Source organism: Bombyx mori, chromosome 11, assembly GCF_030269925.1.
Source record: "Bombyx mori chromosome 11, ASM3026992v2".
NCBI lineage: Eukaryota > Metazoa > Arthropoda > Insecta > Lepidoptera > Bombycidae > Bombyx > Bombyx mori.
Window position 1 is genome coordinate 19,824,807 of NC_085117.1, and position 223,613 is coordinate 20,048,419.

Genomic DNA, 223,613 nt, shown 5'->3' on the forward strand with positions numbered 1-223,613 from the left:
GAAGCCGGGGCGGGCCGCTAGTAAATTATAACTTAAGTGACAGACAGCTTCAAGTTAAATTAAAATTTTTCGAGACAGAAGATTTCGTAAATTTTAAAACTTTTAAAACGTGTCGTGTTTGAGGTCCTAATCGCTTGAAAGGCTATCCTATAATTCAAACGAAAAACATGAACATTTCTGGCATAAATAAACAGTTTGCAATACGGCATATCATCAAAACGAGAACATCAATATAACCTTGTAACAAGTTCGGAACAACGATAGTAAGAGATGGTTTATCGCACAAAAACCACGAACCAATCGTTCGGTGGAAGATTTTCTCTTCGTCGTTTCTTGCAGTGATCTCTATGACCTCCGATGACACATATCATATATACTAATATTGTAAAGCGGAAGAGTTTGTTTGTTTGAACGCGCTAATTTCAGGAACTAATGGTCCGATTTGAAAAAAAATCGGTTGTCTGTAAAGTCGGTTTACTGACGATAGTTGAACGTGACAACGTCATAAGAAAATACTGATGGAATGGTTTCATTTTTCAATTATCGCAATTATCGTTGCTATAAACAAATGACACCACATTCACTTTTCACTGAACTTCATACTTGACGAAAACATGTACGCCTCAGAGCGAGGTTACGCCGCATGCGTCATGTTTTTTCGTGCATGCAGCTGGCTCCATCGAATTATAAGACGTTGTCACGTCAAAATTCTTTCAGTATCAGATAGCTCATTTATTGAGGTAGGCTACAGGCTATACAAAATCACGCTAAGACCAATGCAAGCGGATCCACCAATAAATAATGTATCAAAATCGGGTTTTTTTCCCTTTTAAGAGCTTCCACAGCATGCGTTATATAATAGTACTAGCTGTACCCGTTCGCTTTGCTGGGCATTTAAAATTAACATTATTATTTCTCACCTCCACAAAGATTCTCATCATTAACACCCACACAACTGGTGTAGGGAGTCCAACGCTCATATAAATATTAGCCTATCCATTAAGTGCATGTATTTTCTACATGGATACCAAGTTTCAAGTCAATCGGATACATGATTCAATAGTTATAACGGAACATCCGTAAAAATTACTGTAGATTTATATATTAGTATAGATGGTAACTATTCCACGCGGACGATGTCGCGGGCAAAAGCTAGTAAAAAATACCAAAGTATATACCAGGCAGCCCTGGTTCAATATCTAGGATGCTGAGCGATGGCTCGGCTGGACCATCGCCAGAGTAAGTCCAACGTGGCCGGAATGAGAGGATCGATGGAAAAAAAGGACATACTTATCGAAACGTACTGAGAAATTCCTATTAACAGCCTCCTTCCGTTCCTTGCTTGTTGTATTCGCCGGGCTTCTTCCAATATCGATTCATTGTTTTATTACGTTGCTCAATTCGTGAATACAATGTTTTATTTATGTTCGTTCTGTTTTGTAAATAGAATGAAGATGTTTACTCGTTGTCGATAATAATTATTATTGGATAGACTGTCTACGCCAAACAAGGTCAGAAAACAAGATAATTTTCATACTGAGCGTAAAAATAGAACCTTAAATATTGTAAAGAAACATATATGTATGTGAGTATGTATGCTTTTTTATTTTTTAGATGGGTGGACGAGCTCACGGCCCACCAGATGTTAAGTGGTTACCGGAGCCCATAGACATCTACAACGTAACTGCGCCACCCACCTTGAGATGTGAGTTCTAAGGTCTCAGTATAGTTACAACGGCTGCCCCACCCTTCAAACCGAAACGCATTACTGCGTCACGGCAGAAATAGGCAGGGTGATGACACCTACCCGTGCGTACTCACAAGAGGTCCTACCGCCGGTATATATGTATGTATGTATGTATGTAAATATATATGTATATACAATGCACTGATACCGCTATGAAACTCAAACTAATGTAAACCGAATAATAGCCTCCAAATAACATAACCACGGTATAATGGGTTCATAATAATTTAATGCCGAAGTAAATTATAGGGACACATTTTCTTAATTACACGGTATTGATGTCCCGGACTTGAAACCGATCGACAATATAAAGCAACGAACAAAAATAAACCTCAATGCTTCGGAATTAAGGTTCAATGGACTAATCAAAGGGTAGGGCACTTTCGATAGAGGAAATATTTAGTAATATCAACCTTATCTGTTGATTTTAAAGTTCAATTTGGAAATCATAGGATAAAATTGGCTGGGGTCTGTTCTTTGGGGTAAGCGTCAAAGCCTTCATTAGACAAGTTTACGGCGATATAGTTTTGGGAGTACATAGATATTTAGTGTATCTTTCTATTCCTGAGTAGTCGACATGAAGATAGTTGAATATTAAATATTCGTCATGTATAACATTTTACAGGTTTGTTTTAGTTTTTTGTTAATTTTATTTTACGGCTACGAATGAAGAATACATCTTAGACCAGTTACGTGGGAAGTAGGGCCCATAGACAAACAACATGCGCTCTCTAGCCATGGTGGCCAACAGAAAACATTTCAGCAATATCATGGCGTGCAACCTCTTTGACAAGACATACTATGACTATAAGACATAGACTAAGACTAAGACTAGACATTGTGACTTTTCTAGACTTAACAAGACGATAGGAAAAGGGAAAATGGAAAAGACAAGTATAATACAACTTTCATACCCTAATCGACGACAAATGAATTAACTGCCCGATCAAGTAAATACCACGCTTATTTTGCAAGTAAAATATGCTTAAAATGGCTGAACTAAAGCGCCCCGAACTAGCCAAGATCAACGACTAAGAAAGTTATTCCAAATGAGTCTTCAACTGCATTTCTATACGTAGGCGCCGACGATCTTCGTCAATTTTCTAATTTTTTATAGGATTGTCATTATTATTTTTATTTTTATTATGAAGGAAACATTACTGGTGGCCCGGATGCCTTTCCAGTTTCACCAGGACAGGTGGGCGAGCACGGGCTCAGCCAGGAGGGGTGGGATTTGCTAACAGTTACCCGAGCGCTTCTAAAGGAGACCTAACAACTCAAGAGGAGCACCTCCAAAGGAGACCTAATAACTCAAGAGTAGCTGCTTCGCGCATGAATCTACTACCGGATCGAAATCGCGACCCGCGGAGAAGATCCGACGAGAAGCTCAGGGGACTGGTGTTTAGTTTATTTTACGAGTACGATTACCGGGGTCCCTAAGTCTGCTCCTAGTATTAGAGCTGAAGGCGTTTAATGCAAGAGTTATACGATCTGAAGAATCCGTAGGGACGTGGGTCATTATTAAACAAAAAATATAGATTTACAAAGTTAGCCCTGTGTCTTTGCTAATTAAAAAAAAACAATTTAAATTGCCAGCGATATGTTCTTTTATCGATATATACTCTGCTAAGGCTTGGAGGCACCGAGGACGCAATCAATCAGGGTGCAGTCACCACTTTGCGGGGACACCGTACGAATATCTAATTTTGTTTGTTAGAGCACCCTCGGCCGCGTCCACTGCGCACGCGCGCTACACCCTAAATCCACGACGTTTTGATGGATCACCCTTAATGACAGGCGAAGGGGATAGAGATGGAAATAGGACGATTGTTTTTGTCGATGAACGGGAATCGCGATCTAGAAGTGTAGTTTGCAAACTTCGAACATCGTAACAGCTTTAAATCAACTAAGATTCGTACAACGGTTTTTAGAGCAAAGGCAAAGTGATGAATATCAATATGTATAATCACTATTCGTCGCTTTATTCATTATCAAGTCGTAAACCAAATGCAAACAGTAATTTTCGCGAGTAATACTTACGACTGATTATAATTATGTATTATTGCGTTCTAAGCTATATTTTAGTGGATTAAAAAAGTCGATACTAATTAAAAGCATAACCTTTTTTTAAGAATCCTTAATTTCAAAGTTAAGAAGATTGTCGCTTGAAGTGCGAGAGCCTCTCTCGCAGTAGCCTCCTACATCGAACAAAATGTTTTATTCATCCATGTATTAATCTGATGACTCGTAAGCAATCGCAAAAATTGTCAGTCAAAAAAATTATTGATTGTCTGTAAAGTCAGTTTACGGACAATAGTTTTACGTGTTAACGCCACTAGCAGAACTATTCGAACACTAGCTCTGACGTCACGCGAGAAGAGAGATAAATGTATCACAAGCCAACGCTTGGGCCGATCGTGCCTCTCTACCCTTGTTCTGCGCCCTCCCTTGCATGCTCAAGCCCAGGCGGAACGTGACACTTTTTCGTGCATGCAGTCGGTGTTCATCGATTTACGTCAAAAATGTATTGAGCCACTTTAAATAATTTATCGATATCGACACAAGTAGCGTCCCATCTCTAGAGCGTTCCCGGCAACACGCGCGCCGCTACATGAACAGCACTCCATACAATTGTATTAGACATTAGCGCGGACGAACAATTCATGCTTTTATTAGACGTACTTTGTATTCCCTCACATTAATGAGTTCGAACATTCTGTGCTAAATGATGAAATATATCGATGTCATGGTACCATATCTATTTTACTTCCCTTTTAATTTTATTACTGAAAAAAGGATCATTTTAGGTATGTCCCGAGCTTTCTATACATATATGAGCAACGGTAGCTTTAGTCGTGGTATTAGGTAAGCTTTTTGTTTTTGTAATAATGAGTTCGACGTACGTCTTAAAATCTCTCGTATATTCTACGATATTATATCTATTAGATATTATATTCTATCTCTACGTATATTCATTAATTAATTTACCATCAATTTCTCTATTGTACGTATAGTATTTAAAAGCACAACAAAAACAACACTATAATGACAGGAATACGATCAATAATTTAATAAAAAATTCTGAATTAGTGAGGGCCATACGTATTATCGATAACTTGTACTTACCTAATGATGGCGATCACGAAATATCACAATCAAATAACTACAAAGTTATTATTGTTGGTTGGTTTTATGGAGAATTTATATTGATTTGAATTATCGGACTTATTAAGATTAGTTCATGTGTTTGTCTATCAAGTTTCCTAACCGATGTATAAATTTGCGTCTGACAGTATTCATTGCACGACATGGCTTTGTCTGTAAACGTGTGTTATTGTTCTGAATAGCCAGCCATTGTCTAGCCGTTATCTGGTCTGGAAAAGATCAACGGGAACGATAAGAGTATATATTATATACTAGCTGACCCGGCAGACTTCGTAGTGCCTCAATCGATAAATAAAATACCTAAACTTATTTATAAAATAAACTTAAAACGAACAAAAGGAATCCGTCACGACGATCGACGGGGGACACATCAAAGGAAAAACAAAATTGTTATTTTAATTTAATTCAGAGCATTTTCATATTTATCTACCTTTTAAACCTTCTCTGAACTTCCACAAATTACCCAACTCGGTCCAGCCGTTCTCGAGTTTTGGCGAGATTAACGGACAGCAACTCATTTTTATTTATATAGAAGATTAGTTATTATTGTGTCATGATACGTGAATGATGAATATGCGTTAATGAAGAGTGAGAGAAGCAATTAAAAGAACAGACGTTAATTTTATTTATTTTATTTTGTTAAAATGTTGCCGTGACATATTGTAGACAGAGGTTTGGCTGTGTCTCTGGCGCTCCTGATGTTGATGAACGACGGTGACCATTCATCATCAAATCATCAGGCGAGCCATATGCTCGTCTGTCTACAAAAGGATAAAAAGAAACATTTTTAAAATCATAATTCTTTCGAAGTTTTTTTTTAATATTCGAACTTTTTATTATTCGTATTTCAAGCCGTTTTATGTACTATATAACAATTACAAACGTAAACACATATAAATAAAATCTTATACTAAAAATGAACTATAAAATAAGAATTCGATCGATACACTTTCACGTACTAGCGTCGCATCAGGGACAGCTAATTTAAATTTCGAAAACGTAACATCAAATCTGTGTCTCGTCAAATCTTGAGTTCATGGGTCCGGCAAACTTAGGGACCGTATGTCAGAGTCTAAGCGGCACGCCAATTTAACGCTGGCTGCTTCGAACTAGCGACCGAGCTAATACCGTAATGACATCGTAACTAGCTTAAGTTGTCCGTTGAAAGTGTGATATCTGAACGTTTATTTCCTGTGCTATCTTATAGTTAGTTATTAAGATATGCTGTCAAAGGGTATTGGGTCGTCAGCTTGGGAATATCGACGGACTGGTCGCAGCGGGGAATGTAGATGATTGCACAGCTCACAGCTGATCGTATGCTTGTCGGTGCGACCAAGTAACGACACCCACTGGCCACTCCATGACCTCAGATCTTGGGGCTGCCAAACCGTGCCGTGAAGCAGGGATGCGTTTCGGTTTGAAGGGTGAGGTAGCCGTTGTAACTATACTGAGACCTTAGAACTTATATCTCAAGGTGGGTGGTGGGTGCATTTACGTTGTAGATGTCTATGGGCTCCAGTAACCAGTTAACACCAGATAGGCTGTGAGCTCGTCCATCCATCTAAGCAATAAAAAAAAACAAATCAAAGGGAATAATCCAAAATAATTCATGAAGAATATAAATATAAATAATATGATAAAAGAATTCATGTTGGCACGATCTTTAGTAACAAAAAACACGCCCATGAAAATAATTTGAAGATCTCCAATTTGTCGTGTATAGGCTTCAAGATGTTCCCACTCAAAGTTCATAACTTGTGTGATATAAAAAGGCTAGAGGATCAATCGATTGTTTGTTTTCCATTCCGTGATCAGAAGATCACTCTAGCTAGGCCGAGCGACGGTAATTATTTACCCATCATTCAACTATTGAATCTTCACCTATTTCCTACCTTATTTCCATATGGTAGGCAGCGGCTTGGCTCTGCCCCTGGCATTGCTGAATTGTCCATGGGCGACGGTAACCACTCACCATCAGGTAGGCCGTATGTTCGTCTGCCTACAAGGGCAATAAAAAAAATATGCATATCCCTAAGTACGTAGGCAGTAGAGCATAAACCACCAGCGGAAAATAGCGATACTTACAAAGCATCAGATACGGCGATAACTCTACACTGACAGTTAAATTTAATTTTTGTTTTGTTGCAGGTTTAGCAGACGATAAAATCTTCATAAAATTAAGCAAAGTCGGTGAGTGAGTACCTTCTTAAAACAATTTCTTGTTTTTATTGAAACCCCGTGGGAGAGGGACATAAGATTAATATAATACAACTCGGGTCGTATGGGAATATCACGCTCATATGGGACTCTATAATTTGCGTAAGTACATGAAGCAGGCACATAAAAACATACGGACCACGTCCTGATGGTGAATGGTTATTGCTCATGGACGCCAATAATGCGAAAGGCACAACCAAACAGCTACTCATCGCTAAACAAACCTACCACCAGTAATTACGCAAATTATAATTTATGTGGGCTTAATTTGATGTTGTTCCTTCGTCGCGGAAGTCATTCCACTACCACTCCGTCATTGCTACGGAATTCGGACATCGCCATAGTCAGACGGCAAAACATGATTGCGGAAACCACACTATTCGGAATAGTTAGTACAATCCAGGTCACTTCAAAGAGCCTCTAAAAATTCGTTTTCTTTTCTTAACCTAACACTCACGATCCAGTGGAAGGGTTACTTACTGTTTTACAAAAAAAAAAAACTTAAGTACAGAATATTTAAATTCGTATAGTTCATTTTGAAATTCGAACCGAGAAGCAATACACATAATCATTATAATTAACCGAATAACGCAATTAAAGCTGTGCATCAATGCAGCAGCGTAAACAAAACGCAACTAACTACACTGAACAGGAAACGGAAGCAGGGCTGCGTTTCGCTTCGGCGCTGTAAATCGGTCGTCGCGCGCATTCTCCTGTCATCGACGTCTGCGCGCGCGCACCTTATATTACGCACTCGAGTAGTGTGACCAGTAAAATTTGGAACAAACGATTTTTATTTTTATTTTTTTATTGCTTAGATGGGTGGACGAGCTCGCAGCCCACCTGGTGTTAAGTGGTTACTGAAGCCCATAGACATCTACAACGTAAATGCGCCACCCACCTTGAGATATAAGTTCTAAGATCTCAAATATACTTACAATGGCGGCCCCACCCTTCAAACCGAAACACATTACTGCTACCTACCCGCGCAGACTCAAGAGGTCCTGCCACCAGTAATAAATTAAGCATTCCACCTTACATTTCAGCATGGGTGACGGCATCCTGCCGTGGTATTCGTTCAATCTGGAGATTGCTTAACAGTGAAATTGGGCGGTGACCTTACCAGACCGGAATTAATTCAGATTCCATTTACTTCTATTAATTTGCTGTATATATCAACTTGGCTGTGCCCCTGTGTCTATAAGCGGCGTTTACTATCAGATGGACCGTACGGTCGTATGCCTATAAAAGCAATAAAATTAAAACAACTTCTAGACGTATATTATTAAAAATTTTAAATCTTTAATTTTAAATTAAAAATACAATTTTATTGGAATGTGCTGAATTCACAAGTCAAAAACAACAATTAGCCTAAAATAATAATTTAAAGTAATACGTATAATAATTGTTAAGCGACAGAATAAGCGTCAGTCATCGGTCGAGGCTCGAATATCTGTATCGTCACGCCACTTGTTGCACTGTGAACATGTTCATCTATAATATTATATATCCTATTTAACTCAAGCGTGGGACGACCGTTGGAGCACACGAGGCACACTTAGCTGACACCCACGCGGCAGGACTCATCTACTCGTCAAGAACACACTCGTACTAACAAGATCTCTGACATCAGCATTGAATTTCAAAAATTAAAAAAAAACTTTGAGTCACCCTACTCTCGGTACAGTACAGCCAATCCCAATGTCCACGAACTCGCAAGCAAATTTACGATCAGCTCTTACATTATCTCAGCGCATTAACGCCGTGTGTGGCCCACTGTTGGTTTTTCGCTACAATGTTGCTTGCTTAGCAGTTTATACATTCAATTCGAGCTGACTTTCAAAGCTACTTAGACATGGCCATGATAATTGGCAACATTCCACTCTTACTTACTGTTACTAGTTTTGTTTGTTCAATTTAAAGATATAGACAATTGAGAATTATCGTGTACCTAATATAATAAGATATCCAGTTATTGTATACTTTTGCTCACCACAGTCATGTAGAAGAAAGGTTCGAGCCAACAGACGTATACTTGACGAATAGAACGTGAATTTTGTCACCCTCAAACCATCGGTATAAAGCTAAAGCATCACATCTGTACCTAAAGAAAATCTGAAAATCCCACGTAACTGTTTAACGGACTTGAAGAAGAGAAGAAAGAGAGGAAAGATAACTGATATCTTAATAGTGATAGTCGACTGTTAACAGTGAGATTTCATGAATCAAAATTCTATATTTTTAAATAAATCTTATCAAACTATACATAATTAGTAATTCGACACCGATTTCCCAAGCGTTTTACTGGTGGTAGGACCTCTTGTGAGTCCGCACGGCTAGGTACCACCGCCCCACCTATTTCTGCCGTGAAGCAGTAATGCGTTTCGGTTTTAAGGGTGGGGCAGCCGTTGTGACTATACTGAGACCTTAGAACTATATCTCGAGGTGTTTGGCGCATTTACGTTGTAGATGTCTATGGGCTCCAGTAACCACTTAACATCAGGTGGGCTGTGAGCTCGCCCACACATGTAAGCAATAAAAAAAAAAGCGTTTTCATTATGATTTGTAAGTGTTTTGTGCGCATATAGGAATAAACACAGTTGTTTACCGTACCACCGTCAGCTGATAAAATGTAATCTACAAAATCATCTTAGTGCATGTGTGTGTGGTCTTAATAAATTCTACAGAGTATTTACTATGTACAGAGATACGTTCAAGTACACAACTACAGTTGTATAGTGTTTAATCATCGTAATATGTACTTACTTCCTCATGTAATTAGATGTGAATGAAAACACGTGCGCATGTCGTATTCATAGTCTAAATTTTGGATCTAAATATTTTTAGAGAAAAACGAAAGTGTAAATCATTCAACGACATTGACTCACACTAAGTCACTGGTCGAGTAGGAAACCTGACGCAGACGGTACCGAAACGATCATAATTAAGTCACAATACAAGATTATACTGCGCTATCGCTTCATTTGATCCTGCTTTATCTCAACCTTTGTCATTTTGTTACGAAGTATTTGCTTTCATATTCAATATCGTGAAATCAATAATAATTTAATATAAAATAAGTTGTAAAGATTTGTGGTTTAGAATTAAAGATTATACAAAGCGATGTTGCTATGGAAAGTGAAATTGTTTTGGGCCTACGACACACAATCTGGATCCCGTTGCCTCCATTGAGACACAAAATTGAAGTCTTAATGGCATCGGAAATACTTCACGGCAGAAACGGAGAAAATTTTGGCCCGTTAAGATTCGCAACATTCAGAACTTAGAATAGGAGCTGAGGGATTACATATTCTGAAATTAAGTACTAATATAATATAATAATTCAGTAAAAAATTTAATGTGAGCGGGGGTACCGCCTTGAATATTCATGTTCGAATTAAAATTTGTCGTTTTCTGATGATGAAATTTCACGATCTAAAACAAACGTACAACCACCCTGCATATTTCTGCCGTGAAGCAGTAATACGTTTCGGTTTAAAGGACGGAGCGGCCGTTGTAACTATACTTGAGACCTTAGAACTTATATCTCAAGGTGGGTGGCGCATTTACGTTATAGATGTCTATGAGCTCCAGTAACCACTTAACACCAGTTGGGCTGTGAGTTCGTCCACCCATGTAAGCAATAAATAAAAAAATTGTAATACATTGTTTTTATTTTAATCTATTAGAACGTGATACATTTGCTGACAACATACCAGGAATTAACTACATCGGACATGTCTTATGTAACAGTATACAAGAACGACCATCTTGTAAGAACACTTACAAGTATTTTACGTATTTTTTACAATTTTTGAAGTTATACTTTTTAGGCGCTTTATGAAAAATTTATGAGAGAGAAATTTTACGATGCGCGCGCACCGTGACACAAAATTAACAGAATGAAGTTGCCCACTAAATCGCTCATTACAATACGACCGACGTAACTTGGCGAGTCTGAATATAGCCGCAGGTGAACTTTCGCGCATGTACACTCGTAAAAAAAGTGTTATTAGCATTCATTTTTTAGTAATATAAATGACAAAATTATTATTTAATATAAATCATATTAAATATTATTAAATTAATAACGTTAAATATTTTTTATTAATTATTTAATATTAAAAATAATAATAATAATAAAAATAAAGTATAACTTCTTACGCGTGTACATAAGTACACGCACCCTTTTTTATTAACACGTGTCAATAAATTTCAATTATATTATATTCCCGTTTGTGTTTCTCTATGTTATTATCATTATATTTTTAACTTCAAAAGTAATGCACTAGTCGACTTAACCAAATAGGTTATGGCTTTAATAAAGAATAAAAAAAAAAGTAATGCACTTACCACAGGACTCTCTACCCCACTCTAGGCTGTCTGGTAGTGGTGCCACTGTACTTTTGTGCATAAAAGTAAATAAATAAATTGTATATATTTTACAACCATACTAAGCACAGTGCATTACTATAGTTATGCCCAGTAGTGGGTGATAATGAAGGGCTAAAAATGACGACCACGATGCCCGGCATACGTACCGTGAGTGTTGGAACACGTAAGACATGTCGAGTGAGGCATTATTGGAAAACCATCGAAATAAATCCACTCAACAATAAAGTCCAAACTATGAATACGCCAGGTATTCAAGTATTGTAATACGACCCTCAATCGCCACACAGAACACATTCAAGCGATGAGCTGTTTCCAATCACTACATATTTAATACTGAGAAACTTTAGATGGATACAGTTATACTAGACCACCCACAATATATTCGACGACCTACACTCACAACGTGCCTGTTTATCTTTACCACATTTTATCATGAGGTGTTTTTACTGATTGTGAGGAAAAGGTCTTGAAAACGAAGACAAGGGATATTAGTGAATTTCTAACGTTTCCTAATAGCCTGTCTAATTGATGCATCACATTGGATACTCTGCTGGGTGATATCTAGCGTGAATCAGGAAGTGCTGGTTCTTCATGATCAATTTGCTTTTTTCACACGTCATCTTTTTAAATCACCCTGGCTGGTGCCAGTATACAAACATTTTGCCTATGTGCCGAGTGAGATTTCGGGAGCCAGTATACGAGTGGACTGTGCTCTATCTATCTCTGTCCTCCGCCTGCTTCTGCCGGTATAGTTATAACAATACAAACTAGATTGTATCGTGGGCCGCCAGTTTTTTTCCTACATATGCTGATAGCCTTGAGAGGCTATAATAGCTTCTCCTTGACGCGTAGGTGAGCTCACGGGGCTCAAACCGGGTGTGTTGCTAGCACTGGCCCTAACTAGAGCAGTGCTTCGCAGAATCTACCACCGGATCGGAAACGCGACCCACTGAGAAGATCTGGCGAGCAACTCAGTGGGCTGTGTCTATGGGTTAATTCACTCGTCGACCCCTTCGTCGCAAGCGACGGGTTCGACAAGAACAGTGACCGGTGCGTGTGGTACCTAAAAGCACCGTTAACGGATCGGAAAGGCCCGTAATTACGTGTTTAGGGTGACGCCGACTGTTTACCATTCAGTCTACAGGATCGAGTATGGGCAGCCAGTAAATAATACGATAGACACGACGATGCTAGCAATTAAGAAAAACTAGGCCGTATGTTTTCGTAATCTAAAACATCTTTGGAAAAAAACTCATCTGCCTCTGCCATCTGTAGGATATTGGCCGCAATAAAACAGACACGTCAACCTTCAAACGTTCAAGTGCTTACAAATGAGTGCGTCTCGTTTCGATAAGGATCTCCAATGTTTGATTTAGGATGACCTTTTTTATAATGATGTCAAATATTCAGGTTTTATCGATATCGACATTTTTAATAAACTTTTCGGCATACGCAGTTTTTAGCACTACTATGGATTATTATAATACATTCTCATTGTTGGGGTCCAAGGGGAAGTTTTGTAGAGTTCCAAAGAGTAAACTAAGTATGTTGTTTGAGCACTTTTATTATGTCGGTTAAGCACAGATGGTAACGTCTTAACGAGTGCGTGTTGCTAAGTGCACTGCTCTAAGAATATAATAAAATAACCTGACACCACAATGACGACTGACGACGCACGGCGTGTCCACGTATTATTTAGGTATGTGCAAACCGTACACTCATCTTTTGACAAGACGGGCAGATGAGCTCATGACAAATTAATCATCCGATATGCCTTACCCTTCACCTCAAGGTAAATGGTGTAGGATTGATTTATAAAACATTTTTGGCACATATTTCGATTAAATTAAATTTTAGAAATTATCTTTTCACTGCGTTTTTAGCAGTTCTTGATGACGGTGCGTTGTAACACATCAGTGAAGAAACGTAATAGAAACCTACTAATAGAAAACATAAAATATACATAATTATATACAGGATTTAATTATGAGAATCTCGAATTTTGATTTAAAGCATGTTTCGAGACATCTAAACTATGAGCTTTATTGTTACAACATTTAAGTAACAGTGCTCATCACAGTACATCGTTTTAATTATAATCAATTTAATTCACCGATCTTGTTATTATCAATCTGCTATACGATGTGGCATTTCTAGAAGATTTATACATAATGACGAAATGAAAGAATCAAAAAACTGTCTTTTATTCCCTTAATTTTTTTTAACTAAAACAAATGTATGCGAACAGAGGCAAGCGTCAATAAATTTTCGAATGTTTCTAAATCATAAAAGGCAAATTCCAAACTATCGATATTTGTACTGTATCGATATAGCATTGTCCGTCACTACAAGATGAGTGAACTCGGAACTACCTGCGCCTAAAGCCACTTGACGTCGCCAACACCAGCCACTGCCTCGCGCACATGTCGCCTCCCGAGACCTTTTACAATTTTATCATTAATTTCAGTGCCTTTAAACAGCTTGTCTTAAAACATTATTATTTAAAAAGTCTCATTGATTATTTTGTTGAGCACACAGTGTCGGCCACCTTCGCGTAAAGATTTTATCTTTATTTGCAAGCCTTCCATTAATTCGTTAAATTATTTGTTAATTTAATTTATATAAGCGAGTAGCTGTATCGGATTAGCCATGAAGTACGATAATGATGTCACCAATAGAACTACTCAAATGACGTCGCTCAGAAAAACTATAATTAGACTATGTAGTTCTACTAGCTGGCCGGTATGGAAGATACGAATGATCCCATTAAGTCGTAACTATAGTTACATATGTTACATACTTCATATATTCATGTAAGATAACTATGAGACTATCTATCAAAACATAGACTGAACTGAGACCTTAGAACTCGTATCTCAAGGTGGGTGGCGGCATTTACGTTGTAGATATCTATGGGCTCCGGTAACCATTTAACTCCAGGTGGGCCGCCAACTCGTCCACCAATATAAGCAGTAAAAAAGAAGGATTTGACAAAACGTGAGCCATATTAATAATATAAAAAAAAAGTGTGTCACTCGGGAACTGACGCGGTAAAGCATATCATTTTTTATCAACTTATGCAATTATAATCAGACAATAATAATTTAATATTAAAACAATAATAAAATAAGACCACTTAATTCATAAACATTAACAAAAGCAAAACATTAAAACATTAACTGTCTCCTTCACAGTCACAAGCTAGACGGCGTGAGAGAGAGATGGGCAGATTTTTCATGATGCGCATGCAGTGCGACGTCACGCCACGCGCTTATTCACAAACACTACACAAGCACAACGTGTGAATGTGTTGAACGCGAGCTGTTAGGTTTTATTTTCGTTACGGAATTTCTTGATTCGGTCGCCGCGCTCAAAGTCGCGATAAAAGCTATGCAATAGCTTAAAAAATATATAGGCCCTTATTCTATTTATACAAGATATATTTTACAATATAATACATACGATGTCAACGTAAAACCACTGAATGGTTGGTTCGAACATCGGAATACATTCGTCTTACATTACATTAATAATTTAGTACTTTATAATACGTTTTTTATTTGTCTGTTTTATGTGCGTGTGCCAAGAAAATACATTCCGAATAACAATATTTAGACTTTCGATCTACCAAGCAAAAACACCCGCTCTTTGGAAGATCTTTCCTGTACTTATTTATCTGTTATCGAGAAATCTCGAAAACCAGGGTGATAATTCTGTTGATTCCTGACACGATAGTGTGTTTGATCAAAAAATTAAACTTCAATAACGTTCTATGCGCTGCCTGTAACCTAAATACAAAATCAACTTACGCGCAGTCAGCAAAGTCGGGTGAAGTGCGTGCTATATATCCCTTCAGCTTGGATTAGTTGCAAAAGATATGGGCTCACTAGAGCTTAGATTAGTTAGTTTTGTTTTCCGTGTCTACTCTGTTCGATTCTTAACTCATCTGATCATTTAGAAAAAGTAATAAGAATTATTCATATTGCTGCTGGTTCGATTAACGATTGCCTGATTACATGTGAAATATTTTTAATTTTGCATTTTAGTGAAATTTTGATTATAATTTAGCTAGTTAACTTGTTCTTGTATGACGTTGTTTTTTTTTTGGAATCCCAGCTATATTATTAGATCAATTATTAATTCTTCCAAGCGAAAACGCATTACTACTCTCCGGTAGTAATAGGACGAAAGGTGGTCCCTACCAATCCCATGTAATTTGAAAAGTTTAGTCGTGATTTTTATATGAAGCTCTTCTTATTAGATTTTCATTAGTTTATCCATTAATACGTATCACAACAATACGCAACCTCCTAGCAATGGATAGTAACCAATTGCGTCCATAATTTTCGCTTTCGTTTTTAATTAACACTAATTACCTTTGTGTATATTTTTAAACGTGTTCTTTATATTTTTGAAGTGGGCCCGAGGCGCGCCAATACCGACGGTATACTGGAGGCAATTCAACTTTTAATATTTATTTAACACCAGCGCGGGTGACGGTCAATTTGCGAAGTAACAATCACAATGTGAAGTCTAAGACGCAAGCGGACGACTTTATCTTATTTTTGTTTTTCATTCCGTCTTGATTTTTTTGTTTAATCTACCCACATCTATCATACTGCATTGCATATTTTGCAACTACATATTTACGAAATAAAAGGCCATCAAATACTACATTAAATAAAATTTTCATTAATTTGTCAAAATGTTTGGATTAAATATTAACGAAATTAGATGTAGATTAAATTTTAAAAGAAATTATTTGTATTTCCCTCTGTAATTGTGGACCCGTCAATCTCTAGGGGAAACTCTGCATCGCGGCTCGCACAACTCTGTATGCTTAGTGCGAGTTTTAACGTTCTCGATACGTAAAACTTCACTCTAACTTGTATGGAGTTGTAACAGCGCCCCTAGCGGCAAACGTAGGCAAACGTTTCAGCTCCATACAAATTTAAGTTAGCTTTTACGCTATCAGAACGTTAAAAAATTCAACTGGTGTTTTATACCAACCAATGTTTTAGTTAGAAAATCTAAAGTGACATTCAATTTTTAACCCAACTGGTTTGAAGCCTGAAAGAGATGCATTTGTCGTGCTCGATGAAGGGAATTCCATGAGCGATCAGTCATTTTTGGTGCCAAAAAAGCATGAATATTTTTGAAATTATTTAGTATGGATTTTAAAATATTATTTAATAAAGTGTTTTCTAAAGACGACATGTTAATTCACAACTCAAGCTCAGTCTCTCAAACATTAGACCACACAACAAAAATATTAAAAACATTTTTTCTTTTTTCTGTAAGCTATCGGCTCGTAAACTTCAGCACAAAAATGCTAAGCTTCTTTTTATTACAATATTCACTTGTACTGAAAATATCGATCTTACATCTAGTGTGAAGAGCTCAAAATTGCTTGAGATCTATAGTTTTGTTTTAAAGACCTAGTGAGCAGCGGGATATGAAATTATAATGGGACGTTGTTTAATTTATCGTGTGTAAGACGATATGACGATTAAACACGGTTGACGTTTGTAGCTATTTTGTTATGCATGTTTTTGGGAATCTGATATTGCTTCTTGAGAAGCAGTTGTCGAATATTCAGTGCTTAAACATGATTATACATGAACATTTTTGTTTGTGGTTATTGACTAGTCCGTGTTTAATCCTGTACATATGTCGTCTACTCATTACTGTCACTAAGCATGTACCTTCAGTAATGAGTCATGGTCATGGTAAGAATCCCATTGAAACTGTAACGTTGTGTCTTTTACCTTAAATTCAAATAGATTTTATTACACTTTTTTGATAACTTTGATCCGATAAAAAGTAGCCCTTAAAATCATCGATCAGTGTTCCGCAGAATTTTGTCTCGAAGATGAAATAAATAAGATCAAAGATAATTTATGAGAGGTTACTCTTCTCCGAGCTTTCGACCTCTGCTACCGCGCAATAAATGTGAAAGCCAAATGAAAAATTGGGCAAACATCCTTTCTGCACGCTATGTATTAGCGACCCCGCGATTTGTGATATCCCTAATATGGTTTCGTAATTCCAATTGAAGATAAAAATAGATAATATTAAGAATGTACTAATTCCATTGGGCTTATAGTTCAGAAGATGTACATGACATACACGTCCCTCATGTGAAAGATCGCAGATTCGATTCAGGACATTTATTTGTTTGCACTTTTCTAAAAGTCGTAGATGTGAAATTTTTTTGTGACGATTGCGCTTTCTTTGGATCCTCTTATTTCATGATCCTTCTCATTATGTGATGAGTTTGATTGAAAGGATGCCATAGCAACAGGTAGACCGTGAGCTCGTTCACCCGTCTATCCAAGAAATATATGAAAACTTTTTTTTTTGCTTAGACAGGTGAACGAGCTCACAGCCCACCTGGTGCTGAGTGGTTACTGGAGCCCATAGACATCTACAACGTAAACGCGCCACCTGAGACACAAATTCCAAGGTCTCCCTTCATTTTATAGAGTGGTAGTTATGACCGGACTTCAATTAAAAATGGCAATCCATAGATTAATTTCATCGCCCACCTTTAGACAGAAGAAATGTACTTTCGATTAGGAATTACTAAATAGGTATTTCTGTAAAAACTTAAAGGAAAAATTGACCAAAAAAAGTGTTGTTTTACTCTGAGAGGCACGTCGTATTCATTGGGTAGGGTCGTGTAATACATGAGCCTGCGGCGCTGAGATACGGTCTCATTAATACAGGTGCCGGACCGAGGGTCACAGGCTGACCCTCGCACATAGAATAACCAAGAAACAGATACTACAAAGGTCATTTACGAATATGATATCACCTTACCAAACATTTGCGCTTACACTAAATTATACAAATCCATGTCAATTTGGAATTGGATTTTCTGATTTAAGTTCAGTCTATGAACTCCTTGAAAAATGACTTTCTTATTTATTTATTTGTAGAATTAAAAAAAGAACCTTTACAGTACTTAGCGACAAATATTGCACATCGGAAAGAGATAATCGGCTAATTTTGGCTTTGTAGAGCGTCATCTCTGTCGCACAAAACACTAACAGCCCGACCATACGGTATGCCAATCAACGTCACATAGGTAATGTGCGACAGAGATAACACTCTACAAAGCCGAAATTAGTTGATTGTCTCTTTCTAAAAGTCGATATGCAATATTTATCGCCCCATACTGTATATCTGATAAAATATTAGAATCTTAAACGCTAAATACGTCGAATGCCATATGACAAATCGACTATTTTTATTCAGGCCACGGTGCTCATCGGTGAGCCTTATCTCACTGAACCGTTCGGGTCATGAAGGTCACCCGTGAGCCGCGTGAGGGTTCCAAAGTAAACGCTTCCTACAAGCCACAGATTGCAGCTATCGAACAAAACGCGTCTGGAAGTGAACCGCGTGGCCCTTTAGCCGAACCGAACGGTGTGGTTTTCAAATCCAATAGAAACTCGCAGTTTTTATCAAGGTCTTTTAAAAAAAATTAAAAACTAGACTGTAAAAGTCGCTAATTTTCTAATTTTTATTTCCGTGCAAATTATCTTATTTTAGGAATTTTAGAATGAAAATCTCGAGTTGATAAAAATTACGAATTCACTGATTTTGGCTTGGCCCGAATGGTATAGTACGCTAGGCTTAGCAGTGCGCCGCAAAGCATTTGACGTTTTATTGCATATAATGTAGACAATTAGGTTGTTCCTTCTGCCCAAAACACATCATTACGGATCCTCCCGATCCATTAACGGTGCTTTTAGGTACCACAAGCACCGGTCACCGTCCTCGTCGAACCCATCGCTTGCGGCGAAGGGCTCGACGAGCGAATTAACCCACAGATACAGCCCACTGGGTTTCTCGCTGGATCTTCTCAGTGGGTCGCGTTTCCGATCTCTTGCTAGGGTCAGTGCTAGCATCACTCCGGTTTGAGCCCCGTGAGCTCACCTACTCAAGGCTATCAGCTTAGGTAGGGAAAAAAAAGTTCCTTCTGTGGCGCAGTATTCTCGAGCCGCAGAAGGCCCGTATAAATCAAGATTGGCTCGGGGTCACGTCCGACGTAGGTAAAGTCCGCTTCGCTAAGCCTCACTCCCGAAACGTAAAACTGCTAGGAGCGCTAGGATATATTAACGGCACTTTTTCTTCGAGGACCGCATATTTTTAAAGGTCGACTCGCGATTTGTGCCGTCGAATTCGGGTTTTTTATTCAATTTATTACACCGAAATGAGATTCTGGGTTTTAGAGAATGTTAGGGAGAAGTTTTGTTTTATTTTTACTAATATTTCTACTATTTCTGTTGTATTCAATACGTAGTTATGGAATAGTTTGTGTCAGCTTTAATTGCCTACCTACCACCGAAGATGGCACGTACAGCACTATCATAAGTTTGATGGATATTTTTATCATAATAATATTTACACATCCCACTTTCTTGTAATACACACCGAATAATCAAAAAAATAGTATAATCAACAGTCTTTCTTCTTCAGTGTGATGAATAAAAACATTTCCTCGCTAAGTTTTATTGGCGCTGACCCTCAGGAGTGTGGCGGATATAACAATTTCCTTAATGCGAGCCATTTCCGACCTTTGCATTTTTGAATAGAGCTGAATTTTCTATGGTTACACTGTCATATAAATATCTGTATAGTTCGGACAGCTCTTGCTTAAATTGATATGAGGAACAAGAAGGTTTAATATAACGTCTAAAACATAATAAATAGTTCCGGTGGTCTTTTGATCACAATGGAGATGTTCATTAACAATAAGTAATTCAGATTCTAGTTTTGATTTCATTCTTGCGCTATGCCATTTCTTCATCGTAAAAGTCGTTTTCGGATAGATGCCAGATAAATTATGAAATATCATTCAAATATTTTTTTTTTGTGAATACAGGTCGTATCAACAAATAAACAAGTCTTGGCAATAAGCAATATTTCAAAAATAAACTCGACTGCGACATACCTGCATCGCATAGTAATGTCTATTTTATCCGGTTTGAGCCACAGAATTTACCGGCCACCTGTAACGGTTTGTATCCGACGGTGCCCGGTTAAATTTTCATAACCCTCGAGCGGAGAGGACTCGACGTGGAGTGTTTGTGCATTTTGTAAAGTTTACTGAACTTTTAAAATTTTCGAGAATGAAATTTATATTGTTTTGAATTATTTAACATTTAGAACTGAGTGGGTCCAAGGAGAAGCTCATAGATAACATTTTGAGGTTATTTTTGTTTTAATTATTCAAAATTTCATGACTATGTTACTACTTGAGTATATAATGTCACTTATCATGTATTTATTGATACAATATCAATTATATTTCTAAAGTAATTAGATGTAAATAATAAACGCGATATTTATTAAAACTTAATAGTACTTTTGATTATGTCTACAACTCCAGAATATCGAAGAAATTACAATATTAAAATGAGACGATTTATCATACTAACCATTACCCTTTTGGCTTTAAGCAAAAAATAAAAGATAATGTAAGAAAGATCAAGCTAAAGGCGACTTAGTGAAAATGTTCGTGTTTATACAAACGAGTCTACCTACTACAATACAGAACAGATGGATTAATTTTAATATCTTAGGATATTCCACATTTATTGATACTTACGGAGCCCTTGCGGTCGTATGAGCAATTTAATTTTTTTCCGCAATATTTATTATGTTATTACTATATGATGTTATAATATTCTGTGAATAAAAATGTATCTAGCTTACATTAAATACAGTAAAAAAGGATTTTCTGGAAGGAAAGTGCTTTTCAAATAATATTTAAAAAAAAAAACTAAAAAAGAACTTTTGTAGCAACCTAACCTGGAAGGTATTATTTTAAAATTATGAAGATCTCCTTCTATAACGATTTAAGGTTAACTGGTTTAAGTAATCGTCAAAATAAATAAATTTATTGTACCAGTTGGAGTGTTTAAGAAAAACTGGATTCAAATTTTCGAAAAAAAAAAACTTCTCAAACGGTTGTTATCGGTTCTAGATAAGTACGTATATTACTAAGTTTTAAGTTAGTAAGTGCAGGTTAAAAAGTTACTTGAATTCCTATTGCAATAATAAAACTGGCGACTGGGTGGCGCATGTACGTTATAGATGTCTATGGGCTCCAGTAACCACTTAATATCAGGTAGGCTGTGAGCTCGTCTACCCATCTAAGTAATAAAGAAAAAAAAAAACTATACTCAAAAAATGCTTTCATTCGAACATGAATCAAAACGTCTCATTATGTGTGCAGAATCATGTTTATCTTTCGGCTCAATTTGATTCCCAATTCAATGATTTCATGAATTTAATTCACAACCATCGAAGCCTTAATATAAACCTCTAAACCATAGACACACCATTTCCGATATTGTGAACTTCAATTCGGTATACCCACAGGTGGCCCTTAAACATTACGGCCGGATAATATCCGAGCGCTCCGGATAATAAAACCATTCGCACGTTCCTATCCGGTTTGATCCGGATCTCAGGTGAGAGCGCTTTTCAAAGAATGGCTCTTTTTCATTACGGTGTTCTTAGATGCTGTTTACCTAGAAAATCTACAGTTGGATATTGAAACTCGGCATATATTTCAATATTACAGTATACATTCAATGCATGAGAAATTTTGAAAGTGATCTTTTTTTTTATGGCTTAGATGAGTGGACGAGCTCACAGCCCACCTGATGTTAAGTGGTTACTGGAGCCCATAGACATCTACAACGTAGACGCGCCACCCACCTTGAGATACAAGTTCTAAAGTCTCAGTATAGTTACAGCGGCTGCCCCACCCTTCAAACCGAAACGCATTACTGCTTCACGGCAGAAATAAGCAGGGCGGTGGTACCTATCCGCGCGGACTCACAAGAGGTCCTACCACCAGTAATTACGCAAATTATAATTTTGCGGGTTTGATTTTTGGAGTTTACTCCTTTAGAATCGATTTACATATATAGGCCCGGGGTATGAAAATTATGGGGACCAAAATCGTACTAGCATGTCACACGAAATGCGTTATGCGCCTGCGCCGGCAGTCCGCCACAAAGCCTCGTACTGATCGCGCGTTTCTCTCATTTTGTATTTTCATATATTTGTTAGTCGTTTGTTTTGTGTCTCGTTAATTTGTTAATAATCTGTAGTGTATCGTGTTGTCGTAATATAGAACTATTTCTCGTATTGTTTCGTTTAATTTTTTATATCCAGTAAACTCCAGTCGTGCGTCGGAGCGGACACACACACTTTTTTTTTATTACACGATGTTACTCCTTCACCGTGGAAGTGAATCTATACAATAATAAATATTATAAATTCAAAAATGCTTCTCAAACTGTAACTAGAAAATGAAAAAGTTTACACTATTTTCGTTAACTACATAAATCACACCTAAGCTCATTCCTTCGATGACAATTTTATTAATTTAAATTGCTAAATAATACTAACTAGTGATCCCGCAGTAGTCGAAATTCGACCATAATTAATTGAAATTATACGTTTGAACATTATTAGGGTTCTATTGTTAAAATACTATTATACTTCTATAATATAATCACAGATTTCACCAAAACTGCACTATAGATAAATAATATTAAAGACAAACAATATTAATCTATTCTCAATTTTACCATAGACTATAAACAATAACAAAAGTTTGACAATTGACAGTAAACAAAGATATTTATATTATATTTTTATGTATGTGTTATGTCAAATACATGGTAGTGTAATCCTTTTTTGTTAATTTAGTGTATTTTTAATGCATAATTAGAAAAAATAATTAGCATTCTGAACTTCTTCCCTATTTTATACTCCTCCGTTCGCGCAATTTTCGTAAAAAGGGGTACAAAGTTTTTGCTTCACGTATTAATATATAGATAATCAAAACAAACTGAAAAACTCACGGACATTAATATAAAACTTCAAAACTTGGTACAACTCGCTCTCAACTCATCACTCTGACTGTACACTAAGCCACACTGACAACGTATTTTGCGCGCGTCTGTACAATAATGACGTCATTGTACACACACGTAATTCGCTCGAATATCGCTGCGTGACGACGACCTCTGTTATTTTATTGAATGTAAACATGAGAGTATGACATTTTTGTGTTATTTTAATTTAATGACCATTGACGATTGAGTTTAATGACCAATTACCGTTAGAAACTTTATTAGATTTAAATATTTACAATATTAAATACTTTGCTTGAAATCGCGAAATTATGATATTTTAAAATATGTACTGTCAAAAGAAGAATAAAACTCTTAATCCTTTAACAACTACCTAAAAAATGTAAATTAAATGAACTAAATAGGTTAGGTTTTTCACTGGCGGTAGTACCTCTCGTGAGTCCGCACGGGTAAGTACCACCATTCTGCCTATTTCTGCCGTGAAGCAGTAATGCGTTTCGGTTTGAAGGGTGGGGCAGCCCTTGTCACTATACTGAGACCTTAGAACTTATCTCAAGGTGGGTGGCGCATTTACGATGTAGATGTCTATGGGCTCCAGTAACCACTTAACACCAGGTGGGCTGTGAGCTCGTCCAGCCATCTAAGCTATAAAAATAAAATAAAAAATGTGTGCAAACCTCGAAATCATCCAGAGTGGACAAAGAGGTAAGACATTGTGTAGAAGGAATATTAATAAGTTAGTTTTTACCGAAAAGTAATTAAACCCGTTTATTACATATATCCTTTTTACATTTAAATTACATCTAAAGCCTCAAACTGGTTCAAAGCTTAGTATATTATTCGTTTCTTTCTGCCATACTTCCTAATTTCGAAGCTTAAGATGTATGGCAGCACGGAACTATATACGTACTTCTGAAATCATTCAACATCACCTCACCCGTGAGATTATACCCGTTTTCGGCAAAATTACAAGAATCACTCACTATAGTTCTTCATTGCTACATCAATCTATTTCTTTATAAGCTATATATTTTTCTATGCTATCTTCATTAAAACAGTCGCCTCCTCATCATCATCAAGAATTTAAAATGGGCCATTAAATTCGCACCCACCCATCAGAAAAGCTTAGCCATAGACAATAAGGATGGTCTTATCAAAACGAATAAATTGTACATTTAGGAAAAAGGTTATCTGACCTGCAGATAGATGACCTTCATAAGGCCCGGCTGGAAATCACGGAATGATCCGGATCCCGGTAAACGAGGGTAAACGGACGCCCGGATGATCTCACTGCCTCTCCTTACTGTAAATGGGGCGATTTACCGACTGTAAGACTCTTTAAGGACCGAAATGGATGCGTTCATAAATGTTCTTTGTCATTGCGAATAGAAGGATATTAGACAATATTAAAATTTGATTAAAAATTATAGATAGTTTTAGGAAGCTATTTAGTTTGTTCTATTGTAATAAAGCGTGAGCTACGTACTGAAGTATCATTATCTTTTGCTTTATCGCTAATTCTACTTTCTTACATTTTAGAGGGTAAGGCAAATATTTTTGACATGTCCCTTCTTCAAACGAGGCTTGCGGAGAGTACTCAATGGTAGGCAGCGGCTTGGCTCTGCCCCTGGTATTGCTGACGTCCATGAGCGACGTTAACCGCTTACAATCAGGTTGGCCGACTGTCTGGAAAGGGAATAAAAAAAAAACTTCAACGCTTCGTATCGTATTTTTTGTTTGTATCAATTACGAATCAGCCATAGTTACTCACGAGCCAGTTGTCTAATGTCGTCTTTAGTACAATAAATTACTTAGTTATATAACTTAGTATAAATGACTAAGACTAGTTGTAGTCCTTATGATTCACATAATTGTGGATCACAATTCTCGGCAATAAGGTGAATATAATTTTAGTAAAAATCTTTTTTAGACTAGTTCCAATTGGAAATATAAAAGCTGTGTCAGTAACGCCCATAAAAATTGTAGATATACAAATTAGGACACACAGGATACTGAACACGATCCCAATTAAAAACTACAAATCAGATTATTAATAGAAGCAAAAAACACCATTTAAACTTGAAAAAAAAAAAACAATCTGATTTACTGTCGTCATCCTAAACTCTTCCCTAAATATAAACTAAAAATAAACAAAACGGAACGCATTTAAAAACCGTTTTCCTAATGCAATGTCAGTTAGACGCAATATGTCGCGGTGTCGGATTCCTCGTTGATGATCTGTCCCGCTTTCGACGCCCGGTGTAATCTCTTTCGACTATCACTATAATTAACACATTCGAGTTGCTGACTAACAAGAATAGCTTATTTAATCGCACCCCAAAGGGATTACCAGTGTGCTTAGTGCAAGTTGTTTAACGTTCTCGATAGCGTAAAAGTTAACTCAAATTTGTATGCAGTTGGAAAAGCGCCCCTAGCGGCAAACGTAGGCAAACGCTAGTTAACGTGGGTTAACTTTTACACTATCGAGAGTGTGGCGCCGTGTGTCTTGTTGTAGTGCTGACCGCGGGAACCTCCCTACTCTGACCGAGTTTTGACCCCGGACGGAGATCGGACGTCGGTTGTAAGAGTGCAGGAGGGTCGTTTAGTGGGTAGGGCCCTAAAATTCCTTGGGCCCGCGGTCTGCTCCCAACACCTTGCAGATCGTCGAATCCCACATACCCCGAACGCCCCCTAGGCGCGGGGACCTCGTAGGAGGAACGGCACCAGCACGTAAAAAAAAAAAAAAAATAGTTTTTTTGGCGCGTAAACGTGAAAAAATTAAGGCGCACTGAATTTTAAAATTTGTTTTAAATATTTTTAACATAGTAATTTAGTGTATTGTTTTGTAAAATAATTTCATAGTATATGGTGGATAAGTTTGTATAAATAATTCGCTATGAGGAGAAGCGGGAAAAGGAAAAAAAAGAGGAAGGAAGATGAGAGCGAAACGGACGAAGGAGAAGAAAATTGTTTCTTTTCCAATACTTCGGACTCAGAAAGTTTTACACCAGAAATTGATCCGTATAAACCTTTTCAGGTTGAAAATTATCACAGGAAGTATCCGGATAATTCCAACAAAAATGAATTTATCGTATTTCTTTCTCATATAGTTGATGATCGCACATTCACTGACAAAGACCGCATGTATCTTTCTCAATGTATTCGCAAACACGGCGTCTCAGGTGTTTTACATTTGAGAACAATCAATAAATTTAAAGTTGGTATTACTTTTGACCTGGCCAATAACGCAAATGTTTTCTTGCAAAATAAGAAGCTATTAGACGAGCTTCGGTTAAAAGCAAGCATACCGGCCTCTGATACTGAAATTACTGGAGTGTTAACTTCAGTACCAGTAGGATTATCAAATAAAAAAATTTCAGCTTTAATAGGTAGCTCTCGAAATATTATTCAGGTTCGTAGGTTTATGCGTAGGGTCAAGAATGACAACGGGTTAGTTACATTTCAACCAACACAGACAGTGGCAGTGACATTTGCTTCTACACAACTCCCACAGTACGTATACTTGGATTCTTGGCGACATGAGGTATCTCAGTATATTCCCCAAGTAAAACAATGTCTAAGATGTTTGAAGTATGGTCACATAGCTAAATATTGTAAAAATGCAGAAGTATGCTCAATATGCACGGAAAACCATAGCTTTAAATCATGCACAGTGGCAACAATCAATGCCAAATGCGTAAACTGTGGTGGGAACCACGTCGCCATCTCATCTCAATGTCCTATTAAAAAGAAGAAAGTAGAAGAAAATAAAATAAAGTCTAAAACTGTTACCTATGCAAATATATTTGACGAAAAATCTTTTCCACAACTTACGAACAGACATATAGAAACTCAATTACAAAACTTAACTAAGTCCGAAATTTTTATGAATCTTTTAACCAAATCAATTCTTAAAGTAATTAATGACCAAAAAAATGATATACCAATTAACACTGGTTCCATACGTAACATCCTGCTTGAAACTTTCAGTCAAAAAACCTTATTTCCTTCTTAATGGATCATTTGAATATATTACAATGGAACTCACAAAGTATTCTTTGCAATAGATTATATTTAACACATTTCTTATACGAGCAAGATATTCATTTAGCAATTATATGTGAAACTTGGCTTCGTCCAGAAACCATTTTCAAAATTAAAGGTTTTAACGTTGTTAGACATGATTCAGGCAATAAGCACAATGGAGTGGCCATTTTAATCAAAGATACTATTCAGTACAAGCATTTGCCAACTTTTTCAGACAATGGTCTCCAAAACATATGTGTGACAATTTTTCTTAATAATAAAGAATTAAGTTTAATTAGTTGTTACTGTCCTACTTATAGTTATCCCAGATTCGATAAAACTAAATTAGATAATCTCATAAAATCTATTCCACATCCTTTTATTTTGGCCGGTGATTTCAATGCTCACAATACATCTTGGGGTTGTAATTCAACATCACGTCGTGGTAGAGAGATTTTAGACGTCATCAATGATAATTGTCTAGTTCTGTTGAATGATGGGCAGGTTACTACTGTTGGATCTTCATCATGGCGTCCAAATGCATTAGACCTTACAATAGTTTCTCCAGAACTTGCCATGTCTTGTGAATGGTCTGTACATAACGATCCTCTCGGCAGCTATCATCTTCCAGTATTAATTAAATTCCATTTAACAACTGCAACTGATATCCACAAAACACTTCATACAACTCTTCCTGTTTATCCAAATTACAAATGTGTCGATTGGAATTCTTATAAAAATCGTGTAGATGTTGGTCTCCAAAAAATAAATTTCAGCCAATATTCATCTTTAGAAAGTTACGATATATTCTGTAAATTATTGGTCGATTCAGCTCAGGCTTGTAGTGGCGTTTCTCGTAGTAAACAAAATATATCATCTCGTAAAGGTCGTATTCCACGACCTAGACTACCTTGGTGGAATTTGAAATGCTTTGATGCTGTTGTAAAATCTAAAGAGGCATATGTGAAGTTTAAAAATTGTCCATCACAAGAAAATTATATAAACTTTAAAAAACAACAAGCTTTTAAAAAACTTACATTAAAAATAGAAAAACATAACAGTTGGGTCCGTCTTTGTGAATCATTCAATCGCTCAACACCATTGTCTTTGATCTGGAAACATATGAGGAAATTTGGTAAAATTTATAATTCAAAAGGAGAGCAAGATGGTTGGGTTTTGGAGTTTCTTGAAAAATACAGTTCTGTTTATCAAAATCAGCTACAAATTGAAAATGTTTTGTCAATTAATAACAACAGTTTTTTATGTGATTCTTTTACTATCCAAGAGTTGAAATCTGCAATCGCTTCTCGCAAAGATACAGCATTCGGTTTTGATGGTATTCCATACATTTTGTTTAAGAATCTCAGTGATTCTGCTCTGAGAAAAATATTGTTGATTTTGAATGAATTGTGGTTAAATATTGAAATCCCAACAGACTGGAAAATTGATATTTTAGTACCTGTATTAAAACCTCAAAAACCTAAATACAATGCTAATTCTTATCGCCCAATAACTCTCACTTCATGCGTGGGTAAACTTTTTGAACAGTTGTTAAAACAAAGATTGGAATTTTTTGTTGAAAAATATAATTTAATATCTGACAATCAGTATGGTTTTCGTAAAGGTAAATCTGCACATGAAAGCTTCTGTCAATTGCATTTAGATATTTGTAATAGTGTTGTAAATAGAGATTGTCTTGTTGCTGTATTTTTTGATATTTCTGGAGCATTTAACAGTGTTGATATTGATGTCCTCTTCAAAGAACTGTGTGGTTTAGGTGTACCTGTAAAAATTGTAAATTGGGTTCATAATTTCTTACTAAATAGAAAGGTTTATGCTAAATATAATGGTAAAATTTATGGTCCTATGTCTTCTTCAACAGGTGTTTGTCAAGGAGGAATATTGTCACCCCTGTTATTTCTTTTGTATATACACAGATTAAATGAAATATTAGGCACTAATATAAAAAACTTACAGTTTGCAGATGATTTAGTAATATACGCTAGTGGGAAAAATATCCAGCAAATGATTGCTGATATAAATTTAGCTCTAACAAAGTTACATGAATATTTTAGTTACTTAAAACTTGAAGTTAATGCGGCCAAATCAAAAGTTTTGGTTTTTGGTAAACATTCTTCTATTCCTCCTGTAGTATACAACAACTTACCATTGGTTCTGTCATTAGAGGCTAAGTTTCTTGGTGTTTTATTCACCACTTCATTATCCTGGAATCAATATGTAGAATTAATTATTGCAAGAGCCAATAGAGCTTTGAATATATTAAAGAGTTTGTCAAAAATCAGTTGGGGAGCAGACCCTAAAATACTGCTGATGTTGTACAAATCATTGGTCAGAAGTCATTTTGAATATGGTTTTTTGTGTTTTGGTTCAGTCCATAAACTTGTTGATAAACTTGATAAAATACAAAACAATGCCTTACGCTTAATTACTGGTGCATTTAAAACCACACCTATTAATGCAATGCAATTAGAGTGTAATTTACCACCAATCAAAATCAGATTAGAACATCTAAAAGAAAGATTCATTTTAAAAATATATACAAATAAAAACAATACATTACTTAATTATTTGTCATCTGCTTCTTCCACTTTCTTCAATAAATGTCCATTTGTTCTTGAAAATATATCTGAGTTTCTTCAATTTCTTCATGATGCACATATTCAGCGAAATGAATCCCATTTTCCTTGTTATCAAGGTGAATTTGAAAGTAAATACCCTGATATAAATATAGTAATAGATTCTGAATTACATAGAAAAGAACAAGTATATGAAAAATTTTTTTCTTGGCGAGATCATAGATTCATTTATACAGATGGGGCTAAAAATGATATATGCACATCTTTTGCTGTTTATGATAGTGTCCTGAAAGATGGACTTGGATATAAACTTGATAACAACTTGAGCATATATTCTGCTGAAGCTGTTGCAGTTCTGTCTGCATTGCAACATATAGATAAGCATAAAAATACTTGTTCAAAGTGGGTTATTGCCACTGATTGTATGAGCCTATTAAAAAGTCTTGAAAATAATGTAAATAAAACAAATGTAAATTATTTAGTGTATAGTATAAAACAACTTTTGTATTATTTGAATGTAGTTTGTCATGTAAATATTGTACTAGTTTGGGTTCCATCCCACATTGGCATATTGGGCAATGAAAAAGCTGACCATTTAGCAACCATGATAACAAATTATAGTGCGGGTTCTGTCCCATATTTTGAAGTTGGAATTCCTTTCACAGATATTCATAGTTGTCTTAAAAAAAGAATGTGTGATAACTGGAAGAAACATTGGGATCATTCTACTCAAGTCTTATCTAAGGGTACTTGGTACAGTCTTTTGAATTCCGAAGTAAATAAAAGACCTTGGTTTTGTAAAGGAGAATATGTAAATAGAAAGTTTTATTCTATTTTATGTCGTTTGAGGTTTGGTCATTGTCGTCTGAATTACCATCTATATCGTATGAGAATGACTCTCAGTGACTTGTGTGATTGTTGTGGAAATGCTGAACAACAATCTATAAACCATATTCTATTTTCTTGCCCATCTTTTAACATTCAGCGCCTTGTGTTAATGGATGAGCTACAGGACGTTTATGGATCTTCAAATTTGGTACCGCGCTGCATACAAGATCTATTGAAGAATGAGTCTACATACCAATATATTTGTAAATTTTTTGTAAATACTGGACTAGAGTTATAATCTAAATTGGTGATCTGAATTTAAAAAAAAAAATTCAATTTGACATATGTCAGTATATTTTCAAGGAAAAGATTACAAGACTTGACGTACCAACTAAGAATAATAAGGACTGAAAACACTCCCGGATTATGAAGAATGAAAATGTAGAAAATGAAATAACGGAAGACAATACATTGTTACTTAAAAACTTAAGACGAATTTTACGAAAGACGAGGCTGTAAGGACTCAGTCCATTGCCTGCTTGCAAGAGCAAAACATTAAAAAAAAAAAAAAAAAAAAAAAAATACGCTATCGAGAAAGTTAATAAAACTCGCACTAAACACAGTGATTACCTCAACGACAACAAAAATATTATTTAATTTGCCGAACGTAACGCTGTCTGTGGTATTGAGAGTTTATGGAGCTGAAGCCTCGAGGGTCAAAGAACAATGCTCTTTATTGTCCCGACTCAGGTCAGCTTTTTGTCTATAATCTTACCCGCAGTATTTAAAATTCTTGCGTGTTTCTCTGGCCAAGTGTGTTCTTGTTGCGACAGTCGCTATACAGTACAATTGAGACATCGACCTCATGTCTCAAGGTGGCATTCACGTTGTTATGTCAGTGATCAGTGGTAGGTGATTAGCACCAGATAGACCGTTAACTATTTTATCTATCTAGGCAAAAAGTTATTGAAATAAATTTCGATATCTTTACGCATTTAATATCGCTAATAAAATGTACCTAAATACTACCTAAAAGTTTTAAGATGTAATGAGTCTGGAGATGGAAGAATTCGATTTTGTGTGAGCGATATGGTGTGCAATATGGACTTCTGTAACATCATATGAACTCTGAAATCATTTATCCATCTTAGCTAATCAAATCGTACGCCAAAACGACTTCAGGTCGTAACTGTCCCGAAATATTTTGAAAGTGATGAGTTCAATATTATTTGTATTAATATCGTTGATGGCTTGACACACGGAATAGATAAAATTCCGTGGCTTGACAATACTAATGAAGATTAAATACTAACATAAATCTATATTCACAACAAAAAAGTGTTTCCAAAATCTTCCTAAACTGTACGAGACTACGACCGACTAAGTGACCTTTTAAAGGACTGACATCAACTCCGATTTGATCATTGTTTATGAATTGGGAACCCCTGACCCTTGCCGACAAGTAGTATACGAAACATACTCTTAGCTTCTATGATACAGAGTCGAATTTCCTAATGTAACATTTGTCTTTAATATTTGGGTCACGTTCCTTGAAAATTTGCTGTGCCGTCGAAAGGTAATGCATGAAGTATATAGTTTATTACGTACGTGTTTTACGAAATTAAGTGAGTGTACTTAGTAAAACACGAGTCTTGTTTCGTGAGGAGGACTCATCTTATCTCTGGACCAGGGCTCTCAAGTACCAGCCACTTTCACTTGTCTAAAACCAGTCATCACGTACCTTCAGTAAAAACTGCGCAGTGATCACGAAAAATTTACTACAAAAGTTATATATGTATCTAGCTGACCCGGCAGACTTCATAGTGCTTTAATCGATAAATAAAAGACCTAAACTTTAGTATAAAATAAACTTAAAGCAAACAAAAGGAATGCGTCCGACGGGGGACACATCAAAGGAAAAACAAAATTGTTATTTTTATTTAATTCCAAGTATTTTCATATTTATCTACATTTTAAACCTTCTCTGGACTTCTACAAATAATTCAAGACCAAAATTAGCCAAATCGGTCCAGCCGTTCTCGAGTTTTAGCGAGACTAACAAACAGCAATTCATTTATATACCTAGTCAGGTCATAAGTATTGTCACACAGTAAAAACTTTTCTTTTAGAATGCTGGCCACAAAAAAGTTTATTGAATTCGAATTTCGAATTGTTCATGAAAATAAAAATGTATACTTTTAGAATTTAACTCATTTTTAAATATGGAGTAGATAGCCCGAGAGCCCGTGGGATCTACCTGTATGTATTTGACCAGACCTGAATTTTCGTACATTGAGACCTACCATGCATGAGGTGGGGACTCACTAAGCTCAAACTGGTCGACGCGCCGAGCGCTCAGGTAGGACAGGTACCGATTTTGACGGATTTTAAATCCATTTGACCACGTCTGCCGTTTTGAAATTTTGAAAATATATGATTATTATTATCGGAAAATAAGAATGGCAGACCATTATCGCGCATTTTACTTTGTGGCAGACCACTTTGAAAATGCTAAATTGCATTGAAAATGCAAAATTTTGAAAGTAATTGACTAGATCTGCCATTGATTTAATAATATGTTGTTTATTATAGTCTTAAAAACTTATATTGATCACGGCAGACCTCTACATTGCGTACATACATCAACATATAATAAAATCTTAGCTACTACCCGGCCAGATGTATATTATGTTTTCCGTTCACTGTTTTAGAGGAATATAATTTACTTGCGATTTACTTTAGCAATGTATTTACCGAAATTAATATTTTTTTATATTATATATACTAAACTTCATTAGTTAGACAATTAAGAAGTGAATTTTTTATGGAATAATTATAAATAATACGGTACAATGCTGATCAAAAAATAATTCAATTCCTCATTTTTATTTCGTCAAGACAAAATTTAAAAGTGTTAAATCAGTTAAAAAAATATATCATGCATGCATTACATATTATATATATATATCAATCTTCATTCATCATCATCATCATCGGAGTCATCTTTATCGTTAGGCGACTCGTCTTCATCAACCATTGAATCGAATACTGCAAAAATAAAACATAAATTGTAAAATGAACGTAAATTCATCTGAACATGTTCGAGAAAGAATTGTTATCAACTTACCAGGAACATTGGTGATTAAGTCACTCACATAATATGGAAGTTGGTCACCTTCGAACTCTTTGAAGGCATATATGTTGTCCTGCTCAATCCAACCATACTCCAATGGGTCTAAAGTTGTTAGTTGCTTTTTGTAAGCATTTCTCCAAATAGAAGAAATATAGTGGGCCCTCAAAAGTTGTTGATAAAGCTCACTCTTATGCGGTGGTATTGAGCTTGCCTCAAATTTTTGATTTTTTTTTCTATAATTTTCATTGATGTCTGAATATTTATAGTTGCTAACGAATAGCTGGAACCTTCCATCATCTACATCACTAGATTTTTTGGCATTGTATAGCTGGCAAGTTAAATGTTGAATGATAAAAATGAGGAATTGAATTATTTTTTGATCAGCATTATACCGTATTATTTATAATTATTCCATAAAAAATTCACTTCTTAATTGTCTAACTAATGAAGTTTAGTATATAGAATATAAAAAAATATTAATTTCGGTAAATACATTGCTAAAGTAAATCGCAAGTAAATTATATTCCTCTAAAACAGTGAACGGAAAACATAATATACATCTGGCCGGGTAGTAGCTAAGATTTTATTATATGTTGATGTATGTACGCAATGTAGAGGTCTGCCGTGATCAATATAAGTTTTTAAGACTATAATAAACAACATATTATTAAATCAATGGCAGATCTAGTCAATTACTTTCAAAATTTTGCATTTTCAATGCAATTTAGCATTTTCAAAGTGGTCTGCCACAAAGTAAAATGCGCGATAATGGTCTGCCATTCTTATTTTCCGATAATAATAATCATATATTTTCAAAATTTCAAAACGGCAGACGTGGTCAAATGGATTTAAAATCCGTCAAAATCGGTACCTGTCCTACCTGAGCGCTCGGCGCGTCGACCAGTTTGAGCTTAGTGAGTCCCCACCTCATGCATGGTAGGTATAGGGGTCTCAATGTACGAAAATTCAGGTCTGGTCAAATACATACAGGTAGATCCCACGGGCTCTCGGGCTTAGACGCTTAAAGAAGACCGTGTTGCAGTTATTGCGTTGCATCGTTGCGGTTACGCGCCAATTCAAATTTTTAACATACTGAAAAATTTTAATATAACCAAAAGATTCGTTTATCGTACCATCAAACGATACAATGAAGACTTCAGTGTAGATGACAGGTCAAGAAGTGATCGCCCTCGGTCTGTTTGGACTCCAGCAGTGATAAAAGCTGTGAAGGCGCGAATTCCAAGAAATCCCAAACGTAAGCAGAAACTGTTGGCCCTTCAGATGGGGTTAAGCAGAACCACGGTGAAAAGGGTGTTAAATGAAGACTTAGGGCTTCGGGCATATCGAAGAAAAACAGGACACCGTTTGAATGCTTGTCTAATGGACCTGAGACTGAAAAGATGCCGCGCTTTGTTGAAGCGGTACGCGGGAAAAAAATATCGGGAAATTCTTTTTTCGGATGAAAAAAATTTTACCGTAGAAGAGAGCTACAACAAACAAAATGATAAAGTGTACGCACACAGTAGTGAAGAAGCGAGCAACCGTATTCCGCGTGTCCAACGAGGTCATTTTCCATCCTCGCTCATGGTATGGTTGGGAGTTTCTTATTGGGGCTTAACAGAGGTACATTTTTGTGAGAAAGGTGTAAAAACGAATGCAGCTGTGTACCAAAATACAGTCCTGACGAACCTTGTGGAACCTGTTTCTCATACCATGTTCAATAACAGGCACTGGGTATTCCAACAAGATTCGGCGCCAGCTCATAGAACGAAGAGCACACAAGACTGGCTGGCGGCGCGTGAAATCGACTTCATCCGGCACGAAGACTGGACTCTAGTCCAGATTTGAATCCGTTAGATTACAAGATATGGCAACACTTGGAGGAAAAGGCGTGCTCAAAGCCTCATCCCAATTTGGAGTCACTCAAGACATCCTTGATTAAGGCAGCCGCCGATATTGACATGGACCTCGTTCGTGCTGCGATAGACGACTGGCCGCGCAGATTGAAGGCCTGTATTCAAAATCACGGAGGTCATTTTGAATAAACTTTAGTGTCATAAGAATCTATGTTTTGTTAAGTTCATTTTGGTATATGAATGGTTACATAATGAATAAACTTGTTTCAATTATTTTACATTAAACATGTGACAGAATTTATGACATGACTAGGTATGTATATACATATATAGATATAGATGTGTTGTTAATGAAACAAAAAAACCAAGTTGTTGCTCTGCAAAGAGTAATTTATTATTATTTTCGAACCTGCGAAGAGAAACAACATTGAAAGCTATTGCCTCAATATTTAGACCTTTTTTTTAAATCTGCAAGTTTTTTAATTTTTTATGAAAGCACGTTATCTTTTTGAATGTCAAAGCCAGAGAGCAATTCCAATTATAGAATGAACATAGCTTCCACCATAGATAATACTATTATGATAGTCTAAGCTAATGCGCGGGAAATTTAAATTGAATGAAGGGTCAAGAGACCTTCATTTACGTATAAAATTTATTTATTTTATTTTTGACATTAAATATTTTTGTAATGCCGAAAAAAACAGAAGTAATTTTTGCACCATCAGAACATCAAAATTGATCTGTAACATAATATCGTGCGACCTGTGTCATGTCGCGGGGATGTGTCAAAATTGAATTCTGCCGAAACGTCAGGATCTATTACAGGTCGTCGACGCGACGACGCCATCTCATCAATTTATCGAGCAAATGTAATATTAACTAGAAATATGTTTTTTTTTTTAAAAAAACAAAATGGAATTGGGAAATCACCGAATTTTTATTTCACTTCTTTCTATTTACAAGCAATTCAAAGCAAAATATTTTTTTTTTATATTTATTGATTGAAAAATCTTGGTACAATTACTTACTCCTAGAAGTTGTTTCAAACGATTTTTCTATACGTGCTATAATTTGATTTACCTTCACGACTAACTGACATCGCACGTCCCTGGCAACAGATCACCTAGGATCGCCAATGCAAGACAGGAAATGAGTCCAATCTTCGCGCGTTAAGTTTTTTAAATTACTTGCTAGGAAAAAGAACCTGGTACCAAACTCTCATCAAGCCGTTAATACTACCACCTTCTTTAGACATCAGATTCACACTCAATTTGAAAAGTTCTAAGTTAGAGAATAAAACGTGGAAACTCCTACGGAAGGGACATGGGTACATCGTGACAGCGGAAAGCCGAGATTTCATATCTGTGTATACATCATCTTCATGAATAGCTTAATATATTATAATCATAATGTTCACGATTGACTTCCACAGTGAAGGAATAACATCGTGTAATAAAAATCGAACCCGCAAAATTATAATTTGCATAGTTACTAGTGGTAGGACCTCTTGTGAGTCCGCACGGATAGCTACCACCACCCGGCCTATTTCTGCCGTGAAGCGGTAATGCGTTTCGGTTTGATGGGTGGGACAGCCATTGTAACTTTACTGAGACCTTAGAACTTATATCTCAAAGTGGGTGATGCATTTACGTCATAGATGTCTATGGACTCCAATAACCATTTAACACCAGGTGGGCTGTGAGCCCTACTAAGCAATAAAAAAAATTGCTGGTCGAACTATGGTTTAATTTTCATAATATCAGGTATATGTACATAGTGCTATGGCATTTCATGACTATAAAATACATAACCTATGTTATGGTTTCCTTGACTACAAAAAATAATCTCATTTAAAAAAGTCAAGTATGCAACCGCTGTGGTCTTCGGGAGTTCTCCAATGACAAGTGACAATTGCACGTCAACTCGCAACAGTTCGGTAAACATTCGTGTTGAATAGCTACACTCGACACACGGCCCGTCGCGTCGTCCGCGTTGATCAAGTGTTCGGCTGACACAGTGGATTTTAATTTAAGCAATACCATTCTATTTGTATCAAGATCTTAACGCATTTACCATATACTTATATTTTATTACTGGTGGTAGGACCTCTTGTGAGTCCGCGCGGGTAGGTACCACCGTCCTGCCCATTTCTGCCGTGAAGCAGTAATGCGTTTCGGTTTGAAGGGTGGGGCAGCCGTTGTAACTATACTTGAGGCCTTAGAACTTATAACTCAAGGTGGGTGGCGCATTTACGTTGTGGATGTCTATGGGCTCCAGTAACCACTTAACACCAGGTGAGATGTGAGCTCGTCCACCCATGTAAGCAATAAAAAAAAAAATATACACTATCATTAATCACTTATCATTTTTGTCGTTAAGATACAGTTGCTTAACAGAAACTGTTGCTTAGAAACAGTAATTGTAATTGCTTCAGTACCGAAGTTGGTAGAATGATAGTATCTAATCGTCCTAGCATGCAAAATAAAAATTCTCAGCTTTTTACACTTGTCACTTACACAGGCCTTAAATTTACTCATATGTTTGAATTCGAATGAGTCCATAATAAATAAACTTTAGTAATTTAATTTCAGAAAATTTCATTGATACATTTTCTCGCCTCAAAATAATTATAATCTTTAGAAATTGTCTTTTTAATAAAATCAATCAAATCATAATTTGTATTATTAATGTTGCCCAAAACTGGGATACTCACAAGCTTACGGCCCTTCGTATTAAGAAGTTCATAGAGAGCATTCACGTTAAGAACCATTATGAAGTTAAAGGCTCAATTCTATTATGATCGGTCCACCCTTCCACCAGTCCTTAATGCACCAAGCATTACTGCTTGGCGTCAAATATAGACAGGACGGTGGTACCTACAGGTCCGAATTCATAATGCTCCCTATCACCAGTTAAACGTCAATGTCGTTAAAATTCTGACTCACTGTCTTTTCCCGCACTATCTGACCATACAAGTCACCTTCTCAAACATTGGTCATCACGTAGCGATGTTTGTTCGGCCGAGTTAACATCGTACCCCGGCCCTGCCCGTTTATTTAGGCTTCTTGATTTGTCATGCCGTGATATAAGCCAAACAAATGCAGCTTTTACAACCGACGATTTACAAAGTGGTTAGTGAGATCGCGTTTGTATGTGTTCTTCGGTTATTTTTGTGTTTGAGTTGCCGTTTAATTTCGGAGAAGCTCGTAATTTTAGGTCTGGAGGTGACGTTTCAATTTTCAAGTCATCACGAAGTCTTTGTGAAGTCATTGGTTTAAGTTATAGTTTTTGGTCGATCTAATTACTGCACATAGCGTTATAAATAGCCAAGGCACAAATTTAACAATGGATTAGGTACCTTGGCTGTGTTTGAATGAATAATGTGGTATCTGCTGGGAGAATCCTGCATCCATACAACTGTCCTAGCTTTAGCTGGGTAAAATAAATAAATTTTGTTTTCAAAATAGTAGTTTTTCAACCAAAAACAATCAAATGGCTGCTTATTTTAATTGATTACAAATGCAAATTTAAAAACAAATTACATGGTGTACTATTCTGGCGTCCTACATTGTACATAATTCTTATTATTCTTTTAGCAAAATTCTTATTAAAACGTTGGTAATTCTTCGTCAACATTCCCACGATTACTCAATAAGAGCGCTGTCACCCACGCGCCAATCAGCTCTGATGGATGAGCCTGCGAGGTGCCAATTGGGATAATGTCGGGATGTTGATCATACTCCGTGATAATGGTGCGGTCATGTAAATTATCGTGATGTGGATGTGGCGTCAAATAGTTTCCTTATTGATGAAGTTAAAGGGCTGACTTTGGGCTTTCTTGGCCCAACTGGTCTAAAGCATATACTCCTTAACATGCCTCTTCTGCCTACTAATATGATGTAGAAACATCAAATGTATCATAATAATCTTTGAAAGACACATGATTAATGCCTTTGCGAACTCATGAAGTGTAAAGCCACTAGTGACATAAAGATTTTGGGTGTTTCATATTTACTCTACAAAGCTATTCTTTCATTATGAAAGTCGTCGGTGTGCTTGTGGGCGTAAGATAGAAACAGACAAGAAATATAAACACCAAGCCTGTCTGGACGGTTGGTAGTTTTATTCAGGTATACCACCAACCCAAGTGACCTGTAAGCCGATCTACCCATGAGCCTCCGTAAACTACTTGTTCAGAAAACTAAAAAGTCTTGCTCTATAAATATATGCTTCAAAATATTCCTTGATGGAAATCGTTGATACCAAGTCGTTTTCAAAGCAAATGATAGAAATAGGTGGAGAGAAACAGTGAGAAGACCACAGAAGAGTCATGATCCTCGATAATGATAGAACGACTGAGAAGAAGAAGAATGAATTAGTAGGCAGCGGCTTGGCTCTGCCCCTGGCTTTTCTGAAGTCCATGGGCGACGGTAACCACTCACCATCGGGTGGGCCGTACGCCCGTCTGCCTACAAAGGAAAAAAAAAAAATATTAAGAGTAGCCATTAAGACCAAGTTCGATGAGTAACCAGTGGTCGTTCAAGTGTCCCTTAGAACATTCTCTAGGCTTAGCTTGAGACCAGTTCAATGATGATAATTTATCAACCATTCTTTTATATATTTACCCAAAACAAGCAAAGCAGTTTGGTTTTCCGGTTAGAAAGTCCTCATGTCACAAGATGGTCGTGGCAATAACTTTGTTAAGTTTTTGTTAACCACTTAACACGGAGCGGACTGGAAGGTCCTGGCATTTATCAATGCAATAAAAAAACTCAAAGTCAAGTTAACAGAGAGTGCTTTAGAGATGGAAATTACCTATCCCTTTTTTGGTATATCTTCGCCAAAATTCATATTAAGCAAAATATTTCCCCTACATCACATGAATCAGTACATTCGTACGTGTATAATTGTATCCCACACGTGAACAACAGACACGGCGCGTCCATCCCGCGCGCCACAAATAGATTGCATGTATATTGGACATCTATTTCTCGACGTAGAATTAACAAGCACTGAGATATGGCATTATTTAAAATTTTCATATCACTAATATACGTCATTTCTCTCTGTTCTCACAGCAAAACTCACAACAACTATTGCCTGTAATAGTATAATATTTGTAGACTTATCTGTACCAATTTTTCTAATGAAACACGTACTTAACAAATTTTTACGAATGACTTGCATGACAAAGGAATAAATAACGTCGTATAATAAAAATCAAACTCGAAAATTTTATAATTTGTGTAACTACAGGTAGGTAGGACCAACCATTCTATTTCTGCCGTAAAGCAATAACGCATTTGGGTTTGAAGAGTAAGGCAGCCGTTGTAATATAAAACTGAAACTTAGAACTCATGGCTCAAAGTGGGTGGCTATGTTGTGGTCGTCTATGATCTCGGGTGATCACTTAACTTCAGGTAGGCAGTGAACTCATCGTCTCATCTAAGCAATTAAAAGAAACTACCATAATAATAGGGGAATCCCCCTATTCTACCTGGATGCTAACCCCGGGCAGAGATGGCTGAGTCTGACTGGCTGGCAAGAATGTTCTGGCTGTGGCTTCTTAGACCCATTACTTCATCGCCATACAAGAGTATTAACAGCGTTCTCAATGTATTTTCCTTCCTAAACACAACACAAATCCTTAATAATGAATAGTGTTGGTAGCATATTATTATATGCTTCTAAACGATCGTTGATGGCAAATCGTTTTTTAATTAAAGTATCTACTTAAAGTTTATTTCAACTCAAACTAAGCAGTTTGTGGCGATAGCCATCACAAAATACAAGAAATTTGACAGATGCCTGACCACTTGGATAAAGCGGCACGACACGAGGATCCTCTCATCGTGGCCGCCGGTAACTACATTCCCGATCCTGCGGACAGAATGGAAAGCGGTCGACGTCGCCCCAAACACGTCATTTCGGATCCTCCAGATCCACTAACGGTGCTTTTACACTAACGGGGCTCGACGAGTAAATTAACCCTCAGACGCAGCCCACTGAGTTTCTCGCCGGATCTTCTCAGTGGGTCGCGTTTCCGATCCGGTGGTAAAAAAAAAGATGCCTGAATCTCGCTTACGACATTATCAAGATAAGCTTGCATATATACAAGTCCTGAACAACAACATTTGTACCGTCTACCAAGCAATCTCACCCGTTCGGTGGAAGATCTTCAGTCGTAATTCCCAGACACTTGATAAAAATATTCTTTACTAAAAGAGCATAGCAGTATCCAGAATGAATTCTCCTAATCGATTTTACAAAAGCCAATTCGACAATATGAGTAGATCTGTGGCCACCACCCTGTACGTCCGTTCAGAAGCCAACGTTTTGATTGAGTGCACAGTTTATATTCAACGTTAGCTCGTCTGTTATTTCCACACCTTCAACTCTTAATCTCACATTCGAAACATCGTAAAGGCCCGCAATAGAATAAGGCGTTATCGCCTTCATATCTATGAGCATACAGCAGGCATTGGCTCGCTGATGAGGCAGTTGTTTAATCAGAGAGTACGGTTATATTTGACAGGTTTATCGACTACTGAACGATGTTGCTTTAAGATGCTTTTTCACTGCGTTTTCGATTTAATGTTCCTTGTTTTCTTGCGGTTGTATTAGGTAATTTAAGATCGATTTAGCGTAAGGTACACTTTTCATTGGTGTGTCCTAGGATCTGAATCCCGGCGGGGGTCGACTTGTGCTTTAATCCACCTCCAAGCCCGAAACAGGCCTAGACTGTAGTTAATTCACCTTTTCCCCTCGTAAATTATTACTGGTGGTAGGACCTCTTGTGAGTCCGTACGGTAGCAGGTACAAGTACCACCACCCTGCCTATTTCTGCCGTGAAGCAGTAATGCGTTTCGGTTTGAAGGGCGGGGCAGCCGTTGTAACTATACTTGAGACCTTAGAACTTATATCTCGAGGTGGGTGGCGCATTTACGTTGTAGATGTCTATAGACTCCAGTAACCACTTAACACCAGGCGGGCTGTGAGCTCGTCTACCGATCTAAGCAATAAAAAAAAAAGATTTAGTATTCGTGATTTACATTAGCCATGTATGAAACATGGATACAAAAGCGAGGGCGCGGCTTAAGTCGTTCTGCTCCTGGCCTATAGGAGCGATCCAGGCAAGACAGCACTGCCCAAATAGCATTCTGCGGTCCACTGACTACAAAGTCTGGTTATATGTACGCCGATGACCAATCTAGAGTCCAATGCGAAACCAAATCCTTAGACCTTAGAAACCAAGGCCTTAGACTTTACCAATACATATAAAAATCCTGGATTAATATTCTTCTGTCACAAATCTATCTATCTATATGTATAAAAATGAACTGCTGTTCGTTAGCCTCGCTAAAACTCGAGAACGGCTGGATCAATTTGGCTAATTTTGGTCTTAAATTATTTGTGGAAGTCCAGAGATGGTTTAAAAGGTAGATAAATATGAAAATGATCGGAATTAAATAAAAATAACAATTTTGTTTTTCCTTTGATGTGTCCCCCGTCCGCCGGATTCCTTTTTTTTGTTTTAAGTTTATTTTATACAAAAGTTTAGGTATTTTATTTATCGATTGAAGCACTCCGAAGTCTGCCGGGCAGCTAGTATGAAATATAAACCTTTTTATTATAATTGTCTACCACTTTCAGAATAATATTTCGTTGCAAATTTGAATGGTATTCGTTAATGTATTCGATTTTTTACAAACCCTTAAATGCGAATTTCACATCGAAACATCGTGTGCAAAAAAGTCAGTGAAAGAGTTCCTTTTACGAACGAACCGAGCGCGTTGCACGGTCGCAGTTTGTACATAACTTGTACAGCCTTGCTGATTGGAACAAACATGCTACGGAATAAAACTGTATATTAATATAACTATGAATTTTATTTTTTGACGTGATAACGTCTTATAATTCGATAGAGCCGGCTGCACGCACGAAAAAACATGACTTATTGAGGCGTTCCATTTAAGGCTTGAAGTGCAAGCGAGAGCGCGCAACGAGTGACAAAGAGGCACAATCGGTCTCCGCGTTCGGCAGCGTTCGACATCTGTCTCTCTCCTACTTGAGTGAGCAATGCATCCGCGTGGACAGCTGCTATACAATAATACATTTATGTGTTTTCGTCAAGTATGAAGTTCAGTGAAAAGTGAATATGATGTCAATTGTCCATACAAAATATATATATCTATCAAACAAACAAAATTAAAATTTTCTTTTGAAAAATGAAACCATTCCATCAGTATTTTCTTATGACGTTGTCGTTGACGTGAAGACGTCACGTTCAACTATCGTCAGTAAAGCGACTTTACAGACAACCGATTTTTTCCTACCTAAGCTGATAGCCTTGAGAGGCTATTTCAGCGTAACCTTAACTAGTATGTGAGAACACGAGTCTCAAACCGGGTGATGCTAACACTGACCCTAGCAAGAGCAGTGCTTCGCAGAATATACCATCGGATCGGAAATGCGACCCACTGAGAAGATCCGGCGAGAAACTCAGTGGGCCTCTGAATATCTTATATCAGATCTACTCTGATATCCGTGATATGTGCTTTCTGCATACATTATCGATCTCACGAATCATCTGGTGGTTAGTACTTATTGCAGCCAATAGATATGAATGTCTATCTATCACACTCTTCGGACCGGAAAACTGGACTACCTGGCAGCAGATATTACCAGTTTGCGATCGGGGTACACTGCTATGTCACTCAGAGAACATTGTTGTCTATTCCGCGATAAATTCCTGAGACGCCATTACGAAACAGATAGATTAGTGATATCACCACCTTACAAACTACTGAAGCATACGTAACGGACATTTCAATAATATACGTAAATCAATTTTGCATAATGGTAACTTAATCATAAGAATTTTCGTGAAATATAATATTCATCACCAACTGGCAATTCTTTAAAGGATTTTCTTAAATCTGTGTCATTGTTAAATTCTTTCCTCCAACCTATCTGAGCTCTTAGTGACGGTTTTAACTAAAATATAAAACAATAACCAACCAATTAACATAGCTAGCCACTGTCAATTTGGCTAGTTGATAAAAAACGAAATTTCGATTTAAAAAGTCAAAAATAAACTATTTCTTTTAAAATAACATTTAATTTATTAATAAAAACACTCTCCTATATCATTCCAATACGGAATGTTGCCAGCAAACAAAATAAAAGTAGATACGTTTGCAATATTACACCTCATACACGCATCCGCTCCGTTCGTTCTATTTCTAAATTTAATTCCACCCTCGCCGCAGTTTCCGTCGATGTACCGCGAGACTTAAGAAAACAAACCAACATTAATAAACAAATACCCTATCTTCACTTAGTTAAGATTCAAATTCCCTTGACATATAGGAAAGAGAATAAAAAACGACGATCGAAAAGAAAAACACCAATAAAATTTAAAATCAATTCGACTGATTTTTTACGTTTGTAAAGTTTTTCATAGTTTGTTTCGAAAAGAACATGGCACACTTTGTTTGGTCGTTGTTATTACATGAATTGGTTGTGAAATCAAGTAACAATCGGTCTTAATAGACAAGATGAGAGATTCAGGAAATCACGAAACTGCACACAAAAATCGACTTAGAAAATCGATAATGTAAAAAAACTCGAAAATACACGTCCATAGTACGAACAAAATTAACTTGTCAAATGTTTTGTTAAGTTCTGAACAAAAACGCCATTAATACATAATATTTTTGCATCGCAAATTACATTTACCGTTCTTCGTTTACAAATTTTTGTTTTCTTTTTTATTGGCTATATATGTGGACGAGCTCACAGCCCACCTGGTGTTAAGTGGTTACTGGAGCCCATAGACATCTACATCGTAAATGCGCCACACACCTTGAAACATAAGTTCTAAGGTCTCAGTATAGTTACAACGGCTGCCCCACCCTTCAAACCGAAACGCATTACTGCTTCACGGCAGAAAAATTAGGTATATATCTTAACAGTGCAAACACAGGATTTTCTGGTGCGCTCTATCTAGACCCCAAAAACCGTATAACTATCACAAACGTTCTAGACCTCTACAGGCGTCGAAATCGGTATCGTAGCGATCGCCATGTCAAAAACAATGCTTCCTCTACAACCAATAAATTATACCATCAATCATTTTAAGCCCTTCACTAACTAGTCAGTTCATCCATCATTCAGGGTTTCGTCACGATGAGCTCGCAGTTCGTTAACACATCCTTATTATGAACGTAGTTTCTGGACGATTACTTGAATTGTGGAAACGGATGGAGTGATGCACGAAATCAAAAGATCGTGTGTCTGGCTTACTGAGGACAGAAAGTCGCACGGAGGTAATACAGAATGTAACGAAATTGTTAACAGAGATTAATTAGTCTAACTTATGAAATTTAGATGCATTAGATTTTTCTTCCTTTGTCGTATCACTCTTATCAAAGCGGTCGTGGTCTTCATTCAGTAACATTGGTATGGGTAGATGTTATACGCCTCACAAGCAATCGTCACTTCTCCCGGCTTAAATAAAAAAATTAATTTAATCTATATATATATAAAAATGAATTGCTGTTCGTTAGTCTCGCTAAAACTGGAGAACGGCTGAACTGATTTGGCTAATTTTGGTCTTAAATTATTTGTGGAAGTCCAGAGAAGGTTTAAAAGGTAAATAAATATGAAAATGCTCGGAATTAAATAAATAACAATTTTGTATTCCGGATTCCTTTTGTTTGTTTTAAGTTTATTTTATACAAAAGTTTAGGTCTTTTATTTATCGATTGAGGCACTACGAAGTCTGCCGGGTCAGCTAGTTATTAATAAAGAAATTTCTGGTAATGAGTTCGGGTAAATATCACTCGAATCTCACTCTTCAACTATAAGACAACATAATTGGCAGCACCAGGAGTTTTTTATACTGGTATATTATACTGGTGGTAGGTCCTCTTGGGAGTCCCCACGGGTAGGTACCACCGCCCTGCCCATTTCTGCCGTGAAGCAGTAATGCGTTTCGGTTTGAAGGGCGGGGCAGCTCACAGGACGGAAGGACGAGATCACAACCCACCTGGTGTTAAGTGGTTACCGGAACCCATAGACATCTACAATGTAAATGCACCACCCACCTTGAGATATGAGTTCTAAGGTCTCAGTATAGTTACAAGGCTGCCCCATCCTTGAAACCGAAATAACTTTATTAAACATAACATTATTAAATTAAAAGGATAATCAGTCAACACACTATGAGCCAACGCACCATGTACAAACGGTAAAATTTTATTTGCTTATTTAGTTTTCCAGTTGGAAGGGTGGGACAGAAGTTACCTCAATACAATCAAGATTCTTACATAACCTTTCGGTAAACGCTTAACACCAAATGGATCGTGGGTTCGTTCACTTATAGATGTAGTAATGAAAACGTATAATTCAAGAATAACAAACATTCTTGCTACTGCGGTCACAATAATATGACCACTTCATCACCGAAATCCATTCAAATTTCCTCTTCCTGATTTTACGTGGACGACATAATATCCATCTCGTTACCGCCTGACGTATGGCCGCGTCATTAGTACATGACTGATGGTCTTCCAGTCCAAATGACGGATAACTTCCTCCAACACTCAATAGCCGTAATTGAAAAAACTCAGAAGACAATTATTAGATTCATGGGAAAATAGGAAGATTTTGAGTAGATATTGCTGGCTCAGAGCACACGGTTCCTTCGTCGCAAATCGTTTGTGAGCATGTTATAAATCTATAATTATGAACTTGTAGTCCTAACTGAATTATATGTACGAGGATAATCTTTGTTTCCACTTATTCGTAACTGAATTTTTATAACCACATCCAAGTTCTGTTATAATCCTGGTAAAAGCAATCCCGTGAAATTTGCGATATAATAACATTTTTTAGTATAGTTTTAGTATCAAAGGATAAAAAAGTTTTTTTTCCTTTTTTTTTGTAATATATAGAATGTAGAAAGTAGCATCTGCTATGGTATTTGCAGATTTTTCTTTAGGCTATCAGACCGATTTATATTTTTAATGAAAGTTGTTAAGCACTTATTTTTGGACGATCAGAATAATGTAATACATAGTAAAGCTGACAATTGTGTACAAGATTAGTGATATTTAAAAGATATTCGTTTAAATTATCATCGTAAAACAAATTACTTAGTTAGCATATAACTAGAAGTAACTTCATCGAGCGGCATTCCGTTCGATGAAGTTATAAGTCTGTCCGAAGTACGCCGCGCCTCCGGCTGTAAAATCCGCCATTTTATTGACGTCGTAAACGATTGTGTGACAAAATGGCGACTGTGATGCGACTGAACTATTCTGAACTTCCATGGTTTTCTAAATATTTACTTTGCGTTTATTATTATCATAAGTATTAAATACGTATTAAAAGCGATAGGATCGGTGATTATTGTAACAAAATCTGCTTAATTTCTGCTTGAAATTAGTTCTAGCACAGTTGAAACTTTAACCACACATCTTAAAAATTATATTTATGTTGTTTGTCTATAAGCTTCAATAGCCAATGATGTTAAGCAGGCCGTGAGGTTGAATGACCATACAAAATGGTAGATAAAATATCGTACGGATCGTGTGCAGTTTTGTCGCATCGTCCGTAATAAAGGTAAAGAATCACGCATTCCAAACGTTTTAGTTTTAATTTCTCGTCGAGATTCAACGCGAGGGGCGAACAATCATAAATCTTAACTCGTTATTTATAATGCACAATATTTAATACGTGTCGTGTCAGTTTTAATTCGTTCGCCAATTATCCTGCTTTTAGTATTGTTACATTGAATTTGTGTGATTTTTTTAAGGGAGACCCTGAGTTTATTTTTGTACATATTTATTTATTTAAACAGTAATTCAACTTTTGAAACGCCAAATAAAATCATGTAAAATATTATTTTCACTTTTTATGAATTCATAATTTGGAACAACGCCTTTATTTTTGAAAACGTTCGTGGTAATATCTATTCAAAGTGACAGTTGAGCCTTCGAACAAAACAGAATCAACGTTCCACCATTTCTCTGGTTTCTATTTAATAAAAGCACAATAAGCGCCCCGCCCCCGTGCTCTTTATATTCCTTAAGAATATTAAATTGAACGTCCCCAAATAAGAGAGGTCGAGTCTCAAAAGAAGTATAAAGTGACAACTCATAAGTCCTTTTGTGCGGGTGTGAATGCGACTTAATGTGACGCGAAAAATGTCGCTTTTGCCCGGCCTGTGTACGGGTCCATTGTTGTATTGTTATTTTGATTTTATTTACTATAATAAAGGAAGCCAAAAATATTGTGAATATTTGAATATTTTTCCTTTCCTCAAACTTATTAATGCATATTACAACAAAAAGGATTTTCCAAAGAAGCCAATGTCTAGAGTGTGAAAATATAATGTTCTTGGGTAATTCGGCGGGAGATTTGAAGTTTAAGCTTCAAAATCGATTTTGTTTCGAGCATTAAAGTCAAGTAAGGAAGATCTACACTCTTTTACTGACCAATTATTATTTTAACAGTAACACGAGGTTTTCGTAGCCATTGTGTTGATTTAAACTCTTGCAATTATTAACGGCTTTCTTATTAAATTCAAATTTCTGTTTTAAATCTTTAGTGTTGATTTAAAAAACGTATTCTTGACTTAGGTATTCACAATAAAGCATTATTATTTGGTTTACCTCTGGAAATGTAATAAAATAAATTTTCTGTAGTCCGATTCTTCACAAAACATGTAATCATGATCCCGAATTATAACGAAGCTAATCGATCGTCACGTCAAAAATATCGTTCCTTACAAAATTAGCACAATGGAAACGTTCATAACTTACAAAGAATATACAGTAGCGTTTAAGAGTCTGAGAAGATTGTCGAGGATACAAACGACATTCGCTGCAGTTGATCACAATATTGTGATGGAGCCATTGTGATACAATCCGATATTGTATTGTAACCACCATTATGAATTAGGGCTGTCCTTAGAGATATTATGTTTAATAAATTTTATGTTGTTTATAGTACATACTAACAAGCATTAATCACCTTCACGCCGAACTAAAATCAACAACGCAAAGGGTATACTATAATCAACTTTTTACAATGATTATTGGGAAGCAAAGTGAAAGCATCTTGCTTAAATTTTGATTAGGCCTTGATTTGGTTTAAATCGTTATTTGGTTAATAAAAAAACCCTATATAGCGAACACTGCTATAAATATTACACTGAAGCCCCAACTAACAACAGCTCAAGATAAATGTAGATGTATAGAAGTCGCGAACACTAAAATTCGGACCATCGGTTTACGGGGCAAATTCACCCGCTCGTTGACAAATCTTTCCATTGTCGATTTCTCCAAATTGTACGAGATTGCTTTTCAAATATTATAATAACAAGTAATTCTTGAATTTATTTGAAACTATCAGCTGACACCCCTTAGCTTAAATCACAAAAGAATTTGTGTATTCAATCGACCGTACAACGAATGAATGGGACAAATTTTTCGACACATTAGTGACGCGAAATCACGTGTCGAACGACTTCTGAAAGCTTTTCATTTGCGTCAATTGATCGACACTTCCTGTGGTTCACGGCGCGGTGCGCACACTCCCCTTAAATCTATGGGAGGATTCGAGTGATTAGAAACGGTGCTTCGAAACATATGTTCTCTTTATTCTTTATTGTACACACAGTTAATACAATACAATAATTGCGAAAACTTATAAAATGGCGAGCTTAACTCAACAATTGAGTTATCTACCAGCTAACCGTTCTTAAAGAGGGAGAGCTTTACATAAGTTGGTAGAAGAGTGCAATCGTCGTACAATCGTATGTTAGGCTTAAGGCATGAGATCGAAGTGACAAAGGACTGTATTACTTCAGAAATAGGCAATTATGTGGCATCTACTTGTATGCGCTCACCACTTGGCTACACAGGAACAACTATGGCTAGACTGAGCGCCGAACCAATTAACATTGGCCCATTAGTTACTGAAAAAATGCAATAATGTTTTACTGGTGGTAGGACCTCTTGTGAGTCCGCACGGGTTGGTACCACCGTCCCGTCAATTTCTGCCGTGAAGCAGTAATGCGTTTCGGTTTGAAGGGTGGGACAGCCGTTGTAACTATACTGAGACCTTAGAACTTATGTCTCAAGGTGTGTGGCGTATTTACGATGTAGATGTCTATGGGCTCCAGTAACCACTTAACACCAGGTGGGCTATGAGCTCGTTCACACATCTTAGCAATAAAAATTAATATTAAAAAGTTTAAAAAGTTTTTACGCGATTTTTTTTCTATTACGTAAAAAACTAAACGTACCAGCCCTATTTACTACAATCCTTCGATCCGTATGCGACAAGGCCGTAACCAGATACCGTCAAGCGCTAACCACATCCTGCATTGACAGCCAACGTGTAAACAACACTTCCGGAGACGATAACTGACTTGTCGCTTTGTTTACAGAACACGGCACGGCGCCCGGGCACAGCCACCGCTAATTCTAGGGTCGGCAGACTAAAGCACATAAGTCAAAATTTTCAATTTATTTTTTATTAAATCATCGGTTTACATTTTGCTCAACACACAATCTGACTAAAGCACATAAGTCAAACTCAAGTATTTCATGGCGTATTCAAGCGGCGTTCTGTATCAACCTTATCAAATCCTAATTTAATCAAACGAACTAAAAAACATAACTGGACTTATGTTCTAAGGAACACCATAAGTACAAAGTTATTAACGTAAGAAGTCTGACTTATGTTATAAAGAACATCAAAATGTAACATTTCTTTAGAGAAAGTGGTTACTTAAAAATATTTATAACGTAAACAATACTTCGGTGAGTGGTTTTAATTTACTAATGTTGTCGATTGTGCACAGTTTGTTGGTTAGTTGTGTGTGAGTGCTTAAGTATTTTAATTATTTAAGATGAATATTCAAAGAGGCAAGAAATTCGTTGAAATGGTGTTATCCACTCATCTGGAAAGCAATGAAGGTATATTTTCACATATCTTCAAAATTATGATTTGCAAATTACGTAATTATATCAATATTATATCATTATAAATAGGTCTTGTCCTTTTTTTGAAAATGTAAATCAGCAGTCGGTTTTGAATACAGAGAACCTAGTAGTAGACGATCCTATACCGTCAACATCATCAGGTCAAGTCAGTAGTTTAACATACTATTCTGTACTTGACTTCTCTAGTTATGATTCTGTACGAGATCCATGTTATGAATTACCGAGACTTCCAATCACATCGAGTTCAAGTACTTGTGATGAAATTTCAATGAATCCTAATGTGTCTCCAAAAAAGAGTATACATACTATAAAAAGAGAGAAAAAAAATACGTAACTTAGGACAGGCATACAAAACTTTAAAGGGAAATGTATATCAGATCGCACTATAAACAAAAAGGCCGCTGAGTTTGTTTCGCCAGTTCTTCTCAGGACTGTGGTTTTTTTTGGAACCGGTGGTAGAGTTAACATTGTTATTTATATTTTGACATTCAACAAGTGTGTTATACTGACATCTAAGTTGAAATAAATGATTTTGAATTTGAAAGAGTTTGCAGAATGAAATGTAAAGAACGTATACCTTAACTGATAGGCGTGCCATATTTACAGAATATTGGCAAATGGGGTCATATGCAAAAAGATCTGTATACTTGGCGTCTTTAATGGAAATTCAAGATAAATCTAAGCAAAGAATACGAGCTATTGAACCTGAAACCAAAAGCTTAGAATGAAGACATAAAAATACTTTTTTACTGTGCATGGTAAACGTGAACCTGTCTGCCGAGGATGTTTAATGAAACCGTTAGATGAAAGTGACAATTTTATAAAGACAGTTGCTATGAAAAGGAGATCATCCATAGGGGGTTCTCAAACTGATGATATAATATCTATACAGCCATTAACCATATCCATCGAGAAAAAAAAAGATTTAATTTCGCTGCTCCCTTTAATACTAGATATTTTCCATGAATTTTAAATAAGTCTTCCCACGTTGGAAACTTTACGAAATACTGATCCAGATATTTTAGAACTCGATGAAGAAGAAGAATTTTAATTAAACATTAAGTTGTTATTTATATTTATGACTTATATTATTATAATATATATCTTAATTGTTGATCTTTTTCACTTAACTCATACTATTATTGCGTTCCTTATAACTTAAGTCATCTAATTATTAAATAATCACATTTACTTTAAAATATTTAATTTTAATAATATGTTAGTGTTATAGACTTACAAATAAACATTATTAAGTTTGTTAATGTATAAGGTTCTAAATAGTTTTTTTTAATTCCTGTAAAGTAGCGTTTTTTGACTTATGTGCTTTAGTCTGCTGACCCTAGAATTAAGGTTGTGACTTTTTATTTCAGTAGTAGCTGTAATAATCACATTTTCATTAAATAAATTTAAATTCACAATTTCGCCTATTTTTATAATACATAGATCTTTAACTATGAAGTTGCCATTTTACTATAATGGCCATTTAAAACGTAGTTCATGTAGGGCTGGCAAGAAGTTCTAAAATGAAATGACCATTTTTTTTTGTATATTTTGATGGACGACCTCACAGCCCACTTGTATGTTAAGTGGTTCCAGAGCCCATAACATCTACAATATAAATGCCGCCACCCATCTTGATATATGAAGTTCTAAGGTCTCAAGTATAGTTACAAAGGCTGCCCGATCCTTCAAACCGAAACGCATTACTGCTTTACAGCAGAAATAGGTAGGGTAGTGGTACCTACCCGTGCGAACTCACAAGAGGTCCTACCACCAGTAATTACGCAAATTATAATTTTGCGGGTTTGATTTATATTACACAATATTATTCATTCACCGTGGAGGTCAATCGTGAACATTTGTGAAGTACGTATTTCATTAGAAAAATTGGTTCCGCCTGCGGGATTCGAACACCGTTGCATCGCTCGACACGAATGCACCGGACATCTTAGTCTTTAGGCGACGACGACTTCGACGAAAATATAGAATTGTATTTTAAAATTCAGTCATTAGTTTATTGATTAATGTTTTGTTTTCACTACATTTCTATCCTTTTCAGCAATATGAACACGATAAAAATACGTACGTGAAGCAAAAATGTTGTATCCCTTTTTACGAAAATTTCGCTGACGGAGGAGTATGACATTTTTCACACTTATAGAGAATGTAGAGAAGGAGTGCAGAATTTTAATTTTTTTTTAAAATTATGCATAAAAATAACATTGAGTCAATAAATAAAAACATTATACACACTACTAAGTACTTGGCACACAACGCATATAGGTACATATATTTTTTTGCTTTTTGTTAAAGTCTGTGGTCTAATTGAGAATAGATTAAAATTGTTTGTCTATTATATTATTTGTCTATTTTGTATACGAATAATTATGGGAGTTCGGACGTGGTAGCAATACACGCACAAACTGCTTGCAACATTAATGACGTGTACGGAGTGAATACAGACGTACATGACTCATTTATTGGTTCAAAGGCTTTCTACATGAAATTTTTTAACTAAAAAAATAACCCAATTGTCGCCCGAAAACGAAAGCTAACAACGACGAATCAACGGCGAAGATAGTGGAACTTAACGATACTCAATCTACTGCTGAGTAAGCGACTTAGCATTGAAATTCAAGAAGAGCATTGCCATACGTCAGTACAGACGCATCGATACCAAAGGTGGATGTTATGATTTTCTTGAACTCTTTTCAACTTCTTTGAACTTTCTGTGCAATAAACGATAATCTTCTTGGTAAAGATCTAATATGTACATATCGTAGTGGATTCAAAGGCCTTAAATAGGATTCTCTCCTGTGTCATTGCTATCGCAAACATTAGACGACACAAAACATTTATTACTGGTTTTATTACTGGTGGTAGGACCTCATGTGAGTCCGCACGGGTAGGTACCACCGCCCTGCCTATTTCTGCCGTGAAGCAGTAATGCGTTTCGGTTTGAAGGGTGGGGCAGCCGTTGTAACTATACTGAGATCTAAGAACTTATATCTCAAGGTGAGTGGCGCATTTACGTTGTAGATGTATATGGGCTCCAGTAACCACTTAACACCAGGTGGGCTGTGAGCTCACTGTAAGCAATAAAAAAAAACATCCTAAAACTAAACAAATTATAACGTACAAATATATTGTTTCCTAAATATATTTTTGTCCTAAAATAAAATGATATAGGACAGCACTTTGTCGGAGTCAATGAACCTTACTAAGCATTCGTAAGGTTCCGCGTTCACTTCACTTATAACTCCAATAATCATTTATGTAATATACAAAGGATTTTATCTGACTTATACCGTAAATAGAGCAATATAATAAATCAATGTTCACGTATCGATGGTTCCTTCGCTACGTCCGGTCCAACCACGCTCCTCCCGTTATTCAAAGATTTATAAAACACCAACATACTAAATCGTAAAGTTTTTCGGTTGACTTCAACAAATTTTTGCAATTTTTATGTCGCTGACGCTAAATTACAATTGGCTGCGTTTCGCGATCATTTTATTAACAATGTGTGTATTAATATTGTAGATTAATTTGTCAAACCATTATAGGATAAGTAATTTATTGTAAAACTAAAAAAATCGTTTTCTATTTAAATTTTTATTGCCCGTTCAGGCAGATTAGCATACGGTTACCGTCGCCCATGGACTTCAGCAATGCCAGGGGCAGAACCAAGCCGCTGCCTACCGTTAAGTACTCTCCACAAGCCTCGTTTGAAGAAGGACATGTCATAGCGCTCGGGAAACACCGTATAGTGGAGCTCATTCCAAACGCAGTGACTTCAGGTAGTATGGATGAACTCTACTCCGGTGGCGGGCGGTGCGATGGTAAAAACGAGATAATCGGATCATCTCAAACAATTCCTCAGAGCACTCTCCATGGCACATACGGTACAAAATACAGAGAGAACCGAAGTTCCTCCGTAGACCCAGAAGTTCCAAACGATCCGTGAGAATTCTCGACAATCCGAACGGCTCTCTTCTGTATGGAGTCAATTGGAAGTAGCTGGTGTTTGGAAATCCCGGACCAGAGATGAGAGCAGTACTCCACGCGAGGCCAATGGCCAAAAACGTGCCGATTTATTGTTAAAATATAATTTCCTTTAAGTCATCCTATGCTGGTAAGTCAATCCATACAAACACAGTTTCTGTTTCCAAATAAAACTTGTCATCTCTGAATACTTAGAAATTACGTACAAGGACATTTATCTTCACAGATTCGAAGTCATCCGGAAATATAGTTTGTGTTACTCCACACAAGATTCCTTGCCACATAATAAATATTATATTTCACCGCTCGCGGTTCGGAGAAATTTGGTGATACCATACGACATGAATCAGCTTACTAATTTGAAATTCAAATAGTGTATCGGAGTTTAACGACTTTGTATTTAAAATTATTGCGACGATAATCTATAAAACACATTTTTACTGTCTGCTAAGGTCGTCGAGCCTGTGGAATCCACTTTGAGTCACAAGGTCGCAGTGCCGATGGAGGACATCAGGCGATTCACTGAAGTGCTTCATGTGCAATAAGTTTCAAAATAAATACTTTTAATCAAACCGTATACAGATCGTAAGCAATGTAGTCAACAACGGTAGGCAGCGGCTTGGCTTTCGTTAGCTAACGGCTTGGCTCTGCCCCCGGAATTGCCAAAGTCCATGGATGGTAACCACTCACCATCAGGTGCGCCGTATGCTCGTCTGCCTAAAACAGCAAAAAATATTTTTCATAATTGAGACTCATTTAAGAAATATAATCCAGTCATCTCTCGTTTTTTTTTTTTGCTTAGATCGGTGGAGGAGCTCACAGCCCACCTGGTGTTAAGTTACCAGATATCTTAGACATCTACAACATAAATTCGCCACCCACCTTGAGATATAAATTCTCAGTATAGTTACAACGGCTGCCCCACCCTTCAAACCGAAACGCATTACTGCTTCACGGCAGAAATAGGCGGGGTGGTGGTACCTACCCGTGCGGGCTCACAAGAGGTCCTACCACCAGTATATAAGTAGTATAGCAGCAAATTGATGCAATCTTTTGATCATAGAATCGATTTACATTCATTCAGACAGTACAGAATACAGGGAGGGACCAGCGCGGTATTCCGAGCACGGCTCTGAATCTTTCGAACGACAGTCTGTTTTATCTCGGACAATAGAAGGAAATTCGCTCATAAACCGCAAAACAATAAAATCATTTCCATGAAACGTTTTATTTTATGTTCGTTCGGTTTTTTGTCGTGAATTTGTTGGCTTATTGTTTATTATGTTTAAATCGAATCCAGGTTTTGTTTGTGCGTTGTTTGTTGGCTTTCATTTGTTTTAATTCGAACGAAGAATTACGTAGAATAAAGGTGGAAATGGTAATCCAAACAACAGCAACAACAGTATCGAACAGTGAACAGAACCTTGGTTAGTGCTCAGAAAAGCAAACCTGATTATTTAAATCATCATACATATTTTATTTTAATTGATATATCATTACGTATCATGCATTTGGATAAGAGTAATTCTGAATTTATTTATTGATGAAACTGTAGTATAATCGTCACTAGTTGAAAACTTGTGAAGGACTACTCACATAAAAACTTTTAGTTAACTTAACACATATTAATTGACCAGCAGTAAAGCGCCTTGGGCGGCCGGACTGGTAATTACTACCACCCTGACTTTTTTTGCAACGAAGAAGAAATGTGTCTCCTCTGGGTACTCTTGGAAGCTACTAGTAGTAACAAAGACAAAGAGTTCGACGTGCAACATTAGCTAAAGATCAGTCCGCTGAGTTTCTCACCGGATCTTCTCAGCGGGTCGCGATTTTAATCCAGTAGTAGATTCATTCGCGAAGCAGCTGCTCTTGATTTATTAGGTCTCCCTTGGAGGCGCTCGGATAGCTGTTAGCAAATTCCACCCCTCCTGACTGAGCCCGTGCTCGCCCACCTGTCCTGGTGAAACTGGAAAGGCCTCCAGGCCAACAGTAATCCCTCGAAACATAAAAAAAAGATTACTTATCTCATTCATGAGCCCGCTGAGTTTTTAGCAGGTCGCGACTCCAATCCGGTGGTAGATAATTTACGAAGCATCGCCCTCCGTGTGAGGTGCCTGGGAAGTAATGATTACAATTACATTATAGTAAATAATTGTCTGATATTAAAACGAGCGAATCTACGGGACTCATCTAGTTGGTGAATATATAAGCTCCTTAGAAACCGAATTTTGTTTTGACCCAATTGTAATAAATTTTAATAGATATTTTTAATTCTAGATTGTAATTTCCTTGCAAGTATTGTAGGCAGCGGCTTGGCTCTGCCCCTGGCATCGCTGAAGTCCATGGGCGACGGTAACCACTTACCATCACATGGGCCGTATGCTCATCTGCTTACAAGGGCAATAAAAAAAATAAAAAATATAAAGAAAAGAAATACTTTTTTTGCAATTTAAAATATAGTGCTGTGTCTAATGTTAGTAGTGAAACTGATATGATCGATCGTTAGCAAAAGATAAGGTGGTTCAGCTGATCAAGCAATCGTCACACCCACATCGAGTTACCACTGTACCTACTTCGGGGTGTAATGTTACTTTTAGGGCTGGTAGAAACCTAGTTTTTTTTTCGTATTTAGTAAAATAGACAAGCTAAGTGTGGATAGTGAGGAGAGACAACAGTAATGTATCTAAAAAGCTGCAATGTATCTAAAAAGTTAAAACATTGAGAACGGCTAAATTTTAAACGACACTCCAAAGTAAATTTTGATAAATTAGAACAGAGAACAAACTTATGTGCTTATAATAAAAACTGTATATAAAGATTGCTATATCTTTATATAATATCGATCGATATTATATAAACTCGCGTTGGAGACTAGAACATTAGGATAGGACGAATGATTCAGAAATATTTGCGAAGTTTACATGTTCAAAGGTTCAAGAAAATAAATAGCATATATAAAGTTTTATTTATATTTAAATAGCACTCGTCTACCTAACGAACGAACATTGTTGAAACAGACTGCAATTAAGTACTCTATAAGTTTATGGCGAAATTCGATAAAAGTGGCTGTTTTAGAGACTATAGATATCATAATATATATATATCGAGCGCTATGACATGTCCTTTCAAACGAGGTTTATGGAGAGTACTTAACGGTAGGCAGCGGCTTGGCTCTGCTCCTGGCATTACTGAAGTCCATGGGCGACGGTAGCCATTCATCATCAGGTGGACCGTATGCTCGTCTGCCTACAAGAGCAACAAAAATAAAAAATTGCCACAAAACAACTTTTTATTTTATTGATCAGATCGTTGGACAAGCTCACAGCCCACCTGGTTTTAAGTGGTTACTGGAGCCCATAGACATCTACAAAGTAAATGCGCCACCCACCTTGTGATATAAGTTCTAAGGTCTCAGTACACTTATTGAAACGATTCATCAATATCGTCCAACCCTACAGGGTAGGGGTGCAGAAATATGATAGGTCAGAATCGGCAGCACTTTGCTCTGTCTCCCCCTCCCTTACCGAGCACTTAACATTGCTCGTTGTATTTACTTTATTGAGTTTCGCCATCCACAAAGAAATTACATTCTAATGTAACAAAATTAATTTTTTTTTTTTAACCAGCGATATTCTTTTTTTTTATTGCTTAGATGGTTGGACGAGCTCACAGCCCACCTGGTGTTAAGTTAAAAAATTATTTCATTGTTAGAAAGCTAATCCCCGGGTGACATAGGCTATATTTATAATATTTAAAAAAAAATTAGGGATCCTTACTGATACTCCAATAATGTAACCCAATGTGTAAAAAAATTACCTGAAATTCTTTACATCGCGTGCGCTACTACCCAAGCGAAGCCAGGGCGGGCCGCTAGTAGAGAATATAGAGAAGGCGTTCAGAATGTTTTTTTTTTTTTTAATTATGCGTAAAAATACATGAAATAAATATAAAAAACATGACACAACAGATATATGTATGTATATTCTCAAACTTTTGTTAATCTGTGGTTAAAGTGAGAGCAGTTTAATATTGTTTGTCTTTAATATTATTTGTCTAAAGTGTAGTCTTGGTGAAATCTGTGATTATAGAAATAGTCAGTCTTTGAACCATAATAGTGTTCAAACTTATAATACAGGGTGGCCCATAAGTCCTTTGAAAAGTAAAATTTGAATAAAACGAACAGGGCGCGCGTGAGCGGTGCAGGGGAAGCGGGGGGAGTAACTTCGGTTTCTGGGAATTTAGTCGCGATGGAGCGTTTTACCGGAGCGGACCGTGCGTTTTGTGTGCGCGAGTTTTATAAAAACGACAATTCGGCAACCGTTGCGCGGCGTAAATTTCGAGAACACAAAGGTTTACACAACTTTGACGACACTCCAACTCTTCAAACGATTAAGAACTGGGTTGCTAAGTTCGAGGAGACCGGTTCGACGTTAGATAAACCGCGGTTGGGTCGCCCAAGGACGTCACGTACGGAACAAAACATAGACACAGTGACACAGTCTATTCGCGAAAATCCGACACAGTCAACTCGTAAGCGCGCCAGAGCATTAAACGTATCCAGGACATCGTTACAACGGATTTTGAAGAAAGATTTACATATGCACCCTTACAAAATTCAGTTGGTTCAAGAATTAAAGGAAACTGACGGTATTCAAAGACAAAATTATGCGAATGAAATGTTGAATCGGTTTACTTCCTTCAATAACATAATGTTCTCTGACGAGGCTCATTTCCATCTTAACGGGCATGTTAGTAAACAAAATTGCCGCTATTGGAGCCCCATCAATCCAAAACTTAAGCATCAGAAGCCCTTACATAGTCCGAAAGTGACTGTTTGGGCCGCTATGTCAGCCCATGGTATCCTAGGGCCTTACTTCTTTGAGGATGGCAGAGGGCGCGCAGTTACTGTTACGTCGGAGCGATATGTGGCTATGATCGAAGAGTTTTTCATACCAGAATTGCAAAACTTTTCAGGCTTTAATGCCAGGACGTGGTTTCAACAGGATGGGGCCACTTCTCACACCTCTAACACTGCTATGTCCGTTATCCGTCAACTTTTTCCTGGCAAAGTTATCTCTAAGAGAGGAGACATTTCCTGGCCTCCACGTAGTCCAGATCTGACCCCGATGGATTTTTTTTTGTGGGGCTACCTTAAGGCTAAAGTATACGACACAAACCCGCGGTCAATTGAGGCCCTAAAAGAAAACATCCGCAGAGAAATGACAAGCATTTCAGCAGTGACGTGCCGCGCAGTCATCGACAATTTTAGACGTCGTTTGCAAGAGTGCCGTGATCGCAACGGATTACATTTAGGAGATGTTATTTTCAAAAAATAATTCCCGTTTTTTAAGCTTTTTATGTAAATAAAAATTTAATTCATAATGTAATTAGTTTTATTTTAATAAATTTTTTTCATATCAAAGGACTTATGGGCCACCCTGTATCAATTAATTATAGTCGAACTTTGACTACTGAGGGACCACTGGTAGTATAAATAAAAACGCATCTAAGTACATGTGATAGTTACACAGCGGTTGTCATTTTAAATCAAGTTACGTGTCTAATTTGACATAAAATAAAATTGGTTTTGGGTCTATATGACCCGACAACGTACTGAGTGAAGGTTACGACAAAGGACTCGCACCGAGCCTGTTAATACACGCGATCCTAGTCTCCGCTGATTTAGAATAATGAGCCCTTGATTGATTTACGTCAGAAATAGGCTACATTGTGGCTGCTACCCTATCAGAAAGGATATTGTGAGCCACCCATCAGTTAAGCGACGAATACTAAAGACTAAATAGAGTCGTTATCCCAAAAAAATGGATGCTTAGACCTCATGCCTCATCGGCGTTGTGGTCTATGGACCCCGGTCAATAGTCAGCATCATGCGGGTCGTGAGGTCAATCAACTGTTTAGGCAATAAAAAATACTGGAGCATACTTTTAGAAGTAGTGGAACGATAAGAAATAAATACCATCGATCATGCTCTGTCTGTTGGCCAGAGACGACCTCACCATAAATAATTAAGTGCACAACTTAGTAGTTCTGAATCATATCTAAAAATTTCCAGGAATTTTCTTTGTAAAACGATACTCCCAAAAACCGTTTTGAAGTCATTAACAACATTTTCGCTCTAACCTCTAAGATAAGTGAACAATGTCACATGTCAGTGGATGTAATTAAAATTATAATTTATGAGTTTGACAGTTCACAAGACATTCGCAACACTAACATTAAGAAAATCATAAAGGAAAATTATCCTTATGACGTCGCCGCGAAGATTGTTTATGGCTCGGCTATCCTGCGCTATAAAATAAAATTGTTCTGATATGAATCAGAAGAGCCATATTGAATTTAAGAGTAATCGCGAATAAACGTCCGACTGTCTAAACATTTAATGTTTTTACGAGATGGACACAGAACTAATAATTTATGGAAGCGGGACTTTTTATCCGTAAAGTTTTCTGCTGTACGCTCGTTTTTTCTGACTTAATGCTATTTCATTGTAACGATTTTATTATACATATAATATTAGAAGGAAGTACGCAAAGAATCTTCGAATTTTCTAAGAAAAGATTCATCAGATTTATTACATCCTTATCGTTAGCATGGGTAAAAATTTTGTCCTTTAAAAAGGCAGAATGGTACATAAAATTCAAATGTTCTTTAGAGAGTAGCTATAACGGGACCATTCTTGACTTATGCCTAAATGATATTATAATCTGTTTACGCAGAGATTATCATATTAAATAAAAAATAACAATAATATTGAAAATAAAATAAAACTTTGCTGTGTTTAAGAAAAACTGCAGAAAATAACTAAACGGGAACATATTTTTATATTTACCTATAAATAAACTACTTTTTACAATTACGGTAATAATTTATATGCAAAAAATAGAATTAGCTTTTACTATAAACTAAGCTGAAGACCAGAGGCGAGTGCATCACTCCTACGCATCGCAACCTGTTAAAAAATTTTTGCCAAATAATACGCATTATTACACAAGACAAAGTTTAGTTTAATAAAAGTCTAAACTAATATTACGTAAGTCCGCAATGGAAAACAAGCTGGTTTTCGATCGAGGCCCTTGATCCGGCGCGTCAATGGGTTGATAATTGTGTTTGCTACATTGCGCGTAATCCGATAATATTTAAATTCACTATTCCTTTCATATAATTTGTCGACGTTGTCGTCTTTGTAATTCTGTTTAATTTTTAGTGTTCGTTTATTCAATAGCTTTTGAATTGTGTACAGCTCCTATTTATTCAATTTACAGTAGGTGACGTACGATAAGTACATTTAATTTCGACAAAAGAGCGTACGGCTCACGTTTAGAGAGTAAGTAAGACGGTAAGAGTTTCCTGCCGTCATTAAAAACACTATTGCCCAGGCACACGGCTAACTATCGTATAAATTGAAATATGCCAAGTCTAAAACTTCCATAGTCTGTAATATTTTAATATTTATTAAATTTCTTAGAACAACGATCGCTTGACGTGCCCCGTGTGAGGTCGCAAAAACCTTAACATCTCGTTAACATTGTTTTATTATTCTATACGTTTTAATAACATAATATTTGTTTACCATCCCGTATTATATTACAATCGATCATTGAAATCGACAATGTAAAATATATTTTTTTAACCTTCCTTTTTAACCTTCGATTTTTTAAAGCACACTTGCATATTACTATAACAAACATACAGAACCACAAACAGATTAGTTTATTATTAATAACTAGAAAGCAAAAAAATACTGATTACTTTTTTGCGTCTGTTTAAAGAAATCTAGCAGAGGTCAAACCGATATCAGTGTTTTTGTATCCAGTGTATCTGTTATGACTACATATTTCTGAACAATGGGCCTCTTTTGAGATTTTCGTACTTACCCTAAAGGGTAAGAAGACATTGGGTTATCGTCATTATGCGAACTCGCATTGGCTCCCTACTTCTAGAAACCGTTTTTTTATTTAATTTGTTTAATCACTCCTACGCTGAGGGAAGACCATCGTATGATATCAAATTCTGAAATAAGCGTTTAGTGGGTGAACGTGTCGTGGCACAGTGGCAAATGCTTGTATCTAGTACAAAATTGCAGATTCCGCCTGAGCACGCATTACTAATATTATCAAAGTGTCATGCATGTGACCTAAACACGCTCGTTACTTTTATCATTAAAATAATAAAGGAGAGAAAAAAAAACAAGTAAATGTTGAACATTCGAGGACTTCAATTTCATGCTACTTCCTCGTCTTCGTTGCGTCGTATTCCTCTATTCTAAGGATCGTGACCACTTTGCGGTATCACTTTCTCGGGCATGATTTTTCTTAATCTGTATCTGTCTCTGACGATGTACAACAATGAACATATTTATACTTTATATTCTTTTTTTTATTGCTTAGATGGCTGGACGAGCTCGCAGCCCACCTGGTGTTAAGTGGTTACCAGAGACCATAGACGTCTACAATGTAAATGGGCCACCCACCTTGAGATAAGTTCTAAGGTCTCAGTATAGTTACAACGGCTGCCCCACCTTTCAAACCGAAACGCATTACTGCTTCACGGCAGAAATAGGCAGGGTAGTGGTACCTGTGCGTGCGAACACAAAAATCATCAAATCAAATTCATCATCATCATCCGTCATGTATCTCTCCACTGCTGGATGTAGCCCTCTCTCTCTCCGCCACAATAAACGGTCCTCCGCCGTCCGAATTCCAATCTTCTCCAGCATGTCGCCGCAAGTCATCGGTCCACCGGGCAGGGGGACGCCCAACGCTGCGCTTACCGGTGCGTGGTCTCCTACTTTATATTACTCAAATAAAACATACAATACGTCTAAAATAACAAAGCACTATGGTCTGCAGGCCTGGATGTAGCATCAGACGATAATGTACCCTCTTCTATCAATATACCTAGCGTTTTCGTTATTTTATCTTTTGCGAGAGGCTTGCTGTCATCAAGAGCATTATACCGAAGACGCAGGCGCAGCGTTGACACGTTTAAAACCATGTCCATAGTTCGCTTACATTATAAATTGTGAACCGACTTGGAATTTTTAAGGTTTTGATTCGTTTTAGGCGTAACATTTTGATAATTCTTTCTTGGCGGGCTATTGTTGAAACGGCATATTGACTTATGAGTTTTTTCTTTAACCTTTAAAGTAATCTAATCGGCTTTACGGTCGAACGACGATTACAAAATACGAAGTAATGAAGAACTTAAGATAATAGTGAAACTTTTGAACGAATAACGTTTTGTTTCGTTAAAAGTTCACGATTGACTTCAACGGTGAAGGAATAGCATTAAACCCGCAGAATTATAATTTGCGTAAGGTGATAGAAAGTCTGGTGGTAGGACTGGCTGGATTCCGCACGAATAGGTACCACCACCCTGCCTATTTCTGCCGGTTTCTCTCCGGTTTGTAGGGTGGAACAGCTGTTGTACCATTGAACTGAGACTTAAAGTTCTCAAGGTGGGTGAGCTCCGGTTACCACTTCAAACCAAGTGGGCCGTGAGCTACATCCGTCTAAATAATAAATAGAAATACTACTGCCCACTGAGATGACTGAACTCAAATATGTTGTTTGAAGATCTTCCACTGAACGGCTGAAATTGCTCAGTGGACCGACAGTCCAATTTTTTTTTTTTTTTTTTTTTTTTTCCTACCTAAGCTGATAGCCCTAGCGGCTATATCAGCGTAGCCCTAACTTTAGTAGGTGAGCTCACGGGGCTCAAACCTGACGATGTTGCTAACACGAACCCTAGCAAGAGTCGTGCTTCGCAGAATCTACCACCGGATCGGAAACGCGACCCACTGAGAAGATCCGGCGAGAAACTCAGTGGGCTGTGTCTGAGAGTTAATTTACTCGTCGAGCCCTTCGTCGCAAGCGACGGGTTCGACGAGAACGGTGACCGGTGCTTGAATTACCTAAAAGCACCGTTAGTGGATCGGGCGGGTCCGAGATGACGTGTTTTGGGCGACGTCGACTGCTTTCCATTCTGTCCGCAGGATCGGGAATGTAGTTACCGGCGGCCACGATGAGAGGGTTCTCGTGTCGTGCCGCTTTATCGAAGTGGCGCATGGACGCCGACTGAAGATACTTACTGATGGACTCTAAGTCCAGGTCGTCATGGAGGTCGACGTTCCTGACGAACCACGGGGCTCCGACGGCTATCCTGCAAAAACGGGATTGAATAATTTGAAAGGATTTTAAGTGTATGCGGGCCGCGTGAGCGAACACTACACTTGCATAGGTCATGACGGGGCGTATGCAAGTTTTGTAGAGTGTCACCTTATTTCTAAGGGACATTTTACTTCGCCTACATATCATCGGGTAGAGACGTCCTAGGATGAAGGCGGCACGATCGCGTACCGTCTTGATGTGGGGGCGGAATGTCATCCTACTGTCGAGGGTGACGCCTAAATATTTGACCTTCGGGGCCCACGGTATGGGCTGGTCGTACATCGTGATTGGGCGAACGGCGGGGGCGGGGGTGTTGACGCGCCTAGTCGGGAGAGGGATGCTCAGCGTGGTGTTCGGAGGGCGACCCCTTTTGAAGAGCACCGCTGTGCTTTTCGTGGGGTTAATGTCGATGCGCCACTTCCGGAACCACTGTCCCATGGTGGTAGCTGCGGTCTGAAGTCGTCGATGAAGCAACGCCTTCTTCCTACACGAGTAGTAGATGGCGGTGTCATCGGCGAAGAGCGCCAGATGGGTCTCCGGAGACCGGGGTATATCGTTAATATACAAACTGAATAGTAACGGGGAGAGGGCGGAGCCTTGCGGGACTCCGGCTGTGACGTGACGGGGCCGGGAACGCGTTCCCTCAACTCGATATCGGAACGAACGGTTCGACAAGTAGTCTCGTATGATGAGCACGAGCCTGTCTGGCACTCCCATGTTATACAGTTTGTATATCAAACCGTTGTGCCAGACTTTGTCGAACGCCTTCGCTATATCGAAGAAGAGGGCTCCTGTCGGAATGGGTTTCCGCCTGTTCAGCCCTAGTAAGATGTGCTCCGTGAGGCGGTGCACTTGATGGACGCACGAGTGTCTGGCGCGGAATCCAAACTGCTCGTCTATAAGAATTTTATTCGCGGATACGAAGTCCCAGAGGCGTTTACGAAGGAGCCGTTCGTAAAGTTTGCATATCGCCGGGAGGAGACTGATGGGGCGGTAACTCGCGGTTTCGTTCTTCGGTTTGCCCGGCTTGTGTATGCCGATAACGTCCGCTTCTTTCCACGCCGCGGGAAAGATGCAGTTCGTCATAGCAGCATTTAATATGGTGGCCAACATCGTTATCAGTTGGGCTGGTAACAGTTTAAGCGCGCGGTTGCGGATGCCGTCGGAGCCGGGAGCTTTCCGTGGTTGTAGGCTATCGATCGCCTCCTTGACCTCGGAAGTGGTAATGGGGGGTAACGCGTCCGAGGGCGGCAGGGAAGCTCTGCGCTCGACCTCCCTGTCGACGAACTCGGTGTGTTCGGGGTCCGCGTGTTGAGTGCTGGTGGTGCACTGCTCTTGCAGTGCATCGGCCAGCAACTCTGCCTTGTCATCGTCATCGTAAGCCGGTGATTGGCCTGAGGGGCGTACGAGAGGCGGCATAGTGGCTATAGTTTCGGACTTGAGGGTCCTAGCTAGTTGCCAGTATGCTTGGTGAGTGGGCGCGAGTTCTTTTAAATAACTATCCCAGTTTTCGTTTCGGGCGTCGCTCAAGCGGGATTTGACCTCCCGCTGTAAGCGACGCATCCGAGTCCGGTTTGAATCCGTGGGATATCGATCGTAGGCCCGGATTGCCGCGTTCCTAACTCTAACGAGGTCCCTAAGATCGGGGGAAAGTCTGATGCGGTGGAAGCAGTCCTCCACATCAACTTGCTTTGAAGATCTTGTGATCGCCGTCGAGACGTGATCAGTGAAGATATTTATGGATTCGACGGTGTCCTCGGGGGATGGAGTTGAATCCGGGCCGCAAGGGAGGATTGGTGGAGCGGTGTCAGCTAAGCACGTGCCCAGCTTCTTCCAATCCACCATGGTCCTCGTATCTGGTTCGCGGTTGAGTGGGCGACCGAGCTGCATGACGACAGGTCGGTGGTCTGAGTCGAGTTCTGACATTGCCTCGATGGAGCGCAAGCGCAGAGTTACGTTCCTCAGCAGTGCCAGATCTATTGTGCTCGGACGACGCGCGGCGTTGTACGGATAGCACGTGGGGGTCGGGGGGTTGAATATCTCGAATGTGAGGTCGTCTATGAACGCGTCGAGACGCCTACCGTTCACATTCGTGCGATGGCAGTTCCACCTAGTGTGGTGGCAATTTAAGTCGCCTGCCAGAATGACCGCGTCCCCCATACCGAGCAGTGTCTCGAGGTCACTGCTCAGGAGGGGTTTGTCAGGAGGGAGATATACGGATGCGATGACGATCGGCTGGTGTCCCGTCAGCGCGATGCGGCACACTGACGCCTCGATATGTAAGAGCGAGGGAGTATCGAGAGGGACGCAGTGCAGGGCCCTCCTATAGTAAATGACAGTACCGCCCTTGCGGGTGGAGAGTCTGTCATTCCTAACCATGACGTAATTCGCGACTTTGGGGTCGCGACGCGAGGGCTTTAGGAAGGTCTCCTGCACCAGAAGGATGTCGATGAGATTGTCACGTAGAAACTCATAAACCTGGTCGCGCTGACGCGCGAGTCCGTTAGCATTGTAGAATGCTAACTTCAAAGAATGGGGTTTTAATCTCGCGTTGCACGCCATTGATTACCGGTAATCAAACCAGCGTGCGCTGGACGGACTCGATGACGTCGATGTACTCGAACGTCGCGTTTAGGCGGTCTTCGGCCGTGACCGCTCTGCGCATGGCGTCGGCGAACGCACGCATGCGGTCGATGTTTATCGCGGCGATGTAGTCGCGAATAATTGTAAAATCGTTTGAGTGCGCGGGGCCGGGGCGAGGCGCGGGACCGGGCGCGGGCGCGGGGGCGGGGCGCGGCGCGAGTAGAGGTTGCGGCGCGTACCGCGGTTGGGGTGCCGGTGTCGTTCCTGCCTTCGTGAACGGCAACGGTTTCGCCCACGCGGAGACGGTGGGCACCGGAGCCGGTACGAAAGCCGGTTTCGGCGCGCGGGGCGCCGAAGTCTTTGGGCCAGCGGTTTTAGGGGGCGCGTTTGCCGGGCGCTTCCGTGGAGCCTTGGGGCATCCACGGTAGTTGGCCGTGTGTCCCTGCTTGCGGCAGAGTACACAGCTCGGCGGCTCCGTCGCTGTCTCTTTCACGCGCGAGCAATCGGTGGTCGCGTGATCTTCTAAACATTTCACGCAACGCGGTCGCGCGTTGCAGTTACGCGCGGAGTGGCCATATAACTGGCAACGGTGGCACTGCCCGGGAGTGCCGCGTTTATAGGGGGCCTCTACGGTGACCCCCGATAGGCCGCACACGGTGCGGAGACATGAGGCAATTTTCTTGCCCTCCGGTGTGGCTTCTAGTGCTACGAGCACCATATCATACGCGAATTTATCGCGCCCGCTGTGCATCCGGTGCACGCTTATGACGGGGTAGGACTGACCTACCAGGTCATTTTTGATTTGCTCGACGTCGAGCTCTTTCGGGACTCCGCGTACTACGACGCGGAGTTCGCGCTCCTCCTGGAGCGCATAGGTATGATACCCTATGCGTTCCTTGCGGAGGTATGCTGTCAAGGACCTATGGTCGTCGGATGACTCTACTTTGATTTGTATTCCATGCGGAATATTCCTCGCATGGAGTACATTTATCTTGTTGGCCTTAAGGGCCAGGGAAACGCGATCCCAAGAAGATTTTTCCCGCAGGATGACCGGCGGCGGCGCGGGAACTTTTCGGACGGGCGCGGGCCCGGGGCGCGGCGACGGGGTTGCGCGGCGAGGGGAGTCGGGTGAGACCACGACTTTAGGCCGCGACGCGTTCGCGGCCTTCGGTTGTTTTGGCGCCGCGGACGGTTCCACGGCGCGGGCGCGTTTTTTCCCGCGCGCGACGGTGGTGAACCCTTCCGAGGTTCCCGGTTGGGGACTCGCGGCGGACTCGTACTCCATTTCCGACTCGGAGTCGGAGCCGGAGCTTGATGACGCGCAAGACGCGATCGACGCAGGCGCGGGGGTGGGGGGCGACATCGGCGAGTCGCGAGGTACCGGCGCGGGGGGCGACAAAGGAGAGTCGCGGAGTGCCGGCGCGTCAAGGCCGGCCTTGTAAGCTTCGAACTTCGCGATTATGTCCGGACAGACGTCGCGGACGAACTTAAAGAAGAGCGCGCCATTGGCGTCACTCATGGTGAGTGTGTGCCCGGGGGGGGCGTCCCCGGGACTTAAGCAAACTCGCCGAAAGGCGAGTCCCCTGAGTGGGATTTATACCCCCTGCGCTGTACCTGCCAGCAGTGATTTGCAGGGGGGGGATGCCTATGCCGTGAAAACGGCAGTCAGCTGGGATTGGGGTGGAGAGTTTGGGAAGGTGGGACCCCACTGGGTTGTGAGTGCCACAACAAGCGGTGATCGCAGTGGGGGTTCAGTCTTTAAAAAGACTGTTTTGCACGACGGATAGATAAATAAATTTAATAAATGGTAATGAATGAATGAATGTGAATTGGCGTTTTCGAATGCAGAACAAACGAATTCGAAATGTTTTTTCGACCCAAGGTCGCTACGCCAGCGCCCGTGCGTCAGGAATTCACAACAAAGTCGCGATCGACGCGACAGCGACAATGTCGTGTAAACCAAGACACAAGTTCGCGACGGCAGCGACAATAATTCGAGAAAACACGTCCGGACTCGACAGCGTTGCAAACGGAATTGAATGACAGTCCAAATGTTGTTGTTCGGAACTTGTATATGTGCAAGCTCCTATTGAAAATGTCGTAAGCGCGATTCAGGCATCCGTCAAATAATTTATGTTGTACGATAGCTACCGCCACAATGTCCTAACTTAACTTACCAATTGGAACGCACAAATGCTTGATACAGACAGACTATAGCAAAACCTAAGCTCGCGATCTTCAATTTAGAATAACATGCGTCGTTATATCTTGTAAGTGAAGTATGCCCGAACACGCCATGTGATCTAGAGTACAGACACAATAATTTGTAATGCGCATGTGTTATTGCGTGCCCGGCGACAGATTTAGCGTGGGACGTTATTGTTTCTGCGTATGGTAACCCCGTTTGATTTTATTTTAATAAAATTTAATCTATATTTGGATGTATGCGCGAGCACTTAAAGTATGTCGTTTAGCTAGTTGGTTATTGAAGACATTAAACAAATTCACGCAATCAAAGTACATAAATATATTGAAGAGCTAAAATTATATCACTACTTAACCAATCTTTAATATTTTTAAACAAAATTCCTTTAATATTATTATCTTATTTGACCTTTTGATCTCTGACCGATTTCTGCGAATGTTCATCTCGACTCCATTTTAATGTATTATTATCACTAATTAGCATTTCATTAACGATCATTCATAGTAAAACGCTTGTTTGTCGATCGCGTTCTAAGAATTTGTTATCTGAGGACAATTAAATGTCAAAGTCATTTCTCGATCAATTTTATAATTAAAATTTACGTTTTCAATTTTCATTCATTGTGTCAGTGAATTAGCAAAATTAAATAGTACGTTAAGAAGTAAGTTAAAATACTTTTATTGTTACATACACGTAAATATGAAAAACTTGTATAAAAATACTGAATATTAACATTAACTTTTGGTACCAAATTCATCTCACATTATCATTACCACTATGGTGTGCGTACGAATGATTTGTACATCTATATTCCATGGAAAGACTATTCGTATGATAATGACGCCTCGACGGAACTTATGACGTCACATTTACGTCAGACTCGATATTCTACGAGTATCTTGCCGGGTATTAACGATGTTTGTCAACCTTTCTTTTTTATACTCGACTATTTTATTATACAATCTTTTAATTTATTATTATTATTAATTAAAACAACTTTTTTCGAAATTATAATACTTGTAGTTGAAGAATAATATTATATATGTATATCTACAGTTTTCATACATAAAATTAACTGTATATAAGTTAGTCAAATCCGGCTCGTTTTCCTGGTCGATATTTGATTTGAGTTTGATCGGTACCAGACTTCAGAGGATCACTTGCTTGAGCCAATCTGATGATCCCTGAAATTTTGAAAATTGGTTCAATTCAACCCGTTGAAGACACAAGTTTGCGCGTTCACTGCGAAGAAGGACCCCTTTGTCATGGCGCCGCAATTCCAAGGAGTATCCCTGCAACCTTCCGAGAGTATCGGGATACTTGGGGTCGACATTTCGAGCGATGTCCAGCTTCGGAGTCATTTGGAGGGCAAAACCTAGTTGGCATCCAAAATGCTGGGAGTCCTCAACAGAGCGAAGCGGTACTTCACGCCTGGACAAGACTTTTGCTTTATAAAGCACAGGTCCGGCCTCGCGTGGAGTACTGCTCCCATCTCTGGGCCGGGGCTCCCAAATACCAGCTTCTTCCATTTGACTCCATACAGAAGAGGGCCGTTCGGATTGTCGATAATCCCATTCTCACGGATCGTTTGGAACCTCTGGGTCGGCGAAGGGACTTCGGCTCCCTCTGTATTTTGTACCGTATGTTCCATGGGGAATGCTCTGAGGAATTGTTCGAGATCTCGTTTTTACTATCGCACCGCCCGCCACCGGAGTAGAGTTCATCCATACTACCTGGATCCACTGCGGTCATCCACAGTGCGTTTCCAGAGGTCTTTTTTGCCACGTACCATCCGGCTATGGAATGAGCTCCCCTCCACGGTGTTTCTCGAGCGCTATGACACGTTCTTCTTCAAACCAGGCTTGTGAAGAGTATTAAGCGGTAGGCAACGGCTTGGCTCTGCTCCTAGCATTGCTGAAGTCCATGGGCGACGGTAACCACTCACCGTCAGGTGGGCCGTATGCTCGTCTGCCTACAAGGGCAATAAAAAAAAAGAACCATACACATACACCTTTGTCACGTGTATGTCACGCTCTGGTCTAGATTTACAAATGGTTCGAATCACGGAATAGACAAATGGTTCGAATAGATAGCGCTGCGAAACGTCACCCATAGTTATCAATGGCTTTTCAGCATTAACTAGTGAACGAATATTACCGCACGGTTCCCGGCTTAGAATTGGACCGATCCATATCCTCCCGGGGGAGTCGTAAAAGGCGACTCAGGGACTTCTGGCTACCATCTTATGCCAACAATAGCATTTTCAAGGAGGCCAGACATTAGGCAAGCGACCGGTCGTAAAACTCATTCCAAATCTGTATGCAACATATACATGACAAAGGGGATATGCTGCACGGAACTCGCGTAGTGTGGGATGAGGACAAGAAGAAGAAGAAGAATAAGAATCAGAAGACGAATGTATATACGGTTCATTCATTTAAGTCATACTGAAGACCAAATGCACCAGGCATAAAGTCGAAATTTGAATTGTGTATGGCTATGCAATTTCCTTTCACATCTGTGCACATAACAGTAATGATGGACTAATTTGTCAATGAATCTAGAACAAGACTTACCTCAAAGAGCTTCGCGTAATTTACTATGAACTAAATATAAGAAATGAAGAATGGTTCTTTAAATAGAAACCAAAAATCTCTTAACGAAATTCGTGTGTTTTCTTAAAGATAGAGTAGGATTTTTTTGTCACTTACAAAATCGATAGCAAGGTCCACGCATCCGGATGTGAAGATAAAAAGGGCAAACTTTAAACATAAATACCAAAATGGATAGTGTTATGCAAAAGTTAATGAATATGATTTCGGTAAATTACGGAATAATTTTCAAAAAACGCATTTTTATATCCAACTATATCAAGCATGTAAATTATAATTGAATTGTGACTTCATTGTAAATGCCAAAAGTAGAAATGAAGCAATGGATCGCCAAGGCTTTTACAAAAGTTTTACAAGTGTAAAGCGTGACACATGCATTAAACCTTAAACAAATGTTTTAAGTCCTTATTGAAGACTAACCAACCAGCTCTTTATTAGCTCAACCAATTAACGAAAAATAACTGGTATTTTATACTGCGATTGTTAAACAAATTACCTGCTCTACTCTTGCATGACACTGTCCGTTGCAAAGTCACAATGTCAACAATATAGGTTTGAATTTTGAAAAGGGGCTTCACAAAAAAAAACTTGCAAAAAACATATCGCCCAAGAAAGATCGTGTTGATAGACATTTCAAACGAATCGTGAATGAAAATGAACATTTCGATGTCATAATTCAAAATACTTTTGTATTTAAAAATTATGGATGTTCAAAAAAGGGATATAACATTTGAAAATACCATCTAGTATCTTCTATAATATAAGGAATCTTCCTCAAACGCCAAATGATGAAAGTTTGATTTCCACTGAAGTGCTAAATACTATTAAACAATACTACGCATAAACAAAAACATGGACAAAGACATCAGGCGTCAGATATCACCGTAATCGTTCAAGTGAAAAAAAAAAACAAGCACAGAAACGTCAGCTGTCATTGAAAAATAAATTTCGTGAAATGTCAAAATGTTTTCGACAATGTCTTTTGTTAAACTGACAGTTCATTGTAAAAATGTATTCAATTCAAATTTTGTTAGGAAAATTACTGTCTAAATAAATGTTTTATGTTTGTCAAACACCGTTATACTTTCTTTGTTGGAACACGCCAGGACACCGATTAGGGAAATTTACGTCTAATTGAGATTTCAAATTACTTTTGCTGGGACTCGCCGCCCTTTATTTAAATCGCATATAAAATTTTATGTAGGCCTATTTTAAGTTGTGCTATTTTTGACCAATGACGTCACACGTCAGTAAAGCACTTTCAGCTGAATACTGTATGTAGTTCTGGGGTATTTGTTCTTGAAATTATATCTATCAGTCTCTTCGATATAATGCTACCGTTTCACTTAAACACAATTCAACAATTTGCTATGTAATATATTTTACTCATACAGAACGAAGGAGAAGAAGTGAAGTTATTTGTTAAAAATAGTAACGGATTAACCGTTAAGTAGTGGAGCTAATAGTTTTACAGTCACAAAGGTACAGTACAGTGCCTAAAAGAATGTATATGATATAAGAAAAAACTTAGCAATACGCGTGTCGAATACTACAAAATTACAAATTTACAAGCTTCTTTTTTTTGAATGTTGGATTACTGCTGGACCAAAGGCCTTTCCAATTTCACCAGGACAGGTGGGCGAACAAAGGCTCAGCCAGGAGGGGTGGGATTTAGTAGCTGCCCGAGCGCCTCCAAAGGAAACCTAACAACTCAAGAGCAACTGCTTCGCGAATGAACAAGTTTCACGAATGTTCTGTTATCTATTATACCTTCATGTGTTATCCTCCTTATTACATCAATGATTCAAATGACATTGAAGTTCATTTAAATTAATTGTAAGATTTCTTTAATTAAACTGACTGAACGATAATTAGTTTCAAATACGCTCCAAAGATATAAACACATTTGGCAGTCAGACAAACATAGGGGAAAAGTCGTCAAATGTATGTAATGCATTGTGCATGAAAAAATTTTATTGCTTAGATGTGTGGACGAGCTCACAGCCGACCTGGTGTTAAGTGGTTACTGGAGCCCATAGACATTTACAACGTAAATGCGCCACCCACCTTGAGATATAAGCTGTAAGGTCTCAGTATAGTTACAACGGCTGCCCCACCCTTCAAACCGAAACGCATTACCGCTTCACTACAGAAATAGATATGGTGGTGGTGGTACCTACCCTTACGGACTCACAAGAGGTCCAACCACCAGTGTAACCAGTGTAAATGAAAAATGCCATATACAGCAGCAGTAGTAGAGGGAAGGGTGGAAGATGTTGTACCGAGGCTGCGAAGTGGGAAGTAGAATGATCAATGCTCTACGATACGCTATAAGTTAGTATTAAATTATGCTTTTCCTTTTACAGATTGAACAGCAAATGGAGTGAAGATTTCAAAAAAACAAGTAAATACACTGAACACTTCATGTTATGTGAGTACTTTAATCATTTTACGTGGATATATGTATTGGTTTTAATCGAAATATTTTTCACATTAAAAGAAGAAATTACCACATAAGAAGAAGAGAAAACGTTCAAACATTCTAATTTTAGCTAACACGTGATTATTTAGCATAATGATATTCATAAAATTTAATCGGGTCACAGAATCTTAACGAAATTCAGCAGAACTCTTAATCCGCATTCAAGGTTGTCTCCCAAACAGTATTTGAATGAAGAAAGCGCCAAAGTTAGCTGAGGAGTAGATAAGTCGGGTGCGCCGATGATAGCGGGCGCTGATACCGCTACGGGTGGGACCAGTCTTTATCGGACATAGAACATTACAATAGATGGCAAAGTCACGTCTTCGGTATTATAAAATACTAGCTGTACCCGTCCACTTCGCTGGGCATTTAAAATTAACATTATTATTTCTCACCCCCACAAAGATTCTCATCATTATCGCCCCCGCAACTGGTGTAGGGAGTTCAACACTCATATAAATATTAGCCTATCTATTATGTACATGTATTTTCTACATGGATACCAAATTTCAAGTCAGTCGGATGCATGGCTCAGTAGTTATAACGGAACATCTGTAAAAACCACTCTAGATTTATATATATAATGATATTGGGTACTCCAGAATAAATAAACAATAAAAGACTTAATTGCGTTTTCTGTTATGTGTATAATGAGAAAACAACATTTAAAGCCCTTAATTTAATAAAATTATTATATTAACAAACTGAACTTTCTTTTTACTTAATGTCAAACTTCACTGAATGACATTTAAGAAAAATCCTTTTTATAAAACTAAAGAGTTTTAGACTATGAAGGTTTTTCTTTACATCTCCCCCCTTAGGGAAACAATTACGTGTAATTGTTCATGTAGGAACTGATACTGGAGATAATTTTGTAATGTGATAGAGGTTCGATTCCATTTTTTTGTGTCCGATATCAACTAAATATATTGAATTTGAAATCTTTTTTAGAATTTTGAAGGGTCCAATTCTCAATTCATCCATTTTTTTCCTATTTAATCGATTTCCATTTTCTACATAAACTTGGTCTCCAACTTTCAGTTCACATTCTTTTCTATTAATATCAAATGCTTTTTTGTTATAATTGTGAGATTTAACTGTATTCTCAAAAGCTAATTTTCTGTCTCTCTCAAGATCTTCAATTGTACCATTTGCTTTTAGTTCCAGTGGTAAAACATCCACATTTTTACCTTCCAAAAGGTATTTAGGGGCAAACCGCGTGACCGTGTGTTCAGTTTCATTGTATTTTTCCACACATTTCTGTGCAATCGATGTCCATGCTATTTTTTTATTATTTTCATTAATTTTACATCGAATCTTATTAACTAAAGTTTGATTCAATCTTTCATTAAGCCCATTTGAAAATGGTGCATCTACAGCAGTGAAAACCATTGTAATATTTTCCTTTTTCAGAAAATCTTTAAATTCTTTCGAATTTATGCCAGGATATTGGTCTGTTAATACTATGTCAATATTATAGTTTTGTGTCACATTTTGTATAAGTTTTATAAAATCTCCAGAGCTTTGGTTCTTAGATGTTAAAATAAATGCATATCTTGTAAAATGATCTACTAAAAGATGCATATATTTTTTTGTAGATCGTGACCCTCCAAAACCTCCAACTGTGTCAATAGATACTATCTCGAATGGACGTGTTGCTGGACCCAAATGTGACATTAATCCAAATCTTGACTTTCTTCTTGACTTATTCCTTATACAAATTTCACAATTTTCACAAATATTTTTAATATTTGCGATCATATTTTTGGCCTCGTAAAAAGGCGTAATTTTTTTTATTAATTGCGATCTCCCTATATGGCAGTAGCTGTTGTGAACAGCTTTTATGAAATTCTTACTAAATTCTTCTGTAAGTACGATTTTTTTTCTTCTTCTGTTTAACTTGTAATATATTCCATTTTCGAAGATATGTTTTCCATTTCGTAGATCTGTATTTGTGTTCTGATCATTTTTTATGTCATTTAGGCTTATTAAATTTACCACTCTTAAAAAATCATCAGTGTTTTCATAAGACTCTAGAACAGGATTTCTGCTCAAACAATCAGCTTCCTGATTCGATTTTCCTGGATAATATTTTATTTCAAAATTATATTGAGATAAATAGTACATCAAATCCCCTAGTTCTTCATCAGTTCTGGCTCTAACATTCATATTCTCTAATGGTTTATGATCTGAATATACTATAAATTCTCTTCCCATAAGCAAGTGCTGCCAATATTTCACAGCTTCTTTTATTGCCAGACATTCTAGATATATTGCCTTCTTTTTCTTCTGGGCCTCTGTTAGTTTTTTTGAAAAATAAGAAACAGGTTTACTTATACCATTTTTTTCTTCTTGTTTTAGCACCGCTCCCACTCCTTTGATACTTGCATCCGTGTAAATATTTATCGGTAATTCAGGATCGAAAATCTTTAAAACTGGTTCTGAACATAGCAGTTCTTTTATTTTATCAAATGATTTCTGACATTCTGTAGACCAGATAAACTTCACATCCTTTCGCAACAGATTGTGTAACGGGTCTAGTATAATTGCACTATGAGGTACAAATTTGTGGTAAAAGTTTACTTTTCCTAAGAATTGACGTATATTTTTTTCTTGTTTCTGGAACTGGGAACTTTTTTACAGCGGTTAAGTAATCTTTTAGAGGTTTAACTGAATTATTTTCTATTATATGACCTAAATATTTGGCGGAATTATTTGCAAAACTGCATTTCGAAAATTTCAGTCTAAATCCTTCTGTTAGTATTGCTTCCAGTAGTCTTGATAGGTGCATTAAATGCTCTTTAAAAGTTTTCGAAAAAATTAAAATGTCATCTATAAAATTCACTACAAAACTCGAAAGTTTATGTTTCCTAATTACGTTACTCAATATTCTTTGGAAAATGGCAGGCGCTGTCTTTATTCCAAATGGAAGACACGTCCATTGAAAATGGCCTTCTTGTGTAACAAATGCAGTTTTGTATCTGTCTTGAATTTTCATTGGAATTGACCAAAAAGCTGAATTTATGTCAAGGGTTGAAAAATATTTACAATTTACAGTTTTTACCATCAAATCCTCTATCAATGGAAATGGTTGTAATTGGGGTACAATTATTTTGTTCAATTCTCTGAAATCTATACATAGCCTTGATTTTCTCCCATCTTCTTTTTTATATGCCAGAGTTACTGGAGCAGCAAATGGGCTGTAAGACTCCTCGATCAAATTCCTTTTTAATAGTGTTGATATTTGGGTTTCTATTTCTTTTCTATCTTCAACCGTGCATCTGTAGGGACGTTTGAAACAATACTTATCCACCATTAAGTCAATATGAGCTTCATAATCTTTTACTGTCCCCACGTCATACTTATCTTTGGCGAAGACTGCTTTGTATTTTTCTACTAATTTATTAATTTCCGACTGCTGGTAGGCATCAAGATGGCTTACAACTATTTCAAATCCTTCCGAGTTTATGTGTTCATTAAAGTTAATCTCACCATTGTGTGTAGAATTAATTTCTTTTTTTAATACTTCAGGTTCTGAAAAACCTCCTTCATTTCTGTTACCTAATACATTAGGAATTTCGACAGTTGTAGGAGAATAATTATAGCTTTTTTTATCTTTCAGATTTTCTTCTGAATTGTAGCATTGTTTAATTTTTAGTTCTTCCGTTTGTATTAGTTTGAATTTTTTTATACAATCCAAACCAATTAAAAAATCATAATTAAAGTTGACGTTATCTATTATAAATACATCCATAAAACCTTCAATATTATAGATTTTTATTTTTAATGTTACAATACCTTTTGTTTTCTTCTCACCATTAATAGTTTTCAAATTAACTTTTTCTATATCACCTGAATTTTCTTTGGGTTGTATTTTCAATAATTTTGCATTGATCAAAGACACATTTGACCCAGAATCATAAATTCCAGATACTTTTAAAGTATCATTTAATGTTAACTTGACTTTTATTAATGGTGGCACCTCTAGTTTTTTGGATTCTTCTCATTTAATTCGATTTCCAATTCAGAATTATTTATGTTTCGTACGACTGTTTTTTTATTATTTTCCTTAAACCAACAGCTTTCTTCGGGATGGTAACGTTTACCTTTTTTTTCCTTTAAACATATTAAGCAAGGTTTTGTTTCTTTATTTTTTCTATAATAATATGTAGTATCGGAATATTTAATATCAAATTTATTATCAAATTTATTTTTCCCAACAAGATATTCTAGTCTTCCGATTTCGTTATAAAGATCTTCTGTTCCCTGTATGTTTTCCCTATCTATTTTGTCAGCAACATAATTAGGTAATCCGAATGCTATCAGGTCTATGAGTGTCCCAGTATCAATCGACTTCCTGACTTCTAGCAACAATTTTTCTTTTTTTAAAGCATAGTCAAGTAAAGATCCAACTTGATATTTGAAAGCTAGAGCATATTTAACGGGAGACCAGCCTTTGCTTGCAAATGTCCTGCAAAAATTTTCTTCCCATTTTTTCCATTCTGAGTCTATATTCAATTTCATTAACATACAATTATACCAATCTACACTACTGTACTCCAAAAAAAATTTTAAAATTTCTATTTTGTTTTTGTCTTCTTTTATTTTAAAACGCTCACATTCCTTATTGAAATCTTCAATCCATTGTGAAGCGTTTGGATTTCTCCCAGAAAATTTTTCAATGATGAATTCCTTAGAAATTTTGTTTAAATTTTGAGTTTCCGTTTTATTTATTTTTTCTTCAAGCATTTTTTCTAATAATTTTTCAACGTTCTGATTCGAATCGTCAATTATAGACTTAGCATTGCTCTCCGAAATTTCTTCCAAATAAAAATCATCAAATTGTAAATTTTGATCCTCGTCTAAATAAATTCTTGACATATCATTTGTCAAAGTAATCCATACTTTTCTGGTTTGGTGTCTTTTGTTTAAAGATTTTTTTACCTTTGCATAATTTGAAGTTTTTGTAATTTCTTCATGAAAGTTGGCATTTTGATATTCGATTGGTATCCCAAAAATCTGTCCATCAGGTGTAGCAATTGAAGTTATGCATATAACATTTGATTTTCCATCTTCCGTTGATTTCACAGCAAAATCAAACCTTAATTTTTCCATTTTATTCATGGTGTTGCAAAAAATGTTGTTTTATAACATTTAAAGCCCTTAATTTAATAAAATTATTATATTAACAAACTGAACTTTCTTTTTACTTAATGTCAAACTTCACTGAATGACATTTAAGAAAAATCCTTTTTATAAAACTAAAGAGTTTTAGACTATGAAGGTTTTTCTTTACATATATTAGTATAGAAGATATTGCGCTATGAGAGAACAAGATCTGTGACAGTTGACGTGACGCGCTAGTAGTAGTTTTCATGTGAAAGCTACAAATTACCATTTTACCAAATTACATAATTATTAAGAAATAGTAATTCTCGTACACGAAACATCAATAATTATAAAAGTTTTGAAATTGACAATAGTTCTAATTCTACGGAATTCGATATTAAGCATACGTGTTTTACATTATCATTTTAAAACTTAAATTATTTAATTTATCTCCCATTTCTGAATTAAGACGTGCCTTAAATTACCATACAAAATCTACAATCATTCTGTTTGAAGCTTGTTATAGCCTTCCAATGTTCACAAATAGTACGGGTAAAGCTAAAAGAAAAGTACCCCAAAAAAACACAGGCGTATTTGTCTCTTAGAATAAAAACAATCTTAGGCAGTAGTAGTCAAATCCCCAATTAGAACACTCTATGGTCCGGTTGACAGCTATCTACTCGGTGGCATCGGGTCACAATTCCTGGAGGCCCGACACATTAAGATTTAAGATAACTTCCTTTCCACACTGACCGAGTGAACGAACGATCTGCTATCACGGCTTACCCATTAAATGTCTTGAAGAATTTGGGGGATATAACTTTTAAAACTTTTACCAAATCGCTTATATACTTTGTTTGCATAGCTTCTTAGTGTGGAGATGAACTCACGCTCCAACTTTTTTATTTATTTATTGCATGGCTGGACGAGCTCACAGCCCACCTGGTGTTAAGTGGAACCCTTAGACATCTACAGTGTAAATGCGCTACCCACCTTGAGATATAAGTTGTAAGGTTTCAAGTATAGTTACAACGGCTGCCCCACCCTTCAAACCGAAACGCATTACTGCTTCACGGCAGAAATAGACAGGGCGGTGGTACCTACCCGCGCGGACTAACAAGAGGTCCTTCCACCGCAACCTCAATGCTGTTACCCGTCTTAAGACTCGTGGTCAGAAATTCAATAAGTTCACAATAGCGGTCCTATCCTTCAAGACAACGTATGGCTGCATCACGATCGGAATGGCGCATTAGGTTTGCCGTTAGCTTAAGCCCCGGGTCCCAAACCGCTAGTCGTGAGCGGCTCATTTTGAATTGCCAGCTCTAACCTTCGACTTACGAATAGTTTTTTTTTCTGCTCTAAGCAGCTTACGTAACACTGTACGAAAATTTACATTCAATAATATTTAAAACCGTTTTAGCATTAAAGTCATTTTGTTTGTCAATAGAAAACTATTAAACGAAATAGAATCGTGTAAGTTAGTACAAAGCTATCGCTCTATCGAATATTCAATGAACTTTTCGAAATGAGGACCAAATAAAGCAAGCCATTTACAAGCGAACAAATTTAGAAAGATAGCTTTTTTTAACTTCTTACTTTAGATATTTTGACAGATTTGCATTGGCAGTCTGGAGCAGACTGAAATAATAACTTTAGCTTCGGCAACACAGGCTTAGGAATTATATGACACACTCTTTGTAAAACTCAATGCACGTTGACTATGTTTTTGTACTTTAAAATATTCAAGTGCAGTGTATTTTTTGTTTGGTTTTTGTTTTCTTAAAATCGTAGGTTTAACTACCGAAGTCAATTTTTCTTACATTTTAAAAATACATAACTAGATCGCAGCCGCCAAAATACCACAAATAACTCTCACGCTCATAACACTCACTGCAGCGTTAAAATATTCATTTTTTTCCATTTAACGGCATGAATTGTAAAATTACCATTACTTCTAAATTGAGTTTATGTGAATATGAGTTTTGAGAATATCATTAATGTGCATGTTTTATTAAAGACATTCTTATTTAAAAATAAATCAGAAATACTAACAAGCAAGCCAGTGAATAGGATTCGTTAATCCGATTACGAGTTCTTTGAAAAAAAATTCATATAATTGTCGCTTTGACGTGTTGTCGAGTTTCGTTATAACATATTTTTTCATATGAAAAGGATTTCAGTGCTCCGTCGCTTCATTTCATCTGAATACCTTTTTGAGATGTTAAGCTCGCTTTTGTGACCGTAGTCTGGGGCTTTTCCCAGTTTCGTTGACAGAAAATAAATGTATTTTTTTTCCTTGTTTCAATGCAGTAGAAATTTTGTTAAAAGCAAACTATTTTGATTAAGTTAATAAACTGAAGAAGTACATGTGTGTATAACAATATTTTTGCTTTTAATTGCGTGTTTTTCTTATCCAGTCACGCGGTGCTTTAAATAGATGTGCTCCACAAACTTCTGTTTTATCGGTATTATTCTATACGCATTATAATTATACGATTACTGGTCATGGCAAAGAACACATACAAAACTCGTCTGAAAGTGAAAGTTTCAAATTCACTACTCCGCTGTGTCAACAATATCGAACAAATCAAACGATTGTACTTTATTCGGGGATATTCAGTGAATTGAGTAGTTTGAAAGACAATTCGCCCCGGGACGTTTACAACTGTGTTGAGGTCAGAACGCTTGGAAACGGTTGGAAATTTCTCGATTTATACCTACTTTAAAAAAAAAGCAAGATTTTCAAACTGTTTTTTCTTAACCTAAAAGACTTTCAGTTTTGATCCCTGCTATGAAGAAAGGGCACGTCTGGACCGAGGGTGCGATTTCGTATTATACAATACAAGAATACGTGATCTCAAAAGTAACGATTGATCCGATCAATCGTGCAGCTTTATTAGCCAAACTCACATTCTCGCAGCGCGGAATCAGCGCTGAATTATATTTTACAAATAACATCATGTCATTTTTGCAAGCACAATGTATGCGCACGCATATGTCGCCGTGTCGGATGCGTGAACGGATTTAGCAGAATCGCACGACAGCCAGGTTATGAAATTGTGCACGTTATTAGATCGGAATCCTGAATACTTACAAGGTATGATTGAATATTGCGTCTTGGAAACGTGATTTTTAATACTGATGAAGAGGTTTCATTTTATTATCCGACTAAAAAAAAGCCGATTGAAAAAAAGGAAGGTTGTGATTTTAGTTGTACCTACTAGTAGTCCCGCATCGTAATTAAAATTATAAGTTTGTACACTATTATGATTCTATTGTCAAAGATTATACTTCTATAAATTACAGATTTCGCCAAGACTACACTTTAGACAAATATTAATGAAGACAAACAGCATTTAATCTATTCTGAATTTGACCACTATAAGCCATAAGAAAAGTTTGACAATAAACAAATAGTATTCATGTGTGTGTGTGTGTGTGTCAAATACATGGTAGTGTCTGTAATGTTTTTATTTATTGATTTAAGGTATTTTTACGCATAATATTTAAAAAAAATTACGTTCTGCACTCCTCTGTATTCTTTATAAGTGTGAGAAATTTCATACTCCACCGTCCGCGCAATTTTCGTAAAAAGTGGTACAAAGTTTTTGCTTCACGTATTAATATATAGATGTATATGACTTTGGCAGAGTCGAGCGAGCAATTTAATCTTTATTAATTTACTCACGTGCTTTTCTCACTAACGGCCGTTTTCAATAACCTATCTATCCCTAGTTTCGGTTACTAAAGATAGACAAATCTATATTTTTGTCCTTACTTACGTTCCAATAACCTATCGACGGGCAGCAGTTCCTATCGGATTTATCTATCCATCGTCGGGAGGACGGATAGCCTGCTAAAGATAGAACGCTCATACAAATCGTGCTTACTTCCGTTTCAATATGAGTTTTAAGTAACTCTGCGGTAGGCGGCGCTATCTCTAGTATGGGCATTCGCTTATCTGTCAAAATCGGCCGGTTACATGTTTATCTTTCGAAAGTAAATCGCTATAATTTAATAATTGTTTCTCTTCATATTGGCATATTGTAGCAGTGATGATAGTGATATGGAATTATTTCAAATGATAATGGATTGTGATGCAGATAGTGATAGTGAGGCCGATATCATATGGTTAGGAAAATAAAGATCGCCTGAATTACATGGCGAAGATCAATAATTACGAATTTGACTATAGATTTCTGAGCAAAGGTGTTGTGAATCAATTGATTAATTTAATGAGACCATATTTGAGTGTAACGTCAAAAAGGTAAGATAAATTTTAACCATAAAAGTACTCGTTATTACAACTTATATTTGTTTATAGCAATAGCAAAATTATACCTAATTTTTGTTGTGTTACAAAATCACACTCAACAGGAATTCTATAATACTGCTGGATTCCCATGGTGCCCTAAATGACATTCATATACATATACTAATACAATAACCTGGTAGGCTATTTACCTTCATTCTTATTACACACTGATACCTCTACATTTTATATTTGTGTTACAGATTCAAATATAGGAGAGGAATTTAGAAATAGAAAAAGAGCATTTTGAATGTGTAATTTGTGTGCAATGCATCATTGATGTTTCAAAATGTTGTTGCTTGATGGCCTGACTCCATGATACAACTATAATTAACCATTCCGATTGAAAAGGTATTTCTTATTTATATTATTATTATTATATATTATTATTATATTTTTATTTATTTATATTATATATTTAGGTGTTTATATGAATTTAATATGACACTATTATAATAAATTATCTACATATCAAGAGAACATTGATAACAAGGTAGACTTGGAAATTGCTATTTGCTTGCCGATAGAGGCTATCCCCACAACCCTATCTTTTAACATGATTAATTAACCCACATACTCAATCGGAACGATTTAAAATGAATCACATATTAAAACAAGAGATACTATAGAGAGGTAATCTTTTTTTAAGTTAAGAGTTTGTTATTCTGTATTGTAAAATAAAGTAAGCGAATAATGTATATTTTTCAGATGCATTGGTGTTTGTAAAAGAAGACTCCCTGTATTATCATTGAAAAGTAGATTAAAACTAGAAAATATGCAAGCTGTTATTATAGCTGCCATGCTGCATAATATCGTCAGGAGTATGAATTTAGAAGAATTAGAATCAGAAATTTCAGTCGCAGATACATTACAGGAAAATAATATAATTGTTCGTAACAATTTTCCAGAACGTACATCTGAAATACAACTACTTATAAATAATTGCTTCCAAAGATAATTTATAAAATAAACTCCAATGATAATTTGACTATTTTTTATTTTCCAAAATGATAATTACATAGTGGTTAGTACATGCAAGATATTTAATTTAGAATTTCTACATATACTTAAAAAACTATCTAACATAAAATTATTATTGCCTACTTAATTTATGAAATCCTTTTAAGTAATTTTTAATTTTTTAATCTAGCATTATCTAAATCTAACTTAAGTTTTGCTACAACAATCTCCTTTTCTTCATTTTCCAAATCAAGCCTCTTTTTTGCTATTAGATATTCTGCTAATACATTGCATTTCTTTTCTTCCATCTTGTTTCCGCTTGGCTGTAAAAGTGTTAAAAATATATGTGACCTACAACAATGTGCATGCTTTATCCAAAATTTCATCTGCAATCCTTACCACCTCCAGCCTGTAACAAAGAGCATAATTATTTCAAATACTATGTACGGCAACTTAAAGAAAAAATCATGTTTGTCAATGTGTTATTAGAGACAAACTATCAAATAATTATTCTAACCTTACTAAGGTTGTTTCTTATGTTGCCGTAGCGTTTTTTAAGTTTTCCCATTTTAGTCGAAGCTGCGATGGAGTTCATGGGAAACGACGAATCGACGAATTAAAATCATTTACAAGGGTTGGCCAAGCCTGCTGCTTCAATTTATTGTTTGTGGCATTTGTTGCCTTATTATTGATGTGTTTTTTCACCGCCACAAGTTCTGCTAGAATCATCGTCTCATCTTTTGTCATGGGTGCTGCCTTTCTTGACTGAAAAAGATATATTTTCTAAACTTGAACTCAAAGTTTTCAAAGTAAAATTATTATTATCAATGTAGTTCATAGATACTTACAGAATTCATTTTATTTCACTGTAGCTCTTTAATTATAAACACACTTAGAATTATAAACGAAAGTTTTAAAGCGTTTTGGAGGTAAGTCATCACCTAATATAGTAGGTAAACAATAGAAAAACAAACAAAAGAAACTGATCACTGCATTGGCAAACGGACTGTCAAAACGTTTCGTTTCATAATTTCGACTAGGATAAAAATAGCAATACGTCCAATTTAAAAAAATCTACATATGTTTTTATTACTTTTTGTTATAAACAAATGTGTTTATGGTAGTCTACAATATGCTGGTTAAATTATAGTTATAATTTAGAATAAAATAAAATAAGTCTTGATCCTGATGTTGTTTCGTATTTGTAGTAGAACGAAACGTATCAAGAGGCTCGGATAAATCGGAGGGAAGAAGCTATCTACTGTTGGTTAAAGAGAGATAGCACTTATCCGTGATTGTGAAACGCAAACTAAGGATAGATACGCTCTTGCTGATATTCGGAGATAGCTATCTATCCGAAAACTCAGATACGTTATTGAAAACGGCCGTAAGTCCTATTTAGCTTTGATAATCCAACTTCTTGTTTTTCTACGTCAAATATAACACCGATACTTATTAAACTGACCTCGTTATATTGGATTGAAAACAAAAGAACAAATGGTTGCATTTATTCAATCAGATTTCCTAAAATCACTGAATTTAGATTTTAAGTTCAAGCAAAGTGAAGGTATTGACCCACGACTCCAAGACTACAAGAATTTTCACATTGAACTTTAGCTGTTAAAACTTTAACTTTGCATAGTGTGTAGCTACTGACAAATTAACTCTCGAACAATTAACTTGTATAAGCGTTCAGTTAAAACTGTTAGTTTCCTATATGCTTCAAACTCCGGTACTTAAAGAAAGTTCCAGCAAGCTTTTAAGTCTAATGAGCTATTAGGATATCGATGCAAAAGTTATTAGCTCATTGCGTTGCTAAAAACAAATCGCAGAGCATTAAAAAAAATCGTTTCTGAGAAAGGTAACGTAAAATGGAAAATTAAAATGTATATTTAAGATTTATTGTTAATTATGCATACGCTTCAAATAATGCAAATAAGTCCACGGTCATTCCCCACAAATCGGTCGCACGTTAACTATGCGTGATATTGATCCAATCATAATCTAACCTAAGACACGCTGTTTGCCAAATTACAATAACTAAGACGTAGTTAGATTTATCCCCTCATGCGGGCAATGATCGGAGGCGCTGGAGAGACATTATAAGGAGTAAAATCCTGTAGAAATATGATGACCACGACCCTCAGCAGTGAGGAAACGACGCGAGCAGGAGGAAGGTTTAATTTCTATTGCATATTGGCTATGGCTGTCTTTAAATGAATTGCAGAACTGTTTCGAGATGTGTGTATTACCTTAGGTTTTTTTCATATTTACATAAGCATATATTTCTTTATTCTCACGTTACTTATCCACTTAAATTTACGGAATCATATGTTCTAAATCGCGCACGAATCGTCTCTCTTGTAGTTAGCTCTTAAAAGCATATAAGATATGATTTGCGAAATTCGAATATGCCATTTGTAACAAAAGCGCAATATTTTGTTGCGTTCAATACTTAAACACGATCTAAAAGAACATTTCTGTTTCATGCGAACAACAAACTCGTCCGCAAAATCACAATCTTAAAATAATAACTTTTAAATGTGACACAGTTCATTCACTCGCAAAATAAATGCAAAACAAAATGGTGCCGGACATTGTCGCAAAATGGCGGCGGACGATGTTGGCTTTTCTCCAACAGGACGTTAGGACTACGAATTAGGCCAATGGAGGCTTTACCCAAACATTCTTGTATTACTGAGATGGATTTTAAGTGTGTGCTTCAGAGAGATAGAGATGCTTCGATGGTCCAATGGGATGATGATAAATACCATAAATATCATATGCGTTTTCGTCATTGGTTCTTTGGAGTACATCGATTCAACCGAGGAACTGGAATCCCAAATCATTCCAACACCTCGTCTCTGTGTTGTGTAGTAGACGAAGCAAGGAAACATATACGCTATTAGTATTTAAGCAATAATTTCTAAAAAAATCTCACAACAAACAATACCAAAAAAAATTACTTTATCTCCGAGCATTAAGTCAAAAGTTCCCAGTTAGAATATACCACTTATCTAAACGCAGTGATTGAGTTATTGCATCTGTTCGTCCGTCCTCGTGTTATTATTATTAATTACATATTTATTGAAGGCTACGCCCACGGTGTTTGGGAACGGGTTTTTTGAAATCAGTACAATGTACAAGCGAAAGCGTTTCATTATTTCTTAAATAATATTTTAATTTCTTTCGTTTCATTAACTTAATCAAGAGAGTCTAATGGAATGGATATTACGGCCGATAATAAAAAACATCAATGTACCTACTTCTCCTACCATCAATTGCCAATGTCAAAAAGTTTAATTAGAAATGACACAAAATAATTGTATCAAAAAATCCTTACCAAATGAATAAATATTACGGCATCCACTGCAGTCTGCGGCGAACAAATTTTGTAAATCTATATTTATCTTCTCCTCGCACTTTGAGAGAATAACTCCTATCAACACATTATATTATATAATACCGCTTCAGCCTCTCACAAAGACAGCTGCCATCCAAAGAATTGATATAAATAACATTTTGACAAGGTACGCGAGTGTCACGCAGCAATAAATTACGGCGACGGGCTGTAAATCGCAGAGAGCGGACGCAGACGCGAGTGCGGGAGCGTTTTGCAACAATACCAGACTTACAGCATGCATAATCGAAAAAAAGACCACCAGTTTTTAATTTTCAATTTTATTAGTAAGTATATTTTAAGGCCCATTTTATTAGTAAGTATATTTATTTCGACTTATAGCCCATTTGGTGAATATCACTTTCGCAGCCCAGAGACACGAAAGTTATGAAAGTCACTGCCCACCTAAATCCACGAGAAAGTAGTCATTTTTATAGATCGATATAAATCTTGTAGTATCAGATATTACAAAAACTAGCTGTATTTAGGTCTACTATATATTAACGGGTCATATTGGATGTCCGTTTGTCGTGTTTGGCCAAAATCCCTGTTGTAATTGTATGAAGTGAAGGTTGAAGGAACAGCGTCATCTAATTAAAATTAAATCCACTGGTGCTTGAAGGTATTATGGTATGTCTTCGAGCTTAGTTTATTTTCCAGAAAACTTATTCTAAAAGACACAAATTGTCGGCTTGAATTGTGGGTACTTTTTAAATTCTCTCACTTCTTAGTTCAATTCACTCAACTCACTTATTAAATTTTAGCCATACTGATATTTTGGCAAGATAATCTTGCGTAATCAATAGGCAGTGTAGTAATTGTGATTGTATTGAGATTGGTCTGAAACAATACCTTCACAAGAGCTCTCGTAACTTCCGAAATAATAGAAAAACTCCAAGTTTAAGCTCCTTAAGAAAAAGAAATCCCGCAACTTACTCGAGAGGGGCGGGCAGAGAATATAAATCAGGCCTCAGGGGAACTACCTATCGAATCGAATGAATCGGAAGAAGCGAATGGTAAAAGTTACGAATTTTGCCTGCATTCTTAAAGAATAAATAGAGCTGTCATAGTCTGTCTCACCTCGCTGGTTAGCGTCCTTGGACCTGACCTTAAGATACAGTTTCGATTCCCGGTCACAGCCTGTCCCTGTATTAAATATAATTTGCTATTGGGTCTACCTTTTAGAGTCGTCGTAACGATGGCGTCATGGAGCAATGCGACTACGCTGATGTTCGAATTCCGCAGCAGAAACCATTTTTTCTAATAAAATGCGTTCTTAATAGATGTTTTTTATTGCTAAGATGGGTGGACGAGCTCACCTGGCCCACCTGGTGTTAAGTCACCGAAGACATGAATTCTAAATCTAAATTTGTTTCCCTACTCGCTGGTAGCCTAAGCTGCTATTCCACATGCGGACAGGTAGATGAGTTCACGGGCTCAACCTGAGAGAATTTTCTAACACTAGGCCTAGCCCCTAGCAAGAGCAGTGCAGAATATACCACTGGATCGGAATCGCGACCCATTGTGAAAATCTGGTAAGAAACTCAGTGGGTTGTGTCTATGGGTTAGTTTGCTCGTCGAGCTCTTCGTCGTAATCAATGAGTTCGACGGCTGCCCCACCCTTCAAACCGCTTCACGGCAGAAATTGGCAGGCCGGTGCTATTTTACCCGTTCGGGCTCACAAAACAGTGCACATCAGTATTGGATTATGCTAATAAAAACTTTTTGTGGGTGTGATTTTTATTGCTCAATATCATTCCCTCGCCGTAGAAATCATTCGAAAAAAAAACAGAAGACAATTTGAGACTTCAGTATTTACATTGCGATTATAAAAGGCTCCGGTAGGCGGTCAACGCCAAATTGACATAGAATCCATTTCATTACCAATAGCAATGAAATCTTTGAGATAAGACTTTCCAACTTTTTAATACTCTGGCAGATTCATTTTATCGTAGCAGCCCATAAATTCTTCGGCATGGTCGGGGCAAACGACAGCGTAGCACGCCATGTTAATGATTTATAGCCGTATTATGTAAAACTCTGGTACTTATAATGAAGATACTATTTGCTTGCACGCAACTCGTCTGTCCAGCTTTGCTATAATAGCTCTTATCTGATATTGGTGTGGTCTGTGTTAAGTGGTTATCACGTCATACCCCAAGTGATAAGCGCTGCCAACCTGACAGATGAGATGGAGATTGCAATACAGAGGAGAACCTCCACTCTTCAGGCCACACTAATGATGCACAGCAGAAACTTGTAGACTAGTGTTATGCAATATTGCAGGGTTACAAGCTCTGGTTCTCAAGTGTCAAGAGCACTTTTACAAAGTTTACTTCATTAATGAAATATTACAGCAAGGTACATAGGTGCTACACAGTATAGAGTAAAGCTGATGCTAAAGCTGACCAGATATCATCGCTCCTCATGGGCATCAGCAACTAAACACTGATTGAGTAGTGAGCTTTTCGTTCCAAACGACATCCGTTTATTGTAAGTAAATTTAACAAAAATAATCTGTTTTTGAAGTACAGAGCGAGATATAAACTCAGTGCTGTAGAAACGTAGAGATCTCCGGCTAATTAGCGAAAACTGGCCCTTTTCATTAGTCCTTATGAAATATGAATCTTTCCAATTTCACGAGAGAACTTTGTTGAATAGCTTTAAAGGTTTTGAATTACGAAATGTTCATGAAAATTCTTGTTAAGTTCTCATGAGAGGACTTATATCTTTTAACTACATTTTAATTTCTATTCATGCCCATGTCGTATTGTCTGACATTTGGCTCCAGAACTGAGAACTTTTCTCCTTTTAATCATGATCTGTAATTAACTCATTGGTATTTTCCCAATGCCCGGGTGTCCGGTGGCAGGACGAGATTGTATCCAAAGTAGGAAGAGACTGGATGATCACTAAAGATAAGCAATAATGGAATTCTTTGGAGGGAGGCTTTTACCCTAAGGGGGTCCACATTAGAAGGAGATTAAATTACATGAGTAGTAGACTTATTATGGTTACTTAGTAATATAATTATCAAATACTAAATTAAGAGCTTACTCTATCTAATTTTTGTGGAATCAAATAAAGCTATTTTATTATTATTATTATTATTTTCCGAATGCTAAATCCTTTTGAGTATTTCATAGTTGACAACAGTATGATTGATTGAGTTCGAATATCTACTGATCTACTCACGGCTACGTGATGACTACGTGATCTACTCACTTCTAATTAAACTCCTGACAACTCATACTTAGTCAATTGTACCGCCATGTCGCTATATGTTATTGACTTAGAATAATTACAATAATAATTAGTGTAATTATTCTAGGGTTTTTGGCATCGATCGTAGGTTTTTGGTACAAAAATTGTGGTACCTATTGAACGTAAGCGCAGCGAATTTTTCGAACAATAAGTACCACCAACAAGTAGGTACCACCACCCTGCCTATTTCTGCCGTGAAGCAGTAGTGCGTTTCGGTTTGAAGGGTGAGGCAGCCATTGTAACTATACATGAGACCTTAGAACTATATCTCAAGGTGGGTGGCGCATTTACGTTGTAGATGTCTATGGGCTCCAGTAACCACTTAACACCAGGTGGGCTGTGAACTCGTCCACACATCTAAGCAATCGACTTCCAACGACATCCACGACATCTTTCCTACAGTTAGCTTTTCGTAGGCTTATCTCATCAATTCGCGCAAGACACGTTTAAACAGCTTGTGCTTTTTCAAATAATTAGCAACTCTCGTCGTCGTGACTTAGAGAAACCTGTAAAGTTCTCCCAGACGTGAGAAATCGTAAATAAAAACAACAAATGCGAGGCTAAAACAAAGAAAAATATACTTAAACAAAAGAAAAACAAATAAAACTTACCTATGTAGTTTGAAGACTCAAGTAACCTTGCGTTCACTAATTGTAAAATATTTAGTAAAAGAACAAATTTAAATTTCCCAGAATCCACAGAATATGAAACGTTCATAAAACCTTTCATCCTCGGTCTGGTGCCAAGAATAGTTTGTCAATATTCACCAATACAAACATTAATTATAAAATTCCATGAAGATTTGAGTACTCAATTAGGGATGCATTAAAATGAGTAATGAGACCCTTGAAGCCGCACTGCGATAATAATTCCCTCAAAATAAAACTAACTGATTAAGATCATTAAAAAACTGCTTAATCAATTAATTACGATGGATTCTATTCAGAATGTTAACAAGTTACCTTTTTTTTTTTATTGCTTAGATGGTTGGACGAGCTCACAGCCCACCTGGTGTTAAGTGGTTACTGGAGCCCATGGACATCTACAACGTAAATGCGCCACCCACCTTGAGATATAAGTTCTAAGATCTCAGTATAGTTACAACGGCTGCCCCACCCTTCAAACCGAAACGCATTACTGCTTCACGGCAGAAATAGGCAGGACGGTGGTACCTACCCGCGCGGACTCACAAGAGGTCCTACCACCAGTAATCATCAGAGGTCATACCTCAGTATTATATCTATATAAACTTAAATAACGTTATTTTTATGTCTGAGTTTCATCAACAGTAGTTCATCAACAGTCAGTTTATCTGTAACTGTACTGTACTTGAATGGAAACTTATATGATACAATTGAGACGTCGATCTGATCTTAAGGTCAACACTAGCATCTGACGGGTGATTAGCTCAATTTTAAATATCATATTCATTCAATTTCATATCTATATATATATATATATATATATATGTCGTGGATAACGACTTTTAGTTGTCGTGGAGAACGACTTTTAGTAATATTAAGACGGTGATTTTGATTATTATTTTAAATGATGAAATGTTGTTTTGATAAATATCACAAAATGAAGGGTAGACTCCGTAACGCCACAGTATAAAATGGCGGTACGTGGACAGAGTCGTGGCATTCCGTGTCAGACAGTAATTCCGTTCGTCTCAGTCAGTGAGTCTCTGTCAGTCAGTCAGTCGGTCAGTCGGTCTGTCGGTATGTGCAACGAAACTGTCGGTTTATCCTGTCATTGTGAAAGTTGTGTGTTGAGTTTCAATAATTATTATTGAAAAGTTTTATTAACTAAACTGAGTTCAATCGAATACGAGTGATGACGGAAACTACCGCTCAGCCATCCCTGACGTGTGCTGACATCAGAAGTGAGATCAGGACTCTACTCTCACTGGCGTGACGTGTTTGAACATGTTCGAAGTACAGCAAAAAAAACATGATGCAGATCAGAATACTAGTAGTGGTACGCCACAAGAGCGTGAATGCAGCATACGTAAGTCGTGTAATAACGTCTCTGTTACCTCGATGGAAGATCTGAGCCACGAAGAAATCGTCACATCTTAGTTCTGGCTCATGTTGCCCAGTTTGACCGTCGACTTCATCACATGGCATTTACTAGCGGAAATACAACACGTAACAAGCTATTGCAAGAAATTAAGAATCTACTAGATTCAATACCAATAACACTACACGTTCGATGACTTCGGGCTCCAGCAAAAAAGCAAGCAAGTTTCCGTGGGGAAGAAAAATTGACACATCTGAAGTCGTCGTGACCTGTAAGATAAGACGTCCGGTGCGTTCGTGTCTGGCGATGCGGCGGTGTTCGGGTTCCGCTGGCGGATGCAGGTTTTTCCGGTGAAGTACGTGCTTGTGCGTGATTGACAAGTGTTCGCGGTTGACTTCCGCAGTATGGGAGTAACATCGTGGAGTAGAGGTGGAACCCGTAAAATTGTAGTTTGCGTGGTGGCTGGTAAGATTTGTTGCGGTAAGAAGTTTGCATGGTGGTAAAATGTCTTGTGAGTCTGCACAGGTAGCCGGAGGTGAGACTTCCGCGGTCGCGGCCCACCCAGTCCGCGAGAACCGTGCGGATCGCCTCGACGGTACGGAGGCCGGCCGACGGGTCCGCCAAACGAAGAGACTACGCCTCCAGCACGGACTGCCGAGATTGGAGCCCCCGCGCTCCGGCTGCACTTGCGCTAGGCCGCGCCGCCTCGTAGGAGACTGTGAGGTATCCTTGAATAACTCTGACTGCGATCGCGCGCTGCCGGCGTCGCAGCGCGGCGACGTTCTCGTGGGTAAGGACGTGGCACCAGACGGGTGCTCCATATAGTGCCATCGACCGCACGGGTACCATCACCCTGCCTATTTCTGCCGTGAAGCAGTGGTGTATTTCGGTTTGAAGGGTGGGGCAGCGGTTGTAACTATACTGAGACCTTAGAACTTCTATCTCAAGGTGTGTGGTGTGTTTACGTTGTGGATGTCTATGGGTTCCAGTAACCACTTAACACCAGGTGGGCGTCTACGCATTAAAACGAAGAGCGTAATCAAACGAAATTAGATCCGAAGTTTAAAGGGCCGTTTAAAGTAGTTGAAGTATTGGATGGTGACCGTTACACATTGAAAGCTTTAAATTTAAAACGTATTTACAAAAATACCCACACGATAGGCTAAGAAAAATGCCAGCAGGTCACATACCAGTCGAGGTTGATGTAAATGATGATGATGAAGAGCAAGCTTAAATTGTGGTGAAAACTCGAGTAAGGATAGTCTATCGGCCGTATTGTGTTCGACCGTACCAGTAGCTATTACGTAGTCGTAGCCCGGTAGAAATCGGTGTCTCTTGAGGAAACTCAAGTAGTCCGTGGGTGCGCGGTGCGCCTTTGGCTCTGGCGGAGGTCGGGGTCTGTAAAGACCATCGTGTGTAGTCAGCGGGTGATGCACACGGGCGATCCACGCTGTGGATGCGCATCATGAGGGCAATTGCGATTGCTGGTCGGCTGGAGAGCCGTGGCGTTAGATATTTTTACTCGGAAGTTTTCTTTGATCTGAGTTCCTGTAAGCTATGCCTGATTTGTACAGAGTAAATTTGAAGTTTGATGAACGACTGTGGTACGTGCTCTGGCTGCTGTATAGTGAACTTTGTATACCCTTTAGTTTGATTTGGTTAAAACGGTATTAAAACAGTTTAAAGCTTTGATGACTTTAAATTTTCCGATAAGTCGTAAAGTGTAGTCAGGAGTGATCGAGCGGAACAAGTGTTCTCGTGGATGTTTTTGATTGTAGGTTAACCATCACACGAGGACTTGTACAGTCAGGAAGGCCGTGTCGCAATCGACACGTGATTGCTGCAGCCAATACGAGATATGGGACGCAAACGCCGTCTGTCGGCGCTCGATGGGTCAACTATTCACCGGCCGAGCGGAGCGACATGCCGGTAGCTGCGTAATATCGGGCAATTTAGGTAAATAAGAACAATCTGGTGAGTCGTATTATTTTTATTTGGATTCGGGTGCCGAATGTTCTCTTGTCGAGAAATCTATTAGCAGTAGCTTCATAATTCAGGAATTTTATGCGAAAGTTCTCATAAAGAGTCTGTTGTTTTGACCAAAACTGTACGGAACAACTCCTATGCGATGGTTTATTACTTACTCATTTTTATGTCATGTACATACTGCCCGATAGTTGTTTTAATCGGTTCAGTGAGATTGAGCATTCAACGAAATAAGCACTTAAATCTAAACGAAATAAGCACTTAAATCTAGTGTGTCCTTATTCGAAGCCCACACTTGCGTTATTGATGACCAAACTCGCGATGAGCTCGTGGAATTGTTCTTGACAAGATGTGCTAGAAGCCGTACATCTTTTTTAAATTGTTCTACCCAAAGAATAACAGAGGCGAGCCCCTTCGAATTCTTAATAGTTCGCGTGCCATATCCCTAAAGGTTTTTACTTAAAATGATACTGAAAGTAAGAGATTAACTTTGACGAAACCAGACCATTGGAAAGTTAGTAGAATTTGATGTTGAATTTTGTTGAAATGAAGATAGATGGCTTTAACTGGTAATAGAACCTATGATTACAAAAGTTTGCCTCTAAGTAGTGCTACTGACGAGACTGATCAGTGAGGTGAGAGTATCTCCATCGATTGGTACAGCGGAGACCTGGGTCTCAATGGAGACTATTGTTGTGTTGGTCTAGTAATGACCTTGACTCTATATTGTGAAGTGATGTGTATTGGTTTTATCATTTGTTTTAATGATAATGTGGGTGGCAATGTCACTAGCTGCGCCGGCAACCAGGCCAGGAGCGTTCTATACGATTTTGTTGACACTAGTGATGTAGAAGATATAGGATCAAATGACCACGATACAACTGACTGATTAAAGTAAGGATTTTGTTTTCCTATTTTGTGTGATTAGTAAAGAACAGTATTCAGTGTTATTTATGACTGGTAATTGAACACCTCGCTCGATTTAGGTGATGTGTTCGTTTTATTGCCGGATGGAGGCATTGCGATGTGTTTTATAGTTGAAGTGGGTACTGGATGGAAGTTCCACTTGCGTGCCGGATGGAGGCATTAGTGTTTTGTGTTGAAGTTGGGTACCGGATGGAGGTCCCACTTATTTGCCGGATGGAGGCAATAAGTAGTCAAGAGCTACTCGATGGAGGTGGCACTTGAATTGGGTTATCGTCACTCGATATAGGTGGCATGAGTTACTCTCACTAGATGGAAGTAATTGTAACGATAGTTTGTGGTTGATACATAATACTGATGAAATACTGCTCAGATTGAGTTGTTTTGTAATAACTCGGGTTTCTAATGCTTATTGAGCATTAATGAAATTTTTCAGTTGTATAGTGTATCACTAATAGTTGGGTAATTAAGTTATCTACTCACACAGGTTAATATAGTCTGTTAAAGATCTTGTTGAAAGCTAACGCTATGGTTTGTAATGAAACGAATCTCAATCCTCAATCGTGAATGAATCAGGAGTGGCCGAGACGAAACCTGTTAGATATTGCAGAAGGTTGTTTTCCTTGCAGGAGCGTCACACAGGGACGTGTGACGTGTCAGAATGGCTGTGTCGTGGATAACGACTTTTAGTTGTCGTGGAGAACGACTTTTAGTAATATTAAGACGGTGATTTTGATTATTATTTTAAATGATGAAATGTTGTTTTGATAAATATCACAAAATGAAGGGAAGACTCCGTAACGCCACAGTATAAAATGGCGGTACGTGGACAGAGTCGTGGCAGATGCCAGATGGTCTGATTTCTTAGAAAGACTCGCGCCCTCCCAAAGGTCTTACTACCGCTTAGCTCGTACACTCAAATCGGATACGGTAGTAACTATGCCCCCCCTAGTAGGCCCCTCAGGCCAACTCGCGGCGTTCGATGATGATGAAAAAGCAGAGCTGCTGGCCGATACATTGCAAACCCAGTGCACGCCCAGCACTCAATCCGTGGACCCTGTTCATGTAGAATTAGTAGACAGTGAGGTAGAACGCAGAGCCTCCTTGCCACCATCGGATGCGTTACCACCCGTCACCCCGATGGAAGTTAAAGACTTGATCAAAGACCTACGTCCTCGCAAGGCTCCCGGTTCCGACGGTATATCTAACCGCGTTATTAAACTTCTACCCGTCCAACTCATCGTGATGTTGGCATCTATTTTCAATGCCGCTATGGCGAACTGTATCTTTCCCGCGGTGTGGAAAGAAGCGGACGTTATCGGCATACATAAACCCGGTAAACCAAAAAATCATCCGACGAGCTACCGCCCGATTAGCCTCCTCATGTCTCTAGGCAAACTGTATGAGCGTCTGCTCTACAAACGCCTCAGAGACTTCGTCTCATCCAAGGGCATTCTCATCGATGAACAATTCGGATTCCGTACAAATCACTCATGCGTTCAACAGGTGCACCGCCTCACGGAGCACATTCTTGTGGGGCTTAATCGACCAAAACCGTTATACACGGGAGCTCTCTTCTTCGACGTCGCAAAAGCGTTCGACAAAGTCTGGCACAATGGTTTGATTTTCAAACTATTCAACATGGGCGTGCCGGATAGTCTCGTGCTCATCATACGGGACTTCTTGTCGAACCGCTCTTTTCGATATCGAGTCGAGGGAACCCGCTCCTCCCCACGACCTCTCACAGCTGGAGTCCCGCAAGGCTCTGTCCTCTCACCCCTCCTATTTAGCTTATTCGTCAACGATATTCCCCGGTCGCCGCCGACCCATTTAGCTTTATTCGCCGACGACACGACTGTTTACTATTCTAGTAGAAATAAGTCCCTAATCGCGAAGAAGCTTCAGAGCGCAGCCCTAGCCCTAGGACAGTGGTTCCGAAAATGGCGCATAGACATCAACCCAGCGAAAAGTACTGCGGTGCTATTTCAGAGGGGAAGCTCCACACGGATTTCCTCCCGGATTAGGAGGAGGAATCTCACACCCCCGATTACTCTCTTTACACAACCCATACCCTGGACTAGGAAGGTCAAGTACCTGGGCGTTACCCTGGATGCATCGATGACATTCCGCCCGCATATAAAATCAGTCCGTGACCGTGCCGCGTTTATTCTCGGTAGACTCTACCCCATGATCTGTAAGCGGAGTAAAATGTCCCTTCGGAACAAGGTGACACTTTACAAAACTTGCATAAGGCCCGTCATGACTTACGCGAGTGTGGTGTTCGCTCACGCGGCCCGCACACACATAGACACCCTTCAATCTCTACAATCCCGCTTTTGCAGGTTAGCCGTCGGAGCTCCGTGGTTCGTGAGGAACGTTGACCTACACGACGACCTGGGCCTCGAATCAATTCGGAAATACATGAAGTCAGCGTCGGAACGATACTTCGATAAGGCTATGCGTCATGATAATCGCCTTATCGTTGCCGCCGCTGACTACTCCCCGAATCCTGATCATGCAGGAGCCAGTCACCGTCGACGCCCTAGACACGTCCTTACGGATCCATCAGATCCAATAACCTTTGCATTAGATGCCTTCAGCTCTAATACTAGGGGCAGGCTTAGGGACCCTGGTAACCGTACTCGTCGAACTCGACAAAGAGGTCGACGTGCAACCTAACCCATGCATCAGCCCGCTGAGCTCGCCGGATCTTCTCAGCGGGTCGCGATTCCGATCCGGTAGTAGATTCATTCGCGAAACAATTGCTCTTGAGTTGTTAGGTCTCCTTCGGAGGCGCTCGGGCAGTTGTTAGCAAATCCCACCCCTCTTGGCTGAGCCTTTGCTCGCCCACCTGTCCTGGTGAAACTGGAAAGGCCTTCGGGCCACCAGTAAACTTTCAAGTGGCATTCCGTGTCAGACAGTAATTCCGTTCGTCTCAGTCAGTGAGTCTCTGTCAGTCAGTCAGTCGGTCAGTCGGTCTGTCGGTATGTGCAACGAAACTGTCGGTTTATCCTGTCATTGTGAAAGTTGTGTGTTGAGTTTCAATAATTATTATTGAAAAGTTTTATTAACTAAACTGAGTTCAATCGAATACGAGTGATGACGGAAACTACCGCTCAGCCATCCCTGACGTGTGCTGACATATATATATACATATTTATATATATTAATACTATATATTTATTAATACGTGAAGCAAAACCTTTGTATCCATTTTTACGAAAATTGCATGGACGGAGGAATATGAAATTTTCCACACTTATACAGAATATGGAGAAGAAGTGCAAAATGCTAATTTTTTTAAAAGAATGCATAAAAGATACTTTATATCAATAAAGAAAACATTACACACACTACATACCATGTATTTGACGCACACACGCATGCATACTATTTATTGTCAAACTTTTGTTCTTGACGTCTGTTGTCAAATTGAGAATAGATTAAATATTGTTTGTCTTTATTAATATTTTTTTATAGTGTAGCCTTGGCGAAATTTGTGATTATAGAAGTATAAAATACAATCATAATAGTGTACAAACTTACAATTCCAATTAATTATAGTCGAATTTCGACTACTGCGGGACCACTAGTTTCAATTAAACTTTCACTAGCATTCTATTTTTGACGGTTTTGTTAATATGTCCATTTCGAATGACAATTTTGCAAACGTAACACGTCATCTCGGATCCTCCCGATCCACTAACGGTGCTTTTAGGTACTTCAAGCACCGGTCATCGTTCTCATCGAACCCGTCGCTTGCGACGAAAGGCTCGACGAGTAAATTAACCCTCAGACACAGCCCACTGAGTTTCTCGTCGGATCTTCTCAGTGGGTTGCGTTTCCGATCCGGTGGTAGATTCTGCGAAGCACGGCTCTTGCTAGGGTTCGTGTTAGCAACGTCGTCAGGTTTGAGCCCCGTGAGCTCACCTACTAGTTAAGGTTACGCTGGAATAGCCTCTCAAGGCTACCAGCTTAGGTAGGAAAAAAAAAAGCTAACGTAACACGTCGGTGTATCTTTTTATTAAACTGGAAATTGTATTACTAAACACTGCCATTAATATTTGTAAGCCCATCGTATTCGCGCTCAGTAGATTTGTCTAAATGAGTAATGCTTACAAAGTCAGAGCTTCACAGTTTTATACACAGAAATAATATCAATATCTTGATTTATTTCTGTAGTTTTATATTTCGTCTTCAAGTCTAACATACAGCTTAGCCCGAGCGAACAACACGACCATTAATAGATACCTAATTCTTAAATTATAATTTATTTATGAAGATAATTATCTGACGGTCTACAGGGTCTAGTAGGTACAAAATGTTTGCGCTGAAGAAGTGTCAAATATTTTGTGTAGTTTTTCTGATATATCCACATGTGTATGCTGCATTTATTTTAATCTAATAATATTGTTATACTAAAGATTTTGTCGCAATCTTCCAACAAATGCACAATCCAAAAGTCCACGAGCTTTCATGGTTAGCGATATCCATACCTTATTTTGCTCAGATTCGACGTCAACCACCGTTGCGAAGTTCTCCAAAAAGTGTTATAATATACGCGTAATTTTTATTTATTTAATAACAATTATGCATTCAATCAACGACAATCCATGACCTTAGTACATCAGGCAATCTGTTACGTACATAACAATATAAATCACTGCAATTAGTTTATCTCGATTACTCTCGATGCATCGACCGAGCGGCGCCGTCGATACAAAGATAACCAAGTCAAAGCAGGTTATGTCGTCTGCCTGGAAAAATACCTAGAAATTGACCTAGATTTGATATTAGAAAATTGGCCCGCTCATCGCTTTCGCCGCTTGCGACCAAGGGCTCGGCGAGTAAATTAACCCACATACACAGCCCACTGAGTTTCTCGCCGGATCTTCTCAGTGGGTCGCGTTTCAGATCCGGCAGTAGATTCTGCGAAGCACTACCCTTGCTAGGGTTCGTGTCAGCAACATCGTCAGGTTTGAGCCCCGTGAGCTCACCTACTAGTCAAGGTTACGCTGATATGAGCTCTCTAGACCATCAGCTTAGGTAGGAAAAGAAATTTGGAACAAACGATTAACTATATTATCTCATTAGTGCACTAAATTTTGTGTAATAACTATAATAGTTGATAAAGGCGAACATAAAGTGAACTCCACAAGATAAAGTTTAATTGCCGGATAGCCTGCTAAGTGCTAAAACGACTCGGCTCTTAATTTATTGCTTAAAGTGATTACTTACTCGACTATCGTTGAACAAGCGACCACTTGATAATTCTAACAATTAAATCAATACCGACTGATTCTAATACTTATCGCTTCGCCTTTTTTTCTCATGCACTTCAATGCTTACTGGTGGTAGGACCTCTTGTGAGTCCGCACGGGTAGATACCACCACCCTCCCTATTTCTGCCGTGAAGCAGTAATGCGTTTCGGTTTGAAGGTTGGGGCAGCCGTTATAACTATATTGAGACCTTAGAACTGATATCTCAAGGTGGGTGGCCCATTTACGTCGTAGATGTCTATGGGCTCCAGTAACCACCCATCTAAGCAATAAAAAAAATACAAACGCAAAAAATACGATTTTCTTACGATCACCCATGCAAAATATAAAACACATTAAATCACTAAAAAACTATATCAGAAGCGATAATGAAGCTCACAATATCGTATTTCACGTTTTATAAAAATCAACTTAGCTTTATTCTTTCGTTATGAAACTTAATTTTCCCTTAAAATTTGTAACAAAAAACTGCCCTCAAGGCTCTTGGCAGAACTTAACATAAATTCACCAATACTTCAAGCATCAGGGGACGTATTAGCAAAGAATGGAAAGGAAGTAGCCCCGGTAATACCACAAGTTGAAACTCCTAAATAAATATATATGTTTTTTGTTTCATTGTTAGAAATTGATATTTATGGCGTAAAAAAGACGTCCCGCTGCGAGCCATCTGCTGTTGAGAGAGATGGGGAATTTAAAAAAATGTAGTCACATTGCCGGAGTCAAAATATACGTTCTGGTTTAGAATGTCTTATGAATTATTTTTGTTGATTTTTATATTTTAATTGCGGCTTGTTTTCGGATTATTATCGGTTCTCTGGTAGAATTTACATAGTTTAAATTAATTCAATAGGACAACTATTAATTATTAAAAAAAATAATTACTGTACCTATGCATTTAACTTCCCTCACTTTATTTATATTTTGAATGTTCTCATGTTTTGAAATGTTTATAATTTTTACAATTCAAATCAAAGAACTTTCAATCAACTAGTCCTATCCCGGCGTATTTATAAAAACGTGACTTTACCACCGATTTTTCGGATTCGAATAGGTAGGTAAAAAAACTAACCAAAGATCTATTGAGATCAGATTTTTTTTTTATTGCTTAGATGTGTAGACGAGTTCACAGCCCACCTGTTGTTAAGTGGTTACTGGAACCCATAGACATCTACAACGTAAACGCGCCACACACCTTGAGATATAAGTTCTAAGGTCTCAGTATAGTTACAACGGCTGCTCGACCCTTCAAACCGAAACGCATTACTACTTCACGGCAGAAATAGGCGGGGCGGTGGTACCTACCCATGCGGACTCACAAGAGGTCCTACCACCAGTAAGATTTATCAAACAAACGCTGCCTATACGGACTCACAGCGCATCACACTTCCAGTAAGGGTTTTCGCGAAAACTTCAGACGATGATTAATATTCAAATACCAATAACATGATAAATGCAATATTCGAGGCGTTAATTAATCTAGCGACGTTGTCGCCCCGCGACTGCCGAGGCTGCTACCTGCCATACTTCAATTTGCATACAAATTAATTCCAGCAAAACTAATAGTAGAGAGTCTCCTACTAATGTTGTTTCACTGTTTGTTTCTGGATCGAGTTTAACTTTAGAACTACTGAGATTACTATAGTTACGAGTTGTTTTAATTACGCGGCATTTATAAGTTACAAGTACTTGGTTTTGACGGGACACAAATTTTGCGTGTGTTATTGGAGCCAGGAATCGAGTTCCAATCGTAACACCAAACACACGTCCTTTCAGATCCTTCCTATCCACTATCGGTGCTTTTAGGTACCACAAACATCAGTCACCGTCTTCGCCGAACCCATCGCTTGCGACGAAGGGCTCAACGAGTAAATTAAGCCATAGATACAGCCCACTGAGTTTCTCGTCGGATCTTCTCAGTGGGTCGCTTTTCCGATCTGGTGGTAGATTCTGCGAAGCACTGCTCTTGCTAAGATTAGTGTTAGCAACGTCGTCAGGCTTGAGCCACGTGAGCTCACCTACTCGCTCGGTGAATCCAGCATGACCCCTCAAGGTCACTATAACAGGTAGGGAAAAAATCACCAAAGTATGAACAAACGACGGGTTAGGTACAAGTATGCCTGTTATAGGCTGGCAGTCTTCAGTTAACCGTGTCCACGTCACTTTCTGACCTATTGGGAACCGAATAAAAATCAAATTTGTGGTACGAAACCATCAAAGTTAATAATTTGAAATTCCTCTACTGATTTTGGCGTACGTTAACATAAAATGATTAGGTATTGTATTCAAAATTTGGTAAAAAAATCATATTGGTAGCATTCGAATCAGTTCTGTAGTAGAGACAAAGAAATGAATGCTTCTTGACACGATTTTATACGGGTTTATTTGATTGGCAAATTAAAATTATTGATGTTATCTTAAAAGACGTGTTGCAGCCCTATTTTGTATAAGCGAGTCAATACGATTATTCCAACAATTTATATTGCCAAATACATATATTCCGGCTTTTAGTGGTTTATGGCGACATTTTCTTTTTTTTACTTCAAAATTTAGAACTCTCTCTCTCCTGTAGTATTATTTCCTGAGCGTTCCTGTGCACATAATATGATAATTATGATAAGCGCGACTATGTCAGTAACATTGCCAGTTTCTAGAGGCGGCTGTGACTACCTATTTTTTTTTCATCAGGCGGGAAGGAAGCTCGGTTGACTATTGAAGTTATATAAAATGAAAAAATACTGAGCGCATAGGATTGATTGTAGGTTAAATAATATTTTGTAATTATTCGGTAATCTATACTAATATATAAATCTACAGTGGTTTTTACGGATGTTCCGTTATAACTACTGAACCATGCATCCGATTGACTTGAAACTTGGTATCCACGTAGAAAATACATGTACTTAATGGATAGGCTAATATTTATATGAGTGTTGGACTCTCTACACTAGTTAAGGGGCATTAATGATGAGAATCTTTGTGGGGGTGAGAAATAATAATGTTAATTTTAAATGCCCTGCGAAGCAGACGGGTACAGCTAGTACCTATATTTTATAATACATACATACATATATATATAAGATTGGTTTTGCAAAAACAACCATTCATTTTACGAAGAATCTCGAGTCATTTAAATATTTGAATAGCACACATTTAAAATCATCAGGGTTTAATTAATGAATATTTATTACGACATTCGTGCGATCGTCTTTATAATGGAATCTAATTTATTTTGGTAATCTCAACATTATAAGCTGTTTAATGTTAATTCACTGGTTCTCAATGTTTAAATTGTATGATGATACATTCGATTTTAAAAGGATGCTATTAAGTCCCGCAGTTTTGCTTATGTTTTACAAATAATTTAATTCCAAATTTTTACAAGCGAGCGCTAAGCAAAGAAATAAAATGTATGTATTTATTTCTAATTTATACGTTCCGTCTGCACTACGAATGTACAAGCTATATCTTTATTTATAATACTAGCGAACCGGACAGACGTTGTCCTACCCTGAATCCGAAAATTTCAAACTTTTTTTACAAAAAAAATTAATTTTTTTTTAGGAAAGTGTACCTAATTGCAATCTAAACCACTTTCGAATTCATCGGAATTCACCTAAAAAATCCTCAAAATCGGCTCAGCCCCTAAGTACAAATTCACTAACATAAGCACGGACAGAATTACATACATTGAGATATAATCGGGCTTGTAAATTAGAAACGAAGTATTTTTTTATGATTGAAGGTTTAATGAGGCCTTTCCAATTTCACCAGGACAGGTGGCCGAGCAAAAGCTCAGCCAGGAGCAACGGCTCAGTCAGGTGACACGGAGTATTGTAACTGTTCCCTATAGTGACTAATGGAGATGAAGAGAGTACAATAAATCTGCGAACTCCTTAGATAATGACGCTTAAAAGATGGCATTAGAATTTTATATTTGACGAATTTCAGACGTGTTCAAGCCCCGCCAGCAAATGCGTACAAACCTAACATATGGTCACGAACTTCCTTCGACGGTTTCACGAGACTTCCGCGATCAAGGAATAATGTCGTATATTAAAAATGAAACCAGACAAATTTACAAATTAAAAAATTACTGATGAGGCGTAATTTAAAGATATGTCAATTACAATAACTACAACGTATCGGATTGCCAGAACAGAAAACAAGCAGCTGATAATCAATGAAATTTCCTAAGTAAAAATGGCTACAAAACTCATAACAAAATTTTAAAAAACTTATATTGATACATCAAAGTACAAAAAAAATCCATTTTAATATTTCTTCAAAACAATATTTAAATTTACAAAATTGAAAAACAAAATCTCTGAACGTAGGCACTACATTAAGATTTCCTAAACAATCATTTAAGATGTTTCTTCGTCTTCCAATACCGTGACAATGAATTCTCCTCGCTCAATTATACAAAATCCAAGCGTAAACAATAAACAAACATGTCATTCATACGGATTTTGAATAGGGCTGTCACAAGAACTTTGTTAATTTTACACAAATTCTGTTCAAATTCAAAAGGCTTTCAGACCGCTTTCGTATTCACGATAATGATATTATACTCTTAGATACTTGGGTATAATGAAACAAATGCTGTTGTATTTTTCTGTAACAGCAAGTAGTAAGATTTGTAGCATTCATTTCGGATCTTCTAACACGCTTGTATTAGCTCGGTGGTCATGTTCGGAGTTAACGACAAAGGGGTTATTATCAGTTAAGAAGTAATTTAGGCAAGAGTTAAATATTTTGTGTTTTATGACAACTACCCGCGACAAACTTGGGAGTCCGCACGGGTAGGTACCACCACCCCGCCTATTTCCGCCGTGAAGCAGTAATGCGTTTCGATTCGAAGGGTGGGGTAGCCGTTGTAACTATACTGAGACTTTAGAACTTATATCTCGAGGTGGGTGGCGCATTTACGTTGTAGATGTCTATGGGCTCCAGTAACCACTTAACACCAGGTGGGCTGTGAGCTCGTCCATCCATCTAAGCAATAAAAATAAATAAATAAAAAACGTATCGGAATCTTTACATGTAATTTTCACCGACTTCAATACGCCGGTTAAATGGCTGATGTGGCAGTGATTCTATTCGAACGAATACTACTTTAAATTTAATGAAAATATACAGACTGAATATGTCATTGAATATTAACTATATCTTTAGACTTGAGAAAAAGGTTTGCGTAATAAACTAAACAATACAATTAACATTGGACGTGTGAACCCTTACACGGTCCCAAAGATAGCCAGTGTCATGACGAATGCGTTTTTAAACCAACAAAAACAAACATCTGTGGTTAGGCGACATTTCGTTTCCACGGGCCGCAGGATGCGGGTCCCGAGGTGCGTGTATAAAATTTAAGCGATACAAAATGTATGAGCATTTTTAGAATAAGTCTCTAAGTTCTCACGGTTCGATTGTTTTGTTTAATAAACTGTGTGACAATTATTACGGGGTTGGGGTTGCAATAAATTCATGTTTTAGTACCTATATATTATATAATTAATTAAATGAAAAAAGTATTTTTAAATAAAAAATATTCAGGGCCTTTAACTATTATCTTATGTATACAAATAAATAAAATTAGATTGTCTGTTTGTAATAATAAGATAACCACTTTTCACGAAATGCGTAAGTATGTACGAGTATACACAGTACATATATATACCAAATATACCAGTATATACCAAAATAACGTTTATTTATTTATATTTTCTGTCTATCTGTTTTTTCCAACTAATGTCTGGAACGGCTGGACCGATTTTGACGGAACTTTCACTGATAGGTAGCTAGCTATGCAGCTCCATATATCATCAGCTAGCAGATATAGCTGATGATATATGGAGTAACTTTTTTAGGCTAGCTTTGCCCCGCGGCGTCACCCGCTGTACGACAATAACTGCGGTTAACATCGAGGAACTCAGCTATCTCAAATATAATAAAACTGTATAGGCGTGACATTCAGCAACTATGTCCATAAACAGCACGGTTACTAGTAAATAATAAATGAATGGTTTTACTTTGATCTGTGACTATACATACCTATATAGGCACAATCTTATGAATCAAAACAAAGCTGGCAGCAATCAGCACTCCGCTTAACAAACAGCTACACCAGAGACAAATAACTTACGACCACTTTACCAACACATAAATTTTAATCGCCATTAAAAATCTGCATGCGTAATATATGCACATCATAAAACACTGATCCGAAGCCCACGCCCGCGGCGGAGCACCCGCGTACCAACGCCACTCCATTGTTCGACACCCACGTCACGGCCGCAACGAACAAAATAAAAATACCACTCCTAAAGTACATTCTGAACTTAGATTGTACGAGCAAATTCAATTTTGAACGGCAAACTTAAGTTGTACAGGATTAAAATCCCAACATTCACTTAATTTTAAAATAAGCCATTTTGAGCCTTACGTCATTGAGTTAAAGAGTTAGTAATCGCTTTTGTATGTTTGCTGTTAGGTTAAAATGAGCATTGAAATCTTGCCTGTTCGTAACACAAACATTGTGTTAAATAAATCATCTTGAATCTTGTCCTCAGACGTTTTTATTTTTCGATTTTATAACTCAGTCTGAGCCATGTTTACTTTTTAACGTATAAAATGAGTTTGATCAGAAATATACATAGTATACACATAAGTAAAAACACACAGACATCCCTCCTGGCTGAGCCTTTGCTCGCCCACCTGTCCTGGTGAAACTGGAAAGGCCTCAGGGCCAGCAGTAATCCTTCAATCATAAAAAAAAACACAGACATATTAAAATACTTTAAAATTAGACTAGCTCAAGTATATGCAGAAAATATTAATGTAATCTTATTTAAGTGTGAGCGGCTTTTGGTTAAATTAGTATTAAATTGGTATCGATTAGTTGTAAAACGCCATAACAATTAATTTTAATATGGATCTCAGAAGGATTGGGTGCCTATCAAAAGAAGAATTTCGCGTTAAATTCTCTCTAGCACAACGGCGTTATACTTATTAGCAGAACGTTGTGCAAAACTCCGAGTTTATTGCACCAATAATTTTCATTGAACATGTGGCCCAAAAAGTTTAGAATGAGTGAAAATTGATAATCTTCTTTTTAAATTAATAAATAATTTTGAGCTATAAAGTAAACAGAGATACAGAATCGAAAATTAGTTTAAAATAGATTTAAAAGACATATTACAACTGTTGTTGAAAAAAAGAAAACAAACCAACCACAGCCGCGGTCGCTAGTCGCCACACGGCACACACGAGTTTTTTATTCCAAACCTCCCTCTATTTATTTTTTACTGCTTTTTCGTCTCGCAACACTATTTTTGCGTGTCACAAAATGGCGGCGAGATGGAGACATCCGATAGTCGATGCAAAACCGGATTGATAGTGCCGGGTAGTGCGTCCTACGGGACGTTTATTGCCGTCCAAGTGAAGAGTTATGGGATCTGGTGGAAAGCTCGCCTTAAAACTATTTTATTGGCAGCACTCCAGGGCTGTAAAGGAAACGGGGTAGACATTTCTCGACAATATTCATTCATTGCTCAGCTAAAAAACATCATATTTTAATCAGATACCATCGCGTTTCGCTGCCAGTATCTGAACGTAAAACTTCCTCTGAAATTTAATTCTTTAAGAAACAATTTTTGTAATGTTTTTTAGTATTTTTAAATGTCTTCAGTATATATTTCAGATGGCTTTGTTGTTTCCATTCGAGAATCAAATTGTAAAGGTACATTGAATATAAATATGTACAATCTTGGATTATTTTCTGCGTTATATGTGTCTGAATGGAATCATTTCAAGACTATATCGAGTCAGAGCCGTGATCTTTTATTGCTTATGGTGGGTAGACTATTAAGTACTGTAGTTACGAGATTGTTACTCATCAGAAATGCTCAGAATGCTGACACGGATACGTCTAAAGTTGCAACATGTGATTATTCATTATCATCAGCCTTTATCTGCCCACTGCTGGACATAGGCTTTGCCTTGCCTTCCACATAATGCGGTCCTGTGTGATTATTGGTCCCAATGAATTCGGAAGTAGATATTTAAGTATAAAAATAATTACACAATAAAATTGTTATTAGTACAAATACTCTTTAGAGGCGGATAACGGGGAACTTGTAGTTTTTCTTGTCTTTATACAATAAAACGTAAATATATTTTTTTCCTACCTATTCTAGTAACTTCGAGGGGTTATTCTAAATTCGCCAAGCTAATAGGTGAGTAAGTATCAGTTGTCAGTCCGGCTTACCATTAAGATCCTCTGTCTAGAAATATAAAAGAAAAGAAAGAAACATTTAAAACAAAGGAATATTTGGAATAAGGATTCGCTTGTAAAAACGTCACATGAACGTATGTATTGGTTATTGTGTAAACACTGGGCTCGCGTTCGAGGGACGCCGTGGTTTTTGCCTTCCGAACAAGATTTATGGGCAGTGACAAAGTCAATTTTTCGGAGCGACAAAGCGATAAGGCACGACGGGCGACATTCTGACGGAATCCGGTGCGGAGGGGCTCGAACACAAATTGTCCCTACCAAACGACTTTACCTGCTTGCCGTGATGTATTGTTTCCGATCTTATTCACAAATGGCGAGTCCGTTTTGATATTTCAATTACTGTTTACGTCTAATGATTTTTTTTGCGACATTTTGTTTAATAACACTCGTCCCTGTGATTTATGCACGAGTTCAGCAATACTTGTTCGTAGAAAATGAAGGTTGCTATTTAAGAATGAAATTTTGTAAGTCAAATTATTTTGTTTTTAGTTTAGCAATTCGTTTTTTTTTATTTTATGTTTGAGCGTTCATAATATTAAAATCTGGTATTTTACAAGGTTTAAGATGATTTTGTTACGATATTACGCTCAAACTATTATGTTTAATAAAATTCAGGTCAATGATAAAATGGCATTAATTCTCAATACATCACGCAGAGGAATTTTCCCACACTCCAAAAACTACAATCGTTCAATCGAAATAACGTGAAAAGAATACAAATTCACTGATTGATTGATTGATGTAAATTATATTGGCTAGTATACATCAAGATTATATTAGTGTAGTATTTAGTGCGTAATATCTCTGTGTTAATATTTAGTATTTTATGGTATAGATGGGTGAACTAGCTACCGACTTCCCCCTGACGTCAGCTCGGGGCCCGTCACCGTCCTCTAGTCCTGACTCTCTCTGCCAAAGCAAGCATTCGTTCGAGTTTGAGGTGGTAGCCGTTTTCTATATCTATACTAATATTATAAAGAGGAAAGATTTGTTTGTTTGTTTGTTTCGAATAGGCTCCGAAACTACTGGACCGATTTGAAAAATTATTTTTCCATTAGAAGCCGACATTGTCCCTGATGAACATAGGCTACTTTTTTTAATTTTTTTTTTTATTTTTATTTTTTGGTTTCATGTGTGTTTTAATGTTTCCGAAGCGAGGGCGGGTCGCTAGTAGAGAATATATATGGCTGAGAAGTCGATCTCATTTCTCTAGGTGGTTGCTATTCGCGTATTAACTTCTAAGTAAAAAAAAAAAAAAAAAAAAAAAAAACTATCTATTTATATCAGTTCTAAATAGTATTTTTTTATCAGGTTGACCAAAAGCTCGCTATTGATGACGGTAGTTGCATACAGTTGACCACCACCAGTTCTTCGGGAGATCATCATTCCATCCTGTGGTTATAGTAGATTATGTTCTTTGTTAACCGCCCAACACCAGGTGAACTCATTAGCTCCTTTAATAGTTACTTTAAAAAAAAAAAAAACGGCGCTTTATATACATAAAATCTATTAATAAAATATCATAGAATAAAACGCGACAACAAATTATTTGTCAATCGGCTACGTGAATTGGAGACTAATCGTGTAATCTATATTCAAGTCGACAAAGACAATACAAATTATCGGAATGTTTGACTACACAAAGCTGTTACGAAATAAGCCTATCAAAACCAATCGAGGTTCACAAACAAATAGTTTACAGTAATAAATATGAAGCCCAGATTTCAGTTAAATGTTATTTTAATTGCTATGGGGCATTTCGTAAAAAAAACCCTGGTACTACTATTCTGCTTGTTTCTATCGCGACTTTCAAATCAAATTATACTAAGTAGAGGTCCCGCAGTAGTCGAAATTCGACTATAATTAATTGGAATTGTAAGTTTGTACACTATTATGATTGTATTTTATACTTCTATAATCACAAATTTCGCCAAGACTACACTATAAAAAATATTAACAAAGACAAAAAATATTTAATCTATTCTCAATTTGACAACAGACGTCAAGAACAAAAGTTTGACAATAAATAGTATGCATGCGTGTGTGCGTCAAATACATGGTATGTAGTGTGTTTAATGTTTTCTTTATTGATTTAATGTATCTTATATGCATTATTTTAATAAAATATTAGCATTTTGCACTTCTTCTCTATATTCTCTATAATTGTGGAAAATTTCATACTCCTCCGTCCGCGCAATTTTCGTAAAAAGGGATACAAAGTTTTTGCTTCACGTATGAATATATACTAATTTAAACGTCAATGTTGCCAGTATTTAAAGTTTCCCCGAAGCACACTGGAATTGATGTTTGTTTCCATGGAAACGGTAGCGGAGACGTGAGATATTTGAAATGATAATATTAGTCGTTGTTTCTTAGAATCAAGTTTTGTTGGTGTATCCAATAATACACTAACACTTCGTTACGTACAGAAGAATCATAAAAGATGATTACTAAAAAAGAAAATTCTTTCTATTTTCCCACGCACCGAGTGTAGGTATACCCGGTATATTGAAAACATTTCCAAAAAACAAACTCAGCCAACTTAAAAAAATACAATTTAACCAAAATTTCAAAGCCTAAATATAAAATGGTGACGTCAAATCTGGCGCCGAAAGCAGTGTTGCCATTTCAGTAACACATCCATCTCCCGCGTAATGAGGAGACGTATCGATATCGTCTGGAACGCCATTCGCGCCAACACGAGCCCTCTTAACGAGCTAAGTGTGTAAAAACAAATAATAAATACTACATACTAAGGTTACCCTGTGACATTGTCGCCATTTTAAATTTTTTATTGGAAGCTTTGTAAATAATATACAACTATTAAGGTAAATTAGATATACAATTAAATACATTTAATTGTAAATTGGCTACTATATATTAATTTTCAGTCCGCAATCGCCCACTACTGAGCATAACCCCTTATCGAACTCAATTATTTATCATCTGATATTCTATTATTCTACTTCAAGTTGATTTGATCATCATCACTTAAACAACATTATGACCTTTGTTAAGCACAGCCCTACTGCTTAAACTACCTGATTAATGGAATGCAAACCAACAAACAGCTACCGTTTCGCTGATCGAGATATTTGTCTCGATGGTTTAATTCTTTCGTTCCAATTACGACGGGCTGCGCTCACGACTCGAACTCTGGAATCGATACGCATCTGTCACGACTGAGCGCGAGTGAACGATCATATCGTTTGTCCAATTTGAATTGTCATTTCGAATGCTGAATGTTTTTAATTTTGAATGAATAATACCACGGCTCTATTCGACAATTTTCAGACTAATTTGATGATAGAAATGACAAACAAAAAAGTAACTGGATCAGTGATTTGAATTAGTTTGAATATTAGAATAGCGTTAGATATTTTAATAAGTACATGTTATATAATTTCGCAATAACTGCCCAAGTCCCCAATAGCTCTACTATGAGGTGTATCAGGATTATCCATTATGTATGGGACACCCATGGTATATCCTAATTTTATCTATATTTTTTAAATCAATTATTAATTATGTTATGGCAATTTGAAAGCACCAATTGTCGTATAAAATTTCAAACGGTCAAATTGTTTATAGGTCTCTAATTTTATACTTTGATTTGAAACGCAAGCAATATCCCTCTTAGAAGAATGCATGTACATAAGCGAGCTTGCAGTTCATTGTTTACTAATAAGTAGGTGGTCCGCCAGGTGTCGCCAGGCAACGCAAGATTTCTCTGTATTCAGAGTTGTTATTAATGTATGATTGAATTACAAATATAGTAATGTAAAAACTATGATACAGCACGCTCCCCTTAAAGCATGAAGTCAGTAAGTATTCTTTGTTGATTTGCGGTCGGATTAAGCCTTAAGTTGACATTTTAGATCAGAATTGTCATTGATTTTTTTAAACTTAACAATATTGTTGATTTAAAGTTGGAAGACGGGAAAGTATAACTGATACAAAAGAAACACGCAAGTTTGTTTTTAGTAATGGCCCTTTTTTGTAAAAATCACCACAGGTAAACACTGGACTTTCTACAGGTATCTCCCAAGTGATAGATAAAGGCTTAAAAGACTTATAGATAAACACTTAAAAATAATTATGATATGCACAGTACTTTTTTCTCCTGCTATTTGCTGGTAGAATAAGAGGCTATTCCAGCTACGCTAGGACGGGTAGATGAGCTCACGGGCTTAACCTAAGAGACTTTGCTCTCTAGCCCTAGCAAGAGTAGTGCTTCGCAGAACCTACCACCGGATCGGAATCGCGACCCACTGACAAGATGCGACGAGAAATTCAGTAAGCTAGTACTGTATGCGCGCTAAGATCATCACTTTGTCCATTTCTATCGCGAAGCAGTCCAGCTCCATTTGGACGGTGACAGCCACTTGATAATACAGTAAAGATTTTGAACTCATGACTACTGGTGGATAGCGTTGTTTATAATTTATCATTTATGGTCTCCGGTAACCAATCCCTTAGGCTCTGAACTCATCTATCCATTTTCAAAACCATCTGCATTGAACAAAACCATTCGCACGTTTTGTAGATACAAAAAATCGAAATTCAAAGTTGAACTGGAAAGAGCAAACACGCGAATCGCTTTATTTAAATACTACCCGAAGCTCCATGACCGCTTCCAGTATTGGTAACGTGGACTGCACATCTCAAGCTGGATGCGTACGTATTGCGTACTCAATAGATAACATCTACGATTCTCGATCCAGTGGACCACCAACGTATGTATTTCCCGAAACCCAGCGGGCAGCCGAAGCCTCAATAGAGTGCCTTTGTCAAATGAGCAACCTAACACTGCGTTAAATATTATGTTATTTTGACTTTACCTTATTGTTACCCGTAACATTTAGATTGTCAGTCCAAAATCGCGTATCGCTATAATAATTCTCGGAACTTCTTTATTACATATTGTAGCATCTTTAACAAATATTTGCGAACGTTTGTTTGTGTGTGGCACATTGAGATGTCTGTGCTCCCATGACATTTGTTAGACTTCAAAAAACGGCTACGGTACTCCACTGTGTTTCTCGCCGGATCTTACCAGTGGGTGGCGATTCCGATCCGGTAGTAGATTCAGCGAAGTACTGCTCTTGCTAGGGCTGGTATTAGTAAATTCTCTCAGGTTGAGCCCTTGAGCTCACCTGCCCGTCAGGGCTTCGCTAAAATAGCGTCCTAGGTTACCAGCAAACAGGTAAAAAAAGGCTACGGTTTATTGTGTATAGACATAGACCAAGTATAGTAAATTTCAGATTTTTCAAAAGACCTACAAAAAAATTTATAAGCTTATAAAAATTAAACACAAGTTTTTTTTTTAGATTCTCGCACCAATCTTCGGATGACATTGGTCCAGATCACTTAAACTGTAAAGTATTGAAAACTTCGAAAAACCGATGAAGTTATTACGCCAAAACCATTAGCTCGTCTGCCAGTGATTACAATAAAAAAAAATATAAATTCAGTATCCACAGTAAAACTCACAAACGACACATTACATTATTTGTAAAGATGTTTTATTGGCATGATTCCGCCCACGCTTAGCTTGAGTATTTTCACAATAGAAACTTAAGGTCTGATTATACAGAACCTAACCGAGCTTTATATAACGTATTTCAGCCATCTAAAGCTCTGTTAAGTTCTGTATAATCAGACCTAAATAAGCTATATAAAGCTCTGTTAGGTTCTGTATAAGCGCGATTTTTTTGTTACTTTGATACGCTCCAGTCTTAGCCGGTTTGGGTCAATAGACTCTATGATCCATCATCATTAAAGAATCCTAAGTGACACGCAGCGCCTTGCAATTGCGCTTCTATCTGTAAAGAAGCCACTAATTGTTAATGTAACACATACGTCTTATTAACCAGAGCACCATTGAGCACCCGAAGCAATGTATGAAGCAATGTATCCAACAGAACACTGGTAAATCGTTATAAGTAAGGTCACGCTCTATAGAATCTTCCTCGCTGTGAACAGAGCCGCATAGCAATTTGTTTACGTTATTAAAACAATTTCGCGCCGTATTAGAATTTATAGGTTTCATTTTATTTCTCGTGTTGAAAACGTGCTACCCACGCATCGTTGCTTGTGTGTTTTTATCATACAATTTATTGTGCTATAAAGATTCCACTCGTAAGCTATGATTCTTACTGGAGCTGCTTCGATATCTTTATTATTGGTGTCATTGTGTGGTTCGAAATCTAAATTGCTTTTGTGCTAGGCCTGTCCTACCCTCACTATGTAAGCTTTGCAAAAAGTAAAATATCATTGCTTTAGTTTGCATATTGTCTAAATTATGTTCTTATTTTTGAATTTTGTACTGTTTAACCTATTTGACGATTTTCGTAAGCCCTTTATAAAAAATCGTGAATACCACTATTTATCATGAGAAATCCTTTAAATTTTACTGGAAAGCGTCATTGTTTTGCTGCTCGACATATCCGCGCGTATCCTTGGCTCTCGTGCGAATGCTTTTCTAAAATTCTTGTTGACGGTACATTATTGTGTACACGTATTTAGGCCGCGTATATTTTACTGTTCGAATCGTAAAATTCTTGTTTGATACGAAACTATAGTTGTTTTAGTGTTATACGTATCTGAATGTAAAATGATGTTTTGTTACATTTCGATTTTGTTTTGGATCGTCGACTGCAGCTTAAATAAACTATGATTGTAGAGTGAAGTTCAAGGCTTTTTTTTACTTTTATCAAAAGCTTGGACGTTCGAGATCTGACAAGTATAATTAAATTTTCGATTTTACTGAACGATTCAAGCCGTCGATATTTAGTCACTTCATGTACTTTAAGAATCGTGCGTAATGCGGTTAGACGCCTGTCCGTGTCTTTGGAGTATAACAACCGTATAACAAGGTCGATCGAACTGTTTTTGTCAATCGGTAATATTTGTAATTGATTCATTATTTTATAGAGTACACTGACATTTCTTTTAAAATCATACCGTTTAAAAAACCTTGGTGGTCAACCTCACATTGAATATATTCATTTAAAATTTTCTATTATTGAGATTTTTATTTTATTTATTGAATACTTCGAACAACAATGCTAACGTACATTCGTGCTGAGATTATTGTCGTAAAAAGAAAGTAAAGATATTCAAAATGAAGAGCATTACTCATCAACAATCATTTTTCCTGCTTGCAACATGAATATCCAAATGTGGAAACATCTAGAATTTATTCAATCGAATTAAAATAAAAGCAATAAAAAAAGAGTCGATGAACCAATATATAAAATTCACCAAAATTGAATTATTTTAATGTTTATCAGCCGTCGCCAAACGTGTGTGTTAATATGCATTATTCATTAATACATTCGGATTTAAGTTTTGTTTGTTGACACTGTGGACTTTTTATGGTGATCGAATCATTTTAAAACGGTCATAAAGGCCATGTCATACATCGTGCGGAAATATATTGTCTTTATATTGATAAAATTCATAAATCGAACGTCCGGGTTAGTATTTATACTGCTTCTCATTGAAAAGTGGGTTTATGTTCATCGACGCTTATTCATGACGCGGCGAGTGCACTCGTCCAATTCCGCTCCAATTTCAGTTTCAAGAATAGCGCGTTATAAGCGATTTTTTATGGTATTACATAATGTTTTGACCATTTATTTCTTTACTTCGCACTGTAATTACCGAAAGTAAAAGTATGTGCTTACACTCTTAACTAATTACTATGTTTCAGCATGGTAAACTTAGATGTTTTGATGTACAGTGGCAATTTGTAAAAAGGTGTGAAGATTTTGATGTGAAACATCTATAGCCGCACGTAAAACCGATTTCTGGCGTGGCGACACATGCCGTGGCGACGCGTTGCCATGCGCAATCGACTGTGCGATTCTCTCCCACTCGATCCGGCGTTAAGCCATCTCTCTCGCTACACTGAGCTCGGATACCTATAGTGTATACTCCGTAGTGTATACAGTGTTGTTTACTACAGTACACATAACCTGTGTTTTACTTGAAAACAAATTATTTTTTCGTAATATTTTATTTTATCATTATGACATATTTAGTTCCTATCACAATCTGTTCTTTTCTGCATATTACTTTTACAAAATAATGTCGATGTTTCACATCTGCCAGGCATCCCGTGACGGCTCACATTTTTTTACCTGCGGGAAGGTACAGGAAGCCTGTCTACCTGTGCCACTAAGCAGTTTTGAGCTCTAGTTTTCAAACTTGAGATAGTCGGTATACCAAACAACTTGTACCTTATTTGTCAAATTGGGCACCGACATTCAAGGTGTATTATTATGTTTGTAAGTTACAATTTACCGTATGCAATAAAGTATATTGGACTAATAACTGATTGATCCAATGTTTTGAGTTTTCTTGCACTAAGCCTTGGTACAAAGAGTCTTCTAATGACAGTAGATAGAAAATCTCTCAACCAAACTGATGTTAATATCATAATATACATTGTGCACTCTGATACATAAAGCCAAAATATTGAATATCTTGCCATAGTCACAGCTCCAATTGCAACGCATTATTGCTTCACAGCAAACATAGCCTGGATAGTGTCTCTAGCTGTCAAACTCTTTACCACCGCTATACGCTTTAATATTAATCGTTAACGACTAAAAGTCGCTCGTTGTCTACACACGCCTTTAAAGCTTTCGGAGATATCAAAACACATGTGAGACAAGTTAACGATGTAAATTTATTGAATTTGCCTCATGTGTGGTGTGAAACGTTGCATGTTTTTTTTTAATATGTTAATACAATTACACAAATTTTGAACGATAAACAAAATGTTGGGTCAATAAATATTTCAAAATAAGATAAGTTCATGAAATTATTATTATATATATTTTAGGAGAATAACCAACCTACACGGTTTCGTAAGTTTTACAACTGTAAGTAGGCGGCCGAGCTCACGCCCCAGTCAAGTCGTTATCGGGGACTATAGATGTGGCTAAAAGCACCCACAACTTGACTGAGAGCCCGCTGAGCTTCTCGGCGGATCTTCTCAGCGGGTCGCGATTCGGATCCCAGGCAGTAGATCATTCGCGAAGTAGCTGCTCTTAAGTTGTTAGGTTTCCTTCGAAGGCGCTCGGGCGGCTGTTAGCAAATCCCACCCCTCCTGACTCAGCCTTTGCTCGTCCATCTGTCCCGGTGAAACTCTGGAAAGGCCTCTGGGCCACCAATTAAAAAAAACAAAATTTCTGAGAGCTTCGAGCCACTACGTCAAAGTATCAGTTTTATTGTCTGCAACTGCTAATCCAGCCGTAACATTGTAGGTAGGTCGTTGCCACCATACCAGCTTTCATTATACACTATCATTGTTATTAAGTTAGTTCGGAAGGAAGATCAGAGTAAAGCTACCACAGACGAATGACGAAAAGGATCTTGTGAGAATCAGGAACAATAATTACATCAGGTTATTAAGCGCTTTACCACAAAACCGCGCAGCTATTATCAAAGGCATAACCAAATGCCACTATTACATTACAGAAACAACACGGTCCCGTCCGAGCAGACGCGTACAAAGTTATATTTATTTAATCAGTTGCAGGCACACCGCGACTGGACAAACACGAAGAAACACGAACAAATACCGCCACTGGCCGTAGTTTGTATAGCGCATAGCTTCCTTCACAATTCGGATGTGATAGGTTTGTTTTGCGGGAGTATTAGAGATCGTTACTGTGGCAGGCGCCGGGCCCACCCAAACCTGTGATTCGTTTGAATCTGATCTGAAATATGGATGTTTTTTTTTGGCACAGACGGATGCACGAATCGGTGAGATCTGCCAGGAAAAAAATCACTAGCTCTGTGGTAAATCTTCCCTTGTTGTTTTCCTATTGAATATTGTGGCGGTTCTTAAATGTTCATGGAAATGATGTAGAAACCGATGTAGGTGTAGTAGTTAAAGGCAACGATGAGAGTAGGCTGAGCAGAAACACAAATAGTAGTCCGGAACGCAGTGGAAGTGCCCTAAGTATCTTGCCCGACTTTTTCGAAACTGCATTCCGAATCGCTAGCAAGTGCATATATCTAAACGCCTGTGAAGGTTTAATTGTATAGAAATATATTTGATTATGTTTCAACTTTGTTGGTGGGATACGGGAGGCCTGGATCTTCTGATCCAAAGCGGCACAGGATTTTAGCATCCCTAAGTCACAAAAGTTGAAATGTTTATAAAAAAAACTTGCACTACATTGCGAAGCTGTTTTAAGCGTACCGACTTCTGCCTAGACTTTCAACAAAGCAATGTATTCTAGCTGATTGTTCCGTTATATCGAAACAAATGGGACTTCAACATCACGTCTATAGGGCTGCCACATTCCCAACTGCACCAATAATAAAGTTACATACAACTAATAATAATAGGAAATCCAAAGCTTATACCCCTGCCCCGTTAATGTGGCGAGTGATAATTTATACCGCAATTAAACTGAGTAACAGCCTCGGGGAGCTTGTTACGCGAACTGTTTCCAACGTGATCAGCTCATATTTTGCATAAACACATCCATTTGTTTTATGTAGGTTTGCGTACTTTAATTGGCATTGTTAGGATTCGCGTTCGAGGTCTCGTACGAGACACGGTCAATGTTTTTAGTGTGTATGTAGCAAATAGAAAAAAACGCATATACATAATATGTTAATTATGTATTTTACATTAAATAGTAATAATAATAATAATGGTTGGTTTGAAGTAAGTATCAGTTGAATGGAATATTTTAAATGTATTCAACTGATAATTATTTTTAATAAATGTGTCTTTTTTATTTGATTGGTTTTGGTAATTTTGAGTATATTTCAGTGATACTATGTACACATTCATATTATGGACTTGTTGTTGTTGTCTGAAATAAAATAAATCATTCATCATTCATTCATTCATCATTAAATGCTTAAATTGTGTTTATACCGATAATGACAGAGGCGATAGTTTTTGTGACTGTGTTAGGGGTAATAAAAGAGTCGGCAAACCTATTTAGTAACTGTATTCATTACCATCTGCATAAATTTTTCACTGTTTCAAAAACTATCGTCATTGTTGACCCGCATTTGTCAACCGCTTATCATACGCTTTTAACCTTGTAAATTTAAATTAACTCTTTTCGTGTAAATTTAAATGTTCGACCTCAAACCAGGATTTCCTGTGGTCGTTCGTGTACGGCATCGCCAATTGAGGTCCGCTAATAACGCACGAAATGAGGTAATCACTAAAATTGGGCATTACTCATTCAGAGAACGTTACAGTGTCAATTTATAAATAAGATACTACAAGATACGGGCCTGGATGAATACATAGTCACTTAACAGGGTTGTAGTCTACCTGTTGATTGTAAAGGTTTTTTATTGCCCTTGTAGGCAGCATACGGCCCAACTGGATGGTGAATGGTTACCGCCACCCATTGACTTCAGCAATGGTAGGCAGCGGCTTGGCTCTGCCCCTGGCATTGCTGACGCCCATGAGCGACGGTGACCACTTACCATCAGGTGGGCCGTATGCTCGTCTGCCTACAAAGGCAATAAAAAAATGCCAGAGGCAGAGCCAAGCCGCTGCCTAATACTAAATATTCTCCATAAGCCTCGTTTGAAGAAGGACATGTCATAGCGCTCGGAAAACACATGGATGGGAGCTCAGTCCAAAGCCGGATGGTACGTGGCAAAAAAGATCTCTGGAAACGCACTGTGGATGAACGCAGTGGCTTTAGGTACGTTTTCAAGCCACCGAGACCAAATTTAGTAAATAAGTTACCAACTTCACTGTTCGTTTGTCACAATTTATGAATGAAAGTTCGGAGGTCATCTATGATACCGAAATTTAACTTTGAGCCTTGTTGAATTGCGGCAGCTACAAAAATTTCTTTACCTTAAATACGTCTCTGTCAGATATTTCGTAATGTAGCATGCGTTATTCATGTAAAGTGCTGGTCAGATACGAGAGCTCAGCTAACTCGATTATATAATATAGGTTTGGGACGTGTCCTGTGAATACATCAAACATCATACATGCTAATTCTGACATTTTGGCCCCGATTGTTTTTTCCACCTCTTGTTTTTCATTTATTGCTCTGAACGAATCGATAAGCTATTGGTTTATCTGGCACTTAGTGCTCACCGGAGCACATTAAAAAAACAATGTAAATATTGCTTTTTTTTTTTCTACCTAAGCTGAGAGCCTTGAGAGGCTATTTCAGCGTAACCCTAACGTTTGTAGGTGAGCTCACGGAGCTTAAACCTGATGACGTTGCTAACACGAACCCTAGCAAGAGCCGTGCTTCGCAGAATCTACCACCGGATCGGAAACGCGACCCACTGAGAAGATCCGGCGAGAAACTCAGTGGGCTGTGTCTGAGAGTTAATTTACTCGTCGAGCCTTTCGTCGCAAGCGACGGGTTCGACGAAAACGGTGACCGGTGCTTGAAGTACCTAAAAGCACCGTTAGTGGATCGGGAGGATCCGAGATGACGTGTTTTGGGCTGCGTCGACTGCTTTCCATTCTGTCCGCAGGATCGGGGATGTAAATATTGCCACTCCTGATATAAAGTGCAGCGACGTAATCCAACAAAAAAATAATAAAGCGCTTGTTATTCATTAGCAAAATGCGTAAACGAATAAATTAAAAGGACTAAATTGCGTTAATTATACATGTGACAAGACCAGTTGGTGATAATAAGACAGAAAACACTTTTGAATGAATTCTTTCGATAAATTCATGTTAATGTGATCGGTGACGCGACGCGATCTGACGCGACGAGGCTCCCAGTGCCAAGTCCTGTTAGACTGTGTAGGGCTAGTAGTGGCTCCATATATTTTTGAGTACTTCCTAATTCTTGGCCTTTCAATCTTTAACAGAATTTCAATAAAAATGGAAGAGGAATTCCATGCGTCTGTTTTTTAACATTCAAAATCACCCGGCCAAGAAGAAGTCTCTAATCTAATCATAATCTTCGAAAATTGTAAAAATGAACTTGCAAAACACAACATTAAACGGTAAATGAACTTTTTTTTACATTTAACAACCCTAGAGAGAAACCTGTCTAGTTTACAACCTGCGTGTCTATTAAGGAGAATTCCTGCTAATTGGCCCCGCACGTATAAATGCATAATTTGTATTCACGTGCATCTCCTCCCGTATTATTTATTGCAAGGATACGAAGCGAAATGACGTAAAACACACCTGCAGTTAAGTTGTAAATGTTTATCATTCATTTGTCGCTGAAGATACGAAGCTACTGTTTAAGACCTGAAGCGCCAACGTACTGATGTCGCGCACACTCTAATACCGCACTCATATTCATGTCATAGTGATATTCATACGCGCCATGCTTGAGGTGTTTGAGAGACGCAAGAGCACGGCCCTCATGATGAGCTGCTTGCTACTGCAGCAGGTAAACAACAACTACAATACGAAAAGGCTTGTAACCAATTTATCAACGTTCCTATAAACTACGAACAATAAATTGTAACACGGTAACAACAAAAAATTCTAGGACTCCCAATTACCTTGTAAATGATAAAATCTAGCATTATTAAGTCCAGTGCTTCAACATGCCGGTAATATTCCAACTGCATTCAACATTCTCATAAATCTGTAGCATGACGAGAGAAAAACAGTGAACATAAATTTATTTCCCGTCATACTGCATATTCCTCACAGCTCATTATGCGCAAGTCCACAATTTCTATTCCGCACAGAACTATCTAATTTGCAAGCATATGTATTGCTGACGCCCCGTCGCGTGTTCTAAGTAAGCATTGGCGTACACCTAACACAAAGGAACATTGACGATGGAACGGAAGCTCCGGATCTACGAACGCTGGTTCACACTTCCTCTTCCCCCGTACGTTTCACGGTAAATCCCGAGGGGGTCATCAGGGTAATTTTTTTTTTAACACTACTTCTTCGTGTTACCTGAAACGGTCATCAACGGTTCGAACCGATCTGGAAATAACTCCATTCTACGTTATTTCTTAAACACTATGATTGGCCCTTCAAACAAGGTTAAAAAAGTGGTAAGCAGTCGCGCTCTGGCAATGAAAATATCCAGGAACAACAGTAGGTTCGAAGCGCCGTGTTGTTTTTCTTAAGATTCAGCTTTTAACATTATCGAAAGTAGACCCATAATTTCAGCCACAAATGCTGAAATGCAAATGAAGCTGAAAAGGCTTTTGGTTCACCAAAACAAAAGTCATCAGCGGACCATCTTATCTGGTGTTTCGCATTTATGTTTTAATTGCAATGATTTACAGTAATCAATTCCAGTATTCCTTGTGTATACAAAACCTTGACTAATTAGTAAGATATTAGCTATCATTGTCCTCACTCAACGATACCGTAAAACTGCGAATGAAACAGATACTTGTCTCGTTGGTGACCATCAACCCTAACAGACACCACGAATGAATGTAAATGTTTCGCAATCGTATTCTATAATAGGTTTATTATCGAATCGTCGGTTTGCCATTCGACTAATTACTTCCTCCAGACAGTACGCGATTTTATTGTTAATGCCTTTTCACACTGAGAGGAAATGTTGTACGTTGCTGCAAGCGCACAATGTATAATATCGCCACAGAAACTTGGTAAACTTTAGGTAAGAAATTTTCTTGACTTTACTTAAAACGGCAATCAGTCCACAAAAAATCAAAACCCTATCCATAGCAGTAGTACTGTTACCAGAAAAAACCGTTTTGGTTTTTATTAAAAGATTTTGAGTCACACACGAAATATAAAAATTTAGTACGACATTAGAATGAATTATAATTAATGAGCAGCTGTGCTGAGGTTAAGGAGATCAGACTGACCATGGGCGGAAGGGATTATTGGGCAATAAAATATTAGAATTGCTGAGGGAGGAAATATAAGATGGACGAGGACAACAAGAGAGCAGTAACCAGGAATACTAGTAAAAAGTTAAATCTCCTTTTGTCTTTTGAACTTACCAACGAAGCCATCTCCCCTTATTACCTAGTACCGCTCAGCGCGTCGTCATCCTCAGTGCATCAACAATAATCAGCGCCTTGACTGTACTCCTTGCTGATGCCCTTGAGCGACCGTGATCTTATCAGAAGGTACCTTTATGTGTCTTTTAGGCAATGAAAAATGTTAGACCCCATCACTATTTTTGGTAAAGTTTGGGTTTACATATTGTATTTGTTCCGTTCTAATTAGTTGCCAAAAAAATATCCTTGTTAATTTTTAAGGGTGAGTGAAATCGATTTTTATCGTAAATCAGTTTTAAACTATTCATGAAGAAATCGATACTTGCTCGACAAAAACAGACTTGTTAACACAATATCGATATCATTTGAACATCAGTGTAGGCGGGCAGCAAACAACTCGTGTGGGTGAAGATCTAACCGGCATGTTGAAGTAATATCTGTATTGGGGTGGGGCGTTTAAGAGCACTCACAGTAGGCATCATGGTCCCACGCATTTCCGCCAAAAATCATTCGAGTTATTGGAATGCAATTAAGGCAATTTTGAAAGGATGTGTTGTGAGGCGACACTGATGGATACCGCCGCCGCGCCGTGACTATTTCTTTCATAAAAACAAAAAACAACCCACGTTGTGAAAGTAAGGAGTTCTCTTTTTTTTATTGCCGTATAGGAGACGAGCATACGGCCCACCTGATGGTGAGTGGTTACCGTCGCTCATGGACGTCAGCAATGCCAGGGGCAGAGCCAAGCCGCTGCCTACTTCCGCTGTCTCTTTAAGACAAATCGAATTTAAACAAACGCGTCTAATCCGTTTTAGTTTTAACAGGACGTGTACGTTGTTGATTTCTATAGACTCTGGTAACCATTTAAGTCAGGGCGCGCAGCGGCTGCTAGGTCTTCCACTCAAACAAGCAATGAAAAAAAAACTTGATGATATAGTTAAATTCCATTTTCAAGATCAGATCACATCCATAATACCTGTTATCGTGTTGACATCAACACATTTACCGCGTTTAATAATACAAAAACTAGAAGTGGATCGAAATTTTAAATGAAAGATTCCATTACATTCCGCTATTGTTATAAGACAAGTTAATAGAATGCGTGTAAAATGACATAACGCTATTTGTATGGATATGTAAGTACGTGTATTATTAAATACCGTACACGTGTTTAGTTCTACAATATTACATACAAAAGGCTATGTGTGGTCGTCAAATTCGTCGTGGCCTAAAAGGATAAGACTTCCGGTCCATTCGTAACTTGCGGTGCATCCACAGATCATTTCTATGATCTGTGGGTGCATCGGTGTTCGAATCCAGCTGGCGGGTACCAATTTTTGTAATGAAATATTATAGATACTTAACAAATGTTCACGATTGAATTCCACGGTGAAGGAATAACATCGTGTAATAAAAATCAAACCCGCAAAATTATATATAGTGTTTGCAAGTTCCGATCTGGGCACACGCTGTTATTTATGTTTTCCTGAAAGATATACCCTGCACCACTGTTGAAAGCCTGCTACTTACATATGAATGCCGGATGTTAGGTTACCGGTCAGTGAACATGACTGCCGTAATGTCATAAAAATTATGACTTAAATAAAAAGAACATAAAAAGTTGTCAAAATCGAGTAATCAAAAAAATTAAACAATATAGCTAATTTAAAATAAAAAATAATGACCGCCATTGTCACTTTTTATTTATTTAGGAAAAGAACATAACCACCATGTAACTGACTGCTGAACAAAAACTTTCCCAATTTACGGCACAAAGCGCTGCTTTCGGTCCTTCTCGATATTTGACAAAATATAAAATGCTTTCTTCGTTGAATCTTGCGTTTTACGATGCCATTAAACATTATACTATCTACTTACCTCCCCAACAAATTTTATCAATCGAGATTCCATCTGAATCGATAATGAAAATCGACATTATTTTACGATTTCTAGTTTACTTTATAGCGTGGGCGTCGGACAGCCACCGACTTCAGTACTGCGCGTAGGAAGCGAAAATAAAAGATTAACATATCGATTCCATATCGATAGTATGTCGGATCGTAAATTTTCATTCTAGTATTCGTTACGACGGTTATCGATTACAATCTTGTTGGTTGTTACGCCTCGTTTTACCGCCCGTGGTGCTTTGTGTACTGCTGCATTTTTAGTGTACGATTTTGATACGATTTTTGTAGAATTCGATTGATTTGTTTGAAAACATTTGAATGACATTTTATATTTCTTATACTAACTACATCCATTGGCAACCGGATAATAAATAACAAAACAATGGAAACAACTTCATTATAAGTTGTTTTAAAAAAAATTATACGATAATTCGATCAATATTTTCATAAAACAGTTAGTTATGACTCATATTTTGTATCACTTAATAAAGTCTAATCGTTCCTACCAGACTAATTAGAGTATCGTCACGACATAATTAATATCGTATCGTAAGCTATAAGGTTAAAAACCATTTATGTTTAAATTATTGAAATATATAAATTGAATAAGCTAGCACCTTGTCTACCACGCGGTCGTTTAATAATTCAATTTAAATTTCGAATTTTTGGTATTAATACACTTAAAGTAAACATTGAATTAAACAGTTTACGCTTTCTACAGTACTACGATTGGTATATACATACTCGTATATATATTTTTAAATTGAAGTCTGTATTTTATGATATTTTCGCTTCGCTTCGTTGTTCATATAGTGAATAGGACAACTGCCTCATGCGGTTCAGGTTTTATTCTAGACTAGACGGTCACTATCTTGTCTTGATTATATGTTTCCGACATATCACCGTAGAAATAGAATGTTCATATTGAAATGCATAAATAATTATATCCAACAACAATTAATTATGTTAGTGTTTCTTGTTGTTATTAAATTGATTATTTGAAGATTCGTTTTTAATAACGTATAATAACCGATCCTGCGGACCGAATGGTAAACAACCGTCGTCGCCCTGAACACGTCATTTCGGATCCTCCCGATCCATTAACTGCGCTTTTAGGCAACCAAAGCTCCAGTTACCGTCACACATTTGTTATGTATAATTGGTAGTATATAACGTGCTTTTATGGAAGAGCGGAGTCTCCTAGTACAGGCTTGCACGCTTAAAAGGAGACTCCAATCATTTTATTGTTTTGACTGTTTTTTTTTTAAATAAAGTTTTTGTATTTTGTATTTTTGTACGTTGAACCCGTCGCTTGTGACAAAGGGTATGGCGAATAACTAACCCACTGGCACAGCCTACTGAGTTTCTTGTCCAATCTTCTCAGTGGGTCGCGTTTCCGATCCGGTGGTAGTAGATAGTGACCAGAGCATCATTGAGCACCCGAAGCAATGTATCTAAGCCCGGAGCTCACCTGAGCTAGTCGCCAGGTTACACTGGCACAACCCCCAAGGTTAGGTAAGAAAAAAAAAAAACGTATTTCCTTAATTTCTTGACAAAGAAGATTTAATAAGTAAATCGAAATCAACTCATATCCTTATTCACATAGTTCGTGTGTTACGGCTCTTCATCTTCAATCACTTAAACTGGAACCAATTATTCGTTATCAAATAATTAGTGACGTACAACAAAATTATCTTAAAGTAAGCCAATCGATGACTTAAATTATTAAACAGGCGATAAATTTGACGTAAGTACAATTATATAATAAAACAGCATCAATATACGAAATTTTATAGTTTAGTCGCGCATAAGATAAGTAATGGTGTACAATTCTAAATATAGTTCGGTCGAGTTAACATACAAGGCGTTGTTTTGCAATGCTAACTGCCGTCTAGTCGATCAACTATTACTAAATATTACTACTCTTGGCTGCAGTATAAAAGTAAGAGTATTGAAATTTTAAGATATCTTATTTGTAACATAACATTGTCCATCATCGCGGTATAAAGGTCGCACAATAGTGAATGTATATTTTTAAGCTATTGCATAGCTTCTATCGCGGGCCTTGAGCGCGGCGACTGAATCAAGAAATTCCGTAACGAAAATAACCTGACACCCCCACTACGCCTACTATGTAGCTCGCGTTCAAAACATTCACACGTTGCACTGGTGTAGTGTTTGTGAATAAACGCGCGGCGTGACGTCGCACTGCATGAGCATCATGAAAAGTCTGCCCATCTCTCTCTCATGCGGTCTAGCTTATGAGTGTGAAGGGGACAGTTAATGTTTTGCTTTTGTTAATGTTTATAAATATAGCGTGATCTTATTTTTATTATTGTTTTAATATTAAATTATTGAAGTGAAACTTCTTTATCGGCGTTGGAAAAAAATTTACCGTCACATTTTTCGGTTACGCGTCACATTTTTCCGTTACGCGCCATCTTTTTTGTATTCATGTCTATGATAATAAAATCCTTTTGTTTAAACTTTATCTAATTTAACTTTATTTAACCAATTTCTAGAAAGTTGCATGTAGATCATTTTTCGAAAAATAAGGCCATAAAGAAGTTTCACTTCTTACGTGTGTACACTAGTACACGCACACATTTTTTTTATTGTCTAATTGTGATTGCATAAGTTGATAAAAAATGCTTTGCAATAGCTTTACCGCGGCAGTCCCCGAGTGCCACACGTCTTTTTTTTATTGAATTATTATTTATTGACGATTATTTATTGATCTCAACGCCTAGGTGACATTGAAAGGCTCCCAGAAACTATACACAGAGAGCCCGATACGCGAACCTCGTAAAAATTTATATCAAATTAAAAACCTAATCACGTTGCATTACATAGCTATAGTTGAAGCTTAGAAACGTAACTTATTTCCTGTTACTATAACACAGGATGCTTGAAACTAACACGCACTCCAAACAGGACCTCTTGTGAGTCCGCGCGGGTAGGTACCACCGCTCTGCCTATTTCTGCCGTAAAGCAGTAATGCGTTTCGGTTTGAAAGGTGAGGCAACCGTTGTAACTATACTTGAGACCTTAGAACTTATATCTCAAAGTGGGTGGCACATCTGCGTCGTAGATGTCTATGGGCTCCAGTAACCACTTAACACCAAGTGGGCTGTGAGCTCGTCCACCCATCTAAGAAATAAATAAATAAATAAAACACGAACTTGAAGGGCTGATATTATTATGGACTGTGTCCCAATATCGTGTAATGGTAAGATTAATGCACACAGTCGTTTTACGTTGGAAGCAATGGTAATATGTAACTGTATCTCTGGAATTTAATGCGCTGTAATTTGTAGGCCTGTTATTGTTCTCGTAATTACAAGAGTATAAACTTGAAGAAATTTGATACGGGCTTAATAATGGACTCAACCAAATGCAACGGGTTTGCTTAAGATATTGGCTTGTGAGTAGGTAGCCAAGTTACATACGATTAGCGTTAACTCTTCTAGAAAGTACACAGCTATATCAAGGGATGAAAGTCTATTTAAATTAAGCTACACTTCGCTTAATACGCTACATTTATCTTTGTAATTAGAGATCCGTTTTATTTGGTACTAGCTGACCCGGCAGACTTCGTAGTGCCTCAATCGATAAATAAAAGACCTAAACTTTTGTGTAAAATAAACTTAAAACAAACAAAAAGAATCCGTCCGACGGGGGACACATCAATGGAAAAACAAAATTGTGATTTTTATTTAATTCCGAGCATTTTCATATTTATCTACCTTTTAAACCTTCTCTGGACTTCCACAAATCATTCAAGACCAAAATTAGCCAAATCGGTCTAGCCGTTCTCGAGTTTTAGCGAGACTAACGAACAGCAATTCATTTATATATATATAGATAGATTAGAGGTCCGTTTTATTTGGTATTAGCATCAACAATTCGATGTCTTTAATTGAACTTAAATTATGTTTATCCCATTCAAATAGCTGAACAATTTTTTTTGACATGATATTTTTCCAAATTTTAAACTTTAAATGACTCTCCTGTAAAGTTGCAAAAATATCGCTTTAACCTGGTGAAGCTGATTATAAAGACAGGAGAGGAGGCAACGTGGAGAAAAATATCTCAATTCGGCAGCCAACATCCAATTTAGTTATCCCAGCTAGGAGAGTAAGAAAGCAATTAGTGTAGAATACTAAGAAATAATAAATTTTAATTCGAAACAAATAATTAAACTATATTACAATTTTTTTTTTACTTGTGGTAGGACCTCTTGTGAGTCCGCACGGGTAGGTACCACCGCCCCGCCTATTTCTGCCGTGAAGCAGTAATGCGTTTCGGTTTGAAGGGTGGGGCAGCCGTTGTAACTATACCGAGACCTTAGAACTTATATCTCAAGGTGGGTGGCGCATTTACGTTGTAGATGTCTATGGGCTCCAGTAACCGCTTATCACCAGATGGGTTGTGAGAACCCAACTAAGCAATAAAAAAAACCAAGACATAACTAAACTTCACTATTTTTGTATATTTGTATATTTGTATCAGTATATAAGTTGTATGGCCCACACGAGCTATGACATCATTAGTAGATATAGAACGCGCTTTATCTCTTACACGTAATTAAAACCTCTCTAATTCTGAATATATTTTGGTTGGAAGCGACACGGGAACAATGTTTCACCATGAAGCTGCTATTCGATTCTATTTACAATAAAACTTGATAAACTTGGAAAATCGATTTAAAAGACTTACCGAAATTCGTTCGTTATTCAATCTCAGTGGGCCATCTCTATCTTACTTAACAATATTTCAAAGCTAGATCATTAGGAAACTAGAGTAGGAACGGTTACGAAAAGGCAGCAGTCAATATATGGAATTCACGTGCCATAGCCCACCTACTTATATCGATCAACGAATAAACACCTAGAGGTTGTCACGCGCAAGTATTTCATTTATTTGTTAAGCTATGATGTTTGAAGAGAGGTTAGGAGGTCCTGAACACCACAAAGTTCACGTCGTTGCTACCCACAGAAAATTGTACTCTTAATTGCATAGGGTTTCCGTGTAGACTTACTGGTGGTAGGACCTCTTGTGAGTCCACACGGATAGGTACCACCACCCTCCCTATATCTGCCGTGACGCAGTAATGCGTTTCGGTTTGAAGGGTGGGGCAGCCGTTGTTACTATACTGAGACCTTAGAACTAATATCTCAAGGTGGGTGGCGGTATTTACGTTAACACCAGGTAGGCTGTGAGTTCGTCCACCCATTTATGCAATAAAAAAAAGACTTTCTGCTACTGATATGAAGATACGGGGACAGCCCTGATCATCTCGTACTTACTATAACGGCCTCCTCATCCGTCCGCAGCGATATCCTTGGATATTTTCTAGTTATCCTCTCCCTGATATTTCTATCACCGCTTATTAATAATCCTTTGATTCCTAAGAAGATATGTAGGATTGAATTTTCATTATTACCTATTGATTCTTACTATTTTATCTTGGCATGGAATAAATATGTATATTAAATATAAAGTTTTTTTAATTGCATCGATTTCTTGATATCTTTTACCTAATAATCTGGAAGCTGAGCCTTTGCGTGACGTCAAATCTCAATGTCAAAGAATTAGTTAAAATTTGATAATACCGCAAAGTCCTGATCGCACCAACCCTAATAATAATTGGCATGCGCGTGTGCACACAATTGGTTCAAGGTTGTGAATGTGGACGGCGGTATGCAACCGATCACGGCTTGCACACATTTTGCATAAACCTTTATCTAAACACATGAAATACAACGCAGGACTAGGTTAGGAATTTAAATCTGTTACTAGGCTTAGTCATAGATCAAGTGGGTACAACGCTCCTTAGTATAACTCCCTCGCGAAACAGCGATGCATTCCAGTTTTAAGAGTGGGACATTCGTTATATAACGTAATTGAGATTGCGACCTCATGCCTCAAAGTGTCACCCAACAAAACAATAAATAAAGTTTACCATAATAACGGCTATTATGATTAAAGTGGTGAAGGCAAAGTTCTCACAAAAAACCCATGATTCATTTAGGCGTTAGGTAATTCAAAACTTTCTAATTACAATGATTGCTTTCACGTTCTGCGGTGACACCTGTCATGTGCGTGTAACCGATAGTCTTGGGTTCGAGTCTGCGCGTTACTGTAATATGATACGACGGTAGTTTTTTTTTTTTTGTTATTCTAAGACATCGCTGTGGGAGTAAATTAATGCTGTTTTGCGGCACTGGTCGGTTTAACGCCTGGTGTTAAGTGGTAACCAGAAACTATAGATTTCACAACGTGAATGCCACCATGAAGGATGAGGTCTAAGTTTATTGCCCAGCTCGATGAATCAGTTCCCTAATATAAAGTATTCTATAGCCTATAGACTTCACCATGTAAATGCCATCGCCCACTCTAGAGACATGAGGTCTATGTCTCCATTGTATTATATAAAGGTGGCGCTGTTCTTCACACTGGAGTATACGACTGCTCCGTGGCAGAAAGAGGTAGGATAGTGGTACCTACTCGTGCTGGCTTACAATAGCAACCTAGTCTTTACAGGTGCTTTTAGGCTCTTTACCGGTTACCGTACTCGTTGATTAGGAAGAAGTGTGGTGTGCGAAATAGCACACAGACACAACCCACTAGGTCGCAATTCCGATCCGGCGGTAGATTCTGCGAAGTAATGCTCTTGCTAGAACTAGTATTAGCAAACTCTCTCAAATGGAGCCCGTGAGCTCACCTACCTTAAGTAGCTGGAATAGCTTCTAATGCTACCAGCTATTAGGTAGAGAAAAAAGTGTTTACAATAAAGCACAGTAGAGTTTATATTCTTTAATTTTACTTTAACATTTCACATAACAAGTTTCAAGTTTGTCTTATATTGTTTGCTTACCAATAACTATCAAATCTTCGTTACGACTTGAAAGGTAACAGAGTTAATTTAGAAGATACGAAAACAGTTGACGCTTCTATACCATTTTTGTGTCAAGGTGAACATCGTCATTCACGGAGTGTTTATAGGATTCAAGTAAAATCTCCAATTTAAGATGTTATATAATATAAAAAACCAAAGATTTACATACAAACAAAGGTTTAGATGTAACACGAAAACACTCCCTCGCACTAATTCGGAAAAGACTTATAAACTTTCAGAAAAGACATGATAAAATTACTACTACCCTGTCCTTAATACCGAAGCGCGTGTAGTTACGTGAATAAGGAGAACCGTATAAACAATCCGTGATTGATGACTTCAATTAAAATCCTACTAATATTAAATATACATAATGAAATGTTAAAAATCCTCCAAAAATAATTTTCAATCTGGCTGTTAACCAGCTCTGTTATTTTACAAATAACTATCAAATATCTAAACAATAATTTATTCTACAGAACAATAAGAATCACTAATAATCCGTCAATGCCCGTAATTCCTAGAAGGATGGCTCCCAGAGGCTTTACCCGACCCGTCACCGACGTCACAATAGCGTTATCGCTAATCTGTCACTATTGTGACAGTTGACACTTTGGATTATGTCAGGTAGAGAATCCTTGAACAAGTTGAGTGCAGATGGTTCCAACACATTGTATTCTATCACAAGCAATCAGCTTATAGCCTGGCTTTAGATGAAACCTTTTCTGCATCGATTCAGTATATTCCAACACACGTTTCATTTACCGGAGTCCACACATGACAGTTTGAATGCCGCCACCCACATATGACGTATAGTCAAAGCCTCAGTCGCGTTGTATAAGGATGTCAACCCCCGAACTTTAAAGTAATACCTAAAATCCGTGCATGATAGATTCAAAAGCAGAAATCACGTCAAAGAATTTACTCCATATCTAATTAATATATACGAATGAAAAGTTTTAAACGCATTTAAGTCCTGTTTTATTTGTTAAAGATGTTAAACGATAGCTGGCCTAACGGGAACCGGCAGCCCACTGTCCTCTGAGAAGATTTATTGTAATCCTTGCTTCACCCGCCGCCCGCATAGACCTGTCTTACTTATTATTTTTTTACTTTTTTCTAACCCTTTGTTCGGTCACAGGTTCTAAAAATTTCAAACTAAGTAGATGTGAGTTTTGTAATTATATAGGTACTATAACCTCATTTTAAATTCTGGGGTTGTATTTTCAAAATAGGATTTTTAAAATTTTAGAGAAGAGCATTACCGTCTTTAAATAGATTAAATATTAAATTTCTATGTGTCTCAAGCCCAATGCACAGTGCCTTAGGCGACCACTTTAAGTAGCACCTTACCACTCGCCATCAGATGGGCCTTAGATACGTCTACGATAAAAGTCAATAAAAAATTAAAAAAAAAAACAAAATGTACAACTTTGAGCATACATACTAGCAAATCTTAACAAAACCACGAGACTACTAAAAGGAGTTAAGTCAAAGCTTAAAGCGAGCTTAAAGCCCCCATAAATTTATGAACTCATAAAAAAGTCGGTTACTGTTGTCGAAAGGCTAAAGCAGATTTAAGTATTACAGTTATCTTAGTTTTAACGCTATTTATAAATATCCTTCACGGCGATGAGCGGCTGAAGATGAAAATATAAATATTACCTGGTTTCGCTTCACAGTGAGATTGGAAGCAGAAGTTGAAATAATTACCAAACTCCGAGATACCTATTTTTACCTATATCATATTATTAAACCTATGTTTTTTGTGTGAATAAATAATTTGGGAGATAATTTGATTAATGTTTTCTATAATTCTCAACAAGTAGTTTGACTGTTGTCCAACATTAGTCACAAGAAGTAATGGGACTATACCCACACTGCTGTGATTAATAAATATATTTTTATGTCTCCAGAGTGCTAAATATCTTTATCCAGGCCCAAAATAGAGCATAAACGGAACTACTTTCCTATAAATTCACTAACAAGTTCAGTATTCACTTTATAATATTAATAAATTGAAACTTTCTGCAATTCTACACACAAATCATCCATCTCAAAAGATCGATTTCACAACATAATGGTATATGGATACACCCTGTGCACTACAAAATTTGAAGAATTTAGAACTACTTTATAACGCTAACGTCGAATTTGTTACATAACATTTCAATTTATTAGTTTGTTTTAGAATAAAATAACATAATGGCGTCACATAAATAGAGATGTGATTCGGTCATTTAAATTTAGAATGTTCGTAACCGATCCGTTCCGTTGAACCGAGTGTGATTCAAACTTGGAACATGTCAAATATCATTGTAACGGTGTTCATTGCGAGGATGCACATTATACAGACTACATTATTTCTTGTGAATTGAGCACTACCGCAGAAACCTTCAACATTACGTACATACCTATGTAATTCAATTTTCTTCCTACGTTTGCTTTCTCGGTCCTACCCCGTTTCCGCATGTGAAGTTCGGCAAAGTTTCGGACCTTGAGAAGGAAATCGAAACCAAATCCTGCTTTTCAATTTAATCGTTTAAGTACATGTAATGTTTCCAGTTTGTCAGCATAGCTTAATAAACATTATTACCGAATATAGGTATTGTAATAATCTACAGGTAATTGATAGTAGTTTATTAGATACTATTTCCCTTTCTTTTCCTTACTACCTTCCTCATAAACCTTAAAATTCGTATTGTTAGCAAACAAGCAAATTAAGAGAGTTCCAATCGTTTGAAACTCTAAATTCAACACAAAAACATGTATCGTGTCTAATCTGATTGATTTTTTGAAAGACCTAAGACCTAGGACCTATCCATATATTTCTTTTAGTTACATATGTAAAGGTAAGAACTGTTTTTATTTTTATTTTTCATCTCTCTCAAACACGAACGTTAGAAAAGGACGGTCGATATGTCCACCTTTCGGTACCTTACAGGATACTAGCTAGTCTGAAATGTATGCTAAGCATGCCCTAAATTTTTTTGCCTACCTTGTACTGTTTACCTCCAGGGGCTATGCTAACTTCACCGAACGTGTAAACGACGAGGCTCAGCCTGGGTGGGCTTGTTAACATCTGCCCTAGCAAGAGCAGTGCTTGGCTGAATCTACCACCGGATCGGAATCTGTGATGATCCAGCAAGAAACTCAGTGAGCTATGTCTCTGTGGCTTAATTTACACGACGAACATTTCGTCGCATTCGACGGGTTCGACGAGAACGGTGGTGGATCGAGAGGATCCGAAATGACAAGTACTCCGCACTGCAGCCGCACTTTGGAAACATGCCGGTTCTGATAGACGTGTACTATGCACCGGGGCTCAAACCTCAAATCGCTGGTTGCATGAGACCTATTCTTTGTAAGTCTTCAATTTTAATAATCCAAAAATGTACAGCTACATTTATGGATACAAATGCCACTTCAAAATTTTCGAGCAATCAATTTAACCCGCTCCTAATTATAGTTGCCACTAATAATACACCACACTTATCATAATTAACTACACATTGCACCCGGCCGCAATAGTTCACGAAAACCAACGTAATGGGTTATTGGAAGCAGATTGTCCGTGAGTAATTACTTAGAACTGGTTATTATAGCCGCTTAAAATTTACTTTAGTTATGGAGTTCAACACTCTGCATTGTTAATCTCTAGGATTTGTTATCCTACGTCGTTATCGCGTGTAAATCTTAAGAGTAGATTAAAGAACTTTAACTCGGTAAGTTATGAGTGAATTAGATTTAACAATGAGATTAAGCAGATGTTTCCCGACTTGTCTATCGGCTTTTCGAATGTTTGCCGAGGTACCCATTTCAAGGAGGCGGCGAGAAACTGAAATTTTGTCACAAATACATAGCAATTGACATTTGAAAACAAGGTATCGGATTGTAAAAAACTGCACCTAAACGTAATATAATATAAATAGCATGTTTTTACCATTAATAAATTTGTTCTAGCTCTTTATATAACTTAAAATAACATTTAATATATTTATCATGCGCACTCCAGTGAGTTTTTTGTTTAAAATACCTACATTCAAATAAAGTGTATAAATAAACTGGAGCCTATCAAAAAAATGTCACAGTCCACCCAGAATCACGCGAAATTAGTACTATTCTTCAAATTGAAACGAACGATAATAATCTCACCATAATACAATTCAAATAAAAAAAGGCAAATATAATGTTTCAAAATCATAAATAACCCGTATGTATACATGTTGTGTTTGTATCGTTTTATATCTTGCAGGCCACCAGTGTGCCGGTAATGGAGTCGCCCACCATCGCCCACCTCTTCCATTGTCTCCCGTGACACACGCACGCGAGTCTACACAATAATACTGTTTGTCAGTCTACTATGTGCGCGATACGACCTACTCATACTTTATGAACTCCTGGTACTTTTGTTGGTATTTTATTCTATTTTATTAACCCAGAATACTTTTTTTTTATTAGCACACAAATGCCCAATTAAAAGCAATGAGACTGTCCAATTAAATGGTTTATTTTTAAATGGAAAGTAAATTTTGCTATTGTATATTTAACGTCCGACACCATCAGAGAGCGCTTTATGCAGAGGTGTCACAACGATAATACATAGAATCACTTTAATTAATAAATAATATATTTTTATCTATAATTAATACGTTGTAGATGTCTATAGGCTCCGGTAACAGCTTAACACCAGGTGAGCTGTGAGCTTTGTAGGTCTTATTACGAAATTTGCGCGTACGGAGAAATATGAAATTTCCCACACTTATAGAGAATATAGAGAAGGAGTGCAAAATGCTAATATTTATTAAAATTACCCACAAGAAATACATTAAATCAATAAATAAAAACATTACACACACTACTATGTATTTGACACACACGAACATAATAATATATACTCTTTTGTTTATTGTTAAAGTCTGTGGTCAAATTCAGAATACATTATTATTGTTTGTCTTCAATATTATTTATATACAGTGTAGCCTTGACGAAATTTGTTATTAAAGAGGTCTATGATAGTCTTTGACAATAGACCGTTAATAATGTTCAAACTTATAATTTAAATTAATTAATAGTCGAATTTCGAGTACCGGGCGACCACTATATAGTTCACTTAATTTCAAATGATTGGTTATATGAATCAAAATCTGAAATTAAAGAATGCATTATTTGCTTTTCATCTATACTAATATTATAAAGAGGAAAGATTTGTTTGTTTGTTTGTATTGAATAGGCTCCGAAACTACTGAACCGATTTGAAAAATTCTTTCAAGGTTTGGAAGCTACACTATTCCCGAGTAACATAGGCTATAAACTTTTTTGAAAAAAAATTAGGGATCCTTACTAAAACTCCAATAAAGTAAGGTGTAAAAAAATTACCTAAAATATTCCTTACATCGCGTGTTCTGCGAAAACTATTGATGATAGAATAATAGAATGTACGACGACTTTGTAGAACACAATATTATTTACAAAAAGTGTCGCAACAGTATATGTCTAACTATTATAGTTATGCCACAATAAGTGTTCTTTTATTTAAAAAAAAATTAAACAACGTCAAATATCGTTGAAATTTTTGTTAAAGACCCGAGCGGAGTTGGAGCGGGCCGCTAGTAAGCTATAAAAGAAGAGATTAGATGTTTCTTAAACACGCACATTCTCAGTCAGCACTGTATGGTAATTGAATTGGGCCGCATGTCATTATTTCTTGCCTGTTAGCAAATTTCTCCAATGCTCTCTCTTCCTCTCTAGCGCTGGGATTAGAAGAGGATAAAAGATCCGTCAAGAATCCGACAGCTTACTGGGTCCGGTGGTCTACTTAATGGTAACCAGCAGTATTAAAACCGACAGACAGCCAAGAAAAAGCATATTAAATAAAGCGATAAGTTACAATAACACAATCTTTTCACAAGTCATTAATGAGTCTATTAACAGTAATTATATAAAAAAAAACAAGACATATCTCGCGGTTTTGTCTGCTTTTTCTGCATAGACGGGTATCCGAGTTTACGAGCAACCCAGGGGGATACTGGAACCCATCAACAACATTAACGCTGCCGACCACCTTGAGAAATGAGTCTAAGTTTCAGTTCTATAGTACTAGGATCCTCCCACCCTTTAAACCGTAATGTATTACTGCCTCACGGCAAAAACGGACAGGCTGGTGGACCCTACCAGTGCGGACTCACGAGATGCCGTAATCCTTTTTTTTAAGTGATTTTATGACCTGGTAACTAGACCTTTAAGTCATGTCTTATTTTAATTTATATTCTTATTTTTATGAAAAATGATATGAAGTGAAATGCAATGAAAATGATTAATTTGGGGCATTAATCAACTGGGATGAAATTAAATGAAATGAGACGATATGGGATGAAATATAATCTTAGTAAAATGGTGGTCATTTACTAAGATTTTTTCAGTGGACTTTTTGGAGGATCCCGAGAAGTTGCGTCCAGCGGCTTTGTTTCATTTTCCCACATTTGTGCACTTTCACAGATATTAAACAGTTAATAAACCACCGTTATTACACATTTAAACCCGAAGAAACACTAAATAGACCAAATAAAACAAATCACACAACTTCACTCCTCGCGTTCCCGCCAAAAAAAAACCCCGTACTGCCAGTGACATTAGTGCACAGACTATGTTTTAAAGCTAAACAACGATGCATTCCATTCCGAAACAATGCCCAGATCCTTGTTCCAGTAGTCCGTTTAAAAAAAATCAGGTCGGACGCGTATCTCGGTTTTCACTTTGAAACTAAAATATGTATAAATAAAACATAAAGTGTCTTCCGAGTCACGCAATTTTAATAACAAGTAGCGATCATAAAACTAAATTAATAACAAAATAATCGGTAATTAAAATTAGCTGTTCACAATCATACATATTTTATTGCTTTAAATGTCACTTTACGTTTTATAGGATTTATTACAGATAAATTAATGACAGAATTACTTTATTGTCGTAATTTATTGTGTTAATTGGTTCATTGAACTCTGTTTGATAGCTACCATTTTTTTTTTGAGGTTTTCATTGCGGATTTACATGATTATAATAGCTCCCTTACCGCGACAACGGAAAAATACGTATGGTATTAACTAGTGATTTTAGTCGTGTGTTATTATTTATTTATTAAGATCTGAAAACGGTTATTGAATTGAATAAATATTGATAGAAAATGAAATATCATTAATTGATTATTAAGCGAGCTGAAGTTTTTTTAAGAAATTTTAGATGAATAAATTATTTATTATGTCACATCTTGTGGTACTAACACACAAGCTTAACACCCCCGCTTTATTACAACCCTTTGTATGACATGATCCATACGGCCACAAGAATAATAATAAAAAAAAGACAAATTATCAGTTAGTTTGAATCAAAAATAAAATTGTCACCATAATTGATTTAGGCGCTCCGCACGCAATAAATCAACCCTTATCTATCCGTATCGCGACCACTCCATTGTTTATGGTCGCAACTATCATCTGTCATATTCCATAGACAAGACTTGTTTATGCCCCAACTGTTAATTTACAGTGCTGCTAACGTAAAATAGGCTCAAACTCAGAAGGCGCTTACGCTGTTGTTAGAATTAAACTACAAAGATATTAATGCAATGTTTTAAGAAAAGGACGTAAGTGGTATAGCTGTAAAGTCGTTTAGACTAGTTAAGAGTTTTCGGTTTAATTAAAACGGGAATGTAAATCGTAATGAACGATAAACTTGTCAAATGTGAATTAGCCGCTCCGATTTCGCGTTGTTGAACTAAAGACTGATTTAATTAGTGACCCGCTTGTTGTTCTTTGTATTGTACTGGATCTGTAGTCTGTTATGAGTTAATGAGTTTACTAGCATTTTATTAATGTTACGATTGTTTTTTTATATTACTGGATAAATTGACGGAACAAATCGAAATCAGACAATCGTCCCATTATATATTTCTGTATGTTATATAGTACTTGAATACTAGAAGGATTTGCCCTGATTATTCTACTGTGCCTAAATATTTTTTATGCGCAATGAAAATAATGTAAGTATGTATATATCGAGAGTTGAAATACTATTTGGTTTAAGCGACATTTTTGCAACTTCCAACTCACTATCGTAACAAAAAAGCTTCTTCAGCTATTTCAGTAAAGTAAACTTAATTGTTAACTGCTGCCACCGATTCGGCTCCTATGTCGATCAAAGGGAGGCACATCGAGCAGGTGGGAAGCTTCTGTTACCTGGGCAGCATTGTGGACGATAGGGGGGGCACCGAGGCAGACATTGCGGCTCGTATAAATAAAGCCAGAGCCGCGTTTAGTCAACTTAGGCCAGTGTGGAGTTCCTCAACCTTAACAAGACGAACAAAGGTGAGGATCTTCAACTCAAATGTAAAGTCTGTATTGCTGTACGGGAGCGAAACTTGGTTTGTTCGCAGGGACTTGATCAAAAAACTTCAAGTGTTTGTGAATAAGTGCCTGCGTCAGATTTTGAAAATCTTTTGGCCTGAGACGATCACTAACAAAGAGCTGTGGAGGATCACTAAGCAGACACCAATGGAGAAGGAGATCCTTACGCGGAAGTGGCATTGGATTGGTCACACTCTGAGAAAGCCCGATACACACTTATCAAAGAGAGCACTGACCTGGAAAGTGTCTGGTAAAAGGAAGAGAGGCCGCCCCAGAACAACTTCGCGTCGCTCGGTGGAGCAGGAGCTAGGGGTCTTGGGCATGACGTGGGAGGAGCTAGAACAGACTGCCCAAGACCGATACAAATGGAAAAATTTGATTCGAGCCCTACACCCCAGCAGAGGGTAATAGGAAAGCATGATGATGATGATGAAACTTAATTGAAGTTCAATTAAAAACGTCGAACTGTTGGTGTCAATACCAAATAAAACGCACCTTTAATTACAAAGACAAATGTCGCGTATTAAGCGAAATGTCGCTTAAATAAAATAAACGTTCATCCCTCGATATACTTTAATGATGATAAACATCAGCTCGGTGAGTAGGTACCTATACCTTTTTCGTGAAGTAATGTGTTTTCAGTTTTGCATCGAAAATGATGTATTTACTTCAGCTCGTAAAAGGATTTACTCTCCACGTAGGCAAGACGGCAGTGCACACATTAATTTCCGTCACGTTCGACTGCAAACAGTAATGGTGGAAATTCAAAACGCCCAAAGTGGATTCGCGCAAATTGATTCCGGACATCGAAAGCGCCTCGCAATACGATTCGTTGAGTAAATGTTTGACGGAGGAATAATTTGAAAAACGTTTTCTTAATTTATAAAGAGGCTGGAAGCACGAGGCGGGCTTGCAGCCGACGTAATTATTCACAAAAATCGCAGTCCTCGACCGGCGGCCTCAGGAACGGGTGTGTAGCGCCATCTATCGACTTTCCTCTGCGAGCGTCTCGCCCCTGTCCCCGCGTCTTCGCCCGCCCCGCCGAATACTCGCCGTTCATTTCATTCACTCAACCAGACGGCAGTCCCGTTCCGCGCGTCGTCGTGAGTACACAAGTTTTAATTGATTCCGAACACGAAACACGGATGTTATTGTTTTAAAACGCGCACAGCTGATCAATGACAAATAGATAACTTTTAAAAGATCTTCATTGAAATAATAATACACAAAATATCGAATATCGCACGTAATCGAGACGTGACGGCCGTATCGAAAATATCTCATCGGTTAAATGTAAAAATATACGGCGTCGCCCTAAAGCCGTGGTGCCGCGTGTGACTGATCGATATTTTAAATGATAACATGGATTCAATTAGGTGCATTCTGAGAAGATAGTGGAATTTGTGTGATTTTTAGTGTATACGGTGCGGTGGCGGTATCTCGAGTCGCGGTGTAAGACGGTAGGTACAAACCTATTATTGATTCAATGTCGATGTATTCACGTATGTGTTTGTAGATAACGAGCTTAGATTTGTTTTGAGGCGATAAAGCGTACGTTTTTTGTGATAATATCGCGATCGGCCAGGGCATGTATAGGATATAATATTGCATTTTGATTATATTGCATGTTATTCGTTATCTCTGCCACTCTTGACCATGACATTCGCTAAAATTAGTTATTACAATACAACATATTGTAATCTCACTACAGTTTTAAACGAAAAATGAAATACTCGTTTTTTATTTGTAGCTCAAAGTAAAATATACAAATTGTAACTAGTGGTTACGTACCCCCACGTTCGAAAGTAATTTTTATGTTTACCCTCCTTACAGTATAAACTCGAACTCCATAAACCTTTCAATGTTTTCTTGAAAGCTCCGAGCAAACGCATCTCGTAAATCATAATGTTAAAACTAAACGGTAAACTAAACAACCATTTTCTTTAATGCTTTACGAAGGTACAGGACAATGACTTCCATGAGCAGTTTAATTTTTTTTTTTTTTATAATAATATCAGCTGGAACGTTTATAAATTATTGTAATACATGTCGTCAGTACCGAAACGAATGAAATAAATTAGTAATATAAAATTATACACGCCAGGTTAACAAAAAGTTGTATTTCCACCTTTTTGTTCACAACGGTAGCCAAGAGAACGAGATAAATATGTATTTATTATGTAATGCAAATTAATGAGGCATTTGTATTTCGAAAAGAAACGAAAACAAAATTCATTAACATAATTTTTATCAGTTAACAAGAGAGCTGAACAATAAATTACTATTTTATTAGGATCAGGATTTGCCTATGTGTGTTTTCCGATACTAATTACATATCGACATAAAAATCTCTTTAAAATTGTAAAGTTCGGTTGATCAGGCTTGAAACAAAATTAATCAAAATCGCATGCCAAGCTACCTATCTAAATGCATGTTTGAAAAATAAAAACACTGAAATTTGATTCACCCATTACGGGGGCTAGCAGGCCTCAAGACAAAAAAGTATGTACATTGAAAACCTCTTAAAAAGTAAAAACAAATATTTGATTTTGAAACAACTAAAAAAATGATAATTATTTTGTAATCATGTTTATTCGTTATTGTATCGCGATTATCTATTAAATCCCTTCTGTTTATCATTTAAAATATTTTACTGTCACAGTTTGATTTCACCTAAGTGCTATCTATCCTTTTGCACATTTCACATCACGAAAACCTAAAGAAAAAATTATTTGTATTTCTCCAGTATACAATTATTGTAAAAGTGATTCGATTTCAAATATGTAAATAATACTTACTGTGCATATTTTAAAATGTACTTATACGCCATTTGAATTTCCAAGATGACCTGCAATACAACGGCAACGTACAGTACAAAAAGGGTAGAAAACTAGAAGTTACCGCACGATGCTTTCTCACTGTCAATTCGAAAATAGCTCGAAACCTCTGAGTCACGGCTTTATTTACGATCACAAACTAACTGAGCTCTTTCCTGTCCATCGAGTCTAAGCACTCGATCGAGAACACGTGTTAAGGTTTTACTAAATTTTATTAGTTACAAGCGACCCGCTCCGGCTCCACTCGGGTCTTCAACAAAAATTTCAACGATATTTGACATCGTTTTATTTTTTAAAATAAAATAACACTTATTGCGGCATAACTATAATAGTTAGATTAGATATATGATGTCGCGACACTTTTTGCAAATAATAATGTGTTCTACAAAGTCGTAGTACATTATTTTATTCTATCATCAATAGTTTTCGCAGGGCACGCGATGTAAAGAATATTTTAGGTAATTTTTTTACACCTTCGGTTACATTATTGGATTTTTAGTAAGGATCCCTAATTTTTTTCAAAAAAGATTATAGCCTATTTCACTCGGGAATAGTGTAGCTTCCAAACAGTGAAAGTATTTTTAAAATCGGTTCAGTAGTTTCGGAGCCTATTCAATACAAACAAACAAACAAATCTTTCCTCTTTATAATATCTATATATTAATACGTGAAGCAAAAACTTTGTATCCCTTTTTACGAAAATTGCGCGGACGGAGGAGTATGAAATTTTGCACACTTATAGAGAATATAGAGAAGAAGTGCACAATGCTAATATTTTTTTTAAATAATGCATAAAAGATACATTAAATCAATAAAGAAAACATTACACACACTACATAGCATGTATTTGACGCACACACGCATGCATACTATTTATTGTCAAACTTTTGTTCTTGGCGTCTGTTGTCAAATTGAGAATAATGGCGAAATTTGTAATTATAGAAGTATAAAATACAATCATAATAGTGTACAAACTTACAATTCCAATTAATTATAGTCGAATTTCGACTACTGCGGGACCTCTAGTTAGTATAGATAGTCTACGAAATAGCGTTAAAATGTTTGCGTTAAATTCTTTCATACCTACATAATAGCGTGTCGCGATACGCTTGATTATCGAGGTACGTTTGAGAAACTCGTTTAAATGCCGTATAATTTAATACACATCGTATAAGAGTCTGATCATAGACTGAATGGAAGATTTTGGCAATCTCCTGCACGTTTAGACAAAACGCAATGTATATTAGGTACGTATCTAAAAATACAAGCTATGCATATGTACATACTAGAATTCTATAAGCGAATCAATATTTTCTACGACGCATGTTTTCATTAATCAAGTAACTTAATGCCTCCTGATATAGAATAACTGTATACTTCCACTGACTGAGACTATGAATTTCCTAATTGAAAACATGAGTGGATGAAGGGGTTAAGTACAATTTTTAAGATTTTTGAGTTTTGACATTCAATAAAGGTGTTGTGCGCCTATAAATCATATTAGACCATAAAACTCCCGAGTTTAAAAGCTATTTTTACGAATTGCATGTGATTAAGGAGTTATGTAAGAAGAAAAAGTACAAGTAATAAAAGTATGTTGCCCGTTTTCTCAAAATTAACAAATTGTATCATATCCTCTTCATCCACTCATGTCTTCAATTATGAAGTTCCAATTCGCCTATACAGCTCACGACTTACTTCCTCGGCGTTCTAAAACTTGAAAACAAAAAAAAGTCCTTAAATAGCGGTAGGCAGGTCTGTTATATGCTATTTGCATTGCTGATATGCCGAAACAATGGTGGCTCTCTATTACATTCCCTGTCAGGTCGTCGAGCGTAGGTCTGGCAAATAAAAGACGATGTTTTCAGCGAGAGGGAACGATAAATGCATGGTGCTCTGTACAAGGTGTGGGTGGGGAGCCTGAGCGAGGCAAAGCGGAATAATCTCTACAAACCTTAACACCTTGGCTGTGGCAAGTAAGATCATAAACCTTCATCTGGTGCGGCGGCAGGTCGAAATGCTCCAACGATATTCCCACTAGTGCATGGCTGGTCTTCCTCGACACACCAGCACTAGGGTGGAAAGGCTAGAACTTTCCGAAAACATAAAATTTATAGTAGGTATCTAGTCGTCGGTGTCGAACTCTTACAAACATCTTAACCCATAGACACATCGCACTGAGTTTCTCGCCGGATCTTCTCAGTGGGTCGCGTTTCCGATCCGGTGGTAGATTCTGATTAGGACTACTCTTGCTACGGCCAGTTAGCAACGCCTCCGGTTTGAGCCCCGAGAGCTCCCCTACACGCTAGGTTAACGCTGATATAGCCTCTCAAGGCTATCAGCAGAAGTAGGAGAGAAAAAAAACAAACACTAGAAATAGTCGGTCCGCACCAACTCAAAAAAGTACCGCGGCGGGCCAATTTAGGCCTATGCCGCAGTTTTTTTATTACTTAGTTGGGTGGGCAAGCTCAAAGCCCACCTGGTGTTGACGGCCGTCCGTTCCTAGTTACAAACCTGCGACGTTGTCACTGAGAGCACGCACCCCGCCGCTGGGCCACGAGCTCTACGAACTATGTATTTGAGTGTCGCGTAAATTTTACTTTCGCCGCGCCCAGGATGTTCAGCTAACAAAGGTATTATTCTCTTTAGAAAGCTGCTCAATTTGCATTGTGGTTTCAAGTGAAAGACACAAAGGGCCAAAAGCTCTTAAAGCTTAGGCTGTTTTGAGGAATATGTGGCTTTCGAGAGTCGTAAATTACATAAGTTACACAATTTACTTAGTTTAATCATGAACACTCTGTACCAGGGAAATAAAATTTTCAAACTTTCACAATATAATCCGTTAAAAACATCAAGAATACATTACCGATTTACAAATGAGAAAATTGATTGCGGTCATTGACCGCATCATCCATCATTAGTATTTCAGCTAAAAAAAAAATTCCTACCTAAGCTGATAGCCTTGAGAGGCTATTTCAGCGTTTTAACTATCGCATTACTGTATTTGTATCACAATGGAGCGTAATGTAAAAATAATTAAAACTTAAACGAATAAAAAAACAAACAAAAATTGGCTTTCTCGATTCACTGTATGACTCGAAATGACCTCAGAGCAATTACTAAAACAAATGTGACCTGAACTGCCGCTCAAAACCCATTGAACTGAAACTTTTATCTGAAGTTTGTAAAAAAAGGTCATTTGAACCCTAAACAACGGGTTTATAGTGTACCTTCCGTTTTGTTTACACATGTTATTAGATAAGCGAGGGCTATGTTTGCATTTTCCATGAACGATGGGTGCTATGAGAGAAACACCTCGTAATGAAATCTTAAACGCTTAATACGCGTGATACAGGGTTGCCAACTTTATGAAAAGATTTTCCCGACGCATTTACAGAGCACAATGGAACGATGAGGCATAATATTTTAAACTTATTTATTTAGTATTTGATTTTAAACTTATATTTTTTTTACTAGTGGTGGACCTCTTGTGAGTCTGCACGGGTGAACGACGAGCTCACGGCCCACCTGGTGTAAAGTGGTTACAGGAGCCCATAGACATATACAACGTAAATGCTGCCACCCACCTTGAGATATGAGTTTCAAGTTCTCAGTATAGTTATCACGGCTGCCCCACGCTTCAAACCGAAACGCATTACTTCTTCACGGCAGAATTAGGAAGGGTAGTGGTACCTACTTGTGCGAACTCATAAGACGTCCTATCACCAGTAATTTCTATGGCAGTAGCCCTAAAACATTCTAATCGTCCTAAATTGTTTAAAATCAAATTTCACAATTACCTAACGCTTCCTAATTACAGGTAAAACGCGTTTAATGTAATTAGTGCTCACTCGTGGATATGTGGGTACGATGACCTAAACGCAAACAACGGCCGTCTAGTGATATGAACGTGCAATGACCAGGCAGGCGACGCGACGTAGGCAGACTTTAATCGACAAACATAATTATCTAGATATTTTAAAATGTCTAGAATCTTCATCGACATTGCGTTTCCAGAGGTCTTGTTTGCCACGTACCATCCGGCTATGGAATGAGCTCCACTCCACGGTGTGGCGAGCGCTATGACATGTCCTTCTTTAAAAGCGGCTTGTGGAGAGTATTAAGCGGTAAGCAGCGGCTCGGCTCTGCCTCTGGCATTGCTGAAGTCTATGGGCGACGGTAACCACTCACCATCAGGTGGGCCGTATGGTCGTCTGCCTACAGGGGCAATAGAAAAAAATCTGACGCGATAAGTGTATACGGTTTTGGGCGAAGAAAAACATCGGAAGTACATCTACTCGATACTAGTACAGCTCAATCTTAATAATTCACGTTAAGAAATCAATGTTTTGATTGTGATGAAGAAATTGGATGATGGGGTGGTGAAGAAAGGTTTTGAAGAGTATGTAGTTGAATATGACACACAATGAATGTAAATAGATGGAGATTAAAACGTCGAAATGAGGCGGCTGATACGCGTTAATCTGTATTAAATAAACGTATGTATTTATCTAACACATTGTCCGTTACCTGATTTCTATAAGCAAACAGTCTGTGTCTTCATTGATTGATTAATATTTAAACGATTTCATTAACATTAATTTTGTATTTTCCTTGAACGTTCGTTGTTGGAAATCAAATGAATAAGTGTATGACTGTGTCTGTTATTGTCGGTGCTAAACTAATTCTTATTTCCATAAGCTAAGGCGCTCGTTCTCGGTAACTGGTGTGAGGAGTGTCAATCAAGAGGTATAGGTTCGCGACGAAGCACATGCCGTATGGTCCGCAACAAGAAAAAGGATCTGTTCGGTAAAGAATGTAAATATATGGCAACACTGCCAGACTGTGCATCCGCCATTAAAACATGTCACACTGAGCTCATGTCGTTTTACTATAAAATATATTTACACGCTACAACTCGGCCATTCTATGACTTCATAGGATCTTCAAGAGAATCTTCTTGAAGAAGGATGTCTCGAAGGTATTATGAATCAACGCAGTTTCCAAGTAGTGGGTATGAGCTTTATTTCAATGGAGATGCTTTTTTAGACCTCGCCGACTGCCGGTAACTTGACGGATAGTTCATCTCTGTAACGATCGTATAAAACAAAAAAAAAATTCGGACCGACAATCCGAGCTTTTATGGCCAACAATGACAGACGAGCTTAAGGTCGACTGATAGGCACTGGCAATGCCAGGCGTCAGTGCCTCTATGCCTACATAAAGAAATCTAAACAGCATTCTGATTTTTTTGGAATGTTCACTGAATTTTTCATAATGTAATGACAATAAATGTGATAGTATCATATACATATGTGTGTGTATAATGCGAGCCTGACACACGTCACCTATTAACATTTCAAGGGATGGTTGGTCGAGTCCCCGCTGTGCTCCTAGCAGGGCTACCAACCATTAAGACATTATTATTTTTAAATGGGTAGGACTGTAAATCTATGAAATTAATTGAATAATATATTAATAAAAATAATAGGATTATAATGACTAGTAAAATCCGTGTTTTCATTTAGGGTTATACCCTCTTCTTTTTTCCCTACCTAAGCTGATAGCCTTGAGAGGCTATATCAGCGTTACCAAACGAGTAGGTGAGCTCTCGGAGCTCAAACCTGGCGAAGAGCTAACACTGACCCTAACAAGAGCAGCACTTCGTAAAATCTACCACCGGATCGGAAACGCGGCCCACTGAGAAGATCCGACGAGAAACTCAGTGTGTCTGTGGGTTAATATACAAGCCGAACCCTTCGTCGCAAGGGACGGGTTCGATGGGAACGATGACCGGTGCTTGGGGTAACTAAAAGCACCGTTAGTGGATCGGGAGGATCCGAAATGACGTGTAAATATACCCTCATTTCCTCTGTAAAACACTGCACATTAGAGTCGTATATTTATAACGCGTTTGATGCCTTTTAAACGGAAGACTGGACTTATCCACGTGGAATGTAGTAGATATTTCGTTTTCCAGTTTGTTGTTTTTTATTAAATTATATTTACCGCACTATATAGAACTGAAGAAGGTGTCATCATTCTATGTTGAACTGGAAATAAGCCTCAAATAACACGTTGCCAACCCTAAAGCTACGATCCTCGATATTATTTATACATGCCTACAGCCGCCCACCTTATAGGTCAAAAAGTGAAATGGAATATTAAAACATTTTTGTATTCATCCCGTCCGTATTAGGTTTGGTTCAATTTTAATAATTCTCAGGTTAGACGCAAGTTGTAGTCATGTGATACCACGGTACAGAACATGTATTCACGAGACCACAATAAAACATCTACATATTTAATAAATAAAAATAAATACTTTTGTTTATATCATTGAATTGGTACAGACTTAAAAGGAAGGTTTTTTTAATTGCTTATATCCGTGGATGAGCTCACAGCCCACCTGGTGTTAAGTGGTTGCTGGAGCCCATAGACATCTACAACGTAAATTCCGCCACTCATCTTGAGATATGAGTTCTAAGGTATAGTTACAAGTTTCTCACATACTTTTTTTTTCTTTATTGCCGTATAGGCAGACGAGCATACGGCCCACCTGATGGTGAGTGGTTACCATCGCTCACGGACGTCAGCAATGCCAGAGCCAAAGCCAAGCCGCTGCCTACCGATTATACAGTTATACTTCAGGTGGCGCGCCAGACTGATGCTACCGGCTCTGTTTTCATACTACAGCGAATGAAGGTTGACTCAATCCATAATCGTTCTTACATCATCGCTCATAATAATATTATGTTTTGTTTATGTTAGAATTCATAACTAACCAGTTTGACTAACTTCCGCTGAAGTTTTCTAAACAATTGCATTGATACTTGGCAATGTTTCAACAATTGACTTTTATTTCATTACACTACGTCATGCGTCAACTGGTATCGCAGGATCTGAGAGGTACAAATGTAGATAAGAAAGACTACAAAAATATAGAAATGAAAACACGTTTCAATCCACCCCGCTGTGTTGTTGTTTCGGTAAAGTAATTATTATTATTTTTCCTACCTAAACTGATAGCCTTGAGAGGCTATGCCAGCGTAACCTAACGTGTAGGTGAGCTCTCGGGGCTCAAACCCGGGGGCATTGGTAACACTAGCCCTAGCAAGAGCAGCGCTTCGCAGAATCTACCACCGGATCAGAATCGCGACCCATTGGACGTACATTTTTGTCCAAATGTCTTTCTTCGATCGCAATTCAAACTCCGTGACCGCCGGCCCTGTTTATTAGCTGAAAACTCGACAATTCCTAGTAATTTCCGCGATAACGGACTTTAAACCACAAGCAATCTAATTAGGGTAATTATGAATAAAAATAAAAAATAAAACATTATCAACAAGATATCAATGCATGTTGCGTAAATGGATTATTAGCAATTAATCTTCACGACTTATACAAGGATCTGATAGCGAAGGATTCTTTACGGCTTGGTAACTAACAGTTAATCTTCTGTTGGCAGAATTTTACTTTGGAACATCACACTAGTTGAAATAGGTAAAATCAATGTTTGTTAAGTTTTTTAATTTATAATTAAGTACTAGTTGTCCCCCCCTAGTCGAAATTCCGACTATAATTAATTGAAATTATAAGTTTATACACTATTATGATTCAATGATCAAAGACTTCTTTATACTTCTATAATTACAGATTTCGCCGAGACTACACTTTAGACAAACAATATTAATCTATTCTCAATTGGACCACAGACTATAGGCAATAAAAAAAGTTTGACAATAAACAAATAGTATGCATGCGTGTGTGTATGTCATACCATGGTAGTGTGTGTAATTTTTTTTTAATTGATTTAATGTATTTTTTATCCATAATAATAAATAATTGACACTGCACTCGTTCTCTACATTCTCTATAAGTGTGGGAAATTTCTTAATCCTCCGTCCGCGCAACTTTTGTAAAAATGGGTACAAAGTTTCTGCTTCACGTATTAATATACAGATGCTAGCGTTTTGCTATCGTTGAACACAAGATATTTGACAGGCACCTAACGATATTTTCGAAATAATTGCGGATACATGTATACAAGTTGCGAACAACAACATCGTGTTTCGTCCTGCTATCGAGCATTTTCATTTCGTTCGTTAGGCGGAAGAGGAATTGTTCGAGATGATACCAGCATCTCGTTTTTACCATCGCACCGCCCGCCACCGGAGTAGAGTTCATCCATACTACCTGGAGCCACTGCGGTCATCCACAGTGCGTTTCCAGAGATCTTTTTTGCCACGTACCATCCGGCTATGGAATGAGCTCCCCTCCACGGTGTTTCCCGAGCGCTATGACATGTCCTTCTTCAAACGAGGCTTATGGAGAGTATTAAGCGGTAGGCAGCGGCTTGGCTCTGCCCCTGGCATTGCTGAAGTCCATGGGCGACGGTAACCACTCACCATCAGGTGGGCCGTATGCCCGTCTGCCTACAAAGGCAATAAAAAAAAAAAAAAAAATAAAAAAAAAAGATATTCCCTTTGTCATTTACGCCCAAAAATATAATTGCTTTCGGAGACAGAATTATATGCCGAGGCATACGTTGCGATCGAAAAAATCGACCATCGAACAATATTAAAAAAAAAAAAAAAAATTCAACTCTTCTACTATCCCAACGAGCTATATAAATATAGCTAAACAACGTTTAAATTATTAACGATTCACTCGTCAGATAAATATGCACATACGTATGCGTTTTGCAACATCCCTAATTTATAAATGAGCCCGCGCTTAAACTTTTAGCCGAACAAATCCTGTTGCTTGCAAAAAAAAATTGAAATAACTTAAACACACACACACGGTATGGCGTCGTAGCTAAATGAACACTTTACAACAAAAACATCGTCTGTACGAAATAAATCTCGTCCGCAATCGGTCATGTGATATTTAGAAAACGTTATCTTAACGTGATTTTTCTTATCGATATCATTAAAGAAACAGAGCACTGACTTACACGTCAAATTTACAAGTCGACCTTCGCGACCATCAGAACGGTACTGCGGGTGCAGGTTTTACTGGTAGGACCTCTTGTGAGTCCGCGCGGGTAGATACCACCACCCTGCCTATTTCTGCCGTGAAGCAGTAATGCGTTTCGGTTTGAAGGGTGGCGCCGTTGTAATACTTGAGACCTTAGAACTTATATCTCAAGGTGTGTGGTGCATTTACGTTGTAGATGTCTATGGGCTCCAGTAACCACTTAACACCAGGTGGGCTATCAGCTCATCCACCTATCTACGCAATAAAAAAGTTGTTGCTTTTAAACTACTGAAAATATTCTTATGAACATTTATGACATACACATAATAGCGGAACACATAATTTGAAGTCCTCTTGGTCTAAAAGTTAAGACGGTATACTCGTATCAAACGATGCGACTGTCCAGTGTTCGAATACAGGCAGGTAACAAAAAACCCTCCACGGTATTTCCCGAGCGCCATGTCCTTCTTCAAACGAGGCTTGTGGCGAGTACTTAACGGTAGACTACGGCTTGGCTCTGCCCCTATCATTGCTGAAGTCCATGGGAAACGGTAACCACTCACCATCAGGTGGGCCGTATGCTCGTCCGCCTACATGGGCAATAAAAAATATCGTGTAAGAAAAATCACAATTCACATAAGTGAGAGTTTGCGTGATTACTCGCAGAACATTTTATTAGCCCGCTCGGGTGGGTAGCATCTGCCTACGTGTCTCTGTTGCGAAGCGGTCAACCAATCCTATTCGAATCCTATTGAAGACTTAAACCTCGTGTCTCAAGGTAAATGATGGCATTCGCTTTCACATGTCCATTGGCTTATGTGACCACTCAATACCAATAAACAGCAGAACATACGCCCAAATTGTAATTGGATTTGACTTCTATTCTTTCTATTTGCAGTAAGTCTGACGCCAGCTCTCCACACTACACTTAATAGATATGCGAGAAAATAAGTATGTTATAAAATAAACCAAGAGGTATTCGGGGAGGTTGAGATCACATCTTCTGAACGATAACTCCTCAAAATGCCATATTCATGTACGATATACTACTACAAGCTCACGGCCCATCCAATATTGAGATACTACCATAGATATAGTACCATGTACATCATCAATATGAATGGTATTCACTGATTTTAAAATCTGAAAGTATCTGAATTTCGACTGATATAAAGAGCTTAGACTCGCAACAAATGGCAGGGTGGTGGTGGTACCCAAACCAGCTAACTAATAAAACTAATACACAGCATTGAGGTTAGCAATACAGACGTTGCGACTTGCACAGGCCAGAAGTGTAAAAAAAAATTGTAAATTCATTTTGTGTGTCAAAATCCTTTTTATCAGTATGAAATATCAATAAATCATCTATATCGATATCAGACTTAATTAAACCGTACGTACCTGTGATCGATCACTGATATCGTAACGTATCGAATACGGTCTTCGATCGTGTTGCATATTTTACCTACAAATTTTGATTAACTGTGGGCTAAATAAAGGTATGTAGACTTTTTGGATTTTTCTGCTGGAGGTTTAAATTTCTGAATCATACAAATCGATTATCGATAATCGAAATAGTTTATGATATAGTTCAGTAATAATGATCCATTATTATTTTTCGCCGTTATCGATATTGTAACTTATGATAAGTATTGATTTCGTTTTTTCAATTAAGTCTGATATAATACCATAATGGAGTTTTGTCGATACAAAATGATGAATGTGACTGAATAATGACAGAAATGTTAAAAAATTGGTATACTTACCGTAACCATAAACCTGTGCATTCTATGTTATAAGCTATTTATTATAAAGTAAATTACTTATATTTGCTAACATCGATATTTTCAGGTAGCCTAACCGGAGATAACTATAGACATAAAATGCTTGTTAACTAAACGTAACCACAACGTAATAATATTTATTCAACGAAATATGTCAAGATACCTTTCATGCATGGATTCCTTTTTTTACCCGTGGCATTGTAACGTGGAAACCTTATTGCAGGACTAAAACGATTATGTTTATTTATTTATTTATTTATTTATTTATTTATGTACACTCAGAAAACAAGATACAGTACAGAGTAATAGGAAAATTATGTACAAAGGCACTAGTTATGTTCTAGTAATTCAATTTTAAATTAAACGGTTTTCAGGAATACATAAAATGAAACTTTTGCCAAGAATTTAAGCTTCAGTTTCATAGTCATGAAAATGATAAAGAACTCAATACATCCGAAATAAACACAAAATGATTATAATAAACACGTAAAGCTTTGTTCACGTCAACGAATCTTGAAAAGTTACTTAATTCTAAGAGCTTCGTCCTTAATTCTAATTTCAAAGACGACACCTTAATCTGTAATGTCTGTCAAATAATGACATCGTATTACTTGTTAAAACAGCTAATGCGGGAAGATCTTTCAGGAAATCAACTAGATTGAGATAGTTCATTGTGTCAACTGTCAGTTTTATTACGCCTAGGTTTGAGCTCACAGCCCTGATGTGAAGTGGTTACTGGAGCCCATAGACATCCACAACGTAAATGCGCCACCCACCTTGAGATGTAAGTTCTAAGGTCTTAAGTATAGTTACAACGGCTACCCCACCCTTCAAACCGAAACGCATTACTACTTCACGGCAGAAGTAGGCAGGGGTGTGGTACCCACCCGCGCGAACTCACAAGTGGTCCTACCACCAGTAAGTCATCCGATTCGATTTTTAGAGAGGCGTAGCCATCGAGACTGACCTTATGTCTTAAAGTGGAATTAACGTTTGTGATCTATCCGAACTCTGATAACGCTTAGTATTAAAGTGATTACTCGAAAAAAAATATTTTGTAAGAATAATAAATATGCAGTCGTTTCTTATTCTACGACTGATGGAAGATAATCCTTCGGCCGTAAACCGCCAATTTTGGTCACAAAAGACGGTATCTATTATAGCAAAACGCAATTACTGTATACCAACAAAATATCTAGTAAAAATATCGATACTGATGCCGATATCAAATCTCCCATCATTTCGAACCACAGTACAAACAAGCTGAGACACTCGACTTGGCGATAAACCAAATAATTCCACATACGTGTGATTTCATTTAATACGACTTATCAGCGCCCGATATCTGACAATCTGTGTACACAGTATGTAACGATTTTGTTACAATTCGACTACACGATGTATTCGACGAAAACTAATGTCGTTCTATCATTATCGCTAATTTCGTCCGTATCTTGTTTTTTCTTTGATAATTTTATATTCGTTTCTTGAGTTTGGCTTCTGTTTATGAACTAGATTATAGATTATAAAAGAAAACTAGAGAACTTAAATCTCCTTGGTGGTATTTGGTAAAAAAAATATTTAAAAAAGTAAACTATGTTTTCAATCTGATCAATCTAAAATTACATTCAATTTTGGGGTTTAATGGTAATAAATAATCGTTTGAGAGATTTGAAAGAGGACATTATTTCGATAAATAATATGCGTAAGTATGTGTATTTTATATTCACTCACACTAAACATTTGGTTCAATTAATGTCTCAATTTTTCTTATTATTCAATTCTTCAATTATTATTAGTACTTACTAATTTTACGCATGCATACAAAAAATCCGCTTCTAACGTTCAAATTTTTTTATATCTTAAACTTCCTTTTAGCGATTACCTTGACACAAATGTCCCACATTCATCGACTAAAAACTAAGATTTATTTCTCATATAATGTGTACTGGAAACACAAGTACGCCCAGACTTCGAATTGAACTCAAAGCCAAAATAAGGGCTTGAAAAATTCCACGAAAATCAGCCAAGAAATAACGAATAACCCCAATTAATACATTTTACTGTCACGTCACATAATTCAAACAACCTGATGTTGTACGTTATCACCGGATCACCGTCAACTGGGTCAACCAAATTCTTCACGTAAGTAGGAAAAAATACTCGGGCTTATTTACAAAATCCAAATAATAGGCATAAAATTAACCTATCATCTATTTTAGTAATGCACTGAAAGCTCTCTCTCTCTCTCTCTCTTTCTCTCTCTCCCCAGCTATTTATCCCACATGGTGGTGGGGTCAGCTTTCCAGCTACCTCTAGGCCTCCGCCCGGGGAGATCGAACAGTAGTGCCAATCCGACGTAGTTAGGTGCCTTAGGGAATTGTATTAATATAAAATAAAAAAACAATCTTAAAAAAAACAAAAACTACCTAATAAACAATCTTAAAAAAAACAAAAACTACCTAATAAACCACTTAAAATCCGGCTTGACGGGTCTACCACGCATGTACCTCGTCAAATGATCAGTAACACTTGGGTGTTCAACGCTTTCCTTGACCAAAAACGGCGGTTTTGGTCAAGCAAAGCGTAACTATTTGTACGTCCCTATAAGCAAATTCAGTCATCTAGGATTTTGCAGAGCTCCTCCAAAATCTAAAGGCACATAAGGGCCTGCAAAAAAGTCCCACTTTACAAACATTATTACATATAATGTAAAGTAAATCTTAGTGCAATAAGAATAAGATGCATTATCGCGTAAATAAAGTGCTAGGTCGTAAAATCGATTATTCGTACAAACAAGCCGGCAATAAATCATTCGTTGCCAGCTACCTGCGTGCGATCGATATGAAAAGACCCCTTGGAACAAGGGAGCCACGGAATGACATTCAAAAGTGAGTTCAACTTTATGTACCTACCTATATTACATCTCGTTGGAAGTGGACAAATATAATTTAAAAAAGTAAATTGAGAATCTAATTAAACATGTAGATTATAGATACTACAGTTAAATGTGTTCCGGAGAATAAAGTAACTAATTTATTCACGTGACGAGAGATTTATTTGCGGCAAAAACAGAATTATTGTATAGTTGTGCATATATTTAGTATAATTACGAATATTGTGTACTGTAATTAAATTTTAAACTTGAACACTCCATACGAATATCTAAAACATAAGACAAAACCTTCTGAATAACATAAAAAAAAATATTTTTTTTTTGTTGACCTTGTAGGCAGACGAGCATACGGCCCACCTGATGGTGAGTGGTTACCGTCGCCCATGGACTTCAGCAATGCCAGGGGCAGAGCCAAGCCGCTGCCTACCGCTTAATACTCTCCACAAGCCTCGTTTGAAGAAGGATATGTCATAGCGCTCGGGAAACTCCGTGGAGGGGAGCTCATTCCATAGCCAGATGGTACGTGGCAAAAAAGGCCTCTGGAAACGCACTGTGGATGATCGTAGTGGCTCCAGGTAGTATGGATGAACTCAACTCCGATGGCGGGCGGGTGCGATGGTAAAAACGAGATGCCGGTATCATCTCGAACAATTCCTCAGAGCACTCCCCATGGAACAGACTCGTCATTTATACATATCTTATCTATTGGATTACTATTTCCTCAGCTTCCTGTGTTGAATACGAAAGGAATTGGTCAACTTAAATTGAACTCCAAACGGAGAACTCAAAAGTTGTTTAACATTGCATTTTTTACTGTTATTATATTGTTTCCAATGTTTTAAATACTACGCAGTTTTCGTGGTAACGGACGATAAATATGTTATATATCGAAATGTTAATGTTGAGCTAACTACCGTCAATTTTTAAATTAACGTCCCACAAAGCTGAATTCGCTGTAATAGAAAAATTGGGTAGCCTCTATAATGCACAATGAGAGATGTGCGCCATGTGATTTTACCACATGCTAAATTTGTAATTCTAAACGACAGTCCCGATATTGTCTCTCTTCCATGTGTCAGAAAAGTAGATCTCTTCATTGCTCTGTAATTAAATTACAAACAAACACATTTACAGTATTATTGTATTGTATTTCATCGCGAGGGCGTATAATTAAATGAGTTCGCGAACATTGTTTCCCGCTTAAAATTCGAATATTAGCTTTAGCGGAAGTAGCCAGAAAATAAAGAAGGTTGGTAACTCGAAAACTTCTATGACAATTTCAAATTATGTACAACTCTTAGGACAAACCGTCACAATCGACTTTTCTAGATTCACTTAGCACACCATTATGTAGAGTACCTCTTCTTGGGCTCGTAAAATCGCTGAATTATCATAAATAGATAAGCAATTGCTTTCGCTTTTAATACGCTAGTCTGTTTATTGAAAATCTGTAATCATGTTGAAGTTTTACTTACCTCAGAAACAGCAATTTAATTCAAAATTTCGATGGATGACTTGTTTTTAAAAATCGCAGTAAAATCCATTCCTTCAGTAATAAGATTTGTCGTCGCTAACGTGTACACTAACTTTTATTATTTTATTGACAACTGTTCTTACCGTCAAACTTCGCAGAAGAAATATATAGAACAGTGGTACCATTAGAATTTCAAACTCTCGTCCTTAAACGATTTTATTAACCTTTACAAACGCAAACAGGTAAATGGAATTCGCTAAACAATAAAAATCAACGTTTAAGCTAATAAAATCTAGTTTAAACTGTCTTAACACGACAATAAACATTTTTTGTTTATAGCAAAACGTAATATTCAAATTTTTGACAAATAAATATTCGTCCTGACGTCATTGTTACTTATTGTCATTCTTAAAAGTAAATCTCAAAAAAAACAATAACGTATTGTCGCTAGAACCGTTACAATATTGTCGCAGCCTTATCTTTGTCGAGACAAAAAAATGTAATAAGAACAAAAAGTCGGGTCCTATTTACGTACAGGGTCACATCGGTGCGAGATGTTTTTGGTTATTTTTGTGCTCCTGCGAGATAATGAGGTGTGAATAAAACTAATGATTTTGGCTTTTCAAAATTCATATTAAATACTTACTATTTATATTGGTGAACGAGTTCACAGCCCACCTGGTGTTAAGTGGTTACTGGAGCCCATAGACATCTACGACGTAAATGCGCTACCCATCTTGAGATATAAGTTCTAAGGTATCAAGTATAGTTACAAAGGCGACCCCACCCTTCAAACCGAAACGCATTACTGCTTCACGCCAGAAATAGGCAAGGGTGGTGGTACCTACCCACCTGATGGTATCTACTTATCTAGTTGATAGAATAAGTAAACGAAAGATGTTAGTTGAAAACCAAAACAGAAATAAGATAACAAGCTAATCAAAGAAAATATACACTTTTTTCAAGACAGAAAAATCCGGATAAAATAATTTGATCCGTATAATTTTAATGAAATGAAAACAATTTCGATATAAAATTCCAACGCTAGTAACCCTGTCGCAGAATAGGTAATGGTTTTTGCATTTGCTGTCAGTTTTATTGTCGCGAATTAGCTCTGTTTAAAAACGTCGCCTGTAAAGCGAACACGATTCGACTGAAATACACTTTCAACTGTTTGTTGATGCTTTTATTTTCTACCTATTGCGACTAACCCCGAAGGGGTTTTGCTGGCTTCACCTTACGAGTAGAAGAGCTCCCAGGGTGGATTCACCTTGGGAGAGTTTTTTATTTATTATTATTGTTTAGATGGGTGGACGAGCTCACAGCTCATCTGGTGTTAAGTGGTTACTGGAGCCCATGGACGTCTACAACGTTAATGCGCCACCCACCTTGAGATATAAGTTCTAAAGTCTCAAGAATAGTTACAACGGCTGAATTCAAACCGAAACGCATTACTGCTTCACGGCAGAAATAGGTAGGGTGGTGGTACCTACTCGCGCGGACTCACTAGAGGTCCTATCACCAGTAAAAAGTTTTGAGTTTCAGTAAAGAGTTTGTTAACATCTGCCCCTTAGCAAGAGCAGTGCTTCGCTGAATCTACCACCGGATCGGAATCGTGATTTACTGAAACTCAGTGGGTTGTGCGTGTGGTTTAGTTTACACGACGAACTCTTCGTCGCATTAGACGGCTTCGACAAGAACGTTGACCGGTGCTTCACGTGCCTAAAAGCACGGAGAGTCGATAGACAGGATCCGAAATGACATTTTGGGCGACAGCAACTGTTTTTCGTTTGGTCGTCGGATCAGGGTATAAATGCGATATATATAATATTAAATTTGACGCTACGTGCGGTGGACGTCAGAAAAATATTAAGAGTGTTGAAGATATTCAAAATATATACTTAATATGTTGCCAAAATCGGTCAACATAATTTAGCTTTTCTAATCGTAGGTACTTATGTACTTACATTGTATATATGTAAGTCGTTGCCTATCACTCAATAATTATTGAATTTGAATGCTTAAGCTATAGTTTAGACCCGATTATCATAAAAGACTCACTGTAAAATTTGAGAAATTTCTATGATCAGAGACAATAGCTTAGCTTTGCTTCTGGCATTGCTGAAGTCCACGAGCGGCGGTGACCACTCATCATCATGCAGGTCTACATCTACAGACAAAAAAAATGAAAGCTATTTCCTGTAATTTCATATTTTAAGTTTATTAATATGATCATCATCATCAGCCTGCGGCAATCCACTGCTGGACATTGGCCTCCGCCCAAAGCTGGCCACTGAACCCGATCTTTGGTTCAATATTAATATCACTTTCAATTAATTAGTTGATATTTTAGTTTTTTTTTTTATTAACTCCAGGTAAAGTGCATTGTTTTATCTAACTGCTAACGCCATCTGTTATCTAATCTGTGTACTACAATATTTACTTACAACATTAATGTGTTCGTGTTTACTGACGATTCGTGAAAACCTAATAAAAGTTTCTTATGACAAGAAATATATTAAAACCAATTAATGTCTCTCCTGTTTTGATTATCATTCTTTTGGAAAAATATTGCTTTATTCAAGCACCAAAATTACCTTTATCTTCTCTCTTATATTGTTGTAGGAAAGTTTAAATCATCAATTCTAAAGCAGCAATGGATAATGCAAAAAAGTTTCCAATGCTAACTTCAAAGCGATTACTGTAAAGTTATTAAAAGTTAAATCGGTATAATTGAGCGGTCCGGTAGTTGAGAGGCGACCCGGGTCTCAAGTTAACCCGGCCACCCGACCGGTCACCGGGACTCACCCGGACTGTTAATTCGCCAATTTTCGTTTATTTATAACGGCCCAAAATGTAACATTGAAGCGATTACGTGGATATGTACAACTGATTCCTTACATTGTATAACCGTAGTTAAAATGTAACTCTGTTAAATCATTAGTATACATTTTTACACAAATTTCTGTTCAGAACGCCAATTGATCTAGGACGAACCCGATTATTTATTATAATTATTCAAAATAAATGTTTAAATCTTAGCGTAATGAAGGCGGTTTTAAACTTATATTGAATTGAGTGTGTTTCCTTTAAATCGGTTGACAAACACGCGTATTATTTAAACTAAAAATACGAGTATATTGAAACACACTGATAATGATTCAATTATTTGGCACCTCTGCCTACCCTGGTTGTCGCCTGATAGACATAAGTATTCTTGTTAAACGAAAACATGTTATAATTGACAACTAAATAAATAAAATTGGATATATTACGATATAATACAAAACTCGCTTCGCTGATGACTCAGCCCCGAACCTAATATAAGTTTGATTTGTCGAGCGTAAAATTGGCAGGAACGAGAAAACGTTGACCCCGTCCGTTCTCGCTTCTCCCGTCACTACACACTTCACCGAATAAGCTTTCCTTACTCGCTTACTTTGTAAATAAATATTGAGAGGCAAATAACAGATTTTAGGGCGTCTCATCTGCCCGCGTCGAAGTATGTGGTAATCAGGCACCGATTTACTCATTTGTGACGCGAATTCATAGCTTCGATTCCAATAGCAGTTATACTAATCTCAAGTCGGAACTGCGCTTAGTACTACGCAGCAAAGCAAGCTCGTCAATGAGAACTTTATCGTATATTTTTAAATCGTGAATGTCGCCTTGAGCCGAAAATAAATAATTGTAAATAGACATGCTTTAACAAAAATCGAATTCAAATAGAAAAAAAAAAAGATATTCCAAAACAAATTAATATACACTAAAAACAACAATCATCAAAATCGATTGGCGTGATATTGAGTTATTGAGTTATTCATCTATTTCTCGCGTACGTACTTAATGCAAATTTAAGACTTATATGGTTTTCTCATGGATACCATTATCAGGACTGGACTAAATTGAAATGGGACAAAATTAAATTGAAATGAGGGATAAAATGAGAAGCGTCAGCTTTCTAATAAAAAAAAGAATCATCAAAATCGATTCAACCCGTCAAAAGTTATGAGGTAACAAACATTAAAAAAACGTACAGTCGAATTGAGAACCTCCTCCTTTTGAGGTCGGTTAATTAAAAGTAAATTTGCGTAATTAGATGGTGGTGGTAGGACGTATCGTAGACTCGCACGACTCCATCCACTAACCAAATTTATACTGCCACGAAGCGTTTTTGCGTACCGATTTGAAGGGCGGGCCAACTGTTATACAATTCAATTGAAACTTCGACATCATATCCCAAGGTTCCGGTAACGACTTTTTTGTTTTTTATTGCTTAGATTGAAGGACGAGCTCTCAAAGCCCACCTGGTGTTAAATGGTTACCACCCACCTTCAGGAATGAGCTCTAAGGTCTCAGTATAGTTACAACGGCTGTCCCGCCCTTCAAACCGAAACGCGTTACTGCCTCACGGTGGAAATAGGTGGGGTGATGGTATCTACCCGTGCGGACTCACAAGAGGTCCTACCACGAGTAATTACGCAAATTTATTTTGCGTGTTTGATTTTTATTACACGAATTCATTTACCGTGGTAGTCAATCGTGAACATTTGTTAAGTACGTACGCATCGCTAGATACGAATGCACAGGACGTCTTATCCTCTAGGCCACGACGACTTAACATCAGATAGACCGTAAGCTCATTCACCGTTTTAACCAAAAAAAATATTATAATACTACACGTATCTAACTACCAAGCTTACAACAAACATTCTGATACTGTTGCGTACATGATAAAGACCACGTATACCATAATTGTATTAAAGAATGTAATTAGCATGGCCGAGGGGGTATGACTCAGTGATAACTTTACCGTAACAATGGGCACTCTGTGTCTTGCTCGCGTCGAGACCGTAAACAAACCTCGTATCAAGAAGACGTTTGCACAATTGTGTGATGCATTTGAAACCCGCACATCCAATATCTTGACTTATCCTGCTGCAAATCAATAATCCTGTTCGAAGGGCAGCTACGTACAATTAAGACCTAAACCTCAATGATGATATCCAGTGGCTTCCCTAATCTTATAGGTTACAAATACATCTGCTTGTCTATAATAAGGAAACAGTCGAATCTATATTAGTGTTAAAAGTTGTCGTCTCGAACTTACGTGCCAATATCAAAACCGTGGCTTCATATAACGATTGATTTGCTGACTGCACAATGTCTACATATCATAATCACATACGCATTCCAAACATACGACGTTACAAATAAAAAATACATTAAGACAATTGACGTGCTATATAAATGTTGGTCATATTAAGAATTAATAAAATATCGCTTTGTATTCATTTAATTGTACTTAAAGCACTTCCAGCGGCACAACGACTTCAAATGATGCTTTTTTTTAATTTACAACGATAGCGGACGAGCTTTCAGCTCTCTCTTTATGAAGAATAATCGCTGCCGTCCATGGACATAACCTTGTTGCTTCCTAAGTTTTCATTACTCTTCCTAAATCTTATTTGAAGAGAGATATGAAATGTGCCTGAGAAATACTGATGCAAGGAACTTTTTCAAGAGTTTAAAGTTTCAAGGATGAGTTTCATGGTAAAATTATTGAAGATAAGTGGTTTTTTGTTGCTCAGGTCGGTGAACGAGCTCGCGTCCCACCTGTTGTTAAGTGTTTATAGGAGCTAAACGTGAATGCCGCCAACCATCTTGACACATGAGAGATCGAAGTCTCAACTGTTTTGTATGACGGCTATTTCTGCTTTCAAAGCCGAACGGAATTATTCAGAGCAGAAATAGGCAGGACAGTGGTACATACCCGGGTGGACCCATAACGCGCCCTACGACCACTAATTACGCTTTACAACTTAGTAATTCACGGCACATTTCCATCTAGCATTGTAAGTCGCAAATAGTGATTACTTTCGATAAGTGAATTACATCTGTAGTACTGGTGGTAGGACCTCTTGTGAGTCCGCGAGGGTGCCTATTTCTGTCGTGAAGCAGTAATGCGTTTCGGTTTGAAGGGTGGAGCAGCCGTTATAACTATACTTGAAGCCTTAGAACTTATATCTCAATTTGGGTGGCGCATTTACGTTTTAAGTGTCTTGGGCACCAGTAAACACTTAACACCAAGTGGGCTGTGAGCTCGTCCACCCATCTAAGCAATAAAAAAAATCCTTGTCACCATATAGTGGCTTAAGCTGTTAGTATTTTTAGCGACCTCCCGACGCGCGTTTGGGTAGTCTGGAGTAATTAGTACTCGAACTAAATACCTGTCGCTTATGATATAGACGAAGAGAGCACGAAGGTGGACATCAGTCTGTAGGTAACTCACCTAGTCTGATACTGGAATCAATAATCTATTAGCTACATTACGAATAGCATCGGTCGCGTAGTTTAAAATCATCACCTGCCGGCGCAATATAAATAAATCCCCCATAATAAATGAACAATAAATTGTAATTTAAACGGAACATATTATTTAGCCAATAAAAATCCCTTAATCGTTCTAATCTATGTTTTACAGCCAACAAGGGATCGTAAAATATTATCGAATTGCAAACCCCTCACTACAAAACCCGGTCGTTAAGTTCACACAAGTTTTTATTGCAACTTGACCCTAATCTAGTTAACTTATAAACGGTTAAGTTTTATCGATTTTTACGGGCGTGCGTGTTAAGCTAGCTTGACTTAGTAGCTTTACCTTTGTACCAAGTATACTTATTTCCGGGACTGGACTATATTAACGTTATTTATTCCTAATGGTAAGAATATCGCATTACATAAGCAACAAGATCATACAAATGGACTTATATATTCTCACAGCGAAAGAGGAAATAGTCGCTTATGCTGTAAGAGAATAACAATAAAATAAAATAATAATAAAATACCAATACTTATTGCCACACGTCAATAAATTGGCGTCGGACCTAGGAGGCACAATAGCTGTGCAGTTTACTAGACTAAGGAGGCCCCGAATAGAAATTAAATCTTACAATAAAAGATGAAAATGTCACTGGACATCTGACGATATAAAATTAAGATTAAAATCAGCCAAAGGAATAGCTTATTGTTAACTGAAACAGATCGCTACGTAACAATAAAACAAAATAGAAAAAAAAACAAAGATCATGTATATGAGTTTGGGACAGATTGTAACTCGTTGAAGTTAGTCCTATTTATAAAAAAAAACATAATGCCCTTAATCGATTCAAATAAAAAAGGTGCCATACACTAAATCGATATGTAAAAAAGAATTGCTTCGTGCATGCGTTAATCACCCGAATACTTAAATCGAAAACTAATGACTTCGTGCGAGCCGTCCTCGACAATTAGACATTGTTAATTCCCGGGTAATTGACGTATCATTTAAAAGCCCTTATTAGGCTACTGTGGCAAGTCACTAAGGAGTCTATACCGGTGATCGGGCTACCGTATGCCAGTTTTTTCACTAGTCACGCCCCCGACTCGACGTGCCCATTACGCCCCGAAGCTGCTCAACTTAATAATACACTTCTTTTCCGTTTATCGCGTGTTATGAAGATTTATAGTTCAAAAATTACACGTATTCTTATAGACTCCTGTTCTGTGTCACTGTTTAATATGTTATCATAAAATAAAACAGCGTTGTAGAGTATTTTAAATAATTTCAAGTGATTGTCCTTTTTTTATCGTCGTTAAACTGTTATATTATTTTTTATTGGCTACCTTCTTTTACTGAATATTAACCATCATACACTGGAGTGTACATTGCGACCGTGTCTCTAATTATGTCGTTTTTATTTTGACAAATAAATATACGGAAAATACGAATTAAGAAATAAAATCTCATCAACGAATACAAATTACATGTGCAACTTTACCGGTCGTTTTGTGAGTCCGCACGGGTAGATACCACCGCCCCGCTTGTTTCTGCCGTGAAGCGATAATTCGTTTCGATTTCAAAAGTGAGAGAGTTGCAATAATGTAAAAACTGAGACTTTAGAACTTGCGTCTCAAGGTGGGCGACGGCATTTACATTGTTGATGCCTATTAGCTCCGCTAACCAATGAACACCAAGTGGGCCGTGACCTCGTCCATCCAACTAAGCAATTAAAAAATGTTTTAAAACTAATCCGACTCACATCTAACCTAATGCTAGTCAAACGTGAAATATTTATTATTTTGAGGCAAAAATAAGCAGGGAATATGTTATCGGAGGTACCGATCTCTGGCTTATAAGGCACCAAATCATCAATGTTCAAGGTTTTAGGGGAAAAGTTGAGATGAAAATAAAGACATGATACCTATAGTCTGGATATAGGTGGAAGACCAGCAGTATTGGCTCGATGAGGCCAGAAAGAATTTTTACGTTCCAGTTTGAAAGCGCCCAATGTCTCTTGGAGAGTTTTCGTATTATGCCTAAAATTTAACTTAATTTCACTCATTTGTATCTAGTTTTCTGATCAGCGACTGAACAATGAGATCGAACAAATCCAAAAACGTGGTCACCATCGGGGTTATATGAGATGGTTATAAAATAGTAATGTAATATAAAATTATGCTTACAGCTCAAACAGCCCATTAATAATATTGAGAAATAGGTTCATTTACCTTACTCACCTCGGTTTTACTAAACGCTGGATTACGGGAAGCTGTGCGTCGTAAAACAGCATGTGGCCGACGACATCACCCTGACGCGGGATTACGAGATGTGGCCGCAGGGCTGACAGAATCACCGGGCTTCGGAGGATTGGAAAATTATATTATAGTTAGGTGTAATAATTGATTCAAGTTTATGGTTTGTTAGTTTAATTCTTTAAGCAGTCGCTCGGATGGTAAATGTTGTCACATTTCTATATAGTACAGAAGACATAGTTTGAAAATTTCTCAAATGATGTGATAAATCAGAAAGTTTGTTAGGAGTTCAGGGAATCATCATCATCATCAACCCACAGTCGTCCACTCAAAAATCCAAAGAATCTACACCACTGAGCACGGTCAATAGCTGCCCATAATTAAACAATGTTTTATAACATAAGAATTGGCGGATTGTCACATCCACTATGCATATTGCATCTATAGCATCATCATTTGAAAACATGTTTATAAATAAATAAATCTAAATAATTGAAAATTCAGAAGTGCAACCCTGTATTCGTGTATTGTGTGCCTTTCGTAACCGGTAATAAGTAATGAACCGAAAGCAATAATAGTTTTATTGTACGGTTCTGTATTATGCAAAGGAAAGGCGCGTGGCAAACAAATTCGTCGCGCAAAGATTTATGATTTCGGATTCATAATATATTGACATTTCCTGTATACTATTCTGCAAAATCCGTTTTTATTTTTAATTAGGTGGAGAGAAGTGACCAGGACTCAAAGGACTAGTTACGCCAAATAACAAAAAATAAGTGTGAACCAAACTGTGAATTGAATATGAGTTCACTGTCCTTACATCCGCAATTATAAAACTGTAAAAAACGCTTAGAAACTAATTTTCGATTGTCTTTTCGTAGCTCTTAGAATGGAGCCAAAAGTATTCAGCTGTAAGTATGCAGGTATCTATCCACACGCTCTAGCTTCAGTTTGGCTTGTCGCCAACATTGGCCATCAACCTCGCAACGGAATCGAACATTGTCAGACGTTGTCGTTAGGAAAGAGACTAATGAGCTCCTTCATTGTGATACTAATTAAGTATAATGTACAACTACTAAACGTAATATTACGTGACAAAGGTCTGTTAACAAGATACAGATTTATGCTTTACATTCATCAAACGATGTTTTTCTTGTTCGTGAACTCAGGCAGATACTTTTTTTTCCTAGCCTTTAATAGCCTAAGAGGCTATTCTAGTCACGCCAGCATGGGTAGGTAAGCTCACAGGTTCAACCTGAGAGAATTTGCTAACACTAGCTCTAGCAAGAGTAGTACTTCACAGAATCTACCACCGAATTGGGATCACGAGCCACTGTGAAAATTAGAAACTCAGTGGCCTATACTTTTTTCATGGTGACCGATGGAAGACGAACTTCCGGCCCCTCTGGCGAAAGGCTGCTATCTCGACCTACCAGGCTTATTAAGTAATACTACATTTGTAAGACATCACTGATGTCTAGGCCTATAATGCATTGATTTGTTGGACGCATAGCCTACAGGCTACGTTTGGTAAGTACCGGAGAAGACTGATAGATAAATTGGCGGCTTTTACCAACTATTGGTAAATTTAATAAAGTAAAAAACGTAAAAGCAGGATTTCATGGCGTGTGGCAATTATAATGTGGTAATAAAGTTGTTATTAACGAACCTGCACCGGGACAGGACCACCGGGCTCCCGTAAACATTAAACAGTGTGCAATAATATAATAACACAAAAAAAATTACTATAAAATCCTATTAAAATGCGAAACCATACGTTCATAATTTAAAGTGCATTTTTATTTTTATTATAAGAAACTGCTAACGTTTGTAGTGGCCGATTGATCGAAGCAAGACCATAATTCATCATAAGACATATCTATATATATAAAAATGAAACCCGTTTTCCGTTGTCACGACATAACATGAAAACGGCTTGATCGATTTGGCTAATTTTGGTCTTGAATATTTTGTGGAAGTCCAGAGAAGGTTTAAAAGGTATAAAAATATGAAAATTCTCGGAATTAAATAAAAATAACAATTTTGTTTTCCCTTTGACGTGTCCCCCGTCGGACGGATTCCTTTTGTTTGTTTTAAGTTTATTCTATATAAAAGTTTAGGTCTTTTATTTATCGATTGAGGCACTACGAAGTCTGCCGGGTCAGCTAGTACTATATATAATACATAAATTAACGTTATACATAAACTTTGTTTGATTGTTGAACTGCTTTTCTATATAAACTGTACGAAATCTCTCACTTGGCCGTGTATAATGAGCCTGATAAAGAGTATATAGATTTTTCTTCGCACAGATAAATATTGACATTATTGTTTGATTACTCGGCGTTACGATTTCTGACGTTAGTCGCTAGATTCTCTCATATTTGAAGTTCAAAGTGAGTGTCACATTAACCTAAACATTTTCCATATCAAGCGGCTGCTCCAATCTTGAAATCAGAACATACGAGCACTCCGCGGCAGAAGTAGGCAGGATGATGCTTCTAATTATTTTGATTTCTAAGCTTAAGATTTTTTTAAGTTATTCGTTGGATACAAATACAAACTTCTTACGATGACTTCCATCATTACTCAGTACTTTTTGCACTACAAATATCTAAATACTTGATCCATTATTAAAGCCGGATGTAAACACGACGCTGAGCAACTAGTGCGAGTATAATGAGTTCATTATATCCGATTCCTAACGCGCGTTACGATCACGTACGAGCAGTAAAGGTGTCGCTGCGAACCGTACGCCCAACTATTACTATTTTCAGTGAACTGGAATAGACGTGGGACTGTAATGAACGCTCGAGGCGGGGCCTTACTAATGGCGATTACGTTTTATACAAGTAAAATGAACAAAAACATTTTTATTGAAATTTAAATAGTACGTTTAGTAAAAATAGTCCCGAACTTTCCATAAATGTGTATGTAATAAAATACGCTCAAATCACGATTACCAAACAGATCGCGGATCCATTGTACGATGATCAAAACCGCTCATCTGTAAACTAACTAAACGATAAAAACTCAGATACAATGTCTAAAGTAATACATCCTAATATGGAGAGTTCGTAATTTGCATTAATGGTGGTGTTTGTTGAGAAGAGTAAATCTATTATAATTTATATTAGAATCGTTAATTTACCACTCATAAATTATAGAAACGAATGAATTTATCCACCAATTACAATTGACAATTCTCACCATAAAATACATACAACAAGCATAATGTATACCCGCTAACATAAGCACCGTACCATTTGAAGCTAACAGCTCACGGCGGGCGGACCAGGAATTCTGGCTTTTACCATTAAAACGCGTTTGTTTATAATGCGCCCGTAGCAATGATACACGACACCAACTCGTCATTAACGATAACACGTTCAATACACATTTAATAGGCCATTTATTGATTAGATCATATACATTGTTTGTTTTTGACCCTTAACCATGAATCACAGTAACATAAGATACCGTTGTGTGTGTTGATTAGGATTTGAATAATGATGAAAATAATAGGTATACGCAGCAGTTATTCGTAAATACGATGGTAAGTCAGTAAATTATAAACAGTTTAGTACATTGTGCACCAAGTGAGAAAAGTTGGACATTTCCTCCCACGTCTAATATTCCGTCCCGCAAACACGCGGGATGAGATGTCCTACTTTTTTCCCCGCGGTGCACATGCTATTTTTTCTCCTACCAGGCCGAAAGTACGAAAAACTTAGCACCCGTGGAGTACCGAGCCGGGGTCCCGAGGCGAAGCCCTGGCGGGAGTTAGCGGAGCGGCGGAGCCCCCCACTCATATAATATAAAAAAACAATTTAACTGTTTTTTAATTTTTAAATAAACTACTACTAATTGAATAACAACTGCCTAATGTACTCATCTTTGTTTAATACTTCACTATTCAATGTTATTGCCTTTTGTTTATTTCACTTTTACACTAAATACAATATTGCAAATTACCCGAGCACAACAATGGTGAGAGCAGATGTAGACACTTACGCGCATGCGCACTTGTCAGTTACCCAGGGAGAACAAGTTACACTTTCTTCCCTATACGGCGAGACGAAAACCGAACTTTCGGCGTCGGTAGGAGAAAAAAAAAATCGATATTATATTCAATTTTCGTAGAGAAACAAAAAAAAGCATTAAGTTCGCTAACAGCGGAACCACGTCTTTTGTGTAACAATATTTACGTTATCCTGTTTACTTGCACGTTCGCCGAATGCACCGCCGGTTCGTGCCCAAGCAACGCCATGCATTTTAATTCTATAAATTGCTTTATTAAGCTCTGTTTCGTTTTAACGGCACGTATTATTTATATTATGATTCTGCGATTTGTAAGCGAAATTGTATTTTAACGGAACAAGATGAATTTGGATTTATTTTTGAAGTATTTGAAGAATGGTTTTATTCTTGAATATATATTTAAGTACACGGCAGAGGTAGCGTGGGTGGGTCTCCCACAAGATGAACCGACGACCTATTGAGGCTCGCGGGGATCCGCTGGATGCAGGCAGCCCAGGACCGATCTTTGTGGCGAGGCTTGGGGGAGGCCTATGAGCAACAGTGGGCGTCTGTGGGCTGATAGAATAGAATACTAGAACTCCTTTCCACGTATTTCTCCAACTCTGACGGCATCCTTCTGATTTCTAGTTTTTTTTTTTACTAATGGTAGGACCTCTTGTGAGTCCCCACGGATAAGGACCGCCATCGCTATTTCGGCCATGAGGCAGCAATGCGTTTCAGTTTGAAGGATGGGACAACCATTTTAACTATACTGAAACCTTAGAACTTATATTTCAAGGTGGGTAGCGCATTTAAGTTGTAGATGTCTATGACCTCCAGTAACCACTTAACACCAGGTGGGCTGTGAGCTCGTCCACCCTTCAAAGCAATAAAAAAAAATTATGCGCCTCACGAGCAATCGCCACTCCTCCCAAAAATTGCTATAACTACATGAAATATTTAAGGTTCAAATTTTCACTTTACGAGTATACAGTAGATTTAACACGGTCTTCCTTCTCTTTCTTTCTTTCTCCTATTATATCATACAATTCCCCTACGTTAGAGAGGTGTGGGGCTAATTAAACGTCAGTTGAGACCGACAAACTGTAACCGCATACGGTCTGAGCTTGCGCCTAATTTAATTTTAACCCCTACCAAATACCGGCGTGCTCTATGTGGAACAGTAACGCACTGTATATGCGGAAATCTAATGTTTTTTATTATTTCTTGGATGAGTTAACGAGCTCACGGTCCCACGATGTTAAGTGGTTGCCGGAGCCCATAGACATAACATGGTGAATGTTACTACCAACCTTGAGACACTGTCTTTACCCCTCCTAGCTGAGCCACTGTTCACCCACCAGTAATCCTTCAAACATAAAAACTGTCTGACCATGAGTTCAATTTTAATCACACTGAATGCTATTTGGAATATGCATATGTAACTACTATCTACTTTATTGTTTTAGGAATTTTCATGAAATACTTGAATTGAATTTTCTGTTTATAAAAACCAGGAATCCTTTCGTTTCAATTCAAGTTTTCAATTATTCGCAGGATCACTTCTTTTTGTCAAAAGAAATTATGATTAACATTGCATGTTTCATTTCACTACCCATCCTAATCAATTATGATTTGGACAAAAATAGGTTTTCTATTGCACTGCAACTCATGTTTAAAATAGCCACTGTTTCTATGCAACTGTGGCATCAATCTCACTTTTCTGGGTCTTGTTGTCTATAACTTTAGGCCAACTGGAGTGTGTGTATTCGCCGATGTGTACCGATAGAAAAGGACCCGCAATGACAATCGACCACCCGACTTGAGCGCACGAAGAGATAGGAGGGAGGTGCGTGCGTCCTGACAGCGCCGAACCCCCCACAAGTTGCGGCCCTGCCATGTTTATACGTGATCAAACACCACGTGTCGATGTCTGAGCTCGTTAAAAGCGCATTAACTTGTGCTCGACGCCGCCGAGACAGGACGCCTCTGATAAACTAATGAGAGACACGATCCCAGTACTCTGGTTTAGAATCGCCAGATTAATATTAGACTACAACCTAGTAACATTAAGTGTATTACCGTGGCATATCGTGATTTGTGGGCTTGAGGCAGTTGTACTGCTTTCTCGTGTTTTTTTTTATTATTTCGTAATTTGAAAAACAGTAGTACGCCAGACATAGAACGTAGATATTTTTGCTAAAAAAAAGTAGTTAAAATAAATAGTTTTTTATACAAGGTAAAGGCAGAAAGCGTAAGAAACTATAAAAACGTAACAATTTGTACTGTACTTATAAATAACACCCAACAATGACGAATTTACAATTTTTAACGTTCGTAGTTATCGATCGGGACGGTGAACTTTTGAAGCGGTCTTCAAATAATTCGCCTCAAAACCTTCTCACTAAACATTTAGAATAGAGACAGACACCTTTTGGTGCATGTATTCTAAACGAATTTCTCGGTGATTAATTATGCAGAAGCATGATTAAATACAACGGTTTAGCTGTTTACGTCCGACAAACATAGTCCGTATTCGTAATTAGGAAGCCGATAATAATGATGTAATTTACCGGGTAAATTACACGGCTCGCTGGTTTTATTAAAAGATAAAATTGTCGAAAGTCGAGAAAATGCGAAATAAATATTATAATAATTCCCAAATCTGATAAATTTTGATGTCATGTTCTCTAAACTTTAAGGTTAAATAAATTGAACAACTAGAAGTTTCGATATCTTGTAAAATAACAACCAGGCTAAGTCTAATAGGACAATAGTATTTCAGTATGTTTCTTGTAAAAGGTAGTAGTAAAATGTGATTGTTTATTTTCAGATGCGGTAAACGTAGCGCAGTCCAGGATGTGGGCAGCGGGCGTGGCGGCGTGCGCGCTGCTGGCCGCCGCCGGAGCCCTGCAGCAGCCGCGCTGTCAGGACATCACCATCCCCATGTGCCGCGGCATCGGCTACAACCTCACTTCCTTCCCCAACGCGCTGGACCACGACACGCAGGAAGAAGCCGGACTAGAGGTGAGCCAAATCCGCGCTTAACTTTTTACATGTAGATCAATAGACGTGTGCCAGTGATGTAAACAATAAATAATACTTATGTGTGCAAGGTGTTAAGGCTAGTTGTAATGTAATTTCATAAACAAAAGCTTTTGTGAAATTATTCGTAAATTTCTGAGTGAAGATCTAACAAACAAACATAGAAAAAAAGCTGATAAAGTCGGACTATACCACACACCGTATCACTTGTTTTATACGTATCTTTAAAATATAAAGTACCTTTACACCTTTACGACATAATAATGCCATAAAGGTGTAAATGTCTCAAAGAGTTTCAGGTAACAAAGCGCTAAATAAATTATTGATTTGAATTCCAGGTTCACCAATATTGGCCCCTCGTCGAGATCAAGTGCTCGTCGGACCTAAAGTTCTTCCTGTGCTCCGTGTACACGCCGATCTGCATCGAGGACTACGCGAAGCCGCTGCCGGCGTGTCGCAGCGTGTGCGAGCGCGCGCGGGCCGGCTGCGCGCCGCTCATGCAGCAGTACGGGTTCCCGTGGCCCGAGCGCATGGCGTGCGAGCAGCTGCCGCGCGCCGGCGACCCCGACCAGCTGTGCATGGAGGAGACGGAGCGCGCGCACGAGCCCGAGCCGCCCCGCCCGCCGCCCCGCAAGCCCGCCAAGAACAACTGCAAGGATCCAAAAAACTGCGGCGGCGCGGCGGCTGCGGGCGCCGGCGACGCGGCCGAGTGCGAGTGCGCGTGCCGCCCGCCGCTGCTCGCCGCGCCCAACACCAGCGCCGCGCCCGGCCTGCGCCCCCCCGCCTGTCTGCAGCCCTGCCGCGGCGCCTTCTTCACCGCCGACGAAAAACACTTCGCGGCCGTCTGGGTGGCGCTGTGGAGCGGCCTCTGCGCCGCCTCCACGCTCATGACGCTCACCACCTTCCTGATCGACTCGCAGCGGTTTAAGTACCCGGAGCGCCCCATCGTGTACTTGTCGGCCTGCTACTTCATGGTGTCGCTGGGCTACCTGGCGCGCCTGGCGCTGGGGCACGACGAGATCGCGTGCGACGGGCCGGCGCTCAAGGTGTCCGCCAGCGGACCCAGCGCGTGCACGCTCGTCTTCATCTTGGTCTATTTCTTCGGAATGGCGTCGTCGATCTGGTGGGTGGTGCTGTCCTTCGCGTGGTTCCTCGCCGCCGGACTCAAGTGGGGCAATGAAGCCATCGCCGGTTACGCACAGTACTACCACCTGGCCGCGTGGCTCGTACCGGCTGCGAAGACGGTCGCCGTGCTGCTGGCCGGCGCCGTTGACGGCGACCCGGTGGCCGGGATCTGTTCAGTCGGCAACTCTTCTCCGGAAAATCTCAAGAAATTCGTGCTGGCGCCGCTGGTCGTGTACTTCGGTCTGGGCGCGACGTTCCTGCTCGCCGGGTTCGTGTCGCTGTTCCGCATCCGGTCGGTGATCAAGCGGCAGGGCGGCGTGGGCGCGGGCTCCAAGGCGGACAAGCTGGAGAAGCTGATGATCCGCATCGGCGTGTTCAGCGTGCTGTACGCGGTGCCGGCGGGCGCGGTGCTGGCGTGCCTGGCGTACGAGGCGGCGGGGCACGCGGGCTGGCTGCGGCGCGCCGCGTGCGGCTCCCGCTGCGGGCCGGCGCCGCTGTACGCCGCGCTCATGCTCAAGTACTTCATGGCGCTGGCGGTGGGCATCACGTCGGGCGTGTGGATCTGGTCGGGCAAGACGCTGGACTCGTGGCGCCGCGTGTGGGCGGGCGGGCGGCGCGTGCCCCCGCCCTCGCAGCGCGCGCTCGTCAAGGGCGCCGTGTGACGTGCGGCCGCGGCCCCTCCCGCCGCCCCGCTCGCTGCCCCCCTCGCCGCCCCCCTCGCCCCGCCACTGTCAGACTACGGTCCGGTGTAGCGTGACGTCACACAGCCATTCTCTCTATTTGATGAACGTGTCCCTCACCGAGGCCGGCGGGGCCGCGCGACGTCCGCCGCGTCCGATTCGTCCCGGACGTAGTTCGATTCGAACTGTCGAACAATTGTTTACTTGCCAAAAAAAAAAAAGAAGCACGTACGCTCGTGCGCCGTGCGGATCATAAACTGTATAAATAAACATTAACAAGATATGTAACTCATTGTATACTGTAGTCCCTAGTGATCTCTTGTAAATACTTCGTCCTTAGTGTCGAAGTTCGCGACTGTTTCGGTCGTCCGGCTGAACCCTCGTCCGCGGCCGCGCTCCCGGAACAGTCGCGAACTCGTTTCTTTTTATAAATCATGTATTTGTAGTAGAATGAGCTGCTTGTGATTTTCCCTTCGTTGTAAATAGTCCGGTGAAGTTTCCGGAGGCGATCCAGAGATGGCGCCAGTAGTCACTGCCATCTAGCGGTGCTCCGCGGAGTGACGCGTCCTCCCGAGTGACGTAAACAAGACTAAATTGTAACCCTCGAGCCGAATGAATGCTTTTATACAGAAATTTAACAATGAATGCTCAAAAAATTGAAAAAAATAATATTAGGAAAGTAGAACGTAATTCGTGCAATTGACCTCGTATGTAATCTATTTGTACTTTCGACATTTAAGAATATTAGAGAAAGGTTCTAAATATGTAAAGAAGCCGCAGAATCGCATGAAACAATGTACGTAATTTATTTTATATTATCTAAGTGTAGATAACGAATAAAGCGATTTTTTATGTACAGATGATCGTTTTATCTTTCTCCCATAGAGATTTCATAACATATAAAGGATATCATAAATTATACACATTAACCATTGATCAACCTTTTAATAAAATAAGTGTCTCCTCGTCATTTGCCACCCGCATATTGTCAAATTGAACAATACAACCATGTTTTGGCTATTCATTGAAAATCGGTGCTCCCCTTAGAATAGGAAACTGCAGGACAAGGCTGTTTACGACAGATTAATTTAATTTTTTTACATTATTTGGTGGATCGACGTAAAAGAAATTTTATCTTTTTTCAGTGAAACAACTTACTTATTACTTACTAACTTAGTAGAACTTAGTGAACGGTTAATAACGGTGAAGGAATAACATCGTGTAATAAAACACAAACCCGTAAAATTACAATTTGCATAATTACTGGTGGTAGGACCTCTTGAGAGTCCGCATGGGTAGGTATCACAACCCTGCTTATTTCTGCCGTGAAGCAGTAATGCGTTTCGGTCTGAAGAGTGGGGCAACCGTTGTAGCTGTACTGAGACCTTAGAATTCATATACTTTAATAATGTATTAAATAATCTTTTTTTATAATTATCGTTGTTTAATTAAAGCTGACCATAAATTAAGAAGCTATTCATATGCTCAAACCGAGCTTATTCCAATAGCCGAGAGGGATTAATGAAAGTGTGCTCTGTTTAATTATTATTCATGAAACTTAGGATTTATTACAAACTTCTTAATAAGTTTAGTAAGTAATAGTTTCTATGCTAGGTAAACTTTATTTGTTTAGGTTCGTTATAATCTGAATGTATCAAATGAGAATGCGACAAATACATATACATATAAGCTACGGGAGAATGAGATAGGAATACCTTTGGGTTCCAGCTCTACTTCTACCGAACGGCACACATGTTTTCATCAGTTTTTTTATTTCCCCCTATTTAAAAAAGCAAACACTTCCACTTAAATACTTGATTTGTGAAAATTAAAGCAAAATACACAACAGAGCCATCTATAAATTAAGATACGAAACTTCAATTAACAAATAATATATAGTGGCATTAATCAAGCGTCTATGCATATTATATTCCTGTCACCGAGGTAAAATAAAACCAGTAGTCGACGTTAATTAAAAGATATTTATTGGCACTACATAGTAAGAGACTAGCATCATCAAGTACTAAAACTATTCAGTTTACTTACATTAAGTACCAATAATAAAACGGACGAAAACACTTCCTTATACATTGTTAGTATCACATAGTTTACGTATTACATGCGGCGTGGGACGTGCTCAAAGTCAGCTTATCAGAGATCTAAGACGCCGTCCACCCGCCCCTGACCCACGACTGGACTTCCTCCTCCGAAGATTGACGGGCCGACTTAACCGATGGTAAGTAGACGCTGTCGTTCGTGGACACAAATACCTTTCAAACCTTGTTAGGAGGCTGTGTCTCAGAGCTTGGGGTAAGTCGTGGAGGAGAGTTCATTTAGGAACCTGATGCGTGGTAAAAATGGGGCCTTAAAATGTACCATTGACCCGCGTAGCTCGCCCAAAGACCAAGGAGCTCTCCCACTGGAGCCCGCCAACTGGGAGGGAAGCGGGGTCGTGCACGCCTGTTCTGTGCCCGCTGATAGCACGGACGTCTACGGAGCACTTACCTTTAACTTCTATTTAGTAATATCTTGACCAATCGAACTGTGTACAGCGCGTAACAAGGGCATACACCCTCACCAGACGCGAGTCGACCAACACTGCACTGCGCAGCCTACAGATCCCTCGGCTGCTGAGCGGGAGACGTGTCCCGGCCGCAGAGCACAGTAGTCGGTTTAGTCGTTCTACACGGAACGCTAGCGGCAGGCGGGGCTCGCTACATAGAACACCCCGGCTTGTACAGTGTACACCGCGGCTAGCTGCGGGGGGCGCCTGGCTGGCCCGCCGTGGGAGGGGCTGGAGCCGCGTTCGGGATGACCACTCATTTGAGAAGACAAGAATAGATCAGTATTTACGGAGGCACGGCTTACAGCTGGTCGCGTTTAGTCTCAACAGGTGTATTCCCTTGCCCCTAAACTCCTACAGTTAGTCGGCTCCACGTGCGACTGCAACTTAGTAAGGAATCGGAGGCGCTCCGCCCTGCGCCCCACCAGCCTACACAAGGGCCAAGTTTGCAGCTTATAATTATATGACCGAATAATTAAAAAAATCATATAACATTTCACCAGTAGGCTATGCCGCGTGCCCGAACCTCGCCCGCGCTCACACATTAACTGCTTTCTAAACCCTCTATCTTGGTTACAAAAACAAAAATGTAAATTTTTTTTTAACTTATGAATATCGCCCTTTTTATCGCCGTTCCCAGACCAGCAGCCAACGGGCAGAGCCGGGTCATCTGACTTTTAGTTGTTAAACAGATATTTTCAGTCCAAGCTTTCATTAAGAGCTTTGAGACAGATACCAGTTTTTACCATAGCTCAGAAAAAATTTACGTCGGCAAACTCAATCGTATCTCTTTCTACCTTATTAATTACTAAATTAATACGTCTACGTTCACGAAAAAAATGTATATAAAAATATGAACAGACAAGTTTTACTACAACTACCGGGACACATCCACTTTACGTATATTTTTGTCATTATTTAAATTCTATCTCTTTTCTAAGGGCGCCCTAAGAGCGCACGCGTTCGATTCCAATTACAACTACGTCGCGTTCTAGATTCGAATTTCGACATTCTACTTTTAAATCCACCAATGAGCGGAACGGAACAGTCACTTACACTCGACTCCGCTAGATGTCGCTGTTCCAGGCTTTTATTCGTCAATACAATTAAATTCAAAGTCCTAATAAGGTTTTCTATCAACATTTCTTTGGCAATATGTGTATCTGACTCACTGAGGAACGCCATTCTGTTTTCAGTATCACTATAATGTACCTGATATTCATAGATGACGGAATTTGACTCGATATATTTTGAGTTGCTTAAAAACGATTTTTCTTCAATAAAAACGAAAGCACTACAGTTTTTGTCAGTGTCACCACCGTGAGAAACCACAGATTTTTCATCGTTTTTCGCAATGAATGAAAATTTTTGGAATAATTCATTCAGTGTAGAATCTCTCGTTCAACTAATGACAGTATTGTAGTGATGGTGGTAGCACAGCGTCTGCGCGTAGTCCTGCTCGTGCGCGTGCGGGTAGTGCGGGTAGGCGGGGGGGTGGGGGGCCGGCCGGGGGGGCCCCGGGTCGTGCGGGGGGCCGTCCGGGGCAATCGGCGGCTGCTGGTACTGTTGCACGCTCTGGCAATAAAATATACTAATTAGTGCTTTTAAATTTTAATGATAAATTGATGATATTTTATGTGACATTTAGAGTTGCCATACGTCCCGTATTTCCCGGAACATCCACTAGCTGGCTTCCATTCGAATATTTTCTCATTGCTCCTGTAGATGGTAGTAATATATTACCTATCGTATATTTTAATTAAATGACTTAACTTTAACAACATATATGTTTAGGGACATCCGCTACAAGATGTCGCTAGTTTCCCATACAAAAAAATATTTGTCTTAAAGTATTCCAGTTTCAGGGGCCTGCCTGCGACTGCGGGTCACTACAAGGATCTTACCTGGTATTTGCATCTTTTGAACCGTCCATACAGAGACGAGTACGGCAAGTTGTAATGTATAGCCGCCTGGTTTATCGACATCTGGCCAACCCTGGAACGTAGGCGGAAACAATCTATATAAGAATGAAGATATGTAAGTTCTTGAAGAATAGAAAAGCTTTTATTCAATGTGACTAAGACATCAACTATGAGGCCACGCGTTGCTCGCGTCTCGAATATATACGGAAAATTATAGAACACGGCTCGCTCATGTGATTGCTGGTCTGAGCCAAAAAAATCAGGCATAAGGAAGATCTTTCGGAAAGTTTTTTTATCAGAAGGCATACGCGGGGGGGATGGCAGGCGTGGGGAGTCGGGCTAAAACCCCCTGTTGCTGAAAAACCCGCATCCGAGCCTTAGATGAGACAGAACTTAGTGGAGGCAGGCTGGCAGCGAGACACCCCCGCCATCCCGTCCTCCGCGAGACGTGAGCACAACGAGCGTCGGCTCTCTCCCACAATTGAAGACAACGCAGTCGACGCCATTATCGTATGTCCAAGGTACTCCGTTTGTTCAGAACCGGGTCAGGGAGTGTGCTCAGCCGCCACCCAGTTCACCTTTCACGAGACGACCCAAGGATCAGCCGGGCACTGAGATTAATTTGCCGCTAATAATCAGCAAAAATGGGCTGCTGCCCTGGTGTTGGAGGTGACCCTTGAAAAAACCGCGGCATCAGCGCGCATGTCGTCTCAAGGAGCACGGCGGTAACTTCGAATGGTCTATCATTCGCCGAGCTTGGTAAAACATCCCCGTCCAAATACTGTTTCTATTTACCATTTAAAGGCTCGACCAATAATTGCCTGACCCTTTGACCCTTGAGATCCCCCGTCAACTGACTGCCGGAGTCCCGCAAGGCTCCGCGCTCTCCCCGTTATTATTTAGTTTGTATATCAATGATATACCCCGGTCTCCGGAGACCCATCTAGCGCTCTTCGCCGATGACACGGCTATCTACTACTCGTGTAGGAAGATGTCGTTGCTGCATCGGCGACTCCAGATCGCAGTAGCCACCATGGGACAGTGGTTCCGGAAGTGGCGCATCGACATCAACCCCACGAAAAGCACAGCGGTGCTCTTCAAAAGGGGTCGCCCTCCGAATACTACTTCGAGCATCCCACTCCCTAATAGGCGCGCAAACACCTCCGCCGTTAGCCCCGTCACTCTCTTTGGCCAGCCCATACCGTGGGCCTCGCAGGTCAAATACCTAGGCGTCACCCTCGACAGAGGGATGACATTCCGTCCCCATATTAAAACGGTACGCGACCGTGCCGCCTTCATATTAGGACGTCTCTACCCTATGCTTTGCAAGCGAAGCAAACTGTCCCTCCGTAATAAGGTAACTCTCTACAAAACTTGCATACGCCCCGTTATGACGTATGCAAGCGTAGTGTTCGCTCACGCAGCCCGCACCAACTTGAAGCCCCTTCAGGTTATTCAATCCCGATTCTGCAGGATAGCCGTCGGAGCACCATGGTTCCTGAGGAACGTGGATCTCCACGATGACCTGGAGCTCGACTCTGTCAGTAAGTATCTTCAGTCGGCATCATTGCGCCATTTCGAGAAGGCGGCACGACATGAGAACCCTCTTGTCGTGGCGGCTGGAAACTACATACCCGATCCTGTAGACCGAATGGTAAACAGTCGACGTCGCCCAAAGCACGTCATTACGGATCCTCCCGATCCATTAACGGTGCTTTTAGGCACCACAAGCACCGGTCACCGTCCTCGTCGAACCCGTCGCTTGCGACGAAGGGCTCGACGAGCGAATTAACCCCTAGACACAGCCCACTGAGTTTCTCGCCGGATCTTCTCAGTGGGTCGCGTTTCCGATCCGGTGGTAGATTCTGCGAAGCACTGCTCTTGCTAGGGTCAGTGTTAGCAACTCTCCGGTTTGAGCCCCGTGAGCTCACCTACACACGTTAGGGTGAAGCTGAAATAGCCTCTCAAGGCTATCAGCATAGGTAGGAAAAAAAAAAAAAAAAAAAAAAAAAAAAAAAAAAAAAAAAAAAAAAACCTTGAGATCCTTCGTGTCAAGAAGCGCATGATTTCGCTCGATGCTACACGCCCCATTACCGCGGCTACACAGCTAATAACAACGAGTATAATGAGCATAGTTTCGTACCTCACTGCCTCAAGTGCTTCCGCCATTGCATCTTCGGACCACGGGGTCGGGTTAGAGCGAGACAGCTCGATGCCTTCTCGCTTACACCGGCCGTATAATGTACCTGGATAATGTACAAAATTATGTAGTTCATATTTATTGAAAATCATTGAATCGGTAAAATACTACGATAAGTGAGCAGTAGCAACAGTTGCAACCTTATGAAGGTGTTCATATACTCGAGTACCTACAGCAACCTGAGCGGCCATAGAGGCTCAGCTCGAAGCAGCATGTGTATAACACAGTGTGCGAGGTGTACAGTACGGAGTGCGAGGTGTACAGTACGGAGTGCGAGGTGTACAGTACGGAGTGCGAGTGTACAGTACGGTGTGCGAGGAGTACAGTACCGGTGGGTATGCCGTACAGTGCGGCGGCGCGCTGCACGGAGAGCGCGCGGGCTCGCAGCGCGCCGAGCGCGTGGCGCAGGTCGGTGCGGCGCCACGCCGTGGGGGCCGCGTTGAAGGGCGCCGCGAGACGGATGCCCTCCCGACGAGCTATCTTGTACAGAGTGCTACTCGGAATTCCTGCACCCAGAACTATTTGTTCTTATATCTACTAAAATATTGATGGAATGGTTTCATTTTTCAAAAGAAAATTTTAATTTTATTTGTTTGATAGATATTTTGTATGGACAATTGACACCACATTCACTTTTCACTGAACTTCATACTTGACGAAAACATGTAAATGTATTATTGTATAGCAGCTGTCCGCGCGGATGCATCGCTCACTCAAGTAGGAGAGAGACAGATGTCGAACGCTGCCAAGGGCGGAGGCCGATTGTGCCTCTTTGTCGCTCGTTGCGCGCTCTCGCTTGCACTTCAAGCCTTAAATGGAACGCCTCAATGAGTCATGTTATTTCGTGCGCGCAGCCGGCTCCATCGAATTATAAGACATTGTCACGTCAAAAAATAAAATTCAAATTAAGACTTTTAGAGAATTCATCGATTCCCGTCTCCAGGACTTTTTTGGCAAATAAATAAGCGATATATAGGTTTGTTTTGTTGGAACCCGAACGAAAATAATGACATAGATAACAGGAGCAGTCCCGAGGGGCGCCCGCCGACTCACCGTAAGCCTTGCTGGCCTTGTTAGCGGATATAGAGCCGGCCCTGAGAGCTTCCAGCGCGTTCTTGAGGTCCGTCTCGCTCCAAGACTTCGAGGAGCCCTCCTTCTTGGGCGTGTCGATGCCGAGGCGGTGCGCGCGCTGCCACAGCGTGGTGGACGGGATGCCGAACAGCGCCGAGGCCTGCGACCGGACAACAAGTGCCACCCCCCGCTCTAAGCTCACACTGTACATAATATCATGATGTGTGCATGTACAAATCACTAAACTCGTGAACGACTGCACCACTGTGATGACATTTTTGTGTTTGAGTGTGAATGAAAAACATACACAAAAATTGTTATAGTTACAATAGGCTCTCAGGTTTTTTTAAATTTATATTTCGCATGTCACACACGCCCTCCCCACAATATTTACGATCACGACCATCGATATATTACCAATGACGACTATCAATTTAGGTAGATTTACGTGGAGTAGTCTCACAATCACAAACATTCAATCGTTATAGGTACTTTGTTTATAAACGGCCATTAAAATGAAATGAAGATAACTCAGCAATGTTGTCGGACCGTGGTTGTGATACAGCGTCTTGTGGCGGCGCGCGATCAGACCACGGACCACAGCACCTCGCGCGCTGCGGAGCACCCCTCGTGTCCATGTTCACCGATTCTTGCCTCATAATATATTTGGTACAATTATGATACGTTTGTAGATATTGAAAACAGAAAATCACACCATATCTTATTTGACCTTACATTTGAAGGGAAAATTATAGTTCGTGGAATAAATGACCTGTCCAAGAAGGAATACTAGCTATAATCACAATACCTTAGTCAAACTCATGTGGTGGCTCCTGAGCGCCTCCAAGGCATTGTCCATGTCAGTCGGGGTCCAACTTTTTGGACTGCCCCGGGTCGCCGGCTCGGCCTGAGAGTCGCTGGTGTCCTCGCCGCTCTGCTGGTGTTGCTCTTTGGAATTTTTTTTATTACTTAGGTGTGTGGACGATCTCACAGCCCACCTGGTGTTAAGTGGTTACTGGAGCCCATAGACATCTACAACGTAAATGCGCCACCCACCTTGAGATATAAGTTCTAAGGTCTCAGTATAGTTACACAAATGTCAAAGGAATGCTTGCACGTTAACAGTAGTAAAAAATTATTGCTGATTTTTCTCAATGGTCACCCCTTACGTTCGATAGTTTGTAGAATACAAATTAGAAAAATTGAAATCTGCTTGCGGGATTCGAACACCGGCACAGTCGCATCACTCGATACGAATATAACCAGGCGTCTTGAGGCCAAGACGATTTCAACGACTTCCACAATAAAAGTATTACAGAGTATAATTTTTTTTTTATTGCTTAGATTGGTGGACGAGCTCACATCCCACCTGGTGTTAAGTGGTTACTGGAGCCCATAGACATCTACGACGTGAATACGCCACCCACCTTGAGATATAAGTTCTAAGGTCTCAAGTATAGTTACAACGGCTGCCCCATCCTTCGAACCGAAACGCATTACTGCTTCATGGCAGAAATAGGCAGAGTGGTGGTAGGTACCCGCGCGGACTCACAAGAGGTCCTACCACCAGTAAAAAATGGAATACACCTAACGCATTAATAGCCGCCTCCCGAGCGCCGGAAGGTGCCCCTAAGTGTTCGTCCATCGCCTGGCTCTTGGCTGCTCGAGCTGGTGAAGCTGGAAACACCTCCGACAAGCAGCAATCACGACAGTAAAAAATGATTTTTGTCTGATACAGACATTCTTTATACTGTGGTCGATTTGCCTGCGTATAACAGCTGATCAGCTGATCAAAACTTTATGGATACACTTAAGGCTGTATTTTTATTAATTAATCGGGGTGATTCATGAGAGCGTTTTGTGGTTTTTTTTTTATTGCCCTTGTAGGCAGACGAGCATACGGCCCACCTGATGGTGAGTGGTTACCGTCGCCCATGGACTTCAGCAATGCCAGGGGCAGAGCCAAGCCGCTGCCTACCTGCCTTACGATGGACGAACTAAATAGGTTAAGGGTTTAGTTCCGTGTACCTACCGCCTTCCGACAACGGCTCGTCCTTGACGGCGAGCAGCGGCGTGAAGTCGCTGGCCTCGGGTCGCTCGCGCGCTTCCCCGTGGAGCGAGGACAGATGCCGCTCTATCAGCGTACAACTCTGTGTTTACAAAGATGGAATGGAGAATGGGCAACATTCCCCAGGTCGCTAATCACAAAGGGGCACCAAATAGTCCATAAAACAAAAAACTGCTCGATATTTTTTACTTTTATTATAATTGATTTCTGGAAAATATTACTAGCACTAAAAAGGTATTGCGAGTTAAAATCGGCACTGCGTAACTTAGAAAAAATTAGTTCTTGTTTTTTTTCTAAATAAAAATAACTTTTTTTATTGTCCTTGTAGCTAGAGGAGCATACGGCCCACCTGATGATAAATGGTTACCGACGCCCATGGACTTCAGCAATGCCAGGGGCAGTACCAAGCCGCTGCCTACCGTTAAGTACTCTCCACAAGCCTCGTTTGAAAAAGGGTATGTCATAGTGCTCAGGAAACACCGTGGAGGGAAGCAAAGCCGCATGGTACGTGGCAAAAAAAAACTCGGGAAATGCACTGTGGATAAACGCAGTGGCTTCAGGTAGTATGGATAAACTCTACTCCGGTGGCGGGCGGTGCGATGGTAAGTTGTTGAATGTAAATGCGCTGGGGATCCGAAGTACATATATCAAGTCACGGAAAAAGCATCTAAATTATTTTCTAGTAAAAGATTATCGATTTAAATAGGTATGTACATACTTTACTAAACATTGTGTTAAATTATATTATTGTATTCCTATTAGTTACTAGTTTGAGTTCTGTCGATTTTCGAGATCCCATCATTTCCGCGTTTAGTTACCGTGCTTTTTTTGCTACCTATTGGCTGGCACCTTAAGGGGCTTTACCAGCTTCTCGCAGACGGGTAGGTGACCTCACGGATTCAACCTACCAATTTGCTAATACTAACCCTAGTAGCAAGAGTAATGCTGCGCTGAATCTACCACCGTATCGGAATCGCGACCCACTGAGAAGATCCGCCGAGAAACTCAATGAACTGTGTCTATGGGTTAGTTTGCTCGTCGAAATCTTCGTCATAATCGACGAGGACGATGACTGGTGCTTGAGAGGCCTAAAAGGACCAGAGTGGATTCCGGGGAATCCGACAAGACATGTTTTGGTCGACGGCCACTTTGCGTCGCCCCGTCACCTGTGTCGGATATGTAGTTAGCGGAGGCCTCGATAAGAGGATGGGTTATCGTGTGGTGTTACCGTGCGCTGCGGGACCGACTCCAAGGTTTCGAGCTGCAGCGCGGGCGGCGAGTCCACGCGCTCCTGCTTCACGCAGACCGGGGTCGCGGCCGGACCCGCCGGCGCCAGTGGGACCAGCTCCTCCAAACTGTTCGCCTGCTTTTTATTACATCAACAACATTTTCTCTTTTTACTAACACTCAAATTGAACATTTTATTATAAATTAAAACAGGAATATTTTTAGTGTACATAGCGTCAACCCTAAATGACGTAAGAGACACTTTATTATAGTCTAACGGTAAATAACATTTTAATGTAATGTAATGTAAAAAACGTAATCTTCACACATATTTACCCGTTCGAAAAAGTTTTGTAGGTTTTTTTCCTACTTAAGCTGATGATCTTGAGAGACCATTTCAGCGTAAGCTTAACTAGTACGTGAGCTCACGGGGCTCAAACCTGACGACGTGGCTAACACTAACCCTAACAGTGCTTCGCAGAATCTACCACCGGATCGGAAACGTGACCCACCGAGAAGATCCGGCGATAAACTCAGTGATCTGTCTATGGGCTAGTCTACTCGCCGAGCCGGTTCGTCGGCGGTTCGTCGCAAGCGACGGGTTCGACGAGAACGTTAACCGGTGCTTGAGATGCCTAAAAGCAACGTTAGTGGTGGATCCGAAATGATGTATTTACCAATCGTATCGTATTTACGTCGACTATTTACCAATTGGTCCGCAGGATCGGGAATGGACCCTACTTGTATCATCCTTCATGCCATCAAAAATAGATTATGAAAGGGAACGAATAAATTAAATATGAATAATCTAAATGTCGTATTCGTTTTACTCATAAAATGTGTTTATTGAATTTTTGAAAATGTCGTATACAACAATAAATATACCTCATGATTATAAAAGATTGCTGATTATTACAACAAGAAATTTATCAAAAACCACGGCGCTGAAACACGGCACTAGCGGTGGTAAATATTATTATGATCGCGTGATTTGTGGCGTGATTCCAGTTTTACTTGTCCTGGTAAAACTGGAAAGGCCTCCGGGCCACCAGTAATCTCTCAACAAAAAAAACATTTGTTAAGTAAGTATTTCATTAGAAAAATTGGAACCTGCTTGCAGGATTCGAACACCGGCATAGTCGCATCATTCGATACGAATATAACCAGGCGTCTTGTCCTTTAGGTCAAGACGATTTCAACGACTTCCACAATGAAAGTATTACAGAGTATAATAAAAGTCAAATCTGCGGAAATTATAATTTGCCTAATTACTGGTGAAAGGGCGTATTGTGACCCTGCACCATCTATCTATATATTTCTGTCGCGAAGCTTTCATGCGATCAGATTTGCAGTGATGAAACAACTGTTATACTTTACAATGGAAGCTTAAACCTCATGTAACGGCATTCACTTTTTGATGTCTATGTATTCCGTAAAGGTCACGATCCTCAGCACTGAGGAACACGACACACGGAGGAGGAGAGGGCTTAGTCAACCACTTAACACCAGGTGGGCCGTGAGCTCGTTTACCATTCTAACGAAACATTTTATAATAAATCTTATGATTAAAGTTAAAATTGGTAAGTATTAAAATGGTATTTTCATTAACAAAACATTTACTCTAATATTGTTTAGTGCATAGATGGGTCAATAATCTCACGGCCTATCTAATGGTATGTGGTGGCTGGAGCCCATGGACCGCTGATCCTGTCACCAACAATGGAAATTCTAATTCAAATACTTTGAATATTTGATAACAGATCACTTACTTGACTGGGTACGTAACATTGGGAATAAAATGAGTCACCGTCTTCTTGCGCCAATTGTAATTCATTTTTCACTAAAGCTAGATTGTGGCTCGGCATTTCCTAGTAAACGAGTATAGTTGATTAAAAAAACATTTTAAGCAAACAATGACAAACTTTTATACATTACAATCATTCTGACTTAAAATAACTAGGAATTTCATAACCGCAGCTTAGATTAAACTTTTTTCTTTTTTATTGCGTCGACACAATATAAAGAACTAACTATATAAAGAAGAATGAAGAAAACACAATTTTAAGCCGTGAAATTTTAAAGTTTTAACTGTGTAACCGTAAAGAAACTTTTTGGTATCTTAAACTATCTTATAAATATTAACCAAGGGAATGAGTATTTGTTTATTGTAACAAACGAATAACTCTTGTTTCGGTAAAGAATGAGTGATTTAAACCATTGTTTTTCACGTAATTTAACCGGTGTATGAATTGGCGCGCGTTCTCAAAACATCGCGGGATACACCGTCTTGACGACAAGACGAAGGATAGTGTAAAACGGGGTGCCGATAAACGTGAGGGAAAACGAAATCCGCGTAGACGAGGGCGCGAAATTCATTCAACTCACCTAGTCGGTCAGCGGTGGCCGCCGAAAGCACTCGCTCGCGTCACACATGCACGCCGAGCTTTCAACTTTGCCCGCAACTGCAAGATGACCTTCGAGAAACGATGAAATGTCGCAAATGAAAGTGAATTCGGCACACACCCGGTCGAGTCTGCGTCGCTGCGTGGCGCATGTTTAGGAGGTGCAGGGCGGGCGCGTGCTGATTTTTTCCGCGCCAAAGAAATAAAAACAAACGCCTTTTTGCTGGGAGCCGGCCGCGCGGTCGCTCGGAAGCGTCCCTCTCGAACACGACCGGTACGACTGTGCCGCAGACGTTTCAATAGCATATCTGTCCTTGTTTATTTACAATTCGATTGAAAAAACCTAATACCAATCCGTTTATTGTTAACAAATAATGAAATAATTGAATTAAAAGCACAAAATAATATGACACAAAGAAGGGAAACTTCGTCAAAGTTCCAATGAACGGATGCAATATAGCAAGTGTAGTTATGCAAAAGGAGGTAGAGGGAGGTCCTCCCGGACGCAGGCGACCAGTCGGCGCCCCGCACCCGGCGCCTTCTCTCTCTCCGCTCCGATTGATTTTTATTACAAGAATTTCGCTCGTGGTTTTTTTTTGTTTTCCGCACACCGAAAGCTTCGTGACGCACACAAAGAGATTCGTATAATTCGTTTGTACTAACTTACTAATGCTATTGATTTTTGTAACGAAGCGACGACGCTTAGCTCGGGAGTTCACGATTCCTCGAAACAATACTTGAAAGTTAAAACATTGTTTCATTTCGCTTTGCTTTAAAATTTCAATTGCTATTTATGGTTTGTTATGGAACGACGGCTTTACTACCGATTCTATACACGATTACATGGTAGATAGAAGTAGAATATGAATGGCGATCGGCCGGTGATAGTGGTATTAATTAATTTAGACAATATATGAAATGTTTATTCAAAGTCCTTTATTTCACTACTTTTTTTTTCTATTTAATTACTCTGAAACTAACTCTGAGAACGCAAAATAAGCTCATTGAAAAGTTACATTCTTTAAGAGTCAAATCTGGTGTTGTCTATATTCAGATTTTGAGGTATTTGTCGGAAACTGCCGTGCATTCAGATTCCTTAGAGATTACCGGGATCATAAATAGCAAGGCAGCTCATAGCTCGTACATAATCTAAAATTATCAATAGTCTATTTGTTCTCAATTTTAAGCTAAGCGTCACCTTAGCTCCCATCGTCATCTCGGAAGCTTGTGAACGAAGTCGGAAACTAAATTCATACGTCTCCTGTTAACTTCTGATATAGTTCATTGCGGAATTAAAGATAAATTAACTTTCTTCAAACTAAAACCTCTTCGTTCAGAGCCTTTTCACGCGGTCGTCGCAGATCTATCGGAATCTAGCTAGGTATAAAAGATTCATAGCGCAACGGTGGGAATAAGTGGCGGGCATATACCAGTATCCTTTACGTAGAAGCTAGATTTTTTAACAACTTCCTTAAGTACTTATATATATCAACTTTATACCTCTAGTCGCTCCTGAATCGATATTACTTATTGGGTAGACAGACATGCCACAATCTAATCATGTTATATAGGTATAGAGGTTGCGTATTTTCTATTTGAGAAGCGGAACCGAAACATACTATGTATGTATAAATTGTTAATATTATCCAATAGATACACATATCGTTGTACATTACATCTGCTGTAATGCTGGCTCCAACGTCAGTCCTGGATATTAAATTTCCGACAACTAAGAAAATGAAATATTTCAAAATCAACGAACCTACTCAACGTAAAGCAATAGGAAATATTTGGTTATTTAACTATGAAATTAACGTTTAACGCTTTCCCGGTCACCGTCCTCGCCGAACCCACCGCTTGCGACGAAGGGCTCGACGACTGGAGGACTCGATACATTTACATTACGAATTCGATAGATTTTCATGCTTGACGTACAGATCTCGTGAAGCTGTATGGAATAAAACCAGCACGGCTACGACAAAAGGCTCCTAGTAGCTTCGTTTGAGTCTAATTCGCTTAGGATAAAATATACTAGTGGATAAATGTTTCGCGATATTTTCCAGATATCATTGCTTTAATGCTCTTGACAAGTTTCCGTGAAGAACGATGGCGGATCGAATGAAACGTAAACATATTGGTGAGCACCCCCGCACGTAAGAAAAGCATTAATCAAATTAAGACCAACACCGTTTTTTTTTTAAATGTAATTTACAAGTGTTCGCCCAATGATCGAAATTCGGCCACAATCACCTCAAGATATCGATTTTTAATGAAAACTGCATTTAAACTAACCTTTTCGCGCTATGACATGTCCTTCTTTAAAAGAGGCTTGTGGAGAGTATTAAGCGGTAGGAAGCGGCTTGGCTCTGCCCCTGGCATTGCTGAAGTCCATGGGCGACGGTAACCACTCACTATCAGGTGAGCCGTAAGCTCGTCTGCCTACAAAGGCAATAAAAAAAAAAAAGAGTCGTAGACATAATTAAAACTACTTTTATGGTTTGATCTAAATCTTACAAAAACAATATTGTCCGTTTCGTAGTACTCGGCACAGTAAAAATTTTAGCATCAATGAATTATTATTATAAGACAGAACACAAATAATGAAATTTTAATCTTTTTGTAATTTATTTACACAGTAAATTAACATACTATTATCTGTAAATTTAGTACAAGCTCCAGTCCGAGCGTAGCTGGAATATTCCTACTAGCGATTAGATAGAAAAAAAAATACAAGTAATTTCATCCACTTTTTTTTCAAGTTAAATTATACAAATGACACTATCACAAAGTATGTAAATGCAAGCAATCAAAAAGTATTATCATGTTTTTTTTAATGCTTCTATGGGTGGACGAGCTCACAGTCCACCTGGTGGTTACTGGAGTGGTTATTGGAGCCCATAGACATCTACAACGTAAATGCGCCACTCATCTTGAGATATAAGTTCTAAGGTATCAAATATAGTTACAACGGCTGCCCTACCCTTCAAACCAAAACGCATTACTGCTTCACAACAGAAATAGGCAGGGTGGTGGTACCTACCCGCGCGGACTCACAAGAGGTCCTACCACCAGTAATTACGCAAATTATAATTTTGCGGGTTTGATTTTTATTACACGATGTTATTCCTTCACCGTGTAAGTCAATCATAAACATTTGTTGAGTACGTATTTCAGAAGAAGAAGAAGCGACTAAATTAAATTTTTAAACTAATTATATTTTAAAGTACCTAATTAATTTTTTTTAACTACACGAATCTTATAGCTGCTGAATTCATAAATATATTTTTAAAATCCCTTTTTTCTGTTGATGGCTAAATATCACAGGATACGAGATTTAACGGGAACCACAAAACATTCAAGCGACAGTAAAATTAGTCTTAGAATAATAAGACCGGGAGCAATCGAAGCAGAAAATTCGGGTGATTCCAAATATAACTAGTTTTACGTATTTCTGTCAATTATTCAAGATTGCTTTTCAACCGTCGTTAAAGAAGATACGTAGGTAAAGGTAGGAGTTTCTACTGTTTCGGGTATCGGATACACTTACGAAACAAGAACGAATATGTACATTCAGATCCCGAATACCAAATATCTTTCATAAAGACACTACTCGGAAGGAGAATTTAACCGAGACCCCGTGTTTTGGTAATTATGGTCATTTAACCATTATCATATCGATCGTATGACAACATTACAACAACAGTTGGACAACGAGTATTGACAACGATCCTAAGGAAGGACAGGTGCACTTTTCCAATTGTAAGTCAAATGGTGTTGGTTGTACACACCAATATAATAATATTAACAATCATAACAATTAAGGTGATTCCAGTTTACTTAGACTACAGCGCCGCCGTTTGGAACTATGCCAATAATGTCGTCAAATGAACGATGCGTTCAGTTCTTGAAACAGTTCCACGAAATGCCAGTAGATGGCTGCGGTTTTCGAAACTTGTTTTTATTTCTTATTACTTATACAGCTTACTATTATGAATATATTAGATAATTTTGAAACAATTTTTGAATAAAGCGATAATTTTAATTTCCTGTATCATTTGCGTGTACTATCAGTCACGAGATGTTTATTATCTGTCTTAAATGTGGGTCAAGGACAAGTTAAAAACTTACTTTGTCATTTTCTCGGACTATTATTGTGTTATAACTAATGGTAATTTTATTAAGAACAAAATAATGTTAAATGTATGTTTCAATAGTAACTCTTAGTTCACATTATGTATCCATTTCAATGTTGTAGTCACAATAAAATTTCAATTAAAGTAGGTAGGTAAGCTTCTAAACTATTATTTATTTTCATTGCTGGTAACATTCTAGAGCTTATTTTGGGTCATTCGCGTCGCTTCCAACTTGTACTTCGTTTGGATTTTTGTAGAGGTGCCTTTCTCCTAAACTTGCAACATAGCATAAAATATATGTTTTCATTTTCATTCACTCAAGAAAGCTGGCGGGTGTGCAAATGCTCAATTCAAGTGAAAATTAACACGATTTAAACGCAACCCTGATAAAATATTCGTATTCATTTAATGCAATAGTCAAGGTAAGCATATAATAACATTAGTTGACTGGTGTAACGTTACTGATGTGCTAAATTATGAACAAGACTTTTCATCTTGAAAATTTCCACTCTGTGAACTTTCAAGGAAGTTTCTAAAAGTTTCTTCGTTGACTTAAACTTTTTCGAAGTTGCGCATTAAGTTCCGCCACGAGATTGTGTCATAATTGTGTCGAGAAAAGTTCGTTCAGAAAATAGTAAAACTTAGAATTTTCGTCGCCATTTTAATTTTTTGTCGCGCTGGAAAAGCGGCCATTTTCTTTGTGCCGCGTCGTTTACGACTAGTACGCGGTCTCAAAAGTTAATTTAGTTTAAGTCAAAGAGTGATCTCATCCCATGTAGTGATTTGGTGAGACATTATACTTGTGTCGCAAATAGTGAGAACTGTATTGTGCTTGTGTTGTGAAATCAAAATTTTCCAAATTGCCCTAATTCCTGTGTGGTGTTTAGATAATTTCTAGAAGTGGAGTTAATTTAGTGACTTTGTAGGGCCGGTGGGCGCGGTGAGCGGCAAGAGGGCATAATGGATGACGATCAACAGTTCTGCCTGCGGTGGAACAACCATCAGTCGACGCTGGTTTCAGTGTTCGACACGCTTTTGGAGAAGGGCATGCATGTGGACTGCACCCTAGCAGCCGAAGGACAGACTCTCAAAGCGCACAAAGTAGTGCTCTCGGCATGCAGTCCCTATTTCGAGGTCGGTACTGAATCTAGGTCAAATTAATCGTAAGTTGCGCGAAGAACGGCGCAGTTTTGCTCTAATAAACATTCGACTTGTTTCGTTCTAGCTTTCATGTTTAAACGATTAGGTTGCTCACATCGACCACATAGATGAGTTGGCAACAGAAAGTTGTCTCAACCACTTTTTTGTACTTGTTTTAAATTGCACCTAGCCAAATATCAACTATTATTAATCACTATATGATTTCTGTCGCAATATCATCAAATTGGTTTAACTAAGTGTGTGTTACTCAATCACAGAGGAAAAGCGAAAACAGAGATACAAAACAAATGAAAAAATATTGGTTTTACACACTAAAATATGATAAATAAACACAAAGAGTGTTGAAATTGTTATGTTTTGACCATTTGTTATGCCTCAATAAGAAATCAACCCTCATTTTAAGTATGTTTCTACAAATTATAAGACTCACTATTACAACACTTGCATGACTACAAAATGAAAACATTCCAAAGGTTTCATACAAAATAAACAGCATGATCAGTGTGTTACTTGAAAATTTATACATAATTTGAATTGCGCAAAACCAGACAATGAAGTTTCTGAAATATTTTGTCATGTTAAAAATACTGACCAATGTGCTCTTGCACAGATAAATAATTTAGATGATGAGTTTGACCTCATTTGTTCTAAGTTCATAATAATAGGCATCTACTTTTACTGATTTCCTGGATCTTAAAAAGCCATAGTGAATTATATTCTCAAGTGAGCACCTAATAACTATACAAATTGTTATATTCAATGGATAAACTTTGTTTAAAAGCATTATCCTAGGGTTTGTTCTGAGAATCCTTTTTTTCATAACATATTACAATGACTTAAATCCCTTGGGAAGTATCCTATACCTACTTATCAATGTGCATACGGATACATTAATTCATAAGGCACTTATTTATTTAGTATTTATTTGATCATTTTGGTGCAAATGAGTGATTATGGGCTATTGATTGATTGATAAATCTTAATGCTAATTCATTGATTACTACCATTACTTATTTTTAATTCATCATTATTTATCTTAATATCTACCTGCTTGTTTTTTGCACTTGAACTATGTCAGAACTCAAATTAGATTTCTTTTAATGTTCAAAGTCATGTCATAGTAAAATATTAAAAAAACAAACTGAAATTAAACAGTTTTTGTGCAAAAATGTATAAATTTTAATGATTTATAGGTGCAATGATTTTTACTACTACTACTTTTACGACAACCATGTTAGATAATGACAATTTTATAGTTCAAACTCCAGTAATTATTTGCAATAGTTTGTACTTTCCGTTGATATGGAACTAGTGTGCAGATGTAGCATGATTACGGTAGCGGTAAGATAAAAACTAGGATGCTCTGGCTTATTCTTCATACATCTCAGACTGCTACATTCAACTATTACTTGTACAAATGTGTATGCAAAATAAAATCCCATCACCATGAGTTTTTTAAACAAGCTCCAAGTTTTTTTACTGGTGGTAGGACCTCTTGTGAGTCCGCACGGGTAGGTACCACCACCCTGCCTATTTCTGCCGTGAAGCAGTAATGCGTTTCGGTTTGAAGGGTGGGGCAGCCGTTGTAACTATACTGAGACCTTAGAACTATATCTCAAGGTGTGTGGCGCATTTACGTTGTAGATGTCTATGGACTCCAGTAACCACTTAACACCAGGTGGGCTGTGAGCTCGTCCATACATCTAAGCAACAAAAAAAAAAAAATTTTTTTGGAGACTATAGTGAGCTGTGAAATGTAATATTACAATAGAGCAAAATAGTTAATAGATCTACAACACAACTTAAGAAGCTTAAAAAAATCTGTGCATTTTGCAAAAAAAATCAAGATGAAACCTTAAGGACATCCTGTTATTACCAAATGTATGAACATAAATTTACTATTACAATTTGCTAAACATTAAATTATATTTATATATTTTTTCCTAATTTATAATTAGGAAAAAATGAGAATAGAAACCTATGTGATTTTTTAGATAATTTAATAAAGCTACTTATAATTGATGACTAGCGAAATAAGTGGGAAAATGGAAATACTTCTGGTTTATTTTTGTGGTTCATTTATATTTTTGTGGCTCTTTTACCACACTAATTACACAAATTAAAGATCGATACTTTTCAAACTGAAGTAATTAAATACCTTAATACTTATATAAAAGTAACAAAATGTATTTGCAGAGTTTATACAATTGTTTGTTTGTTCTTCAGTTTTTGTAACATTGTTGATGCATAATTTAATTGGTTGATTACATCTAATAAAATCACCCATGTTTTGTTTTTCTGTTTATTATTAGCATAATAACTTTATCAGAAGTCTTATATCTTGTTCCAGAGTGTGCTATCTCAACAATACGACAAGCATCCAATCATAATATTAAAAGACGTAAAATATGCGGAGCTACGAGCCATGATGGACTACATGTACCGTGGCGAGGTGAACATTTCACAAGACCAGCTCGCGGCTCTTCTGAAAGCAGCCGAGTCTCTGCAGATCAAAGGTCTCTCCGACAACAAGCCGTCGAGGCCGCCCTCGCGCCCGCAGCCGACCGCGCCCGCCCCCGCCGTGCCCGCGACCGCGCCGCCCGCGCCCCCCGCCCCCCTGGTGCCGCCGCTCGCCGCACGGACCGCGTCGCCCGCGCCGCTGGTACGTCACGACCGTATTGCACTACTATTTATCAGCTATTACTATTGTAATTGATATTGAAAACAAGAATGGTAAGACCCATAATTAATTAATACAATTAATATTAATAGCTACTTAATTAGGTACTTAGGGTAATTAATACCCACAATAATTGTCTGTCTGGTCAGTACCACATATGAATATCAATTCTAGATCACTGTCATTTTAAATATACTTAGTTTTTTTATGTATATATGTTTTTGTCTCAGGGTCGCGACGCGAGCCCCGACAGCCGCGAGGGCTCGCTGAGTCCGTCCCGGCGCCGCAAGAAGGCACGGCGCGGGTCGGGCGCGGCGCACAACGGCGCGTCTCCCCCTCCGCCCCCCGCGCCGCTCAAGGACGAGCTGTCCCGCGCCGACACCCTGGAGGACCTCACGCTGGACGACGAGCACCACGACGACGCGCCGCCGCCCTCCCACAACGACGTCGTGCGCAGTCAGTACACTTTCTGCTATTTGTCCTCTTTTTTTTTTCCCAACCTAAGCTGATGGTCTAGAGACCATATGAGCGTCACCGGGCTAGTAGGTGAGCTCACGGGGTCAGGCCCTCAACTTGTTTACTTTTTAATAACGGCATTTTGCTCCTCTCCATTTTTGCACTCTTTGATGACAACAAAACTGTCTATAAGACAAAAGTAATTGTCAAGTTTTTTTCGTTTTTTTTATTTTATTTCTCATTTCCGGTATGTAACTTTTAATTAAAGTGTTAATGATTAAATATTAATTATGGAATTAATAAGTTGTGTTAAATTGAATTCAAACATGAAGATAATAAACAATAAATAAAAAACAATGTCCAAAAATTATCATTGAATACTAAATCATTTCAATACAGCAGGCAACTAGTGCTCTCCTATTCACATGTTGACCTTACAAGTTAAATTGACTATATCCGGTCAATATAACGATCGTCGCCGCGTGATGCTACAATCGGTAGGGACACTGAACCGAGTGTCGTCAACATGTGGTTAAATGACAATTTATACCATTGAAAACCCATTAGGGCTCTTATCAAAAAATAAAAACCTTGTCATTAAAAAAAGTACAATAAATTATACTCTTCCTATCTGCACACTTACATCTTCGCGTATTTGAAGACACGCACTCGAAATACATGAAGATGAGAAGATTTTACTGGCGGTAGGACCTCTTGTGAGTCCGGGTAGGTACCACCACCCTGCCTATTTCTGCCGTGAAGCAGTAATGCGTTTCGGTTTGAAGGGTGGGGCAGCCGTTGTAACTATACTTGAAACCTTAGAACTTATATATCTCAAGGTGGGTGGCGTATTTACGTCGTAGATGTCTATGGGCTCCAGTAACCACTTAACACCAGGTGGGCTTGTGAGCTCATCCATCCATCTAAGCAATAAATAAAATAAAAACACCTAATCAAACCCAACGGGCTATTTAGAGCTTAGAGCACAACTCTATTATTATCTCTATTACTCTCTATTAATCACGAATGTGTATTGTCCACAGATTTCCAATGGCACATGGAGAGATCTCAAGACGAAATAATGAACTCGAGTGACAACGCCCGGGAACAGCAAGGTAAGCCCCGCGGCGCTGCGTCGTACCGCACGATTCGAAACTGACATTCTGGGACAATTAATTTAACGTTTCCATGTCCTTGCATTCCGACCAACGTAAACGTGAACACAGATAAATTGATGGTCCCAGAATTACAAGGAACGGATGAAATGCGCAATGTCTTCCCATAATTTGAAATTAGAACAGTCATTGCTTAAAATAATCTATTTATAATGATATCTATATAAATATTATATTCAATGACAGGCGGATACGAGAGTGCAAGTGTTTTCACATGTGAAACTACAACATATTATTAATTACTATCTAATTCTAATATTATTATAAAATACTAATCTTTACAATTTATACCCTCCTGTACCGATAATTTTATAAGTTATTCCAGTGTGACAGGTAAAAAAAGGTTTGGTAAAAAAGGTTTTTTTTTCGTTATGTAGCCTTTCGAAGGTGAGGTAATTGACAAGGTAAGTATTCAAATTTTGATTATTTTAAAACGTATCAGCTTATGAGTGTGAAAGATGGGTCGTATTTATAATGTAGAATAATCGCATGCGTTAGTGGTATGTCGGCCGCACAGAATAACTCGGTTACCGCCATTTTATTTCGGTTTTAACGCTAACATTGTGGATTGGATGGCAAATTATAATAATATATTATTGGTAAGTAAACATTTACGTATTTATTTGAAACGTTGCATAACTTTATGTAGTGATGAATAGAGATATATTATTTGTTGGTAACACGCACATTATTACACACCATTTCACCCACATTTTTGGGTTATACACGGTAACGATACGAGCCGAAACGTAGTTTGAACCGTCGGGCCACGAACTCGCGATCGCTCGAGGCCAGTGCGGCCGCCGGCGTGGCGCCAGCGCGGCGCCAGCGGAGCGGACCGACCACAGCGCAGGTAAACCCGTTGAGCATTATACTGGCGACGTAGTTGGTTATGTGGCTTATTTATCTATTATTTATTATTTCTTTTTTATTATTTGCATTCACATGTGATTTCACTGCAAATGTCTTTTCTTAGCAATTCATGTTTTAAAATCTCGACTGTGTACGTCAGTCGACCCGCGCATGTTCACGACGGCAGGACTTGACGTTGGCCATTTGGAAGCATGTTATTATATTTTTTCGTTTTTATCATCGTTCCTAGTGAATGCGCATTTCATTTTAAAAAAAACAATATGACGTAATTTTACAGCGTGTAACGGAAAGGCGATGAAACAGTACCAAACAGTGATCGAGGCGATTTGTTTTAAATGTGAACGAAACATCAAAACTAAATTTCCTCTTGAAACCATCCCTGCTTGTGTCTCCGCTTAATCTGCTTCATAATTCTTAATCCGATCATTTCAGCTATACGTCATGTTCCAATAATGATAAAAAATAAATTCATTATATTTTTCCGTGTACTAACTAACACCTTCACTCAAAAGCGTTACTAACACAATGCTGCTGCCATAATTATTGTGCTTTTATTATTTCATATTCCAGCTATCGTTTTTGAACTAACTAGCACTACTGCTGCATACGCAAAAACTCCTTTTCCATTAACTCGTGGCTATCTTAAAAACTTCGAGGTACCAATAGAAAACCAAAGCGACGTAAATGCTATTCATAAAAAAATGAGAAAGAAACCGCATATGAAAAAGATGCAAAAAGGAAAAAGAAAAATTCAGAAAGATGGGGTCGCTTGCGGAGACAAACTACCCAATGATAAGGACAGGAGATACGTGTGCTCCATTTGCAAGCAGAAACAGTACAAGTACAGGAGGAACAAGCTCCGGCACGAGAAGTACGAGTGCGTGACGGGCCCGCAGTTCGGCTGCGAGAAGTGCGGGAAAAAATACTCACAGAAAAAAACACTGATGATGCACGTCCTACAGAAACATCCCGCTTGATTACGGACGCCGTTTATTGTTTGCTTTTTATTTTTGTTTCATAAAACATGAATTGTTAAGAACAAGTCATTTTTATGCTGATCGTTTTTAGAAGTTGAATATTTTTGTTACTTACTTTAGTTTATGCATAGAAGGGTGCTGTTTTTTTTTCTTTTAAAGATTTTTATTTTTAAGTTTTCGAAATCTATATCGCTCATAAATCAAGGAAATAATATAAATATCACTTGTGAGCAGCTAGCTACATAGCCAGTTACTGTTTTGTTTTGTAAACATTTTTTTTTATATTTCAATATATTTTGTTACGTTGCCATTTTGGTTTTTATTTGCGGAACCGAACAGGCTCGTTAACCCGGGCAGAGCGGAAGACGGACTGTATTCGGGCTTTCTCTATTGCAGGTCGGAAACCGACGACACCGAGACAGAGTATCGTCACGCGAAGTAAAAAAGTAATGGAAGAAAGCGGCGCCACCACCCTCGCCATACTCAAGAACGTGAAGTCTCCTCCCGCGCCGTCTCCTCCCCCCGCGGGCGCGCCCCCCGGTGCCGTGTGCCCCCCGTCCGCCGCCGCCTGCCCCTCGCCCGCCGACCTCGGCAAAGAGAACGCCGCCCGGCCCGCCGCGCCCAACCCGCCCCCCGCGCCGCCCGCCGCGCCCGCCGACTCGCGCTACAACATCTTCCCGCGCGCCGACCGGGTGTCGCTGCCGTGCGCGCAGTACAAGACCGACAAGGGCTACAAGTGTCCCAACTGTCAGCGCTGCTACAACGCGCGCAAGAACCTCGTGAGGCACGTGACGCTGGAGTGCGGGCGCGACCCGCAGTACAAGTGTCCGCACTGCGCTTACAGCAAGCACCGCCGGAACGAACTCAAGAAGCACATTGAGAAGAAGCACCCCGGCCACGCGCTCGCCGTCAACTGAGCCGCGCCGTCCGCGGCCGAACCACTAGTGCCTTACGACGATACGACGTAACTTTGGATCTTCCTTTTAGATTGTATTCGAATTTTATATTATTATGATCTTTATACGCTTATGAAGTATGAATCGATGATATTGGACATTTTAAACTATTAAACGCGATCAAGATCTCTGCAGCGTTTCATTTCCGCCGCCCTCCGCGTTCCCTCGATTTATGGGAAGATGGCCGCTCGGCGAGCGGTCGCCGGTCTGTGCATGTCTGCATGAACTTAGACGCTTCGCCTCTTAAGAGATCTAACTGAGTTTATTTTAATATTTTAGTACCGTAACGCATTTCTTTGGTTCCTTAATACGATTGAGCCTCCTCGGTAGCATTAACAAAGTAGGCAGTTGTGGCGCTTGGTCGTTGTCCGTTTGCATCAGGGCCGATGTGTTCGCAGAGGCCGGCAAGGCGCTGCCGCCGGCGCTGCTGTCGCTGCTGAGCGTGCAGCGCGCGCTGCAGCTGGAGTACGACGACACGGACGACATCGTGCTCAGCGACGAGCCGCCGCCCGCCGAGCCGGCGCGCCAGTTCGAGTGTCGGCACTGCGGCAAGCGCTACCGCTGGAAGTCCACGCTGCGGCGCCACGAGAACGTGGAGTGCGGCGGCAAGGCGCCCGCGCACCAGTGCCCGCACTGCGCCTACCGCGCCAAGCAGCGCGGCAACCTGGGCGTGCACATCCGCAAGCACCACACGGCCGAGTGGTGTCTGTACGCCGGCAACAAGATGCGCCGCAACAAGAAGGCGCTCGCCTGAATGCACCAAAGTAGACCCCGCACCAAATCGATCCTGCGATCCTTATTTAAATTTACGATTACGTTTTGTTTTTTGTTTAGTTTGATAACGACTTTAATTAATTCTAGTTCATAGTCGCAACGTGCACATTCCCTGGAGACGGAGACTGCCGGTCTGTTGTTTGTTCGGAGTTTGTGACGGTAGTTAAGACTGAGTCGCAGCGGTCGACGCCCCGAGATGTCGAACGCGTCCACGGTTCCACGATTTCAATATCAATTTCGAAACTCAACGTACCGCCGATAATTCTGTTTTTGATTCCAAAGAAATTTTAAATCAGAGAGGCCAAGTCTGTCTCCCCGTCAATATTTTTTTTAATCGGCAAGAAACTGAACAGCTCGGGGCCGCAAATCATATTCCATTCAGTTATCTCGAATTTGCTTAGCGTTAATTACCTACCATTCCTAAATGGGAATAATTCCAAAATTATTTAGTGCAATGATATTAAGATGTAATTAGTCGATATTTACTTGTTACACCTGTTAAAACAGGCTTTTCTATTTTACCATTATTAGTTGTATAATTCCCACCACGGGTAGAATAATTTGTTCTCTGCTTCCAAAGTTTCTTAAAGATTTAGTTATCCTGACACGATTTTTTTATTGTTCTCGTTTATAATTTATTATTAAATATTGTTTATTTTCTAATTTATGATACGGGGACCACTACCTTGTCTTCCTAATTGTTTTCTGTAGCAAACCCAAAGTTTTATTATTTTAATGTTGTTTATTTATTAGATTAAATAATGAAGGACCAAGACGTCCGCGTTAAGAAGTAAGGTCGTCTGTACCGACTTAGATAAGTGAAGCTCATCATTAATGTGCCTACAATGTTACCTGTAGTTATAAAAGTTAAAAGATTTATGATATATTATTATATACATATTCATGTTGATTTTGGTATTACATTAAGGGAGAGCTGGGAACGGATGTGTTCAAAAATATATATAAAAGACATATTTTTATTATAAAAGCTGATATTTGACATGCAATAACATATTCATATCGACTGTTGATATTTTTGTTAAACTAGAATAAACAAAGCTATTTGACCAAAGTCAGTATTAGTTTTATAAAGTGATGATAAGAAAATATATTTAAAAAAGTTATATATTTGTTGTTAATATATTCGAGTCATTGCTATATTTATATAGAGAATTTATTGAATTGCAATAATTCCGTCATATCATGTTATGATAGCGGTTAAGGTACTGATATATGAATATTTGGATGTTAAACTTTACATTGTTTGTTAATGTTATTGAAAAACTAGTTAATTGATTAGTGTGATTTTTATATGCATATATTGGGGTTTATTCGGTAGAGAAGTTAATATCAAATATAGTTTTAGTAAATAAATTTGGCATGTGTTTTAATTACCTTTTGTTCCGGGCTCGCGTTTCTGTTGGCAATAATGTGCGTGTTGGCGGCCGGTAAGTGGGTTCGGTCGAAGCGGACCCGACACTCGTTAACTAAAGCATGTCGTGGCATGGTCCGGCGAATGAATTCCTCCGCTTGCATTTTCTACTTTAGCATGTTCGTTCACTGATTTTCTTTTCCGTTTCGTTCATACTAATATAATGAATAATTTCAGGTAGAAGAAAGCCCGTGGGTCGGGAGATACATTTCATTAATAATCGTGTGACTAAAACCGAGCCGGTGGCGCCCGGCGGCGCGGCGCCCGACGACGATCTATCGAGATTTGTTGCAAAATTTCGATCGACGTTCGTATTTTCATTTCAGTTCAAATAAATGTTATGATTTCTTTTTTTGTTCTTTTTTTTACTTTTCCTTTGCAAAGCTTCTATTCATCACAGCACTCGGTGGAACACTGACACGTAGATTTTTATATATTCGTGTAGCATATATTAATGTATGTATTGACATTTAATATGTATATGTTTCGTGTTATATAATATGTATGTGTATGTACGTAGAGTAGGCAGACGGGAGTGTGTTGTCCCAGCGAGTGAGCGCGTGGCGGTTTCAGGGTCGACGGGCGGCGGAGAGGACGTGTCGTTCAGCCGCATCGGGGGCCTGTCGTGGGAGCAGTGGTCGGCGCGCCTGGCGTTGCCGCTGGTGGCCGGGGTGGCGGGGGTGGCGGGGCTGCGGACCCCGGACCCCGGGTTCGCGTGTCCGGACTGCGGCCGCCTGTACAAGCTCAAGTCTTCGTTGCGCAACCACCAGAAGTGGGAGTGTGGCAAGGAGCCTCAGTTCCAGTGCCCCTACTGCGTCTACCGCGCCAAGCAGAAGATGCACATCGCTCGTCACATGGAGAGAATGCACCGCGACCTGCATCTCAAACCGGATCAGTACATTAAGCAGGACAACGTGGACGCTTGTACCTAGCCCCCCATCTCGCTCGGTTTGTGTCCCGATGTGATCTGTAGACGTAGCGTACCTAGAGATGATATATCTTGTGATAGTGTCGCGCCTCGCTCGCGCCCGGCCGTGTCGGGTCCGTCTCTGCGACTATTGCATTTATCCATTAAGCTAAGTTCGTGATTTTGTAGTTACGATTTTACACTTTTAAAAATATTATATTTTTGTAAAGCATTTAATGTGCAAAACGATCATTCCTGAATTTACGATTAATTATAGTTTGATGATGGAATTGTATTTTTGGTCGTTGCGGTCGATCCCGCCCGTGCGCGGCCAGCGGCGGGAGAGCCCGCCGTGCACACAAACGACGTAGCGCCTTGTGAGCAACTCGTGTGTCTACATACATTAGCTGTAATAAAACGAAGCTATTTTCGCTTAGTTAGCAAACTCTAGTTCTTTGCCATAAATGCATGTTCCAGTATATTCGTAATACTCATAAGTTAATGTTTTTATATCGATTTTTTTAATTTTTAGATCTCTTTACATCTTATGCATTTATTTTAATTTAAGAGTACTCTCTGCCGTGTATGTTGCGTTGCGTGGATCAAAATATATAAATAAGTTCCTTTATGTTGATTATGTTTTTGTACTATTGATGTTATAATATTTGGGGCCAATTTAGAAGTAAACTTAGGGGTTAAACAGTGCCTTAGAAATTTGTTGAGACGGAAAGATTTTTATTCACTGCCAGTTAAAGGTGGATCGTTACTTTAACACGTGAGACTCAAATCAATCTTCCACGTAATCTTAAGTATTTTATACACATTACCATTTAGATATTACTTTAAGTTAGGCGCGAAGGTTGTTCTGTGAAATTGCTTTTCCGCAGTAAGTTCTCCACTCGACACTCGACCCTCGCTGCGAGAGAGCGGCTTCACAGCGACCGTTCGCTTAGGTTACTGTCCGTCGGAGTTACCATCATACAATCAAAATGTATATGCAGAGTACAACCATAACAAGTCTTGTCAGTATAAAACTAAGTGCCTTTGAAACGTTAGTCATTAGAATTTAAATATTTCAGATTATAACTATTTGAAAATTACACATGGAACCATAAATGCAAAAATATACTAGGTTGTGATTTAAAAAAAACAAATCTCAATGTTCCCGCTCTAGACATGTCGAATATTATAGAGTAGATTATGCAGCAGCTGTGATAAGTAATATTTAATTGTAATACTAATATTGCCTGGTTTTATATAACACGTCATATCATTAAGTATAGAATCTGGAGACTCATTAGACGAAACATGTTAGTTTTATATTTAAATTGAATTTTACGAAGTACAATGTTATTTGTCACAATATTAAATTTGAATTTTAGCATTTAGTATGAGCGTGTGATATATTTGAAAAAGTTATTGTTCCCGCCTGTTTTTGTGGCGATCTTGTTAGTTGCACAAATATGACAAGTATTCTTTTACAAATCAGTTAAGAAATGTTGGTTACCAACCTTTTTACAAGTTAGTAATAAAAACCGTTATTAAAATCGGTTAAAGTCAACCTCGCGAAGGTTTAAGAAACATACAGTATCAAATCCGAGTGATGTTACAAACAAACCTAGTTACTATAGGATAAGAAATTACTAAATAGAAATATTAGTAGTTGTTGTAGTTGAAATGTATCAAGATCAATAACGAGTTACAGTGATTTATTGCATTTGATTGTATTTTATAACCTTTTTTGTATTTTAATAAAGTTGCTATTCTCGGTATAAATGTTATTTGTTTCAATTAATTTCAACCGGTGTAATTATAATAAAAATGTGTATTTGGATAATGAAATGTGAAGACTTGAAGTTTTCATAGATTCATTGCCGACCTGCATGCGTGACGAACTCTAGTTGATTATAAATACGGGACACAATGTAATTAATAGCGGCGGTTGCATGTTGCGTACAGAGGCTAGTATAGATAGTAAGAAGTAGTGACGCAATACAATGGGAGACATGGTGCATTTTCCTGGCTTTGGCACTAGACACGGTGGCGTGGCTTGGCTTGGTGGTAGGCGTAGTTGCACGTATTCATTATTATTTTGCGTTGTATTTCAGTTGCACAGTTGTACACGCCTTATATGTTGGGTTATGGGACGGCCGGGCTCAGCAGCGGCAAGGCCGGGTGGACGCTGTACGAGTGCGTGGACTGCGGCAATAAGTACAAGCACAAGGGCTCCTTGCAGAGACACATAAAGTACGAGTGTAGGAAACAGCCGAGTTTCAAGTGCCCTTATTGCGTCTACCGAGCCTATCAGAAGCACAACCTGTTGCTCCACGAGCGACATCTCCACAAAGATATGCCCGAGAAGGTGGATTTCGTGTCGGAATGACCAGCCGCTCGTGTCCAATGTCAGTAAACTTGTATATTATACGCTGTCCACTAACCGACTCTACGAAATTAATAACGACTTGCTTTACCAGTGATGAACTATGAAAACTAATATATATTAATTACAGATCTAAACACGACTAACGAACATTAACCCAACATAGAAGATGCTTTTTATTATTATTTTGCATGGCTGTTTAAACTAATATTGAATAATAGAAAGGTTATTGAGAACTTGTGGCTTTCAAACTCGAGGTTTGATCATGTTTTACAATAAAGTTAACCCTGTACATAAAAAACGAAAAATCATTCGTTTTCAATAACCGGTGATCAAGAAAAAATAACAAATAAATATTTTTATTTTTCCTTTTTCAGCCCTAACAATTCCAAGGAAGAATTTTTGGACTCTATACTTAAGACATGAAGAATCATCAATATATATGAAGCTGCTAAGAAAAGTACCAAATATGAAACCAGATAAGTCATATCTCAAACCAAAGATCTATTATCTTGCCTTTATGTTTAATTAAATGTTTGATAGACAATCCGAAAAAAAACACTAAATAATTGTAATGAGACCTTGACGATTATTTTGAAATGATAGTAAAGTTAATAATAATTAGAATTTATACACTTTCTCATGTTTCGGTATTCGGTGTTTCCGGGGCATTTAAAAAACAATTAACCAGTTATATAAATAAAACATTATTAATAGATTAAATGACACACTTAAAAATTGAATTACAAACTCAAATATTTTCATTGCATTATATGCCTAACATGCTTCGATCAATAATAGTAACTAGATAAAGGGATACGTACAAAATTAAAGCAAAAACTGTCCGCGTGAATATATACTTATATAGCTACATTCGTTTACTAACAAACGGAGAAAAAAGTTTTGAAACACTTTTACGTTCAAACTAATAACAACTATGGCACCTAGTAATAAAGTCACAAATCTCCAAAACATTATCTAATACTTACGATCATTCGTCACATAAAACGAGCAAAGCAATAAATTACTCCTGTCACTTACCAATAAAAAGACATATTTTAAACAACTTTTAATGTTAAATCAATCTTAACAGGCAACAAATAAAGTAACTTTTCCCTTAATTGCTCTGAGAACTAACATCGTTTTGCTTTATTTATTTTTGCTTCTTGAAATGCCGATTTCTATTTACTACAGGAGGTAAGGGAGTCGCGCTTAACACTAAAATAATTTATTAATGAATTAAAGTAAAAGTTTAGTTGTTTACTTTTTATGTTTTGGAAATGTATGTTTGTTAGTATCTATACATTACTTATTATTTTATTAGCGTTACGTTTTTGTGTAATATATATTTTTAAGTTTTCGCGACCAGTGCACATAATAAAACAACGTTTAAACGGTTTCAAGCGTGGTATTTTTATTACAATGTTTCGGCCACGTTTCAGTAGCCGTGAGCACGGAAGGCAAAGATGTCCAGTGTCAATAAACGGAGATATTAGCTGGCTTATAAAAGTCATCTCTTGTTTCTCTGGCGACAATCGAGATCCATTCTGCACACGTGATTGCTAGGAAAGCTAAAATAAAAATGCAAAGCTAAGTATCTAATGAGAGTCCAACAAACAGACACAAAAGCAGCAATTTTAACCAACTAATTTTGAAGTGCTGCTAACAAATTTTAAAAAATTATTACAACACAAATCTACTCCATGCATTTACTGTTCGGTTAAGCAAAAGTTTGTCCATGTGTTGGCCGAGCATTGGCCAACATTTGTAGCGGTGGTTAAAAATCGGTAATTTTGTTCAAAGTTTAATATTATTTATAAGTTTAAAGCTTACAATATAGTTTATACTTCATGTACTTACCGAAAGTAAGATATTCCGGCCGTTAAATTGCTTTTTCGGGCCTTATTTTTGCAACTTTTGAATACACACTGCGGTATTGTGAGACGGGTTGACATTGGCTGTGTTTGAAGTGAACTAAACAAAATAAGAGCTCACATTTCAAGTGCGCTGTTATTTGACGAGACGGATTTTATGCACCGACCCGAAATCTAGTTACTATTGTTGATCGAAGCTAACATGAAAAAATATTTGTAAATAATAATGAATTCTATTTTAATGTCTTAATTGATTTATTACTATCGACGTGTAAAACTATGTAGATCTACCTACGTAGATAGGAACGGCGACGTGAAACTAAAGTTACTACAATGTTGGGGTCATCATCATTACCGTATCTTCGGATAATAGTCGGGTAGACTATTATCATTTAAGTTCCTAACCCCTTGTAAAAGTTCGGGTACAAAATTAAATTTATGAAATTTACTGAAACAATAGCGATCTGAAGCATAAAATTTACCTTGCATTTTTCATCTTCGATGATTATTGAACATAGTAGTGCCGGTTTCACGATCCTAAAAATACAGTTGATCTTTTAAAAGTGTAAATAAATTTCATTCATTTCGTACAAATAAATTTCATTCATTTCGAACAACCATATGGAACAAACGGCAGCTAAGTCAATCGGTTCAAAATCTAAAATAGTTCAATTTTCCACATAAACAGAAGAAAAAAAGCAATTACATCTTTAGCTGTTTTATGTATTCAATGGAATTTTAGATTCAAATATGTTTAAATGTATCCAAAGAGCTAAGTAGTATTTGTGGGACAAGTATGTGGAATATGTTTTGCTATATGAAAATCTTTGTTGATATTTAGCATAAGTTCGAATGCTTTAATTATAGGCAATATGTAGATCTCGATGGCTTTTTCAACCAAACACCTATTTATTATAAGCAATAATTTGTGAACTTCAATAACCCTCAACTAAACAACTGGTCTAGTCTGTCAACTTTGACAAACAGAATGACTCACTGGTGAGCTTGTAATTCCTTTGATTAAAATGTTCCTACTACTAATTCTATTAAACTTTACGTATTCAACTCTATTCTCCAACACATAAAGCCAGGCTGTACTGGCCTGTCAGCAATCAGTTGATTCACGCACATTCACAATATTAATAGCCTCCCTTATAATGCCATAACAATAAATGATAAATTATATTTTTTCACGATTTTGTATCAAAATGGCCAAATAAGATGATTAAGACCGAAACATACTAATAATTATTAGCAGTATAAATTGGCCATGTCTGTCAGTAAATAGGTGATCTTTGGTCCATTTCAAATTTATATACCGCAGTTCAATTATATACCACAGTTTTGTAAAGTTTCCAAGTCGAAGGACGAGATCTGTGTGCTTAGTGCGAGTTTTTTAACGTTCTCGATAGCGTAAAAGCTAGCTCATATTTGTATGGAATGGGATCGTTTGCATACGTTTGCCGCTAGGGGCGCTGTTCCAACTGCATACAAAATTGGGTTAACTTTTACGCTATCGAGAACGTTATGAAACTCGCACTAAGCACACTGTTGTCGAATAGTATGGCTCACTTGTATCATTTGTCAAGTTTTAGTGACTCTGTGCTGTGTCTATATACATTATTACAACAACATGCTTGTCCCACATTGACTACAACTAAAAAGTTACCATTTTAAAACGTTTATTAGAATTAATAAAAAAAGAAAGCTTAGATACGTAAGACTTAACTTTTTTGTTTTTATATCAGTATAAGAGTAGCGCATAATATAAATTGTTATATTTTCTTGTTATTAATGTTTGTTTAGTGTGTGTTCCTTGTTACCAAATTATAAAAATGTAACAAAATATACAAAGTAAATAAATATTAGGTATCTCTGTTGAAAGAACAATTTATCTGTTATATTGCATTTGTTACTCTTTATTTTATAAGCTACCTTTAAAGTTCAAAATAAATGAAATGCGCAATATTTTTTACCAAAGAATCTATAATTGGATTCGTAGCCTTAAATGTAGTGCCTTTTAAAATTAAAAGTAACGTGTTAAGTAAATTATTATGGTTATTATTAAGTTTTTATTCTTGTATTAGTTAATTGTTAGAGAATAACGAGTGGATTTTTATCAATTCTTAAATGCACCTCACGGTGTAGAGTTCGATTTTACGATATGAAATTAGTTTAGAATAGACTTTTATTATGATTGTTTAACCTAGGAACCCACCAACAACGTAGTTTAGAAATTAACCCGTCATGTGTTAAGGTGAAACTACATTAAACTCTACACTGCTAAAAATTATCCCGACATCTACTTTTTATCTCATCATTCACTTCATATTATCTGAACGGAAGCTCTGAACAAAATCTACATCTTCGGTATTTTATATACCTAGTGTCACACGTGCTTGTGTATGTGACACGCCCTTCCTCGCCGAGATTAAAAGTGTTCTCAGCAGCTTCTCTGTGCTGCCATTGCCATTGTTGCCAGTGTTGCCAGTGGCCATCGACAACATAATAATAGCAGTTGGCCACATCGTAGTTCATAATATTTTTTATAGCAAGGAATTTTACAATTTTATTGTATCATGTCTTTGTCGCACATTGGAACGAAATTTACTAAGTATGAATATCAAAGAGAAATATTTCAAACGTGCGTTTAATATAGTTTTAACTTAACTGTTTTACATGCAAATACTTATATTTTTGTTTCTAGACGCCAAAGAATGTAATATATCCAAAGATTAATAGAATCATTTTTTGTTTACATATTTAATTTGGAATAAGTATATAAGCCCTGTGTAGTGCCTAATATTGATAATATTAATGTATTTCGATTTAAAAAAAATACCCAAGGTACCCTATAGATAGATATTTAATGTGTTCACGTTAAAAATAATTCAGTATTAATCATATCAGTTATATAAATTAAGACAGCAAATGCGATTGCGAATCAAAAGTTTCAATATATTTTTCTTTAAATTTTACCATAACGGTGTAAGGAAACCACTCCCGAAAACGAAAGGGTACTTAAGTACGGCTGACTCACGACTATAACATAAAAATATGTTATATATCTATGTAACTCTACGCATGGAAATACAAAAATCAATTGACACGCGCAGTTAACGATTTCTTGCAACGCCGAAGGACGTCCCCCAAATACTATCACTGTACATTTCCAAGTTCACGAAACCTATGTGCTTATTGCGAGTTTTTTAATGTTCTCGATAGCGTAAAAAATAACTCAAATTTGTAGGTATGCAGTAGGAACAACGCCCCTAGCGGCAAACGTTCCAACTCCATAGACAACGGCAACGTAAAAAACTCGCACTAAGAACACTGGACTTGTTAAAACGATAAAGCCAAGTACGCAGACTAGTACATATGATTAGCTTTGAAAACGAGAAATGTTTTGTGTTTATATTGAACTAGAAATATTAAGAGTTTCGTCTCGTAAGATTTCCCATACCTACATTGTCATTTTTGGAATCACCAATCATATATTAAAATTTTAAGTTAATAAAAATATAAACAATGTTTGCAGTCTTCTCATACCACAATTTGATTAAATAATAGGACTTTTATGTATTTCATTTCATAATCTAAAAATAACCAGTGGGTGCCCTCGATTATAGATTCAAAATAGTATAAATCCTACGTTGTTGTCCTGTATTGGAGTGTTGTAGGTGAAATAAAAGAGAACTGTCAAGTCGACAATTCATGTAATACTGTTATAATTTAGTGTGTGCAGTTACAAATATAAAGTTAGGTGAGCTGCACACTACAGTCCACTGACTGCTTATGTGTTAAACACTAAATGTTAGCTCAGCCATTCGGAATTTATTGTTTACAAATTCGCTATAAAACAATATTTAGTTTATATACAATTTGAAATGACGCCACTGAAATTGTGAAATATATTTTTTAAAAACATTCAAATGGAATAGGAGTCGTACTCAATCTCTTCGGGGGTACTCTAGTCTAAAATGCAGTTAGGAAATAGCAAACACCCACTCTCAAGAGGAGGATAGCCTAATTGCTTAATTTTGGTAATTGTTTTTGATTCGCAAACTGCATCAGCGCTAGTCAGAACAGCACAAAAGAATTAGAATAAAGTTTTGTATTTTTCAATTAAGAGTGTATTGTGTTATCTTTTTAACTGAATTACCCATGTGAATAAATGTTCTTGATTCATTATTAGTGTTTATTTCTTGTATTGAATACAGTAATTCTAGTCTTGTTTTAATATGATTAATAATTTTTAACAAACTAAATGACTAAAAATTTACTGTTATTGTACCTGAGTTCCCCTACAAGTTATGCGGAAAAATAATAAGTTTAATGGGGAAAGCGCTTGTAAGATAAATTGTGAAAGTTTTAGATGGCGTCCATCAGTAGCTTCGTTATTTAGATGAGCTCGGTTCATTTTTAGAAAAACGGTCTAATTGTTTCAGGTGAAATGGATTTCTTCAAAACAATGATACAGAACATGATGCCGTTAATACCAATGAAAACCAAAAATTACTGGTCGCAATACGATATGTCTTATGAGTGTGAGAAGTGCAAGCGTAAATACAGGCACAAGAGCACGTACAGGCGCCACGTGACCTATGAATGCGGAAAGGAGCCAATGTTCCGCTGTCCCTTCCTAGACTGCACATATAAAGCGTACCAAAAAACACACACTGACGCCCATATTAAGACAAAACACAAAATAATGGCGTTAGAGTATAAACGATGATGCAGGGAAACTTACAAGTAGGTACTGAATTTTGTGATATTAAAGATTATATTTGTAAATAATGTTGGCAGTTTTATTTTGAATTAAATTTTACTCACTAATTTCAGGCTTAATGTTTCATTTTTATGCATTTTTCACGACAAAAACGAACTTAAATTTGCGCGGGCTTCTAATTTTCGTAGTAGTAGTTTTATTTTTCCAACTGGAAAGGCAAAGGTGTCATACCATACAGCCTAAACTTTTATAAAATATACATTTAATGGAAAATGATAATGTGAAAAGAAATTAAATTGATTAATATGAAACATGGCAAGAAATCAGATGAGATGAAATATAATCTCAGTTTAATGGTGGTCATTTACTGAGATTTTTTGGAGGATCTCGAGAAGTTACGTCTAGCGGCTTTGTTTTACTTTTAACTACCATTACTACGTATTTAAACCTAAAGAAACACTAAATAGACAAAATAAAACAAATCACACAACTTAAATCCTCCAGCTCCCGCCAAAAACTCCTAATTTTCGTTTGATAGGTATATGTATTTTTCTTTCTTAAAATTTAATTACGGCCATTGGCTATTCGATCTTTTAGTGGATGTTAATATTGTTCAAGAATCCTTTTGTAAATTGTATACATTAACTTGGACTTCATTTGACTTTATAACTGAAAAAAGCACAATAAACCGCTATTATTATATTTAAGCCTAAAGACCGAAGATTGAAGACAAAATAAAAAATAAGGAGAACTTCAGAACATATCTAAAGTCTATCAAACCAAGAAGAATTTGTTATTTACAAATTACTTAATAGATATTTTTTCAAATTCTAAACATGAGCAAAGATAATAATAAAAATTTAAAAAGATTTTCCTTAATTCAAGTCTACTATTAAAGTTATCTTTATTAAAAACCCTGATATTAACGTAATACAGTTCACTAACTGAAAATGTTGTATCTTTAGTAGCAAGATTTTGAATAAAACAGTGTATTTTTTAAATATAATCACCGTTTTTCCCATCCAGCTTAACGAGTAAAAACTTTTATAAATTATCGTGTTCAATTAAAAGGTATTACCTAATCCAGGCTACAAGTGGCACAAAGCAGCACGTTACGATTTAAACCTTTGATTTTTCCTTTTTTTTTCTGTGCATACGGCCTACCGCTTATGGACTTCAGCACTGACAGGGGGACATCTGCGCCAAAGCCTACTGGATAATAATCACTGCACGTAAAAAGCATTTCTAAAAAAATGGTTAATTTACACTTGTCCAAATTGAAGCAATTTAAAAAGTCATTTAAAAACATTTCTCTGCCCCACCACAACCAAGTCATCAAGTTTAATCTGTGTTAATATATTAAGTGTATAAGAAAAAAGGGCGGGAACGTCAAACTAAATAGGCGCTTTTTTCAAGTTAATTTTAATTTATTTGGTTTTAGCCCTTTTTTACGACATTGTTTCCTAATTTTTCACTGTGTTTGAGTTTAAAATTATATTTCATAAGTGTGTTCCGTAATAATGGACGATGACGACGGGGGTGAGGGCTTCAGCTCCGCCCCTGTGTCCGCTCCCATAATAATGGGAAAAAGAAGAATGAAGTCATCTGAATACGACGAAAGCCGCAAAATAAAAATGACTTTCATTAAAAATAAGCGCGGTCTTTTTAAAGACCACCATGCTCTTTACGAAGACCTTACAAAAAAAGAATACCCAGTGCTTCTTCAATCAAGCATCTCACAACCAAATAACAGAGTCCCAATGGACCTGTTAAAAATAAACAAAGCATTAAAAAATATTCAAGGGGTCCAGTATGTCAAAGCTGCTGGTACCTTTTTTGCTAAAATTTACTTTGGCTGTGCTCGGGATGCCAACGCTTTTTTATTAAATGTAAGTTTTATGGAGTTAAACAATTGGACAGCAAAAATACCTTACGATAGCATTGAGAGTCAAGGAATTATTCGAGCTCCTGTGGAATTGAACGAAGAATCTCTTTTAGTAAATTTAAAAGCTTCATGCACAATACTCGGAGTAAAAAGATTTTTCAAAAAACAAGAGAATGGAAGTGACAAGCCACTGCAAACTGTGCTGGTTACATTTTTGGCGTCTAGCCATCCTGATCACGTCACATACGAGCATATTTGGATGCCTGTTTCGGATTATATTAGACCTGTGTTACAGTGCTTCAAATGCTACAAATTCGGACATGGAAGTGGTGCCTGTAAAGCCACTCAAGTTTGCTCTATTTGTTCAGGCAATCATTTTTATAAGGAGTGCAGCACTCCCAACATCTTCAAGTGCTCCAACTGCAGTGGGCCACATTCTGCAGTTTCTTACTCTTGCTCAGTAAAGGCAGCCAAGGTTGCTGAAGTAAAAAATAAGATCATCGGCAAGCAAACATCATATGCAGCCATACTAAAGACTCCTGTCATTAAGAACCCCGTGACCTCTTCTGACATACCTATATCTGCGAAGACCCCTCAAGGTAGGGCTTTAATTTCAGACATTATCAATTCAGAAATTGTCATCAGAACCATTACAAAAACTTTAATAGAATTGTTAAAGAAAAAGGATTCTAAATCCCCTTCTGGACCTATATCTACTCAGTTAATTAAAGAAATGCTAGTAATGAATTTTACATCATAAATTATGGATAGTTCTACTCAATCTTATATGCATAATTCTGTTGGTCAGTTTAATATCATTCATTGGAACTCTAGAAGTTTATTTCCTAAATTAGATCAACTTAAAAATTTCCTCAGTAAACTTGACAAGTGTGTTGATATGATTTTATTCAATGAAACCTGGTTAACTTCACATAAAATCATCAAATTACCTGGATTTAATGTTATAAGAAGAGATTCCAACCACCCACATGGTGGGGTTGCTATTGCATTACGCTCTAAGTATAAATTTAAAATAATAGACACAATTTCTCAATATCATTTTCAAAATATTTTAATTACAGTTTACATTAATAATTTTTCTTTTGACATTTTATGTGTTTACATTCCTCCACCACCAAATGGTAAGTTCACTATTAATTTATTGAAAGATTCATGTTCTAAATTTGTTTCAAATAATTATTTAATAATTGGTGACTTCAATGCACATCATGCTTCCTGGAGTTCAAGAGTCAATGATAGAAGAGGTAAAGCCCTTCATGATTATGTGGAAAGTTCTGAGTTAGTTTGTTTAAATGATGACACAATCACAACCTTTGCTCCATTTGGTCAACAAGGAAATGTATTGGATCTAGTATTCGCTTCCCCTGCTCTTAGCTCTAGTTGCACAGTTTCTGTCCTTGATGATTTGCTCAGTAGTAATCATTTCCCACTACTTATTGAAGTCTTTAACGATGCTTTTCTTCCTTCCCATCCTTCCTTTGGCCCGACCACCTCTTCAATAAATCAAGTTGATACACTAGATAATACCTCTTTAGCTAACATAAATTTTAATAAGATTGACTGGTCAAAATTTAATAAGTTATGTGAAAGTGAGTTTTCAAGTTTTAGCTTCGCTGATAACCCTCTTGAAAATTATAATATGTTTTTGAGTATTTTACATGACATATTAATGACTTTTGACAAAAAGTGTTACTCGCACAAAAAACGGAATTGTTCCAAAGCTGTTCCTTGGTGGAATGCTGATTGTGACCGCGTAGTTTTACAAGCCAAAGTTGCTTTATTATCGTACAAGCATTATCCAAATATGGAAAACTATATTATTTTTAAAAAGCTGGACGCTTTGAAGAAAAGAACTTTATATGAAATAAAACGTTCAAGCTGGATGAATCTTTGTTCATCATTCAATCGAATGACTTCGAGTAAAATTATTTGGGATCACATTCGTAGATTTAAGCACGCTAAACTCAATAACATTTCTTCGTCTTCAAGTTTTTTTCAAAATCCCGCTAATGCATCTTTGTTTTTGGATTCGATAGCTGGTTCTGAGAATGAAATTTCCGAATCTAAGTTACAAGATTTTTTTAACAGCCACGGAAAACCGGAGGCTCAATGGCTGGTAGACCCATTCTCTATGGGCGAATTTGCGACTGCATTAGAAAATAAAAAGGAAACCTCCCCTGGTCCTGATTTCATCTCTTATAAAGTAATCAAAAATCTTCCCCAGTATGCCAAGGAAATTTTATGTCAAATATTTAATGATCTTTGGCAAAACAACTGTATTCCTCCGATTTGGAAAACTCAACATGTAGTACCGATTTTAAAGCTTTACAAGGATCCCAACTGTATCAATTCTCACAGACCCATTTCATTAACTTCTTGTTTTTCGAAAATTTTCGAAACTATGTTAAAAAACAGGTTAGAGTGGTTTACTGAAAATAACAACTTAATACCAAGTACTCAATACGGATTTCGTAAAGGTAAAAGTACAATAGATAACTTAAGCTGTTTGATTGGCGATATTAAAAATAACTTCCATAATAATCAATTTACATTAGCGGTATTTTTGGATATTAAAGGGGCTTTTGATAATATAGATCATTCCTACCTTATTGAAAGTCTACATTCTTTAGGCTTTCCAGGACATGTTCTGTTCTGGCTGTACAATTTCCTGAACAAGCGCTCTATGTTTTTGAAAATTAAATCTAGTTTATTTGGTCCTAAAATTTCTACTAAAGGTACTCCTCAAGGTTGCGTTTTATCACCTCTCATATTCATACTTAGTTTAGTATGTTTCATAAAGAAAATTCCAAATTCTGTTAAACATTTATTCTTTGCTGACGATCTTGTTCTCTATGTAAACTGTAATGATATTAAAAGTGGTGAATCGGTTATGAATAGTTGTTTGCGTAATATTTACGATTTACTTACAAATTCCCTAAAACTTGAGGTCAATATTTCCAAAAGTACTGCAATTTTATTTTCCCAAAATGGATTGCATTACCCTAAAGTTTTATACAATTATGTTATTATTCCTGCTCAATCTTTCGTAAAATATGTTGGTCTTTCTCTAGATTTTGATCTTTCGTGGAAAACTCATATTGATGTTATTTGTAAAAGAGCTGAATTAGGTTTGAATATATTAAAATCGCTAACTGGAATAAAATGGGGAGCTGATCCCAAAGTTTTAAAAACTATTTACATTGCAACAATCCGAAGCCATTTCGATTATGGCTGTATGTTCTTTTCGGACGCAAATTTTTCTCTTCTTAAGAAATTAGATATTGTGCAAAATAGAGCATTACGAATAATTACTGGTGCTATGATGTCGTCTCCCATTAATTCCTTGGAAGTTGAGGCTGGTATTGTTCCTCTATTCATACGAAGAAGTTTTATATTAGATAATTATTGCCTTAAGCTTATTAGCCGTGATAATCAAGTAACTTACAGGTATTTGAAGTATGCAAATATTCCAAATTATAATTTAATTCCGCTTCCTAATTCTTCATCCATATCCAGTGCCTTAACGTACTTGAATTTTGAATTTCAGGATGTGGTATTTTGGTCTACCGTATTGCCTTGTTTCGAATATAACTTTCATGACATGTTGAGAGATGTGGCTGTTGATCTAATCAAGTTTAAATCTAAAAATGATTTTCTGGAGTTCCTTGAAGATAAGACTGATTTTGTTAAAGTGTATACAGATGGCTCTAAAACTAAAGATAGAACTAGTTTTGCATTTTTTGATTCATCCATGAACATAGGATCAGTTTATAAATGTAGCAATTTTTTCTCTGTTTTTTCGGCTGAAGTACTAGGCATTATATATGCTTTAGAGCACATTCGAGTAAATTACTCTGCAGGGGACAAAATTTTAATTCTATCTGATTCAATGAGCGCCTTGCAAGCTCTTAGAAATAAATGTATTAGTGCATCTGTAAATTATTTAATTTATAAGTTAAGAAGTTGTTTGAGTTTTTTGTATTTTAGAAATATATTTATTGAATTTTGCTGGGTGCCAGGTCACTCTGGTATTGTGGGTAATGAATTTGTTGATAAATTAGCGAAATCTACAAAAGATATAAATATTTCCGATTTTAAAGTTCCGTATTCAGATTTAGTTTATTCAATTAAACAAAATATGATGAAACGTTGGTCTAATTACTTGTCTAAGTCCAGAGAAACGAAAGGTAAATGGTTAGCTGAAATAGTCCCAGTACCTAGTACTAAATCTTGGTTTGATAGTTTTAGATTCTTCCCGGGAAGAGCCTTTATATCGATTATTTGTAGATTACGTATAGGCCACGGCCATTTTCCTGCGCATCTTTTTAGATTAAAGTTAAGTGATTCAGCTGCATGTACTTATTGTAACTCTGGCATGTGTGATCTAGATCATATTTTTTTTAATTGTCCTGAATTCAATCAACAGAGATTATTGTTTAATGCATTATGTAAAGACACAGGCTTAAAATCTATTCCTAATTCCATTCAAGGTATTTTAAAGCTTCCACAACTATTCTCAATAGTGTATAATTTTGTACTTCACACTATAGGACGACTATGAATGTATAATTCATGAATGTATCATAGGTCTCCTGCTTATGTGCAAGTTTAATTATTTTTTTATAACGACTCATATTCTTTTTTTGTTGTTTGTTGA

At 38.0% G+C, this 223,613-nt stretch overlaps 3 protein-coding genes and 2 long non-coding RNA genes across 16 annotated transcripts; 3 read left to right on the top strand and 2 right to left on the bottom strand.

Annotated features, from left to right (window-relative positions):
• The first annotated feature begins 7,086 nt into the window (after positions 1-7,086).
• On the top strand, positions 7,087-179,948 carry LOC101740097 (frizzled-2). Of its 3 annotated transcripts, none has more exons than XM_038013768.2 (4): positions 7,087-7,102; positions 75,855-75,919; positions 177,074-177,267; positions 177,624-179,948. In XM_038013768.2, exons 2-4 carry the CDS (start codon positions 75,913-75,915, stop codon positions 179,070-179,072), a joined length of 1,650 nt encoding a protein of 549 aa, XP_037869696.1. In that variant the 5' UTR covers positions 7,087-7,102; positions 75,855-75,912; the 3' UTR covers positions 179,073-179,948. The 3 variants fall into 3 exon arrangements, with proteins under 3 accessions (XP_037869696.1, XP_062527267.1, XP_062527268.1); XM_062671283.1 differs by lacking the exon at positions 7,087-7,102 and adding an exon at positions 71,359-71,537; XM_062671284.1 differs by lacking the exons at positions 7,087-7,102; positions 75,855-75,919 and adding an exon at positions 144,601-144,776.
• On the top strand, positions 84,430-86,379 carry LOC134199603 (uncharacterized). Its single transcript, XR_009974166.1, has 2 exons — positions 84,430-85,742; positions 86,100-86,379. It is a non-coding gene; the product is annotated as an uncharacterized LOC134199603 (long non-coding RNA).
• On the bottom strand, positions 86,371-87,737 carry LOC119629089 (uncharacterized). Its single transcript, XR_009974165.1, has 2 exons — positions 86,869-87,737; positions 86,371-86,760 (listed from the first exon to the last, which is right to left on the bottom strand). It is a non-coding gene; the product is annotated as an uncharacterized LOC119629089 (long non-coding RNA).
• Positions 179,949-181,054: 1,106 nt separating the features above from the next.
• Positions 181,055-217,308, bottom strand: LOC101739964 (uncharacterized). 5 transcript variants are annotated; one of them, XM_062671286.1, is made up of 12 exons: positions 217,155-217,307; positions 212,804-212,858; positions 192,527-192,615; positions 191,911-192,009; positions 190,143-190,277; positions 188,879-188,996; positions 187,655-187,794; positions 186,829-187,006; positions 186,105-186,281; positions 185,719-185,821; positions 183,558-183,648; positions 181,055-183,228 (listed from the first exon to the last, which is right to left on the bottom strand). In XM_062671286.1, the coding sequence occupies exons 4-12, from the start codon at positions 192,004-192,006 to the stop codon at positions 183,055-183,057; spliced, it is 1,212 nt and encodes a 403-aa protein (XP_062527270.1). In that variant the 5' UTR covers positions 192,007-192,009; positions 192,527-192,615; positions 212,804-212,858; positions 217,155-217,307; the 3' UTR covers positions 181,055-183,054. The 5 variants fall into 5 exon arrangements, with proteins under 5 accessions (XP_062527270.1, XP_062527269.1, XP_037869706.1 ...); XM_062671285.1 differs by having other exon boundaries at positions 190,143-190,280; positions 217,155-217,305; XM_038013778.2 differs by lacking the exon at positions 192,527-192,615 and having other exon boundaries at positions 217,155-217,308.
• LOC101739828 (longitudinals lacking protein, isoforms F/I/K/T) lies at positions 196,879-209,843 on the top strand. 6 transcript variants are annotated; one of them, XM_038013774.2, is made up of 7 exons: positions 196,879-197,098; positions 197,603-197,810; positions 200,188-200,499; positions 200,748-200,973; positions 202,017-202,088; positions 205,353-205,685; positions 207,731-209,843. In XM_038013774.2, the coding sequence occupies exons 2-7, from the start codon at positions 197,637-197,639 to the stop codon at positions 208,090-208,092; spliced, it is 1,479 nt and encodes a 492-aa protein (XP_037869702.1). In that variant the 5' UTR covers positions 196,879-197,098; positions 197,603-197,636; the 3' UTR covers positions 208,093-209,843. The 6 variants fall into 6 exon arrangements, with proteins under 6 accessions (XP_037869702.1, XP_037869697.1, XP_037869700.1 ...); XM_038013769.2 differs by lacking the exons at positions 205,353-205,685; positions 207,731-209,843 and adding an exon at positions 204,395-205,082; XM_038013772.2 differs by lacking the exons at positions 205,353-205,685; positions 207,731-209,843 and adding an exon at positions 203,592-204,308.
• Positions 217,309-223,613: the final 6,305 nt, after the last annotated feature.

What these genes read in the sequence shown, in the direction of transcription:
- LOC101740097 (XM_038013768.2), top strand. An exon ending in AGGAAGAAGCCGGACTAGAG is followed by an intron (nt 177,268 to 177,623) that starts GTGAGCCAAATC and finishes TTTGAATTCCAG; the next exon opens with GTTCACCAATATTGGCCCCT.
- LOC101739964 (XM_038013776.2), bottom strand. Translation starts at nt 192,006, where the DNA reads ATGCCGAGCCACAATCTAGCTTTAGTGAAAAATGAATTACAATTGGCG. An exon ending in CAAGGCCAGCAAGGCTTACG is followed by an intron (nt 186,282 to 186,828) that starts GTGAGTCGGCGG and finishes TTCTGGGTGCAG; the next exon opens with GAATTCCGAGTAGCACTCTG. An exon ending in GAAGCACTTGAGGCAGTGAG is followed by an intron (nt 183,649 to 185,718) that starts GTACGAAACTAT and finishes CCTACGTTCCAG; the next exon opens with GGTTGGCCAGATGTCGATAA.
- LOC101739828 (XM_038013774.2), top strand. Translation starts at nt 197,637, where the DNA reads ATGGATGACGATCAACAGTTCTGCCTGCGGTGGAACAACCATCAGTCG. An exon ending in CATGCAGTCCCTATTTCGAG is followed by an intron (nt 197,811 to 200,187) that starts GTCGGTACTGAA and finishes ATCTTGTTCCAG; the next exon opens with AGTGTGCTATCTCAACAATA. An exon ending in CCACAACGACGTCGTGCGCA is followed by an intron (nt 200,974 to 202,016) that starts GTCAGTACACTT and finishes TATTGTCCACAG; the next exon opens with ATTTCCAATGGCACATGGAG.